This window comes from Periophthalmus magnuspinnatus, chromosome 6, assembly GCF_009829125.3.
Source record: "Periophthalmus magnuspinnatus isolate fPerMag1 chromosome 6, fPerMag1.2.pri, whole genome shotgun sequence".
Taxonomy (NCBI): Eukaryota; Metazoa; Chordata; class Actinopteri; order Gobiiformes; family Gobiidae; genus Periophthalmus; species Periophthalmus magnuspinnatus.
This window is the reverse complement of record NC_047131.1, coordinates 7,347,821-7,592,947: the sequence shown is the minus strand read 5'-3', so window position 1 is coordinate 7,592,947 and position 245,127 is coordinate 7,347,821. Positions and strand designations below refer to the sequence as shown.

At 39.9% G+C, this 245,127-nt stretch overlaps 1 protein-coding gene across 1 annotated transcript; it reads right to left on the bottom strand.

Annotated features, from left to right (window-relative positions):
* Window positions 1-68,151: 68,151 nt before the first annotated feature.
* cspg4 (chondroitin sulfate proteoglycan 4) lies at window positions 68,152-206,755 on the bottom strand. Its single transcript, XM_033968304.2, has 11 exons — window positions 206,683-206,755; window positions 109,924-110,087; window positions 104,495-108,058; window positions 101,240-101,428; window positions 99,727-100,005; window positions 86,461-86,637; window positions 77,022-77,220; window positions 76,264-76,395; window positions 75,592-75,752; window positions 71,355-71,538; window positions 68,152-70,285 (listed from the first exon to the last, which is right to left on the bottom strand). Exons 1-11 carry the CDS (start codon window positions 206,753-206,755, stop codon window positions 68,484-68,486), a joined length of 6,924 nt encoding a protein of 2,307 aa, XP_033824195.1. The 3' UTR covers window positions 68,152-68,483.
* Window positions 206,756-245,127: the final 38,372 nt, after the last annotated feature.

The window sequence follows — 245,127 nt, the reverse complement described above, 5'->3', positions numbered from 1 at the left end:
AATACAAAAAAAGAATTAAGAAAGCATACACTCTTACTATTAGCGGGCTCGCCTCTCCACAGATCAGCCTGGTCATCAGCTCTTGTCTCCTTAGAGATAGAATCAGTGGAACCTTCCTGGCAAAGCAGATTCTCTATTGGAAAAATTACATAGTGTGTCTTTAACTAAGTAGTTGAATTTGGTGATTAAGCCTGTTCTACACTTTAACCATGATATTTTCAACATCGTGTAATTTATTTTTTCCACTACAATGCTGCGTTTCCTATAGCAACAACTCACTATATGCGTGGTCATGCCTAAACACAGAGCTCAAGCGTGACTAAATAAAAATTAAAGGGCGTGTACCAGATTTTTTTTTCCATGTATTTGAGCAAAATGTGTCTTGCCCCAGTACAGATATATTGTATAAGCAGCTCTTAAGGTCAAAATAAGTCCACTGTGAACTGTCTGCATCTTATTATAAAGTGTTTTAGTGTCTGATAAGCAGAGGTCCACATTAACATGCTAGTTGTTGACAGAAAAACTCCGCTCTGGTCTCTGAAAGTTGTGAAAAGCACTTATAAACTCATTGCGGTGAGTAATTAGGATGTTCTGAATGCATAAGGCAAGGGAGGAATAACTTTGGATCACTGCAAACAGTTTAAAATGAACCAGCTCTGTTTTTCACATTTTTTAAGTAATACAAATCAGGTGCAGTGCCAAAATAACTAAAATAGACGTCAAATGTTGTTCATATTGCTGATAATGTTACTGCAGTTCTGGTTGTACTCATAATACAACAGAATATAAGCACCAGTATAAGTGTTTATATCATTTTACCTGTTATAACTTTAGTCACCGCTGAGTTTCTGGAGTTGTGCAATCGCGGGCAATCAAACAACCCTTGGACCAAATCGTGGTTCTGTTTTGGGCTTGTTTACACATTTTAAGTCAGTAATAAAAACCAGTGCAGTCTGAGGGCTCAAAGTCTTAAAACACACATGCCTTTTCAACTGTTAGCCCTGTTAGCAATGTGTGATATTAGTATTTTAAGCCTATAAATATGGCCTACAGAATGTTTTCAAACCCAGCAATTGTTCACCACCTGCTCGTCTCCATGGAAACGTTATTGCTTGTTTAAACTTATCTGTCACAAGCAAGTCACATCACCAGGCCAAGTAACAGGTCAGATCTGTGGAGAGGCGATCCCAATCACTGTAAGGATTTGTGTTTAACAAGGTGTGCTGAAGACTACTAGATGTCGTTATTGTTTCCATGGAGACAAGCAGGTGATGGGCTCTCGTCCAGAAATGTTACACGGTGCACTTTACATAGCATCAGAAACAGTAAGATAGTAGAATGATGAATGATCCTGACTCATTAAAACTCAAAATACAGGACTGTGAAGATACATAGACAAGACTATTCCAGGTCTAATCTAGGACTAAACCAGGTCTATAACAGGATTATTCCAGATCTAATCTAGGACTAAACCAGGTCTATAACAGGACTATTCCAGGTCTAATCTAGGACTAAACCAGGTCTATAACAGGACTATTCCAGGTCTAATCTAGGACTAAACCAGGTCTATAACAGGACTATTCCAGGTCTAACCTAGGACTAAACCAGGTCTATAACAGAACTATTCCAGGTCTAATCTAGGACTAAACCAGGTCTATAACAGGATTATTCCAGATCTAATCTAGGACTAAACCAGGTCCATAACAGGACTATTCCAGGTCTAATCTAGGACTAAACCAGGTCTATAACAGGACTATTCCAGGTCTAATCTAGGACTAAACCAGGTCTATAACAGGACTATTCCAGGTCTATAACAGAACTATTCCAGGTCTAATCTAGGACTAAACCAGGTCTATAACAGGACTATTCCAGGTCTAACCTAGGACTAAACCAGGTCTATAACAGGACTATTCCAGGTCTAATCTAGGACTAAACCAGGTCTATAACAGCACTATTCCAGGTCTAATCTAGGACTAAACCAGGTCTATAACAGGACTAGTCCAGGTCTAATCTAGGACTAAACCAGGTCTATAACAGGACTTTTCCAGGTCTAATCCAGGTCTATAACAGAACTTTTCCAGGTCTAATCTAGGACTAAACCAGGTCTATAACAGCATTTTTCCAGGTCTAATCCAGGTCTATAACTGAACTATTCCAGGTCAAATCTAGCACTAAACTGGGTCCAAAGGTGAATTGCATAATTTCTATAGTTCTAACCAAGAAATGATCAAAAGGAGGACAAAACAATGGGTCAAATAAACTCTAAACAAAACCCACGGACCACAGTTTGAGAAACACTTTAGAAACACTGCTTTAGACGTTAACCAAGAAGTTCAGGGAAAAACATGTTCATTAAATGTCAAATAGTGATTAACAGTTTCTAACAGCTGCCTCAACTTCAAAGACATATTTTTGAAGCTAATATTTTAATACTATGTAATTACTGGCTGCTGTACCCATGAATACCATAGTTTCTAGTCACCTGCGCTTAAAGGGCCCATATTACTCTATTTTCTTTATCCTCATCACAAACAGACCTGGAGTTGTGTTTTGTTTCATTCACACGTTTAACACACAAACTCTGCGTATTTAGGCTGAGTTCTTATCTCAGACAGAAAACACTCTGTTCCACCTTGTGATGTCATGTGGTGATACAGGAAGTGCTTCGTTTTTAAACTCCACACACCTTCACTAAAGTCATTTGAATCATCTCAGGAATTGGAAATGCCAATCTCTACGGAACTAAAGGTAAAAGGAGCTGTTAACGTGAAAACTACCACTTCATGACATCACAAGGTGGGACAGAGCATTTTGAGCTTTAGAGATGTAACAGACTAATAATAAAGAGTTACTCAAACATGTGTGAATGAAACAAAACACAACTCCAGATATGTTTTTGAGGACGTAACAACACTATAACATGGCTTAATGCTCACAAGAGTCAATTTTCCGTAACATAGGCCCTTTAAAGGTGCATTGTGAAACCTTTCTGGAGAGGGGGTCCATCACCTGCTTGTCATGGAAATGTTATTATTTTCCCTGGAATATTTCACTGTATAGCATTAAGCACAGTATTGCATTCATTCAAATACAGGTGTTTATATTGCTAAAAATATCTTCATTCCTTCTGTGAGTGAGGTTGCTTCTCCGCAGATCTGTTTTTTCCATGGTTATAGATTTGCCTGATACCAAACTATGGAGCACTTAAGGCAAATCAGTAACATCTCCATAGCGACAGGGTGGTGAAGGATCCCCCATGAGTCAAGTTACATACTGCACCTTTTTTGAACAATCCCTGGTTAGACATTTGCAACTGTAGTTAAAAGCGCTGTACCTGATTTTTACCATCTTAAAAATGTAAAAAAACAAAAACAAACAGCTAAACTAGTTAATTTTAAACGGTTTGCTGTGGTCCAAAGTTGTTCCTCACTTACCTTATGCATTCAGAGCATCCTAATTATTCACCATGATGAGTTTATAAGAGCTTTTCACAACTTTCAGAGACCAGAGCAGACTGTTGCCATCATGGTATAGCTATCAATAAAGTAAAAAAACAAAACAAAACACTTTATAAATAGATGCAGACAGTACACAGTGGACTCATTTTGACCTCAAGAGCTGCTTATACAATATATTTGTACTGGGATAAGACCAAGACAAGAGAAAACTGAGGTACAGGGCCTTTAAGGGTCCATTCTGTTGGACCACGGCAGTCTCACCGCTCACGTTTGAATGAGCTCTTGTTTTCTGGTTTTATTGTCTCATTGGGTTTCAGTTGTGGGTGTTTCAGTCTTTTAATGAGGGATCACTTCAGTTTTTCCATAGTGACTGTACATTACAGTGTAAAGCCGTCTGGTTATCGGGCCAAGTATTAAGGGAAAAAAACACAAGATAGGATGATGTCAGCGTTTCCATTCTCCTTACACGGAGAACATAATGCCAGTGTACGTTTAGCTGCTTCCACAATTTCTAGAAATAGTTTAGTTTTTCCCTTCTGCAACTCTTCTGCCTATTTGCAGTAATTTGTTGCCTGTCAAGTCCAGAATGTTACCCAGACTCAAACATGGCTGTGCATAAGTGGAGGTGGAGACTTACAAGTCGTGACTTGGACTTGAGTCAGACTTGAGTCACTATATTGAGGAGCTGAGGTTTGATTTGATAAAATGGACCAAGACTTGGGACTCGACATGAGTACAGTTGATCCTTGCGGTGCTTAATTTTAAATGAACAAACTGGAACATGCCCCTCCCCTTTTCTTTATTAGTATTCTGGCAGATGAAACAATAACTGAAATTCTCGGATATCGTATCGTCAAATGTCTAACAATGATATTGGGGCTGTCACAATAAATTGGGTTACCAGCTCTCTCTATTAAATGCTTTGTTTTGCTGCAGCAACAGCTAAAAATGGTGGGGAAGGGAACCAAATAGACCATGATCCTTTGCTCCATTTGAGTGCAGACAATATGAAGAAATAACTGTTATTAAATCCTGCTTTTAAATTAAATTATTTTTTAGTATTATTACTAAAGATTTGCACTAAGGTCTTTTCAAGGCATTTAAAAAGGAAAAAATGACCTGAAGCTCAGAGCTGAGGACTTGGACTCGACTTGACTCAGTACTCAGCTCAGACCTGCTTTTCTTTGACTTAGGACTTGACTCAGACTTGAGCCCAAAGAGACTTGCAAATCAATGACTTGGTCTCACCTCTGGCAATCAGTTTTGTCTTTGTCAGTGATACATGTGAAGCGAAGGATCTCATTGGTCATCATCATTTTGAACAAAATCACATTTCCCACAGTTTAATGTTTCACTCACTGATTCTGCAGAAATCCACAGTGTTTTTTGGATCCCCTCTCATATGTCTTTTATTTATTTTTTTACTAGTAAACAGTCTTATTTGTTTTGGTATGGACTGACCATGCCTGTCTAATCCACCTGCCAATCACGCCCATCACTGGTGACCAGACTGACATCTTTGTAAGGCATTGTAAACTTTGAAGTGTATTCTGGGTTATTTGCAGATTTAAGGGGCTTTAAGTTTCTGTCCGGTGCCTAGTCAAGTTAATCCTTCCACAAAAGACAAAAGTTAATAGTTTCTTCTTCAACACCACATGAAAAGTGTGACTGAACCAGAACTAGAACTGGACCAAGTTAAAAACCCCTCCACATCTGGTTTAGTTTTGGTATAGACTTGGTTTGGTCCTGTGCAGGTTTAGTTCCACATTTAGTCCCAGTTTACCTCCAAATTTGATAACATTCCTGGATCTTAAAGGCCCTATATCCAATTTTTTTTTTTTTTATCCCAAAATGTGTCTTGCCCTAGTACAGATATATTGCATAAGCAGCTCTGGAGATCACCGTAAGTCTGATGTGTACTAGCACCATCGAATTAGAAACTGTTTTATTGTCCCATAATTTAGACGTGCACGCTAGCATGCTAGTTGTTGTTAGAGTTACAGTAATGGCAAAATTCCACTCTGGTTTCTGAGAGCTGTGAAAAGCCCTTGTAAACTCATTGTGGTTTTTAATTAGGATGCATACAGTCAGTGAGGAATAACTTTAGATCAATGCAAATTGTTTAAAATGGATTAGTTCTGTTTTTCACTTAAAAAATCAGGTACAGTAACTTTAACGGGGAGCAATACCAAAGTGAATCATTTTGTCACTGTCCCATTAAAATTATATCTCAAACTCAGTCATTAAGAATCGTTACTAATACCTTGTTGTTGCAAATGTTTGGTTTTGGTTCTTGCTCTGTCCAAAGCGGTGGATGTTTTGCAGAGACATAGGTCTGCTGAATCAGAGTAAACAAAAGTGACTCAGAGATGCTCTCGTGCCATTTACACAACAGTTTAGACTATGGCCACAGCTGCAGACTCCAGGTGCCATGTTTTATGTTGAAACTGGCCGTAGTGTTTGTCCAGGTCTTTATAAGTCTGCTGCTTAATCAAAGTGGTGCAATCCAGAGCATGTTTGTGTCTCACAGCACGCGATAGGGATGTGACGTTTGTGAATGAGTCGGTTCCTTTACAGTTGGATCTGGATCTTTTTTTTTTTTTTTTTTTTTTTTTAAAGACACAAATCTTTTTCTTTCTAATTTGTGTGCATTTTTATACTGATTAACACTGAACTGACACAAGAATCAGAACAGAAGCAGTGCAAAAAACATATTTGACATCTGTTTAAACACATTTAAGCCTTGGACGTTTCTCTTTGTGATTAGTTTGTTGTTAAAATGAGTTCTCACATCAGCTTCTGTCATATAAATAAACAGTAAAAGAGCCAGCCTTTTGAACGGCTCTTTGAAATGAACAGATCCAAAAGATTCAGATCCCATAAAAGAGCCAAAAGTCCCGTCACTACGCACATCCAAATCTCACAGTAATGGAATCACTCCTGTGTTTTGAACAATCCAACATCACAATTTTAAACTTAGGAAAAGGACAAAAGTTCACTATTTTATATAACAAAATCCAACATGTGAGTGGACGTACTGTCAGACCTGTCACTGTAAACACAATGTCCACATATGGTTCAATACATGAGAGCTGGAACTGTCACGTTTGGGGTTAATGTTTATCGTGGTACTTCTTCTTTGTACTAAGGGGGAAGTTTTTGTCATTTTGTACTTTTCAGAAGATTTGAGCAATAAAAGTTTGAATAAATAACTTCTATGACTCATTAAGTGTTTTGTTTCAGTGTTTGTTGTTGTTTCTGTTCATATAGAGGAGTATCTTGGGGGGATGCAGGCTTCAGGCTCTGGTGTCAGTGACATAATGGTTTTTAATACATCATTTAATATTATCGTCTATATTCGTCTATATATTATCCCATTTCAAAATGTCTTATCCTCCTTAACTTCCTCCTGGAATCCAAAAGTTTTTTTGTTTTTTTTAATCCCATACTGAGGAATATTTGGTAATAGAAATTAATGAAGTAAAAGTAGTAAAGTACTGCTTTCTCATATACATTTTACTTTTCTGTACTTTACTTAAATAGATTATAAAGTGGATACTTTTTACTTTTACCTTAGTAAAGCAGGTATCTGCTCTCAAATGTACTACACCACTACATTTTTGAACTGGACTGAAAAGTAAAAGTATTTTTTTTTACCTGCTGAAAAGGCTTTGGAGGTTTATTTTCAGCACGTCTGTAGTTTGAGTAAACAAAATATTCAGTTGTTTGTGTTGAACAAAATCTTTATCAAAATCACTGTTTTGAAATCTGCTCAAAATACTTTGACTTTTTACTCTTTAAGTACATGTTCAAACAGGTTTTATACTTTTATAACATAATATAATACTTTTCTATAAGTAGATTTTTTCATGTGATGCTTTTACCCTTCACTTAAGTTTTTGTTTCTATTTGTTTTTTTTGTTTTTTTTTCTGGGATATCTGTACTTTTACTTAATTAACAAAATTGAGTACTTGTTCATCCACTGGGAAAATTATAGCTAAAAGAACAACGTTTCCATGGAAATAAGCAGGAGGAGTCAGGTTTGTGGAGATGCAAGCCCACTCACAGGTAAGACATGTGTTTTCAAGTGTTTTTAGTATAAATAAATGTTCATTTTAGTCTACTTTTGTTACATTGTGGAGCTTTAAGTGGTTCTTCATGTTTTATTGGACTAATTATGTTCCTTGTTTGGGGAGTCTTGAACATCTGAAACTCTACAGACCCAACCTATAATAACTCTTTCACATATGTTCTTCAGTGCAATATAAAAGTACATCAGGATTTTGTCTGGTACTTTTTCTCTGCATAAATAGTCGTAAGTCCCCTGTAGGTGTAGTTTTGTGAGTGCAGTTTGAGTCAGATACACAGGACATGTCTTTAACTGACCAAGGATCTCTTAAATCAACTACGGCCTTAAAACCTGTGTTGAGCTACAGCCTCTTCCCTGACTCCAGCCCCAGGTTTAAAAGCAGCGTCCAGTAAAACATGCCATGAATTTCACACTGTGACTGTGCTGTAACACGTAAGTGTGAGTGGGTTTGGCTCAGAGTAAACAGTGTTTTTCAGTAAGTCATTTGTCTCTTGGACCTGAGCAAATGAACAGTGTAAAAATGTCACTATTTGTTATGTTTTATATTAAAAGAACCCATGTGACTCTATTTCCTGATCTAATGTTCTAATGTTGTTTCCTCATCACAAACAGACCTGGAGTTGTGTTTCGTTTCATTCACACATGTTTAACACACAAACTCTGCATTTTAAGGCTGAGTTCTTCTCTCACACAGAAAACACTCTGTTCCACCTTGTGATGTCATCTGGTAATACAGGAAGTGCTCCACTATGTTTTGAAACTCCTACCACCTTCACTAGAATCATCTGGATCATTTCAGCACTGGAATTACCAATCTGTACTGATCAAAAGGTAAAAAGGTATTTGTTAACTTGAAAACCACGAGTTGATGACATCACAAGGTGGAACAGAGCATTTTGAGCTTTGGAGAAGTAGCCAGACTAACCTTTTATCATTAAAGAGGGAGTATTTTACTTCTCTGGGGTTTATTAACTGCAAACATATTTAAATCATCATGTTAAATTTTCTTTTGAAAATGGTATATTCACCAAAAACAACATATTAACATGTTTTATAAGTTTCACTTTTGTTTTTGATGCTTTGAGTGCCCCCCTTTCTTTGCTCTCTTCATTAAGTCACTCCCCCTTCAGAGCGCAATCACAACACAATCAGTGTGCATCCCGCTAATGAAACTACTGCACATTACATCGGGTTTGTGAAGTTGTAGTGTACAGTTTTGGATCATGTTTTTGTATATTTATGGAGAATTGTTGTGTGGGAGCCTGGGTGCCATAAACATGTGGAATCTTACATCTAACCATCGAGAGGTTTCAAATAGGGCCCAGGAGAGATCGCAAAATTACTGAAACATGCATGGATGACATAAAACCTCTTCAGGCATGTTTTTGATAAGGGAAACTTTATAACATAATACATTTTGCATAACAGCCCCTCTTTAAGGTCACTTAACAGTCAGACTGACGCTGTGAGGAAGAAACCTTCATGATCGCTGCTCAAAAAACAAAAACTCCCAAACTGTTTTCAAACCCACATGTGAATTCACTTCAATTTAATAAAAAAGGGATATTGTGGATATTGATATGTTTTTTCTAGTTTAAATATTAAAATTCTATATTTGTGTTTTGAGGCCAACAATCACCTCACTGAGACTTTCTGGCTCAGTGAGGCCAAAATCTAAATACAACTTTTATGTGGTTTTTCCCAATATAAAAGACTCCACACAACACCAGAAAAATGAAACTGAAGCTCCTGCACATGGCTACTCCTCATGCAGACCACTAATCCAACAAAACAACTGATAAAGAACCAGTATGTGATGATAAACCTGATTATAGCTCTGTACCATCGTCTGAGAGTGAAGAAGTGTGTTGCTGCCTTCTCATGTTCAGAGGACGTGCTTGACCCACCACACAGCTAGTAACGCTGACCTTCTTGAAGCTGCATTTCAACTGAGTCATCTTTTTTGTCCAAAGCACCATTGCTCAGTTTAGCCCTGTTTTCACCGCCACCGCCATACACTCACTTCCCTGTACATACTCCATTGTTATCGTAACGACTGACAGGGGGACCAAACAGACAAGACTTGGGGAAAAGTTTAAAAATGTTTATTCCCAGTTTTTAAATGTGCAAATGAAAGTAAATAGAGAGAGACGAGGTGAGCAGTACCAGTCGTGCAGAGCTGGGTCGGAGACAGAGGAGCTGAGCAGGTCCAGGGATCTGACGAGGAGCAAAAATGTCCAACTTAGAAGAAGTACAAAATGCAAAAATATGAAACTGAGCCAAGCAGAGTTGTACCACTGCGGATACGTGGATGATATGGCGCAGAGTGTCAGGTCCTTGCTCCTTTTGTCCTCCCCAGGTGCAGCTTGATTACGGCAGGTGTGCACGGGAGGCCCAGCTCCAGGCTCAGACACAGAAGGAAGGGGGAAAACAACACAACAAAGGGCAGGACAGACTGGGATCTTGACAGTTATATTTTCTCAGTCAGTGATGTCTGTAGGATTTAACAGCGACACTTGGCAATTTTGGTACAAATGAAAAAAAAGGTTTGCTGCTTGTTAGCGTGACCTGCAGCTTTCCATGGGAAGGGCTGACAGCTGAGCAACACTTTGTTGTGATGGCGTTTACAGTGATGTTAGATCAATGGTTACACCTCTATAACAGACACAAGCACGTCCTCTTTAACAAACACATACAGAAGACACTGACCTGACTACTACACTGGTCAACACTAGATTTATTGTCTAAGATTTTTTAGCTGATTTAGGATCATTTTGATGTGCTGAATCCAAAAATCACATTGGTTTTGCTCAATCAGTTCAACTTTCTGAACTAAGCTACATATTTGTTTTTGGACGATTTTGTTTACATGTATGAGTATTTTCACGTCATGATGCAAAATTCTGTTATATTTCTCACTATAAACAAATTCTGAAGATTTTGCATGTGCCAACTTATGACTAATTATTTTTTTTATATTACAAGTGAATGAAATGGCTTCGACTAGAAGATCTTGCAAAAATAAGCCTGACATATTCTGCTACATCTGCAGTGAATACACCAATGTTCCTAACAGGAATCAAGTCACAAGTTTCATAAAGCGTGCTTACCATGCTTATTTTGGTATTAAACTTGGTGACCAAGATGAAGCTTGGGCACCACACATGGCATGCAAGTCATGCACCGAGTATCTGCGTCAGTGGACTAAAGGCAAGAAGAGTTGTCTGAAGTTTGGAATTCCCATGGTTTGGAGGGAGCCGACATCAATAGCTACTTCTGGGCTATTGATGTGACTGGGATCAACAGAAAGAACCGAAGCAGCCTCAAGTATCCTGACCGTGAATCAGCACGTCGTCCTGTAGCTCACTGGGATTAAATTCCAGTACCTGTCTTTGTAGAAGTTCCTGACATCAGTGACAAAGATTCCTCCAGTGTGGTTTTAATGATGATGCTCCACATCCTTTTTCCCAAAAGGAGCTGAATGTTCAGGTTTCCTGAGAATCTGGGATCACTGAGTGATGAGCAGGTGGAGAGATTCCATCAGGACATAAAAGAGATGGAGACCAGGTATCAGGGACGCTGGGATGCAGTCATGATGGCTGATTACTGTTGGACTCTGAAGAGAGACATCCCTGCTGCTGAGCATTCAAGGGGTTCATAAAAACAGAAGTTCATGTTCCGAATTTTGCACAATGATAACGTAACGTTCCAATTTACATGTACTTACCTTTATCAATTAACATAACGTTTATTTAATACATTCTGTTAGAAAACTATTTTTTATCTCCTAAAACATTTTTTGGATGAGAAATATTAAAGAAAATCAACTGATAATGTCACAAAATTGTAATCAATTTAGTCAGAAGATCGAATTTTTCTAAATCAAATTAGCATAAAAACCTGACCTGACTGAGAAAAATGGATATCATTTTTGGATTCAGCGGTGCAAAACGGTCCTAATTCAGTTGAAAAAACACAGACAACTTTCAAAAATGTTTTTTGTAACCCAGTGTTATTGTTAAACCAAATGTACACAGCATTTTTCTATCTCTATGGGAGGGTAGTTCAGATGACACATTTATATTAATCTCAAATGGAGCTCACCCAAAGGATTGTGGGAAATTTGCTAACAGTGGCGCTTTCTCTTTGTGACTTTTCCAGATGTTTTAGGAGCAAACATTTCATTTGGACAGGAACTTTCAACATGTTTTACAAATGTTTTTAAAATAAACTGCTGACATTGAGTTATGACAACACAGCGGCGCACTCTCCGTTTATTTCCGAGGCCAGTGTCTGTGTTCTGACAAATATCTAAATATGTGTGGGGCCTCAAATCTTTCACAATTTTAATGAGAAAGTATTATGCAAGATCGTCTTTTTGAAGCTTTCTACCATGTTACAACATTGTTCCCGCTACAAAACATGCCTGAAGTAGTTTCATATGTTGCTTGTTTGGGTAATCTAGTGATCTTTCCTGGGTATGATTTGAACTCTCTTTACAGTTAGTAGTACAAGCCCCCGCCTCTTGTACAATGCTCTGCCCACAAGCCCACGTCACCCATTCTCCCGCACCACTCTCCATAAATATACACAAACATGATACAAAACAATACACTACAACTTCACAAACCTGATGTCTTGTGCAGAAGTTTCTTTAGCGGCTTGCACACCAATTGTGTTGTGATGTCGCTCTGAAGGAGGAGCGACTTAGCGTGGAGAGAAAAGAAAGAAGGAACTCAAAAATGAAACTGAAATTTCTTAAATAATACGCTGTTTTCAACGAATATACCAGCTTCATTAAAAGGTAACATGAATATGAACGTTATGTGTTAACCGTTAATACCCCATAGATGTATAATACCCCCTCTTTAATGTTTGTAATACCCTCAGTGTCTGCCCCAGTGTGGTGCAATAATATGAAAAACCTGCAGCTTGTTCAGGTTCATGGATGTTGTCAAAAGTTCAAACTAACTAATAAAATGCTGACATCAACATGAGGGTTAACCAGTTGCACAATGTTGTTAAAACCAAATACTTCATTGCAAAACAAACCATGATTACTCTGTGTGGATTTTGGATAAGATTTGGAAGATTCAGCAAGACCTCACGTTGGGAGACTTGAGCATTACTTTAAGCAATTTAAACTTGGAGAGGCTCCCCATGTCGAGGAGAGTGGTCTCCTCAACATGGGGAGCCTCTGCTGTGGAGCCAGTGTTAAATTAACACTGGCTCTATTATGCAAAATTGTCTTTGAACCATGTTATCGCTGTTTACTTCTCATTTACACTGTTGAAGTTGTCACTGACACTTTTAAATCTTCAATAGCTTCTATAATTCTTAAGTTATAGTCACCAAATTTTAGCAGTAGGTAAACTGAACCTTCTGAGATTTTTGACAATACATACAGTTATAACTGTTCATTTACACTTGAACTTATCACTACTTAAACAAGGGGAAGTAAAAATGACCACATTTTAAAAAATAATATTTTTTAAGTGTCTACCATTTTCGGTTTCGCACTGAGCAGCCCGATCCAACACACTTTACATAACATTTGAAAGCATTTCTGGGCTTATGGCTCTTATTTGATCCTCGATATTATGTTTTAAGTCATTTATCGTCTGAGGTTTATTCACAAACACCTTTTATTTAAGATCCCCACGGGAAGAAATCGGGACTAGTCAGGTCTGTGGAGATCACTTACTGCCCCCTGTCTTTGAAAAACACTTATTATTCCTTTAATGGCATTTACGCTCGGGGCATCTCTGGTATTAAAATGTCGACTTTAACACCGCTGGCTTTCTGAATTTGACCCATGTGACTCAAAGTACCAGTGTACAATGAGGGTTTGTTCCTCGGTGCTGTATTTGCTCATATTAATGTCGGAAGAGTCGTTCTAAATGCTCTGAAAAAATAAAATAAAAATATTTCAAGGAGTTATTAATTTTTTTCAACTCTCAGTGACTTTTAGAGTGATTCATGTATGTCTGAGTTATTATTATAGTTATTCTCCTATACTGAAGACATCATAGCGCCGATCAAAACTGTTTTCACCTCCACCGGCATACACCCACTGTGACGTACTTACTTCGTTCTCCAATTTTTCTCCAATTTTCTTAAACCATATTACGTGTCGGATTCAGCAGCATCCCGTAATTATGTTGGCACAAATGTAAAATAAACCTACTCGCTCCATCTGAGGTACCGACAGCTTTGTTGCGGTGACGTTTGCGGCGATGTTTCCCATTGGGCGCTGGAACTTTTTAGCGTGGATGTCAGCTGACTTGTTTCATTTGTTAAATTGTTTTAGATGAATATTGCAATTTAAAATTTTAACATAGCAATCCACGGGTGTATAGATTCTGGCTATATAACAGATACAAGCACAATGTCGTCTGATTATAGAGCTGTTTATGTAACAGTAAACAACAAAAGGACAAATTATTCCCAAACCTATAACTATAATATACACTGCAGTTGCTTCCATAAGGTTCTCATTTAACATAATACCTTTTCACAAAAATGCAACGTTTGAAATTTGACCTTTTGCGACTTTAATGTATGAAGTAAAAGGGTTTTGACTGAATTATAGGAAATCTAAAGCAGCTACACACCTTTTTTTGGAAACCAGGGATACAGTTCCAGACCCACACGTCTTGGTAAAGTATTGACAAAGCGTGTGGTTTTGGTTGAACATGTAAGCAGCTCATTGTCTCATCATCTTGCCTATCCAGGACATTTATTGGCAAACTTAATAACATTCCTTGGTGTGTAGAGTATATTCTTCTGGGTTGTGATCTCAGGTGAACCCATGACCTTCTCTGCACCGTTACCCACTGCATACTTTGAAAAACACCCCCGGGTAGCTACTATAAGCACAGGAGCCCGGTTTGAGACAGAGGAAATGATTCTAAGCCTGTGACAAAGCAGGTTTAAATGGGCACTTATGTTTTGGCATTAATTGTAATTCCAGCCTTTGATGTTATAAGAAGACCCAATAAGCAGAGACGTTTACTTCCTTATGTTCCTAAATGTAAGATTTAATTAAAAGCGTAACTCAAACTTCGTGACAACATGAATAATGGAAAAGTACTGCTTTAAATCAAGTGGTGAAACATTTACAAACTACAGTTGGGGCTGTTATGCTGACATGGAGCGCGTTGAGGGCTTTAAGAGGGAAGGGAGTTAGCCTTTTCAATGGAAGAAAGACGAAACCTCGGAAAAAAGTGGCTAAACTCATGCCAAAGTAATGCCAACAGTGCAACTCTCAGCTGGAAACCCACTCCTGTTTGAATGGGGAAGTGGCAGCGGATGAGAATGTGTAAACTTTGCCTCATTTTTCCACTGAACACATACGTAACCCAGCGACTATATGCAAGGCAGAGATGAAGGAGATTATTAGTTAGCCACAACGCCATCCCACATGACAGGGAAAGCTTATTATTTTCACACACCATATTTTAAAGTATATATGACAGGTTAGACTATTCGTGGTTCTACATCTGCTACACTAGACATGTCAAATGGGCTAATTACGCTACACTTTGATCAAATTAGGTTGGAGTTTGAATTTTTGTAATGGAGTGTCAATGGAGTGTCAGTGGAGCCTCTTTAGGCTTTTCAGCAGGGAAACAGAAGCAAACAATAAGGTGGTGTTAAAATAAACTTCCAATTCTCTAAAAACTCTACAGTCATGTAAACATGTGTCACATCCAGGACCTCGGGGAATGACTCGAGATGCACTACGGAAAGTTAGAGGGAAGAATATACACTCGTAGACAAAATTGTTGTTTCCCTTCCTCAAAGTCACTCAATGGTCACAGAAATAACTCAAATCTGACAAAAGTAATAATAAATAAAAATTCTATGAAATTTAACCAATGAAAGTCAGACATTGCTTTTCAACCAGGCTTCAACAGAATTATTTTTAAAAATAAACTCATAAAACAGGCCTGGACAAAAATGATAGTACCCCTAGAAAAGACTGAGAATAATGTGACCAAAGGGACATGTTAATCGAAGGAGTGTCCACTTATTAACATCACAGGTGTCTACAATCTTGTAATCAGTCAGTGGACCTATATACAGGGCTACAGGTTGTCACTGTGCTGTTTGGTGACATGCACCACACTCAACATGGACCAGAGGAAGCAAAGGAAAGAGTTGTCTCAGGAGATTAGAAAGAAACTTATAGACAGGCATGTTAAAGGTAAAGGCTATAAGACCATCTCCAAGCAGCTTGATGTTCCTGTGACTACAGTTGCACATATTATTCAGAAATTTAAGATCCATGGGACTGTAGCCAACCTCCCTGGATGTGGCTGCAGAAGGAAAATTGATGACAAATCAAAGAGACAGATAATACGAATGGCAACAAAAGAGTCCAGAAAAACTTCTAAAGAGATTAAAGGTGAAGTTCAAGCTCAAGGAACATCAGTGGCAGATCGCACCATCCGTCATCAGGTGAGCATTGGAATAAATATTCAGTTTGCGTTTAACAACTTTTTCTATGTTTCTATGTTACTTACTTATGTGACTAACAGACGTATATTAAATATCATATGGCAAGTACATTAAAAGTGGTCACGTTTAATGTCAGAGGTCTAAGGCACCCTACTAAATGTAAACGAGTCATGGCATTTTTGAAAAAACAAAAGGTTGATATTGCATTACTACACGAAACCTATTTGTCCAGTGGGGAACACAAAGCACTCAAAAGAGATTGGGTTGGACAAGTCTATTATTCAAGTTATAACCAAAATAAACGGGGAGTTGCTATTCTAATTAATAAAAATACACCCTTCCTACTTAAATCACAACAGGACGACCCAGAGGGCAGATATCTTATAATTAATGGAACAATTTCAGGAAATGGAATTACTATTTTAAATATCTATGCCCCAAATGAACATAGACCACAATTTATGATAGAAATGACAACATTGTATTGTCAATACAGCAACAAATTAGGACTTATTGGTGGGGACTTCAACTACTGTATGGATAACAATTTGGACAGAAGCTCAACAGGCTTGGGCAATTCAAAAACATCACAAGCTTTAGAGGAGGCAACCAAAAAGACAGCACTCACTGATGTGTGGAGGCACTTTAACCCCACAATAATAGATTATACTTTTTATTCAGCAAGACACAATAGCTATTCTAGACTGGATTACTTCATTTTACCTTATAACCTTCTCCCATCAGTAACTTCATGCACAATTGGACCAATCCTTATTTCTGACCACTCACCAGTATATCTTTCTCTTACATTATCAAATCACAGATCTCAAAATAAATTTTGGAAATTTAATTCTTCATTACTTAGCTGTGCAGAAACTTTTGACAATATTAGGAAATGGATCCAACAATATACTAAAGAAAATGTTGACACATCCGTGAGCCCTGCCACAATATGGGATGCAGCGAAAGCCATCATTAGAGGTTATTCAATTTTCTATACATTAGCAGGGAAAAAAGAAGCCATTAGACAAGCAGAAGAGCTGCAGGAAAAATTACAAGTTGCAGAGCATAATCACAAACAATCGCCAACAACAGAAAATATGAGGAAATTAAATGAAATAAAAACCAAACTCAACCAGATACAAACAGAACAAATCAAGAAGATGCTACTCTTCACTCGACAAACACACTAGGAATTTGGAAATAAACCAACCAGATGAAAAAAGAGCAAGGTGATTGCATAATTAAATGCATACGTTCTTCCGAGGGAAACCTCAAATATGGCATTGAGTCAATAAAACATAATCTTCAAAATTTGTATACGCAATTATATTCAACAGAAAATCCACCAGAAACTGAGATAACTAATTATCTGGAAAAAATATCTCTCCCTACTCTATCTGACCAAGATAAAAAACAATTAGATTCTCCATTTACAGAAGATGATGTCCTGAAAACCATTTTGTTATTGCCTTCTGGAAAGTCACCAGGCATAGACGGACATACAATTGAATTCTATAAAACTTTCTGGCCCAAATTAGTTCCTCCGTTCATACCTATGCTCCATAATTTCTGTGAAAAGGGTATACTCTCCCGATCAATGGACACAGCAATTCTATCACTTATTCACAAAGAAGGTAAAGACCCTTCTGAGTGCTCATCCTACTGCCCAATCTCCTTATTACCAATTGACTTTAAAATTATTTCAAAAGATTATAAAAAATATGTTCCACAGCTTATTAACTCTGATCAATCAGGTTTTACTAAAGCTACATATGCATCTGACAATATCAGGAGACTTTTGAACATTATTGACCCCTCAACTATATCAAAAAAACAAGCATTAATTTCATCTCTAGATGCAGAAAAGGCATTTGATAGGGTCGAGTGGTCCTACCTTTTACAAGTATAAAAAAAAATTTACCTTGGGGAAAATTGCATTAGCTGGAATCTCTATTAATGGAACTCTCACAGACTGTTTTGGTCTGACCAGGGGTTTCCGCCAAGGATGCCCTTTGTCTCCCATTTTCTTTAACCCTTTAACCATTCTGACATGACTTAAAGCTCACAAGAGTAACTTTTGCATAGTATAAGACCGTTAAATGACTTGACTGGTTTACATAGTGATTTTCTCCGGTAATACTCTGCCAGTCCAAAGTTTGTACTGACGAACCTTCTCGTACATTGTAATGGCATTTGTTGCAGGCCTGGTCACATAGAAGGTCTGTAATGTTAACACTAGCATCAGAAGCAGTTAAGCAGTCAAATATTATAATTAAATATCATAATTTAAGTTATTCACAGATAATACAAATATAAACAAAGAAATAAATAAGATGGAATCCCTCAAACTAACTATTGTTTTGTGTTGTAACGTTGTACAGGTGGCCACAGCTTTGGACGTGCTGAAGACCTACGCCATAATCCACTCAGATCTTAAACTGGAGAACGTCATGGTCATGGTCTGCGCCCAGAGGCCCATCCAGGTCAAACTCATAGACTTTGGCATGGCCCTTTACGCATCCGAGGCCAAACAGGGCCTCATCTTCCACCATGTGTGCTACAGGTGAGCTATGGGACTCATAACATACACCAAACTTTACAGTCTTGTACTTGACAGATCGAACAGAAGGATTTGTTGATATTTAATTCTAAGCCTGATTCATTGATGTTTTAACTTAAAAATGTGGCAAAATTTGAATTTTTACATACGACATAAGACTACTAAATAAGATAATGAAAATCCAACCTGTAAATTGTTTCTGTATCTTTGTCAACAAAGTGCAGCAATACTTTTAAACCTGGCTGTATCCATTTTGCCTTATTTATAATTGAACTACAGAAGAAGTTTCCAAATGGTAGTTGTCCTGCAGTGTCTCGTCCTAATGTCTATTTATCTATCAGTCCATGTTATGTTCATGTCTTTCTTCCTCCATTAGGGCTCCTGAAGTCATCCTGGGATGTCCTTTCAATGAGGCTGTGGATGTGTGGTGCCTGGGGACCATGATGGCCAGTTTACTGTTTGGGTTCCAGTTGTTCCCTAACACCTGTGAACATGATGTAGTAAGTCACTAGAGCCAAATGTAGATGTACAGGTGGGACATATTAACAAAAATGAATATCTAGATTTTATTTTATTTTTTGCATTATGTCGATAACAATAACAATATATAACAATATATTTTAACAATAGATCAGGACGGTGCTAAAATGTGCCTCTAAATCTCTTGGTTGAGGTATATAATGTTTTATAAATATGTGAGTCTGGTCACAGGTGAATCTCCCTGTTTTCAAATGGGCGTGATTGACAGGTGGATTAGCCAATCAGGGGATAAAGGCCATTTTTAATCCTTTTAATGATGCAAAATTAGAATATATATATCATTTATATCTCCAAAACAGCAGTTATGTTATGACTTATTTTTGGATATATCTCCCACCTCTATGTCGACAGTAAATCATGTTATATTCATGTTTACAATCCTAACATGTCTTTCTCTTATAAAGATGCGCACCATCCGGATTCTACCTCGATCGCGGGATGTACACAAGCGATTTCTTCATTGAGGAAGGACATTCCTGGAAATTTATAGTAACTAACATTTCTTCTTGTTAAACCCAAAAATAGAATCACATCATCACATGTAAAACAATATATTTGGACATCACTTAACTTTCAAAATCTTTTTAGACTTATGAAGGAATGTTTGAGGAGTGCGTCACAGCAGAGTTTGGTTCTCTTCATGAGATTGTGAGGGTATGTAATAAAATGCAACCTGCAAATGAAACCTGTAAATGTCAATACTCATCTGTTGATGACTTGTTTCTAGACACAGTATAAGTCGTCTGACATGGAGGAGTTAGACGCAGCCACAGTCCTGCTCCGTCAGATGCTGGAACCCAATGGACACAGCCGAATTACTCCTGCTGAAATCCTCCAGGATCCATTTATCTGTGGCCAAAGGTAAGTTCATAAAGTCAACTGATACACCTTCAAGAAGTACACTTTAACAGCACAGACAAAGCAAGTTTATATGTACAGCACAAAGCAACATCGAGTGTTTTACAGAAGACTTTGGTGAGCAGGCTTTGGTAGTTTAATGAGAGACTGATAAAATATGTCTTAGAATCAAATAACCAAGTAAACCACAGAAGTCTATTTACTCATATATGGGACTGTTAAAATGTGTCTTTAAACTAATTTATTCAATGTGCAAGTAAACTACTGAATTATAATGTGATTAAATCTGTTTTTTCTACAGTGGGGAAAGTGTGGTGAGGAGGACGACGTCTCCTGAGGTCATCATGGTCAGACCAGCTCGACCTGAAAACACATATACTCTGGAGCAGGACGAGCAGCAGAGTGACAGGTGAGGTTTTGGTCTCTTATTCATTTGTGACACAGTGGCAGAGTGGTTAGCACTCAGGCCTCACAGTAAGAAGGTTCAACACGTAGGGCTTTCTGAGTGGAGTTGCATGTTTTTTGCTGTGTCTTGGTGGGTTGCCTCCGTGCACTCCGGCTTCACCACAAAACATGTACAAGATCTGGAGATAGGGCCACTGCTCCTGACGGGTTGCTACAGCGACCATTAAATCTGGGTCAAATTTTCCCATGTGGCAAATGAAATGTATCTTAAACTTCAATGCAAGGTTCATGTTGACGTTAGGACAGTGACAAACCAGTTATGATCATGTTAAAACCTGTTCTGTACATTAAGTTCATGTCTAACATAATTTATGTTGTCCACAGTGTTATAAGTGGGAGTGTAAAAACATCATTCTTTGACTCAGAGGACGTCGTATCAGGGAGTGTAACCTCAGAAGAGAGTGAAACCACACCTGAACCCGCAGTCCTGAAGAGGTCGTCAGAAAATGCTGCTCTTCAGGATGTCGGCCACCAGCACTGTAACATGTGAGTTTATACCTTTATAATTATAGTTACAAAATATGATCTGCGAGACCTTGACACCTGTCAATCTATGTTCTTTCAGCTCTACAAAGAAGAGGAGGAGATGGAAAAACAAAGTGTCTCCGCTCTGCACAGGACCACCCACATCAAGTAAGACTCTCTTAGCTTTAGCATCACTGACTGTGTTCACATGCACATCTGATCTTTGTCGGATTTATGGAGGTATCAGATTACAGAAATTTTACAGAAAGAGGAAATGTAAAAAAAACAAAAATGAAGAGTTATTTCAAAATTAAATGTACCTTCAAATTACAAAAAAAAAAAAAAAAAAAAAAAAAAAAACCCAACTTTGATTAACTACCACATATCATCAGTTTTTGATAATCAGATTTCTCTTGGCCATATAAACAAAAACAAAAAATCTGATCTAAATATTGGCTTTTCTGATTTCACTGGCCATTTAATGTACCCACTGTTTACATATCATTAATCCAATAACTCAGATAATGATGGGTTGTGCATGTAAACAAAGCCTGACAGCATGATGGGTTTGCTCATATGTTTCTGTTTTAGGTCGTCCTGCCTGGCCAGAGAAGAAGAGCTTCACCTGGTTTAAACGGCTCAACTGCTTCTGCTGTGGAACAGAGGATTAAGCCGTGCACTCCTCTGTTCAACCTTTTTCTCTTTTTTTAAATTGGCTTTAAAATTTGGAAACAAAAACATGAGAGGGGGGTTTGAAGAACAAGGTGGCCATCAAAACTGACTGTAGTTTGCACTGGTACAATGCAGGATACAGTCTGTAGGTGGTCACTTTGTTGAATCCCCCTTGTGGTCAATACAAGAATAAAATAGAGGGTTGGATAAAACAGCAGCAAAGGAAGAATTGTGGAAACCAACCCCAAAACAAAGTGCACCCTGATCATTATCCCCAGTTAAAAGAGACATGTCCCAAACACAAGTGGGACTGTGTCTATTGTTTGGCTGGAGCTGATGCCGCCTGTCCGTCCAGGGAGTGGATCCCTCCTTCTGCGGCTCTCCCTGAGGTTTCTCTGAGTTTTTCCTCACCCTGAAGGAGGGTCTAAGGACAGGGGACAGGGGACACTGTAAATGACCACGATAGAATGATTCGGGCTTGGTGACGACTTAATTGGAATCACAATTATTGGCACTTGTAAGAGATTTCTCTTAATTAAGTAGTAACTACTTAGTTTATATTTAATTAACGTGCTAATTAAGGAGTTACTTAGTCTGAATCATTCTTAATTAATTATTTGATCACCATGAATCAAGTCTTTTTTCATCATTCATTCATTTTAATAAAAATAATTTTCTCAAAAATCTTTGTGTTGTTGTTGATGTAAATGCTTTTGTATGTGACTCTTGGTTGCTATGCCGACAAGTTGATGTGATGTTTTATTGGTCAGTCACTGGTCTGTTTTGGAGACTGGCTCTGGTGAGTTGAGACTGGTGTTGTTTTGCTCTTGTTTTGCGTGAGTTACGGCCTACAGTCACCCTTGTGTTCAGAAAACAAAGATTAAACTAGAGGAGGACACTATCTTCACTCCCCTGTGCCATTAAAACCCCGAGATATGACGGAAAAGCTGATTGGGAAGCATTTGAAATGTTGGCCCAGGCTGCAAGATGGTCCATGGAAGAGAGAGCCCTCCAATTAGCCTTGAGTCTCACTGAGGACTTACAGATGTGGCACCTGGAATCAAGGTCTACACATCAACAAACCTAAAGTCATTTTAAGGACGTCCTATACAACTAATGACAACTTAAGAAAGGAGAAGACACATGGAGCGCAGTAGCTGACACTTTGATGATATTTGCCAAGCATCATCCATTAAAAATAAAAAAATATTTATCTTTATCTATATTAATATAAATCTTTATCAACATTTAATATAAAAGCAGAATAAAACACGTACTTGCTTTGAAAGGGTGACTGGCAAATTGTCTGTACAACAACTGCAATGCGTATTTGAGCAAAACAACATGGTTTCACACAATAACTAAGTCTAATGATCTGAAAACTGCTCCAGACACATGCCTTACTCGCAGTCACACTCCACAGAGGTCAGTGTAGCACTCTTACGGGCTGTAAATTATTGACACTTAAATATACAAGTGTTTGCAGCTTCACGTGTGTTTCTTGTCACTATAGCTCCTGCGGCTCCTTAGCAATCTCGTTAGATTTAAGATTTTAAATTGTGCTAGCTCTTTTTTATCTATTTATTTATTTGGGGTTTTTTTTGTGCAGTTTAAAGTTTCTCTTCCTCACTGGACATCAGAATCAGATGTGACAAACGTAGAGATAATTCCATACCGTGTGACCATAAAGTGACGGCCAAAACGTATCTAAATTGTACAATAAACAAGACAACACCTTTATTTTGTTAAATGAAGGGTTAAACTGACAGAAAAGAGACCCCTTGTGTGAAAGTTATCCCTGCAATTTAGATGAAATATTCTGCATTGGTGACATAAGTAGCGACACATAACCTCAACCTAACACACTTTGGTCACTTTTTATGTTGTTTTTTTCAGAGTAAAGACAGTTATTACATCTATAAATCTCTCGGGCCAGCCTTGTCTCAGCAAACAGACTCATGGGCAAACCACAAATCAGCTGCAGTGGAGGAGGGGAGGGGGCGCAGGGGCCGGGCTGCGTCCTAATACTACCATCTGCTGATTCCTTTGTCTGCAGAGGTCAAGTCCATGTAGAACACTTTGCTCTGAGCAGGCACAAATGTATTCCACAGATGTTTTGGTACAGATCTATCAGAGAGGCACATGGAGTGTTGATGGGAGCAGCTTTCCCACAACGATTTCTGCATGTTAAAGTGAAGAGCCAGTGGCCAGTGTAACAATGCACCGTGATTTGATTGGCTACTACCATGGGAATGTGTGAAAGTATTTTAGTAGCTATTAAAATATTGATGGAAAAAAAATATAAAGCTCTGCAACTTTTTCCCCATGTATTTGAGCAAAATTTGACTTGTCCCAGGAGATATACTGCATAAGTAGTTCTATAGTATACTTATAGTCTGTGTACTGTCTGTATCTAATTATAAATGTTTTCTTATCCCATAATCTGGAAGTGCATGTTAGGAATGTTAACTGGCAGACCCAAATATGCAGATAGCAAAAGGGTTTATTTTAACAGAGATAGTCTTTGGGGGTTGAGGAGTGTTCCAGGGGATTTGGTCAGGTCCAGGAAGGCAGCAAAGACGAAGTAAGTAGAGGTAAAGACTGACCAAAGGCTGACAGAACCGGAGGCAATTGTGCAGATGCTGGCTCCACTAAAAAGCACTGAGGGATGGAGGAAGAAAAGGCATGGAAGTGTACAAAAATCTTAATAAAACTCACTAAAAGGCCCATATTACACTATTTTCTGATCTGTTCTATTGTTTTTTCCTCATCACAAACAGACGTGGAGTTGTGTTGTTTTGTTTCATTCACACATGTTTAACACACAAATCCTATGTATTTAAGCTACGGTTTTCTCTCAAACAGAAAACACTCTGTTCCACCCTGTGATGTCATGAGGTAATACAGGAAGTGCTCCACTGTGTTTTTAAACCCCATACACCTTCACTACACTCATTTGGATGATTTCAGCTCTGTTTTGGCCAACTTCTACTGACCAAAAGGTAAAATGTAGCTGTAAACTTGTAAATTACCGCATCATGACACAAGATGGAACAGAGCATTTTGAGGTTTGGAGATGTAGACAAACTAGTATTTAGGATTATGTGTGAATAAAAAAAACAACAACACAACTCCAGGTATATTTCTGATGAGGTGACAACATTATAACATGACTTAAAGCTCTCGGGAATCCATTTTGTTTAATATTGGACGTTTAACATTGAAGTAGCCTGAGCAACAGGATGATCTGGCACTGGAGAAGTGTTCAACTGACCTTTTATACAACAGGAGGTGATGAAGCTGGATAAGGATCAGCAGTGAAGACAATGAGGATCCGCCCAGGAATTGACTAGCCATATAAGCAACGTATATAGGCAGATATTGACCTTTTCAGCCGTAAATGCGACTAAACTGCACTTTTATTTGTGGTAGAGCTTCCAGATAAGAATTTGGGAAAAGTTTGCTGCTAAAATCTGATATATAGTAGATTCATGTGTGCAATGTTCATGTGCACAAACAAGCCAACACTGCACCAATTCTCTGGAGGCTTTAAACGGCTCTGTAGTCCATGTAGAACGTATTTACTGTCAAGATCATCAGCTCCATGCAAAATAATACAACTCGAATAAGGTAAATAATGAATGATGACAGAAAAGTTCAGAGCGAGCCTGGCGATGAGTTAAGGAACTGCACAATACTTCTACCTATGACGCAACAATCTAGGGAAAATTAAAACCAAGTGATTTCTGAGGTTCTTTAGTTCTTTATCTTGAGGTAGTCTTGATCAAAACTACCTTAGCTGGGTGACTTTTACTATGGTGCATGTTTTTTATACTCATTTATACACTATCTATTCTCATCTTATTACCAAAGACAGTAACAAATGAACATAAATGAATTCAAATGACTTGTCAGGGTCGATTCTGCTTAGCCCATATCAAATAAATACATTCCACACAATGTTTAAACACCACAAGTGTATACCACTTTGAATTGATTTGAGGAAAAGTCATTAGGGTCAGATGCTGGTAAAATGTGCTGGAAATCTGAGATAAAAAGCGAACACATCTGTAGTTTGTCAGAGCTTCATCTTGATTTGTCATTAAAGGAACAAATGAGGACAGAAAGAACGAACTGTCCAAAGAGACATCGCTCCCTATGGCGCTCTCTCCCAGTGCCGTCTGTGTCTCTCCCCCTCTGTCTTTCTTCTCTCACTCTGTCTCCCTTTCTCCTATTTTTCTCCTGAGTCGTCCCTCTCCTCTCTCTATAGCTCTCTCTCCTAGTGCCTTCTATGTCCCCCCTCTCTTTCACTCTCTCTCTCTCTCCGTGTCCCTCTCTCTTATTTTTCTCCCCAGTAATCACTCTCCTTATTGCTCTCTCTAACAGTCCCTTCTATCTCTCTCCCGTCTCTTTGTCAGTCTTTCTCTTGCTCGCTCTCTCCTATTTTTCTCCAGAATCATCCCTCTTCTCCCTCCTCAAAGCTCTCTCTCTCAGTCCCTTCTATCACTCTCTCCTCTCTCTTTCTATGTCTCTTTCTCTCTCTGCCATTTTTCTCCTGAGTCGTCTCTCTCCTCTCTGTCTTATAGTTCTCTCTCCCAGTGCCTTCTATCTCTCTCTTCCCTCTCCTTTTCTCTCCTCTCTCACTCTGTCTCTCTCTCCTATGTTTCTCCTGACTCATCCCTCTCCTCTCTCTCCTTCTAGCTCTCTTCTCCAGGCCCTTCTATCTATCTCTCCCCCCTCCTCTCTCCCTATAGGTATATCTCTTCTCCCCCTTCCTCTCTCTCCGTATAGCTCTCTCTCAGTCCCTTCTCTCTCTCCCCTCTTTCTGTCTCTCTTCTCTGTCCTCTCTCTTCTCTCCCCATCTCGCTCTTTCTATAGGTCCCTTTAGCTCTATCACTCTTTCCTCTGCCCTCTCTCTATTTCTCTCGTCCCCTCTCTTTTACTCTCTCTCTCCTCTTCCCCCCCTCTCCCATCCTTCTCCCTATAGGTCTCTCCTCTCTTCCTCCTTCCCCGTCCTCTCTTAAAAACACATTTTTAACATTGATAAAGTGTATGTCTTTGCATGTGCAGATGTGTTTCTTGGACACTGACTTTATTCATGGTCTGGTTTGGGGCTCTGGGATTGAAAGGAGGAACTTGGATAGGCCTATAGTCTCCTTTCTTTTCTCTCTCCATCTATGGTTAGTTTTAAAATATTAATAACAAAATAACCTATACTTTTGGTCAATGAAAATATGTGCTTTTACTCATAGTTTTATCTGGCTAAAATGTATCTAAATCTACTCAGTTGTAGTCGTCATGGTTACTCTTTCCTCTCACTCCGGTATTATTCCTGTTCCACACTTCTCCCACTTGCTCTTCCTCCACCCCTCTCTCTCTCTTCCCCCTCTCTCTTGTATTATCCCTCTCTTCCACACTTCTCGCACTTGCTCTCCCTCTCTCTCTTCCCCCTCTCTCCCACACTTCTCGCACTTGCTCTCCCTCTTTCCCCTCTCTCCTGTATTACCCCTCTCTTCCATACTTCTCCCACTTACTCTCCCTCCCTCTCTCTCTCTTCTTCCCCTCTCTCTTGTATTACCCCTCTCTTCCATACTTCTCCCACTTACTCTCCCTCCCTCTCTCTCTCTTCTTCCCTTCTCTCTTGTATTACCCCTCTCTTCCATACTTCTCCCTCTTAATCTCCCTTCCTCTCTCTCTTCTTCCCCTCTCTCCTGTATTATCATGTCTTCTTTACTTCTTCCACTTACTCTCCCTCTTCTTTCCCTCTCCTGTATTATTGTTTCTTCTATACTTCTCCCCTTGCTCTTCCTCCCTCTCTTCTTTCCCTCTCCTCTATTATTGTCTCTTCTATACTTCTCCCACTTGCTCTCCCTCCCTTTCTTTTTCCTTCCCCTCTCTCCTGTATTATCCCTCTCTCTTCCACACTTCTCCCACTTGCTCTTCCTCCCTCTCTCTCTCTTCCCCCTCTCTCTTGTATTATTCCTCTCTTCCACACTTCTCTCACTTACTCTTCCTCCCTCTCTCTCTCTTCTTCCCCTCTCTCCTTTACTATCCCTCTCTTCCATACTTCTACCCCTTGCTCTCCCTCCCTCTAGCTCTCATTCCCTCTCTCCTGTATTATCCTTCTCTTCCATACTTCTCCCTCTTACTCTCCCTCCCTCTCCCCTTCCCCTCGTCTGTTCTATACGTATCCCACTTTCTCTCTCTCTTTCCCCTGTCTCCTGTATTACCCCTCTCTTCCATACTTCTACCCCTTTCTCTCTCTCCCTCCCTCCCTCCCTCCCTCTGTCGTGTATTATCCCTCTCTTCTACACCTCGTCCTCACCATTTCCCTCTCTCTTTCAGACAGATCTTCTGGCTCTCTGGTCCTTAATGACTTCACCATACGTTCTCAGAGTTTTGTTGAAATAAAATCTTGCCTTTTTTTTTTTTTTTTTTTTTTTTTAACAGGGGCCAAATGCAGAGGAATGTGCTATGTAATGTAAATCAGGCAGACGGCATGACCAGACCAGTAACAGCACGTACGGAAACTCGTCTCATACTCAACACGTTTTTAGCTAAATAATCTGTTAGTGACGTTCACAAATGAGTCGACTCTTTTGAGCGGTTCCTTAACGTGAACCTTAACGTTGGAACCGGATCTCATTTTGTAAAAGAACCAAATCAGATTTTTTCTTTTCAGTTTGTATGCATGTTTACAACACAAGACACAAGAATCAGCACAGAAGCAGAGCAGGCGACACGAGTGAGAGATTAGCGCATAAAAAACAGACTCCCACTCTCAGTCTGAACCATTTTAAACACATCTAAATCTTGGTCATTTCTTTCTATGTTTAGTTTGTGGATAAAATTAGTTGTTACCATAAGCTGTTTATAGAAATGGTCATAGCTAAACTGCTAGCCGGTGCATTCTGATTCTGGCTCCATCGACTCTGGCTCCAATTCACTTTACATTGGAAAACGGTTGTCCTTGTCTCCATAACTGCTGCTGTCAGTCTTGTCATTTTGGTTTTAAAATATTTGTATTAACCCACTACCAAGACAAGTAATTCCCTCTAGCGTTAGCAAAAGGTTTGACTGACAGTGATGCTAAATGCCAGCTTCCTGCTAAACCAGCGGTGCAGACGGGAAAGGATGTTACCTTGAAAAGTCTCTCTCTGGATTGGCTCTTTGGTTGCTATGATACCCGTGGAGGAAATTCCTAATATGGAACTTAGCTCCACATTTGCCCCCGTATCTGCTAGTCTCGATTAGCTTCATTTGACTGGAGCCGAGCACTTCTTTTTTTCTTCTACGGTCTGTGGTTCTCACGTTGGCTTGTGTCATATAAATAAATAGTAAAAGAGTCAGTCTTTAGAACAGATTCAAAAGATTCAGATCCCACAAAGGAGCCGAAAGTCCCATTACTACTCTCTGTTCATGTGTAGTAGAGAATACACCATCTAATTTTAGGAATGACTCTATTTTACCGTATTCAGTGGCTTTCATATTCACATTTTTTGCTGTTCTAACCGTTTGCAAATTCATTTTCACGGATTGAAGTTTGAGCCCGATGCCCTTCATCACACTACAAACTACAATTACACAGAAAGTTAACTGCCTGACTGTGGTGAGGTAACTACTTCTAAGTACTTTTATTATACTGCTATAGCTGTGCTTTCACTTCTGTTGCAAATTAAAGGAGACTATTATGCAAAATCAACTTTTAAGATAACTGTTTCCCTTATTATTTTTTCCCCAAGCAATTACAAACATCAAATTCAGGCAGAACATGTAGCTATTTCGACAAAATCTTTAAAAATAGTGATTCTGTGCAGGATTTGTACCTGTGACATAACAATTTGGGGAAAATTTAAACTGTATTTGTGAGGCTCAGATCAAGCTAACCTCATAAACAGGACATAAAACAAGCAAAAAACAACTCTAGGCATGTTTCTGATGATGTTAAAAGCACAGAAAAGTCAGTACTCCACAAGAGATTTTTTTTCTCCCAATGTATAGTGAAGGCAGCACTTCAAAATCAGACCGCTGCACATTGCTTGCATCGAATTCTAAAGCATAATTTTGGACCCTCACAGCATGACGTTTTGTTGTGATGTCGTTTACACAGATTTTTGTTGAAATACAGTGAGTTCTAGGGTCCAGTCACTAGTAGAAATGATCAAGTTCAACATTTGTGAATTTACCTTTTGGATATTTCGTGGCAAAGTACAATGTCATCTATTGGAAAACCAGGCTCTTGCCCTCATCTAAGAGTATGACAAACCACTAATAGGACCCACATAAATACACGGTCCTTCATACAATTATTTACAGATCATGATGAGCAACGTATCCGAGTAAATAATTATATTGAAATACTGCAAAACAATTGACATAACCCAATGTTTTAAAATTACACAATATAAACTGATGGTACGGTCACATTTTTATATAACGCTTTTCCACCTTCAAGGCTCTCAAAGCACTTTACATCAAGGAACCCCTCATCCAGGCGAGGTGGGTTAAGTGTCTTGCCCAGGGACACAACAACAGCATTCATCTATGGTAAACTAGCGCCAGTGGACACTCTACCAAATGAGCCACTGTTGATGCATTAGTATTGTTATTCTACAGTATACAGTCAAAAATATCACCTTAAATGTACGTTCCAAACTGATTTATTACAGGGCTGAAATATGCGTGTGAATGGGGTCAGTGGTGCCTCACATTTCTGTCGTATCTCCAGCAGTGGTTTCGTGTGATGGCGGTCTGCCCCAACGCAGCTGATAAAAGAAAGCTCCGCCCACAAAACTCTGACTGGATCCAGATGCTCCAGACTCACCAGCCAACTGCGTCTCAGGTATGTCTTTGCACTTTAAATACGTTATCAAAGAGTGGGGTACGCTTACATTGGCTGCAGATGCTGTGATCTAACTTGTTTCTTGGTACAGCTTTGGAACAAAAAACTCCAGATGTTGGGGTTGCCCTGTATAAGATAGATATATAGTAATATTTAATGTCTGTGCAGTACCTCAGTCGTCCAGGCCTGATCCATAGGAAAAGCCAAAGTTAAATCTGTCAACTGGACAAAACGTTGTAAGAGTGAAGACGTTTTGCTGCTCATCCAAACCACTTCTTCAGTTCTGGTCAGATTTAACTTTGGCTTTTACTAGTAAGCAATATTTAATAATAATTGTGTGTTTTTTACATCTAAAACTCTAGCTCAAGATCCTTAGGGTTGAGTAATATGGCAAAAAACAATCACAATTCTTTTCCTAATACTGGATCATTATTAAATATATGTATTTTTTTCCTTACTTAAACAGATACAATCTTCTTTTTTTTTTATTGTAATGTAAGATCTCCCTTAGCTGGAGGATGTGACCTTACTTGTGTTTTGGGTTGATGGACACATAAAGGGCTGGTCTTTCTTAAAATCCTTATGAGGTGTTTCAGGTTTTTCTAATTCTGACTAGATTTGGTGGGATAGTACAAATGGTAAATATGTATCATAGTTTTACGCCAGGAGTTTGTGGCTTTTTGTGGGAATAGGTTGAAAAGAAAAGTACAAAAATACCGCGCTGACTTCTAAAGCAGTCATTTGCATTGGTCTAATCATAAGTATTAAGACACATTTTGGTTGCTAGGTAACAGTTATGAAATTGCCTTTATCTACTGTATGTCACATCTGCTGTCCAACCAAGAAGTAAAATTTTAAATCAATTTTAATTAATTAATTTCAATTTTTGAATCAATTTTTAATCAATTTTAAATCAATTCAATAAAAAACTAGAAAAACTATGCAAGATTTTTAGTAAATATAATGATGTTAACTGTGTTTTAGTGAAAGGAGTAATCTGACCTCTGACCTGCCATACGCACTTTAACATTCCAGCACTAACATGGTGATGAGCACATGCCAGAAAAGTTAAATACAAGAGTTAATTACACTTTTTTCTTCTTTTTACATAAACTATTTCATTGTGACAACTTTTTTTGTTCCCCTACAAGAGTGTTTTCCCGTTTAAAGGGCCCATATTGTGTTATTTTCTGATTCTGATCTGTGTTATAATGTTTCCTCATCACAAACAGACCTGGAGTTGTGTTTTGTTTCATTTACAAATGTTTAACAGACAAAGGCTCAGTTCTTCTCTCCAACAGAAAACACTCAGTTCCACCTTGTGATGTCATGTGGTAAAACAGGAAGCCCTGGAATTACAGATCTCTGCTGAACTAAATGTACAAGCTGTTAACTTGAAAACTTCATGATGTCACAAGGTGGAACAGAGCATTTTGAGCTCAAATATATGTGAATGAATGAAACAAAACACAACTATGGGTATGTTTTTCATGAGGTATCGACATTCTAACATGACTAAAAGCTCATATGAGTGAATTTTGCAGAATATAGGACCTTTCAAGGTTAGAATGGGTGACCTACACTAAAATCCATCATGGGCACTTCCTCTGTCTATGGCTGAAACATGAGTATGGCATCTACATTATATAAACGCCTGTCAGTGGAAATGTTTCACTTATCCTTCTCTGGGACCCAACATTTTTTCCGAGCTGCTTTTTTATGCCTAAAACACATTTCAAGTACTTCCTTTCAAATGTCTCTAGCACAAGTTAAACAAGTTAAACAAGTTTCACCTTCAACTACCTTTTTAATATGTTTCTGGAGACCTATTACTCAAATGGCACCTACACATATGTTTAGATGAAGATAAAAGGTGCTAACACGTAAAGTTCAAAGGTCAGATCTTCACCTGGTTTAGTGCTAGCTAAGACTCATTACCGCCTCTTTCTCACTCACCTCGTTCGCTGTAATAGGCTGCTGTCTGTCAATAGGAAAAACACATTCTCATGGTCTGGAGTTGGCAAATTCTTCCGGAAAGTCCCAATAAAATCTGGTCTGGAAATGAGTCCACAACAGTCTCAACATGGCCGCCAATCTGCAGTGACATCAGTGTTGTGTAATGTTGGGAATTCTTACATCGCATCTTATCACATCACATCAGATAAACACGCAAAAACAAATCTAGTTCTTCTGGATGTTTTGCCAGCTTAGTGTCAGTAAAGTGTCATAGCAGCTGAATGGATCTCAGCTTCCTGTTACATGTGACAGTCAATGGACTTTTTTCCATTCGAAGTAAATAATATTTTCTTTTAAATTGTTACGGACCTAATCTTTTATCATTTTGAAACACAAAGTAAAACGAAAGTCCAAGTTTGTCAAAGTGCTGTGTTTATGATTAGCATATTTCTTGATTAAAATTTGAAGATTATATTACTTTATCAATATAACTTCAATTTTAGGCTGTACAAAATGAATTGAACTGTGAGTGTTAAAACAGAAGTGAGTTATTAAAGTTCCATCCATCAATCCATCCATTTTCTTCTGGGGCAGCAGTCTAAGTAGGAACTCCCAGACTTCTCACCCCAGACATGTTCTCCAGCTCTGGTGGGACCCCAAGGCATTGCCAGGCCAGCCGAGAGAACACCTCCCCAGAGAGGTGTCCAGGACGAACCCTGAGCAGATGCCTGAGCCACCTCAACTGGCTCCTCTCGATGTGGAGGAGCAGCAACTCTACTCCGAGCTCCTCCTGTGTGACCGAGCTCCTCATCCTATTTCTAAGGGAGTGCACAGCCACCCTATAGAGGAAACCCATTTCGGCCGCTTGTATCCACAATCGTCCCTTTGTTCATTAGGCAGCGCTCATGACCATAGGTGAGTCAAGGAATGTAGATTGACCGATAAATCGAGAGTTTTGCCTTTGGACTCAACTCCTTCTTTTACCACGACGGTCCGATACAGCGACCGCATCACTGCTTTCTGGTGGGTCTGAGTTATTAAAGTTGCAACATGTAATTTTTGTGGAGAGCCTGCAGCCTGCCGGTCTCCATGAATTTTTCACAATATTGTATTAAATGTATCTTCTCCATGGAGACAAGCGGTGTCACCACTCAGCCAATTATAGGTCAGATCTGTGGAGAAGTGACAAGCCCACTCACTGTAATGTTCTTGAAGGTATTTATGTAGCAACAGACACACCTGTAACTGAATAAGTACAAGATATACAAGATTAATGTCATACTGTGGAACATCCCAGGTAAAGTTCAAACACTTCCATGGAGACAAGCAGGACCCCTTAGCAGAAAAGTTACAAAATGTAGCTTTAATTTGACTTTAGAACTATAACTTTGGCTTTGTCATATTTAATGAGGCCAGCACAGTGAGTCTTCAGCCAACAAACCTTTGAGGTGAGACAGACTAAACACAGTGATTTCAAACTGCGACAATAAACATGATCTTATCATTTGGTGTCCTGTATGTGCTGTGATGTTAGCAGCCCTATGAACAACCTAAAACACATGGAGAATCTGGGTTTGTAGGAGATATTAAAGGTGCAATATGTGGGTTGTTTTTTGTTTTTTTTATAGACTTAAACAGATTGCAGTGGTCCACAGTTATTCCTCACTTACTTAACACATTCCGAGCATCCTAATTATTCACTGCAATGATCTTATAAATGCTTTCACAGCTTTCAGAAACCAGAGTGGCGTTTTGTCGTAAAGGTAAAGCTAACAACTTGCATGCCAACGCACACTTCCTGATAACCGGACACTAAAACACTTTATAATTAGATGTAGACAATGCACAGCTGACTTATTTTGACCTTGTGAGCTGCTTATACAATATCTTACACAAAACTTGCTCAAATACATGGAAAAAGCGCTTCTGTAGGAGGAGTCTGTAAAACTGTGTGTTCCTCGGCACAGGCCTGGACACGTTGAGTATGTGTGTGAATGTGTAGATAATCGGCCAATCTGTGCTAAACGCTTTCTGGATGCTACGGCTAAGCTACATTTCCAAGACAGAGGGGAGATGGTGAAAGCAGAAGATTGAACAGATAAAGAGGAACAGGGAGGATGAAGGGGAGGGGATACTGGGAAAATGATGGGCCATTAGTGAGTAGGAAAATCAGTACAGAAAAATATTTGAACAAAACGTGACATAGTAGACATTTAGGAGGATATATGAAAAACATGCTTCCTGGTCCTGAACCCAATATTTGCGCAACATTTGTCTTTCTCCCTTGGACAAATCTATTGTATCTTGTATCTTGAGGTCAAAATAAGTCCACTGCATGCTGTGTGCATCCAATTAGAAAACATTTTACTGTCTGATGATCAGGTTTCTCTGTGTCTTGGTGGGCTAACAACAAGTAGCATGCTAATGTGCCATTAGCATGCTACTTGTTGTTAGCTTTTTTCGTCATGACAAACTCTGTGCTGGTGTTTTTCACATTTTCAAGAATTTAACATCACTGCAGAAAGAGATAAGTATAGATAAGCTTAAGATAGATAAACCTCATTGTGGAACATTCCTGGCAAATATAACATCTCCATGGAGAAAAGCAGGTACCATACAAGTTACATACTGCAGCTTTAAGCGTATATGAAATGTTATGACACAAAACAATAACACCAAAATCCTACTCAAGTCCGTAAAGTTGGACTAAACACCTAAACTCCGCCCACAACCACATTTCAAATAGAGCTGTTAAAGTGGGCGGTACCTGGAGGACTAAAGGGGAGAATGAGGACTGAGGAGGGGCGGGGTCTGGAGGTATAAGGAACAGTGTGATTGGTCTAACAGGTATCCACACTTCAAACTCCGCCCCTGCAGCCAGGTGTGTGTGATCAGAAACACCTGAATGTAATCGGAGCAGTGTTTGTGATGTCACCAACTACTTGAAACAGTTTAGTAGTGGAAAAAAAGAGGATTTAGTGTTTAGTGTTAGATTTTCTTCATAAAGCCTCATCAATTCATGTTATAGTGTTAACATTAAATAGCAGCAGTGGTGTTTACAGCCTCTATTATATTTTATATGAGAGACTGGGGAACTTCCACAAACTACTTAACAAAACTAACACACAAAGTTCCTATTTGACACTGGTTTATATTCAGTTATGTTCCTCCATAAAGTCAACATTTCCCTTAGACATTTGAATCTATTTTTCTGAGATTTTTGGCCAATTAAATGACAGAAAAATAAAGCTGGAGACTTGAAATGCTTGACTCCTGGCACAATTAGAGAAAAGCATGATGTGGAAATTGTCAGTCACACGCTCTGACCTGAAGGGTTCATGACCAGCTGTAATGGAAGGTTAACATTAAAACTGTGGACAAGTACAGACATGTTTTAATGGTGCACTGTGGAACTTTTCTGGTGGAGGGTCCGTCACCTGCTTGTCGCATAAAAATTCAATTGAGTTACATTCTTATTGCCAAAAATACTTAGTTTGCTGGAGTCATTTGCTTGTCTTCATGGAGATTGAGAGGTTTTTATGTCATACTGTGGAACATTCCATGCAAAATAACAACATTTCCATGGAGACAACAAGGTTTGGTCCAAAAACAAAACAAAACATATTGTCCCTTCAAAACAAAGACAAATTAAACAACATGCAAGGATACACAATATTACCAATTCAATAAGGAAAGAGTTAAGACCTCTGAGAAGGCACTGGGCCGATCTCAGTAATAACCAAATTATATAGGACTCCTGTACCCTCAAGTTAAACCAATGGTAAAAGAGACATCTCAATGTATAAAACCTTTGTCTAGGGTAGAAGTATGATTCTAGCTTTTAAATTTAACAAATAACTCCAAGGAATATAATTAGAAGAAACCAAGATGCAATGTACATTTAAATATTTCTAACTTTGTGAATATTTTTTACAGTGTACAAATGAGAAACACACAGTAAATACGTTTTAGGCTTTTCTTATTCTTAAAATTTGTAAGGAATCAAATACATTTCAATAAACATTAAATTTCTCCCCAACACTATATAGTCAGAACACGAGTGCACTCGATTTGATATTATCCAAGCTTGCAGTTTTTCGATGGCGCGCATTGGAGCTCAAGGTAAAATCCAATAGAAAAATACATGGAATAATCCTACCAGTCTGTTGTTCACTTTCCCATTCATATGGAAAAAGATTTATGAAGATGGGACACAGAATCTGCTCTCCTGTCTGTCGTCCTCAACACAGGTGAGTGTGGAGAATCGTCTGTGGCCACACCGTCTCTCTCCAACTGACTCTGAAGTGAAGTAGCAGAAATATGGCGCTAGCTTTAGCTTAGCTTTTTTTCAGCACGGTTCTTGGAAGACTCCGTGAAAACTCACCCCCAGGCTGTGCGTTAAGTCCCGCGAGTTCTCCTCGAGTCCTCAGCAGTCCTCCAGAGCAAGGGGAAAAATCTTCAGAGTACGCTGAAAAGCGGCTTTCAATAATGTTTCTGTATTCTCGTACGAGCTTCTCTTCGTTGAGTTGTTCGTGCCATTGCAGTGCAGACAGATTTTTTCGCGCTTCTCGAACGTTCTCTGCATCGTGCATCACGTCATCACGTACACTCAAATCAAGTAACATATTTATTATGGGGTATTTTTAAGCTTTTTGTTTAAAAAAAAAAATCAATCATGAATTTTTATATTTAAATGTTTTAACACTTTCAAAATGCATATTTAACTATTTTATGAACTTACAAAATGGAAATTTTACTCTATTTATAATATGAAATAAAATACATTCTCAAGATGAACAAAAACAAATAATCCTAATATAACAAATATTCAAGTTATTACATAAATATCAAACGCCCAAATAAATACTAGGCTTAAACACTGCCGTCCAATCAGCTCTGTTTATTTCAGTGACACACATGAAAGGAAGGACCTCATTAGTTACCCATCATTTTGAACAAGCTTAGTGCTTATTTTTGTCTCTTTCGCAGCCATATTTGTTTCGATACAAGTGGACCACTCATGTCCATGATTGGCTAATCTACTTGTCCAAAACATGCACAATAGGCTCCCATTTCCCCTGGGGCCAGGACACCTCTGAAAAATATATTCCACCTCTCTCTATTATGGTTAAATAATGGTAAAAAAAAAAATATAAAAAAAAATAAATTAATAAAAATAACACACATGAGAACTCGGGGAGGTTCAACTGTGACAAGACTCACATCTTGCAAAAATATTCTGGATTCCAGGCAACAGTAATGTAATTTGTCCAAAAGAAACTCAGAATAGGATAAATAAAAGTAAATAAATACACAATATTGTCTAGTTGTGGTTTGGCCTCTAAAGAATGAACGCAGTATAACTTTATAGAAAAACTTTGCAGTACTGCACATACACTGCAGACATATTTTGTTTCAGTGGCAGCCAAAAAATCAACCAAAAATGTAATTCCAATGAAATGACCGCAGTGAAAATCTGGATCAAATGAAAATTTGAAGCTCTTCACGGACCACAGACAGAAGAGAGGGACAGACTCTGAGCCAGTGTCATCAAATACACATGTGTCATGATAAATGTTGTTTCTGTGCAATAGTGAATAAAAAGACCACAGATGTGTTTACATAATGATGCTATGGGCCTAAAGAGCAGCACACTTCAGCACAACTGGCCGTCACATCCTGTCTTCTTCTACATCGTTTAATGTTGCCTCCTTGAGCTTCAAAATGGTGGAAAATGAATAGCAACTTCAAACAAAACTGTATCTTTTGAATGAGAAAAGGTCCTCCAAATGTTATAACTTTAATGCTATACTAGGGGGCATTCTTGGCAAACCAATTACACCTCCATGTCATGTTGAAGACCCTCCACCAGAAAAGTTAGCACACCTGTACCTGTTTTTTCCCATGCATTTGAGCTAAATTTGCTCTTGAGGTCAAAATCATCTAATTATAAAGTGTTTTCTTGCCACATAAACAGGAAGAAACTCAAAAACTCCGCTCTGGTCTCTGAGTGTTGTGAAAAGCACTTATAAACTCATCACAGTGAGTAATTAGGATGTTCAGAATGCATGAGGAATAACTCTGGACCAATGAAACCTTTTAAAATGCTCTCTCTCTCTTTTTAACATTTTAAGACAGTAAAATCCAGGTACAGTCCCTTTAAATCAGCTCCTTTTCAGTTTGTTTTAAACTTGCCAATTCATCACAGTAAAAGTAGGTCAGCAGTGTCATAGCTCTTAGCACTGAACCGAGAACTCCAGTGGTGTCGTTAAGAGACACGACTGAATGAACCTTTGGGGAAATGAGAATCCTTGGTATTTTTTCTTAAATTGCTCCAGATTTGACATATTTTGCATTCAATCTGCTTTCAGTTTGAAATCATTTAAATGAACGATAAGATGTCTTCCAGATGTGAACAGCATCAGTCGTGGTTGGTGAGTTTGTGAATATGATTTTCATGTCTCAAAATTCCATCTAGAAACACTTCCACACTGTACTCTTTCTGTTCATTTGCAGTAAACAACTCCTGCTGTGAAGATATTATCACGGTGACCCATGCAAATACCCCCCTCTTGTATATTTTTTCATTCAGTTCTTAATTTTTTAAAGGTGCAATATGTATCTTTTGGACAGGTCTGTCACTGGCTTGTCTCCATGGCGATCTGATGACTATGCCTGAAATGGTTCAAAGCAATCAAACACAGCCAGGCCAATTTTCAGATCAGGTCTGTGGAGAGGCGACCCCGCTCACCTTAAGAAATTGATGTTTTGTAATGGGGGAGAGATGAGAGAGGGAGGAAAGAGGGAAACTGTGGAAGAGATGGAGGAGAGACAGAGGGGGGAAAGAGGAGAGGAGAGAGGGTAGAGAGGCTGCAGTCCAGTGTCACACCTCCCCCACAGAGCCCATTATCACAGGCCCTGACCTGCTGTTTTTGAGGGCCACGCGTGAGGAAGAGGAGTGATGAAGAGAAGGGAGGCTGAGGAGTAAAGAGGAAGAGGAGGAGAAGTGATAATGAGAAGGAGGAAGAGTGAGGAGAAGTGGTGAAAAGGAGGAAGAGTGAGGAAGAGGAGGAGAGAGGAACACAAGGAGGAGTGGTGAAGAGGAGGAAGAGTGAGGAGGTGAAGGAAGAGGAGTAGAGAGGAAGAGGAGTGATGAAGAGGCAGTGGTCATCTCACCTGTGTTATTTTTAAATGTGCAATGTAATAGATCCTAGATCGATATGTTTAATGCTGTACTGTGGAACGTTCCAGCCAAAACATCATCCCCTACCAGAAAAGTTACATATAATACATCTTTATGTAGTTATTTTTATTCATTTTTTTCTTTTTATTAAGGATACAAGTTCAGACACATGAGCTAACACAATTCAAAAATATGTAGGAATACTGTCTGTAAACACATGAGAGTAGTTTAATTTAATTTCATGCATTATTCTTTCACTCTCTACCATTCTGCCTCCACTAGTGTTTGGGAACTATACTTTACAGATAGCAAATACAATCACACACAATCATGTTTTTATATTCCTATAAACAAAGATTAGGCAGAGCTCCATAAAACAACATATAGTAGCTTATTATAATACAATATATATGAGCAACATTAGCTTAAAGGTAACAACAACTAATGAAAACGTATGCAAAACTGTTGATTAGCATCATGCTAACATGAATGGAAAGTCCCATAGACATGCTAGCGCTATTAGCATCTTCTATTTTAGTGCAAATTTTCAGTGTAAACCAACTTAAATTACCTCAAATGAGTTTATAGAGTGAGTAACATCTTATAATGTTACAATATTTACAGACAGATATTTGCATGGGGCCAATGACAGTTTACATTGAAACATTACTGAACTGGTGAAAAGTCTGCAACAATATGGCAGCTACGGTAGCTCGGAATAAATAATGGCTTACACTTGTCAAAGCCTCTCAAAGCGCTACACTATAGTCATTATTCATTCATTTCCACACTTGGTGATGGTAAGCTACTACTGTAGCCACAGCTGCCCTGGGGCAGACTGACAGAAGCAAGGCTGCCAATCTACACCATCAGCCCCTCCGACCACCACCTATCATTCACACACACACACACACACCACTTTCATACTAGGCAAGGTGGGTGAAGTGTCTTGCCTAAGGACACAACGACAGAACTTGGTCCGAGCGGGACTTGGTCCTCCGACCTTCGGGTTGGGGGACCAACACTCTAACCACTGAGCCACTGTCACCCCAAAAATAGACAAAACACATTAACGCAAAACAGAAATATCTTTCTCCACTGGGGGCAGAACACATATGACACTGTGGACACATCTGTTACCATGGAGACCTGCTTGCTTTGCTTGGAATGGATCGAAGTATAGCATTAGAATGTTTGTCTTCTTCGAGACTAGCATGTTGTCAAGCCACGTTACATCCAAGATATGTTTAATGCTGTACTGTGGAACATTCTACGAAAACAATAAGCATGTAGTACATCTTTATTTATATTTATATGATCTTTTTTAAGGACCCAGGTTCACATACATGATCCATGGCTTACATAATAAAAAGAAATAAGCATATGATTTTAATATTATTATTATTATTATTATTATTATTATTATTATTATTATTATTATTATTATTATTGTGACATTAGAGACAATACAAATAATGAAACACATTACACATTTTGACTTGAGGAGACAGGAAGTGCATACATCAAGGTTTGAATGGGGTGACAAGGGGTAGGTGAGTAAAAAAATAAATAAATATAAAAAGCAATAATTAAAAAAAACAAAAAAAATTACTGGCTGGCAATCTCTAAGCAGCCATCAGTCACTCACACCACACTTTTCATGTTTGTCATGATAAAACAAAAAAGTGAAATTCCATACAAGAGCCACAGCCCTTTGGAGATATGCAGTTTCACTTTTGATCACGTGCATCATTGATGTTTGTCAATATCCCGTAAAGCCCTGCCCCATTGCCTTTTGCGCTCGGTTTCATTTATATGAAATCTAAAAATAATCAGTAATAATCTTGATTTAAAACAGTGATGGGACGTGCTGTTCTGTTGTATATTACATGTGTAAAGCCCATTACTCTCCCTTTGTTGAAACTATTACCATCAAACACTGCACAGGAATTTGGCCCTGACATTTAGATACATTGCAGGATATTTTTAGTTTTTTTCCTTTGACTGGGTGACGTGTTAAGCGGTGGATGCCTAACACACAGACATAAAGGTTCAGTTAAAAACAAAACCACATCCAGTCAGATGCATATTTTTTTGTTTAAATGTATTTAAGTATTAAGAGTATGTAACTTTCAGCTCTAGTTTGATGAACTAAAACTAAAATGTGACTGTTATACTGATGTGGCCCGCTATGTTTTGGTACGATTTGTCGGGGTTTTTTTTATTATTGTTTGAAACTTGCTGAAAAGGATCAGGGTTAATTTTTTAACACATTCATTATTTGAGCAAACAAAATTTTACAAATAAAAATAGCTAGAAAAAAATGATTCAGTTGTTTCTGTTGAACAAATACAAATCTGTATCAAAATCACTACATTTGAAATGTTATAACAAAATACAAAATACTGCACAAAATACTTCTACTTTTTACTCTTTTACTCTTGTCAGTATATTTTTAAACTTATACTTTAATACTTCTACTTAAGTTGATTTTTTTCCATGTGATACTTTAACTTGAGTATTTGTTTTACTCCAGTATCTGTACTTTTACCGAACTAACAAAACTGAGAACTTCTTCCACCACTGCAGCCTTGACTTCATTATTGTTGTTGCAAATGAAACAGTAAGAAGTCATTAACTCGCTTTAGACCTTTTGTACTTTGCTTGTTAAACAGTGAAGGGAAGCCAGCCTCATCTCCAGTGAGCTTTAGCACAACTTATTGCTCTCCACAGCACAAATAAACAGTCAAGCTTCAGTAGGTTTTACTTTTACTTTAACAAAGTCGACCAAAACAATGAAACAACTACTCTGTGGTGAAAGGCCTGAAGTTTGTGATCGGTGCAGATCTAAAACGAGTGAGTAAACGTCCAAATAATAGACTGTATTTATAAATTTGACATAGCTAACCTGCTAGCCACTGCGTTCCAAATAGAAAATGACCGTGGGCACACTTCCGGCTCCATTGACTCTGATTCCAATTCACTTTCTACTGAAAAGCTGTGTCCCCTCTCTCTGTAACTGCTGCTGTCAGACTCGTTATTTTGGTTTTAAAATGTTTATATTAACCCGCTCTATATGATCTACATGGTATTTTGATTTATTTTGGTATTGTGTCTATAAATGAAAATATGTAAAAATAAAACATTAATAACAAACCAATCAGACGCCTTTTTTCCTCAAGGTCACTCCTGCTGGTGTTAGCGACAGGTTTGATTGACAGCATAGCTAAGCGCCCGCTCTCTGCTAAACCAGCGGTACGGGCGGGAAGGGACATTACCTTCAACAGTCTCACTCCGGATTGGCTCTTTGGTTGCTATGATACTCGCGGCCGAAATTCCTAATATGGAACGCAGCCCAAATTCACCCCTATAACCGCTAGCCTCGATGAGCTTTGTTTGACTGGAGCTGAACGCTGTGGGTGACGTTACACTCACTTAGTCCACTTCTTTGTACAGTCTATGGTCCAAACACATTCTAATTTTTCCCTGGCTGTTTCTTATCTCATGCAATTGAATGCCTCTCCAAATCTGTTCCTAATGTACATGGAGCGTGTATCTGAGTACGTACCGGCTTCTCCACATGCTTTATTGGAATCTGGGAAATTTGAGCTTCAGCATCACAATCGTACTTCCCGGGTTGGCATGCATTTTGAAAAATAGGTTTCAATCGGACCAGGACAGTTGTTCATTTGTCCTGTCGTGGTTGTAAACAGAGCGACTGTGGTTTGAGCTGTAAGACTAAACTGTAAATACATTTTGCCAGTAAACTCACCGTTTCAGACAGATGATTCTCCACATTCCTTTTACATCTAAATAAATAACGGTGTTGGCTGTGATCGCTTCTCAATCAGAATAAAGACTTTGAGCTGCTAACCACTGTGTGATAGTTTTAACAGCAAGTTACACAAGTTCCCAGCAACTACATATCAATAACCATATCCTGGCTCGCTCTTGTCACAGCTCTGATCTTTAAATCCTTTTATTTAACAGCTGTCTACAATTGGGAACGTTACCAAGCACATTTTTCATATTAGAGCATGTGTCTCTGTCAGCCAAAGATGACGCTGTAACTGAAGCCACACGAGGGACATCACACTGTGATGCACTTTGTTCAATTCAAGTTTATTTATACATCACATTTAAAACCACTTCAACTGACCAGGTGCTTCATATAAAAGTCGAGAACAAACATAACACGATATATAGGAAAAGAACAATAAAACACAAAGATATCCTGTCTAGCTTGTGTTAAAGGGCCCGTATGTAAAACACTCTGTTCACCCGTGTGGTGTCATGTGGTAATCCACTGTGGCTGTAAACTCCATACTGTGAATCTAAGAAATAAAAAGTAAAAAATAAAACAGGTACTTTAAGTACATTTTCAAAGTATTTTGTGCAGAGATGTAATAATGCTGGATTTCTATTGACTCCAAGGCGAGCACATACTTTTAGTGGGTTATATATTGCCTGTTACACAAAATACTACAACTGTGGTGTGTATTTGCCCAAATAAACACAGTTTCATGTGGTTCCATGTGATAACACTCGTCTAAAGACTCCTACGGTGTCCTGGAAAAATAGACTTCTTGCGGATTCTTTCCTCAGACCCGCGCCTAACACGGACCCAATGAATCTGTTTTTTGTAGCTGTTTTTATTTATATATTTTTGTTTGCTCATCTTATTGCTTTGCCTATTAGCAGCTCTTGAGGTAAAAAAAAAGCACACTGTGTGCTGTCTGCTTCTAATTATAAAGTGTTTTAATGTCCCGTAATCAGGAAGTGCACTGTTATCATGCAAGTTGTTGTTAGCTTTATTGTGACAGTATAACACAATGCTTATAAATTCATGTTGGAGTTGTGTTACTACTACTAATAATAATATCATTTAAAAAAAAAAAAAAACTAGTTCTGTTTTTCAGGTTTTTAAGATAGGGATAATCAGGTACAGTGCCTTTAATGCAAAAAAAATATTTCATGGTAAAAATATTATGGTAAAACTTGTATCAGTTATGTTCTGAACTGTTTTTTCAAGATATATAAGATTTCAAATGCATTGTCCTGTCTTATACCACAGCTTTATTAACTCAACCTTAAAATATTCACCTCGACGTAACTAAATCCAAGTCAAGACTTTCCCATGTTGACATTAAACCCATAGAAAACCTAACGCTTTTGTCATCTCTGGCAGCGTAGGGGCCGATCGTCGGTGTTACTTTATATAGGAGCTGACTAGACACGGTATGTAATGTGTTATTGTACCAGTGCAGGTTTCATTAATAGTCAACCAGGACTTTTTAATCGCATTCCCACCATGAGACCTGTTTTTACTCCTGTTCACTGAAGCCTGGGGTGAGGAGCAGTTTGGTTCTGAGTGGATTTCCAGAACGAATGTCCCAAAAATAACTCCGGCATACCACATCTGTGAGCTGTGAACTGAACACACCCTTCTCCAAATACCCCTGCCCACTGAGCCCCCCCCCCCCCCCCCCCCCCTAACCCACCCTCTGATAAACGTCCATGAATTTTAACTTAAAGGGCCCATATTACGATATTTTCTGATCTATATATAATTTACAATCTATGATCAAAAACATATCTGGAGTTGTGTTACTACTACTACTACTACCAATAATAATAATAAAGAGTTACTCTAACACACAAAAAAACAGCTCCAGGTATGTTTTTCACATTCTAACATGGCTTAAAGCTTACAAGAGTCAATTTTGTGTAATATAGGACCCTTAAAAGTGTAACTTTTCTGCTGCCTGCTTGTGTCCAGGGAGATCTTATTGCTTTGCCTCTAATGTTCCAGAGCATTGATCTCATCCATCTTCAGTTAACTTCATTACAGGTGTTTTTTTTTAGATTTATTCAAGTAACTTTTCCTAGTGATGTTTTATGGATTCTCGCCTTAGAAATACTGTGGAATATTCTAGACAATGCATTCAGTGTGTCCAAGAGGGCGGCATTCTACCCTCCACTGGAAAAGTTACATAGTGCATCTTTAATTGTATATTCCAAAATTAAGTACTGGTAAGTCAAGCTAATTCTTTGATATATTTTATCCCTGCATATCTCAAAATTTGCATCAGTTAATTCCAAAATTCAACCAACAATTACAAATCATTAGTGAGTTAATTACATTGAAACTAACACAGGTATTTGTATAGTTTCTGTTAGCGCACTGGCTAGCATTATTGTTTTCCTTGTTTTGATTTAGGTCTGAGAATGGAGCTATAAACATGAGATAAATGATGTCTAAGGCTGCCTATTCCTGTTCAAAGATTCAAGATTGTCTTTCCTAACAACAATAGCTTCTTTAACACCCCTCTCAAAACCATGGCTTTGAGATGGAGATGTACAGCAGACTGGGGTCCCGAGCTACTCTCTCGAGACTGTGTTGGTACATTCTCTTATGGAGCAGCTGTTTAGTTTCTCCAGTGTAACTCTCACTGCACTCTTCACTACACTGAATGGAGTAGACTACATTACTTTGTTTGTGGCTCTGGGTTTCGTCCTTTGGGTGAACCGGTTTATGTCTTAAAGTGTTTGTAGGTTTCAAATAGACCGGAATTTCATGCTGTCTGAAAATCCTCTGAAGCTTTTCAGACACACAGGCTGTGTAAGGAATAGCTTTAATTGTATATCCCAAAATTAAGTAAGTCCAGCTGTTTTAGTCTCACTCTTTGATACATTTTATCCCTACTTGTCTCAAAATTTGCGTCAGTTAATTACAAAATTCAACCAACAATCACAAATCATGGCTGGGCTTTGGATGACGTCGCAACATTCTATATCTATATGTTTCAGAATGATTAAAATTAGGACTGTTGCCATAGCGATTAACAATTTACAGGAATAGCATGTAACTTTCTGGAGGTGACACGTCATCTGGTTTCCTGGAAAAAGAAAATTAAACCATACTTCAAAACATTCTCCTTGAAGATAGGTACGTTTTATGTCAAAGTGGGCCAAATAAGAATCAGGTTTGTGGAGATGCAAGCCCGCTTAAGAGTTTTTAGTTCAATAAAAACACCCAAAGTGAAAAAAAAACAACCACAAACTTAAACATGCTGTTATTTCAGTCAATTTGAGCTAAAACAGTGGCTTTAAAACGAATATTATGCCTTCTGAATGTTTTCTTTTGTCCTCATAGTGTTGCATGTAACAGGAAGCTGAAACCTCTGAATAGAGCAAAAACATTTCAAACAAAATTGCTTCTTTGTTCTGAGAATACTCTGTAGTCCACGGGGAAAACTGGCCCCTGCCTCCATCTGGGAGTAAGAGCGGCTTGTGATGAATTCTTTATACTGTCAGTTATGTTCACACTGAAACTTAATGTACCAACACAACAGTCACAGTTGAAAGGCAAATAGCAGAAATAACAACTTCCCAAACTGACCCTGGCATTTCCCTTTTGTTGAATCTGTTCTTCATTTTTCACATGTGTTTGCTTGTTGATGGAGTGATATAATGAGAGCCTCACCCCATCGGCAGAACAAGCCCAGAGGAGGAGGCATGCAAGCATCCTGCTCCTGCTCTGTGGTCACGACAGCAGAAAAACATGTAACCTCTGCTGATAATGATTTGTTTGAATATATTTTGTTTTGTCGTTAACATTCTGGGGTGATAGGCCTTACAAAGTGCAGAGATTTGTATATATTTATACACATACTCTTCCTAACAAAGTTATTTTCTACTTATTCAGGACTGGGAGATAATGTTAGGGATTTTTTTTTTGTCCGAGATGTGAAAATTATCGCTTTTTTAACAGCTCAAACTAAGGTAAGCGACTAATGTTAGCAACTTTACACAGCAATGGTTGATTTAAGAGTGATTTATTCATAATTATATCCAACAACGCGATAATCCAGCGCTTCTATCTGCTTCATTCAGTCATGTTGTGTCCAGTTAAACATCTGTTGCTTGCTGCTGTTCTTTTTCTGACTCTCGCAGTGCATTGTGGTTGATATTGACCTGTCTAGTGACCACCGATTCTCACTACTTTTCAGGGTGCATTGTGGGAAATTTTAAGTGCACTACTTTTTCACCAACTGGTAATTCGGACACCAATAAAAATGGCGTGACCCCTAAATCGTGCTGTAAGTATGGAATAATGTGGACATTCAGACACAGCCCTGGAGTTAACCATAGACTGTATAAAGAAGTGGACTAAGTGAGTGTGACATCACCCATAGAGTTTGGCTCCAGTCAAATGAAGCTCATCGAGGCTAGCAGTGACAGGGGCGAATATGGAGCTGAGTTTCACATTTTGGAGTTCCGACCGTGAGTAGCATAGCATCCAAAGAGCAAATTCAGAGCGAGGCTGTTGAAGGCTGTCGATCAAATACCAGGATCATGTAGAGTGAGTAAATCTGAACATTTTCAGACCAAAATGACGAGGCTCATTGCAACAGAAACAGAAAGAGGGGCGACAATTTTTCAACTTAAGTGAATTTGAATAGAAGGAGGCAGGAACGTGCCCATGATGACTTTCTATTTGGAACGTGGTGCTAGCAGGTTAGCTATGTCCATTTATATATACAGTCTATGGCCATAACTAACCAGAAAGAAATGAGAAATGTCAACAATGAACTGGAGGTGTCCTTGCTAAGACTATGCAGGGGATGCATTGGAAAGAGTAAAATGATGATTTACAGTTGCCGTTGGACCAGGGTGGAAAGAAAAACATCAAACATTAGCACTAGCGTATCTGCAAAACTCATTTTCAATGGGCTACAAAGAAATGTAAAACCCCTAAAGCTAAAGGCCACGCAAACCCAAACTTTAGTAAACATTTTTAAGACATTTGATCAGCGTTTAGAGAGATTTCTATTGATTCACAATATAGGAAATCACTTGAACATTCAATTTATACAGCGCTTTTTTGGATACTCATTCTATTGTTCATTCATTCCACACATGCCCTGGGACAGACTGACGGAAGCAAGACTGCCAATCTGAGCCATCGACTCCTACGACCACCACCAACACCATGAATGCACCACATTCATACTAGGCAAGTGTCTTGCCTAAGGACACAACAACTATCTGAACTGAACTGGTGGTCCAAGCGGGAATCGACCCTCCAGCCTTTGACTTTAACCACTGAGTGACTATGAATTATACATATGGGCAATGTTCCCTCTAATTTTTCATCAGTCTGAGCAAACACACAAACTTCCTGAGCGTCCCATGGACCAGTGTGAGCGACATCAGATGTGTGCACTGTGGTCATCAGACGTGTGCACTGTGGTCATCAGACGTGTGCACTGTGGTCATGCTGCATCGCATCCATCCAAGTTAAATGGTTTATTAAAAGAATCAAATTGCCACATTTACATTTCTGTTATAAGACTTTTAATTAAGTGCTTCAGCCACTTATACAATGAAAATGACAAAAATCTTGCTCATGACCTGTGTAGTATGTTAATGCTATTGGAAGGATAAATATTTAATTTTAACTATGGCAAAACATGAGCTTCCAACTAAACCAAGACAACTGTAAACTCCAATGTTGAAAACAAACTTAACATTTTTATGCCATTGTGTGAAGCTTTTGCTGTGACTGAGTGAGATTGTCCTACTGTGTCTGGGAGACAGTCCAGTCCGTTAACTCTTTTTCAGTATATGACACGATCATTTGATTTTTACAACTCATAAACTAGTGACAGTCAATGATCAATACACACTGAGAGGAATCTGTATCTGCACAGCTGCTCTATTACTGTACATTTATATATCATATCAAAACACAATATATAATGTGTATTTGTATATAAAATATATTCAAAACAAGTTGTATGGGTCAAAATAAATATATATTTACAAACCACACACTGCAAACAGTGAACACACACACACACTTCAATGTGTAAACAAAACCACACTGGAAACTAAGAACACACTGGACATGTGACAGTGTGACAGTCATTCTGTGACAGAGGCTCAGTGGTTAGAGGTTGGAGGATCAAGTCCCGCTCGGACCAACTTCCGTTATTGTGTCCTTAGGCAAGACACTTCACCCAAGTGGTGTGTGATGATTGGTGGTTGTCGGGGATATATTTGACCCACAATTAAGTCAATAGCAGAATAAACCACGCTTACCGATCAGGAACAGCATCCAGTCCATCAAATCATAAGGTCCTCTGCTCCTGAGCCCACTATGAGATCTTCACTCGGTTCCACGAACCGCTCCGGGTCCGAGATGCCTCTAGTTTAACTTGTACAAACATCCACAGTGTCCTCGGTCGCGTACTTCCTTTGTTTTGTCCGTTTCGTCATGTTTAAAACGCAAAACTGCTGCAAAACAGTGGATCTTTGCCCGAGGGCGGGCCGTCGGAGCGTTAAGGGGATAAACACTTAGCATCATTAGCATCATTAGCATCATTAGCATCATTAGCATCATTAGCATCATTAGCGAGTTTTCACTCCACATCGGCCACATCGGCTAAAACTCTGATAGGGGCACATGAGGAGCCTGTCAATGATGTTGATAAACTGCTCAAATACGTGTGTGAATCACATAATTGTCTGGAGCAGCTCGTCCCCGGTCACACTCACTGACTCACATTGAAAAATAGCGCAGAATGAATTGTTGCGTGTTTTATTTTCAACTCCGGGTCGAGTTTTTTGTGCGCAGCACAGATTTTCTGTGCGCGGAGACCGGGTCAACAGTGCACAATTGCGCACGCGCGCAGCTTAGAGGGAACAGTGCATATGGGGTGTTACTTTAGCAGGTGAGAAAATGTCCTCCCCCTGGTTGAGAACATAATCAGTCCGGTTTCACAGGGAGACAAATAAATGAAAAAGGGGGCGGGGAAAACATTGGGTCAAACTTGGTCCCACCCACTGCTGAAGGTCTATATATAAAAACACACGCACATAAACAAAGCCCATATTACCATAACAACAGAGATTAAATCAGAAGGACTGATCTGGGCTGAACGGGGAGAGGTTCTCACAGGACAAGAGAGAGAAGAGGAGAGAGGGAGAGGAGGAGGAAGAGAGAGAGAGTGAACACATTCAGCAGACTTCACCATCATCTGCTCCAGTGCATCACAAATACAACACAAAATATCATCACACAAGCTGCCGTCTGCTCCGTCCTGAGGGAATGGTCTCGCTCCCACAGTGACTTTAGGTGTATTTCTACATGGCTCCACTAGGGGTGTATGTGCAGGCTGGGTAGGTTGGGGTGATTTAGTACAGCTGATTCCAAACTAGCATCAACAATTGCTGTCCAGTAAAAGATGCTCTGAACTATCCCCCTAAGAAAAACACTATTTCTTCAAACAGTGTCCTCCTCCTCAGTCTCACATCACTGGCCTCACAGTCAGACACCCCCATGATTTCAGCCTTTTAAAGTAAATGCCAAAAAGTGGCTAATTGAAGCACAAAAATATGAACGCAAAACATTTTTCTTAATTTTACGGTGATCTAACTGCCAGCTCAGTCCTTGTTATCTAAGTCTATGTCATCAGAGGTATAATACTCCCTACAACACAAGCATACTGGGACAAAGACCAAACTGAGGGTTCATACCAACAGTTCCTGAGTCCTGCATGGTAAATACTCTTCTTCTTCTTCTTTTTCTTCTTCTTGTTGTAATGTTGTTTCCTCATCAAAAACAGATCTGTGTTATGTTTCATTCACACATATTTAACACACAAGCCCTGTATATTTAGGCTGTGACCTTCTCTCAAATTGAAAACACTCTGTTCCACCTTGTGATGTCATCATGTGGTAATACAGGAAGTGCTCCACTGTGTTTTTAAACTCCATACACCTTCACTAGAATCATTTGCATGATTTCAACCGTGGGATTGCCAACCTCTACTGATCAAAAATATAAAGGATAGCTAACTTGAAAATTGCCACTTCATGACATCAGAATGGAAACAGAGCATTTTGAGCTTTGGAGATGTAGACCAACTAATAAACCAGGGTTATTCAAACATGTGAATGAAACAAAACACAACTCCAGGTATGTTTTTGAGGAAGTAACAACATTATAGCATGACTTAAAGCTCACAGTAGTCAGTTTTGTTAGTCAGTTTACAGATTTTTATAAAAACTATTACTTTTTACATGGTTATGTTAATTAATGTACACACACAGCCCCACTGTAAACCAAATCACTACATAAATAGTACAGAAATCCAGCAATATCCAACCGTCATAACTAGACCTGTCACCATAAATCACATATAAACTCTTTAGTACAGAGATGTGTACATTTTGATATACAGACACTCTTCCCCACACAGTGATTTTCTGGAACTGGACTGACTTGCAAAGACAAAGTAATCCCTTATTATAATTAATTAAATGGACCACTTTAATCTTGCTGATGTAACATGGCCATCTCTCACTGAACTGACACTTTAAAGTCAACTCAAGCTTTGGCTGAGCTCCAGGTGCATGTGGTCCTGTCATGAAGCAGTAAATATAGAAAAAGCACTGTAGCAGCAGAGCAGTGGTACAAACTAAAGTCTATAAGCAAGAAGGTTAAAACTAAAGTCTATAAGCAAAAAGCAAGTCACTCAATTACTGAACTCTTCTTCTTTTTCTTCTTCTGTGGCATTTAAAGCAGACCTGCTATATAGTATCTATCACACCTGTGGATCATTACGTTATAATTTGGACATTTTAAATCACAATATTCATCTAAAACGACTTAATAAAAGAAAAAAGTTTGCTGACTTTGGTAATAGAAAACTGTCTTGCCCAATGGGAGCTGACGTTACCTTAAATCTTCAAAACAAAGATGACTAATGGATAGCTGCAGATCACGCTAGCAAGCAGCAGATTTTTTGTTCATTTCTGCCAAAATGAATAAGCAATGCAGCTGAATCTTGTGTGTATCACCGATAAAACCCCCCCCAAAAAAACAAAAAACAGTCCAGTTTCCAGTAAAAAAGAAATAAAATTCTTTCTTCTGGGTCAGCTGGATCCCCAGTCCTTGTTGTTGCTGAATATGTTGAAATAGTCCATTAAAACATGTTGTAGTGTCTCCATAACATCACAATCATCACAGTGTCCAGTGTCATGTTTGCTCATGTTATGCAGAGTGCTGTTCAGGTGAGTGAGTCCCATTTTCAGTCTATACTGAATGATCTGCCCCCTCCTCCCTCCATTGTCTGAAACATCCCACAGTCTCTCTTGGTATACAGTATATACATTTTTTTATGAATTATGCTTTTCCCCTCAGACTTTGCTAATAAAATAACACTGCCTACAGAATCTGTTCTTCAATGTAAAGTGAATTGGAGACAGAATCGATGGAGCTGGAAGTGCCCCCATGCTCACTTCCTATTTGGAAGTGAACTTTATTAAAGTAACATAAATACACTTCAGAGATGCTTCAGACACAGTGCATCAGCTCCCCAATCTCTCCCTACAAGGCATCTCATAATGTTCAGAACCTTCTGACACTTCTCAAGAATACAATCGCAAAACTTAACTCTTAACTAACTACATTTTCTCCTTGCCACCTTTTTCTTCATCAGACAAATTAACAGAGCTGTGAATTTTTACCATAGTGCATGGCAAAAGTTCAGCCTTTCCTTTGTTGGATTCAACTGTTGTATCACCACTAGCAATTACATAAAAAGTTAAGTCCCTCCAATCTCACCCCATGTTCCTCATCATCCCCCAAACATCTTGCAAAGAAGTCGTACTCCTAATAGTGCCACAAAAGTTGTTTCAGTAGTCTCTCCTAACATGTCAATTGGTCCTTCTAAACATTGCCTCAAGTGATCAAAGTTGTGAAAGCGTTTCACAACTTTAAAAAGCTGTATTATGACTACAATAGCTTCTGTACATGAAATATTCCACCATTGCACTGCATTCTTGACACTTACCCCTCTACTTTTAGGAATCAAACCCAGAACCAACTTCTTACCCGTGTTTAAAGTCAGCACACCAAATACAATTTGCCAGATTTTGTCTTATACTCTCCAATTTTTCCAACTCTAGTCTCACACAGGAGTTATAATAATCAACCACAGCCAGATTTATAGCCTTTACCCAAATTTCCACCACTACATGTTCAAGTTCCTTATTTGAATATGCTGCTTCCTTCCGATCTCTCTCCTAATCATTTCATAAACAACCAAAACAAAATCTAACCTTGATTTAAGCCACGTTTGTTGAACACATGTTACATCAGGTTTCTCACTCCTGCTACTGTATAAACAAACTTCCTAAACTCTTGCCCGTTAGCTCGAAGACTCCTCACATTCCACTGTAGGAGGAGAATTACTAATATGAGAAGTGTATTAATGTCTCCATGCTTGGCTCCTTATCAAGATCATCCCTTACCTCTTCCCATTTCAGCCACAGCTGCTTCAAGAACATTTTGAATCCTGTCAGATCTTGACTTCAGCCCTTCCACTGCTTCAATCACCCCTGCAGTAAAAGTCAACAACTTCCTTTTCTCTTCAACCGTAATGTGTGTGTCACTTTTTCCTTTTGTTGTTTCTGACCTACCTCATGGTCCACTCTACTCACCCCTTTACTACTTCTCCATGGGATATTCTTTCCTTTACCCTTTTATGCTGAAGAACAGGCTCTTTAAACTAATTCACACCCCCAAAATGGAACACTGCACAGTTGAATACATGATAAATGGAGCAATATTTTTGGGGGTCAGGGCACTTTTTCTTTGCAGTAGTGGATATATATATATATTTTTTTTTTTTTTCTCAATATGAATAGATTTGAGCTGTAGAGAGTTGAATAAATAACTTGTATGACTTATTACAGATACAAATTTATTACTTAAGAGTTCCTTTCTGCTCATGTTTTGTTTTCAGTATTGTACATTTAGAATAGTTTTTTGTGGATAATTCTACTGCATTGTTTGGTTTCAATATTATCATTTATCGTCTAGATTTACTTCAGCGATATATATATATATATATATATATATATATATATATATATATATATATATATATATATTGCGGTTCAAAATGTGTTATCATGACAGGCCTAGTTAGAACATTTAGTCTGCAGTCCCTTTCCCCTCCGACCACACTCAAAGTCATCCTCATTTTCCCTTTGCAATCTTTCGATACATGCCCACGATTCTTGACATTTGTAACACCTCATAGGGTTTGGACTATACTCCCTCACTCTGTACCAAAACCTAAAAGGACTTCTTATGAAATGTCGTACTCAATAGTCTCACTTGAGCTAATCCAGATATCTAGCCAACAAGTCCTCAAGTTAAAACAACGTCTGAAGTATGAAGTAAATGTCCAAACACTTAGAGTTCCTCCAAACTGGCCACGTTCTCAGCTCGTCACATGAGTCACACACAATCTGTCTGCCAATTATTCAACTCAAAGGTTTCTTCTCGCAATTATCTGCCCAATCTTTAGCCCATTAAGAAAACAAACACATGAAGTTGGGTCTCTCATTTTATTATACAGTACACCAAATAGGGTTGTCAAAAGTACTGAAAATCAGATATTCTACATTCTACTGTCTAGATAAATAGTGTTTTTTTTGTATCATTGTTGTCTCATCTGTTCCTTAGTATCGAGTTTGAAATTTTTGTTTTGTGATATCACTATTTCCAAAGAATATAATGTTAACGAGGGGTTGTGAGAGCTAAAAACAAGTTACATACATTTAAAGTAGACTTGTAGTTGTTTCAGCAGTTATCTCTAATAATCTCTGACACCTGATGATCATTTTGTTATAATTTGAACATGTTAAACCACAATATTAATCTAAAACGACTTAGTAAAAGAAACAAGTCCACTGACTTCTGCTTTAGAAAACTGCGGTGCCCATTTGTAGCTGACATCGCCGTAATCCGTCATCAGCTCATCACATTAATGAGTAAGGTTTTTTTGTTTTTAATTTCTAACAAAATGACTACAAGACACTGCTGAATCCTATACATATCACCGTTTAATAAAATAAAATTAGAGAACAAAGTAAGGATGTCACAGTGGGCGTGTGCCAGAGGAGGTGAAAACAGAGAGATGGGAGCAATGATGTCTCGAATACGGGAGAATAAGGATTACTCAGACATACATGAATCACTCTAAATAAACTCCGACAGAGTAAAGGAGAAGGAGAAACAACTATAACAAGATTAGAAGCTAAAGCTCTAAAAAGTCGATTTTGCATAATATGTCTACTTTAAATATACTTTCTCATTTTGCAGTTTGAAAATCGTTTAAAGCAGCTTTCAAAGACAGCGACTTAAGGGGTTAAAAGCCTATGTAAAGTGCTCGTGCAGAGTTTCGCAGCAGCCCCTTTAATGGGAACTATAAAGTATAATTAATTTCCTGGAAAGCTCATGCAAAGGAATGTTTTAGGTTGTTCATTAGTGTTTTTTCACCCAAATGTTCGACGCATTTCCGCCCCAGGCTCTGATACAAACCTATGTCTCTGCACAATGTAGATCTAATTACACCGGCGGCCCACTGAGACAGGCATCCAGCTTAAACATGGATAATGCTTAAAGGGGAAGTGTACAAGTGTGTCGACTCATGCGAGCTTCAGGGTGTCATTAAAGTTTCATATGGACTTCGCGACATGAGGTAACGCTAAAAAGAATGGTCCTGGTGCAGGGTTCGCCATTCGCTTTTCCCTATGGAGATGTTGATGCTTTTCCTAGAAAGTTCCACATTATGGCATTGAATTTAGCTATCTCTATGGAGGAAAGGAGGTGACAGATCTGTGGAGAGGCGATCCCACTCACAGTAGGAATACATGTTTATCAAAGTGTTTTAGAGCAATAAACACCTGTAATGAAATATTACATAGATGGACACATTTAATGCCATACTGTGAAATATTGTAGTCAAAGCATTATCATCTCCATAGAGACAAGAAGGTGGCGTACCCCGCACCAGAAATGCTACATAGTACATCATAAAGACACAACATAAGGTTTGTAGAGTAAAGTTTGTAGAAAGTTCCACATTATGGCATTGAACTTAGCTATATCCATGGAATAAAGCAAGTGACATCATTAGATTAAGTTACTCTTCAGATCTGTGGAGAGGTGTACCCGCTCACAGTAGGAATACATGTTTATCAAAGGGTTTTAGAGCAATAAACATCTTTAATGAAATGCATAGATGGATACGTTTAATGCCAAACGGTGAAATATTGTAGTCAAAGCATTATCATCTCCATGGAGACAAGAAGGTAGCCTACCCTGCACCAGAAAAGTTACATAGTACATGATTAAGACAGACTATAAGGAGACCTGTGCCAACATTAAAATAAAACTACACAGTTATATGTAAGTAAAGAGTAAACATGGATTGATTTGAACTCTCTTAAGGATCATCTAAAATTAATTACTGACCTTATGTCCAGATAATCGTAATTGCAGACATAGGCACGCATGTTTACAACCCACGTAGCCTCAACGGAACAGAATGTATCAGGGCACAGCGCCAAATGTGCTAAAAGACCCTATAGCTGACCATGTACATGCTAAAGTTTATTTTTACAGCCCATTAGCGTAGCTCCTGTACACGTGCTCCTGTTAGCATTAGCGGTGTAGCATTACCCAGCCTGCTGCCCGTCCATTAGCGTGTTTGTCTAACCTGGACCTAACCCCATTGTTGTCAGATACAGTGAGTGATAGGAGTTTGGGAAGTAGCTAAAATAACTGTTCTGTAAATACAATACTTCCTCATCAACAGAGTGGCTTTATGCAGTGCGGTACTTTAGTTTGGGTGTGTCCTTCCTCCGCTGACCAGAATATACGGTCCATATGGTGCAGAGGGCAAAATATCAAATCAAATGTTAATAATTAATGAATTGATCAATAGACTACTTAGGTCTATTTGTCCCTATTTGTTATTATAGAGTGTAATACTGTACTTAAAGGATTGTGTGTGTACATAACGTCTGTATGCAAGAGTTTGATTTAAAATTGTATAAACTTAAACTGTTTCCCTTTGCATTGGTATTCTAATGTGGATTTTTTCTTTATTACAAAAATATTAGACATAATGGCCAGGTTGGTTTATGTTATGTTTTTATCCAATCACAAAGCAGAATGAGCTTCACATCCTGAATACTGAAATCCATTTGGTGAATTCTGGAGGTTCTGAGCTTTCACATGAGGCCTGTCCTTATACTGAGAATGAGACACACTTGTATATATCATCTGTCTGCAGGTTAAGGCTCTGGACACACAGGTTCAGTTGTGATTGTAAAAATTTTCTGTAAAAGTCAATATTATCATTAACAAAATCTTAAATATAAAACTAAAGCCTTTTCAGTGAAGTGTGGTCCGCCCTAACCATGTTTCTTCTTAATGTTTAATCTTAATGTATCAAACAGAAATGTGCTCTATTCTGAACAACTGCCCCGTCGCCCACTGTCCTATAGCCTCCTGTTCTATGGGAAACTATAGGCCCGTATGTGTTTAGCAGCTGTCGCTCTGTGTACATGTGCTCGAATGTTATCAAATGCCCAGTGAAAAGGCTTTCTCTTCTCTCCAGGACACATCACAAGAGACCCCTTTGACAGCTGTGGAGGGATACATGTGTTAGCACAGTGAGCACGGGAGTGTGGGTCACTCAGCCCCACTGCGAGCTGTCCGTCTCGGGTCAGAGCGCTTAAGGCCTGTCTTTATGATGGAGGTTTAGAGGCTCCTAGTATACACTCCATTCTTCTGTTATGTTCTATGGGGGTTAAATGCTATAATAACAACTGTAAAGAGCAGATGCAAAGGCCACTGTATCATGCAATGTTCATGTTTTGTTATATGAACTTAACTAACATAGATCTTTGGAGAGGTGAGTCACAGAAATATTGCATTTATTTTTAACACAATTTTATTCAATAAAACAAAAACTTGGGTGAGTGTGAAATAACCCTCCATGTTTAATGCCATACTATGGAACATTCAAAGCAATTAAAGTTGTATTCTAACAAATCACCAATAGATGCTGTCTACATAGAGTCTGACTGATAGTGTGCTAGGTGAGGGGGAGGGGCCAGGTGAGAGTAGCAGCTAGGTGAGAGGGAGGGGTCAGGGGAGGGGGAGTCAGGAGGGGAGAACAGGTTTTTCTACTGGTGAAAAAAAAAAACCCTAATAAACTTACAGGTGTTAGTTTTAACTGTGCTGCGAAGGCAATAATCAGACAATCATTGTGTCCTTGGCCAAATGATTTCGTATTCTCTTGTCATCTCGCCAACAGGAACAAACACATGATGTAAGAGTGGAGGAATGTTTCTTTTTCATTTTATTGTTTATAAAATGCAATTGTGGTCAGCGCTGTATTACACCATTACAGCGTGTTATTGTTGTGTCACTGTCTCTGAATCCATTCTGTGTTACATTATGTTGTGCTACCAATATAGAGGTTACCATGGTTACAATAGGCATTTTAATGTATGCTGGAAAGTCAATACATTTTGAAAGTCATTTACAGGAGGTCACAGTTTTACTCAAACTTCAGTTGTTTTTTTGTTTCTTTGACGCGTTTAACACACAAACCCTGCATATTTAGGCTGAGGTCTCTTCTCAAAGTGAAAACACTTTGTTCCACCTTGTGATGTCACGTGGTAATACAGGAAGTGCTCCACTGTGTTTTTAAACTCCATACATCTTTGCTAGAATAGATGATTTCAGGCCTAGAATTGCCGATCTCTGTTAAACTAAAGGTAAAAAGTAGGTGTTAACTTGAAAACTAGCACTCCATGACATCACAAGGTGGAACGGAGCATTTTGAGCTTTGGAGATGTAGACAAATTAATAATAAAGTGTTACTCAAACATGTGTGAATTAAACAAAACTTTAGGTATGTTTGTGATGATGTAACAACAACAAAGTTAAGGAACACTCTAGGATTTTGGGTTGGTAAAGAATAAGGTGATGCTAGGTAGAAGTTTGGACCTCCTCCACTGATCTCCAGGTTTATTTCCTCTCCCTATCAAAAGCTCTGGATACATAACTGATTGCATCCGCAGAATTAGGCCAAGCTGCAGACAGGAGGTTCGAAGTTAGTTTATACGTGGGACTCCTCTTTCCTCCCTCAAGACCAGCAATCACAACACAGACAGAGAGGAGGATTCTTCAAATGCCTCCAAAAACATGTGTGCTTCCTGTCAACATCTGAGCAGAGAAAGACGTTACAGCTCGAAAATGAAATCCGTTTTGTCAGATCTTTGGCGTCATAAAATCTCACTGCTTTTTTTTTAAATGAAATGTACAATATTTATGATCTGTTTGAGGTTTAGAGGCTTGTTAAAGTCCAGCATAAAGTGATGCTGCCTTGCGTTGACTTTGATTTCTGCTCTAGTTATGAAGGAGTTGATTTTGTTTTGGATTTCATTTTCTTATCTGCACGTCCCAGCACATGCTTAACTGCGAACCGAAACCTCTTTGAATGCGTGCCACTCCCTTCTTATCAAAATATCGCTCATGAATATCTGAAAATAATGGACTTTTGTTTTGGTGATCTCACGCCATAAAACAGTTATTTTGATGTTGATGCTGTTTAAACAGCTCCGGGTGTCCTGTTGTTGTGAGGAATACTTATAAAAACTATAGTCACCTTATTCCTGAAGTTGCCGTGGGCGCCGTCATCGTCATTCTGGTTGTATCTTGGCGGTAAATACGTTCTGTGTGGACTGTAGAGCTGTTTTAAAGCCTCCAGAGAATTGGTGCAGTGTTGATTTGTTCTTTCTATCATATTTTAGCGGCAAAACGTTTCTTAAATTCTCAATTGAAACGAATGGGATTTCTATTTATGGCAAAAGTGGGCGGGTCTGAGTAAGGTCATATCCCTCACCTACATTGCTGACGTGATGATGTGCCTTAAAAATGACCTAAAGTTTCATGTTTACAATTGACTGATTCTAGAAAGATGTTATACTGCCAGAGGGGGCGCTAGAGGTAGATATTCCTGCAGTTTTCCGTGAAATGTCCAAAAGATAAACGCACAAATGTTGGACCTGATCGCTTCTTTTAGAGCCTAGACCCAAGAATGTTGTGATGTCATCTGAAACCCAGAAATAGCACACAAGGTCTCATGTTTATAATTCATGGATGGTTATTAAAGGTGCACTCTGTAACTTGTCTAATGGGGTGTCTGGCACTTCCTTGTCTCCATGGAGATGTCATTGCTTTCCTTGGAATCTTCCACAGTCTGGCATTCAAGTTGTCTATCTATAATGTTGATGTTTTGAGTGGTAAGAAAAGTTGTAAACAAAACACGCCTCTCCACAGATCTGACCTGCAACCTGACCTGATGACGTCTTGCTTGTCGCCATGAAGAAAGGTTTACTAGCATATTGCAGAACATTCCAAGCAGTTCCGTTGGCAGAAATTTGGGGGCCCAGGGCAATAAAACTCACATGGGCCCCCCTCTAATATAAATCAATAGGACAAGGGTTAAATTAGGGCCCGGGACAGCAGACGCCTTTGTCCTCCCCATGTCGACTCCCCTGATCCCAGCTAAAAGCAGTAAAATCTCCATGGAAACAAACATGCGCAGAAAACACGCCACTCAAAAAGTAACATCGTAAACGGTTTGCAGTGATCCAAAGTTATTCCTCACTTATTACCTCATGAATTGAAGCGTGCCAGTTATTCACCATGATGAGTTTATAAGCACTTTTCAAACTCTCAGAGACCAGAGTGAAGTTTTGGCATCACGACAATGCTAACAACAACTAGCATAATAATAATAATATAATCAAGAGCTGCTTATGCAATATATCTGTACTGAGGCAAGACAAATGTGACTCAAATACATGGGAAAAATCAGGTCCAGGGCCTTTAAGAAGCAGACATCAAAGGAGTCTGAAACGTTCCTACTTTCTCTTGGTTGACTACAGTGAAGTCTCTATATTTCATTGTTGTGGAGACCATTGAAGTAAGGTTGAAACGCGTCCAGTGCTGCCCAGAGAAAAGTGTTGTTCATGACATAAGCAGACACATGTGGAGCCGGAGCCACAGCTGCACAGAGCCAAACCTTATGAAACCTCTGAGAAACCAACCGGCAAGTGACTGAGCACTAAAACAGAGACTATATATGAAACACACAACCAAACCAGACCAGAGGAGAGGAGAAAGAGGGAGGAGAGGGGGAGGAGAGGGGGAGAGAGCAAGAGATAGAAGAGAGGAAGAGAGAGAGAGGAGGAGAAACCCCTCTGAAAACAACCGGCAACTGACTGAGCACTAAAACAGAGACTATATATGAAACACAGAAACAAACTAGACCAGAGGAAAAGAGAAAGAGGGAGGAGAGGGGGAGGAGAGGGGGAGAGCGAGAGATAGAAGAGAGGAGGGGAGAGAGGAAGAGAAACCCCTCTGAAAACAATCGGCAACTGACTGAGCGCTAAAACAGAGACTATATATGAAACACACAATCAAAACAGACCAGAGAAGAAGAGAAAGAGGGATGAGAGGGGGATGAGAGGGGGAGGAGAGGGGGAGAGAGCAAGAGATAGAAGAGAGAGGTGGAGAAACCCCTCTGAAACCAACTGGCAACTGACTGAGCACTAAAACAGAGACTATATGAGACACACAAACCAAACCAGACCAGAGGAGAAGAGAGAAAAAGAGAGAGAGGAGGTGGAAGAGAGAGAGGAGGGGAATCAGAGCAGAAGACAGAAGAGAGGGAGGGGGAGGAGAGGGGCAGGAGAGGAGGAGAGAGTGAGAAATAAAAGACAGGGAGAGGGAGAGGGAGAGGGGGAAGAGGGAGGAGAGCGAAAGGTAGAAGAGAGGAAGAGAGAGAAAAGGGGGGAGAGCGTGAGAGATAGAAGTGTGGGAAAGAAAGAGGAGGGGGACAGGAGGGGGTGAGAGTGAGAGATAGAATAGAGGGAGTGAGAGAAAAGGGCGAGGAGAGGGGGAGAGATAGATATAGACAGAGGAGGAGAGAGAGTAGGGAAAGAGAGAGGAATAAGAGAGAAGACAGTGAGGGCAAGAAAGAGGTAGAGGAGAGGGGGAGAGAGCGAGAGATAGAAAAGCGTGAAACACAGAGGAGGGAGAGGAGAGGGGGAGAAAGTGAGAGACAAGATAGGGAGAGAGAGAGAGAGGAGGAGAAGAGGAAGAGAGACAGAAATAGACAGAGGAGGATAGAAAAGAGAGAGGAGATAAAGAGAGGAGGGGGAGGAGAGGGGGAGAACGAGAGACAGAAGAGAGGAAAAGAGAGAGGAGGAGGAGAGTGGGAAGAGTGAGAGATAGAAATAGAGAGAAGTGAGAAGAGAGATAGTGTGAGAAAGAGGAGGGGGAGGAGTGGGAGATTAGAGAGTGATAGATAGATAGACAGGAGGAGGGAGAGAGAACAGAGAGGAGGTGGAGGAGGAAAGGACATACAGGGAGAGGAGAGGGAGAGACAGAGATAAAGATAGATGATAGATGAGGAGGAAGAGAGAGGTGGCACGAGGCCGGAGAGAGAAATGAGAGCAGAGAGAGATACAACGAGAGATAGAGAAAGAGAGACAAAGAGCAAGAGAGAAAGAGATAAAAGCCTTATTAACCCGGCAACTGACTAAGCTCTAAAACAGAGAGAGTATAAGAGACATAGAAACAACTCAAACCAGAGGAGAGAAGAGAGAGAGAAAGAGAGAGAGGGTGGAGGAGAAGAGGAGGAGAGAGAAGCAAGAGAGAGAGAAGAGGAGGAGAGGGAGAGAAACCGTTCAAGAAAAGGCCACTCGCTGGAAACAATGACAAACCGGGATAAGCATCTTGTAAAACGCTGACGAACCTTTAGACTGAGAACGATTGGACAAGCGCGCCCTCTGGTGGACAAAAATGAGAAGTATCTGTTGATTATTGGCACTTAACAGTCCACATGTGGGCTATGGTGTGTTTGAATATTTTTTGGAGAAAATGTGACATGCATTTGAATAATCTGGTGATGGACATAAATAGTTACATCTGCACCTGTTTGTAATGTTTTCCATGGGACTTTGTAATAGCTGCAACTCCCTGTCCACTGCTTGACCTTAACCTCCTAACGTCTGACCCCGGACCTCTGACCCAGCTGCAGCTTCCTGTCACTGCCTGATCTTTAAATATTTATTAGCCTAATTTTAGCCTCACTTGGCCAAAACCTCATATAAATCAAATTGTACAGGAAGTAGTGACGCTAACAGTGAGGTTGAGGTTTATTTTGTTTGTGTTTTCTGAATAGGGTGCTCATGAAAAAGAGAGTCAGGCGCTCTCTTTGGGCTTACCCGTAAATAAAGATCAAGGAAAACTATTAGTAAGAGTAGTGTTAACATCAAGGAATGTGTAGCAGTAAAAAAAAAAGATGTGAAATAAAAAATTAAAAAGACAGCCAATCGGATCGCAGAATGACTTTATTTCCATTAGTGCAGAGACACAACAACCTCAGACACAGCACTGCAGCTTGAAGATCCCACCTCTCTCACATCAGGTCATTACAATAGGCACTTATTGAAGTTTGACAGAGCTTTTTTCATGTTTGTGGAGTGACTGAAAATAAATAATGTAAATATTTAATCTGATGAAGATGGAGAAACTGTCAATAAAAAGTGGCACAAACTCAAAAACACCAAAGACATAATATACAAATAGTTGGACACAAGGCTTTTACATCACTGCGGTACTCAAATGCTTGTAAACGTACACATTGAAAATAATCCTTGATCTTTTTAATACTAAACATATTAAGGTAGCACTTACTTACCAGCAGAGTGATAGCGTGATAATGGGAGAGAAATGACATGTAAGTAATTATGATAATATGTGGTCTTACTCACATAGACTGTATAAAGTCTATGTGAAAACCCTACCCAAGGCCAAAAGGTGAATTCTCGCGATATTTGTGAGTTCAAAAAGTCACAAGAATCCATCTGGACCGGCTCCCACTGTTGCAATTGCCGTGGTGACCAGTGGTTTAGACCAATCACAGGGCAGCATTGTGGTGTGGGCGGAGCCAAAGATGAAGCGCCCAAGCAAACCAAAACAAACATGGTGACGCAGAGAGATGTATCTGCCTATTTTAGTAAAAATAAGCACTGTTGCATATGTCAATCTGGCATTATGGAAAGCATACACTGTATATATAAATGGACACAGCTAACATAGCAAATAGGAAGTGAGCATGGGTGCGCTTTTGGCTCCGTCAACTTTGGCTCCGATTCAGTTTCTGTTGAAAAAACTGTCACTCCACTCTCTATTGCTGCTGTCAGGCTCGTCATTTTGGTCTTAAACTGTTCGTATTAACCCGCTCTACATGATCCTGGTATTTTTATTTCGCTATTGTGTCCATAAATCAAGATGAACATTAATAACAGACAAATAGGGCACCTTTTTTCCTCGAGTTTGCTCTCACTAGCGTTAGCAACAGGTTTGATTGACAGTGTTGCTAAGTGCCCACTCTCTGTTAAAACAGTGGTGCATATGTGAAGGGGCGTTACCTTCAACAGGCTCTGGCTCTTTGGTTGCTATGATACGTCGAAATATGAATTCACCCCTATAAACTCTAGCCTCGATGAGCTTCATTTGACTGGAGCTGAACGCTATGGGTGACGTCACACTCACTTAGTCCTTCTTTACACAGTCTATGATGGGAAGACACATGGTTAGTAATTTCTTGGTAATAATATGGAAACTAAAATGCATTGGTCTTGAAGTTACCGTCCTATTATCACGCCATCACGGTGTTGTAAAGTTAAGTGCGACTTTATGTCCAACAGCAGTCAAAAGTTTAAATGCTTAAACAGGTACATCATGTAAACAGCATTAAACATATAAAAGAGACGTTTAACCCAGTATTTACAGTAAAACCTGCTCAGAAGAGGATGTGGGTCCCTGAAGGAAGAAGCTATTGTTTTTATATGGCTACTTGTGTTGTCTCCTTTATATCAAGAAACAGTTTCCTGGTTTTAAAGGCACTAAGAAGATACTAATACTGAAAAAATATAACACTGACATTGGTTTCAACAATATAACAAAATAAGAAAAAATTTACAACTTATTTCAAAGGTAAAGTCCAGTATTTGCTAAAAGTGGGTGTCCCCATTTTGTCCCAAAAAAAACGTGTATTCTAGCATTTCATTTCAGACATATTAGACATATCCACATACAAAATACTGAACCATCCCTTTGACATCCACAACAGAAAACAGCTTTATCTTACAGTAAAAAAAAAAACAAAAAACTCAGACGTAAACAATACAAAAACAAAACAAAATGAGACAAAAAGCGTTAAGTACCTGTATTAAGTTTTGTTTTGACCTGAAATTAAATTGGCCAATAAAACAATAGTGTCCCAAGTGGTCACTAACTGTAGCTGTGGTCAGTGCTGCGCTAATGGATATGTACAAGCATTTTGAAAGTGTAAAGAAAAATGGAACAATTTCATAGTAACTAAAGGTAGGGCATGTAGCTCGCACTCTAGGATAAATGAACCTGGGTTGCCAGTGCTTAAACCTGCATATAAAGGACAAGTACAAGTAGTGTTGTCATGATACTAAAATTTCAAACTCGATTTCGATACTAAGGAATAGACTTGATACTCAACATGGACTCTGATACCACAATGATCATTTATTTAGACAATAGAATGTGGTTTTCAACATTAAATGGTAGTACTTTCTTTTATATTACCATGCATTTTTTCTTATATCCGTGTAATCCTCATAGTGGTCCATGGGTGTATACTAGTCTGTGTGTCTTTTACTTGTTCTGATACAGCTCAAGATCATTCTAAAGATATTCAGGAAAGGTTCATTTCATTTTTCATGTCGTTTGAATGTGACTTTTTTGTATCTCAAATGGGTATCTAGTCTCAACACTAGTTTTAGTAATAGATTAGTATCCGACTTTCGATACTTTTGACAATCCTAATTACAAATCTTGCCCATTCTCAGTTTACGCACAGGCCTCATGTGAAAGCTCAGAACCTCCAGAATTCACTCCCTGAGCTGCAAAGGCTGCACTAGCACTGATTCATGATTGGCTGCAGGTGCTGGGCTTTAGCTAGTGACCATTCAGATCAGAGAGAGTCATTTTAGGTTTAAACCAACTTGATTTAGTCATAGATCTGGCAACCAAATGTGAGTGGCTCATTCTGCTTTCTTATTGGACCATAACTTCGCCATCATGTTAAAACTTTTTATAATTAATAATAAAACAAGATAGGTTTATTAACTCTGAAATTCTACATACACTCCCTTTCACCAACACACATAGACAGCATATTTGTTTGAGAGGCTCTGTCATCATAGATTTACTCAGCGAGAGACTGCTCAAGACTAAAATCCTTCTTCTTTTCGAATAAACTATATTTGAAATCAATGAGAAAAACACGCAGCTAATTGTAGACTATAAAACAACAGGAAAGCCAATCATTTTATATAGGCCCCAAAATAACTGAATTTAACTGGATTGGTTGGTCAAATGGGTTGTAGTAATTCAAGAGTACTGTAATGGTTATCTGGCAAACCCTGCTAAACCGAACCACAAGAAAGCCAATCACTCTCTTAGTAGCACAGTATATTTTTATATTTCACATCACCTATTTACACATCTTTCTGAAAAACTAAACTCTTATAAAATGTTTAAATCATCTAACCGTGTGAGTAACTTTAGTACGGGGGAAAAAAGGGCACTTGGGTAATACTTTTTTTTGCAAACATTAAGCATGTTCATGTCTTTCTTTCGTGCCCTTCTCAAAGAGGATAAACCAAAAACTAAAATAAATAGCCAGGAGCCTCTACGATAGGAAATTGTCTCTTCCTTGCCAAGAGATTTCAGTGTTTGTTGCCTGAGAAAAATCCACAGTTTTGTTGAGAAAAAGGATATTAGCAATAGCTTAAAGATGGACCATGGAACTTTTAGGGTTTAGAGGTCCAACTTCCTGCTTGACTCCATGGAGATGTTGTTGGTTTGCCTGGAATGTACCACAGTATGACATTAAATGTATTTATCTCTGTGATAATAAAACTCTTGCAACTGATTTTTTATATGGAGGGATATCAATCTGGTCCATCTTGCCTCAAGTCAGGATCAAACCTGTCCAATCAGATTTGTTTATTTCAGTGATGCATGTTAAACAAAGGAGGTCAATGGCCACCTATCATTTTGAACAAAACTGTAACGACATGGCCATGCGTGCCTCTGATTGGCTAATCCACCTGTCAATCATCCACATCTGAATTCAGTGATCAGACTCATATCTGAATCCCAAGATAATGCCACAGCAAAAGACAATTCTGTCAACTGGATGCAGAAGGAAGACGTTTCACTGCTTATCCAAGTCGCTTCTGCAGTTCTGGTTTCTGGTAAGACTAACGACACTGAAACTAAGTATTTTTACAGTAAGTAGTACCTGTTATTAGTTAAGTCCTTTGAACTACCCTAAGGTGTGAACTGTCCTTTAGTCATATTTTCCATGATCCTTCAAGCCTCTAATGATTTCCTATTAGCATACCCTAATTAGCCATATTGTTTTAGTTTGGGTCTTAGAATGTATTTTAGACCCCAACTTCTGTTCAGAGAAGCATTCACAGACATTTAAAGGCATACTGTGGAACATTCTTGGCAAAGTAATAATGTTTCCAACCAGACAAGCAGGCAATGGACCGCAACCAGAAAAGTTACATAGCTTTTTGTCTTTTTTGTCTTTTTATTTTTTTATCTAAACTGCTGTGGCAAGAGGAAAAGTTGAATTGGATGAGGACGGTTTTGAAATCTTGAGAGTTCATCTTGAATAGGCTGCGTTCACGTGATATCACAGCGACTCTAGAAACCCCATAGTTTAAACTGAGCTGGAGCTGGACAGGTCAGAATTCTATGGTGCGATTTGCTGTTTAACTGTCAGATTAATATGGAGTCAATCCCAAACAAGGTTCAACGTTTGAGGATTTCTATTTGCATATTTCTAGAGGTACTCCACCTGAAACTATGACACCATCAAATACAACGTGAACGCAACCTATTCACCAAGTCCTACACCCAGTACTGATTCTTGCTGGGGCTCGATGTTCGACAATGCTGCAGCAACTCTGGATCGGCATCTTTCCCCCCCACCGTCGCCATGGGGATGTTGTTGGCTGCGTCAGTTTTCCGGAAAGTCTCTGTTCCGGCTACTTCTCCGTTCTTAGGCTTGGAGGCAGATGCTGATTGGACGTTGTGCTTGCCCGTTTTATTCTTACGGATCACGTAGTACGCCAAGATCGCTGCCAGGAGGAGCAGCAGGAGAATTACAAGAATTGGGATTAGAATGGACCAGATGTTGCTACGTTTAGATGCGACTGGTTTTCTATGGTTGCTAGTGGGAGCGGTGGTGGGCCAGTCACCCATTCGTGGCATATCTTGGGTGCCAACAGGAAGGTCGTACCCAGACGGTAATCTTAATAGAGTCACAGGATACACACCTGTGGCATTATAAGGGCTAGTTTGAAAAGATAGGACACATTCTGCAGGTGGGACTCCATGAGCTTTGAGCAAAAACCTAGCTTCGTCTTTACTCACACCTGATTTCGAACCAGAACGCGATGGTTTGATTTCCATAGCAACGCGCCCATCATCTAGTTCCTGTTGGCTAAATGAGTCTATGGTCTGCCCTGCCTTTGGACCATCAGAAATAACAAACCTCGCACTTTTCGGTTGCTGGATGACTGTAAACGTTGGCAATGTTCTCGTTTTGTTCGCCAGTGGAGTTGCGTCCAAAAGTTTACGATCCACTCTCACTTTGGTGCCTTGAGGTAACATCGGATTTTCGGCAATGTTAGCAAGCGGTTGGACTGTGATGTTAAGAGTGGAGGACGTGTTAGCGGCCCTGCTACGAGCGACAAAGGCTACGCTATCCCGCGGAGATGTAGATTTGACGAAGCGGACGCTGACTCTACCTTGGCGAATTTGTTCTTGCGTGAATGCGGAAGTTGGTTGGCGATCTACCATAACAGCTGCGTATTTGGGTACACCTGTAATCTTATAAAGTACATCTTCTTTTATTGGTCCACCCGTAGTAGCTTTCAACATCTCTTCAGTAATGAGTGTTTCGTCATCGCCTTGTTTAACTTTGATTTCGGGAGCTTTGGTTAGAACTAAAGTGTGAGCAAGGACGCCAATATGAAGCGTAAATGATTCGGTTTGGTGCTCTCCATCTGTGACGTAAAACTCGAAAAACCCTTCTCGTAGACTACCATCACTGTGGAATCCAATTTGACCGCGATTGACCATATCTTGGGTGAAGTCTGTCGTAATGTCCATTCTTGGCAAGAACAAGAGTCTTCCGTTTCTGGGCGGTTTCGTCACCTTAAAGTGTACCTCATCAGGCGAGCTGTCTTCATCTTGGGTGTTGAGATGTTTTTGACTTAAAATGGTCATAGAGTCTTGAAGGACTTCGAGAAGCATATCCGAAGTTACCAATTCTGGAGGATCGGAACCGCGTCGTCTGATCGGTATGTTAAAGACTTCATCCAAAACTACAGATTCAGCTGGTGAAGAGGTACCTTGGTTTGAAGTCCTAAGTCTTGCTCTGAACGCAAAGCTATCAGAAGTAGCACCGGAATCGTCGTGAACGTATTCCACAGCTCCATTGTTGATATCTTCCTGCACGAAATAAGGCGATTCCCGGGGTAAGTCCTGTCCTCCAAGGGTTAAGCGGCCACGGGAGGGGAATTGTTTGATTTCGTAGACCACATCTGCCTCATTGCGTTTAGATTCTGGAAGACTGGCAAGGAGATTGGAAGCGTCAAGGACAGATGCGTCAATGGCTTTTCGCTGACCCTGCACGATATCCAAACCTGAGGAGAAAAAATGAAATGGGTTTAATGAGTTAGCTATTTTTTATGTTATTTATTTATTTATTTATTTTAGTAAATTTTAAGGAAGTTTTCTGTTTCAGTCTTCTGCATAACTAAGATTTAAACCAGGAATTAACTAACGAGTCAAAATAGAACAGAACATTTGAAAACGTCACAATGCATACTTTTGAAATAAAATAAAGAAATGAAAAATAAAAGGCCAAGGACCATCGCAAAATAAAATTGAATTCTGTCAATTGTTTTTGATTGAATACACTTCACCTCTCATCCAAGATGCTTCTTCAGTTCTGACAGGGTTCGTTGGGTTCGGGAGGAGCTAACTACAATGAATCTAACACACTCTCGTAGTTTACAGTAAGGACTAGCTGCTATTAGTTAAGTCCATTTAACTATGCTGATGTGTGAACTGTCATCTGACACTAAAATGAATAAGCTACTTGGATGCAAAATGGCAAAATGTAACACCAGGTATGTTTTTGATGAGGGAGTAATGCTATAAAATGGTTAAAAGCTCAAAAAAGTCAGTGTTTTATGTCATTAATATGTCTTATTTTAAGGTCCTATTACGCGAAATTGACTATTGTGAGCTTTAAGCATTGTTTTAAAGTTGTTATCTCCTCAAAAACATACATTCACACATGCCTCACACATGAGTAACCCTTTATTATCACTTTGCTCAAAATGCTCTGTCCCACCTCGTGATGTAATGAAGCGATAGTTTTCAAATTAACAGCTCCTTTTACCTTTAGTTCAGTAGAAATGGGCAATTCCAGGGAAATTATCCAAATGATTCCAGTGAAAGTGTGGAGTTTAAAAACACAGTGGAGCACTTCCTGTATTACCACATGATGACATCACAAGGTGGAACAGAGTGTTTTCTGTTTGAGAGAAGAACTTCGCCTATACAGTATATGCAGGGTTTGTGTCTGAAACATGTGTGAATGAAACAAAACTCAACTCCTGATGTGTTTTTGACGAGAAAACAATATTATAACATAGATCAGAGTGTAACACGGACTCTTTGACTAAATTAAAGTGCTGAGTTCACCTTTGTTCTTCCACAGCTGTGAGGAGACGTTGCTATGGGCAGCGTAGTAGGAGATGGTGATGGGAAGGATGTGTCTGACGTCTGGGGCTGGCTGCGAGGACAGGATCAGCTCTATGGAATCCCTCGTGACCCAAAAAGGTTCTTCTGGAAGCTGGTGCTCATAAAACACTGCTCCGGACTCAAGCTACCGGACAGAGACAGAGAGGAGGCGTCAAATTTACAGTCATACAGTTTTCACTCCATAAATTTCAACATTTAAGGCAACTTTATTCTGCCCCAAGTGTCCCAAAGCAAGCAAGAGGAACCCATAAACGTCATCACCAGTGAATTTCAAACCCCTCCTGCCAATTTTCTACCTCAGAAAATATTTGGATTTGCAATACCACAGCTAATGGGCTGAACAGTGAATCCCCACAGTTATATTGGCCTTTTCCCTCCATCTCAAATCGAATTGTAGAACGCTAATGGAACCTAGCGATGCTTTTATTGATCACAGGCTCCTGAAAATGTGCTGTTTAAATCCATTGTGTGTCTTTTCTTCTTGTTTCCGAGTGGCATTGTTGCTAATGTGTGGTGAAGTGTTAGGTGTTTGATTTTCAACCAATAACTGAGAGTAACTAACTGAAAAACTGTTCGCTAGTGCTTGATTGTAACTGTAATGTTATGTTTGAGCGGGACTCGTTTAACAGCACAGATAAACTCCATGTTATAGTTCCATCTTCGTCAGTTCTTTATGGTCAGATTGTGTTCAGATTAAAGTCTAATTTGAGACAGAGATGCCTGTGTAATCCCTCAGTCATTCAGGTATGATCCATAACAATAAAAAAAAAAAAAACTGAAACTTTTGTCCAGTTGACAGAATTTAAGAGTGAAGACGTTTGGCCACTTGAATGAGTCACATAGTTTCAGACAGAGCAGTTCCTCCGGTTAGCTTCACCCTCCCAAAGAGTGTTAATGACATCAGCTGCAAAAAGTGGCACTATACTAGTTTTATATCGATCACAATCATCAAATGTCTTATTTACAGTGTTGGGAAGAGGATTTTGACAATGTTTTTAGTCACAGAATATAGATTAATTGCAATGGTTATAATTATCACGGTTTAATCTGTAAATGCTGCAGATTTTGAAGTAACATAATTTGAAACAAACAAACTTATTCTGCATAAAAAAACTGCTAACCCTGCAGTTTACGTCTGTACAAACATGTTCTAAAAAGTGATTCTTGAATTAATTTTTTCTCAGTTCATATTTCAGTCTTTTTGTCAATTCTTCTCGACGTATTTAAAATGTGAACTTTGAACTGAATCCCATTATCAAAACATAAATCGCAAATAGTAATTCCTTTGACAGCCCTATAGATCCAACTGTTGCTTTTCTCTCTGTAGACTCAGCCGTGGTTTGGTTTGGCTCAGTGGACAATACTTTGACCACTGGAATGTAATGGATCATTCTGAAACACTGAGGTCATATGTCCTGATTTCAACCGCTTTTTCTCCAAATCTCTCTTCAACAAAAATAAACAGAGGGAAGTGGAAATATAAACACAAGATGAACAAACAGCTCTGGATTAAAGTGGAAAAACTGTATAACTAAGGATTAAACCAAGGTCTAATCCATCTAAATAAACATAATAATGAGGATAAATAGGATAACGTTGTATATATAGATCTAATCACAGCTAAAGATGGTCATTTAAAACAGAATAAACAACAAAAACAAGGCCATTCACATGTTGGGTTAAATGTGGACTATGAAGCTTTTCTGATGGAAGTTATGTCATCTGCTTGTCTCCATGGAGATGTTGTCCGATGTCAGGAAAAACTGGACAAAACTTTAGTAACTGCTGCTAAAACAAATGTATTCTAAAGTAGGGCTAAAGACTAGTCCTGCTTTGGTTCTGGTTTTGATCCCAGTAAAGTCTGGGTGTAGTCATGTTCTAGTCCTGCTTTAGTTCCTGGTTCAGTCTCTGTTGAGCTGCAATTCTGAACCCTGGTTATATTCACTTTTTTTTTTTCATTTTATAATTTAATGATGTCATAATCCCTGGTAGATGGAACGGGACAGGTTTCCCTATTGACTGATTGTGCTTTGAGGTGAAGTATCTAAAAGATAAACTGACAAATGTTGAACCTGATCACTTTCATTAGTGACTCTTCAGCTCACTATATTACAACAAAAATCTGCATTTTAACAAATGTAAACTTTAGCCACTCTCATTTGCAAATGCTGCAAACCTGCTTTACAATGGCACCACTCTTCTGAAAAAAATATATATTAAACTTTGTGCCAGTTTTTGTTTCATGTGGATAGGCCCAGTGATTACAGAGATATGAACCATAAACCAGGTCCACACATCTGCATCTGACAGTTAAACAGTGAACATCACCTGAGGATCTGACCCGTCTCCAGCTCAGGTTAAACTATAAAGATTATAGAGCCTTTTATAAAATTATAAACCAGGGCTAAACCAAGACTAAACCAGGATGAACATGGTCTAAACCAGGTCTGACCTATCCACAGGGGCATGAGTTCCCCTGAGAAAGTCTGAGCTCTCACGCTGACGTGGGCACAGTCATGACTCTGGGATGTGGATATTTGTAGCAGCAGATGGGAATCCAGTGGGAGACACACTGTTTAGACCACTGGCTCATGTCAGTCTGGTAAAGTATTCACCCAAATAATGACTTAAGTAACAATAAGGACTGTAAAGTAACTGTTTGGATTTAAAATCTGATCAGTGCTGGAACATAACAAAGTAAAAGTAGTAAAGCACTATACTAAGTACAAATTTTAGGTATCCACACTTTGCTGAAGTAAATTTTAAGTGGATACTTTTTAATTTTACTTCACTACATTTTTTAACTGGGCTACTGACTTTTTATTATTGTTTGAGACCTGCTCAAAGGACTGATGGTTTATTTTAACACATTTGCAGTTTGAGCAAACAAAAATATACAAATTTAAAAAAAAAGGATTCAGTTCTTTCTGCTGAACAAAATTCATCTTAAATCTTTATCAAAATCACTACATTTGAAGCTTTATTAGATCTCAAAATCTGTGCATAATACATTTTAAACAAATACTTTAATACATTTACTTAAGTAGATTTTTTCATGTGATACTTTTACTTTTACTTTTGCTCTGGTATCTGTACTTTTACTGAAGTAATAAAATTGAGTTATTCTTCGACAACTACATTGGATATATAATATATAATTAAGGTTTAGATAAAACATTAAAGTCACAAAAATAATGCCTTTCAAAAGTGTAGGCCATTAAAATGATCAAATGTAATGTTTGATACTAACAGAGTGACCAAAATCATGTAAAAGTACTGCTACTTTATATTGCAATGGAGAAGTACAATTTCTTCAAAATGTCGATCTAAAAGTAAAACTAATAGAGTGAATGGAACTTAGTAATACGCACGCCGCTGATTAGACAGTACAGTGTTCATGTCACAGAAGTTGAATGTAGAACATAAGAAGTGAAGATAAAAAAAAAGTTTATAAAATTGAAAACTGTCAGACAACACATAAATAAAAACTGAAAAAACAGCACCTGAAAATACTATGTTTTCTAAAGAGTATAAACTGCTGAGCGTTTAGTGTTAAATGGTGCCATCTGCTGGAGACAATAGGAACCTGCTGACTCCAACTGTGATATAAAAAAAACAAAAAAACAAAAAACAAAACAAAAGAACAAACAAAACAAAAAACCCAAGCCTCTCTAATCAGCTAAAATATGAATAGCTTCATAAAACAAATGCATTATTATTAATATAATTACTTGATTAAACTTTGGGATGTCCCACTCCACTTGTACAATGCAAGAACTATTTCTGTGTTTCAGACGACATCACAACATTCTCTGGGCTAATTATATTTTAAAAAGGTGGGGGCAACTAAAATGAATATAGTTAAAATGCAGATTTCTGTTTTAACTGTGGGTTTTTTGGTCTAGTCATTAATAGAAATGATCAGGTTCAACATTAGTGAATTTACCTTTTAGATATTTCAGGGCCAAGTACAATGTAATTATAATAAGAAAAACGGTCTTTTGTCCTTCATCTGAAATCATCACAGCATCAAATTCTGAAATGTGAACACAACCTATTCTGGGGTTTCAGCTTCCTGTTATATGCAACATTTTTCTCCCCTTTTTCTTCAGTTGTAAATTGTTACTCGCTATGGCAACGGCCCTAACGTCTCATCATTCTGAGCCCCTTTACAAACCTGTGTCTGTGAGAATCGTGTGATCTCGTCAAAGCGGTTGTCTCCCCGGGCGATGATGAGCCTCCCGAGTCGAGGCGGTCTGATCAGGGAGTAGCTGATCTCGTTGCCGTCCTCGTTGGTCTCCGCCCCCAGGTTGGCGCTGGAGATGGGCTGCCGTGTTCCTGTGAAAATAACACAAAATCATGGGGGAATTCAGCGACAAAAATGGCCCTTTCATATGAATAACACCTTGTTTGTCTGACTATCCACTACCAGTTTCATTTTACACATATATACAGAAATTGAATCACCACAAGATGTCACTAAAATTGCACATTGAACCTTTTTTTAGGTCAAAACCTCCTTGCCAAAGTTGGATAAGCTAAGCAGGGCCGGGCTTGGTTAGCACTTGGATGGGAGACCGCTGGGAATTATGGATACAACAACAGGTTTGCTCCAGTGGCAAACCTGTTCTTGTATCCATAAGCAAGACACTTCTCCCACATGACCCAGTGTGAAAGTGGTGTGTCCGTGTTAGCAGCGGTCTGAAAAACGCTGTACAACACTAAGGCGTTATTATTATTATCATCATTATCATTAGCTCTATACCGTCTCTGTATCATAGTTTTGTTTTTTGCACTCTGGTTCTGTAATAAAACATGATGGAAATAAATAATGAAGCATTGTTCTTACCAGGAAACACCATGAGCTCCTCCTGCGTTACCATGGTGATGGTGAGGGGTCGGGCGGTGACCACAAACTGGTACAGAGGAGACGTGTGCTCTCCGTCTGTCACTGTGAACCCAAACCCTCCAGACTCCTCACCTGAGCAGGAAAAAGGGAGACATAAGAGGGACATGAAGGAGCTTTTCATACATTTTATTCACAAAAACATCTTTAATAGTTAGTTCTAAACATTAAGTGCATTTACAAAGGTGAGATAAAAAAAAAAAAAATAAAAAAAAACATATACATGAAAAAAAAATCTGCCAGGAAGCTAGATTTTCAAAATAAAGGCAGATCTATTATACACAATTGTTTTAATATGAAATGAAGCAGCTTGTTTCCATGGTGATGTTACTGCTCCATCTGGAATGTTCCACACTAACGCATTAAACTTATCTTTCTCTATAAAGACAAGCAGGTGAACTTGTCAGGGGTAGTTACAGGTCAGATCTGTGGAAAGGCAGTTCCGCTTACAGTAAGAATGCATGTTTTTCTATGTATTTTGAGCAAAAAACCCCCCCCAAACAAACGAAACTGTAATTAAATAAATAGAAGACAGACACATCAAAAACCATACTTTGTAACATTCTATCTAGGCAAAGCGATATCATCTCCATGGAGACCGGAAACGTTTCATAATACCCCTTTAAAGTGATTTAAATGAGACATACATGACTTCGTTACACTGTCGGAGTATTAAAAAAGGTAAATGTGCTGACACTGACCCTCGTGGATGAAGATGACCTCTCCGCTGTTGACCTGGGCCTGGGTGAAGTTCATGATCTCGTCATCCGGAGCCTCCTTCAGAGCCACCCTGCCGCTCATGGGCGCCTCCACGTTGTAGACCAGCTGTTCTGCGGGAGTGTCTGAGTCCTGGGTCTGTAACATGGCCGCCGTGATGTCCGCCTCCTCTCCGGCCAGAACCTGCACACAGAGACAGAGAGAGGACACTTATACGGATCAGGTAACAATAACTGACTGTCAAAAACATCTGGCAACATGTGTCAGTTAAAGCTTCACTATGTAACTTTTCTCCTACTTGTTTACATTATTGAGTACGGCATAAAATCAGTCTATAAATGTAGTATTTATTTCATTACAGGTGTTTTTATTGCTCAAAAATCCTTCATTCTGCGGAAACTCCTCCATAGTGTCTTGCCCCAGGATGTGACACTCAACCATTGATGTAAATGTCAAGAGTGGGATTTCAACCATCAACCTTTAGATCAGTGAATCAGTACCAGCTGAGCCACTGTCTGTTCAAGCCTTAATGATTCTTTTTGAAGTCCCAGTGATAGAAATAACTCTAGATGTGTGTTAGGACCTCTTTTTTTTACTGAGTTATGACCATGAATATTCACCTTTAATAATAATAAAAAAATAAAATAAAATAAAAAATAAAAAATAAAAAATAAAAAATAAAAAATAAAAAATAAATAATAAAAAATAAATAATAAATAATAAATATAATAAATGTAAAAATACAACTCCCTGGTTAATCTTGCCTGCAGAATAACAGCATGTTTGCCGGTCAGTGCATTGTATGGACACAACCACTGATCATTTATTTCTTTTTACCTAACACAGATAAACAGCCCAATAGCCAAGATTTTTACGATCAAACTTGCAGATGTTTCACATTAGTTTGGTTGAATGGACATACACTTCCCGTCAAACGTCACGACACATCATCTCATTCAAGTTTTTTGACTGCTTTCTACGTTTAACATACATACAGAAGATATCAAATAAGATGGAATTGTGTAGCAAAGAAAAAATGTTAAATAAATCTACAAAATTAAAAAAGCATCCATCCTTTGCGTCCAAAATTATTTTATAGAGTTATTAGATTTTTATTCTTGAATCATCATTTCATATATCGTACTTCATATATCTGATTCGCCTGTGTGCATATATAAAATGTAAAATAAAATTAAGAAAAAAACACTGAATGAGAGGGTGACTGGTGTTATAAATAAAGCTCATGTACTTTATTTGCATGACTTCCTGATTCACAACATCTGCTGGTTCGGTTACTATGGTGATGTGCTCTATAATTTTATTTCTACCTCATTGATATTTACATTGAAACAAAGTGGCTAATAGTTTTAAATAGTTTTATAATTGGTGTATGAGGACACTGAGGTGATTTGACCAGTGTGTGCAATGAACAAAAATGAAAGAGCAAGTAAAAAGAGTAAACAGAAGTATAAATCTAAAGTATAAAGGTCAAAGGTTAAGTGAAGTTGTGCGGATGGACGGAGTTATCAGAGACACAGCTCCTCATGGACGTGGACTGGACGTCTGCCTGAGACAAAGACACTCAAAGAAATGGGCCACATCCCCAGAAAGACTCTTTTAAATAGAAGAAAGACAGAGAGAGAGAGAGAGAGGAAGGAGGAAAGAGAGGGGGAGGAGAGAGAAAGGAGCCAGGGGGAGGAGAGGAGAGAGGAGAGAGAAAGAGAGAGAGGTGAGAGAGAGAAAGGAGAGGGGGAGAAGGAAAGAGAGATAAGACAGAGAAGAGAGGGGAGAGAGAGAGAGAAAAGGAGAGAGGAGAGGGGTCGAGAGAGGACACAGAGGGAAAGACATAAGAGAGACAGAAACAGAGAGAAAAAGAAGAGGTGAAGGAGAGAAAAGGGGGAAGAGAGAGATGGGGGGTGAAGAGAGAAAGTAGAGGGGGAGAAAGAGATAGGACAGAGAGAGGAGAGAGGGAGAAGTGAGAGAGACGAAGAAGGAGAGAGAGGGGGGAGAGGGAAGGAAAGAGATAGGACAGAGAGAGGGAGAAGAGAGAGAGAAGAAGGAGAGAGAGGGAGAGGATAGGAAAAGGAAAGGGTGTGTGAGAGAGAGAGGACACAGAGAGGAAAGAGATAAGAGAAAGAAGAGACATAAGACTGAGAGGAAAGAGGGAGAGAAAAAGAAGAGGTGAAGGAAAGAAATGGGGGAAGAGAGAGAGAGAAGAGACAGAGGAGAAGGTGAAGAGGAGAGAGAGGAGACAGGCTGCAGTGAGTTACTATCGATCTTATAAAGCGTTCCCATTGTGTCAGTCGGTGTTTGGGGGATGTTTTTTTGTTTAGCACATTTATTTTTCCCTTAAACTGCCCCAGTCTCTGTACATATGTCATTCACTCTTTGTTTATATTTTTTGTGTCTTAAAATCACCAAAACTACAATAAATTCCTTTCACTGTAAACACCGGCTCAAAACCCTAATCTTGATTTTGACGTCTTGTTCTGTATTCTTCCCCAAATAAAAGTTTTCTCATCTTATCTTATGACAAAATATATTATATGGGAGACTGACTTTGAAAGAAATATTAAGACTTATGATCCACAAATGTTGGACCTTGTCATTATTTTTAGAGTGGGTCACGTCTTTGGGGTTGAGTAATGACACCACTTTCTGAAGAGACTGAGGAAAAAAATGTGTTAATTGCTTTGGACGAGTCTGTTTTCATTATTTAGAAGTCAAACTCAATAAACATCACCAGCCACCGACACTTCCCCCATCTCACCACTGGATGGCCTCAGCGATCCACTCAACAGAACCAGGATGAGCTAGAGAAGGAAGAGTGAAAAAAGAGGAGAGAGGGGAGAGAGAGAGGGGTGTGGGAGAGGTGGAAAGAGAGAGAGAGAAAGATAGCAAGAGTGGAGGAGAGGAGAGAGAAGAGAGGGGGAGAAAAGGGGGAGAAGAGCAAGAGTAGTGAGAGAGGAGAAAGGGGGGGCAGAGAGAAAGGAGATGAGAGAGAAGACAGAAGGGGGGCAGAGAGAGAGAGAGAGAGAGGAGATGAGAGACAGTGAGAGGAGAGGGGGAGAAAGGAAGGGGAGATGGAGAGGCGAGGGTAGAGGAGAGCAAGAGTAGAGAGAGAGGTGAGAACAAGAAGAGGGAAGAGAAGAGGGAGTGAGAGTGGAGAGGGAGAGGAGAGAGGGGGAGGAAAGCAAGAGGAGAGAGACAGATGAGAAAGGAGAGAGAGACAGATGAGAGGGAGAGAAATGAGAGAAAGAGAAGAGGCAAGAGGAGAGAGAGAGAGTGGAGAGGGAGAGAGGGGGAGGAAAGCAAGAGGAGAGAGACAGATGAGAGGGAGAGAAATGAGAGAAAGAGAAGAGGCAAGAGGAGAGAGAGGAGAGAGAGCGAGAGTGGAGAGGGAGAGGAGAGAGGGGGAGGAAAGCAAGAGGAGAGAGAGAAATGAGAGAGAGAGACAAGAAAAAGAGAAGAGGGAAGAGGAGAGAAGGTGAGAGGAGAGGGAGTGAGAGTGGAAAGGGGAGAGAAGAGAGGGGGAGGAAAGCAAGAAGAGAGATAGATGAGAGGGAGAGAAGAGGGAAGAGGAAAGCGAAAGAGAGAGAGGAGAGAGGGGGAGGAAAGCAAGAGGAGAGAGAGAAATGAGAGAGAGAGACAAGAAAAAGAGAAGAGGGAAGAGGAGAGAAGGTGAGAGGAGAGGGAGTGAGAGTGGAAAGGGGAGAGAAGAGAGGGGGAGGAAAGCAAGAAGAGAGAGAGATGAGAGGGAGAGAAGAGGGAAGAGGAAAGCGAAAGAGAGAGAGGAGAGAGAGAGATGAGGGGAGAGGAGAGGCGGAGGGGAAGAGAGAAAGGAGAGGGGAGGAGAGGAGAGAGAGGAGGAGAGCAAGAGGAGAGAGGAGAGATAGAGATGAGAGGAGAAGAGAGGAGAGAGAGGCAGGTAGACTGAAAGTGTTCCTTTAAATTGGAGGTTTCTATAACAATCAATGCATTTAGCTGCTAAAAGGACGAGACTGGAGACTCAATTTGACCGGACACAATAGCTGATATTTCATTTGGACCCGTAATGAAGGAGCGCTATAGGCAAATCACTTAGTTTAGAGAGACGCACATCAGTGGTTTAAATGTTTTAGACTCTAGGGGGCGCCATCATTTGGGATCGAAAGCCTAACACTAATCCAGGTATGTCAAAGAATATAAGGAATGAATATCTAAAGCTTAATGGCCAGTTTTTGTCAGCATTACTGTCACGGCAAAATTCCGCTCTATTCTCTGAAAGTCGTGAAAAGCACTTATAAACTCATCTAGGTGAATAATTAGGATGCTCTGAATGCATAAAGTAAATAAGGAGTAGCTTTGGACCACTGTAAACTGTTTAAAATGAATCAGTTTTGTTTTGAGTTTTCAAGACAGACGATAAATCTAACAACAACTAGCATGCTAATGTGAAACGCTTCATAGTCAGGCGCAGACAGCATGCAGCAGACATATTTTGACCTCAGATACATGGGAAAATCAGGTACAGGGCCTTTAAGGGGATTCCCTGGTGTCTCTTCATAAGTAGCCGTGGTATTGCTAGGCCTATTTAGAGACTCAGATCAACAGTGCAAATACCTACAATATACTTAAAAGCTACGTATGTTTGGATAATGTCTCTTCTTAATACAAATGTTATGGGAGTTTGTCTGCTATAGGGTTATTACACAGTAGTCTATCATCTTACCAAAACAATGAGACTCATAAGTGTTCAAAGGCAGCGAGATCGTACAGAAAGATATGGAGTAATATTTGACAAAGTACGTTGGAGTTAGTTGATCTCTAGAGATGGTTAGCAGACACAGGGGGAGTTTAATGGGGAGCAGATGTAATCCTCAGACTGAGTTAGACCAGGATCAAGACCTGATCCAGACCAGAGCCGGATCTGAGCCTGGGTCAGTCCTGCTCCCTGTCTGATCAGTCCTGCAGGTCCCTGAACGCCTCATAAAACACACACTTCCTTGTTTCAATCAGCGAGCAGGAGTGTCAACAGGTCTGGTATTTCTATTAGAGATAGCCATGATGAATGAGACAGCGCTGCGTTCACTGCTCTGATTGAGCAGAGCTCAGACAACGAGTGGTTTCAAACAATGTGATTTATTTTGACATTTTACGAAAACACAGTAAAGATCAATAAATATTCTCTCTGTTTGGCCATGTTTTATGTTTCAAATTTTACTTCCTGGTGGGAAATCATGACATCATGCTGGGAAATTCCATAACTGTTACTTAGCAACCATGTTAGACACAGGGCCAAAACTCATCCAATGTACACAGAAATTATTAATTTGACAAAATAAAAGAAAACATCTTTGTTTTGTTGAAATAATGTTTAAAGTATCAGAAAATGTGTTTCTTGTGTAAATTGTGACAAACTTTTAGAGAGAATTGGCTTTGTGCACAGCAGCAGTAGCTAGCTTGCCGTGTCTTAAACCTCAAGCTAATTTTTATTAAAAGCATAAAACATGAAATAGATAACATATTACAGTTCAAATTAGTTAAAATAAAGACTACTGGTTGTTTTTAAATATAATTCTTCAATTTGTGACGCTGTTTTTATATTGGCTCAAAATTAGCATTCGCATTAGCATTGAGACATTGCTCTTTCTAAACACTGAAGGAAAAAAAACAAAACAAAACAAAAAAAAACCCCAACTTTTCTTGATTGGTATAAAGCTATAATGTATATTTACAACAGGTATTATTATTATTATTATTATTATTATCATCATTATTATTATCATTATTATTATTATTATTATTATTATTATTTGTATTATTATTATCCCACCAACTGACTAAATGTGTTATAAGCACTTTAAAAGAAACTATAGTATAATACAGTAGCAAATTGGCAGCAGTTGTAATCGAGTACATTTTTGCCATATAACTTTTCTACTTTTACATTTTCCCCTCTTTCTAGCACTGTTAAACTCTGTGCTCTGGTTTGTCTGATTCTCATGTTACGGTGTGAGACCACAGTTCAGAGACACAGAGCCTGCATGCTCCCAAAGCCAGAGAGAAGCCGCGGTCTCGTGTCGGCCATATTGGTTTTCCAAAAATATGGGTTGCTACGGCGACGCGAGCCACGGAGGGTTTCTAGTTCTGAACTGATTACTGCTGCCTTTTCAACTCTCCCTCCTCCAGTGCACAACACACAGCTGGGATACAGGACTGTGGAGAGGAGCGAGATCTTAACAGAAAATATGAAATCATTTTTGTCCTTATTATGTAATTGTTTAATCGTGGAAACAGATTTGCACTGCTGGTCATTACAGTACATAGGACTAGTACAGGGAAAATACCATCATTATGGCTCTACATTTGCCTGGGATCCAGACTACACACTTCTTCAATACTTTAGAAAGATGAGTCTGGACACCGGTGAATTTCCCTGTTTTCAAATGGGCGTGATTGACAGGTGGATCGGCCAATCAGGGACACGTCTGATTGGTCCATATTGGAAAAAATAAAGGAAAAAATATGACAGGGGGCTGAAAAATATCTAAATTCTGTTAAAACAAATCTGATTGGACGGTTATGTTTGTCGTCAAGTGGTGCAGAAAAGAGGGAGTCGCTGTCTGTGTCAATGGTCATGTATGTTACCGTGGAGACCAGACTCAACTCAATCTGTATAAAAGCGAAAGAGAGAGAGAGGTCACTGGATTTACAAGCTCTACATTGTACACTGAATCAAATGTTAATAGCGTTTTAGATTTTGAGATATTATAATTTCTCACTCTCAATTTACACCAATTCAGTAACGGCGCGTGAGTGCAGCACCTGCACGACTCACTTTGCATTTTAACTGACAATCGACACCACCAATGCCATACACGTCTAATGGGTGTTAATGATGCTACACACTGCTCAAATTAAGTTTTTTTTTAGCATCAAGCGAGTGTCTCCAGGATTTCAGCAGAGGAAAGACAGGAAAAGATTAGGTGATGTCAAAATAAATTTCTGATGTCCTTTCAAAATAAGTCTCTAAAAACACTCCAGTGCATAGACCTGTCATAATAATCACTATATCGACTTATTGTCCTATATATGAAACCTGGAACAATGTATTTTGGAGCTCAATACCTATCAAGTGTACTTTTTTTTTTTGAAAAGTAGGGAAATTTTGGGTATTTTTTGTTGGCCTAATACAGTCACATTTGAGCTGTAAAAAAGGCTGAAAAAGTGACTTCTATGGCTAATTATTGTTAAATATTAATACATTCTGTTTATCTGTTGCAGCTCAGGCCTTTTAATGATGCCGTCTATATGAAAATGGTCCAGTGCGATTACCCTGCTGCGTGTCAGTGGCATAAAGTAGTGTCAATATTATCGTTTATCGCAGTTTGTATCAATCAATCAATCAATCAAGCAGTTTATATCAGACTTCAACGTTTGTTATGGTGACAGGCCTAAACGTGCGTCTCATCTGAGATCTCGGGATTGGCTCACGATGGATTACAAAAAGTTTAGAGTCTTTGAGGGTTGATATAATACACTTTAGTAGGTCAAACTGCAACTTTACGAAGGAAAATGCGCATCGCGGCAACAGTAGCTCAGTTGGTAGTGTTTGTCCAGTGATCCGAAGGTCGCAGGTTCGAATCCCGCTCTCAACATTAAAATAAAAAAAATAAAAAAATCATTGCGAGGCACTCTCCTTGACCCCAGTGTTTGTGAAATGGGTGAGTTGTGCCTTAAAGGTGAAAAAGCGATATATAAATGTAAGCGTTGACCACAGAACATGGCACACAGAAGCCGAAACTTAGATACCGTTATTTCTATGCAAAACATCGTCTCTCTTGCCTCTTGTCAACTTTTCTCATTTTTAAACATAATTCATCTAATGTCTTACCATGTCCTTTTGTGATTCAATTTACGAATTCTGTTTAGACCAGAACATGAGCCGAAAACAAAACACCACTGGTTTTAGAGCTCTGCATAGAAACATATCAGGTCGAATCGTTACTTTGTGAAATTCCATCCTGTATTTATCGAGGGCTCTGTCAGCGGCGGTTCTCTGTGAGCGCTGGTTTTAAATCTGGCTTCATACAGTTTTTATGCGCCGTTGAAAGCTGTCCAGACTCCGATTATTTCGCCAGCTATTCACAAGTTCAACCTGAGTTCAAATATGTGTAAGAGCTATAGGCAATTTAGAGAGCTAGTGGTACAATGCAGTTATGAGCTCTGCCACTTGGAATACACAATTATTTTAACTCAAACTAAGTGGCGAGCAATCCAATTTTCTTTTTGTTGTTGTTGGGGACATAAGCAAGTGTTATTTCAGATGCGTTTATGACTGCAACCACAATATATATATACATAAAGTGGGACTAAACACCTAAACTCCGCCCACAAATGCATTTAAATAGAGCTAATAAACTGGGAAGTAGCTAAAGGACTGAAGAAAACTGCAGAGGGAGGAGGGGCGGGGTCTGGAGGTAGAAGAAACAGCGTGATTGGTTTAACAGGTGTCAATATTTCAAACTGTTTGTAATCAGATACACCTAGCTGTAATCAGGGAAGTCATGTGTGATGTCATGTAGCACTTGAAATTTCTGTGGCCACTGGAGGCAGCTCACACTTTACCTTAGTTTGCATTGAAATTACCAAAAAAGGCCAGGAACAGTAGATGATGCTATTAAAACACCGTATATACAGTTTTTATACAGTTTTTAGTTTTTGTTTCAGTAATTAAAAATACATTAACGATGAACCTCGTCAAAACATCTGAATTTAGACAGTTTAAGAGCAACTTTTTATCTTTTTTTTTTTTTTTAATCAAATGCCATGAATATTTCAAATTTCATGAATGTGACCAAGTGTCCTCAGATACAAGGTAAAAATGTTCAATTAAAATATTACTTTTACTGAAAACAAATCTAATGCTGATTTATTCTGAAACATTGAACATGATGTTTTACAAATTTGTGTTTTAGCTCAAGACGATTATCCAATCAGAAACAGAATGAGCCTCATATGAGACACACTTGTTTGTGTCTCTATCTGCAGGTTTAGACTCTGGACACACAGGTTCAGTTGTGATTGTGGTTTTAATTTTTTACCTAGCTATATAAGGGCAGTTTCAAAATATTATGACATTATTTGAACCCACCAGTACTGCACGATTTGGGAAAGAACATCCAGTTGTGATTTTTCTGATAAACATTGTGATTAGATTTGCTATTTATATTTTATCATCAGGATTCTGCTCAAGTTCACATTTGAGAACATGTTTGTACAGATCTAAACTCCAGGGTTAGCAGGAAATTATGATACTTCAAAAACTCCATCCATTTAAATTTTGGATTCTATTGCGTTTCATCTTAACCCTTTGCTCCTTTATCTGTGGTTGACCTCCATAAACCGAACCCTTTGCTCGTTGTGCTGTGGCGTGCTCACCTCCAGCCCGGTGTTGCGCGAGAGCCTGGGCGGTTCATCGTTGACGGGGATGACGGTGACCGCGATGACGATGGGCAGACTCCTCCTCTCGATCTCGTACGCTGACGCAGACAGGGTGAACGAGTCCTCCTCCGTCTCACTGCTGTCGTGAAGGTAGAAGATTTTACCCTCTTTCAGCTGCAGAAGAAACAAGAACAAACAATGTAATGTCTGTAAAAAAAAAAGGTACAGGCAGGAAAAGTCTGATATATTGATACATAAAAATATCACCAAAAACAATAATATGGAAAGTAGCAATATATATCGGTCCAGCTTTTTCACTTCTGATACCAATTTTGATGCCGATATTATGCCTTTATGTATCTGTCGATCCCCGATATCAACCGATACCAGTGTAGAGACTGAAAACACAAAATGAACATGTGTTTTTGCTGCTATTTGTCTCTCAAGTAAATGTAGAACAACTTTGTAAAAACGCACTTTAAGATTAGACTGAAAACCTATGTCTTCTCCCTGGCATTTAATACTAGCTAGACACGATATCTTGGTGTTTTATTGTTCTTTTCCTATGTATCGTGTTCTCTGTATATTTGTTCTTTTGTCTTTTATTAGAAGCACTTTGGTAATCTGAAGTTGTTTTTAAAAGTAAACTTGAATCGAATTGAAGTAAATAATTTTTTCAGGATGCCGTCTGAATCGATACCAGTGTTGAATCGGTGCATCCTGAAAGTACTTTACACCACTGATCTGATAACCCTAAAGCGAGGTAATCCCAGTAAACCCATTTCTAAATGTAAAATATGGTTGTATCAGTCTGTCCCAGGGCAGCTGTGGCCACACTAGCAGCTTCCACCATCCACTGTGGAGTGAAATGATGCACAAAGTTGTAAAGTGAGTTTGATCCTTTGGAAATGTGCTGCATAAATGTTTTTTAAATTCATGGCATGTCCCTGAGAGGCTCCCGTACATGTCTGCAGGCTGTTAGCATGTTACCCCCAGAATCACAATCTACTCCTTATTTAAGTGTATTTCACATGTGGAACTGGAGGAGAGAGTTAAGTGTTTTTATCTGTACATAATACTATTGGTTATGCGTGGTTTGTATATGGGGTAACTGCTGATAAAGGGGAGTATAAATGTGTGTACTTTTGTGTTGTTTACAGAATGTGTACAGTGAATATCTTCTGCAGATTAGGTTTAAGGACTGAAGAGTCTAACCCTGTGTGATAAAACCTCCAGAGGGAAATGAAGCCACAAACAAATCAGTCATCTCCAGAGCAGAGGACGGCACCTGCAGCCGGGACACGCCAGACCTGTCCCCGTCCACCTCCACCAATAGACACACACAGACACACACACAAATACACACAGATACAAAGATACACAGACACGCAAACGCACACAGATGCAAAGATACACGCAAACGCACACGCACACAAAGATACACACTCAAACGCACACACATACAGTTACACACACATATAAATGCACACACATACACAGATACACACACAACGCACAAAAATGTAAGCACACGCACACACACACAAATACACATGCAAACACACCCCCACACACGTACGCACATACACACACACACACACACACACATACATGCACAAACAAAAACACACAAACACAGATACACACACGCATCCACCCACACACACACAGATACATACACACACATACATGCACAAACGCAGATACACACAGATACACACACTCTTTGTCCCTGTTTCACTGTGAGACCTACAACCAATGATTTAGAGCCACGGCTCAGGAAACTTTAGTTGAAATAAACACAATCCATTTTAAACTGAGGAGTAACTTTGGACATTCCTAAAGGTTTAAAATGAAATAATTATGTAAAAATTCAGATAGAACGGCATTAACCACGTCTCACCAGGTCTGCTCCTCTGAACCTGTCCTCTGAACCCGTCCTCTGAACCCGTCCTCTGAACCCGTCCTCTGAACCCGTCCTCTGAACCCGTCCTCTCAACCCGTCCTCTGAACCCGTCCTCTCAACCCGTCCTCTGAACTGTCCTTAGTATCTGCTGGTCTTTTTCTGGCTCTTAACATTCTGCCAGATTCTCACTGATTTGTGGTTTGTTTGCTCACACACAGACGCCTTTGTTCAGACCAGAGCAGCAGCAGAAGTAGCAGCAGCAGCAGTAATAGCAGTAGTAGTAGTAGTAGTAGTGGTAGTAGTTCTAGTAGTAATAGCAGTAGCAGCATTAGTAGTGGTAATATTGGCAGTAGTAGTGGTGCTAGTGGAGGTGGTAGTAAGAGCAGTAGTAGTAGCAGTAGCAGTAGTACTAGTGATGGTATATAGCAGTGGGAATGATGATGAGAGTTTGAAAGAGAAACAGGAAGTACCAAATAGATCCCAGATGACGGGGTGCTCCTGGACCAGCCCCGTGTCAACGCTCATCAGAAACTCAGAAACACAATCACTACACACAGCGACACACTGGGACCACTGTCTGACAAGGAGCTGCAGTACACTCAACTACTGCAGTTATAAAAGTACTTCATTAAAACACCTCTAGTAATTTATGTTTGAATTTACCCTCAAGCTATATGTAGTGATCCTTTATACATTAATTAACTGTCATCTACCATCATCTCAAGATCATCCTACAGCTATTCAAAAGAAAGGTTCACTTGTGTCCATGTGACATTTTAGTATCGATACTTGCTCAAATGAGTATCTAGGTTTTTTTTTAGGGTTTTTTTTTTAAACAAATTTTAGTATCGATTAGTATTAGTAGTTTTGATACTTCTGCAGGCTAATACTGTCCAAGAACTATCAAAGAACAAGCCTGGATTATTATTGACATTTTTAAAAATCCTCAAATATTTCCCTAAAAATAACAAATATTGCTTCTAAAAGAGAATAAACCACATAAAATAGGTCAAATCCTTCAGCTGAGGTACTCCTGACCAAGACTACCTCAAGACCTGGAGATGGGTCCCCCCCCCCCCGCTTCTGACAGGCTGATGAATGGGTCAAATGCAGAGATCAAATTCCCCCATGGAGACAAGACATTCAGTACACCTTATCCTTAAAATATTTTTGGTTACGGTTACTCTACAAGCACAGGCTACTTCTTACAGATTGTGATGACACTGTTATAGACACTTTTAAATATTCAGCCAAAACATCACACTTCCAACAAATAATGCGTATTTAAAGAGGAGGTATTAGGCAAAAATCGATTTGAAGCTTTCTGCCGTGTTATAAAGTTGTTTCTTCATCAAAAACATGCTTGTAGAGGTTTTATATGTCATCCGTGCATGTTTGAGTAATCTAGAGATCTCTCCTAGGCCCTATTTGACCCTCCTTATGGTTCGCCGTAAGATTCTGTACAAAGCTCCGCCCACAAGCCTACGTCACCCATGCTCCCACACGACAATCCTCCATAAATATACAAAAGCAGGATACCAAACAATAGACTACAACTTCACAAATCTGATGTGATGTGAAGTAGTTTCGTTAGTGGGGTGCACACTGATTGTGTTGTGATAACGCTCTGAAGGGGGAGTGACTTAGCGCAGAGAGCAAAGGGAGGAGGGACTTATGAACTTATAATAGATGTTGTTTTTGGCGAATATAGCATTTAAAAGGTAGCATGGTGAGCTAATTATGTTTGTGTTACATTTTATACCCCAGAGAAGTAAAATCCGCCGCCTTTAAATACACGTAATCAGATTTTTCCATTTGTTGATATATTGTAGATCTATTTATTGTAAAATCTTTGCTTTTGTTATGTGAGGAACTCTACAGTTACAAGTAAAACCAGATCTATAGTGTTACACAGAGGGGAAAATGAAACTATATCCTCCAAAAGAGTGATATCGTGCCAGCGCTAGGCCAGAATGTTCCTGTCAAACTGCATCGGAACGCCGGCAGCTTTTCTTTCCTTTACGTTGGAAAAACTGGCCTCTCTTTGATTTGGGAATAATTGGCGGTTTTTAAAAACGTAGATTTTTGTGTCTCACTGATGGACGACCTAATGAAGACCTGATGGAAAAGATTGAACAAACGTGTGAGTGAACAGAGAGAGAAAAAGAGAGAGAAAGAGTGAGGGAGAGAGAGAGAGAGAGAGAGAGAAGGAGGGGGAGGCAGAGAGACAGACAGGGAGGAAGAGAGAGAGATGGAAAGAGAGGGAGGGAGAGAGAGGGGGAGGGAGGGAGAGAGAGGGGGGGGGGGGGGGGGGGAGGGGGAGAGAGGGAGAGAGAGAAAGGGAGGGGGAGGCAGAGAGACAGACAGGGAGGAAGAGAGAGAGAGGGAGAGACGGAAAGAGAGGGAGGGAGAGAGAGAGAGGGAGAGAGAGTGTGAGAGAGGGGGGGCAGAGAGGTAGGGGGAGACTAAGAGGGAGGAAGGAAAAAAGAGAGAGGTGGAGAGATAGACAGAGGAAGGGAGGGACAAAGAAAGAGGTGTAGAGAGAGAGGTGGAGAGAGAAAGCAGGGGGGAGAAACAGAGAGTGAGGGATGGATGAAGAGAGAGAGAGAGATAGAGAGGTAGTGAGGAGGGGCAGAGAGGGAGGGAGACAGAAAGAGAGAGGAAAAGAGAGAGGGGGGAGGCAGGGGGAGAGAGAGACAAAGAGAGGGAGAGATAGAGAAAGAGAGAGTGAGAGAAGGTGGAGAGAGAGGCAGAGAGAGATAGAGAGGGAGGGAGGAAGAGGAAAAAGGGAAGGAGGGAGAGACAGAGAGATATAGAGAGGAAGTGAGGGGGGAGGGAGGGAGACAGAAAGGGAGAGAGCAAAAGAGAGAGGGGGAGATGGGGCAGGGAGAGACAAAGAGAGGGAGAGAGAGATGGAGAGAGAAAGGGGGGGAGACAGAGAGATAGGGATGGACATGGAGAGAGAGAGAGAGAGAAGGGGGAGAGTGAGAGGGATGGATGAAGAGAGCGAGGGAGAGAGACAGGGCGGGAGGGAGGAAGAGGAAAAGAGAAGGAGGGAGAGACAGAGAGATATGGAGAGGGACAGTGAGGGAGGGAGACAGAAAGGGAGAGAGGAAAAGAGAGAGAGGAGGGAGACAGAGGGATGGAGAGACAAAGAAAGAGGGAGAGAGGGGGATGAATGAAGAGAGAGGGAGAGAGACAGACAGGGAGGGAGAGATATTGACAGACAGAAAGAAAGAGAGGGAGGGACAGAGGGAAGATGAGAGAGAGAGGGAGAAAGAGAGAGAGGGAGAAATAGAATGTGAAAGGAAGAGAGCAAGAAGGAGAGAGATAGAGATAGAGAGAGGGTTATGATAATAATAATAATAAAAAAAATGATCATAACTTTTCAAATCAACTGTAATTACCAAAAGTGCTTTGCTCCATCCAAACTACAGGCGTTTCTCTGATTTGGACAAAGAGCTGTAATATGCATCGTTATCCAAAGTTGACATAAATCCCAGCAGTAAATCTTGATGTGAGCCCCCCGTGTCTGAAACTTTAAGCGTTACATTTGGCCACACTGCACATTTTTGAGGTTGGATTTTGGATCGGCTTCTCTCACCCTCTTTCTCTCACTTTCTTTCACTCTCTCTGCCTCTCGCTCTGTCTCTCTTTCACATGTTCCTGTAACATGCTACGCTAACATGACCTCCCTGTAGCACCGGTCGGGACCACTGTATATAACCCAGATTAAGCTGAGAGGGAGGGCCCAGAGGAGGTGAGAGGGAGGGCCCAGAGGAGGTGAGAGGGAGGGCCCAGAGGAGGTGAGAGGGAGGGCCCAGAGGAGCTGAGAGGGAGGGCCCAGAGGAGGTGAGAGGGAGGGCCCAGAGGAGGTGAGAGGGAGGGCCCAGAGGAGGTGAGAGGGAGGGCCTAAAGAAGCTCAGACTAAGATGTCCAACCAAATAAGTCCAAGAATAGAGCCTATGGAGTTTCAAACAGAGCAAACTTATGTCACCAAACACAAGATGAAATAAGTCACCATTTGTCTCTTATTAATGTTCATCTCTTGATTTATGGACACAAAAGGGAAATAAAAACACCTGGATCATGTAGATACAAAATGACGAGCCTGACAGCAGCAGATTACAGTTATAAAGAGAGAGGCGACAGTTTTTCAATTGAAAGTGAATTGGAGCCAAAGTCGATGGAGCGATACAGCACATTTTGACAACAGTATTTCTTTTTTTGTTAAACCACTGCCTGCACAAACCTGATATGAAATACACACATTTCAACAGTGAATGTGTCAAATCTATTGCATAAAAAAGTTTCCTTTCTTTAAACAAACAACACAATTGTAAAATGCACTCACTTTTATTCAAATCAGAAAACATAAAATACACAGCCTATTAAAATTCAAATTAATTAAAACAAAGACTAGCCAATTATTTTTATATGTAGAATACTTCTGTTTGTGGTGTTGTTTTAGTATTTATTATGCCTCAAAGTTAGCATTAGCATTAGCACTGAGACACAAACATGTCTCTTTCTAAACACAGAAGTGTCTCTGGTGAAGTATTCATTTTATTTTAGTGTTTAACATGTTGTCAGTGACATTCACCTGCAGCTTCCTGTCACTGCCTCATCTTTAAATATTTATTCATTTTAGTGAGACTCAGAAAAACCTCATAGAGATAAAATTAGACAGGAAGTAGTGATGCTAACAGTGAAGTTACCGAGAGCTGCTGTGCTCAGAGCCTATTGCCACAACATGATTTTGTAAAATATACCAAAAACTACTAAACCTAAAAATACATCAATACATCAATACATTAATGCAGTGGCCCATAATAATGATGCTGTATCACTAGATTTAGTATCATAATATATAGTTATATACAATGATGGAAGGTAACAAAGTACAAGTAGTAGTAATGTACTATACTTAAGAGTAGATATCAGTACTTTTTACTCCATCGGTACTTTTGAATTGGACTGAAAAGTAAAAAGTACTTTTCATATGATTTGAGAGTTATTTTTTACTATGTTTGTAGAAACATCCTGACTAAAGTTTTTGAGTTCAATCTTCAGCTTTGAGCAAAACAAAAATAAATACACAAAATTCAAAGAAAAATTATGAAACTGGTTCGTATTGTTACTATTGACCAAAATGTGTATAATTTTAAAATTAATTTCACTACATTTAACACTAACAAATGAACACAGTTTTAAACAGGTACTTTAAAACTTTTACTTAAGTAGATTTTTTCATGTGATACTTTTAGTTTCACTCGAGTAACTTCTTATCTCTGTATCTGTACTTTTACTTAAGTAACAAAATAAAGTACTTCATCCACAACTGGTTATATATTGATATCAAAGTCACTTTACCATTTTGTTTCATATTCACTCACTCCATACTCAATGATAAACTACTGCAGCCACAGGTGCCCTGGGACAGACTGACATAAGCCCCTCCGACCACCAACACTCACACACACATCACATTCATATTAGGCAATGTGGATGAAGTGTCTTGCCCAAGGACACAATGACATTTCCACTAGAGCCACTGGAGCCCCACTGTGGGGCCTGGTATTCCCACAGCTCTCCAATCCAAATATTAACCAGGCCTGGCCCTGCTTAACTTCAGAGATCAGACGAGATCTGGATTTCTCTCCAGTCAGAAAAAGTCAGAAAAACTGTTGTACTGCACATGGTGGAAAAAGTGAGATTCCAGAAAGAAGCCGTACTTTAAATGGACCTCTGTTTGAGGTCTATATGTATTTACTGAACGGACCACACAATGTTACTCACTAATAATGCAGTTATGACAATGGATAATAAAATACTAAATACTAAAATGTCCTGAATGTGAGAAGCACTTGAATGCAGCATTAGAAACAGCTGACTCTAGGTCTTAAATCAAGGCTGTGTAAGGCCAAACCCAATGAAACATTATAATTATGTGATTCAATGGAAAAGTACAAACTCGAAAAACCCTAAAAAACTCATCTCATTTAACTGATCCCCTCTGCCCTCCTTCAATGCACTGGTGCAGTTTGTCAACGCTATTTATATTGGATTGGGTTGTCAAAAGTAGACTAATCAATTATAAAACTAGTATCGAAACTAGACTCATTAGAACAGGTATCAGTACTAAAAAAGTCACATTCACAGGACAGAAATTAACCTTTCCTGAATAGTTTTACAATGATCTTGAGCTGTATCTTTCACAAGTATAAGACACATAGACTAGTATACACCCATGGACCACTATGAACCTACTGGACACTGAGGGTTAGACAACACATTTCACAAAATCACTGTTAACATCATTTGTGATTTTACTACAAATCTATTTTTTCAAATTTTGGTGAAGTTTATCATTTTACTTCCTGGTTGGACACGGGCAGCAGATACGACATAGGCACAGGTAATTCTATAACCTATAATAGCAACCAAAATGTAAACAAGGATCAAAACTTGTCTATAATGCATAATGGATCTGATTAGACTAATAAAAACAAACAACAACACCTCTATTTCGTTCAAATATTATTTAAACAGACAGATTGTCCCTCATGTTGATGACATACAGTAGGTAGAGGCATTACGTTTGAGACTCCAGTACTTCCTGTATTTTTGTAGGTCTATTTTTCTTTTCAACCTTTATGGATAGAAAACAATGATAAATAGTAATAATTAAAGTAATTAAAGTAATAATGAGAAAATAAACATGAAAACTTGACCTATTCTGCACAATGGACTTTTCAAATGGACTTTTAATTTGGAGTGAAAAAATCGCTTACTTTCAAGATGCCATTTTGCCGCTCAACACCAGTTCTCCAATTTTATTTTCTTACTGGATGATACACGTAGGATTCTGCTGCTCGCTAACGTGAGCTGCAGCTATCCATAGGAGGGACCGACAGCTGCGCGGCTCTTTGTTGTGATGACATTTACGGAGATGTCAGCTCCCACTGGGCACCGCAGTTTTCTTTTATGAAGTCGTTTTAGATGAATATTGTGATTTAAAATGTGGAAATTATAACATAATGATCCACGGGTGTCGTAGATTATAAATATAGAGCTGACACAAGCACAGTACGTCTGCTTTGAGTAACTTTATTTGCAGTATTCTCATAGTATCCCGCACTAGTCTTCCCTCAGATTCTTAGTTTGGGTTGGCCTAGCTGCTCTCCAGATCACCACTATCTGGCACATGCGACTTTAATTTGTGAACAATTTGGGTTTTTGCTTGAAAAAAAATAAAAAATTGCCGAGACGAAGTAAAAACATTTATTCTCCAACGTGGAACCTATTACCAACTCAGTTTTATATTCTGAAAATAACAGTAACACGAGCGCATCAAACGGATGTGTAAAACTTTAAAAGAAGTTATAAAAAGTAGTCCTTTGCTTATTTGATACTGGCTGCTCTTCAGAACTATTGCTCTTGGGCGAATAGCAGTAGCAACGCAATGGTGTTTTTGTCTGTTCAAGTTATTATGAAAATACATATAGGGCCAGTTATTTTAGCTGCAGGCAGACTAAAGGCAACGGAACAGTTTTCACACAGAGAGAGAGGAGGAGACAGGAGGAGAGAGGAGGAGACAGGAGGAGACAGGAGGAGAGAGGAGGAGAGAGGAGGAGAGGAGAGAGGAGGAGAGGAGAGAGAGGAGACAGGAGGAGACAGGAGGAGAGAGGAGGAGAGGAGAGGAGAGAGGAGAGAGGAGGAGAGGAGAGAGGAGGAGAGGAGACAGGAGGAGACAGGAGGAGAGAGGAGAGGAGGAGAGAGGAGGAGACAGGAGGAGAGAGAGGAGAGAGGAGAGAGAGGAGGCTAGGAGGAGAGAGGAGACAGGAGGAGAGAGGAGGAGAGGAGAGAGGAGGAGAGAGGAGACAGGAGGAGAGAGAATGAGAGAGGAGAGAGGAGAGAGGAGGAGAGAGGAGGAGAGGAGAGAGGAGGAGAGGAGAGAGAGGAGACAGGAGGAGACAGGAGGAGAGAGGAGGAGAGGAGAGGAGAGAGGAGAGAGGAGGAGAGGAGAGAGGAGGAGAGGAGACAGGAGGAGACAGGAGGAGAGAGGAGGAGAGAGGAGAGGAGGAGACAGGAGGAGAGAGAGGAGAGAGGAGAGAGAGGAGGCTAGGAGGAGAGAGGAGACAGGAGGAGAGAGGAGGAGAGGAGAGAGGAGGGGAGAGGAGACAGGAGGAGAGGAGACAGGAGGAGAGAGGAGGAGAGAGAGGGAGAGAGGAGAGAAGGAGAGAGGAGAAGAGGAGAGAGGAGAGGAGGAGAGAGAGGGAGAGAGGATAGAGGAGGAGAGAGGAGGAAGGGAAAGAAAAAAAGGAGGAAGAGATGAGGAGAGAGGGGTAGGTAGAGATGAGGAGAGAGGAGAGAGGAGGAGAGGGGAGGAGAGTAGAGAGAGGAGGGGAGAGGAGGAGAAGAGAGGAGGAGAGGAGGAGGAGAGAGGAGAAAAGAAGAGAGGAGAAAAGAAGAGAGAGGAGGAGAGAGGCGGTGAGAGGAGGAGAGAAGAGAGAGGAGAGAGGAGGAGAGAAGAGGAGAAGAGAAGAGAGGAGGAGAGAGGAGGAGGAAGAGAGTAGGAGAGAGGAGGAAGAGATGAGGAGGGAGAGGGAGAGAAAAAGAGGTGGAAGAGATGAGGAGAGAGGGGTAGCGAAGAGAGAGGAGGAGAGAAGAGAGAGAGAAAGAGGAGGAAGAGATGAGGAGAAAGGAGGCGAGAGGAGAGGAGAAGGGAGAGGGGGAGAGAGGACAGAAGACAGGTGTGAGAGAAAGAGGAGGAAGAGATGAGGAGAGAGGAGGAAAGAGGGTGAAATGGGGAGAGAAGAGAGTGCGAGAAGAGAGGAGAGAGATACAGGAGGACAGTGGTGGAGTAGAGAGGAGATAGGAAAGGAGAGGAAAGAAGAGGGGAGAGGATGAGAGAAGGAGGGGGAGAACGGAAGAGAGACAAAAAAAGGGGAGAGGCAGGAGGAGTGGGGATAGAAGAGGAGATAGAGGAGGAAACGGAAGAAAGCGGGAGAGGAGGAGACAAAGGAGAGGAAGAGAGAGTTGGAAAGAGGATGAGAGAAGGGAAAAGAGGGGAGAGAAGAGAGAGGAGGAACAATTAAGACAGAGAGGAGTGGATAGGAAAAGAAGAGTGGAAAGAGGGAGAGAAAGGAAGAAAAGGAGAAAGAATGAGAGAAGGGAACAGACGAGGAGACATAGGAGAGAGATATGTGTCTAACTATCAGGACTAAACTCTGGTCCATACTCAGAATGCATGAGGTTTTTGACAGTGGACTTTTCATGCATTTTAATATTTTCCCAAAGATTCAGAAGCACACAGAGATAGTCCCCCTCACAGTGTTATCTCTCCTTTACTCTGACCTTTAAACTCTGCGGGAAAAAAACAAACAAACTCAAAGTAGAAATAGTGGGAAATGGAAAAAGCGCTGTACCTGATTTTTAGTTCATACAGTTTGCAGTGGTCCAAAGTTTCCATTTGTGAGCATCCTAATTATTCACAGTGATGAGTTTATAAGCACTTTTCACAACCGAGCGGAGTGGACGAGTTTTGCCGTGATATCAAAGCTAACAACAACTAGCATATAGCATTTGTATGGTATTTATTAACCCATAAATATGCAAGTCCAATGTGATCATTATCCATCCATCCATCCATCCATTTTCTTCCGCTTATCCGGGGCCGGGTCGCGGGGGCAGCAGTCTAAGCAGGGACTCCCAGACTTCCCTCACCCCGGACACGTCCTCCAGCTCCTCCGGTGGGACCCCAAGGCGTTCCCAGGCCAGCCGAGAGACATAGTCCCTCCAGCGTGTCCTGGGTCTTCCCCGGGGCCTCCTCCCGGTGGGACATGCCCAGAACACCTCCCTAGGGAGGCGTCCAGGAGGCATCCTGAGCAGATGCCCGAGCCACCTCAGCTGGTTCCTCTCAACGTGTAGGAGCAGCGGCTCTACTCCGAGCTCCTCCCGTGTGACCGAGCTCCTCACCCTATCCCTAAGGGTGCGCCCGGCCACTCTGCGGAGGAAGCCCATTTCAGCCGCTTGTATCCGTGATCTTGTCCTTTCGGTCATTACCCAAAGCTCATGACCATAGGTGAGGGTAGGAACGTAGATTGACCGGTAAATCGAGAGCTTCGCCTTCCGGCTCAGCTCCTTCTTTACCACAATTATCATTATTTAAGTTCAAATTTTATCAAATCTACAATTCGGACATCTCCAAAGAGTCAAGCATGAAGCACACCCTCCACCATAAAAGTTGCATAATGCCTCTTTAATTGTACACTCCTTTTTAAATCACTTTTTTTTTATTTCTTGCCAGCACTGGAAAACAGGAACTTTTCCCAAGAACACCAAAAATTGTAAAGTATTCCCACTCAAATTGAGCTAAAATGCTATTATTATTATTATTTAAGACAAAAAAAATAATTATTAAGCTCAAATAATATTAAACTGCCAATGTAGTTCAAATTTGTCAGTCTTTCCCAGTCAAAGGGGTTTATCTTGGAGGCAATAGACTATAAGACTGTATTTTGGTAACAGCGGCTTTGGAAAAACACATGGGAGTGATTGGAACATGGGGTCAAATAAATACTTTAACATTTTATTATCGGGTCTGATTTAAGGCTTTTTTGTTTATAGCTCTGGACAGAGAAAGAGTATTTCCTATGCATCGCCTTCAAAAGTAAAGATCCTAGGACAGTCCCAGCTATATCTGAAATGATGTATGGTGCATTGTGATTAAAGTAAAGATGATAGAAATAATAAATACGAAATATATATATTTTTGAAACTGATCAGTCCAATATTGACTGAAAACAAGTGTCAGATCAGGGCAGGAGCAAGTGTTTCCTATAGATTACACTGTATTTAGCCAAAAGATAAACCTGATCATTTCTATTAGTGACCCGACCCAAGAACTCACTGTACTGCAAAAGAATCTGCATTTTATCAATATGAATCTAGCAAGTACAGACTATTAACTGTATTTCTTACACAGAGGGATATCAGTCTGGTCACCCCGCCCTTCACCGCGTCTGCAGCCAGGCTCAAACATGGGCGTCCAATCAGATTTGTTTACTTCAGTGATGCATGTGAAACGAAGAACCTCATTGGTCATCTCTCATTTTGAACTCCATCTAATACATCTCGCCTCATATCCCTTTCTTTTATCCTCATAGGCGGACAAATTTGTTTTGATACAGATGAACCATGCGTGTCCCTCATTGGCTAATCCACCTGTCAATCACGCACATCTGAACTCGGACAGATTCAACAGTTACCAAACTCTTCGACCGGAGAAATTGACCCCAGGCAAAGTTTTCACATTTTAGTATCATGGCTACACTTATATAATTAGTACATACCTCGTTCCATGTGAAATACGGGACTTCTTCTCCTTGGACCTGTGACCGCAGCTCTCCGTGCTGAGGAGGCTCGTCCACCACAAAGTCCAGATTGGCCAGAACGTAGAAGGGGTGGGAGATGTTGACCACGCTGGAGTCTATGATCCGGCTAAGGCCCTCCTTCACCGTGATGTTGAGTGAATGCACAGGGATGAATCTGGGGACGATATTCACCAGGATCTGCAGCTCCTCCACCGCAGTGAAACCATTACTCACGTGCACCGTAAAGATGTCTTCTCCCTGTAGGATAAAAACGTGGACTTAAAGAAGGCATAGATAATAAAGTGTGAAGTTAAGACAAGGCTGAAAGGTTAAGTGGATGACAAATGTTATGGATGTGTCATGGATCTATAATAAGACCCGGAGAAGTTGCTCCCTCTGTCTTGATGCCAGCGCTCCACCGTAGAAGGAAGTCTCCCATAGAGCGCAATGTATTTATGTGTGCCCGTGTTCGGCTGACGGGGCATCCATAGCTTTCACAAAGGTCAGGTTTTGTAGGGATTCTTCTTATATTCACAACATGAAGTCTTTAAATATTTTTATATCTCAAATTGATGAAATGTTAGCTTTGTAAGATTTAGCCTAGCCTTGCTCTGAGCCCACGCTAGCTCCATTGCTGTCCTTGCGCTCACTGGTCAGAAGCAGAGGTGGAAGGTAACGAAGTACAAGTAATAAAGTACTGTCCTTAAGCCACACTGCCTGGCCAAAAAAAAAGTCACCACCTGGATTTAACTAAACAAATATGTACGAGCCTCCTGCAGTTGGTCAGGTCTAGGTTCAGCAGAATGAGGTCAGCTGACACCTGAATATACTGAATGACCAGGTTATTCCACAAATGGATTTTTTCTTCCCTGATGGCACGGGCATATTCCAAAATGACAATGACAGGATTCATCGGCTCAAATTGTGACAGAGTGGTTCAGGAGCATGAGACATCATTTTCACACATAGATTGTCCACCACAGAGTCCAGACCTTAACCCCACTGAGAATCTTTGGGATGTGCTGGAGAAGCTTTGTGCAACGTCAGACTCGACCATCATCAATGCAACATCTTGGTGAAAAATTAATGCAACACTGGATGGAAGAAGAAGATTATCTAACGTGTGCCGTAATCAAAGCTAAAGACGGTCCAATAAAATATTAGAGTGTGTGACTTTTTTTTTTGGTGGTGACTTTTTTTTTTGGGCCAAGCAGTGTATCTGTACTTTCTACTCCACTACATTTCTAATTGTACTGGACATATGATTGGAGTTGTTATTTTTACTGTGTTCGTGGTAACATCCTGACTAGAGTTTTCGAGTTCAAGCTTCGGCATTGAGCAAACAAAAAGAAATATACAAAATTCGTATACTTGTTAAAGGGGAAAATGGGAATGTTCAAACCAATGGCGTCTTGAATGTGAGAGAACACACCAGAATAAAACTTTGGTGGCGTTTAAATGACAATAAGTAGGAGCCACTCTGAGCACCGACCTGTATATAAGCAGACACATAGAGGATCTGTCCCTGGTCGATGTCGCTCTGAGTGAAAGAGTGGATGTAGTCGAGCATTGGGGACTCGGATCCGTCTGAGCTGTTGGTCATTTTCACCACGTGTCCCAGACGAGGAGGCTCTTTCACTGTGAACACCATGTCTGAGGGGAGGATGTCAGCCTGCTCCACCTACAAACAACACAATCAGAGGGTGAGACGTTTGATAGAATACATTTGCTCAGTGACAGCAATTTTCAGTAACAACAACTACTTTTAATTGTCCTAATAAAGCATGAATGAAGATTTGATTCAAAATGCTCAAACAGTTTATTAAGATTGATTCCATTTTAGTAACTTAATCTATACTCTGACTCCTAACCTAATCCCTTAAAGAACACATATTCATTCGTGTGGCTTTAAATAGCTTTTAAACATGCACCTTGGAAGAAGTATTTCAACATTTTCTAGCCATGCATTTGTTGTGAGTATAATTTGATGGTAGAATAAGTCTGGTGATGGTTTATGGACTTAAAAACTGAGCAGGAGAAGTCCGGAGATTTATCTGTGACGCAACTAAACTGGCAAAATCCCAACAGAGGCAGATTAAGTGTCTTGCCGAAGGACACCATAACTGTGGGAGCTAGAATTGCACCACTAATTGATCTGACCACTCTACCATGTTTATGTCAAGAGGGATTTGAACTAACAACCTTCGAATCAGCTACTGCCATAACATTAATCTGTGGAAGGTATTAAAAGAGACAGGCCTATGATATTTGTAGTGTAGTTGCTGGTAGTCAGGGCTTAAATAAAATTGATCAGGAGAGTTTCTATAGAAGTCACTGCAAATTCCACCTGGTCAAAGCAGCTTTATAACTACGGCATATATTATACATTCTTGTGGCTTTAATTCCCATTTAAACATGCGTTTGATCACCTTGGGATAAGTATTTCATAATTTCACTACTTAAAATATTGTCTGCAAAGTCTAAAAAGTAAACAGTTGAAGTCCTTTCTCACTGTGAATGCTATGCTAAGCCATTCATTTGTTGTGAACACAATTTCACTGTATAATTAGTCCGGTCATGGTTTAAGGGCTTAAACACTGCACAGGAAAAGTCTAGATTTGATGCAACAATCCAGTCAAAATGTGATTAGAACTTTTTAGAGTGCTCAGGGAAGTCACTGAATTAATCAAAATATAACTCAAGGTATTTTTTGATGAGGGTACAAAATTATAACATGGTTAAAAGCTCAAACGTCAATTTTGCACAATATGTGTCCTTTAAATAAGTACGGTAGTTACTGCACTTAAATAATTCCTATTAAACAGTGTGCGCATTATGTACTAAATCTTCATTCAGGCTGATTCAAGTGTAGTTATTTGTGACAATTTTAACTTTATCTTATTATTTATTTAAAATTTCTTCTTAACAGATTCATATCCAGAACATGGTAGTTTAAATATTGCATATTTTGAAGCAAAAACATTGCAATTACAGGTAAACTATACACCGGTATCAATCCATCATATCAAAATATCATGGAAAATTGTCACATTTTTAGCACTTTTCCACCTTCAAGGCTCTCAAAGGAACATCAAGGAACCACTCCCCCATTCACACACATTCATACATCAGTGTACACAGACGGTGGGTAAGTGTATTACCCAAGGACACAACAACAGCATTCACCTCCAGCCTGTGGGCCAGTGGATCTGACTGCTCTACCAATGCTGAGCTACTGCCGCCCAGAATAAAGTTACAGAAGAGCAGCAGCAAAAATAGGTCAAATTAAATCAATAAATCCATTCACTTTCATCATAATTAAACATGATTCATATTTTTTATTATTATGAATTTATTTGGGCTTTTCTTTGTAGTACTTTTCTACCGTCCTGGCTCTCCTCAAAGAGTGCCTGTCTATCACGCATCCATGTACGCAGACACTAAAGGCAAGGACAGTTATGTGTCTTGCCCAAGGACACAACCCCCCCCCCCCCCCAAAAAAAAAAAACATACTCATCTGGGAATTGCACCAAAAACCTGATAACCTAATAACTATTGTGTTTAAAGCTTAATGAGCGGAAGGTGAATAACATTGTAGACAGGCGCTTTACTTTTACACACTCCTCTATCTGCTTCTACTTATATAATGGCAGGCATGGACTTTATTGGGTAAATATAAAGCTTTCTTACTCATCACTTTAAATGTCAAGCTATACGCAGAATATATATGCAATGTGTTATTAATGAGTCCACTATCTAAACACCATTAATTGCTTTTACAGTGAAGTTCAGTCTTATAAGTGACATACAGGAAGTCCTCCAGGGGATTCGTACCGCTCTGCTCCTCGTAATAGACTATCATTTAGAACATAAACTAGATTATAAGCAGAGCCAGAGCAGTCACTTTTTAGCACTTCCTTCATGTGGCGCACTGTGCATTATAGACTGGCTTATACAATAGGTTTAGATGCTGCAGTGAGTCATGGGAAAGTGTTTGTTTGAGAAGAAAAAGTAAACTTAAAAGTAGAGGCGATAAATCTTTGTGCCAATAATAACAAACATATTGTTTATAAAAAAGAGAAATGCTTATGCCGAGCAACAACAGCAGCATTGACCTAAAGCTGTTTATCAGACATACACATTCATTTTGGTCTCAAATGATTCTCGGATTTCCTTACTGTAAAACAGAGAAATCTTGACAAGCCAATTTAAAGGTACAATATGGAGCTTTCTGAATGTGGCACATGACCTGCATGATTTCATGGAAATTGTTAAAAGTTAGTTAAAACTAACTAACTATTTCTTTGGCTAAAAAATTATGTACTTTGGCTTTAAAGGACATAAAATAATGCGTGAGGGGTTTGTCTGTTGCATTTATTTAGTGATATCTTTCCATGAGCATTAGCTCACTCCAGATTCATATGAACCAGTCTGAATTAAGTTCTACACATCAATATGGGATGGCTCTCGCTTAAAGCAATTGGAAGCCACAGAACGTCATGACGATTGTTTGAATCTGATTGATCGAAGTGCAAAAACAGAGGAACAAGCTGAAAAATGTAACTTTTGTTACATCCAATTGAGAAAAGCACATCTGCCCTATCCACAAATGCACAAATATCTTGCATATCTTCTGCACATTTTTCACATGTGGCTTGAAAAGTTACAATGTGCCTTTATATGGGGTCACTAACATTGTTACACACAATAACCAACCAACATTGAATCCACTGTGAGTAAAGCTTACCTTGAGGTGATCTTGGTTGATGACGGTGTGCTCGCCTTCATAGGAGATAATCACCTCGTTTTTGACCACCTGTGGCTCTGACCTGTATCCCTGCTTGAAGATTTTAATTTTGAAAGTTCCCACCTCTGCTCTCTCCTCTGCTTGGACTACGAAGCTAAATGAATCTTTGGACTGTAGACTTTCGTAATTATGTTCATACGAAACAACGCCTTTCTTCAAGTCTTCCTGTGTAAATTCAGAAGCTTCAATTCCACTAACAATTATTCTACCTTCTTGAGGAGCTGCAGTGATCCTGAATGTGATTTCACTATCGTCTGTAATGTCCAAATTGGTTTCCGCACTCAGTAATGTCGTGTTAAGTGTTTTGGTTGCACCGTGATCAATAACTATCATAGTATTGTTGACAAGCCGTAGGTAAGGATCTCCTGCTTGGATTTGGAGGATTGCTGTAGTCTTGTGGAAGCCATCGGACACTTGAAGGGAAAATCGTTCTTGGTCTGCTCCATGGTGTAGGAATAACACTTTTTTGTCTCTCAAATCGGCTTGTGTGAACCGGAAAAGTGGCTGCGAAGGGTTAGTCGATGAAACAATATTGCCAGATAGGATACCTTCACGTGCGTAGACAATTTGGGAGTCGTTAAAACCAGAATCGTCGTCCTTAAATTGAATTACATCTGTTGTTAGCAGACGCTGCCCATGACGAACCACATTCAAAACTTCATCGACCACTCTTACAGGGATGTGCTCATTTTTGGTCTGAATTGTAATCCTAAAGACACCCCTAATCGTTTCTTGATCGTAGGAGCCTTGCGCTTCCTGGTCAAATGCGGAAAACTGAAACTCGTCACTTGTCGTCTTCGATCCATCGTGTTTGTAAACCAACCTATCAAGCTCCAGATCTTCATTGCTGAAAATCCGAATTGCTCCTTCGAATCTCGGCATTCCTGATGGTGCATTTCTTATAATCCGACCATGCTTTGGCCCTTGGGTAATTTGGTAAACAAAATCTCCCATATCAGGCGTGTGCACCCAAAGATGATTTTTGCTGATGGTTTCCTCCCCACCTTGAAGCACTGTTAACATTTCATTGGTCAAAACGGGAGCATCGGCAGTTGGGATGATGTTAATTGGATACGTATACAACGGCGAGTATTGATCTTTAAATACAACTCTGAATTGAAATGAATCTGTATTGTCCACAGCTCCTTGCACACGCACTTTGTAGCTTAGCGTAGTGTCTAAAATGTCCTGTTGAGTGAAAATATCTCCTTCGGCTAATTGCGTATCCAATAGCTGCAGCACACCTCTTATTGGAGGCGTAACCAAAATGTATTTTAACATTTCTGGATTAGTATCTTGATCTACAACCTCTGCGAAAAGTTGTGCTTGCTTGATCAGTTTCATCTCCCCTCCATAGACTTCAAGTGGCACTAAAGTGGATACTTTAACTTTAGCTGGTGCTATTTTTACTATAAAAGTATTATTCCAAAGAGTATACTGTCCCAAATGGGCGTTGAATTGTATCCTTTCTACAACAATGTCTTCCTGGTCGGTTGAATCTGTGCTAAAATATTTCAGTCGTTCTTCTTCAAGATCGGACCGGTAGAAGCTTGAAACTTCCTTGTAAACGCCATAATCTGTCACAATAAATAATTTACCGTAAAGCAATGGTTGGGTAACGTTAAATAGAATATCTCCACCGCGAGGATTGGACAGCATAACTAAATGTAATCCTATAGATGCATTTTCTCCTTGGGTTAAACGCAGCACGGCATTAGCTAAAATGGTAATATGTGCAGGGGTAGCCACGAGATTGAAAGTAGTAGAATGACTTTCGAATTGCCCATCTGATACTTCTAACGTAAGTTCACCATCAGTGTCTCCTCCCTTGTGCACAAAGTAGATTTTTCCATCTTGTAAGTCTCTACAAGTGAATTCTGTGATTGGGTTGCCAGGTTGTTTGTCATTTTCGAGGTAACCGACTTCGAACGGAGGCTCTGATGTCACTGTTACCACAAACGTGTCGCAACGGGTGTCAGATTCCAAGATTTTCATAAGATTCGGGCTCAATCGCGTTCTTCCCTTTTCCGTGATGGCAATTTCCCCTCCTCTAAGCTGTGGAATATCATTGACAGGGATAACTTCAACAGGTAGTATATAACGTTGAGGTGACTTTAGACACTCTGGTAAGTTGTCAATACCTTGCGCGACTACTTCGATTTGGATTTGATCAGGGTGCCTTTCGTTGTTTTGTATGCCATCATGCATGTACTTAATCTTCTTATCAACCAAATCTTGCAAGGTGAATTTTTTAAAGCGCCTATTATTCGTATTGATATCAACCAGCCCGTAGAAGGGATCACTTTTTAGCGTAACAGTTATTTGAGAGTTTTGCATGCCCGCGCTGCCAAGGTCAAAAGTTGGGAGTAGGTTTTTTATACCAATTAAAACATCTCCTTCTTCCGGGACAAGTAGCGGTGTGATGTCGAGTAGTTTAGTCACGTTTTTGAAAACATCTGGAGTGTCTTTATTCGGGAAGCAGTGTTGTTCAGATAACTCGATTTCGTCATAGCCAATAAAAACAGGAGGGGCAGTTGTCGCTCCATCTCCATCGTAATAACTAGAGTAATCGTAGTCATCCCCTTCGCATTTCACATGTATATCTTTGGTCACCAGTGCATCCTGCAGGCTTCTGTCCTTATTGTTGACTTTGACTTCCCCCAAGCAACCTATGAATGATTCAGCAGTTATCTCATCCTCTGCTCGGCTCAACGATCCGCTGTCACGAAATACCTCTTTCATTTTCTCTTGAATTCCTCCCAGATAAAGATTACCAACCAAATCCAGTTTTTGGGAAGAATCAAGCGGAAGGGATGCAATTTGGCTATCGACATGAACTTCAAATGAGTTTTCCCCCAATATAATTTTAACCCTGTGCCATTGGTCATCATCTACTTGGACAAGCGTATTGTCAATTACTTCCATACCGCTACCAACATCAATCACGCCTTTTAGAAACCCCCCCATAACTCCTACCGCGATAAAGTCACTGTCTAAACCAGGGTGGAACACTAGTAACGCATCTTCAATTGTCGTTTTCATTAGAAACTCCAACGTCCTTGTTCCTCCGGTTGCTTTGCTCCAAGTTGAGAAAGATATGAATGATTGCGGTGTGCTAAAACTGGTTGTCTCGCCATCCGCTGCCTCAAACTCGCCACTGCAGGACTCCTTAGTATCGTGGCACTCTTTGAATGCGTTGCTGAGGATGTCAAACTGATGTGATTTGAATGTGACGTCGGACATGCATCCACGGAAAGGCGGGATGGCGTTGCTGAGGTAGGAAGCATCCAGGTTTCCGGTGCCTCCGAGCCAAACCCCGACGTCGATGTTCAGTTCCTCCCCGTCGGTGGATACAGGGACATAGGTGGAAAAGCTGTCGTCTATGGTCATGGTGAGGGTGTCTTCGGTCAGGCTGAGGAAGATCTTATGGTCCAGGAGGTTGTTGAGCTGCACCCCAGAGGACGAAGACAGGGTGACCTCCCCAGCACCCAAGTTCATCCGGGCCTAAGAGGAAAGAAAAACATGAATTCAGTTGACAATAGAGCTGCAACTAATGATTATTTAGTCATTTTTGGATTTGGTTGGACTAGCCAAACCATTATTTCTGGTGTTTTTCAGATTTTGTTTACATTATGAACCAAATAAATGTTGAAATATGGTAACTGGAGGCTTCTAAATAGAGAATACTCACTTATTCTGATGTTACTACTACTACTACCTGCTTGTCTCCCGTTAATTATTGGTTTGCCAGGAATGTTCCACAGTATGGTATTAAACTTGTCTCTCTTTGGAGTCAGATTAGTGGATATGGGAGCCTGTCCATATTAAGAATGTGTGTTCTCAAGGTATTTTAGCAACAAAAATGTGTTACTAATTGAATAAATAATAGATAGGATGTTCAAAGCCAAAGTTTAGAACATTCCAGGAAAAGCCACAATATCTCACTGGAGACAAGAAAGTGGCAGACTGTCCACCAGAAAATGTATACAGTGTACTTTTAAATGTACTTTTACTATTCCTACGACAACTACTATACTATACTAAATGACTTACTTTGATGCTACATTTTTTCCCTCCTAATTTAAAACATATTTGAGTGATTACTTAAAAGATCCTTATTTACACAGCTGGTGATTACATGTAATTAACCACCATCAAAACAACACACAACTAATCAATGTACCTGGCTCATTAGTGTTATGTAAAAATTTGATTAATTAACATTAGCTCCAAATTAGCATATATATTAACCCTTTGATTCAATAGCCTGCCATACACACAAGGAAGTGAGTCCATTTTAATTTCCTGTGCCCACATATTCTTCTATGACTCCAAGGGATTTTCATTTCAGTATTGCATGTTAACAGTAGCAGCGCAGTTCAAATAGTATTACTGTTATTGCTATATCTGAGAACTTTCATATGGTTATTGAATTGAATAAAGGTAAAAAAAAAATTTTTTTAAATGAAGCGGTCATTTTCAAGAAGAGGTAAGTGCCGTTTAAAAAAAACTCATTGGAAGCTTGCAGTTTACTCTTTGTGCAGCAATTTTTTCAAAAGTCAAATGTATTTTACTGCTATTGAAATAATCCATAGACTGTATAAAGAGATGGACTAAGTGAGTGTGACGTCGCCCACAGCGTTTAGCTCCAGTCAAATGAAGCTCATCGAGGCTAGCAGGTACACGGGCGAATTTGGAGCCGAGTTTCGAATATCATAGCAACCAAAAAGCCAATCGTGAGCCAGGCTGTTGAAGGTAACGCCCCTTCTCACCTGCACCACTAGTGGGAGCAACCTCGGGCAAAGAAGACACTTGATTTGTCTGTTATTAATGTTCATATCTTGATTTACGGACAAAATTGCGAAATAAAAATACCAGGAGCATATAGAGCGGGTCAATATGAAGATTTTAAAACCATAAATGACGAGCCTGACAGCAGCATTTACAGACAGAGGAGTGACGGTTTTTCAATGTAAAGTGAATTGGAGTCGACTGAGCTTGAAGTGCGCCCATGCTCACTTCCTATTTGATTAGCTATGTCCATCTATATGTACAGTCTATGATTAAATCCCGCCATGATAAAATCTGCTAGATATTATTTTCATTGGAAATATCTGTAGAAGAAAATAGTTTTTGGCAATTTTTCAAAATGGACATAAATGTTTTTGCTATTAAACATTTCAGATGTTTCCAACAAGCTCTTTAGATATCATTGGTTTAGCACACCATGTAACCTTTGTGGTGGAGCGTCTTGCACCTAGTTTCCACAGTACAACATTCGATTTCTAACTAAAATAATAAATAAATAATACCTTTAATCTCCACTATAGTAATTCAAATTATACTGAAGTTTATACTGAAGTACGCACCTGCACTTTGCCGTTCTGTAACTCGAGGAACAGGTAGTCGTCGGTCCCAGCGGCGAGAAGTAGAAGACCACTCCTCCTGCTCGTCTTCATCACCAGAGACAACTCAAACGTGGAGATGTCCTGGAACGGTTTCTGGACGCAGTAACTGTCCCCAAAGTACGACACTGAAAACACAAACAAATAAATTATAAGTTGGGCTAAAATGCAGTAATATTTATTTGTACACAGGTAAAAATACGGCTATTTCGATAGTATTAGAAAAATATTTGAAAGTACACATTCCTCTTTGGTTCCACTACTTATCAAAATAGTTGTTTTTTCTTTTTTTTTTTTTTTTTTTTCGAAATTGCTTCAAAAAGTGATGCCATTACTCAAGTCCAAAGATGTGATTGTTGTCAGTTGAAAATACTTAATCTGTCCTGTATTATATTATAAAGAGCTCTGCCGTCCATTCGAAATTCGAAGATTGTGAATGAAACCTATTGCCATTCATGGAAAAAAAATGTGCACCATTGCCATAGTAGGGAACAATTCAATCTCAGTCTTTATAATGGTCAAAAGTCCTCAAAATGGAGCCTACAAAACAAAAAATGCACATGAATAGACCCAAAATATGGTAAATAATCTTGCTGCTGTGTTCTCTAATGCGCTTCGAGGTTATATCGTATATTTGATGTACATGATTATATTAATACATGACCAGAGATCTGCAAACTGAATCGCCCTTTTGGGATTAATAAAATTGTTGATTGCCTGAAAAAAGTATGCTCGCTTTACCGCCTGTATATTTTAATATGAAACCAATTAGACTGCTATTTCTCCATTCTCAGGGGGAGACGCTGGCTTGGGGCACACTCTAATACCAGGATCCCTCAGCTGCTCCGGGCCAAAGACACTCTGTTTGAGCCTCAAAGGACTGCCTCACTAAGCCATCCGTCATTACCCCCGCAGAGGCTTTCCGGGCACCAACACACCGGGAATGTCGGATTTCCCAGGCTCTAGTTGGCTCCTCATTTGCCGCGATATGCTAATTTAGCCACCTGCCTCGGCCCGCGCGCTCTCCGAGGCCCTCCGCAAAATGTAAAACACCGAGGAAGTCAATTATTTCCTTGTGCACATCCTCTGAAATTAGACTGGATCACAGCCAAAGACGTGGCCGTTTCCGAAGCGGGGTTTCTGCTAAGAGCGATGAGAAAGAGGGCTCTGCGTTAGTGAAGCAGTGAGCTGTGGGGAGTTTGAGAGACCCCCAAGTCACTGCTGTATCACGGAGACAATCCACGGCTCTCAGAATTATAAAAATTAAGGACCCTTGCCATAGCGATTAACGATTTTAACCTAAACATATCTTTTAAATAGATCTCAAAGGATAAAGCTAACTTGAGGCACTTCACCGTCTGATCTCTGTCACTCAACTTAGCCCTAATCTGAGACATGTTTCAACACAATCTACATACTGAACGCTCATGAAAATGTGTTGTTTAAATCCATTTTGTATTTTTTCTTGAGTTTTCAGACAATCTCAAAAACGTATCAGGGTGTGCTCGCTAATGTGTGCATTCTGTCGCCAAGGTAACCCACACTCGCACTACGTAAGCGGAGGGACGGCCCACCTCCTTACTCCGTGTTATTGCGTTGACTGAAATCTTTCACGGTGAGGCATTAAACTTATCTATCACCTCAGAGATACAAGTCACCGCACAAGTTACAAGTCAGGTCTGTGGAGAGAAGGTTCCACTCACAGTAATAGTGTTTTAAACCGCCTGTAGATGAGTAAATGCAAAGTAGCTGAACTGAACACCGGGGAACATTCCAGTCAAAGAGATGCCACCTCCATGGATACAGCTGGTCAGACCACACGTCAAAAAAGTTACGTAGTGCAGCTTTAACTATGACAACCCTAACACAATGGCTCTGAGTTCCCTGGACGCAAACAGCAGAGGTGAAATATTATAATTTCAAGGGCTCACTCACACGTTGACAGAAAAGTTTGAGCGTTTAAGTGCGATTTGATTTGAACACTTCTTACAGGATATTGTTTATATATCTATTACAGTGTCTAAACTGAAACAGACATCCCAGTAGCCTCTCTGCTGGTGGTCCGCATGTCCCCTCACCCCCCGCTTTCCCCTCTCTCGTTCCCTCACTCTCTCACTCCATTTAAAAACAAGAGGCCAAACATCCACATACCAAACTATAAATGGACACTTCCATCCAACCAAAGGACATCTCGTGCGGCTTTGTATTAGGGTGATGAATAAATAAATAAATACACTGAAACGTATTTATACTTAAACTAATTGCATCCTGCGTCATTGTTAATTAAGGGAAGACATCTTTAAATATTTATTCATTTTAACCCCCATAGAGATCAAACTGGACAGGAAGTAGTGATGCTAACAGTGAGATTGCCGTTCTTGTCGATTCTCAGTGACCAGGGTATAAATTACTCAAAAAAACCCAAATCAAAACGTGAAATTATGCATTCTTCATGTGCACGCGCTTAGGTCAAGTTTATAGCATTTAAAATCCATATCTTACATACAGTTCCTTTAATGTCACTGGCATATTTCACACCGTAAGTCTTTACTTTGTGTGGTCTCGTCTTCCTCTCTCATATCTCCCTTTCCCTCTCTCCACCCACTTCAAAAAGCCCAGATAATCATTTGGATGTCAGCGCAGATGAAGGCAGAGCTTCTTATTGTTCTGCCAGCACTTATGTGACTTCACTTTGAGGCATTTGGCTTTGGGATCCAGGACCACGGCGTCGTAAACAATGGGATTTCGTGCACTCAGCGGTACACAGCCGGGTTTCCTGAAGCCAGACAAATGCCAGCGTGACGGTACGAGTTCTGACAGAGCACAAAACACAAGCAGACATGTTTGTTTCATAAGCAAATAAAGTCAATCTAACTCAAAACACAAAACTACTGCATGTACGGAATCATTATGTAACAGTCATGGTTTAAGTATGGAAGGTGAAGATATGAGACGCAACCAGGACGAGTTACAGGTCAGAGCTGTGAAGAGGGGAAGAGGCGACCCCCCCCCCCCCCCCCCCCCCCTTCCTCACAGTAAAAATACATGCTTTTCAAGGTATTTCTTAGCAAATACTAGTCTAATTTATGACTAATTTATGACTAAATTTAATCATGGAAAGGGTCATAGTTGAAGTAAGATGCAACATTTCACTTATATTATACTTTTGGGCACTGCTTTTGTGTCCTTGGGCAAGACACTTTACGCAGCAGCTGTAGTGAGCATAGTATGTATGAATGCCAGTCCAATGAAGTAGTAGTAAATGTACTTCAAAGGTACAAAACGTGATTTTTCTGGTGAAGGGTGCGCTACTTGTTTGTCTCCATGGAGATGTTATAGCTTTGTCTGGAACGTTCCAAAGTATCTATCTCCATGGAGACAAGCAGGCGATTCCACCAGGTCAAGTTACAGTTCAGGTCTGTGGAGAGGTGACTGTGGAGAATTCTTGTACAAAGTGTTGTTTTCTTTTTGCTTTTTTGCAGTAAACAGTAATGTAATACTGTAAGACTGGTTTCGCACCAAAAATCAAAATAAACTTACGGATGGTAGCTTTAAATTAGTGTTTTTGTTTATTTTTTTTTAAAGCATTCAAGTAAAACGTCTAATTGACTGAAATCTGCAGCTCAATTTGAAAAACTAAGTGAGCCACATCTTTTCCTGAAGGTAATCGCACTAACAAAGGATTTAACAATGACTGTAAATCTGGTTTTAGTGAGTTTAAGAGGACAGTGTTGCTAGCACTATTCTGCCCGGGGACTCTACCTCTAGAGACCAGCACATCTCTAATAATACAAGCAACACCACTGTATCCTGCACACTGTACCTGGACCTCCAATTCATTAGTCCCAGCTAAGCCCCACACGGCTCAGAGTCGAATACAGTGTGAGAACGGAGAGCACATTTTCAATTTACAATGGGGCAGGTGCTGTGACTTTGTTCTGCTGTGAACTGGAGCCAGCCTTTTCAGGGTTTGTTTTGGTGCGAGGAGGTTATAGCATCTGCACAAAACAAAAGAACAGTGAAATTGGAAAAATAAAACTTCGGAACAGTCATAATAGTATGAAACTGTCAGTAAAAAGTGTGTAATTCATGTGGGATATTTAAATAAGCAGCAAAGTAAATACTAATGTTAGCACTGAGTAGCGATCCTAGACTGTATATATTAATAGACATGCAGATATATTAACGGATGCGCGTCTGGCTTCATTGATTCTGGTTCCAATTCACTTTCTATTGAAAAACTGTGGCCCCTCTCTCTGTAACTGCTGCTATTAGGCTCGTCCTTTTAGTATTAAAATATTCATATCAATCTGGCTACATTAACTTCAACAACCTTGCTCCGGATTGGCTCTTTGGTTGCTATGATACTCAATGTTGGAAATCCAAATATGGAAACATTGGCCCCTATAAAGCTCTGGGTGACTTCACACTCCCTTTGTCCACTTCTTTATACAGTCTATGGTGACTGTAGTATTAGTTTGGTAGTTAATGTGTTTACTTTTGGCAGTTTTATCTTAATTTGTAACATGTAAAATGATGATAAAAATATGATATATAATTATAATTGTATTCCACTTTTATGTTTACTGTGAGGAGAGAGGAAGAGAGTGAGAGAGAGTGAAGTATTCACCACCCGCTGGCCTCATTGGAGGTGTTATTGAGTTTCCTAGAATGTTTCACAAGCAGGTGACACAACCAGGATAAGTTACATGTCAAATCTGTGAAGAGGCAACTGCGCTCGCATTAAAGTGCATGTTTTTCATGACAGATAAAATGCTAGGTAAGTCTAAAGCCATACTATGGAACATACTTATTTTAATTATCTATTTAAATTAGGACAATGCATAAGTTTATTAATCAATGTGTCTGCATCATAGACTGAAGTGGACTGCGTAAGTGTGACGTCACCACAGTGTTCAGCTCCAGTCAAATGAAGCTCATGGAGGCTAGTGGTTATAGGGCCATATTTGGAATTATGAATGCGAGTAACATAGCAACCAAAGAGCCAATCCAGAGTGAGGCTGTTGAAGATAACCCCCCTTTCCGCTCGCACTGCTGGTTTAACAGAGAGTGGTTGCTCTGCAGTGCTGTCAATCAAACCAATTGCTAATGAGAGCGACCTCGGGTAAAGAAAGCGCCTGATTTATCTGTTATTAATGTTCATATCTTCATTAATGTTGATTGTAAATAATGTCTTGGTGGTTTTTAGATCCTGTAATGTGATGTCATACTTCGCCATGAAATCCAAAGTCAAATCCACAGATGTTGAACCTGATCACTTCTGTTAGTGACTAGACCCAAGAACTCACTGAATTACAACAAAAATCTGCATTTTAACTGCGTTCATTTCAGCTGCCCTCATCTGTATTAAATATTATTGAGCTATAGAATGTTTATGATGTCATCTCAAACCCAGCTCTATCTCAGCCCAGAGAGCATTTCACACAAGCAATAAACAAGATAACACTGCAGAATGGACGTCATTATGTGTCTAATGCCATCTCTGAGAAACACAACAAAACCTCTCCATGTCTTTTAATGCCTCCAGTCTGAAAGAGTGGACTTAAGGACAGCCTGTTCTGCCTGCAGCGCCCCCTCCCTCCGCCTCTACACACTGCGCTCTAGTGTTCATCAGGCGTTTTATGTGCACGGCCCTGGTCTGGTGCCAATGACGACAGCTTCAAGACTGACTGCCTGCTTTTAAATATCGTTAAGTGGAATTATGGTGTTCCCCAAGTGAATGAATGAACCGTTTGTCCGGGTATTTCCCATTTTAGCCATTTTACTTTTGGCAAAATGTTCGGAAAAGTTATGAAAAAGACATAATCTGACCACAAGTACAAAAAGATGTGAGACAGTGAAGTGCAGTCATGTGTCTGTGCAGAGACAGACTCCCTCAGGCTTTTGGCACATCACAGCATTTATGATTATTTTAATATCAGGGGTCACAGAATACTTATAGAAGTATCTAGAAGTAATGTAGAAGTAGTGGCAGTTGTAGTAGTAGCTGTAGTAGCAGTATTAGTAGCAGGTGTAGTAGCAGTTGTAGTAGTAGTAGTGGTAGGAGTTGTAGTAGTAGTAGCAGTAGTAGTAGTTGTTGTAGCAGTTGTAATAGCAGGTGTAGTAGCAGTTGTAGTAGTAGTAGTAGTAGGAGTAGTAGCAGTAGTAGTATTAGTTGTAGTAGTAGTAGTAGTAGTAGTAGTAGTAGTAGTAGTAGCAGCAGCAGCAGCAGTTGTAGTGGCAGCAGTAGTAGTAGTAGTAGTAATAAGAAATGTAAAAGTAATTGTAGTAGCAGTAGTAGTTGTAGTAGTATCTCAAAAGCAATAGTAGTAAGCCTAGTAGTTGTAGTGGTAGTAATCAACTATAAATAACTTGTACTACACTTAATATGATTTCACTACTACTACTACTACTGCTACTGCCTTTCAACAAAGTATTATCACTTCTCACATGTAAACCAACTGTAAGTATTTGTCAAACTAAATGCATTTATATTTAATGAGTTATTTTATATATTTAACTTTTAAAACGGGTGAACTTAATTTTTGAGTTTTATCTATGACACAACTAAACAGGCAAAATGCAAACAGAGCATTTTTGAGGCTCAGATTTTGGATTAGTGGATTAATTAAACAAGCGTGAATTAAGCAAAAATACTACTCCAGCTTTTGATGAGGGGGTAACGATACAAAATTGCATAATATGTGTTTCTTAAGTCAACTTTTTCCTCAAAGTGAAAATACTTCAGAATATAGTAAAAGTATAATATTACTTTCCACCACAGCTTAAAATAATGGTAAACAAAACCCGTCCCAAATACAAATACAGTGGTCATGTACAGTTTTATTTGTTTATTTCATTCTCATCTAGGGGCATATTCCTCCTGTGTTGCCTTGGTAACGGTTTCCCAAATCCAAACACTCGTCTGATTTCTGCGTGTGTGGTTAAACTGTGGTGAGCTTCTCTATAAATACTGCTTCTGTCGGTCATTTGTCTGCTCAGCTGGGCCGTGCCTACTGCAGTCCTACGCCGCTACTGCTGGGAATCATTATGGAGATGTGCAGAGAGAATAGAGACAACTGCAAAGATTAAAATACATTTAGGATATGGCAACACGTGCAGTCATTATCGTGATGAGCAATTAAGACACTCCAGGGGTCGCGGAAACGCTGAGAGGCAAATAGAGCCAAACTAATGTAGAGTATTTTATACATACAGTACTAATTTACAATAGGTTAGACTGTGTGGTGAGATAAATATGGTTTAACAAGCAAATACTATGATCATCAATGTGTTTTCAACCCAAATACTACTGGTAAATGAAATAGCGCTACGCATAAAAGTATTAGATTAGAGATGTACTTACCCATAATGCCACACATGTACAGTATTACATTTAAAAACAAAATGGTTGCCCTCAAAATGAAAGATGTAACTGTAAGGCAGTATAATGTAACTAAATGTAATCAAATCTAATGTGACATAAATAAAACTACTTTTTGACTTGTTATAATAATTATCTCTGTATTTATTACTTATTCAAGTTACAGATATTACATATGTAAAAGTGCACCCACCGACAAAGTCTCAGCCACATTAAATCTAGTTTCACTGCTAACTAGTTTTTTGGTTGTGGCTTTTGTGATCATATTCTGATTTGTTCACAGTTTTCCGTTTAATTCTTGGACAATTTCTTGTTTTTCTTGAAGGCTAACTTTTGCATACTTAGCTCCGTATTTGGTGTCAAAACACACAACATGCTTAACAAAAAACAACACAGCATTAGTTTATGGTCAATGCAGACATTAAAGAAGCATAGATTTAGTTTAAAATGACAGTCACACCTTTTAAGTTACCTTCTCGTGGGCCACATAAAATGACGTGGCACATTTGGCTCATGGGCTTTGAGTTTGACACATGTGTTTTAAAAGAAATCCCTGGTTACAAATGACAAACATTGCCACTTCTTGTGAACCAGTTCGCCTCCATTTTGATAATCCCAGTTTCAAGCCACTCAGATGTTCACACTCATACAAAGACAAAAAATAAAGTGAAAAAAGAGAAAAGGATCTTTTGGGGGCGGGGCTGGAAAGTGATTGACAGCTGTCAGAACATTTTAAGAATTGGGATGCTTATTGATACAAATTTCCATTGATTATAGTAAGTCTATCCACTAGAAACTCATAAAACAAAGTGGAAGCCTGATGTCCACTGCTCCACTATTTTCTGTACGGTATTAAGACTTTTGGATGTCCGTGCTCCTCTAGTTACTTTTAATTATTTGAAATTCTTGTGGCCTCTGCCAAGTCTGAGGTCGGGCATGAAAAGCACTGTGCAATGGTGAACACATGAACTTGTAGTGGAGGCTAACGCTACATGCTACTAACACGTGTAAAAGATTGATTGAGAGCACACACTTGTCATCACTGGTTGGGCGTTCAGATCCACTGACCCACAAGTTGAGGGTGTGATTCCAGCTCCTACAGATGAATGTTGGTGTTGTGTCCTTGGGCAAGACACTTAACCCCTCTCGCCTCCTGTGTCTGTGTACACTGTGTATGAATGTGTGTGAGGGGTTCCTTGATGTAAAGTGCTTTGAGTGCCTTGAAGGTGGAAAAGTGCTATATAAAAATGTGATTATTTACCATTTCAGTCACAGAGTCTTTGATCACATGATGATTTGAAGTGAAATAGTTGGCCCTGTCTCACAGTGAGTCGTACGAGACACAAAACCAAACAGAGAAAAGACGCTTATTCAAAACACATGTTGGTAAAAGTAGAGTGAAAGATGTTTACTTCAGTGTTAACAACAAGAGCAGTTCTCCCAACTACCTTTCTCTCTCTCCCCCTCTCTCTTTCTACCCTCTGTCTCTCACCCCCCTCTTTCTCTCACTCCCCTCTTCCTCTCTTTCTCTTTCTCCCCTCTGTCTCTTTCTCCTCCTCTCTCTTCCTCCCTTCTTTCGCTCTCTCCCGTCCCCCCTTTCCTCTTTCTCTCTTCCCCCTCTATCTTCTCTCTTCCCCCTCTCTTTCTCCTCTCTTTCTCTCTCTCCCCCTCTGTCTTCCTCTCCTCTCGCTTTCTCCCCTCTGTCTCCCTCCCCCCTCTTTTTCGCTCTTCTTTCTCTCTCTCCCGTCTTCCTCTCCTCTGTCTTCCTCCCCTGTCTCTCTCTCTCCCGTTTCTCTCTCTCATCCCTCTTTTTCTCTCCACCCTCTGTCTTCCTCTCCTCCCTTTTTCTCTCCTCTTTCTCTCTCCCCCCTCTGTCTTCCTGTCCTCTCTTTCTCTCCCCCTCTTTCTGTCTCCTCCCTCTATCTTCCTCTCCTCTCTCCTTCTCTCCTCCTCTCTCTGTTCAGGAGTCACCAGGGACACGCTTTTACAACCTTTACGGTCCCATTTATCTGAGCTAACACTGCAGTATTTCACCCTCCCTTTTCAAAATCCCACTTTTTTTACATCTGTGAGCCTTCAGTAGCATTCAGAAGTGTACAATACAACACAAACACACACACACGCACACACACACACCCACACACACACACACACAGCAGGTAGTCTAGTCCAGGCTTATAATTAAAATGATGTCTATCTGAAACACTGTGAGTTATATAAGAGATGAGGGGAGGCGGCCCAAAAGAAAAAAAAAAAAAAAAGACCTTTAGTGTCTGGAAAATGGAACAGGATCATGGACCAGTGCAGAGCCAGGGACGTGGATCGTGTGTGGTGAATATGTTGTGTTTTAAATGTTACGTAAGGCTTTGAACGTAGCGCATTAAACATTTTTTCTCACATTTTGGTACAGGCTGGCATTGTTCAAAACGTATTAATGAGGTAGAGCAATGAGGTTTAGTTAAGTTTTATATCAGGATTGACAAACGTGTAGGTTGCCGGTTTGATTACCGACATTACTGCGTACTCTCTGGGCAAGACGCTGCACTTTGCTATGAGTTTTAGCATATCCATGGGTTTCATAAGTTTCAGACTGTTGCCGTAGCAATTAAGAATTTAAAAGAAAATATTATAGCTGTTGTAGTTGGAAAGGTCAAAGGTCAAAATATTACATAAATTAAAAAAAAAACTAAATCAGACCACTAAACACTATGTAGATTTTTCTAGAGTGTAACATCTCCGTGGAGACAAGCATGTGGCCACGAGAAAAGTTACATAGTGCGCATTTAAATCTTTGTTTCATTCACACACGTTTAACATATAAACCCTCTATACTTGAGCTGAGTTCTTCTCTCAAATAGAAAACACTCTGTTCCACCTTGTGATGTCATCATGTGGTAATACAGGAAGTGCTCCATTGTGTTGTTAAACTCCACACACCTTCACTAGAATCATTTGGATGATTTCACCTCTGGAATTACCAACCTCTACTGAACTAAAGGTAAAAGGAGCTGTTAACTTGAAAACTACCACTTCATGACATCACAAGGTGGAACAGAGCATTTTGAGGTGTAGACAGAGCGTGAAAACAAGCGTGAATGAAGCAAAACACAACTCCAGGTAGGTTTTTGATGAAGTAACAACATTATAAAACTGCTTAAACCTCACATTTAACTTCAGCCCGACTTTAGTTTTAGTTTACCCTGGATTTGGTTTAGTGTCACAAATGAAGACTCATTTTGAAAACCGTTGCATGAGTTGTTTTTGTCCTGCGTTCTTGTTTTCGAGCAGTGTATGAGTATGACATAGGTGGAAAAAGTGACACGTGTGCGCATCTGTTTTCATTTTCTGGCCCCGTGGTTAGATTTGGATCTTGAAGGAAATCAGGAGAGATCAGACAGGTCAAAGGTCACAGGGGAGGATGGAGGAGGAAAAACAGACGCACTTCAGAAGGGCTACGCTCTCTTTGGAGATGTGACCTGTGATGCTGGCACAAATTCTTGAAATATTTACTTAAGTAACTTTTTCAGGAGGGAGTTACACTTTTGATCACAAACATATCACATAATTAGATCACCGTGTTACCGTTTATTGTTTCGAAAAAGCTATAGTCATCGAAAGTAACGCAAAAGTTTAATTAGTTTCAGTTTCATTTTTGGTGCTCCGTCTCTGTGGTGCTCTCTGTTCTGTAAGGGGGCGGGGCGGAGGAGGGAGGAGCTGCGTGGTCGTCGTTACGTACGCTTGTGGGCGGAGCTTTTGACAAGACATATACCTCATATACCTAACCGAAAAGAAGGTAAATAGTAATAGATTTATATAGCGCTTTTCAATTTCAATCAAGAAACCACACACAGATCCATACACCAGCGTACACAGACACCGGGGGCGAAGTGGGTTAAGTGTCTTGCCCAAGGACACAACAACAGCGTTCACCTGTGGGAGCTGGAATCGCATCGCCGACCTTCCGATCAGTAAACAAACGCTCTACCAACTGAGCTACTGTCACCCCAGCTACTGTCGCCGAAGAGGGGTCGAACAGAGGCCACGAGCCCGCGAGATCACTCAAACATGCATGAATTATTCAGTAAACCACTTCAGGCATGTTTTTGATGAGGAACAACGTTTATATGTCAGAAAGCTAAAAAAAAAAAAAAAAAAAAAGTTGATTTAGCAATACCCACAGTTTAAATAGTAGTAGAGTAGTTTTACTGATAACAGAAATGATATAAACGCATTGGAGTTAGATCTTTTCGACTCCTAAAAAGCTTTACATTGCATTATTTATTCACTCCATACTCGGGGCACACACACACACACACACACACACCACACAAAAACACACCACATTCATATAGGAAGTTTTGGCCCTTGTTTACATCATGGTTGCTAGGTTACAGAACTAGAATAACCTCTATGTAAGTCACATATGCTGCCCGTGTCCAATCAGGAAATAAAATGATAAACTTTTTAGTAACATCTTAATCTTAACATGATAATTATGCTAACGATGGTGTGATGAAAAAAGTACTCTGTCATATGTACTTTAAAGCTCCTATTTTACTTTAAGTCATGTTATAATACTGTTACTGCCTCAAAAACAGACCTGGAGTTGTGTTTTGTTTCATTCACATGTATTTCTGTAATCATTTATTATTAGTCTGTCTACATCTCCAAACCTCAAAATGCTCTGTTCCACCTTGTGATGTCACTAAGAGGTAGTTTTCAAATTAACAGCTAAGTTTTACCTTTATTTCAGTAGAGATTGACAATTCTAGGGCTGAAATGATCCAGCTGATTCTAGTGAAGCTGCATGGAGTTTAAAAACACAGTGGAGCACTTCCTGTATCACCACATGATGACATCACAAGGTGGAACATCAGAAAATAGCTTAACATGGGCCCTTTAACAGAGACGACACACCGTTTACTGGCCCTGAAGTCTGAGCTTGTCCATAATGAGTTGGTACTATGATCTCACTTACCTAACAACATCGCAAGACAAACAACCCCATGAAGAGGTGCATTGTGGGTACTTCAGGCTCTGCTGTAGTTTACAACAGCCTTATACAAAGCCTGTCTCTGTCAGCAAGGCCAAAACCACGGAAATCCTGCCAAGGCTCCCTGTGGGTGGGTCGTGTGTTAAAGTTACCCCGTGACATCAGAGGAGGACCCCCCTACACCCCCCCCCCCCCCCCCCCCCCGTCACAACCGCTCACCTACAAACAACTACGAGGTTTTTAAAGGCACTCTACCTGATACTTAGTCTGCGTTTAAAAGAGTAAAAACATATGATGCATTCTTGTGGCTTTAAATCACCTTGGGTCACCTTGGGATAAGTATTTCACATTTTCTAACTCAAAATCATGAAAAAATACTCTAATGAGGCTTTTAAGCGCTGGAGCTCCCTCTGCTGGCACCAAACGAGAACACTATTCACACTTTTTCCTCTGTGCTTTGCTAATAGAGCCGTACAAACTGTCCAAAGATGGTTTTTACAGACTTAAAAACTATCTCTATCTATGACGCGACTAAACAGGCAAATTTGGAACGGAGGAGTTTGGCCGCAGCAGTGCTCAGAAAAGACAATAATAGCCATAATAACTTACACTTTGAATGCACTTTAGCTTCCCTGGGGTAGACCAACGCACACACACGTACACGACTTTCATACTAGGCAACGTGGGTGAAGTGTCTTGCCTAAGGACACAATGACAGAACTTGGTCTGAGAGGGAATCGATCCGCCGACCTTCTGCTACTACTGCTCTAAACACCGAGCCACTGTTGCCCATAAACAAATTTGAATTAAAGTACAAAAATGAAACTCCAGGATTGTTTTTGACACTAAAAAGTGATTAAAATGACAAAAAACATACACTTTATATAATAAGCATTCTTTCAAATTTGAATAATTTTGACCACAATGAGTTCATGAGCACAACAACTAGTATGCTAACCACACTCTTCCTGATTACCGGGCAATAAAACACTTTGTACTTGTAGATGCAGACAGCACACAGCAGACTTATGTTGACCTTAAGAGTTACTTGTACAATACATCTGTGCACATTTAGTTCAGATACTTTAGTTCAGGAACTTTAAGCAGGACCTTTAACCGACGATTGTTTAGAAGTGAAGCGACGACTGTTTCGCCTCAACTGGAGCTATGTTGTTTATAGGAGGCTGAGCACAAGGACGTGTTAGCGTACTCGCGTAATGAATTCCAATGGGTTCACGAGCAGGAAAAGTGAGCACCAAACTGTCACGGGAGAAGACAGGAAGGAACCAAGGACTGTAGTGAAACTCACGTACGGATGCTACGTCTATAAAGTCCAAAATAACACCAAGAAAATTGAAAGAGGTGTTTTCACAAAGGTCAAAACTACAAAGATTTGACTGTTCTTCCTTATAGATTTATTTCATTTTATTTATATTCTGCAACATTTACTTTTTTGGCTTTTACTTTTAAGTTTTACATCTACCAACGTAGAAAAGCCTTTTAGAACCACTTTAAATGTCCATTATGTAACTTTTCTCCTCGTCTCCATAGAGATGTTAGTGCTTTGCCTGAAATGTTCCACAGTATTGCATTAAAACTTATCTATATATAGAAAAGTAAGAATCCATATTTTGAAAGTTATTTTTTGTTCAGAAATCTGATGTTACGTGCCATACTGTGGAACATTCCCGGCAAAGCAATCTCCATATCTCCATGGAAACAAGCAGCCCTCCACCAGTAAAGTTACACACCACGTAGTTTATTGCTCCAAAATACCTTGAAAACCATGCGTTCTAGTGCCCAGTGGAGTCATTTATCTGCTTGTTTCCATGGAGATATATAGGATTAATGCCATACTGTGAGATATTCCAGACAAAGTAATAACATCTCTACCAAGACAAGCACGTAGGAGGGACCTTCCACCAGATAAGTTACATAATGGACCTTTAAAGTAGTTAAAGACATCGCAATAACATCTCCGAGCAGGTGACACGTGAAATGTCCCATAGTGCGTCTTTACTGAAGCACAGAGGTGACAGTGACAGTGAAGTGTGTTATGAGAGGCTAAAGGAGCAGATGGCCCCGGCACTCACAGGTAATCACAGGGTTAAACTATGCGCCGCGGTTAGCTTAGCCACTTAAGTTTCTAACACAATGTCAACACAGAGTAGCAGAGCGGAGCGGTGCAGTGTCCTGTTGCCGCGGCTACAGATTAGCATGGATAATTGAACCAAATGATTTGAAGGTGTGTTATTTCAACCCACCGACCATGGAGCCGCGACCAGCCGTGCACTTTAAACTTTACTCTTAATTATCAGATATCAGTGCTGCTCTGATGAGTCCTGATTATATGGATGGAACAAGCTGCTGAAAATTAGACTTAGGATTTGAAATTGTCTCTACAGAGTTCTTGTTAAAGCTACACTGTGGAACTTTTTTGGCGGATCCTTCGTCACCTGCTCGTCTACGTAGAGGAGTTTTTGCTTTACCTGGAATAACGCGCAGTATGGAATTAAACGTGTCTCTCTCCATGGTAGGCAGGTAGCATAAACGGGCAGAGTTACAATTCAGATCTGTGGAGAGGCGCGCCCACTCACAAAAAGAATGAATATTTTTGAGCCATAAAAAAAACGCTGTGAATAAACGCAAGGTAAAGTTAGTGTCTCGTTGTGGATTATTGCAGGTGAAGCAATGACATCTCCACGGAAACTACTTCTGAACATATGTGTAGATAGTTAAGCTGTGTTGCTAGGATATTAAAGCCGATGTACGTGATTTCCACCATCTTAAAACGTGAAAAAACAGTTTGCAGTTCTCCAAAGTTATTCCTCACTTACCTTATAAAGTTTTCACAACTGTCAAACACCAGAGAGGAGTTGTGCCATCGCGAGAATGCTAACAACAACTAGCAAGCTAACCCACTTCCTGATACATGGACAATAAAGCCTTTATAATTAGATAAAGAGGTACACAGAAAACATTTTTTGACCCCAAAAGCTGCTCATAGAATATATATGGACTGGGGTGAGACACATTTTGCTCAAATACATGGGCGAAAAAAAAAAAAATGGTACTGGTCCTTTAAGACTTTATGGAGATTTTTGTAATTTGCAGCATAGTCGACTTATCAGACACCCGCTCTCATTCAGCTATAGTAATATCCCCCCATGATTTGTACTTTACTATAAAAATCACACATCGAGGTGACATTTACTACAGAAACACAGTTAACGCGGCCTTTCATTTAACACGAGCGGGTTTTAGATGGGCCTGTTCTTATGAAATGTTTTGACACTTGTTGCTATGACTTTATTCAGACAGAGCCTCCAGACGCAGTACAAGAGCAATCTGTCAGACATCGGGAGAGGGGCCAATTTGGCTTTTGTAGCTGAAAATGGAGCAGAGGAGGTCACCACGGAGACAGAGCGGGAAGAAAAATGCTTTACCGCGGACTGCTGACTGGACTGAGTTTGGATTTTAAACACAGGAGGACTGGATCTAGGAATGTTAGATGATCATAGATATAATGGTAATATTCATGGCATTGGTTCATTATATGTGGTGCTGTGGAGAAATTACTGTGTTTTGAAAAGAATGATATCTTTATACTTTACATTGGACCATAGACTGTATATAAATGGACATAGCTAACCTGCTAGCTGCTGCGTTCCAAATAGGAAGTGAGCATGGACGCGCTTCCTGGTCAATCGACTCCATAATTAACCCGTTATTAACCCGCTCTAGATGATCCTAGCATTTTTATTTCACCATTATGTTTGTAAATCAAGATATGAACATTAATAACAGACAAATCAGGCGCCTTCTTTCCCAGAGGTCGCTCCAGCTAGCGTTAGCAACAGGTTTGATTGACAGCGTTGCTAAGCACAATGAGTGATGTTACGTTTATACCCAGAGAAACATAAACAAATGTTAAAACAAAGAAGGAAGAGAGGACCCTTAAGACCTTCCGGACCCGGGACAACACACCTCCGCCCCCTCCCGCCGACTCCCCTGTATGTAGGGCAAACAGGATGTATTTGAACGCATTTGAAAACCTTTTATTTTGTAAATCCAACATTTTGAATTGAGAAGAATTGTGCGGTGGGTTGTTTTATGAGTGGGCGCTCTGTTGTGAACGATAAATCACATTTATTTACAGTGCTTTTTACCGTCACGGCAACCAAAACGCTTTACATTAACGAACAATTTACTCATTCACACACACAGTCATACATCAGTGCTTATACCTTGAAGGCGATGTGGGTTAAGTGTCTTGCCCAAGGACACATCTACAGTATTCATGTGTGGGAGCTGGAAGGTCAGGTGTGGAGAACGGGATTCGAACCGCCAACCTCCGCACCAGAAGATCACGCTAACAACTGTCACTACGGTTGTGTGTGCTATGTTGCTAAAAAATAAAAAAAAAGGATTCAATTTTTGCAGCGTGAGTACAATTTCATTACAATTTCCTCAACAGCTTCCACACTTGATGCCACTCATAATCATCATAGTTACCATTCCAACATTCCCTGACCACACACGTCCGTCCGCCTTGTCTATTCTCTCTTCAGACTCCAAACACAAGCTCTCAAAAGCTCCATTCACTTTCAGAGAGTAGGTCCCCCGCTCCGAACGCCAAAGAGCAGGCATCCGTCACTCAAGCGCTAATCATCGGCATGACGCTAGCTTTTCAGTGGCCTGGAAAACACTTTGCTGAGTAGCAGTTAGCCGCGATAAATCAACCCACTTAGACGTCAAAGCCGGAGGGAGATTTAGGACCCAGACCCTGAGAAAGTGAACTGGACCAGGGTCTTATGAGGGGGCTTGATAGAGATGCTGTTTTGGAGCAAGGACGGAACGTTTGAGAAGAAGGACGCAAATATTTTCCCAGAAACAAGCCATAAAGTATGAGATATGGTTTTCTTGTTCTCTGCTGCGAGGGTCTTAAAGGGCCCGGATTACGCCATTTTCTGATCTATGTTATAATGTTGTTTCCTCTTCACAAACAGACCTGGACATTCACACATGTTTAACGCAAACTCTAGTTATTTAGGCTGGGTTCTTCTCTCAAATAGAAAACGCTCTGTTCCACCTTGTGATGTCATGTGGTGATACAGGAAGTGCTTCACTGTGTTTTTAATCTTCATGCACTTGATAATTTCAGCCCTGGAATTGCCAGTCTCTACTGAACTAAAGGTAACTTGAAAACTACCACTTCATGACATCAGAAGGTGGAACAAAGCATTTCGAGCTGTGAATATGTAGACAGACTAATAATAAAGGATTACTTGAACATGTGTGAATGAAACAAAACACAGCTCCAGGTCTGTTTTTGAGGAGGTAACATCATTATAACATGGTTTAAAGCTTATAAGAGTCATTTTTGTGGTACATGTACTTTGTAGGATTCAGCAGTCTCATGTAGCCATTTTGGCACAAATGCTCCTACTCACATTCAAAGCTTTTATTAAAATCAATATTGTGATTTAAAATGTCCAAAATGTAAGAATGATCCACAGGTGTCATAGATTATAACTGTAGACTGATGGATGGATTTTAGAAGAATTTTGTTCCTTAAGTAAAGTGCAGATACTGGAGCAAAGACACTGAAGGAAAAGTATTAAAGTACTCGTTTAAAAATGTACTTCAAGAGTAAAAAGTTAAAGTATTTTATGCAGATTTTTAGATTTAATAAAGCTTTAAGTGAACTTTTTTGTGCTGAATTTTGTATTATTGTTATTGTAATTATTGTATTATTTTGTATTATATAATTGAATAGTTTTTTGTTTTTTTTCCCTAGCTGTTTTTATTTGTATATTTTTGTTTGCTCAAAGAAAAAAAAAAAAAAACAACCCTCAGGCTTTTCAGAAAACAATAATAAAAAAATACTTTAACTTTTCAGTCCAGTTCAAACATTTAGTGGAGTAAAAAGTACAGATACCTAAAAGTACTACTTAAGTACAGTACTTTAGTGCTTTTATTTTGTTACGTTCCATCACTGTAACTATATATCAGACACAAGAGCAATCTGTCTGCTTTAAAGTACAGCTCATGTAAGCACCATTTGAATTGGGGGATTATCAGGTGAATGAAAGTGCTTTTATAATAATGGAAACAATGCCTTGGATAAATATAGAGCAATTTTCAGATCTCCAAAGATCTTTACACTGCATTTTTCTTCCAGTCCATATACAGACTGTTATTTAATCTGCCCTGGGGAAGACTGAAGTGAGGCTGCCAATTTACTTACTCATTTGTGTGTTACTCATAAACTGTATAAAGAAGTGGACTAAGTGAGTGCGACGTCACCCATAGCTCCAGTCAAATGAAGCTCATCGAGGCTAGAGCAGGTACGTGGGTGAATTTGGAGCCGATTTCCATATTAGGAATTCCAACTGTGAGCATCATAGCAACCAAAGAACCAATCCAGGTTTAGCAGGGAGCAGAGGGCTAGCAACGCAGTCAGTCAAACTTGTTGCTTATGCTAGTGATTTGTCTCTTATTAATGTTCATATCTTGATTTATGGACAAAACAGTGAAATAAAAACAGTGTCAATACAAAGATTTTATGACCAAAATGACAGATTAAAATGAGAGATTCGCTGTTACATGGGAGTATTATCTGCACAAACTCTGAACTTTGCGTATAATCAAACTCTAATAAAGATAACCTTAAAGGGGCGGTGCCATATTTTGTCATATAATAAAGTAAGCAACTGTCTTTCCCCAGTACAGATATATCGTAAAAGCAGCTCCTAAGGTCAAAACGAGGTAACTGTGTGCTGTCTGGGTCTAACGCTAAACCAGGACGTAATGCTGGTGCGCTGTTAGCATGCTAGTTGTTGCTGCTCTGGCCTCTGAAAGTTGTGAAAAGCACTTATAAAAGCAACATTGTGAATAATCAGGATGTTACGAACACACTGAGAAAATTAAGAGTAAATTTGGGCCTCTGCAAACTGTTTAAAAGGAACTAGTTGTGTTTTTCGTGTGTCAGTAGAAATGAGGTACATGAGACTAGAGTAAAAAAGTGCGATACAGAAGCTGCAGTGAAGGGGCCCATATCCTGCTCCTGCTTCAGTCTGTGTTTGAGATCACAGCGTCACATTAGAGTTTTAATGAGAGCCAGCTGAAAGCACAGAGCAGCCAGACTGACCCCAGCCCCTAACGCTCCTCCTTACACTCTCTCCCCTTCTCCTCTACTCCTCCTCCCAACACTTCTCTCTCCTTACCCAAACCTCTTCTCTCCCATCTCTCTGTTTTTCACTCTTTCCCCTCTGTTCTTACCCAAATCTCCTCTCTCTGAGTTACCCAAACTTCCTCTTTCTCTCCTTTTACCCAAACCTCCTACTCTGTCTCCCTCTCTCTAGCCTTGTCCAAATGCTCCCTCTCTACTTACCAAATCTCCCCCCCCTCTCTCTCTCTCCCACCCCCCTCTCTCTGTCCCTCCTCTTGCCCAAACGTCCTCCTTTCTCTCTCCTTACCCAAACCTCCTCCTCCTCCTCTCTCTCTCTCCCTCTCTCCTCTTCCTCAAACCTCCTCCTCTCTCTATTTCTTTCTCTTTCTTCTCTTCCTTAAACCTCCTCCTCTCTCTTTCTGTCTCTCTCTCTCTGTACTTTCTCAAACCTCCTCCTCTCCCTCCATCTCTCTGTACTTCCTTAAACCTGTCCTCTCTCTCTGTCTCTCTGTACTTCCTTAAACCTGTCCTCTCTCTGTCTCTCTGTACTTCCTTAAACCTGTCCTCTCTCTCTGTTTCTCTCTCTGTACTTAAACCTGTCCTCTCTCTGTCTCTCTCTCTGTGCTTCCTTAAGCCTGTCCTCTCTCTCTCTGTCTCCCTCTGTACTTCCTTAAACCTATCCTCTCTCTGTCTCTCTGTACTTAAACCTGTCCTCTCTCTGTCTCTCTGTACTTAAACCTGTCCTCTCTCTCTCTGTCTCTCTGTACTTAAACCTGTCCTCTCTCTGTTTCTCTCTGTACTTAAACCTGTCCTCTCTCTCTCTGTCTCTCTGTACTTAAACCTGTCCTCTCTCTCTGTTTCTCTCTGTACTTAAACCTGTCCTCTCTCTGTCTCTCTGTACTTAAACCTGTCCTCTCTCTCTCTGTTTCTCTCTGTACTTAAACCTGTCCTCTCTCTGTCTCTCTGTACTAAAACCTGTCCTCTCTCTCTGTCTCTCTGTACTTAAACCTGTCCTCTCTCTCTGTCTCTCTGTACTAAAACCTGTCCTCTCTCTCTGTCTCTCTGTACTAAAACCTGTCCTCTCTCTCTGTCTCTCTGTACTTAAACCTGTCCTCTCTCTCTTTCTCTCTCTCTGTACTTAAACCTGTCCTCTCTCTGTTTCTCTCTGTACTTCCTTAAACCTGTCCTCTCTCTCTCTCTCTGTCTCTCTGTACTTAAACCTGTCCTCTCTCTGTCTCTCTGTACTTAAACCTGTCCTCTCCTTGTGTCCTGTGTAACATGTTAAATTAGAGTTCATGTAAATGCTCTCTCCAGATGTTAGACTTTCATACAGAGTGTTATTTAAACCAGAGGTGGAGACATGTGGGTCAAGTAAACACGGGTTTCTACTGCTGCTCAAAATGTTGTTTGTGGTTCCTCTGCACGGCCTAATGCAGATTCACTTACTTATTTAGGTCAATTTATTAAGTAGATACAGAGTAGAGACTGCAGCTTGTACTCTAAATGGTCAGTGGTCACATTTTTATATAACGCTTACTACTACTACTACTCCTACTACTACTACTACTCTTACTACAACTCATCACTATTATTTCACATGAATCAGGAAGGACATTAAACCAAAAACAAACACACCAGTATTACTTATTTCTATAACTTTAGCTTGACTTTTACCTTACTTCCTTGAACATTTTGTAAAACTGAGGACAATCTGAAAAACTATGGAAATTGGCGGGACAAAGCATTCTTGGACGGGCTTATACAAGGGCCCGCTGTGAACATAAAAGTACAGAAGCCAAGTTTGGATTATTTTAACATTTTGAGTCATGAGTCCCCAGAAGGACTGTTCCACACCCAATACAGAAGCACTTCACTCTAGAAATACATGTACTATGACTCATCTTAATATTATTCACAGGGACACTGTTTCAATGGAGGCAGGGGCGTTTCTAGGTTTTTGGGGGGTAATGTTGGTGTTCGGGGGCCCCTCGACTTCCAAACTTGATCCTATTTTTTCCCCAAATATTTGAGCAAAATGTGTCTTGCAGATATTTTTATAAGCTTTGGAAGTCATAATAAGTCTGCTGTGTATTGTCTGGAGGTGCGGTTTGCATGCTAGTTGTTGCTAGTCTTATCGTGAAAGAAAAACTCATCAAATAATTAGGATCTGAATGTATAATGTAAGTGAGGGATAACTCACTCCCATGACATTATTTGGGAATTGGATTACAATTTTACTGGTGGTGTAGTTTAAGTTATATTCACATTTATTTAAAAAGTCATTTAAAGTCAATAACACAAATAGAATAAAACACGCACAACATCTCAGTCTAATGTGTACAAACTGTGTGATAAATCATACGTGAGTGTGACGTGGGTCTCAGTGTAGATGCCTCTGTACATCTGTATGACCAGCACACACTCCTCTGTGTAACAGAGCTATTCTCTGTGGTCTGCAGCTGAGTCAGCCTCTGAGCTGCCACTCACTAAAACCATTTTCCACGGCCAGCTACTGTGGAAGAGGCCCACCCTGCTGCAGCCTGCTGCACCCGGCTACAGCCTGCTCCACCCTGCTCCACCCTGCTGCAGCCTGCTGCACCCTGCTCCACAGATCAAGCAAGATGAATTCTTGATTTTTATGAGTTCACAAACTCTAGAGAATCTGTCTTGTCCAGCTCCAGCTGAATCGTTTCCATGTGATAGGATCAGCAGATGTGTGGAGACTGACCAATCACAGGACAGGATTATGATTTAAACAGAGGGAAGCACTTTGTGTGTTTATGGACAGGTAAGACACTGGTGCTTTTCTCTCAACTGGATTTAATTAAAGTTTCTTCAACCAATCAGTGTGAAGTATTTGTGTGAATGCTCTGATCATTAGCTCTGATCTCTGTCCAGAGCACTGCACATGAATCTGGTGAGAGCCAGGTAAGATTTTCAATAACAAATTTAGAGATGATTTTTGTTACAAATGTCCTCATATAGATCTATTATAACATATTTCTCATACAATATGTTACTGAGTCCTTAGTTTTTTAGTCAATATTTTTTAAAACTTTTATTAGTGTAATTATTTAGATGATACGTTTTAACTTCTAATCCCCTTAGTTACACTATTATACTGTGTACTTTTGGTCTGTACCACCCTGTCTCCTTTCCTCTCTCCTTCCAACTCCTCTTGCCCAAAATAAACATCTCCAAAAAGCGCGGGAGAGAAGAAAAAAAGGAACAATCTACAGAGGGGAAAACCAAACCCCAAACAGAAGTCCTTATGTTACGGCTCCAACGAACTCACCAGGACGTTTTTCCACAAGCTACAAGAGCCTAAGTCTTATGACTCAACTCTGGAAGATGGATTTTGTGTTTTTTCTCTGTGACCATTTGGCTCATTTCACATCTCTCTCATTCTTTAAAATGCACACGACAGGTTTTCATGTTTTTCTATTTTATGACTTGGTTTGGTGATATAGTACATGTGGTCAAAATTTAAATCAGTTAAGTGGCAGTTTGTGGAAAAAAATGAGAAGAAAAGTACAAAAATACAGGAAGTAGCAGTGAGTTCTCAAACAGAGTCCCTCTACTTATGCTGTCAACATGGAAAACTCTATCAATAATATAGGAAGAATTTACGCACAAGGACGGCATTGTTCCGCCAGTTTTGGCCCTTGTTTACATTATGGTTGCTAGGTAACAGTTACAGCATTACCTCTACACATGTTGCATCTGCTCCTCGTGTCCAACCAGGAAGTAAAATGATACACTTCCCCAAAACTAAAAACTAGTCAAGATTTTGAGTAAATGAGGTTAAATATACTTTAGTGAAATGAGTAGTCTATCCATAATGTGCACTTTAAATAAACAAAGCTGTGACTATTGCATGATAAGAACAAATCTGGCAACCCAGCTACAAATTTGCTTAACCTTTTTAATACTTGGTGTGAATTAAATGTAATAGTGGTTTGGGAAAGCCCCTTTACTTTTAGACACCTGACAGACATAGATGGGAAAAAAAACACACTTGTGAATGAACTCTTAAAATGAAAAAAGCAGATGTGTGTGAAGCTGACAGGACCTCCGTGTAACACATGCTCATATGGAAACATGTTATACAGAGTTACATATACGCCAAAGAGCATCACTTAAAATGAATGGCTCTATATTACTGCGGTTGTTTTAGCAAAAGTAGAGGAAAGAATGTAAGATAGTTGAACTTAAAGCTGCTCTATGGAACTTTTTTGGCAGTTCTGCAGTATGGCTTGTGCTGCAGAACCCAATGCGTATCACTGATTAATTGGAGTACGTCACAGTGGGCGTGTGCTGGTGAAAACGGGGGGTTGATCGGCAAAATGGCGTCTTGAAAATAAGCGATTAAAGATTGCTCAAACATGAATCACTCCAAATACAACTTCAGAGAGGGTAAATGAGAAGGAAACAACCATAACATGGTGAAAAGAGATGAAAAGAACATTTTGCATAATAGATCAAATTTAAACTTATTCATCTCCATGGAGACAAGCACGCCCATAAATGTTCCATAATCTTTTCTCTATAGACCGTGAAGCCAACAAATTACAATGATCAAAAGAATCACCCGAATACTAATAGATACAAGAAAACTGGTTCAAGTATCAATAGTGAATTAATAAATACACAGATATCTTGCATTTAATTACAGGTGTATTCATCACACAAAAAAAATAAAAAAAATAAAAAATAAATAAATAAACAATAAAATAATAATAATAATAATAATACTAATAATAATAATAATAATAATAATAATAATAATAATAATAATAATAACTGTAACTTGGCTGGACTGATGGCGTCATGTGCTTTAATGCCTCACTGTGAAACATTCCAAGTCGAAATCGATCTCAAGCATGAAGCATTTTTCTGCTGAACAAAATCAATCTTCAACTCATGGTTTTGTAATATCTCTACAACAAACTGAACTTATGATCCTCCTAAACATTTGATTGTAACTTATAGATCCACAGCGGCTCCTCTGTCCCCCAGACTCCTCCGTTCTCCTCAAACCTACAGGAGCCGTGTGCCCCCCTGCACATGGCCCAAAGTGGATGCAGCTTTGAGGCTAACGCTGGTGTAGCAGTGTGCACATCTGTAGTAACGATCTGAACATGTGGTGGAGGAAACTCTGTCTGACTCTGGGCCAGAACACTCAGGAACACCACCACACAAACGTCATGGCAACGCAAGGGAGTAAACTGGTCATTTACTTATTTTCATGGAGCTATTTTTTAAAACCTATAGTAAAAACGTTGGAGATGGCGCGTCACCACCTGATTCCACGGAAACAGAAAGCCAAAATCGTACTTCAGAACATTCTCCAAAGATAATAGCCAAAGGAACAACATTTCCATAGAGACAGGACAAATAAGAGTCACGTTTGTGGAGATGCAAGCCCGCTCACAGTAAGAACGAATGTTTTTCAGTTTTTCAGTGCAATCAAAACTAGTGGCAGTTGTAAAATGGTAAATGGTCTAGCACTTTTCCAAATTCAAGGCACTCAAAGCACTTTACATCAAGGAACCACTCACCCATTCACACACATTCACACACATTCACACACCAGACACGGGGTGAGTTGGGTTAACAGTTTTGCCCAAAGACACAGCAACAGTATTCATCTATGAGAGAGAATATATTGTTTTGTAGTAATAGCACTTAAAAACTAAAACATTCTGCCATATTTGTAACCCTTAAACCCTTGTACATCCCAGTAGCTTATCACCACACTGACACAGCACCATGCAATGCCCCAGCCCTAAACCGGAGCATCTATGGAAAAACACGCTCACTCCTTGCACCAATTTGTCACGTTTTCCAGGTGTTCCCAGAACAATCCTAGATTTGTTCTGCTCCCAAACACAAACATACAGGAGTCATTTTGCCCCCGCAGCTAAAGTACCCCCCGTAATGGGCTGTAATACCTCACCTGGAAGCAGTTTGCCCACCTCCCCTTTGGCCAGTTCAGACTGTCCCTGACCACTGCAGCGCTAAAACAACAGGGAGGGAAGTGTCTTTGGCGTTATCTGTGGGCTCATATGCTCTGAGGTAATGAACCGTTAATGTGCCACGTATCGTAAAAGCTTAAATTATGATCATTAAACCCTCAGTACGTAACTTTTTATTTGAGAAATACACTAAATGAAAACATATACTTTCATTTTGGTTGTTTTGATTGTACTGGAAAATGGGTACAAAAGTAAATTCTTACTCTGAGCGGGCTTGCACTATGTAACTTTTCTGGTAGAGGGTCCATCACCTGCACGTCTCCATGGAAATGCTTTTTTTTTGCCTAGAATGTTGGTATGGCATTATGGTAAATGGTCAAGTTTTTTAAGTTCTTTTCTACTTTCCAGGCACTCAAAGGAACCACTCACGCACCCACCCACTAACTAGTGTACACTGGGGGCGAGGTGGGTTAAGTGTCTTGCTCAAGGACACAATGACAGTATTCTTTTGTGAGAGCTGGAATCGCACCGACAAGCTGTGGGTCAAAGGCTCTAACCGCTCAACCAATGATGTTTATGTCGAGAGCGGGATTCAAACTTGGAACCATCGGATCAGTGGACAAACACTCTACCAACTGAGCCACTGTTGCATTAAACTTACTAATCTCCATGGAGACAAGCAGATGATGTCACCAGGTCAGATCTGTGGAGAACCGGCCCTGTTTGAAGTAAGATGCATGTTTTAAGTGTATGTTTTTAGCAATAAAAAACTATAATTGAACAAACGCTAGATAAGTACTTTGATAAGTCTGCTCCGATACTGTGGTACACATAGTACTTTATGATACCGCACAACTTCCCCGACTCTCTGACTCTCTTAAAAGTTAACTTAGCAATCATCTACGAGAATAGATTTTTTCTTTGTAGCAAAAAGTGTGAGTTCAGTCAACTTTGCCAATAAAACAACAATTGAACGCTATTATCTGAGTCATTTTCAAGTTTAGAACACTCGGGGAACACTAAACCAGCATTTATCGTGGGAAGACAGGATATAAACGTCTTATCAAATGTTTGTGATAAACATGGTCCAGTGATCCAGCTCATCTCTACACAGGCCTACAGCGCTCACTCACCGCTCCGTGATTCCAGTGGGAGGCGCTGTTTGTCTGAGACGCTCCAACACAAATAACAAACACAGAGTCGCGGCCATGGCTCCGTCCAATCAGTTTGATCATCGGCCCAAAGGAGAGACCAGCGTGATAGATCAGGGGACGGCAAGAAACTCTACAGGGAAGCCCCAAAGAAAACCAACCAAAACATCTCACCACAGACAAACGCCGTCTTAGTCACTGCCTGATTTGTGCTTTTGAAGTAGGCTATGAAAACCCACGCCACCTTGAGCACTGGTTCACGCCAAAGAACATATTTTGCCCACCTGAGTACTGAAAGTTCTAAAACAGGACTTTTCGAGGTTTAAACTAGGGTGAATATATGGGATCACACCGTTTCCATATGTTCTAAACAAGGACCAACCTGAAGGGGGTAAAAATATGAATTAAACTGACTAAACTGACTGAGAAACACTGATAGAGAATGTCCAATCTTGTCTGATCTCAGAACGTGAGTAAGTAGTAGGTACAGTAAGTGAGTAGGGTTGGGCCTGTTTAGTACTTGGATGCACAGACTGTTTACAAAAATGGACATAATTAACCCGCTAGCCGTCAAATAGGAAGTGAGCACGGCCGCGCTTCGTTAAAACAGACAAATCAGGCGCCTTCTTTCCCCGGGGTTGCTCTCCCTAAAGTTAGTAACAGGTTTGATTGATATAAACGACCTGATTCACTCGGTCTCTGTAAATAGATATTGTACAGTTCCAAAAAGATCCTCGCCGTTTGCTCGGTCGCCTTTTCATTTCAAATCATCAGACGGTGGAATCAGCTCCAGACAGGCTGAAATTGTCTGTAGATTTGAATGATGTTACTAGAAATTTGAAAAAGTACATTTTAGACAATCAAATGTGTCCACACCGGTCTAGTTCATTTGTAATGTTCTGTCTCACTGTAAAAACCTGCACATAATGATTTTTTAAATTGGTTTGGACTATGGCAAACATACTGTGTTGAACATGGGGACATTTATTGTATTTTTCTGTGAATGTCAATGATGTACTGTTAGTCTTATGATGTAATCGCATTGAAATGTGTGTTTTAATGTGTGTTCATCTGCCCAGGGAAAATTGCAGTAGCTAAATCTGGTACAAATCATCTTTTCTTTTGTAAGATTAATGAATTTGTGCATAGTCCCTCACAAATGAAAAAGAAAGAAAGCGTTACTACACGTCCGCTCACTGCTAAACCAGCAGTGTGGGCGGGAAGAGGCGTTACCTTCAACAGCCTCACTCCGGATTGGCTCTTTGGTTGCTATGATACTTGCAGTCGGAATTCCAAATATGGAACTTGGCCCCAAATCTGCCTCCATAACTGCTCTAGCCTCGATGAGCTTCATTTGACTGGAGCCAAACACTGTGGGTGACGTCACACTCTTTCAGTCCGCTTCTTTATACAGTCTATGCTTGGATGGGAGACCGTTGAGAATACCACACTGGGACAGCAGTAAATCAATGATGGCAGTTTGAACCCCACTCGGACCACTGTGTACGGTTGTTGTGTTCTTAGGCCAGATGCTTCACCCACTTTTCCTCCAGTGTCCATGTACACTGCTGCATGAATGAGCACGTATTAGTAAGAGTGAAGCGGGGACAATGGATGGATGTTCATTAAAATGCATTGTCTCAACCAAAACAAACTTTTTTTTTTTTTTTTTTTTAAACCAATTATGTTTGTCTTTCACCTTTCATTTACAAAACAACATCTTTTATCTTCATCTTTTCTTATTTATACAGGCAGAGCACAATGAAAGCACCTAGACTGTGTTTTTCTTGTGCACCCTGTTCAAACACAGGAAAATAACAACAAAAAAAACAAATAGGTCCATTTAAAACATAAAAAACAGGAGCAGGTGTGAGTATAAATGTTTATCACCAGATTATTAAATTGTGTTTGTGGCACCAAAGTATCCAGTTTTGCTTTGTCCTTGAAATATATTGCAGTTTTGTGAAGGAAAACAACCAAAAGCTTTTTTTTTTAACCATCTCAGTTTGGGTACGGCCAGTAGAGTTTTACAATCATGAGATCTTGTATTAAAAGTATAGCAAAGTTCAATAAACAAGTGAGATATTCAGTCTATCGTCGTAGTCACTTATAAACACATTTTATATTATATTATATTTTATTACATCCACATAATCCAGGACAGATAGAAAGGTTTGAACAATTGAACAAGATTTATTTCTGTAATAAAATGATCATTTTGATTTTCAACTGTTGCATAATTCCATTTAATAACATTATGCTGTGAGACACTTGATTGATGACAGTGATTAGTTTGGTGTTTTAGTATCTTGTAAAAAAAGATTAACTTCACTAACTGTTCATTTATTGTGATGGGCAGTGTTCATTCATTCAAGTACTATCCTTTTAACCAAACCTGCAAGTAAAAACAGCCCAAGTCAGTATCTTGCAAAAAAGAAGTTATTAATATCAAAAAGCAGTTGAAACAAAAGTTGATTTTTTGTTTCGATTTAGATTTGAAGCTGTTTATTCACCAGATCACCAATCCAACGCACTTCTTTATCATAATCTATCTTTTCTAGGGGCCAAAATGTGTAAAAATCTCTCAGAATTCAAAAGTCTTTTCTGTAAAAACATCGACCCCCACGTAGAGACTGAAGGGACGTCACTGTTGCCATTGTCTAACCCTGACTGCTCCTCTATGAACTGATGCTCTTCATTGTTTAACATAATTGTAGCTCAAACATAAAGTCGAAGCTCAAAGCCTCTGACAGATGATTGTTGTCTTTTGGGACATGTGCGGAGACGTCAGTACTGTATGGGCTCTTATATGGAGAACAATAATGTATGTGAGTTTATGAATGTATGTGGGGGTGGTCCTTGAATCTAAATAAATCGTCTTCTGCTTTCGAAAATAGCATGAAGACGATTAATTCCACTAAAACGGGGCCTGGTTAGTACTTGGATGGGAGACTGCTGGGAATACCAGGCGCCACAGTGGGACAGCGGTGGCTCTAGTGCAGGTTGCTGTTGTGTCCTTAGGCAAGATACTTTATGTACATTGCCTAGTTATTTTTTTCTGCCCGCCCTGAGTTTGGGACTAAATCAGCCTGGATCACGCAGGAGTCCAGTCTGTGCAGAGTAGGCCTGCATGATCCGTGACTTGCCTCGTTCACGCTGGAGCATCGCTTGACTCGTTACGATAAAAAATGGTGTGTGGTGATCAGAGGCTCAGTTTGACAGCCTCACTTCTGTTAGTCTGTCCCAGGGCAGCTTTGGCCGAACAGTACCTTAACACCAGTGTGAGATTTCAATGTGACTTTAAGCTCAATGTAAACTAGACTAACTACACTAACTGTTCATTTATTGTGACGAGCAGTGTTCATTCATTCAAGTACTGGCTTTTTAACAAAACGCTCAAGTAAAAACAGCGTGGTTTAAAACATGACTGATGAAATGACAGCTAAATTATATAACCAAATTGCAGAGCTGCCAGTCACCCACACTGATAGTTAGGTCAAAATAACTTTATGGTTTTAGAAAGACTGTGGTGGAAGACACATGTCAGCTTTAACCATGACAACTGCCTCTGGACACAATATTGACTTTTGTTTTGAAATGACACATGAACGGCTCCTGTCTCTAGACCACATGTTTTTTGGAGAATATTTCTCACTGTATCAAAAGGCCCAAGGAGATTTTACATGGTCCATTCACATGACTGCAAAAATGGCTCCTCATGGGTTTTTCTTACCCCCTCATTGTACAAGTACAGTCTATAGACTTCACAGAATCAACATACAACACAGAGGCCTTAGTAACATGGAAATATAAATGTGGCTCCACATACGTTTGGAACATTATGGAAACTGTGAACATGGAACATGCTCCTGTATGTTTTTATGTGTCAGCGGTAAAGCCAAAGTCAAGCTAACAGTGCTTAGCTGGAGGCATTTTCAACAATGCAACAACAACAGCCGGCTTCATATACACTGGAAAAATGAACACCAAGACGCTAAGAACAATTCTGACCTATAGTTTCATGTCATGGCTTCACTACTCACTTTTTCCTAGCTAAAGAGAGAAGGAGGATTCCATTGGCATTTCACTGCATATTAAACTGTGTTTCCAATCAAATGTGTTTTATTGAAATATCCTGCAATAATATGCATTCTTACAGTGAGCGGTGTTGTGTCTCCACAGATCTGACCTGTAATTTGGCTTGATGGCTTGGATCCATGAAGATATGTATACATTTAATGCCACACTATGAAACATTACAGGCAAAGCAATAAAATGTCCATGAGACAATGTTTAAACAAAATGCGTCTTGCCCCAGTACAGATATCTTGTATTAGCAGCTCTCGGGGCCAAAACAAGTCCACTGTGCACTGTCTGCATTTAATTAGAAAGTATTTTATTGTCCAATAATCAGAATGTGTGTGTAGATGTTGTTAGCTTTAGCATCACAGCAAAACTCTGCTTTGGCCTCTGGAAGGTGTGAAAAGTACTGATAAACTCATTGTGGTAAATAATTAGGATGCTCAGAAGGTAAGTCAGGAATAACTTTGGACCACTGTTCACTAGTTCTGTTTCTCACGTTTTTAAACTAGTAAAAATCAGGTACAACTCCTTTAACGAATTTGCAGCGTTCCAAACGTATTCATGACTTTATCACATTCCGAGCTTCCTAATTATTCACTGCAATAAGTTTAAAAGCATTTTCACAATTTTCCGATACCAGAGTGAAGTTTGACCATCAAGGTAATCAATGTGAACTAGCTCTAAAAAGTAACATACTACAAAACAACATTCTGAAACATCTAGCATGCTAACAGCACACTTCCTGACTCAATTAAGACATGCAGATGTAAGAGCCGCTTTTACAATGTATCTGGACTGGGGCAAGGCAAAATTTTGTTGCATAAATTTTTTTTACAAGTCCTTGTTTAATTGGGCAAACCCATTAGTTTCGAGTAGCCATTTTGTTCACGTCTTCCAAACCCCGGCTCCTGATCCTCCTCATCCATCACACACACCTTAATCTGTGCACAATTAGGTTTTCTCACGTAGGAGCCTGATATGGCCCTGTAAACCAGCGCGTATACACACAATGCTACACACACTTCTACACACAACAGTGACAGGTGCAGATCTTCATTAGATTTATGAGTGTGTGTGTGTGTGTGTGTGTGGTCATTATTTAGTGCATTGTAGGTCTTCGATTCCAGATTCCAGGGGGCAGATTTTTCGGAGAGCTATGGTCCGGTTGGATGACGAATGTTTGTGTTTTATAATATCTACAAACAAGTGGTCAAGTGGTACAATTGGCTCTGTGTGCAACAACCGGTAACCTCACTGTGAGCGTCACCACTTCCTGTCCAATTGTATCTCTATGAGGTTTTTGCAGAGTCTCGCTAAAATGAATAAATATTTAAAGATGAGGCAGTGACAACATGATAAACACTACACAAATAAAATGAATACTTCACCAGAGACACTTCTGTGTTTAGAAAGAGACATGTTTGTGTCTCAGCGCTAACGTAAAAGCCAAAGTTAAATCTGTCAACTGGACAAAACATTGTAAGAGTGAAGACGTTTTGCTGCTCATCGAAGCCGCTTCTTCTTCTTCGCTTCTACACTGCCTTATATCTATCTGAAGGGAGGAGCTAACTACACTAAAACTGTAAGCAGCAAATGTAGGCTTACTGGATCTACTGACTAGCTCTATTGTTCTCTTTGTTTCCTTTGTTTGCTTTGGGTCTGAGTGTGGAGTTAACTTTGGCTTTTATGGTAAATCAGACCTGGACGACTGAGGGATTACACAGACATCTCAGTGCTAACGCTAATGCAAATTTTGAGGCATAATAAACATTAAAACAACACCACAAAGTAAAGTATTCAACATTTAAAAATAATTGGCTAGTCTTTATTCAAATTAATTTGAATTTTAATAGGTTGTTTATGTCATGTTTTCTGATGTTAATAAAAAAGACTGTTAGCTTTGAGACACAGTGAGCTTGCTAGCGTGCTTCTGAGCCTATTCAACATGAAATTTGATGTTTAGGCGTACTTTTAGTGTTGATCAAATACTAAAAATAACAATGTTGCTCTGCTGCATAACTAAAAGCAAGACTAAGCCAATCACAGGCCTGCAGTGACAACAGTGCATCTTACAGCACATCTAAGACTAGACCAGGACTAAAGCAGGTCTAAAAGAGGACTAAAGCAGGACAGGTCTAAAACCAAGACTAAACCTGGTCTAGAAAAGTGAGACATGACATGAAACACAACCAGATCTTAATGGTACAGTATGTAACGTGTGGCACATCACCGCAAAGTTAAAACCATACTTCAGAACATTCTCCATGTAGATAGGTTCATGCCAAAGGAACAACATTTCTATGAAGACAAGCAGAAGGAGGCCCTCCTTCAGACCAGTCAAGGTTTACGGAAATGCAACTGCCCACTCACAGAAAGGACACATGTTTTTGTAAGATTTTCAGCGAGTAGAGTCTATTTTTCGGCTAAAAATGCTAATGGAGGCGTAAACAAGCACTGAACCAGGACAAAACCAGGATTACGCAGGTCTTAAATACAAATGGCACCACAACATCTGGGTCAATGATGTTAAAAGCACAGCAGTGTACCACTCCAAGAGGTATATATTGACAAGGCCGGAAAAGCGTGATGGATACTGCTTACAGAGCTAGCTACGATGATATGAGAAGAGAGGGGGAGAGATTACCAAAATGAGTTAGTGAGGGAAGTCTGTGCTGTTTTTATTCACTGCTGGAGGCGAGCAGTGCCCATTGAGACATGAAAACAAAGCCCACCACTGAAATCAATAGCTGTCTTCAAAAAGGATGTATCTAAAAAACAAATAAACAGGAAGACGAGCTAGCTGTAAAAGTTTGAGTAAAAATAATATCTGAAAGCACAAAGTGTAACAAAGCCGATGATTCAGTATTGACAATGTGAGAGGAGTGCGTACTCAGAGCACTTTGGGGAGTTAAAGGTACACTATGAAACTTTTCAGGTGGGAGACTGTATGTGCTTGTTCGTCTCCATGGAGATGTTATTGCTTTTGCTTTATCTGGAGTGCCTCACTGTACAAGATTAAAGTTGTGTTCTGTCTTACTGCGGAAAAAAAAAAAAAAAAAAAAAAACTTGAAAAAATTAACTCTTACTGTTAGAAGGGTCGCCTCTCCACAGATCTGACTTGCAACTTTGACAAACGTGGGTGGGTTAAGTGTCTTGCCCAAGGACACAACAACAGCGTTCATCTGTGGCAGCTCAATGTATTTTTGAGCTGTATAAACACACGAATGAACACAAGATAGATACGTGCAATGCAAAACAGTGGGGCATTCTGAAGAGAAATCAGTTCCAGAAAAGTTCCATACTGGTCCTTTAAAATGCAGTTGACGCATAGACTCCACACAGTGTTGTTGTGTCATAAATTCTGTCAATAATTTAGTCTTTATGAAGGGAGGTAGTGATGTGTAATGAGTGAATATTGGCTATTTGAAATTCATGTCCTGTTATAGCTGTAAAACGGTGTAATTTGACCTCCCCACTTTAGACTTTATGGGTTAACCTTGTCTCCTCTATGTAAATGTATAGCGCAGGACTATGACGATGGAGTTATTGGTCTCTCTCGTCGTCCTTCACCCACTTTCATCTCTCCCGACTGCCCCTGAACGCCTCGTGAACATGTGCTTTACTGTAATGTGTCCCACCGCAGCACCCTTACCACCACATGCCCGCCTCAGCACTTTTACAGGTCACATGTGTTATTAGGGAAATTGGGTCAGCGTTCACTGGGGAAAAGTGCTCCCGGGAGTAAACAGAAGGAACTTTGTCATTGAGCTGCCACATAGCACCATGTATTTGATGTACGTGGAGTACTACAGGAGGGATATAGCAAATACAAGTAATAACTCAAGCACAGAGTGGACTTGAGTGAAGAATACCAGCGCTTCTGTAATATTTCAAGTTTCAATAGGCTCTGCTGACGACGGCGTGGTAGCTAGCTCACTGTGTTAACCGGAAGTGCCACCACAAAGAAAGTGCAGTTTAGTATCATTTAGGGGCAAAAATGGGCGGGGCTGAAAAAGGTCAATACTATAAGCATAAAATATGTAGCAACTGGATCAATGTTAATATGTTTTTGGCATAGGCAGAGTGTGCAAATATATAGAACCTCACCAGCCAATGTTACAATACAGTATTACCAGGGCCGGTCCAGCCTATAAGCAGACTAAGCAGCTGCTGAGGGCCCCGAGTCCACCAGAGGGCCCCCAAGAGCCCATGCATTTATACTGAAAATAATATAATACATCAAGTGTTACTGGACACAGGGCTTGTGTATGTACAGCAGCTTAAATATCCTTCTAAAACAATTACGTTTGTTTTATATCTATAGTAGCAAAACATCTACTGCTGCTTTATTTTTTTATGAGTCGGGCAGAGGTGAGGGCAGCTATGTGTTTACACCGATGCAAGGACCCGACATAATGTAAATGTAAGCCCACTGTCACCAACTGGAAAACAAACGAAGAAAAAATGTCTAGAATTTAAAAAATCTTGACCCTCCCCTTATATGTTTGTGTTCTGTTCTTGTGACTGTGGTTGTTGTGACATTCTGGATGTTTTCAGTCTGATGTTGGTCAAATAAACACAAATACAACTGACCAAGGTGATGAGAGCAGAGTCATAATGTGTCAAATGTGAATCACCATTAGCGGAGCAAGGAGGCCTCTGCTGTCAGGGGCCCCAGAGACAAATTCAGCTTAGGGCCCCCTGGAAAATGGAGCCGGCCCTGAGTATTACAGTGCAACTTGAGTAAATTCTGTATCTCTCAGTTGGCTAAACCAGGACCCCCAAAAACGATCCTTCCTGAAGCTCATAAGTGCATCTATTGTAACGCTGTGACTGTATGTGCAAATCTGGAGCTAATGCGACATGCGTAAGTCCACTGAACGCACACAGTATTTTAATGGTGTCGTTCAGCACAAAGACTTCACAGTGAGAGACTTTAGTCCCCCTTTTCCTCCTGCCTCAATCTCACTCCACAATGGCCCCATTAAGCTGCACCACAGAGGAGATGATTGTTGAAAATAACTGAAGAACTCTTAAATAGATTTTCCAATTACAGAGGTCAGACCTAATCTCCGCAAAGGAAAACTCAAGAAAAATCGGAAATCCTGTTTTATGGAGCGTTGAATACAAAAGCTTGTGTTAAAGATGTACTGTGTAACTTTTTTGGTGAGGAGTCAGCCACCTGCTAGTCTGCATGGGGTTGTAGTTACTTTCGAATGTTCCCCGGTATGGCATTAAAACGATCGATCACGCACTGATTTAATAGGTGTTTTTATTGTGAGAAAGTACCTCAGTGGTGTCATCGGCTTGTCTCCATGGAGATAGACAAGGCCTATCTTCACAATTTGAGCTAGGTTAGACAGGAGTACCTAGCTGGAGGATTAGCTCAGGTTGAAAAGAAAATAATCTTTGCACTAGAATGGAAAATGTACCAAACACCAATAGAGAAAAAGCGCTATTAAAAAGTACTGTAATGATCTGATATTGTGTGTGTATAGTTCAGAGTTGACACCTTTTGTTGTTAATGTGACTGCTTTTGTATGTGACACTTGGTTTCTATGCAGACGAGTTGATGTGAAGGTTCAGTTTGCATGTTCTATCTGTGTCTGGGTGGAGACTCCAGTTCTGCTCATCAACCCAAAACATGCACAACAGGTAAAATCCTCCAGCTACAGTCCTGACAAAACTAGCTCAAGATCAGCTCACTGCTCCCAACTACCTGAAGGTCAAATGCAGAGAATGAATCAAAGCCTCTGTAAAATAAATTAATTTAAAAATGTGATGATCTGCAGCTGTCCATCAGAGCGACCGACCACTGCGCGGCTCTTTGTTGTGATGATGTTTACGCCGAGGTCAGTTCCCATTGGACACTGCAGTTTTCTAATGCAAAAGTCAGCGGATTTGTTTCTTTTATTAAGTTGTTTTGGATCAACATTGCAATTTAAAATGTCTAAATTATTACATATTGGACCAAGGGTGTACTTATAGATTAGAACTATACAGCAGATGGAAGCATGATATATTACACAAAATTGACTATTATGAGCTTTAAGTCTTGTTATAATGTTCCCTCATCAAAAGCAGACCTGGAGTTGTGTTTTGTTTCATTCACACATGTTTGCGCAATCCTTTATTATTAGTTTGCCAAAACTCAAAATGCTCTGTTCCACCTTGTGATGTCATGAAGTGGTAGTTTTAGAGCTACATTTTACCTTTTCTTTAATAGACATTGGTAATTCCAGAGCTGAAATCATCCAAATGATTTTAGTGAAGGTGTGTGGAGTTTAAAAGTGGAACAATTCCTGTTTAACCACATGACATCACAAGGTGGAACAGAGTGTTTTCTGTTTGAGAGAAGAACTCAGCCTAAATATGCAGGATCTGTGTGTTAAATCAAATGAATGAACCAAAACAAAAGTCCAGATATGTTTTTGAGGCAATTAGCTCAGTAAAGATCAGTAAAGATCTGGTACAGGGCCGTTAACAAAAACCTCACCCTAACCTTTGACCTTTTGGCGTGGAGAATCCTCAGGAGATGATTCACTGTTTCATAATACAAGAGGAAGCATAGGACTTTTCCATTCCCAACTGCTACTTTCACCTGCAGGACTGTGCTCGGGCTCCTCCCTCACCACAAACCCGACCTAAACTGCAGCAGATGTGTTTATGGCGTCTTTCCTTTGAGTAAGCAAAACCTCCAGGATGAATGTGAGACAGAAAGAACCACGCTGTAGGCACATGGTACGGCCCAGACCTCCTATAAACTCTATAGGAGCCGGTGCACTCATCAAGACTCATTAGTGTGAATGAGAGGATAACACAGGAAGGATCTGGTAAATTTAGCAGCACAAATCTCGGTGTAGTTAAAAGTCTTGTACCCGAGTTTTTCCCATGTGTTTGTAGCGTTAGCATGCTAGTTGTTGTTAGCTTCATCATGACACAAACGTCTGCTCTGGTCTCTGAAAAGCTCTTCTAAACTCATCGTGGTGAACAAAGTTTTAACGGTTTCCCGGTTTTAAGACAGTACAAATGAGGTACGGAGCCTTTAAATGAAAACTTAAAAAAAAAAAAAAAAAAAAAAGACTGGAAATATTCTACTAAATCAACTTTTACTAAGCTAATTTTGTGAAAAAGCCAAAGCAAAACTGTTAAAAACCCACAAAAAAACAGCCATCGTTTGCATGTTATAAGTTTCTGATCTAAAAATCTGTGGGTGATGAGCATTTCGAGCAAGCTAATTATTCACAGCGATGAGTTTATAAGGGTTTGAATGCATAGGGTAATGAAGGAATAACTTTGAACAACTGAACCACCTTAAAATGAACTAGTTTTGTTTTTCATGGTTTTAAGACAGTACAAATTATGTACGAAGCCTTCAAATGAATACTTCGGACAAAAGACGGGAAATATTCTATTAAATCAACTCTTACTAAGCTCATGTAGTGAAAAAGCCGAAGCAAAAGTGTTAAAAACCTACAAAAAAACCTCTACTCTTGTCTCTGAAAGGCTCTTCTAAACTCATCATGGTGAATAATTGCGATGTTCTGAATGCATAAGGTAAGTGAGGAACCACTTTAAAATGAAACAATTTTTGATTTTTACAGTTTTAAGACAGTACAAATCAGGTACGGAGGCTTTAAATGAATGCTTCAAAAAAAAAAAAAAAAAAAAAAAAGGAACTGGAAATGTTCTATTAAATCAACTTTTACCAAGCTCATGTTGTAAAAAAGCTGAAGCAAAAGTATTAAAAACCCACAAAAAACCATCCATTGTTTGCGTGGTGTAAGTTTCTGATCTAAAAATCTGTGGGTGATTAGCTAGTACTGTCTATCAAAAACAGTCAGCGCCTTCAATCCAATATCAAAAGCACTGTAGCAGATTTTTACTGTTTTAAAAATGTGCAAAACTGAGCTAGTTCATTTGAAATAGTTTGCATTAGCAGTTGGAGCACACTAATTATTCACAGCGATGAGTTTATAAGGGCTTTTCCCAACCCTCAGAGACCAGATTGGAGTTTTGCAGTCACAGTAAAGCTAACGACACTTGCTAACACGCACTTCCTGATTATGGCACAATAAAGCGGTTTTATTTTGACCTCAAGAGCTGCTTATACAAAAGTTCTGTACTGGGGCAAGACAAATTTTGCTCAAATACATGACTTGAAGAATCGTTTCAGAAGCTGTGTTGCACTTTTTAGTTTCGAAAGAACTGTCTAGCATAGTCACGGGCAGTTGTTCCCACATGGTTCTCATTCGACAATGCCTCTGATTGGATAAATTTATCAACCCTTGGCTGTTTCTTCCATGTGGTTCTCATCCAGCAAGATGTCCTAGAAATTTATAGGCAATATCATTCAGTCTCTGCTTTTACTATTCACTGCATTGAAATGTGTTTTTTGTGAACTAGGAGAAATAAATCAGGTGCAGGCCCTTTATCAGTGAAGGCAGAATTTGTGTGAAGTTATTACAAATGTATTCTGAAGAGACAGATAGAAACATGGGTGGAGTGACTAAACTAATGAACAAACAAAGTGAATAATTGTAAGCTTTGGAGATTACTCGATACTGATTCCGATACCACAATGATAGTGAAAAACTCTTTAGACAATATGTGATTTTCAACATTAATAAGTATCTGATTTTCTGTACTTTTGACAACGCTAAACCTGATCATATGAAATTATCTTTAGCATATTTTAGCTAGTCTTATATCAAAGCATCTCTAAATACAAACACATTCACCCATCGCATTCATTCTCCTCTAAACACAACACAAGCTAACCTGGTCCACTGCTTTCTGAGAGTAATTAAAATTCCTACAGATTTAAACGCGTTCTGGAGTGGAGATGGCGCTCCCTTTTGGGAGCGCCTTGCAGTAATCACAGAGACTTCTCTTTCCAAATGCGATTATGCAGTTATTAGGGTCAGACGTTCATAAAGACTCATTAACAGTTTCACTATCATGTGTAGGAGACATAGTTTCTGTCTGTGCTGCCTACCCGCTGTAAATCCAGTGACTACATCTTTCTGAAGCTGTTTGTATGCTACGAAGATGCTAACAATCAAGCTTAAAGGGCCTGGACCCCATTTTTCCCCTGTATTTGAGCAAAATGTGCCAGAACAGACCGTATAACAAGCTCTCGGGGTCAAAATGAACCAGCTGCACTGCCTGCGAAAGCGATATAGTGTTTCATAATCAGGAAGTGTGTGTTAGCATACTAGTTGTTGCATTACTGTGACGCCAAAAAGCTACAGTTGCCACTTATAAACTCATCGCTGTGAAAGTATAAGGTACGTAAGGAATAACTTTGGACCACTGCAAACCGTTTAAAGCGGCCATATTACGCTATTTTCTGATCTGTTATAACGTTGTTTCCTCATCAGAAACAGACCTGGAGTTGTGTTCCACTTTGTGATGTCATGTGGTGATACAGGAAGTGCTCCACTGTGTTTTTAAACTCCATGAACTTGAATCATTTGGATGATTTCAGTCCTGGAATTGCAAATCTGTACTGAACTAAAGGTAAAAGGTATTTGTTAACTTGAAAACTACCACTTGATGACATCACAAGGTGGAACGGAGCATTTTGAGCTTTGGAGATTTACTCAAACATGTGTGAATGAAACAAAACACAACTCCAGGTCTGTTTATGATGAGGTAACAGCATTAAAACATGACTTAAAGCTCACAAGAGTCATTTTTGCGTAATGTGGGACCTTGAAAACAAGCTAGCTCCGTTTTGCATGTTTTTACAGTAAAAATCAAGTACAGCGCCACATCAAAAAACAGGCTTTGATGTGAAATATGTGCCCAGTTGGAAGTTGTAAATATACATTACATGAACACAGCTGGCATGAGAATCAAACCCACAACCTCATTTATGCAAAACATCCTCTGTACTATTGAAATAAAGGAAACGGGTATGTGGGATAGGACTGTGCGATTAATTAAACATCGAAATCATCTGTCATGTGGTTTAGAGCTGGATTTTTTTCCCCATTTTTACATGTTTATGATGCGTTAAAATCAAATCAATATGACAAGAAATTAAAAGTTGGAAAAATACAAATAGAGACCACCCAGTAAATGAAAAAGAATACAAATTAGCCACACTGTCATCGCTCACACTCTCGCCCCATATTTGGACAGCGGCACCGTTCCCTCGCTGTACACTATAGTGCTAAACAAATCCTCACACCTAATAAACTATGTCTATAAACAAGTAACTCCTAAAGTACTGCATTAAGCATCATCAGGACGAGCCAAGATACAGTATACGGGGTATTATATCCACGTTTGCCCAAAGCTGTGAAAAAAAACCCATTAAGATTTCTATGGGAACTGACATTAGTAGGAACTCATTTACTGTTGGTGTATGTGATAAATAGTACACACACCTTGGCTAGAAGTACGCCTAAAATGTAGTTTAAGAGAGACTTTTGGCTGGGGATAACCCACAAGTGAATAAGGTGTAAACACAAGCTGGATTGAGTTCATTAAAGATGCATTTTGTAACTTTTCCAGTGGAGAATCTGCCACTTTCTGGTCTCTATGGAGATCATTAGCTATACTTTATTGATCCATCATGAAGGAAATTAAGACAAGATACTTTATTGTCTTCCATTAACAGGGGGTCACATGGTTTAACGTTCATTCTCTGCATTTGACCCGTCCTTGATGTCGCTGGGGTAACCTGTCAGGAGCAATGGGACCCATCTCCAGATCTAGAGCTGGTCTTTATTGTCTTAGCTGGAGGATTTGACCCGTGGTGAATGCTTTGAGTTGAAGGGGGAAACTGGAGTGTCTGGAGGAATCCCACTAGACACAGGAAGAACATGCAAATCCCACATAGAAAGGCTCGGGTGACCCAGAGACTAAACCTGGAACATTCTTTGAAGCATGAGTGCTAGCAACTCCATTACGCCAATGTTATTGCTTTGCCTGGAAGTTCCGCAGTACAGTGGTCCCTCGTTTATTGCGGGGGTTACGTTTGAAAAATAACCCGAATTAGCCGAAATCCGTGAAGTATCAGCTTTATTTTCTTTACAATTATTATATGTTTTTGGCTGTAAAACCCCTCACCACACACTTTATACACTTTTCTCACACAGGCATTAACATTTTCTCACATTTCTCTCTTGTTTAAACACTCTCACAGTTCAAACCTTCATAGGCGCCTTTGTCGGTGCAGAACATTTCATCGACATTTTGGGTTTTTTCGCACGTTCAGACAGTGTAAGGCCACGAAAGGTGAACCTTGTTATAGTGAGGGACCAGTGTATAGCATTAAACACATCTATCACCATGGAGTCAAAAGGTGATGATCTACTGCTGCTCAGAGTTCTGCAGTTTTGAACAGAAAATCATTAGTCCTGTTTCTATTATCAAGCTATTTTAAATCAATAATGTGTTTTTCAATAGACAAAATAATAATCTACAAGAAATAAAACATAATCCACATCCTTTCAAATGAAAACTCATTTCCAGCTTTTCTGAGTCCCAAAGGTCAGAGTTTGAAATGATTCACAGTTGAAGTTCCATTATGTTTATCTGGTGTTTGCAGACATGTCATTAGGAGCCATTCATTACGGCTCTCGTCTGAATTACACAAACCCTGAGATACTGTGGCCCACCTGCTGTTTTACATTACAGCTAATAGAATAAAGTGGAGCTCACTGAACGCAGCCTAATTACACCAGATACTCGTTATTGCTACAGATCATTGGCTAACAGTGTATGTGTACGAGAATACTCCAAATGATATTATTCAAATAAGATGTAAACTATACAGACAAGTACTTCAAGAAATAACACTACTACAACTACTATTTCTCCTCCTCCTCCTCCTACTACTATTACTAATACTACTACTGCTACTACTACTACTACTACTACTACTACTACTATTTTTCCTTTTTTTAATTTTAAGCATATAAGAACAAGATAAATGTGTTTAATACGGGATAGGTACATTTAATGCCATACCGTGGAACATTTCAGGCACTAATAGATCTCCATGGACCACCCCGTCACAAAAATGACAGAGCAGAAGTTGAGCTTGGTGACTTGTAGTTTCCTCTGGTTGAGTCAGGAGGGTGTGGTTCACTTCTGCTACAGCTAATGACAACTGCAGACGGCCCTGTCTAAATATGAAGCTCTGATTTAAGCCTGTACTGGCTCCTCTGGGTTTATCAACGACATGCACCAAATGACACGTTTATCATCAAAATGTAATCAGCTCTGAATGTATGGACTCATATATACTGACAGAGGGGGAAGAGCAGCCAAAAATGAACTCAAATATCAGCCAATCAGCCATAAAATGTACTTTTTTTTCCTGCCATTTTACTGCTACAACTACTACTGCTACTGCTACTACTAAAAGAACTACTTCTATTACTGCTGCTACTGCTACTGCTAAAAGAACTACTACTACTACTACTACTGCTGCTGCTACTGCTACTGCTAAAAGAACTACTACTGCTGCTACTGCTACCGCTAATGCTACTGCTAAAAGAACTACTACTACTACAACTGCTACTGCTAAAAATACTACGCTACTGCTACTGCTAAAAGTAGACAACAATTGCTCCTACTACTACTATTACTACTGCTACTGCTAAAAGAACAAATACTACTACTACTACTACTACTACTACTACTACTACTACTACTACTACTACTACTACTACTACTACTGCAACTGCATGTGGTTTGCTCTGTTCCACCTTGTGATGTCATGAAGTGGTAGTTTTCAAGTTAACAGCTCCTTTTACCTTTAGTTCAGTAAACACTGACAATTCCAGGACTGAAATGAGCCAAATGATTCTACTGAAGGTTTAAAAACACAGTGGAGCACTTCCTGTATTACCACATGACATCACAAGGTGGAACAGAGTGTTTTTTGAGTTTGAGAGAAGAACGCAGTCTAAATATGCAGGGTTTGTGTGTTAAACATGTGTGAATGAAACAAAACTCAACTCCAGGTCGGTTTGTGATGAGAAAACATTAAAACACAGATCATAAAATAGCATAATATGGGACCTTTAATGCAGCATAAGATTTTCATAATGAACAACTGATTTATGAGAGTCAACACACGATGATTTTATATGTACAGAAGAGGGATAGTGAGTGATTGGCAGATTGCTTAGGTCTGGGAAGATAAAATCGCTTTTTGTACTTGGCAACCCATTCTATAAGATCAGCCTGTGTGTATCTGCACAATGTAAACTGAATGACACAGCTCCATCTTGATACACTTACAAATCGCTCCCATCTTGCTGAAGTATAATTTGCGATATATATACGTGGTACAAAATAGGTAAGATGATTAATTAGTGACAACAACAAAAGCCAGAAGACCTCCCCCTCCCCAGACACTTCACTCATCTCCTTAAACGTGTTTAATATGAAAAATATACTATACACACATTTAGATCTTGATAGACTTACAAATCGCTCTCATCTTGTTGAATTATAATGTACGGTAATGAGTTTGTGACAATAACGAAAGCGAGATCTTCCCACTCCCCAGACGCTTCACTCATCCCCTTGAATCTGTTCAATATGAAAAAATATCCTATACACAGCTACATATTGATAGACTTGCAAATGACGCCTATGTTGTTGAATTATAATGTACTGTAATAAATTTCTGACAATAACTAAAGGTAGATCTTTCCCTCTCCCCAGACGCTTCAGTTCAATATGTGTGAAATAGATCAATATGATATATTGTCTTTAAATCACATGTTTATCATTGTTAACGCAGTGGAGATTTGCAAGTCCAGTCTCGAGCCAAAACCAAATATCATCCAATCAGATTTGTTTATTTCAGTGGCACATGTGAAACGACGGAGCTCATTGGTCCCCCATCATTTTGAACAAAATCACATTTCGGTGTAGTTCTTCGCTCACTTATTCGGCAAAAGTCCGTTGTGTTTTTAAGTCTCCTGTGATATTTGTTTTAATTTATCTGTTCCTCGTAAGCAGCCATATTTGTTTTGATACAGGCGGGCCACGCGTGTCTCTGATTGGCTGATCCACCTGTCAATCACGCCCATCTGAACTCAGCGAACAGCCTCACATCTTTGTAAAGTATTGGATAAGTGTGTTCTGTATCCCAGGCACACAGACGCATGGAGTTAGACACATCTGCGGAGTGTTACTGTCCTAGTCCCTCAGACAAACACGCTGGAGGATGCACCGTATTAAAGTCCATGTGTGTGGTTTGAATTTAAAACTACTGCGCAGGCTTCTTTGTGTCCACTTTCACATGATATTAACCTCTTTGTGTGAGCAAACATAAGACATGCCTACAACGCATTTATACAAACTGAAACAAAACTTGCAGTAGCAGAAAGGAGCGAGGAACCCAAACAGACAAAACCATAGGGCGAAATGTTCCAGATGGACTATGACGGACAAAAACAACAGCTCGATCAGTATCTGAGTATAGTAGTAGTAGTGGTATAGTATAATACTGGTGGTTTAAAGATTCATGAATGTGATGATGTCATACTCAAAAGAGGTTTCCCTATTGATCGCATTGTACTTTGGCATTAAATATTCCATCTGTAAATTCATACGTATTTAACCTGGTCATTTTGATTAGTGACGAGACTATTGAACTCACTATTTAACAACAAAATGGGTTAAATATTATTGCAGTTTACAATGTCGTGATGTCATCTGAAACTCAGTAATTGTCTCTACTGTGGAATAATACAGTTGTCCCTCACTATATCCTGGTTCACCTTTCGTGGTCTCGCTGTTTCGAGGATTTTTTTGCAATTTTATCTATGTTTGCAAGTTTTCTCCTGGACAAAACCCACAATGTCAATGAAACGTTCAAAGGCGCCTACGAAGGTTTGAACTTTGAGAGAGTTTAAACAAGAGAGAAATGTGAGAAAATGTTAATGTCTGTGTGAGAAAAGTGTATAAAGTGTGTGGTGAAGGGTTTTACAGCCAAAAACATATAATTGTAAAATATAAAGCTGATACTTCATGGATTTCACCTATTGCAGTAGTTATATTTAGAAAGTAAGCCCTGCGATAAACGAGGGACCACTGTATATCCAAAGGAACCACATTTCCATAGAAACAAGTAGGTGGAGGAGTCAGGTTTGTGGAGATGCAAGCCCGCTCACAATAAGCACACATTTTTTTCTAAGATTTTCAGTGCAATAAACCCAACTAAAATGAAATCTCGTTGCATACAGTGGCTTTACACCAAATCAACCAAATTATATTGTTTGGATTACGAAAAGTCAGTAAACCATGAATTCAACTATTAAAACCAACTTGTTATAATATGTGATTGAAAACATAGGCAATGCAAAACAGCCACTCATGTCTCCCTTTCGCTAAAACGATTCTGACTATAAAATATTTAACTAGCTTATTATCAAGTGATTGGCTATGGACCATGTTGCTATGCCGACTGATCTAAGCCCTCTGTGTGTGGGATAAACCGTTTGGGATCCTGGTGCTTGTAAATCAACATGAAAGACTTAAATCATGACTGTGGCTGAATGGGGCTCTTAAATCGTCGCCATGCCGACCGCTACAGCTTCATCAGGGCGTGGCGGCCATGACAGAGTGCAGCGGTGGCATTGGGCTGACGGGAACTTGGATCAGATACAGCGATTATATGTACACACTCACATGCTGCGTTCAAGGACACAACGCAGAAAATAATATTAACCGGTTCAACTTGTTTTGTACTGCAGACTTAAAGCGGCCATTTTACACTATTTTATGAACCGTGTTATAATGTTGTTTTCTCATCACAAACAGACCTGGAGCTGTGGTTTGTTCCATTCACACATGTTTAACACAGAAAAGCTGCAAATTTAGGCTTCTTCTCTCAAACTGAAAACACTCTGTTCCACCTTGTGATGTCATGTGGTGATACAGGAAGTGCTCCATTGTGTTATTAAACTCTATACACCTTCACTAGATTCATTTTGATCATTTTAACTCTGGAATTGCCAATCTCTACTGAACTAAAGGTAAAAGGAGCTGTTAACTTGAAAACTACCACCTCATGACATCACAAGGTGGAACAGAGCATTTTGAGCTTTGGAGATGTAGACAGACTAATGATAAAACATGACTCAGACATGTGTGAATGAAACAAAACACAACTCCCGGTGTGTTTTTGAGCATGTAAAAACATTATAACATGACATAAAGCTCAAAAGAGTACATTTTGTGTAATATAGGACCTTTCATGATTGGAATTGGGGTTCTAAAGCTACGACAGGTGCAGTGGTGGATGAAGTACTCAGTTTTGTTACTTAAAAATACTCAAGTAAAAGTGAAAGTAACACATTAAAAAAGTACTTAAGTTACGTATTAAAGTACCTGTTTAAAAATCTACTTAAAGAGTAAAAAGTAAAGTAATTTTGCACAGAGTTTGAGATTTTTAACAGAAGCAATTTCATGTTTTTTTTTTTTTTTTTGTGTGTGTTTTTATTATTTGTATATTTTTGCTCAAATTATGCACGTGTTAAAAATACACCTTCAGCCTTTTCAGCAGGACTCGGACAAAAATAAATGGTTTTACTTCAATCCAGTTAAAAAATGTAGTAGAGCTGAAAGTACAGATACCTGCTCTCAAATGTAGTGAAGCAAAAGTAAAACGTATACACTGTAAAATGCGCTTAAGTAAAGTACAGACACCTAAAATTTTAGTGCAGTACTTTACTACTCTTACTTTGTTACGTTCCACCCCTGGACAGGTAGGAACTGCTTGTAGTATTTAGTTTGTAGCTTTATTTCTTTAAACAAACTATCAAATCCACGTTATTTGATTGGATAATTTAGACAGATTTTAATATTTCAGATTTGAGCCAATGGGGTTATACGTGTAAAGGCTCTGGCAGGTTGATGGCACAAATCGTTCACACTATTCCACAGACAGTGCAGTTGGACAAAGGTACTGTCCCAGGACAAAGGAGGCGAGGAAGGAGAGAGACAGAGATTATTGTGTCAAATAACATTTAATAATAACGTGTAGCGACATTTGTAGATGGAGATGGCCAAGTCAGAGCAAAAAGATTGAACTTTTAGCCTCTTTTCACTCTTGGTCTTACTCACAGAAGTAGATTTAATGATGCACACGTTCCTTTTGAATTATTTTACTTTATTACAGGTCAAATCCTCCAGCTAAAGTAAAGATACTGACCAAGACGAGCTCAGGATCTGGAGATGGGTCCCACTGCTCCTGACATGTTGCCCCGGTGACTTTGAAGGACGGGGCAAACGTAGAGGACACATTTCCCTACGGGGACGATAAAGTGTACCTTAACCTTAACCTTACTTAAAAAACGAGGCCCGTTTCAGCGTTTGGAAATTCTGAGCACCCCCAGAACACCTCCGGCTGTCAAAAGTACCTGTCAAAAAATCAATTCAAAATCCCACTCTCTTATTTTACCGCAAAAGTCAAGGCTAAAAGTCCCAATATGAGGCTGTTTAACCACGAGAGGGGGGAAAGTAGGACGGGACGGGGGGAAGGGGGGCGTCTGAAATCCTGCCTGAGCGTTTGGGGACACAGTAGTGGGTAGTTGAGGGTGTGGTGGTAGCAGTGAGTACTTTCTAAATGCTATATTCTTCTTTCACCTCTGTTCGTATGCACAAGGAGTCTTTGTGTCGTCAGAAATCAGCTCTGCCCAAAAGTGAGAGTGAGTAGGAGAGGAAAAAACACCAACGGAAAGATCCAGTCAAACAGCACACCATGTCCTGGAGACGAGAGAGGGGAGGGGCTCACTGCAGTAGTAAAACGTACTCAATAAATGTATTCAGAACAACTAAAAATAGATTGGAGATTTTTTTTTATATTCCTGAAAGATCCAGTGTTACGCAAAATTGACTCTTCTCTCGTGTTTTGTTTCATTCGCACATGTTTGATCAGTAGAGTTCAGTAAAGTTTGGCAATTCCAGGTCCGAAATTCGCCAAATGATTCTAGTGAAGGTGTATGGAGTTTAACAACACAGCAGGCCACTTCCTGTATCATCACATGACATCACAAGGTGGAACAGAGTGTTTTCTGTTTGTGCAAAGAGCTCAGCCTAAATATGCAGGGTTTCTGTGCGAAATAAATGTGTAAATGAAACGAAACACAACTCCAGGTGTGTTTGTGATGAGGAAACAACATAATAACATACTGTAGATCAGAAAATAGCGTCGTATGGAAGCTTTAAAATAACCACCGTACGTGCAAAGGAGCGATCGAAGTACACATGTCATTCCACTAATGAACCCTGACCAGCCAGTCCCTTCTAAATTCTGTTTAAAGGGTTTGGAATTGGACCATAGAGTGCGACAAACCTCAGTCCAAACTTGGGACGGTCCAACCACAGCAGCGACATCTCCTCTCGAAAACTTTCATATTATTCAGAACAAAATATATACATTTTTACCTGCAATAAATACGAAATTAACAGTGTTGATTCTGCTGTTTCTCGGTTATTTGTGTGTTCTGCTTCCTGTTATTTTTATTTTTTTACATAAGCGGCCATATTTGTTTTTACCCGAGCGGAGCGTGTGTCTCTCTGATTGGTTAATCCACCTGTCAATCATGATTCTGAATTCGAGGAAATAGGATATGACTCCAAACCTATTCGTGTTTCTAAAGTTTTGGCAAAGCGCGTGAAGTGAAAACCACGTTAGCCTATTTTAGCGCTAAAAGCTACGCAGTGGAGCTTTAAGTGAAATGTTACCAGTTATACCACAACTGTAACAGGTATTTTGATCAGATTTTTACCAATATTTCAAAGCATTTTTCAAACCATCCTGCACTTTTTCACTTCAGTTTGAATTCTGTTATGAAATACCAGTCTTTTCCTGCATGTGCCCATATAATGCCCGTTGGTTTGGTGTGAGGGCGTTGGCACCGCTCTCTCTTAATAATGTGTTTTATTTTGGACTGCTCCTCTGAAGTCATGTGACCACAACTACATCTGCCGTGTCCAATGAGAGACCACATTATAACACAGGCACCGACCGACCGCCAACCCAACACCACACAGCTCCGTGCACCAGTCTTTCCAGAGCTGCCAGCTTGTCCCGCCAACGTTTCCACACACGCTACACCTTTAGAAACGTGTGAGTCAGAAGATTTTCCCTTGTTTTGTCACAGCCAGGACTTTAATGGGGCCGATGTTATGTTAAAAGAACGTTTCACTGGCAGCGCGGTAGCAAACAGCACGCCGCTAAAATGTCAAAGTCAAAGTTGATGCTAATGTTCCACAATATGGTAATAAACACATAGTTTCATGATCTGTAATCCATGGTCTGGGACATGCAGGAGGACTATGTCACTCGGCTGGCCTGGGAACACCTTGGCGTCGCACCGGAGGACCTGGAGGAAGTGACTGGGATGAGGGAAGTCTGAAAGCGCTTCCCGGCTGAAGAAAATGGCTGGATGGATAATTTGCTTTTATAATTAGTTTCTCATTTCTGGGTTTGTAAAGATTTTAAGAGCATCGATTACTGCTACCCCTTTTTTAAGAGATACTAGAATCTGTGGAGGTGCTATTATTTATTGCCTGGAATGTTCCACAGTAAGGCATTTATGATATCTACTTCCATGGAGACAAGGAGAGGCTCACAGTGAGAATATATGTTTTTCAAGCAATAAAAACAATGGTAGTTGAAGTGAAATATACAAGTTTAATTCCATGCTGTGGGACGTTCCAGACAATGCATTAACATCTCCATAGAGACAAGCAGGCGACAAGCCCCTCAGCAGAAAGGTTACACAGTGTACCTTTAATACCCAATCTAGCCTTAACTAATTAAACCCCATATTGCACAGGTGTCTATACAACTACAGAAAACAAATACATGTGACGTGAGTTCATCTTTAGGTTGGTGATGGAAGCTCGTTCACCAACTGCTTGTCTCCGTGGATATTATTCCTTTGCCTGGAATGTTCCACAGTATGGCATTGGAGTTTTTCAGTGAGCACAGGTAAACTGAAACAAAAGGCAGGGAAGGTTTCACATCTGCCATACCGGCGAATCAAAACCTGATTTAGTCACATCTCAGAGGCTAAGTAAAGCTGGACCTGGTTAGTACTTGAATGGGAGACCACTGGGAATACCAACTGTTGTTGTGTCCTTAGGCAAGACACTTCCTCCACATTGCTTAGTAAGAAAGTGGTGTGTGCTGTGTGTGAGTGTTGGCTGATGGTGCAGATTGGCAGTCTTGCTTCCGTCAGTAGATTAACACAGCTGAGTGTGGAGTGAACGAGTCTTGCAGAGTAAAGTGCTTTGAGTGTCATGAAAGGTGCAGTATAAATCCAATGATTAATCCACTGGTATGAAAAAAAAACCAAACTGAAATGGACAGACAGATGGACAGACAGATGGAAGCTTTAGATGTTAACATGTTTACTGACTCTAACAGATTTTCAACCTAACCTGCCTGTGCATAATTCATCCCTCACTGTTCACTGCCTCCCCTCGTGGACATATACTTCTTTTACTCCCCTGATATACTGCACTGGATTAAAATCTGCCTTTTGCAACTTGTTCCTATTCAACATTTTTACATCCCTGAACTTCGTCTAACTCGTAACACACAATGAAACGTAGCATTTTATGACCGTGTTGTATTTACTATATGATCTTTGGCTCGCAGATATAGACCACATGTTTTGGATTACCCCCCTTTTCGACTTCTCACCGGGCACTGCCGCAGCAAATACCCACGTTATATCGAACCACTTCACTCTATTTAGGCTACAATCGCCCTATTGTTCCCCGTCGGCGTTGCTCTGGTCCAAACAGTTGCCATGAAAGCCCCAAAGTCAAGTATGTTTATGAAAATTGCATAGCGCGTTCTCCACTGAACAGCGTTACCGATACAGTTATCCCCAATGGGCATATTCTGTTTGACTAGCCCACATCTGCGCAGCATCTGAGCAACAGCTGGAGACCAAAATGGCAAGATTGTCCCGACTTGAGAAGAAAAAGCATGCATTATGAGGAATACTGTATATAGACGACTGCGTTCAACTATTTAAATTCGAATAAACAAGTGTAAATAGATTCAGAGCCAAAGAAGGGGCTTCATTTGCATAGGGTTCCAGGCCTGTGAAGTCTGGAGCTGTTGGGCGCACGCTGTGGTACATACATCGCAATATCTGGGACGGCACAGAGAAATGTAATAATAGATGTGGTTATATAGGTCAAAATGGTGCTATTTTCTGTCAACAAGTCTGATTCAATTCAGTGTTTTTGTAGGTCTGAAGTTCTGAGTGGGCCATGGACTTTATATAGTTGCATAACGGAGACTCGATTTCAAAAAGTTGAGGCTATGCCAGATGTTAAAGGGCCCGTATTACGATATTATCTGATATGTGCTATAATGTTTTCTCATCAAAAGCATACCTGGACTTGTGTTTTGTTTCATTCACATGTTTAAGCCACAAACCCTGCATATTTACGCTGAGTTCTTCTCTCAAACTGAAAACACTCTGTTCCACCTTGTGATGTCATCGTGGTAATACAGGAAGTGCTCCACTGTGTTTTTAAACTCCTCACACCTTCACTAGAATCATTTGGATCATTTCAGCTCTGGAATTGCCAATCTCTACTGAACTAAAGGTAAAAGGAGCTGTTAACATGTAAACAACCACTTCATGACATCACAAGGTGGAACAGAGCATTTTGAGCTTTGGAGATGTAGACAGACTAATAATAAAGTGTTACTCAAACATGTGTGAATGAAACAAAACACAACTCCAGATGTGTTTTCGAGGCGTTAACAGCATTATAACATGGCTTAAAGCTCACAGGAGTCTCTTTTGCGTAATATACGACCTTTAAAGATACAGTATGTAACTTTTCTCTGGAGTCACCTGCTCGTTTCCATGGAATGCCCCGTGGTATGGGATTAAACGTGCGTATTCCACATGTATTTGTTTTTTGCGGTTGAGTGGATACTTGTAAACTGTAGGATTTAAACGAGGCGAGTCTGTGTATTAATGTGTTGTTCTTTTAGCTTTAGCTGTTTGGTTATGCTGCGTTTAACTGTGTATCAAACTCTAAACATTATAATTTGAGCATGATCCTTTCCGGGTAATGCAATGACACAAATCAAAACTGACTCACATTCAGTTCTGATTTGTAGAGCCTCTTCTTCTCTGGTTTAAACACAGCGTAGAGAGAGCGGCGTGTGTGTTACTGTCTCACATTGTTGGCCTTGATTCAGTGGATCAGACCTGCTTCTCATTCTCAGCACATGTGGGACACTTCAGGCTCAGCTAACACTATAAACTGTACTACACTGACCAAAATAACGTCTAGATAGGTTAAAGCCACAGTATATATCCTTTATGGGGATGAAAAACGTCCATCCTTGGGGGTTTGCATCTCCACAAACCCGACTCTTGTTTCCATTGAAATGTTGTTCCTTTGACTATGATTTTCCACAGTATGCCATTAAACGTATCTACTGTATCTCCATGAAGAATGTTCAGAAGTATGTTTTAAACTTTCTAGCTCCACGGAATTGTGCAAATGATGTGGCGTTTCCAAAAAGTTACACAGTGTCGCTTTACATTGGGCTGCAACCTTAAAAAACTAGTCAAATTTGTATTGGAGGCTAAAAAAATACATGTTTCACCAGATAAAAGTTTGTAAAATGTCTCTGAAAGATGGGTCAGGTACGAGGGACTATGTAACTTTTTTGGTGAAGGATCCACCTCCTGCTTTTCTCCATGGAGATGTTACTTTATTCCCTGAAATGTTCCACTGTATGGCATTTTACATCTTGATTCGATTAAAGGAGTATTTCTTAAGGTGAGTGAGGTCGTCTTTCCACGGATCTGATCTATAACTTGGCTATTGTTGTTGTGATAGTTGAGTTTAATCATGAGACCTCAATGGACACACGCAGGTAGCAGACCTTCCAGCAGAAAAGTTCCATATTGCCCCTTTAAATTAGGCCTTATCTGAACTATTAATATAATAAATACACTGCAATAGTCTTTTACTGATGCTCAAAGTCCCTCAGTGATGCAAACTCCTACTTCTACTCCCACAGCACTTACACACCACTTTCATACTCTGCAATGTGGGTGAAGTGTCTTGCCTAAGGACACAACAACATTTTTTTTTCTTTTTTTCCCCCACTGTTGCCCCATAGAAATCAATATAATATTAGAAAACACTGCTGAAGTGGTTCATAATGATTTTAATGGTCATGTAATTACACATGACCTATACGTTCTCTGTAGACTGTTTTAATGGCTGTGTGTTAAGGGCCTCATTCTGCTAAATACAAGATAAACATATGTAGTGTGTGAATGCTTTGTTAGCTTAAACTGTAGCACTTCCTCCGCCGCCGTCCAACAGACCAACCCCTGAGACGAGGGACGGACCTGCAGAGGTGAGAGCGCTCTGGGAGGGCCTACAATAAGACCAAAGAGGAGATGTATGGATGTATTTTTCACTGAAATGACTACATACTGTACAGGTCTAAGCAGAGCACATATTGCATGATGGGCAATTACAGCGTTGCCATGGCAAATTGAGCACAAATTGAGCCTGTTTTACATCAGTGTTTGTTAGTCTTACCTGCGATTCACCAGCCATATGCTTCCTATGTAATTTAAAGCTCCTTTTTTCTAAGATACAGTGCATGTCCAAGGTATAAACATGATATTTTAGGCTTGAAGTGGGAGCTGGAATGTTCCACAGTATAGCATTAAACATATCTATCTCCGCGGACACAAGCAGGTGACACTAGAAGGCAAAGCTACAGGTCAAATCTGCGGACAGGCGACCCCACTCACAGTGCGGTGATATCTGAATGATATTTCTGAGCAATAAATACACTTATTATGCTACTTATTATGTTTAATGCCATACTGTGGAACATTCAAGGCAAAGCAATAACATGGAGACAAGCAATTTCAGCAGCTTGGGGACCAATCACAGTACAGCACTGAGTTTTATGCAGAGGGCAAAGGCGACACAACGCCGATAGACGTACTTCAGCCTATTTTAGTGAAATTTTGGACAATTTTGTTTGTGAAAAATGTGCAGAAAGGCAGATATCTGTGCTCCAGCTAGACGTCTGCGATCGCCACTGCCTCTGGGTTTGTCAATGGGAAAGACGATCAGACCTGAGAGCGTTTCGCCACTTGTAACAGGTTTACAGTGAAAATAATGACCTAAATAAGTCTGTATTTAATGTCTGTACAGGCTGACCACGATTTCAAAGCACAAAATGACGAACACGAGCTCCTTCAAACGATACATAACTGCCCCAGCAAATGTTGTGCTACTGGTAACAGCATAAATACAACAACAGATGCACACTCTCTATGTATTCTGAATGGGGCACGTGACTTCGCTCATGTCACAAGTCAAAAAATGGATTACTGTCATGACCCGCAGTGTCCACTCCTGGTTTTCCTCCCTGCGTGCTCCTTCCCTCCCTCACCTGCCAGATCTGGGCTGGGCTCCTGGCTCCTCCCGCGCGCACCTGCAGCCCATCAGTGCAATCAACATGCCTGCTGGGCATAAAAGGAGCTGGGAGAGGAGACTCAGGGCGGGATCATTGTCATGTTCACTTCACCCTGTCGTGCCACGTCTTTCCTGCCTGCATTCCTGTCGCCCTTGTGTTCTTGTCGTGCTCCGGTCCTGGATGTCTCCTGCCTGCTCTGCCCTACGCCCGTCTGCCTGTCGTCCTGTCGTCCCTTCATGTGGTCTGTTCCTGTGTCCTGTGTTCCTGCTCACCTCCGGATCACCCACTGGTTGTACATTGTCCTATTCTCTACAATAAATCCTGTAAATATTCCCCGAGTCTGCATCCTTTGGTCCGCCACACACACCCGTTACGACAGATTACATTTGATTTTCTGGACTCTATGTGCACACGTCGACTCTCCTGACAAGTGCCTTGAGTGAAAGATGTGGACCACCCCATTCACCTATAATGCAGTCTAAAAATGCACGTCCAAAATGTGCAGTTTTAGGCTTGCATAGGGCAAAATACATGTGCAGTGTGTCCCAGGCCTCAGCATACGCTACACATCAAAGTTTATTTGTCCAACATAAACTCTCCTTTACTTTCCACGCTGCACGTTCACTTCAACACAACATTCAAGGCTCAAAAAGAGAGAAATTTATTGCATGTACAACAAAGACAGCTGGTCGCAGTTAGAGACCCATTGATGGATCCCATTTGTACTACATACTACTACAGACACTACCTCCCTCACTCCACTCCACTGCACAGACACACCAACTTTTTTCCAAATGACTTCACCTTTTAAAGACCTGACTCACAAAGTTCACACGGAGCTCTCCATCAATAATGCATGAAGCCGGAGCGTTTAACAGGGCGGCCGACGTACATCTGTGATACTCAGCGTGAATCATATGTCTGCTACGGTGACCTTTGAACTCTGAAAGCAGACAGGAAGTGGGGAGCGCTCGGACGACAGCTGTTTGATGATGAGCAGGTCGCAGAAGTGTAAACAAGTGGATCGCGGTGGCAGTGTTTATGGTGATATAATGATAATGTGACAAACTGTTCACAGTATGGCCCAGCTAAGACGGTCAACAATTATTTTCAAATGTTTAAAGGCCCTGTACCCACTTTTTTCCATGTATTTGAGCAAACTTGTCTCGCTCTACAGATGTATTGTATAAGCAGCACTTGGGGTCAAAATCAGTTCACCGTGTACAGTCTGCATTGAAGTGTAAAGTGTTTTTTGGCAGAGGATTAGGAAGTGTGTTAGCATGCTAGTTGTTGTTAGGTTTATAGTGATGGCAAAACTCTGCTGTGGTCTCTGAGAGTTGTGAAAAGCACTTATAAACTCATCACGGTGGATAATTAGGATGTTCTGAATGCCTAAACCTGCACATAGAGATACATACAAGTTATTTTTCCACATTTTTACTATATGAACAGGCCAGGAACAGCTCACAACCTCCAGAATTCACTCACTGAGCTGCAAAGGCTGCACTAGCACTTCATTAATGATCAGCTACAAGTGCTAGGGTTTAGGTAGTGACCATTCAGATCAGAGAGAGTCATTTTAGATATAAACTAAATGGATTTGAGCATTGAAACTGGCAACACAAATGAGAAACTCAGGTGAGACTCATTCTGCTTCCTGATTGGATAATTGTGTTGAGAACTAAAACGCCAAATTATAACATAAATAACGTATGTACATGTTATTAAAGCTGCCCTATGGATCATTTTATGGAGGTGTGTCTGCAACCTGCTTTTCTCTATGGAGATGTTATTCATATTTTATCATTCATCGTAAGGCAAGGCAAGTTTATTTGTACTGCACAATAAGTACACAAGGTAGTTCAAAGTGCTTTACAGAATTAAAAAAAAGACTTTAAAATGACAATAAAACAAATCAAAACATAAATAATCACAAATAATCCCCATAAAATTAACAGTAAAGGAGAAAAATGCAGAATAAAAACCTGTCTTATGGCCATATCATGATTTCTTATTATTCTTTGTATTATTTTGCCTGTAAGCCTGGAAAGTTCCACAGCTCGGCTTTAAACTCCAGGGAAACAAGCAGCTCACACCATAAGTCAAGATCTCCGAGACATGCTGCTCAAAGAATATATGTTTTTCGAGGTATTTGTTTAAGGAAATAAAACCAAATAGATGCCAGATGCAGTTTAGTGCCACACTGTAGATCCATGGAGCTACCCCCTCCACCAGAAAAGTTACACAATGCAACTTTAAGCAAATATTCAAGCCAATAATCAAGGATAGTCATACAGAACAAGTCCAAAAATAGACAACATTGGAAAACCCCATGCTTTACCGCCAGGTCGCCCCACATCCCGATCCAAGGCTTTCTCTTTTCAGTCGGGTTCCTCCTGGCTCCACTTGACTGGCCAAAGCTCCCATTAGGTTATATTTCATCCGGCTACACTAGTTATATGGGTTTTGGGAGTTTGGAGTCGAGAAGAACATGGGGTTTATAAATATTCAGTGATTTCTTGGGAAGAGAAGTTAAAGTTTACGGCCAAAAGCTTGCAGTTTAGTCAGGACAGGATCTGATCTGACTGTCACTGTAGCGCAGCTGTTTTGCATTTCATTTCGAGGTATCATTCAGCTATTCCCAGCTCCTCTCTTCTGCTCTGCTCTCAGCCCCTGAACGCTAACGCACAAAAGACAGATGACACAAGATGGGTGGATTCACATTTCGGGAGAATAGACTTTTTACGACCAAACTTTTCCTTGTGGGGTGATGAGGTAAGTGTAATGTAGGAAATAGCCAACTAAAAAGTGCTATCCTCTGGTCCGTGCGCAATATGGGACCCGACGGCCAGTTTTAGAGCGCTCACGACAGGTTTTTATGCTTTTCAGTGTTCGCGCCACTATTTCCTGTCCAGTTCTGTCTCTATATATTTTTTGGAGGACTCTTCCGTCTTTAGAGAGGCAGGTGTTTGTGTCTCGATGCTAATGGTATTGCTAATTTGAGGCATGACAAATATTTAAATAACACCAGAAACTGAAATAATTTACATATAAAAACACTCGGGTGGTCCTTACATGAATCAGTTTTGGTGCGATAGGAAATATTTATCATAGTTGTACATCAGTTAAGTGGGAGTTTGTGGGGAAAAAGCTGAGAAAAGTACAAAAATACAGAAGGTATCACTGAGTTGTAACACAGAATATCTGTACATATGTCGTTAACACAGAAAAGTGGATGTACCACCTTGAGATGCCGATTCTCTGAAGCAAAACAGAGCTGGGTCTGGTTAGTGCTTGGATGGGAGACCGTTGGGAATACCAGGTAAGACAGCAGTGACTCTGGTACATAGTGTGGTTGTGTCCTTGGTGCGTGTGTTGGTGCAATAGTAGTTCACTGAGTATGAGATGGAGTATGTAAAGTGTCTTAGGTGTTTTGAAAAGCGCCAGGTCCAAAGCGTTATTATCATTCTCATCGAACAATTAAAAGTCTAAGTATGAAGCAAAAGATGAAATTTAAATCTCGTTGAAAGCAGCTAAACGTCTTCATTCCTACAACGATTTGGCCAACAATTTGACAGATTTGAATTTCGTCATTTGCTACGGACCTGGATGACTGAGGGATTACACAGACGTCTAAATGTGAATTTGAGCAAACATTTTATAAACATTTCCTCTATTTATTATCAGATAAAACTAAATATATTCAAATTAATCAGAGCAATTTTAAAATGAATAACAAGTCATTTCAATTCAACATATAATCTGTCTGTTTATGTCACGCAGAGGTGGAAGAAGTACTCAATTTTGCAACTTAAGTAAAAGTAAAACACACACACACACACACACATGAAAAAATGATCTTAACTAAAAGTGTTAAAGAACCCAGTTAAAATGTACGGAAAGATTAAAAAGTAAAAGTATTTCACACAGATTTTTAGATCTAATAAGGCTTCAAATGAACTGTTGAATTTTTTGATAGAATTTTGTCCTGCAGAAACAACTGAATCGATTTTTTTTTTTTTCTATTGTTTTTGTATATTTTAAATGATATATTATAAATGAACCCCTCAGACTTTTCAGCTGGTCTCACACAGTAATAAAAATACTTTTGCTTTTCAGTCCAGTTTGACAATGTAGTGGAGTAAAAGTAAAAAAGTATCCTTCAAAATTAAAGTACAGATAATTTCTTCTGAAGTAAAGTACTTTGCTACTTTTACTTCATTACATTCCACCACTGATGTCATGTTACCTTCACTATCATCAGAAAGTTAATTTGTTTTCCTAAAGCTTGTCACATTTCACTGTTTGGCCATGATCAATCTAAAAAAATAATAATAATAATAAAAAAATACATAATAATAATAATAATAATAATAATAATAATAATAATAATAATAATAATAATAATAATAATAATAATAATAATAATAACAGTAAAATTTGCGATGTTTCTTCTCACAAAACCCATTATTGTGATCACATGACCTCTCTCACTGTAAAAGCAGTTCGAGTACATAAATCCGACTGTAATTTCGGTTTCCCGTTTTAGAAAAGCACAAAAGTCATGAATCAAAGCGTCCGCCTGGAGAGCTTCTGTTCAGGCCACGCAGATGCTAACCATGCTAGCTTGATTAGCGCTAATCAGAGCCTCATTCTGTAGGACCGGCCTGATTGGACTGTCTTGTTATCAAAAGATTCATTTCTGCAGCAAGGAGAGATGTTTATGTCAATTACAATCAATTTTGTTTATGTTGGTGGTTTTAAAGGGCCTCTGTGTAAATCTGGAAAATCACCGAAAACTTCTTTTACCTCGGCTCAAAACAAAAGTAAATAATCATGTGCAAATTCTAAACACAATGGTCCATAATGATTATTCATGTACTTGAACAGACATGAATGTAACTTACCTATACTATATATAATTAAGACTACAAACTTTCCAGATGGAGGGTGCGCCACCTGCTGGTCTCTTCATTATGGCATTTAACTTGTATATCTCCACGGATACAAACAAGTGACCACCAGGTTACTGTCAAGATCCACATAGATCTGTGGAGAGGTGACCTCATTCACACTAAGAATGCACATACACCTGTAGATAAACTCGACTTTAATGCCATGCTGTGGAACATTCTAACCTGGCCAGCAAGATGAATTCTCACGATATTTGTTCACAAACTCACTGGCCCGTCTCCCACTGTTGTGACTCACCCCGGGCTGCCAATGGTTTAGACCAATCACAGCGCAGCATTGTGATTCGGGCGGAGCCAAAGGTGAAGTGACAAACAAACCAAAACAAACATGGAGACACTGACAGACAAACGTCAACCTGTTTATGTGAAACTACGGACTATTTTGTTTTTGAAAAATGTGCAGAAGGTTGATAAATGTGTATAACTCATAAACTGTTTATATAAAAGGACATAGCTAACCTGCTAGCCGCTACATTTCAAATAGAATGTGAGAATGGGCGTGTTTCCGGCTCCATCGACTCGAAAAACTATAACCTCACACTCTGTAACTGCTGTTGGTCTTAAAATGTTCGTATTAACCCGCTCTACATCTTTCTTTCTTTCTTTATTCTTTATTTGTCAGGGCTCATGTACAAAATCATTAATCTAATAAAATAAAAGATGATTTGTACCAGATTTAGCTACTGCTGCTTTCCATGTGCAGTCCCTGTACAGGTGAACACACATTAAAATACACATTTCAGTAGAATTACATTATAAGACTAACAGTTTATCATTGACATTCACAGTGAAATACAATAAATGATCCCATGTCCAATAAAGTATGTTTGCCATAGTCCAAACCAATTTAAAAACATCATTATGTGCAGGTTTTTACAGTGAGACAGAACATTACAAATGAACTAGACCGGTGTGGACACATTTGATTATCTAAAATGCACTATTTCAAGTTTCTAGTAAAATATTCAAATGTACAGACAATTTCAGCCTGTCTGGAGCTGATTCCTCTGTCTGATGGTTTGAAAAGAAAAGACGACTGAGCAAACGCCGAGGATCTTTTTGGAACTATGCAATATTGGTTCACAGTGGACCGGAGACCAGAGTGTGGGTCGGTCCTATGTGAACAAAAAAAAAAAAAGAAATGATCGCCATATTTTTATTTTACCAGTGTCCGTAACTTAAAATACAACATTATTTACAAATCAGGGGCCTTCTTTCCCTGAAGTTGCCCCCACTAGTGTTAACAACAGGTTTGATTGACAGCGTCGCTAAGCAGCTGCACCGCTGGTTTAGCAGGAAACAGGAAACAGCTTCGCTCCAGATTGGCTTAAATTCGCCCCGTTAACTGCGAGCTTCTGAGCTTCATTTGACTGGAGCTGAACATTATGGGTGACGTTACACTGCATTAGTCCTCTTCTTTATACAGTCAGAGGGCTAAACATATGAATCTGGAGTTAGCCCAGTGAGGAACGTTCCAGGAAGACACCGCAGGCGACTCAAACTCAAAGTGGCTCTGAGTGAGAATCTTTACTCCACTGGGAAGAAGAATCAGTTATACTTAGAATCCATGAAGGTGGAGGATTTATCAGAGCGTGTTTGCGTCCCTGAACCAGAGCCCCTCCACAAACTCACCCGAGCTGCTCTGATAATGTGTTTGCTCAGAGTAAGTCTTTTATTCCCTGTAGAAAGGCGGGTAAAAGATTGTATTTCTCAGACAAATAATAACTATTGACATTGTGAAAAGTCTAAGTGCGTTGTAAAAAATATGTATGTATACTCAACACGTTTATAGCAGCGTGACTGGCAGAGGTCACGTCTGATTTAAAGAAAGTTATTTGAGTTTTTTGCGATGGGACTGGACTCAAGGTGAACTCACAAAGATAAAAGATATATATTTATTTGAAAGTACTGTGCATTGCGCTTAATACGTTAACCTAGTAAAAAAAAAAGGCCAAAATTGCTCATAATTGAGGTATAAAATTCTGAAAAATGTATAGAGTCTGGTTTAAATTTCTTGGTTATTTTGTTGATAAATTGGACTTAAAAAAAACAACAAAAAACAAGGGAATTTTTTGCTATACCCCGATGAAGACATGAGCTGTGCCAAAAGTTTTTATACTGCTAGCATTACCATTTTTGCTGTCTGTTTGCTGATGTTTGAGCTTGAGGAGCACTTGTTCAGAATCTTTCACTATAAGAGAATCATCTGAAGCGCCCATGTGTCCTGTGTTTTTAAAGGAATTTTGGATATTTTAGCTCTTATAAACTCATCATGGTGAGTAATTAGGATGTTCTCAATGCATAAGGTAAGTGAGGAGTAACTTTGGACCACTGCAAACAGTTTAAAATGAACTAGTTCTCAAATACTAACACAACTTCTTCAGTAATGAGTAATAATGAAGAATGGAATCACTTAAAACATGATTAAAACCAAACAGATGTGTAATATGTCTCACTGAAGATTGGGAATTTTGACTTACTACCAAGTTATAACGTTGTTCCCTGATCAAAAACATGGCTGAAGAGGTTTTAGCTGTCATCCATGCATGTTTGAGCAATTTAGTGATCTCTCCCAGGCCCTATTCAAACCCTTCTTACTGTTAGATGTAATTTTCCATAAATATACAAAAATGGTATCCAAAACAATACACTACAACTTCACAAACCTGATGCAATAGCGCTCTGAAGGTGAAGTGACTTAGCACAAAGAGCAAAAGGAGGGGACTCAGAGCATCAAAAACGAAAGTGAAACTTGCAAAACATGTTAATATGTTGTTTCTGGCAAATATAGCATTTTCAAAACAACACAAGGTAACATGCTGATCTAATGTGATAAACGGTTATTAGCTCGTAGAAGTGTAATGCGTCGCTAAGATATATAACTTCAAATTTGTTTTCTTGAAGTCAGTTTCAAATGTGTTTTGTTATTTGAAAACACATCGTCGATGAAATCTAATAATACATAAACAAACCTTTAATGCATTTCAGATGACAATAAATACAGAGTAACACGCCCTTTAAGATTTCAATGGCTCGTGACACAGCGAGGTCATCTGTGTTTTTATGAATGAAACGACTGATCACAACCATCTGTTTATTTCAATAAAGGAAATGGGACATATGTTAATGCCAGATGTGACCACAATGTACAAATATGTCTAGACAAGACTCCAAAGACACTCTACCTGATTTTTACTGTCTTAAAACCATGAAAAAACAGAGGTAGTTTATTTAAAACAGTTTGCAGAGGTCCAAAGTTACTCCTCACTTACCTTAAGCACTCAGAACATCCTAATGATGCACCATGATGAGTTTACAAGTACTTTTCACAACTCTCAGAGACCAGAGCGGAGACAGTAAAGCTAACAACAACAACATCTAGCATGCTACCAGCACACTTCCTGATTATAGGACAATAAAGTGGTTTATGATGACATGCAGACAGTGGACTTATTTTGACCTCAAGAGCTGCTTGTGCAGTATATGTGTATATATGTACTGGGGAAAGACAAATGTAGCTAATATACATGAGGAAAAAATCTGGTACAATAAGGCCAAAATGTGGCTCTAAGGAGATCCACAAAGTGCATATGGTGCAGGCATTATGGGAATATGAGTTTAGCAGATGTTGCCGAATCTGCTTAGCAGGCGAAACTGGTCATGGAGATTTCAATAGGAATGCACGAGGAAAACGCTCGGGATACAAGCCTTAGACTCATACATTATACAGCCACTGTGTGCACAACGACACATCAAAACAATACTTTTATCTCATGTGCCCCGGGGTCCGCCTCAAGACACAGAGAGAGAGGAGAGAGAGGGGGAGAGGGGGAGAGGGGGAGGGGGGACAGAGAGGGAGAGAGAGAGAGAGGGGGGAGGGAGAGAGAGGGGGAGATAGGGAGGGAGAGGGGAGGGGGAGGGACAGAGAGGGAGAGGGGGAGAGAGGAGAGAGGGAGAGGGGGAGAGAGAGAGAGGGAGAGACACGGAGGGAGGGGGGAGAGAGAAAGGGGGAGACAGGGAGAGAGAGGGGAGGGGGGAGAGAGGGGGGAGGGACAGAGAGGGAGCGAGAGGGGAGGGGGGAGGGGGGGGGGGAGCCAGAGGGAGAGAGAGGGGGGTAGGGAGGAGAGGGGGAGCGAGAGAGGGGGGAAGGGGAGAGACGGAGGGAGAAAGAGAGAGGGGGAGGGGAGAGGTGGATGGAGAGAGAGGGGGAGATGGAGGGAGAGAGAGAAAAAGAGAGAAAGGGAGAGAAGGAGGAGGAGAAAGGGGGAGGGGAGAGACGGAGGGAGAGAGAGTGACAGAGAGGGGGAGAGACAGAGAGAGGGAGGGAGATAGAGGGAAAGACAGAGAGCGCGAGGGAGAGAAGGAGCTTTTTGCATTGTAAATTAACCACAGTGCTTTTGGGGGATATTAAACCAGCCTGCCTATCCCCATGGAGACAGGCACCAAATTACAGGTCAGACCTGTGAAGAGACGAGCCCACACACAGTAAGAATGCATGTTGTTTGGAACATACATGTTGCATCACTAACAGAGTATTTATGTTACTATTTCTAATGTCACAGCAAATATGAGGGTGGGGTGGGGTGGGGGTGGGGGGGATCCTGACAAGAATACAAGATCCTGACATCAAATGACTCAAATAAATTGTGAAACCCAGTTTACTATTTTGGTCTCACGGTCTTTGATTTACTTTATCGAGTATGTCTGCTGTCTTTGTTGCACTGCAGCTTGTCAATAAATATAACTTCCCAGCACCTTTTTGTCCCATTCAAATGTCAGAATCTCACAGTTGAATATTTCTCATGTTTGCACAGTCTTTTGACAATTTTGTCTTGCAAGACCAGAGTTCTTATCCTATCCCTGCAAATATATGTACTTTTCCAGTTTTTAGAGGACACACATCCCAAAATCTTTGTAAATATATGAAAACTACTTATAAAATTTAATTGTTCTCCTTCATGGTATTACTTGTTATTTGTAGTACAATGCCTCAGCAATTTTTTGTCAACCCAATTTATCCAAATCAAATCCACAGTCGTAAGAGCCCCGGAGCGCATCTGCTACTGTTTAGGACAATAACATTTTTACTGTGTAAGCTTTCCAAGTGAATCAGGCACAACAAAACAAAAAAACAAGCGCTCCCTGACTGCACCGTGGCCACAGAACAATAAAGACGAGACCTAAAGGGACGTTTGGGAGTGCATTCTTGGCAGCACAGTGAGAGTCTGCTCCAGGTCATGAGTGGTCATCCAAAATGCTCCAGCAGTGGAAGAAGTGCTTCATTTTGTTACTTAAAGGTCCTATATTGCACAAAATTGACTCTTGTGAGCTTTAGACCATGTTATAATACTGTTACCTTCTCAAAAACAGACCTGAAGTTGTGTTTTGTTTCATTCGCACATGTTTGAGTAACACTTTATTATAGGTGTGTCTGCATCTCCAAAGCTCAAAACGCTCTGTTCCACCTTGTGATGTCAGGAAGTAGTAGTTTTCAAGTTAGCCGCTACCTTTTACCTTTATTTCGGTAAAGATTGGCAATATCAGGACTGAAATTATCCAAATGATTCTAATGAAGGTGTATGGAGTTTAAAAACACAGTGGAGCACTTCCTGTATTACCACATGACATCACAAGGTGGAACAGAGTGTTTTCAGTTTGAGAGAAGAACTCAGCCTAAACATGCAAGTTGCCTATGCCTAGTTTTCTCTACTTTTGAAAATTCAGGTGTTTTATAATTTTACTTCCTGTATGTGGCATGTGTAGAGGTAATTCTATAACGGTTACCAAGCAACCGTAATGTAAACAAGGGTCAAATCAGGTCTAAATTACACAATAGTGATGCTTAGACTTATACAAATTAACGACAACACCTTTGTTTTGTTAAATGGAGGTTTAAAGTGTGAAAAAAAGTCCTTCCTTGCGCGTAATCATCTCTGGATTTTGCAGTTTTGCTTGTTGATGACATAGACACAGGGATTCAATGTTACTTCCTGTATTTTTGTTAGGCCTACTTCACAAACTGCCACTTAACTGATTTAAAACTAGGATAAATACTGACCACAGGTACTATCGCACCAAACCAAGACATAATTAGAACAAGATGAAAACCATCATAGGGTCATAGTACAAATACCTAAATATTACCCGTAAAACACAGTATACTTGTATTTTTGTACTTCGTCACTTTCCAGCTCTGATTGTTGGCAGCAGTGGCAGGATGCTTAAGGTCATCCAGAAAGCGCCTATCTCTCCCTTCCTCCGCACACAGCATTCCCATGGCCCCGTGCGACACAAGGAATCAGATTGCATTATGGGACACCAAAGTACAGGTTGTCATCTTGATCTCTGGCGCAGTCTGTGTTTAGCCTTTCATTTGACTCAAGATGCACAAAAGCCCGCGCTGTAGGGCTGAACCATTCGGGAAAAATATCTCGCTGTGATTTTTGTTTGACAAGTAATACGATTAGATTAGCGATTTATGTTTTAATAATAGGATTCGGTTCAAAGTTCGTATTTCAAACGCGTCTGGAAAAATTGACAAAAAGACTGAAATGTGAACTGAAAAAGTAATATAAGAAACACATTTGAGAACATGTTTGTACAGATCTAAACTGCAGGGTTAGATGTTTTTATGCAGAATAAGACCCTATGGAGACATAGGGAGGGCATCTGACACACAAGGGACATTTCTGATCATGTCTGTACAGCTCTACACTACATGTTTAGCAGTTATATGCATAAAATATAAAAAATTAAAATACAACCGATTTGCTAATTGTGCTAATACAAAGAGCAAATTTGATTCTTTTGCAATAAAAAGGAGGTATTTTACTTTTACTATGGGACATTAACTGCAAACACAGAACATATTGAGATCACCATGTTACCTTTTTTTGTTTTGAAAATTCTATATTCAATGATTCACTCCCACAATTGGTGCGTATTTCGTGAAATACGCACCAATTGGGGTTATGATCTAAAAATAATCACAGGCGAAATCTACGAAGTAGTCGGCTTTATTTTTGACAATTATTCTCTATGTTTTGCAGCTGTAAAACCCCTCACCACACACTTTATACACTTTTCTCACACAGACATTAACATTTTCTCACATTTCTCTCTTGTTTAAACTCTCTCAAAGTTCAAACCTTCGTCGGCGCCTTTGTCCGTGCAGAACGTTTCATCAACATTGTGGGTTTTGTCGGGGAGAAAACTTGCAAACATACAGCACTTCAGAGTCACACTGCGATCCATGTATGTATGCAAATTTGCCTGAACACATTCTATACTGTACAGAAGACACAGCACGGAGGAGACGGATGGACAATGGTCTACAGTCCAACAGCCAATCAGGACGCAGAACACAATGCACGCTCATACACTGGAAAAAAATTACACTAAATAATCTGCAAATAGGGCTCTGGAGAGATCACTCAAACACTCAGACATGCATGGATGACATCTCAAACCTCTTCAGGCATGTTTTTGATGAGGGAGCAGATTTATGGTAGAACATGGTCGAAAAAGACGACCTTGCCTAATACCCCCCTCTTTAAGCTTACTGCCCTACCGCACTTCTTCCATATTTTCCATCGTTTCTATTTTCTCGCTCTCCACGAAATGTTTACTTTATCTGTTTGTTTAATCAAGCAAATAATCACTTTGAGAAGGCTTCCCATTAAGTTCATGCCATCTGAATAATAACGCCTAATGGAAATGGAAGCGCAGCTGAGTAAACAAGACAAAATAGGCCATTATTTTTAGATGGAGGTTGACAACAGGCTACATTGGATAATTGTCTTATAACACAGTAATCAAATGTGCAGATATTAAGGGCTTTAACACTGCTATTTGCTTGGATTTCATAGTGATGCTCAAAGTGCTTTACAGAGCATTTTTCATTCATTCATTCAGTATTATCGCAGATGCCCTGGAGCTGAAAAACAAAACATGGCTGCCAATATTTCCAACCGGCGCCAGTCTCCTACCACGCACATTTATGCATAGACGCGACAGTAGCTCAGTTGGTAGAGTGTTTATCCACTCATCTGAAGGTTTTGGTGGTTGGAATCCCGCTCTCAACTTGAATACTGGCTTTGTGTCCTTGGGCAAGACACTTAACCCACCTCGCCCAGTGTTTGCGTACACCGGTGTATGAATGTGTGTGAATGGGTGAGTCGTTCCTTGATGTAAAAGCGCTTTGAGTGACTTGAAGGTGGGAAAGTGCGACTATTTACCATAAGGAAGTTGGGTGAAATGTCTTGCCCAAGAACACAACAGCACTGGTCTGAGGTAAGATTGAACCATTGAACCGCAAGTGAGGAATAACTTTGGACCACTGCAAACTAAAATGACCGTTTCAAAGTTGAACTAGTTCTGTTTTTGGCATTTTTAGCGCTTTAGAAAACTTATATGTTATAGAACTGGGGCTGAGGTGGGTTAAGTGTCTTGCCCAAGGACACAACAGCACTGTTAATTTGTGGGAGCTGGAATCGCACCGCCAACCCGACCTGTGTCAGTGGATCTGACCGCTCAACCATTGACATTTATGTTGAGGGCTGGATTCAAACCACCAACCTTCAGATCAGTGGACAAACTCTCTACCAACCGAGCTATGTCGCTGAACAAACACTAAATTCTGATTAATTTCTGTTGCAAACTTTGGCCAAAAATGTACAAATGTTTACACTGAGTTCACACACACGCAACCATAAACCAAGTCGTCCGGTTTAATCAAGTCCTTCCCTGTTTTCGCTAACCCAGACGTTTTACATTTTATTCCAAACACTAGTAACGACAACATTTTCATCAATACCTTATGTTACAGTCAGCACTTCATTTGTAAATCAGATGTTGCCAAAACACTAAAATAAAAGTGTTTTTTACGTACTAGGGTCCAAAAGAGGTCAAAACTTTACCGGAATACACACAATAAGTGAGCACGGGCATTCAGGAATACCAAAACATAATCCAGCCGCCCATTTTACTCATTTGGGGCAAAGCAGGGTTAAGTGTCTTGCCCAATGACACAACAGTTTGCACCAATATTTGCATTTGTAATATTTTCACTCATATTTAGATAAAGTAGCATCTTGTGACATCACCTATTCTCCATGCAGATATACATTTTACGCCATATTGTGCAAGATTATCACCAAAGTAACGGCATTTCCATGGAAACAAGCAGGAAATGGGCTCTCCTCCAGGCCAAGTAAGAGTCAGGTTTGTGGAGATGCAAGCTCGCTCACAGTAAGGACAATAAAAAACATCTAAAAAGCTTTATTTTACTAAATTTTTTGTGAAAGGTTACATAGTGGAGTTGTTGTTAATATTTCGGATAAGCAAAACATAATACAATGCAAATATGTTACGTACAGCTTACATGTTTACAAAGACATAATTAACTGTTCTACCCCAGACCATGTGACCTCACAAAACCTCCCAGAGCCGTGTGAATTCTGATGTTTGCACAATGAGCGCTTGTGTTCGACTTGGCCGCTGCTCCGTCTTTAGCTCCACTGCAGCTGCTCCAAAAGGACAGTCCCACCAACCGCCCACACCAGCCCAGTGTCTCCGGACGCAGCATTTCCTGTGATTATTTTAGGACCTTAAAGTGACCAGCCGTGACGACACACACGATAAATACTAGACTGATTTCATTGTTGCAGATCAGTATTTAAAGGGCACATATGATGCTGTTTTCTGATCTATGTTATAATAGTGTTTCTTCATCACAAACAGACCTGGAGTTGTGTTTTGTTTCATTCACACATGTTTAACACACAAACCCTGCATTTTTAAGGTGAGATCTCCTCTTAAACTGAAAACAATCTGTTCCATTTTTTCACTGGTGCGACTTATACTCCAGAGCGACTTATACTCCAGAGCGACTTGTACTCAAGAGCGACTTATACTCAAGAGCGACTTATACTCAAGAGCGACTTATACTCAAGAGTGACTTATACTCCAGAAAATACGATAATTTCAGATATGGACTTGCCAATCTCTGCTAAACAAAATGTAAAATGTAGGTATTAATTTGAAAACTACCACTTCATGACATCACCAGGTGGAACAGAGCATTTTGAACTAATAATAAAGTGTTGCTCAAACATGTGTGATTGAAACAAAACACAACTCCAGGTGTGTTTTTGATGAAGTAACAATATTATAACATGACTTAAAGCTTAAAAGAGTCATTTTTGCGTAATATGGGACCTTTAAAGTGTACACCTTTACTTAGATTTGAGTTGTCTACTTAGCTCTGTCTGCTTGAATCATGTTGTTGAGTAAATAAGTGTTTTGATCAGCTGATGGACTCTCACGTGACTGATGTTTGGGGTGTGTGTCTGGAGTGAACAAGGGACGGTCCACAGAGCCACTAGCATGTTTTAAAACCACCTTAGTTTCAATGTTACCGTTTATTCTCTATGTTTTCTTCTGCATTACATCCCACTTGAAAATGTGTTACAGCGACAGACCTGACGACATGAGCTCTGGCCCGCTAACACTTCCTCACGCTCGTAAATCAATGTACGCAGATGACACGACAACAGTGTGCGTTTGTGGGAGCTGGGGTCAATCTGCCAACTCGTGAGTCAGTGGATCAGGGATGAGAGTCACAAAGATCTTTATCTCGACTTCGGCTAATCCAAAACACAATCCCACCAGCCGAATGTTCCAGCCAACTTCTTCGGACACATCATTTCCTGTGGTTATTTTGGGATGTTTAAGTGACCAGCGATGACGACATGAGCTCTGGCCCGCTAACACTGGCTCTGTGTGAACCACGACGGAGCTGCTCATGCCTCACCACGCCCTGAGCCTCCTCCCTGTCCCGGTTCCACTCCGCGCCTCTGTGTTCCCCTTTAGTCTATATTTAGCTATATTTAACAAACTGTTCTCTCCAGTCCACGGCCCAGCCTCGGCTCGCCTCTGGTTTAGTCTGATCTGAGCCTGTGATGAGTCACTGACGATGCCGTGTCTCTGATCACGATTTGAAGAAGGTGGAGGTGATCCCAGTTTTAAAGCCTTATATGAAGTAAAATGGACTTTTGTGAGCGTAAAGCCAAGTTATAATGCTGTTACTTCATCAAAAACAGACCCGGAGTTGTGTTTTGTTTCATTCACACATGTTTGAGTAATCCTGGTTTGTTAGTTTGTCTGCATCGCTGTAGCTCAAAGCGCTCTGCTGCACCTTGTGATGTCATGAAATGGTAGTTTTCAAGTTAGAAGCTACATTTTAACTTTAGTTCAGTAGAGATTGGCAATTCGAGGACTGAAATGATCCAAATGATTCTAAAAGGAGGAAGGAGTTTAAAAATGCAGTTGAGTACTTCCTGTATCACCACATGATGACATCACAAGGTGGAACAGAGTGTTTTTAGTTTGAGAAATTGTGATGAGGAAACATTATAACATAGAAGGAAATAGCGTAATACAGGCCCTTTAAACTTCAAAATTTGCTGTACTAAAATATTAAAGTGTATATACTTTTCAAACACATCGACATTATCAAGAATACCTTACAATGAGGTGCTAATTCCCTTGTTAGCTTAGAGTAGAGCCGCTGCTCATCCACCAAAACAAGGACCAGTTGAGGTCATTCTTCATATACTTATAAATACTGAAACTAGTATCTAAACTACTAGCACAGATACTGAAATTCATGAATATGATGGTTGAACCTTTGCTGACTTGTTTTAAAACGGTCTGTGCTAGTTAGCGTATTAGGTCCCGCCCACTTTTGCCTCTAAATGCAACTAAATCATGTTTGAAATGGAGAATTTGAGAAAAAAAAAGCTATAAAGTAGGTTGATTTGTGTAAAACGGTCTATGTTCATGTGATCAACAATCATCGTGCAAAATAATACAACCCGAATGACGATGGCGTCGCCCATGGCAACTTGAGGAATAAAGTGAATAACAAAACTAATACAAGATAATGTGATAATTTTGAATAAATGTTTCAAATTTGTGTTGAAAATTGCATTCCATTGTATAAAAAGTTATATTTTAATCATCACTGTCATATTGTAACTAAGTATCATGTCTTTTCCTGTATATTATAATTGAGTTTGAAATGTTAGGATTCTGCAAAACACTGGTAACCCCTCAGGATTCCCCCTAAAGTGCGTGGGCCTCTTGCTAAGACCGCTTATCCGAGGAAAAGGCGGATTAAGAGAGAACGAGACAGGACTTTTCAGAAACTGTCAGAAAGTTATAAATGACAAAGCTCCAGATTGGCCCTCGCAGCTAAAGCTCTGTCACCACGTCCAAAAGGCTAATTTGAGCTAGCAGCGACGCTAACTCCAGCCTCAGAGGAGCATCCGTCTCAGGTCTCATGATTAAACCACTGGGACCTGGTGATTCTGACTCACTCGCCCCAGGACACAGGGACTACTCCACCTCTACTCTTTCGCTCTCTCTCCCTCACTCCCTTCTTCTCGCTCTTTTCTTCCCCATTCTCCTTTCTCCCTCTCTCTCTCACTCCTCTCTCCCACTCTTCTTTTCCCCTTCCAGCTTCTGTCTCTTTAACCCCTCTCTCAATCTGCCCTTCTCTCTCCTCTATCACTCCCCTGTTCCTCCAGCTTCCTCTATCTCTTCTGTCACTCCTCTCCTTACTCTTTCTCTCTCTCCTCCCTTACGCTCTCTTCTTTCACTCCTTTCCTTACTCCTCCCCCCATCTCTGTTCTCTCCCAACTCTCTCTCTCTCTTTCTCTCTCTCCCCCATCACTCCCATTTCTCTCTCCCTCCTCTGTTAGTTCTCCGTCTTGTCTTCTCCCAGTCACATCACACCCCCTTTTTCCCCTCTCCTCTCCTCTCTCTTGATCCCCACTCATCTCCTCCCTCACCCCCTCTTTCCTTCTATCTCTCCACCTCTTCTCTCCCTTTTTCTTGACCCCCACTCGTCTCCTCTCTCACCCCCTCTTTCCTTCTATTTCTCCCCCTTCCTCTCCTCTCCTCTGTCTTGACCCACACTCATCTCTTCTCTCACCCCCTCTTTCCTTCTGTCTCTCCTCTCCTCTGTCCCACACTAACTGGACTTCATATTTAAGAAAGTGACTCATTTCCATGTGTCAGTTCTCTTCTTCTCCCCCTCTCTCTTTCCCTCTCTTCTCCCACTTGCATCACCCCCACCTCCTTCTCTTCTCTCTCCCTTTTCTTGAACTCACCCTTTCCCTCTCTCCTTTCCCACCATTTCCCTCTCTCCTTTCCCACCCTTTCCCTCTACACGCCATCTCTCTCCTCTCTCCCTTTTCTTTTCTTGATCTCTCTCATCCCCTCACCCCTCTCACTCCCTCTCTTCCTCCTCCTCTTCTCTTTCTCCTCTCTTCTGTCCCACACTAACCAGACTTCCTATATAAGAAAGTGACTCAAGTCCATGTGTCAGTTCTCTTCTACTCGCCGCTATCTTCCCCGTCTCTCATCTCTTTCCCATTTTTTGATCTCTCCCACCCCTCCACCCCCGTCTCTCCCTCTGTCTCGCCTCCCTCTCTTCTTCTCCCTCTCCTCTCCTCTGTCCCGCACTGACTAGACTTCATATTTAAGAAAGTGAGTCAGCTCTAGCACGTGATTGGCTGGTGTTTCGGGACAGTCCAAACACGGGGCAGATGACTGACCCGTCCTTCTATGTAAAAGCCCCATTAGCGAACGCACCCAGGGTTTCGGATTGTTATAAACGACGGCGATTATCTCCTCGTTATGCACACTGTTGACATTTGAAGAAAATTTGGGAGTGATTAGCGCGCTGCAATGGGACAGCTCTGTAAATAAGTATGCTTTTATAATGGTTCAGAGTATTTCTTGTTCTTCTTCTTTGCGTTAATCCTCACCAAATACAGGTGCTAAAGCATATTGTTTACAGCTATTATAACAGTAAAAAGGACTTTCTATTGTCTAATGAGCTTAATCGTTTCTCATTAGAGGCGCTGCACCTCATTTTTACTCTTATGAACAAGAAAAACAGGAGAAGTTCATTTTAAACCGTTTGCAGTGGTCAAAAAATATTCCTCACTTACCCTGAACATCATAATTATTCACCTTGATGAGTTTATAAGCTCTTTTTCACAACTCTCGGAGACAAGAGCGGAGTTTTTCTCGTGGCAGCTAGCATGCTAACGTGCACTTCCTGATTGTTGGACAACAAGGCGTTTTATAACAGGGTCTGCGCACAGGAGCATGCACGCTAGCTCACTGTGTCTCAAAGCCTAATGCTAACTTTGATTAAAAGCGTAACATACAAAATAAAATAAATTAATTAATTTAAAAAATTAATAAAATAAATAATAATAAAAAATAAAAATATACAAAAAATAATAATAATAAATAAAAACATAATAAATAAATAAAATTAAACTAATAAAGAAAAAATGAAATAAAATACAAAAATAAATAAAATAAAATTAAATTACATTTAATTTAATTAATTAATAAAATGTTAATGTAAAAATGTTTTCAGTTTGTGGTGTTATTTGTTATGCCTCAAAATTGTCATTAATGTTACCATTCAGACACAAACACCAGCCTTTCTAAACTTAGAAGAATCCTCCGATAAAGTTTTCACCTCATATTTCGTGAGACACATGAACCCTCAAGTCACAGTCCACTGTTTTATCTTTAAATATTTATTGATTTTACCACGACAGCTAAAACCTCAAAGAGATAGAACTGGACAGGAAGTAGTGACGCTAACACTGAGGATGCCAGAGCCAGTTACATGCAGACAGCACACAGTGGACATATTTTGACCTCAAGAGCTGCTTATGTAATATATCTGTACTGGGGTAAGACACAATTTGCTCAAACACATGGGAAAAAATCCAAGTACAGCACCTCTTACTGTTGAGAGGGTGAAAGTGGAGGCCAAACATAGACTATTCTATAAACTATTCTCGATGTTTCCTGTTGGTCGCTTAGATCTTGGCCTGTATTCTTCATTACGCAGTTAATTACAACATTTTAAAGTGCGTCGCTTCATCTATATTAGGATAAAACAGGAACAATTGACTCAAGCTTAGCCACTGGCCGCGCTAACTCCAGATGTTGGGACTCAGCGCTTGGAAAACTCTCCCATGATTCACTGCTCTGATTTTTCCAGTAGCGTTTAGTTACCCACATCAGTGCAGTAGTACGCGGCTCTTAACATGCCAGTTACACGCGAGGCTGGTATAGAGACAATGGACACTTTGTGCGGAGGGCTAATTGGTTGCGTTCACGATCTACAATTGGATGATGTCATGATTTAAGATGGAGGCAGGGGTCTGTGTAACTCTATGAGAGATTCACTGCGTTTGAAAGAAATATCCACATTTATAATCCAAAAATGTTTAACCTCGTTATTTGTTTGAGATCAGCTTCACAAACTTGTCGTATTAATCTTACGTCTTAAAGTGCTTTCAGCGGACGATAATCACACGTTTGGGGTTGAATAATGACACCACTTTCTCAAGAAATTGTGAAAAAAAATAAAAAAAAATACTGTTGTTTATTTATACAGACAGAGAAGATGATGAGGTTTGTGTCAGGTTTTTTTTTTTTTTAACATTCAAGGCAAAACCAAAACATCTCTATGGAGACAAGCAAGGCCCAAAGTTACACAGTGCACCTTTAATGGAGAATATACAACTGAAACTAATCCTTTATTGTGTCACTACTAAAGCAGGACTTAACCAGGACTAAAACTAAAGCAAGACTAAACCAGGACTAAACCAGGACTTAACCAGGACTAAAACTAAACCAGGACTAAACAAGGATTAAACCACGACTAAACCAGGACTAAACTAGGACTAAACCAGGACTTAACCAAGACTAAACCAGGACTAAACCAGGACTAAACTAGGACTAAACCAGGACTTAACCAAGACTAAAGCAGGACTAAACTAGGACTAAACCAGGACCTAACCAACACTAAACCAGGACTAAACCAGGACTAAACCAGGACTAAGCAAGGACTAAGCAAGGACTAAAGCAGGACTAAAGCAGGACTAAAGCAGGACTAAAGCAGGACTAAACCAGGACTTAGCCAGGACTTAACCAGGACTAAACCAGGACTAAACCAGAACTAAAGCAGAACTAAACCAGGGTTAAACGTGGGTTCACATTTTCACAAATACCACATTAAAAACTGGCACTTAACTGGGACTAAACTCAGAACTAAACCTGGACTAGATCAGGAATAACCAGGACTGAACCAGGACTAAATGAGGACTACATCAAGACTAAACAAGCACAAAACCCAGGGCTAAATGAGGACTATACAAGGACCAAACCAGGAGTAGCACTGGATTAAGCCAAATCTACATCTAAATTACAATGAGCTCAAACCAGGACCAGACAAGCACAAGAACACACCCTAAATTTGTTGCCATATAACAAAATCAAAGCAAAATCCTATGAAGCCTCAAAAGTCTTACAAATTGCATCCGTAAAAGTGACTGAAAGCAATAAATGACAGTCATAAATGCTCTGTCGCCATGTTGTCATGCATTTCAATGAACAATAACTATGGAAAAGACTAAGATTCTCTCTTTTTGAGTGTGGAAAACCCGTGGAGTGCTCTGTTATCAGACATCTGCTCATGCATAATTGTGCTGATTGAGAAGCAGGCAGTACTACAGCTTCATTTGTGGTCCTAAACTCTCCAACAGCTCTTATCGAAAACAAACAGGCCAGCGGAGTGGACAGGCCCTATCAGAGCCCCTGTGTTTTAAAGGTCAAATGCACAAGTGTTTATCTGAAAGTTACAGGGAGGTCGTAGAAATGCAGTGTAGGCTAAAGGTAAAATCAAGCATCTAACTCTAGTCTAGTCTGATTCAAAACATTAAAGGGCTCATATTACACTGTTTTCTGATCTATGTTATAATGTTTCCTCATCACAAACAGATCTAGAGTTGTGTTTCATTTCATTCACACACGTTTAACACATAAACCCTGCATGTTTAGGCTGAGTTCTTCTCTCAAACGGAAAACACTCTGTTCCACCTTGTGATGTCATGAGGTAATACAGGAAGTGCTCCACTGTGTTTTTAAACTCCACACACTTTCACTAGAATCATTTGGATAATTTCAGACCTGGAATTGCCAATCACTACTGAACTAAAGGTAAACGGTAGCGGCTAACTTGAAAACTACCACTTCATGACATCACAAGGTGGAACAGAGCATTTTGAGCTTTGGAGATGTGACAGACTAATAATAAAATGTTACTCAAACATGTGTGAATGAAACAAAACACAACTCCAGATCTGTTTTTGATAAGGTAACTACATTATAACATGGCTTAAACCTCAAAAGAGTACATTTTGCGTAATATAGGACCTTTAAAGGTGCATTGTGTAACTTTTCAAGAGGAGGGTAAACCATCTCTATGAAAAAAAAATGATTACTTTGCTTTGAATATTCCGCAGTAGGGCATTTAACTAATCCACCTCCATAAAGACAGTACATATAAGTATTTGGCTGCATGTTCTAAGTAACAATACATGTTTTTCAAGGTATATTTAAGCAACAAATACACTCTGAATTAATTCAATAAATGCAAGATATACAGTATAAGTTTAATGCCGTACTGTAAAACACTCCAGTTAAAGCAATTACATCTTCATGGAGACTGGAACCTTCAAATACAGTAATAATATTTAATTAAAGCTTATAATGTTTTACTTTTATCACAGTACGACATGTAGTTTAGTCACTGCTTTAGCCTTGAATCCTCACTGATAATAAGTATCCTCTCTAACTATTACTAAAAATAAACTACATTAAAAGACCTTCACCAGATTCTTACAAGCTTTGCCCAAGGACACAAAACCAGGTGGATTAGAGTACAGGAAGAGAACCCTCAACCTTGAAAATGAGTGGTTGGATATCCATACACCCACTGACCTAAAACAAGCAAGTGACCCAAGTAACATGGGCAACACTATGATTATCCTTTGTACTTTAACTCTACCACTCCGTTTTACGCTCAAATTCACATTAGTTCTCTATACATTTTTCAGGCCCAAACTGGAATTCAAACACACACAAAAAAATACTTCAAATTCCCAAATGTATACAAGTATTTCAACATTACTGACCGAGCTGTAAACACCGGATATTCTCAAAATACAGTTGTGTCGACTTGGGTGTCCCTCTGTACAACAAGCCTCCAGTAAACACGAACAGTTATAATCAAACCACGGTCTTATTCAGTACTAAATTAAATGTTTCACGATTCATAAATACTATCTTTACTTGGGATTGTTACTTTTGTACAGAAAGCTGGTGGAAAAAATGATATTATAACATTGGGAAAAAGTGTTACTGCGTTACTTATGTAGATTACAATAGTAGTAGTAGTAGTAGTAGTAGTAGTAGTAGTCGTAGTAGTTATAGTGGTGCTGGTAGTGGTAATAGTCAGGGGAGTCGACAGGGGGGAACGGGGGGGCTGTTGTCCGGGGCCCCAGGGTGTTAGGGGGCCCAGAATTGGACCCTCTTCCTATTAATTTGTATTAGATTGAGGCTTCTTGCTGGTAGTAGCGGCAGCAGCAGTAGTACTAGTAGTCACAGTAGTAGTGGGATCGGTTACAGTGACCATAGCAGTAGTTTTGGACAATATACAAATGTAATACACTGTTTATTTTTTCTTACAAAGCTGCAAAACGTTCTGTTGCCCCATGCATCTGTGGACATGTGTCGCACTGGGGGAAGATGGCAGCGGTCTGTTTGGTTGTCTGTCGCCTCTCTCGTCCTGGGAATGGATCACTCGTACTCTGGGAACGTTATAAAACACTCACTTTGTTACGTTTCACCCACACTGTTCTAGTAGTATAAAAACCCTGGTACAATCTCACCCTGTCAGACTCTACAAGACTCTGCATCAGACGCTACAAGACTCTGCAAGAATCTGCTCCAGACATCGCTTAAGACACTACTCACTTGACTCTGCTTTGAATTTTGCTGGACGCTACTTTTAACCCGACTGTACTGCTGTAACCGACAATAAAAATCTACAGAACGATCCCCGTACTTCTGTTCTTCATGCAACAGAACAGAAACTGACATAGTCTTGTCTTGTATGTATTATTATTATTATACAGTGTGTGAGAAAATGTTAATACCTGTCTGAGAAAAGTGTGTAAAGTGTGTGGTGAGGGGTTTTACAGCCTTAAAACATATATAATAATTGTAAAAAGGGACCACTGTATTTGTATTATAGTAGTAGTAGTAGTGGTAGTTGTGGTAGTTGTACTTATAGTTGAAACAATAGCATGAACACTGTGTGCAAATTGCAAAACTGCCTTGAAAACTGTGTTCTTTGCTTCGATATTATTTATTTAGTTACGTGTTGGAGTATTTTTTTGACTGTTTTTCCACCTCTGTAAGTATCAGACAAACTCGCAGTCTTCGTCCATAAAACATCGTGCTATGAGTTAAATCATGTTGACAAGCGCCAACAGGAGCAGAAGATAGTCCTGAGAATGGAAAATGTGCTTGTACAAATGGATGTTTTGTGAGCCAACAACATAAATCTAAACTGCGCGTTCTATTCATGTTAAAGTCATTCTCTCCAAGGGGAAAAATAACACAACACATGTGACTCAATGGAGTTTTACATAGCGAGCATAACAGTCACTTTATTAAAGGAGCCGTACCTGATTTTTCTCTTAAAACGTTAAAAACAGAACCATTTATCCCTCACTTGCAAGCATTCCACGCTTCCTAATTATTCACCAAGTTGAGTTTATAAGCGTTTCTCACAATTCTCGTACTCGCAACTCTCTATCATGCTAATCATGCACTTCCTGACAGTAAAATACAAACAGCACGCACCCCACTAGCCTTCCATAGCTATAATCACTCAAATCTTTTACTATTTCTGAAAATTTGTGATAAAAAGCATTGTACCTTGGCCCAAAGTTACTCCTCACTTAGCTTATGCATTGAGAACATCATAATTATTCACCACGATGAGTTTATAAGCACTTTTCACAACTTTCAGACACGAAAGCGATTTTAAACAAATAAAAATCTGTAAAAATCAGCTTTTAAACAGGAGCATCTTTATGGGATGGCACAGGTGGTTATGATATTATAAGTGGGTTTTTTTTTGCACATTTGACTTCTTGTGCAGTGTGGCGTTACTTCCCGTTCAGTAGCGCTCCTCTGCCTGTCGCTGATGTAGGTCCGATAGGGCTCTAAGTGCTGCCTTCAGTCTCTGACAAGCTAATCACAGTTTAGACGCAATTTACCATGTCAAATAACCACTTAGCAATCTGTCTGTGTCACTCCCCCCTCCGCCAGCAGACTGATGGACACAGGCTGGGTTAAAACAACAGCGCTCCACACAGCTCCACATGAACTTTGACCTTTGGGAGAAACGCAAATATCCCAGTCTCTTTGTTTATGCACAGAGGAAGCCATAGGTGGAATTGGATTTGAGTGAATTATTTTTGATAGTGATTTTTTCAAACAGGACACAAATCCAGCAATTATTTGTATTGCGCTTTTGTCTAAAAACGTGAATGAAATGAATTTATGTATGTAACTTGTGACATTGATTTGCCTGAAATGTTCCACAGTATATTCCACATTATCGCTGTGGAGACGAGGAGTAGACGCCACCGGGCCAAAAAACTCTTTGGCAATAAATATCTTGAACAGGGTTGGCCATCTGCTCGCCAAAAAACCACCCCACCCTGCATTAGATTATTATAACAAAGCAGTGATACCCTCCATGAGAAAAGTTACACATCGCACCTTTAAAGAGGGAGTATTACACTTCTATGTGGGTTTTGCTGCAAACACATAACATATTTTAATCAACTTTTATTGTTTTGAAAATGCTATATTCACCAAAACGACATATTAACATGTTTAATAAGTTTCATTTTTGTTTTTGACGCTCTGAATCCCCTCTGCCTTTGCTCCCCACACTTAGTCACTCCCCCTTCAGAGCGCGAACACAACACAATCGGCGTGCATCCTGCTAATGAAACTATTCCACATCGCATCAGGTTTGTGGAGTTGTAGTGTATTGTTTTGTATCACGCTTTTGGACAGAAACATACTGGACAGAATTGTACTGCTAGTAAAGATGGTTCGAATAGGGCCTGGGAGAGATCACTAGATTACCCAAACATGCATGGATGACATATAAAGCCTCTTCAGGCATGTTTTTGATGAGGGAACAATATTATAACATGGCTGAAAGCTCCAAAAAGTAAATTTTGCAAGAATAACTTCACTAATAGAGGAGATGTTGTGCTAGTTGTAGTTATTTATTCATTTATTTTTTGGAAAAGCCTATATTTATATTGATACTTTTGATACTTTTAATAATACATTTTTTTAATAATACATTTAATAATACATTTTTTTACCTTTACTTCCAATTCAACTATTGTATTCTTACCTGCCCTCCCGGAGCCAAACCAGGCCTACGTTTTTATGTGTGGAGGTCTTTTGGAGCATGATCTAGAGTAATCCAGCCACCTCAAAGCTCAATATGGGAAAGATCATCACCAAAGGAGCGTTTAGTCCTGAAGGCGAGACATGGCTGTGTCTAACATTTCTCTGTTTCTTTCCACAATAACACCAAACCGCAGCTAAACAACTTTCTTCTGAATCAGTTAGTCCCCTCTGAGCGTGACAGCCTCCTCACATCTGAATACATTATAGAACCAAGTGTTCACGCGGAGTGCCCATTATTGTGAGCTCTTTTACATAAGCAATTAAACCTCATTTGCAATTCTGAATATTATTTCTTCGAGGCTTTTTCCAGATCACACACTTCTCCAACACTTTACAAAGATGCGAGTCTGGTCACCAGTGAATTGACTCAAGTTCAGATGGCCATGACTGACAGGTGGATTAGCGAAAGGGAGACATGCATGGTCTGTCCGTATCAAAACTTATCTACTCATGAGGAAAAAAGAAAGGAAAGAATATCACAGGCGACTGAAAAACATGGTGGATTTCATTCAGAATCAGATTCATCTTCATGGAGACAAGCAGGTAGTGGACAGGAAGTCAAGTTACAAAATGCACCTATAAAACAGTAAACATACACTGTGCTTACCACTTAAAGTAGTTGCTTCAATAATAATACTACTGATATATTATTTGTTATACTGTTTTAGACTTATCATATGTTCCAACTGTCATCTTATATTTACATTTATTTTAGATAATATGGTTTGGCCGGAGCAGGAGCAGTGTGTTTTTTTGTCCCAGTCGCAGAACACTGGATCTCCATCGGGTGCTCGTGGGTTCTTGGAAGTTTGCCCAACCAGTCCACATGTGCTTTGTGGATCTGGAGAAGGCATTCGACTATGTCCCTCATGGTGTTTTGGGGGTGCTCTGGGAGTATGGGGTCTGGGGCTCTTTGCTAAGGGCTGTCTGGTCCCTGTATGACCGGAGCAGGAGCTGTGTTCACATTAAGTCAGACCTGTTCCTGGTGCATGTTGGACTCCGCCAGGGCTGCCTTTTGTCACCAGTTCTGTTCATTGTTTATGGACAGAATTTCTAGGCGCAGTCAGGTGCCGGAGGAGGTCTGGTTCAGGGACGGCAGGTTCTCATCTCTGCTGTTTGCAGATGATGTTGTCCTGATGGCTTCATCGAGCCAGGACCTGCAACAGGCACTGGGTGTTTTGCAGCCGAGTGTGAAGCGGCTGAGATAAGAATCAGCTCCTCTGAATCCGAGGCCATGGTTCTCCACTGGACAGGGTGGCACCCTCTCCAGGTGGGAGGAGAGTCCCTACCTCAAGTGGAGGAGTTCATGTATATCGGGGTATTGTTTGAGAGTGAGGGAAGGTTGGAGCGTCTCTCAGTTGGCTTGGGAACACCTTGGGGTCCCACCTGAAGAGCTGGATGAAATGTCTGAGGTGAGGGAAGTCTGGGAGTTCCTGCTGCTCCTGCGACTGACCGTGGATAGAAGAAATGTATGGATTGGATTTGGCCACTATCAAATTTCCCTCTGTGTATTAATAATATTTGACAGAAGGCTTATTCAAGGACACACAACTATGTCACAAATATCAACTCACATACTTTTGAAATATTTGAATCAGTGGAGGTAAGAAATCTGGAACTTGGTCAAGTAACTAGATCCTTACAGTGTCAGCCTCATACCAATTTACCCCAAATGATAAATGATAACTCTGTAAAACTCTGTGTCAGACCAGACAGAGCCAGAGGCTGAGACAGAGACAGAGTCACAGTCAGAGCCAGAGTCAGACATGGAGAGGTGATATCAGATTACACTTATTTTCAATATTGATCATCTCCCCACTGTGATGTCTGATGAGGTCTTCATTAAAATGCATTCAAATGGATGAGTCTGTCAATGAGCAGAGGACCACAGCGAGGGTCCCATGTGGAGCACCAGTGTTTGAGGAACAGGGCGCTAATTGAATTTGGGAGAATACTCAATTTATGGTAATATCCAACTCAATCTCAAACTGTATAATTATTATGTCGAATTTTTGAGAACTTTTAATCCAAATGCAATTATATAGATTTGACTTTGGCTGATCAAAGTGCTTCACATGACAGTTAAAGGTCCTTTATTAAGCAAAATGTACTACTGTGAGTTTCAAGTCATGTTATAATGTTGATCCTCAGAAACATGAGGAAACAACATTATAACATAGACCTGAAGATAGAGTAATATGGGCCTTTTAAGAGCAAAAGTAACACAACATAAACATACACATAAACACAAAATATATAGAAAAAGTATGCTAAAAATACCAAGATATCCTGTCTAAATATAACATGAAACATGTTCAGTTCTATTTATTTGCCATGCTTCAAATTTGGTAAAACAATGAGCATTAGATTGATGAAACCCAACAACCTCCAGCTGTATCAACAAAGACAGGCTAATACAGGTTAACAGTCGGCTGTTCATCTTCATCTTAAAACTCTCATTTGATGACAGTGAGGTGCAGATTTTAAGAAGACAGAAGAGTTCAAGAGTTGTTGTTTTTGTTTTTTTTTATCTCACACCTATGTTAAGTGAAAGATCCAACCAATCAAATGCGGTGAAAGAGAAGCAGGCAGATCACAAAAGATATAATGACTCATAATGATCCTAGCAATAAGGGCAGGGCTTTTTACTTAAGAACTCCTGACTTTTCTAACTTAGTGCAGTAAAAATCCCAGTGTCTCAAACCAGCACCATGAAACTGAAAATTACTTCTGGATGGGACTTGAAAGATTCGATAAAAAAAAGAAAAAAATAGTGAGCTACCTCTGAAACCTCTTCCTCCATTTAAGTTCCCCTGTAGTTAGCAGTGACTAGCATGGATGGACTTATGTGGAATGCTAACTATTCACCCTGTAATCATTCTGCTGGCTGTGGGTTTATTTGGACTCTTGGATTGACAGTTGGATGGCTAAAGCTAACATGTGCGCCGCTCAGAGAGACACATCTGAAGCTAGTTTTATTTAGGGCGGTGATCATGATGGGTGGGTTATAGTTAGCGTGTGGGAAACTAAAGCAAAAATAAAGGTCTTTTTTTAAAAATATTTATTTTGTAACTATGTCTTCCAGGTAAATTGACGAGCACTAGGTTAGCTTGGCCTGGTTTTCATACTGGTCTTGTTACATGAACTACTAAGAGACAGTAGCTCAGTGGGCAGGTAGAGTATTTGTTGGTTGTTGGTTCAAATCCTGCTCTCGACATGAAAAAAACAAAATAAATAAATAAAACAATTCCTAGAGAGGTTAGATCCACTGACCCACAGGTTGGTAGTGCGACTCCGGCTCGTTATGTCCTTGGGCAAGACACTTAACCCCCTCACCTCCAGTGTCTGTGTACACGCTAGATAAAAATATGACCATTTATCAAGATACTATCGCGGTATAGCTTACGGATTTCAGTGCCACAATGATAATGAAAAACGCAATTTTTAAATAAAAGAATGTTATTTTCACCACAAAATAATACAAATTTCTTTAATATTTTCATGTTGTCTTATACCAGTTCTGATATAGATCCAGAACAAACCTATCCAGGAGTCAAACTAGTCATATTACGCAGTCTGTTTCAGTACTGATACCTGTTCAAATCTGATATGATAATATTTTAGCAAAGATTTTATTAATTTTTTTTTTTTTACAAACCTAATTATTTTGCAGTCAATACTGCATCAGTTATATTTTTGATTGTTCAATTAATCAAACCAGATGTTTTATTTATTTATTTATTTTTACAATTTTAACAAAATAAAGGTTGAAATGCGGTGACTGAAGACTCCTAGATGGAGAATATTTATGAATAAACATAATATAACGAGATTTTGATTTACTAATGCCACTTTCTTTATTATAAAACACCTTTTTGTTTGTCGTTTAGAGCCAGGCCTGACAACAGAAATTTGGGGGCCCGGGGCAAGAAGCCTAACATGAGCCCCCCTTTAATACAAACAAATAGGAAAAGGGTCCAATTCTCGCCCCTTAAGATCCTGGGGCCCAGGACAACACCCTCTTTTTCTCCCCCCTACTCCTCTGTTTAGGGTAGATCAGTTCACGTTTACAATTACAATTATCTAAAGAGTCGACTGGTCACGATTATTCATCTAAACCGTTGCAGTTTTAGTGTGACTAGAGCCTAAACGTCTCCAGTGATGGTATAATAGCGTACAGCTGCTCATATGTATGTAAATCTCCATAAACAGTCCTTAATATGGCGCCTATAGTGACTAATGCCTTGTCTCCCATGTATCCCATGTGAAGGGATTTTACACTCTCCCTCCTTCTGTGCATCTCAAAACACTTATGCTTGGATCAGCTCCAAATACCACATCTTTATTCTGTCCCACTTTGCTTTCTGTTTAAACTACAGGGTGAGAGGAGGCTCAAAAGGGATGTGTGAGTTTGTGTGCACTAATACAATCAATTTCTCAATGCAAATATTGGACTTATTCATTTTTAAACGGAGCACTTGTAATCACGCTGCCATGGCGGCCAACTCTACAGGAATATAGTTATATATAGTATAATATGTTTTAGAGTTTGATAACGTCATAATTTCGGATGTTGGGCCAGGACTGATGTGACGCTTTGGGCGATTTAGTGAAAGAAAAATCCAAACTAAAAATCCACAAATGCTGGACCATATAATTTGTTAGGGCTTGGGTCATAGACTATATATAAATGGACATAGCTAACGTGCTAGCTGCCGTGTTTCGAATAGGAAGTAAGCATGGGCGATGGTGTATTGAAAAACTGTCGCTCCCTCTCAATCAAAATATGAACATTAACAACCGACAAATCAGGCGCCTTCTTTCCCTAATATTGCTCCCATTAGTGTTAGCAACAGGTTTGACTGACAGCGTTGCTAAGCACTCACTCCCTGCCAAACCAGATGTGCAGGTGGGTTGGGGCGTTAACTTCAACAGCCTCGCTCTGGATTGGCTCTTTGGTTGCTATGATACTTGCGGTCGAAACCCGGCTCCAAATTCGCCCCATAACCGCTTCATTTGAGTAGAGTCCACTTAGTTCAAGATGCTGAACTTTGTACCAGTTTTGGTTTCACCTGGAGTTATACAAAAAGGAAAATGTATAGTTATTTTCTGTCCTTGTTACCATGGTGACATCATACTCGGGGGACACAGCACAGTCATGTACACTGCAGGATACATTTCTCCTTGTTAAGCTCGTAATGAGAAATTCAAACACACTTGAAGAAAGGACACTTGAGCCCATGCACGAAGCACACACAAGTACACACAAGTACACACAAAGTATTCAATTAACTTACAGTAATACAGACAATATAGGAAGATTTAGATGGTGTATATATGCCAAGAGTATATACAGTACAAAATATTATTAACTGACTACTAGTACCACTAATACTACTACCCCTACTACCACTATGTTTTGTACTTTAGCTGCTACTACTTCTACTTCCACTACTACTACTTCATCTGCTGCTATTACAACTACAACTATTACTACTATTACTACTACTACTGCTACTATGTTTTCTACTTCAAAAACAGCTTTAGCTACTACTACTATCCATACTACTACTACTTTTACTGCTGCTACTGTAACTAAAACAACTGCTACTATTACTACTACTCACCTACCACTACTACTAATACTACTACTACTGTGTTTGCTACTTCTACAAAAACTTCAGCTGCTACTACAACTACTACTACCTCCACCAGTGCTACTTCTACTGTTGTTACTACAACTACAACAACTACTACTACCCTACTACTACTACTACTACAAAAACTACTCCCACTAACTGCTACTACCGCTGCCCTTCTACTACTAATGCTGAAATGACAACTACTGATTTATATTTTTCACTTTTTCCCAGAGTATTTCCACTAATTACACATTTTAAAACGAGCTCAGCCAGCACATAGTTTTCACTTTTTCTTGCTTGGAGATTGTCATGTTTTTCATATTTGTGGTTCAAGACACAGAACATTTTGCTTTGCCAGAAACATTGAACAGATTGTTTTCTCAGTTAGCCAACCTTCTATCTGTCTGCAAACTCATCGTCTACATTTTTATAACACGGGAGATTTTTATAAATAGGTTTGAAGTACAGACTAAGTGCTAATTAGAGTGATCAGTTTGTCACAGCTGAAGGGTGACAGACGTGAGTTTACACTTTACGTAACACCATCAGACTGAGGACATGCAACGAGGTACTACCCCCATCACCAACAAACTGTGGAACAACTTTTAATGGCACGTATTGGATTTTTACTGTCTTAAAAACTTGAAAAACAAAAGATTTTAAACTGTTATTCCTCACTTACCTTATGTGTTCTGAGCATCCTAATGATTCACCCTAATTAGTTTATAAGCACTTTTCACAGCTTTCAGATACCAGAGCGGAGTTTTGCCATCAAGGTAAAGCTAACACCAACTAGCATGCTAACAGTGAACTTCCTAATTGTAAAACAGTCTTTATAAATAGACAGTACAGACTGATTTTCACGCGCACAAATCCAGCACATTTAGGCTGAGTTCTTTTCTCAAACTGAAAACACTCTGTTCCACCTTGTGATGTCATCATGCGGTAATACAGGAAGTGCTCTACTGTGTTTTTAAACTCCACACACCTTCACTTGAATCATTTAGAAGACTTCAAATCCAGAATTTCCAATCTCTAAACATCTAAACAACTACTAAACTAAAGGTAAAAGGAGATGTTAACTTGAAAACTACCACTTCATGACATCATAAAGTGGAGCAGAGCATTTTGAGCTTTAGAGATGTTGACAGACTAATAATAACGTGTATGTTTTTGAGGAGGTAGCAACACTATGACATGACTAAACACTCACAAGAGTCCATTTTGTGTAATATCGGAGCTTTAAAGAGCCTTAACAGGAGCTTGTCAAATCCACTTTGAGATATGAACAGGATACACTGAACATCTGCAGTTTGCTTGTCACATGGACTCGAAATGAAAATCGCTGCTTGTCATCTCTGCTTTTAATGTTCATAAATATGACTTCAGCTGATACTTCGCAGTGAAATTGCACTGACAATATGCACACATTAGCAAACACAACCTGATCACTTTTTGTTTTTTTAAATTCACTGTAAATTCTTGCCAGAAAAAAACACTTCTTCAATACTTTCCAACGATGTGGGACATGCCGCAGTCTGTTCGTACTGGAAAAAAGGACTAAAATATCACAGGAGGCTGAAAAACATCTCAGATTTCTGGAGAATCAATGAACGAAGCACTAAACTCTCTGAATCTGAGGTGAGAGAAATGTGATTTTATTTGTAAATCATAGGTGACCAATGAGCTCCTTCATTCAGATGTGTCACTGACAAAAAACAAATCTGATTGGATGATCACGTTTGACCGGGTTGTGACACAATGGAGGATTTAAACAACACATTTTCAGGAGCCTGTGTAAGAGGTCCATGGTCCTGTTAAGCTGTTTGATTTTTAACAAAAAAAAGGTGAACGTGACTGTTGGCTAATGCTAGCTTGTGACTGTAAAGTTATGTAAGAGGGACTTGTTTAACAGCACAAAATTATCTCACTTGTTGCAGTTAGTTCTTTACGGTCAGATTGTGTTAAAACAAAGCTCAGATTGAAGTCTAACTGAAGTAACAGAGCTTCAGACGGAACAGTGCCTCAAGCTAGCTTCAGGAAATGTTGACGACATTAGCTCCAAAGTATGAATAAACACAGTGAGGTGACATTCCCCACTGTGCAGGCTCTGAAGTTCCTGTTGTTTCGTATAAAGTTTCCAGATGACAGAAGCAGGTGTGGCTTTTACAACAACATCCCCACAGTCAGATTCTGAGGCTTAATGTATTGACTTACTGTCTGTTTTCTAGTTTTTATTTTCCTCAAATACATTATTTTCTTGGGAAATGATGCATTGATTAAGTGACAAATAATGCTAACGACTTCCTGTGCGTGCTGTGTGTGGGCGGATATTAAGGCTATGGGAAAGCTAAGAAGAAAGGCTTTCGAAGTTTGAAATGTAATAAAATGAGTCTGAGTCTGAATCATCTGTATATACTTAGCAACATCCTGTGTATATTTTGTCACATGCCTTTACTTCATGCTACACAAAATCCATAAGTATTTAGAGCTCCAGTCTAATGTAACCGCCGTTATTTACATCTAAGCCTTCTCTGATATAAAAAAAATCTATATAAAAATCTGTATTTATTATTATGAGCACATTAGCAACAGTAGGGGGCAGTGGTCATTTAAAGCCGTAATGTCCAATCACTTTGGTCCTGAATGGAGATGTCGATACTTTAAGTGTCTTAAGTAATACCGATATCAACCGATACTAGAACCAAGACTGAAAAGGTCATTTATTTCTTTTAAACATGAAAAGCATAAGGTAAAAAATTATCAAATGTGTCTTTAATTATTGGCTATAATAAATTGCCTTATTGCACCGATTTATAGACCAAAATGGGATATCATCTCAACCGATATCTTGGAAGTATCATATTGGAGAAAAGACCCAGGACACGCTACGGGGACTATGTCTCTCGGCTGGCCTGGGAGCGCCTTGGGGTCCCACCGGAAGAGCTGGAGGATGTGTCTGGGGTGAGGGAAGTCTGGGAGTCCCTGCTTAAGCTGCTGTCCCCGTAACCCGGCACCGGATAAACGGAGGAAAATGGATGGATCATATCGGTTTCTTTCTCGCACTCCCTGACTTGTGTACTAAGAAAATACATTTATCATATTATCCATTTACACTATTACATAAAGCAACAGTATGCAACTTTTTGGAGGGGGCAACATCAAATTATAACCATACTTCAGAGCATTATCCATGGAAACAAGCAAAACAGGAGCGAGGGTACTCCTTGCCAGTGTCTACCATACAACACCACTCTCTGCACAGCCTTCCTCTCACTCTCAGCACTCTTTGGTTGTGGTATGCAGGTAAGTGTGCGCAGTCCTGTCCATCTGGTTCTCATGGGCTTGTTTTGCTGCTGTGATATCTGCAGTAGTAGGTGGCACATTGGACCAGCAGCTTGTGGCAGACAAACTCAAATTGAATCAGTACATCTGGTCAGCATTAGCATTCTGTCTCAGGGGTCAGTGGGTGAGAGCGGTTCACACACAGCCAGCCAGCTCACATAATTAGACAAGGATATACCCTCCCCCTCCATAGAAATGTCCTTATTATGTGTAATTCAGTACTACAAAATATACTGGGCTTGTTTAATGATAAGCCTGGTGTTATGAGACACTAAGGATATTTTGAGTTCATTAGTAGGTACATGTCTAATGCGGCACAGAGTTCACTGCATATTCTGAGCCTAATAAGCCGCATGAACGACTACAGTAAGTATTTCAGCTTTTAAAGTGATCCAGGAAGTTACTTTACTGCCATTACATATAGTTAAAGGTGCGCTATGTAGCTTTTCAGGGGGCAGGATCCTCGCTATCTGCTTGTCTCCATGGAGATATCTTTAATTTGAGAGATATCAACATTTGTTTCCATGGTATCACCAACGCAGAATGTGGACCTGTATTGGAATTTAGAGATTGATGTAACATTCTAGATGGAGCGTCTGACCCCTGCTTAACTCCGAGGTTTGCCAAGAACATTCCACATTATGGCATTAGACTCAATCTCCATAGAGACCAACCAATAGAGATCGACCAATATCGTTTTTTCCAAAGCCGATCACTGATACCGATTGTTTAGAACCCAGAGAAACCACCGATATTTAGCTAAAAAGTGCAAATATTGTCTCTAATCAAGAAAAGTATGGATGCCACCAGGTCAATTACAGCTCAGATCTACGGAAAGGCGACCCAGCGTACAGCACATACGCACATTTTCCAAGGTATTTCGCTAAACCATAGAAACACTGTGACTGAATAACTGTAACATAGACACATTTAACGCCGTACTGTGGAAAAGCAGTCGGTGAACTCCCTACCAGTAAAAGCTACACAGTGCGCCTTTAAACACAAAACCAGATGCCACTGAAAACACTGAGTCAACTTAACTGCATCTAGCTATCTTGCACTTTCATCCCTAAATTAGATCCCGCTCCATATGGCCTGTAGTTGCTGAATAAACGCTTGGCATGTGTTTGGATTCACCCTTCTGCACAGACCTGTCACAATAACACAATTTGAAATGCAATAGATTGGTGAAGAAATATTGTAAAAAAAAAAGCATGAGCTGCAATAAATAAAGACATGGCAGAGAGCAAGATTTGTATAATTAGTTTGTATCTGTAATGAGTCATGGACGTTATTTATTCAGCCCTCTACAGCTCAAATCTGATCATTACAGCCAAAAAAATAAAATAAAATAAAATAAATAGCCCAAAAATTCCCACTAGTGCAAAGTAAAAAAATACCAACCCCAAAACATGATTCTTCTGTGTATCATGTACTGAAGTTGATATAGGAACTGATACTTTGCAGCTGATGCCATACACATTCCATAGGAGTGTGATGATAACTGTAGGCACTGCTCCGTCTGAAGCTCTGTTACAGGTTTGACTTTAATCTGAGTTTTGCTTTAACACAAACTGACTGTAAAAAAAAAAGAAAATACTTAGCTGCAATGACAAAAGGTGAGATGATATGTGCTGTTAAACAAGTCCTCAAGTAACACTACAGTCACTAGCTGCACACAGGCTGGGCCGGTCCTACGTTTCAGGGGGCCCTAAGCAGAATGTGTCTCTGGGCCCCTCGGCAGTGGATGAACCTGGGCTCAGCTATTGGTGACTCGCATTTGAACAACATTATGACCCTGCTCTCATCACATTGTCCAATTGTGTTTTATTTATATGACCAAAACACTGAAATGTTTTAATCTAACTTGTAAAACAGCCTTTTAAAAGTATCTCACCTCAGGGGGTATAAACACAAAGACAAAACAAAAGTAGCAGCAGCACATATTTTGCTGCTATATACAAAAAAAACAACCAAAAAACAAATGTAATCTTAATAGAGGGATATTTAGGAAGCTGTAAACACCCGCTGTTTCTGGAATAACTTATATAAACTATAGACTATATTATTTTCATTACAAATATATGAGCTCTTGGGGGCCCTCTGGTCAACTTGGGGCCCTAAGCAGCTGCCTAGTCTGCTTAAAGGCTGGACCGGCCCTGCACACAGGCTTCTGAAAATGTTTTTAAAGGCCCCGTATTGCAGTATATCATGATCTATGTATTTTGAGCTGTGGAGATGTAGACAGTCTAATAATAAAGTGTTACTCGATCATGTGTGAATGAAACAAAACACAGCTGCAGGTGTGTTTTTCATTATAACAGCTTAAATCTCACTATATGTTTTGCGCAATATAGGGTTTAGTTTTCATACGATCTTAAAACTTTTTTGGCAGTGTTTGCTTATGTGTGCATTGTGTCACCATGGTAAATGCTGAATATTAACCCATAGAAATGCATGGAGTACACCCCCAGCGTAGTGTCACCGTAAAATATTAATTATCGTGACAGGCCTACTGACGCCACAGAGTTAGCTGGGTAAACAGTTGCTTCATCGGCGGAGGAGGTGTGTGCGGTCCTATTCGTTTGGAGTTTATCTGCGGGACGACAGGCAGCAGGGCAGATGTCTCCTTTCTAGTTTGTGTAGCACAGATTACAGCGTCAACTCCTCTGGCGACTTTTGATTTCGTGCCATTCGCTAGACAAAGCTCCACTGCCCTCCTTCAGATCAAGAATCCCTCGCTCTGCCAACAAGCCACTCGCGAAGAGACTTGCCCACAGTTAATTGGAGTGGATTCTGCATTTTTGAAGATTCGTCAGCCGCACAAAGACAATGGTTCGAACAGCTGCTGCGAGACGAGGAGCTGGATCCTGCCAACGCCGCCATATGTGGGGTTTACCTCGAGGTGAGTTTGCTACGCTATTTTGAAGACACTGTTCTCTGTCTCATTCCTGATTCTGTGCACCCGGACGCTGGCCGGCCCACGCGAATGTATCGTGAATGAGAGGTACGTCTGCAGTGGCCAAGCTGTGGGAGGGGGGCAGCGGGGTTACTCATTTGCGGTTCAGATGCGGATCTTTGAGAGACAGTTTGAGATAGAGAACTTTAAAGCGGGACTAAACGCCTAAATTCTGCCCACAACCACATTTCAAGCAGAGCTGCTAAACTGGGCAGTGACTGGAGGACTAAAGAGAAGACTGAGCAGGGGCGGGGCCTGAAGGTAAAAGGAACAGTATGATTGGTCTAATAGGTATCCACACTCCAAACTCCGCCCCTGCAGCTAGGTGTTTGTAATCAGAAACACCTTGCTATAATCAGTGGAGTCCTGTGTGATGTCATGTAGTACTTGAAATTGCTGTGGCCACTAGAGGCAGCGCACACTCAGATGTACTTACTTTGCACTAAAACTGCCCAAAAGGTCTAGGAGCAGTAGACAGTATACGACACCGTGTTTAGTAGCAAAAAAAGTTGATGTAGTGCTCAGTTCTACTTAATAATAAATACTTTAACATTCAAATAAAGAAATGTGGTACAAGACAAGATGAGACAATCTGAAATAGTGCTGTAGCAATAATTAAAGGAAGTGTGTTTATTTTTTGTTCAAAGGAAGAATCCAGTAGATAGACAGTGAACGGGGTTACTCTGTGAAGTCAGGCCTGTGGATGAGGTGCATGGCCTGGATATAGACATCAAGGTAAAGCTGAGGTTTAGTCCTGGTTTAGTCCTGGTTTTGTCCTAATTTAATTGTGATTTAGTCACAGTTTAGTTCTGGTTTATTCCTGGTTTAATCCTGGTCTAGTGTTGGTCTAGTCCTGGTTTTGTCATGGGTTTGTCCTGGTCTAATCCTAGTTTAATCCAGGTCTAGTCCTGTTTGTTCTTGTGGTTTAGTCCAGGTCTAGTCCTGGTTTAGTTCAAGTCTAGTCCTGGGTGTGTCTTGTTTGTGTCCTGGTTTAATTATAGTTTAGTTTAGTTTTTATAGTCCTGGTTTAGTCCTGGTTTAATTCTGGTTTATTCCAGGTCTAGTCCTGGTTTAGTCCTGGTTTGGACCTGGTTTAGTCCTGATTTAATCCTGGTTTGGTCCTCATTTAGTTCTGGTTTAGTCCTGGTTTAGTCCTGGTTTAGTCCTGGTTTAGTCCTGATTTAATCCTGGTTTGGTCCTCATTTAGTCCTGGTTTAGTCCTGGTTTAGTCCTGGTTTAGTCCTGGTTTAGTCCTGGTTTAGTTCTGGTTTAGTCCTGGTTTAGTCCTGATTTAATCCTGGTTTGGTCCTCATTTAGTCCTGGTTTAGTCCTGGTTTAGTCCTGATTTAATCCTGGTTTTGTCCTGGTTTAGTCCTGGTTTAGTTCTGGTTTAGTCCTGTTTTAGTTCTGGTTTAGTCCTGCCTTACAGATGCTTAAAACTAGTTTTAACTTTGTTTTAGTTACAGATTTGTTCTGAGGCAGACCTGGTTTAGTTTAAAGAAGACATTAGTGCAGGTATTTAGTATTAAACTATAACACAGCTCATTATTTGACCTTTTTTTCATTCTAAATAGCAAAACTGATCTTGTTATTATATCTTATTTATAGAAACGGTCCATTGACTTCCTGTTCAAAAGGACAGGACTGACAGGCCACGCCTCCTCATGATGGCATTTTACTGCTGCAATAACATTTCCATTTACTTGAAAAATGTCTACAGGACATTTTGAACTCTTGATGTGTAATGTTAAGTCTACTTTCTTTTCAATAATCACAAGTAAGTACAGAGCAGTGGACGGAGATAGGGGGTAGGTGAAATCTGACCTTTTCTAAGCACTACATTATACAAAATAAACTCTTGTGAATTTTTTACCATGTTTTTATGTTGTTACCTCATCAAAAACAGACCTGGAGTTGTGTTTTGTTGCATTCACACGTTTGAGTAACTTTTTATTATTAGTCTGTAACATCTCCAAAGCTCAAAATGCTCTGCTGAACCTTGTGATGTCATGAAGTGGGAGTTTTCAAGCTAACTGCTACATACTTTTTACCTTTTATTTAGTAGAGATGGGAAATTCCAAGCTTGAACGTACCCAAATGACTCTAGTGAAGGTGTGTGGAGTTTAAAAACACAGTGGAGCACTTCCTGTATTACCGCATGACATCACAAGGTGGAACAGAGTGTTTTCTGTTTGAAAGAACTCAGCTTAAATATGCAGGTTTGCGTGTTAAACATGTGTGAATGAAACAAAACACAACTCCAGGTCTGTTTGTGATGAGGAAACAACATTAGAACATAGATCAGAATATAGCATAATGAGGACACTTTAAGGAGTTAATCTTATGTCAGTTTTCGTGATAGAAACACCTGATTTTACCCTGTTTTATAACTTGGTTTAGTCCAGTTCGGGCCTCGTTTAGCACTGGAGCAGTCTTGGGGCTCAACTCAACCTCAAACCCAATTTCAAAAGTTGCTTGTTAGCCTAAATATTTTCTTAAGTGTGAAAACTTTGAGTATCTTTGCACTGAAGCTCCATTGTACAGTCCCCAGCATCCACCACTGACCCCTCCCTAGCACACGCGCCTCTGTGGCTTTCATGTGGCTACACTCAGAGCTGCCCTGCCCTCCCTTCTCAAAAAAAAAAGACCCATTCATCGCTACCGTCGGACAGCGGAGGCACCTAAAACCTTCCCAACACTCCACTACTGCCTCCTGTTGGCGACTATCACACCTCATTTGATTCTCAAGGTAAAACCACTCACACGTTCACATAGAAAAAAAAAAAAAAAAAAAAAATCAGTGATAGATGAGATACAGACAGATGTGTTGGCTTATGCTAACAGTCCTTGGACCAGGGTCAGACGCCTTTGGCACATGGCTCCCCTGGTGTTTCGGGTTTCAACCATGCAAAATACATTTCAGCGATAAAAGTGAAAATTGACGAAGAATGCTGAACCAGAAAAAAAAACAACAACTTTGTAACTTGCAGCTGTTTGCACAAAGTTTTGAAAGATAGCACCAGCATTCACAAATAATCTGATTCAGTGAAGTGAAGTTAAATTAAAACATGCACAAAAAAAGCTATGTGACTTACCTCCATGCCCAGGACTGCACAAGAACAGCAAAGTTAGCAAGGCACTGGTCACCACCACGGACAAGGCTCCCATCTTTTCCATACTAAACGTTTTAAGTCCTCCACTCTCCTGCGTTAAAGACTCCCCATTCAGAGAAGACTGAATGAGTTTCCAGTTTTGGGATCTTGCATAGGATACTTGTGGATGGGAAGGGGCAGGGGCAGGGTCGGGGAGGGGCCAAAGCAGAGACGCCCTCCTCTCCAAGAAAACTCCCTCTCCTCTCGTTTCTCTTCACGATGGTCAGACCGCTTGGAGGGACAGGAAAAATCACGGCTGCGTTAGCTCCGGCACTAAACGTTTAAGTGAAACATCCCCAGCATCTGCTCTTTGTCATACAGGGAGCAGGCAGAGCAGAGAGCAGGGAAAATAACTTCATTGTAAGTGTCTGCACACCACAAACTGATTACAATGCAGTTTGTCAGAAATGGCCACGAGATACACAGCAAGATAATATAGGCTTTTGTGCACTTAACACATATATTACACAAAATGGGTTCTCGTGAGCTTTAAGCCACGTTATAATGTTGTTTTCTCATCAAAAACAGACCTGGAGTTGTGTTTTGTTTCATTCACACATGTTTGAGTAACACTTTATTATTAATCTCTCTACATCTCCAAGGTAGGGATGGGACAATAAACAATATCGTTTATCGTGATAAAAAGTTTGTGGGACATTTTATATTTTATTATATATAATTGTGATAATCGCCAGTAAAGGTAATCACCATTATATCACCAGAGTGTGCAGAAAAAAACTAAACAAAACAACAACTTATCCACAGGAGAGTCAATGGGGGGGGGGACAGAGGGGTCTGTTGTCCAAGGCCCCATGGTCTTAGGGGTTCAGAATTGGGCCCTCTTCCTGTTAATTTGTATTACAGGGGGGGGGCATCTCAGGCTTATTGCCACGGCTCCCCAAATTTCAGTCGATGGCACTGCTTATCCATAATATTCTCTGTTAAAGTTATAATTATTCATATCCATTAAAAAAACAAACAAACAAAACTTTAATCATTATCATGACATAATCATTAGTTGCAATTATTTTGCCCATGATTATCGTCACACAAAATTTCAATATCGTCCCATGCCTACTCCAAAGCTCAAAATGTTTCATTCCACCTTGTGATGTCATCAAGCGGTAGTTTTGGAGTAGAGCACTTCCTGTATTACCACATGACATCACAAGGAACATAGAGTTTTCAGTTTGAGAGAAGAACTCATAAATATGCAGGTTTGTGTGTTAAACATGTGTGAATGAAACAAAACACGTGCCAGGCCTGTTTGTGATGAGGAAACAACATTATAACATAGATCAGATAATACTATAATATAGGCCTTTCCAACCACAGGTATGTTGTTGTGTCCATGGCAAAACCACCGGTGTGTGAATGTGTGAGTGGTTCCTTGATGTAAAGTGCTCTGAGTGCCTTGAAGGTGAAAAAGCGCAACATAAAAATTTGACCATGACCATTTCGGCATAACCTTCAGACTGATACTCACTATGGGCTGTTTTCAGATTGTGTAATCTGATGATGTCACACTCCCAGGTGTGGGGGGCAGATTTCCTTACTGTTTGCATGGTATTCTCATCAGACATATCTAGAAGGTAAATTCACAAATGTTGAACCTGCTCATTTTTTACTAGTGACTAAACCACAGAACTCACTATATTCATGGATTTCAGACAAACAATTCCTTCCTGATTTGAAGGACTTTGTGGGGACCTTTTCTTATTCAAACATAAACTGTATAAAGAAGTGGATTAAGTGAGTGGGACGTCAGCCGTAGCGTTCGGCTCCAGTCAAATGACGCTCATCGAGGCTAACAGTTATAGGAGCCAGTTTGGAGCTGAGTTGCATATTAGGAATTGTGACCATGAGTATCATAGCAACCAAAGAGCCAATCCGGAGTGAGGCTGTTGACGGTAACGCCTCTTCCCACCCGGTCCACTGGTTTAGCAGAGAGCGGCGCTGTCAATCAAACCTGTTCCTAATGCTATTGGGAGCAACCTCGGGGGAAGAAGGCGCCTGATTTGTCTGTTATTAATGTTCATATTTTGAGTTACGGACACAATAGCAAAATAAAAATACCAGGATCATGTAGAGCGGGTTAATACGAACATTTTAAGACCAAAATGACGAGTCTGACAGCAGCAATTACAAAGAGAGTGGCGACAGTTTTTCAGTAGAAAGTTAAATGAGTCAAAGTCGATGGAGCCAGAAGCGCGTCCATGTTCACTTCTTCAGCGGCGAGCAAGTTAGCTATGTCCATTTATATATACAGTCCATGTAATCAAAAGATATAATATTTTGACTTGAACTGCTTAGTTGCTATGGCCCATGAATAACAACAAAAACCTGCATTTTGACAATATTAATTTCATCTTTCTCATATTGGCCTATACAGTGTTGTGATGTTGTCTGAATCCCAGCAGCTTATAAAACGGTTGTAAAAACGTGTAGATGACTATGATGAAAAGCCAGACAAATAACAATTGTTCCATAATTAGGCGGTGAATTAGTCATAGTCATTAGTCGACATATGCTATAGCTATAGAAAGTCTCACCGGATAAAAGTGCCTTTGTTCAACACGATGTGGATGAACTTCACTGTTGCATTGAACAAAAGGAGATAATGGAAAGTCCTGTGTCTTTTGATTATGGCACATTGTTCTACAGCATTACACACATTTCCATGAATATAGGCTTTTTGATTTGAGTCTAAATACTTCAAACATACATTTTGCTTACCCTGTGTACAACCTCTTTAGCATACTAGCATACACATCGAAGTTAAAGGGCAATTTTCTGATCTATGTTCTAATCTTTCCTCATCACAGAGTCGGAGTTGTGTTTTGTTTCATTCACATGTTTAACGCACAAACCCTGCATATATAGGCTGAATTCTTCTCTCAAACAGAAAACACTCTTTTGCACCTTGTGATGTCATCAAGTGGTAATACAGGAATGCGTCTTGCCCCAGCACAGATATATTATATAAGCAGGTCTTGAGGTCAACTAATGTCTGCTGTGTGCTGTTTTCCAAGTACAAAGCGTTTTATCATGCAAAAATCAGGGAGGGCGCGTTAGCATGCTAGTACTTGTTAGCATTGGCCTCTGAAAGTTGTGAAAAGTGCTTTTAAACTCATCACAGTGAATTATGACCTTCTGAATGCATAAGGTAAATAAGGAGTAACTTTGGACCACTGCAAACTGATAGAAATGAACTAGTTCTGTTTTTCACGTTTTTTTAAGACTGTACAAATCAGGTAGAGCGGCTTTAAAGGTCTCGTCTCTTGTCTCATTCAATAATTGGAACATCCTTTGGAGTGAATCTCAGCTGCCGCCTGCACGAATAAACCCTTTTTACTTTTAATTAAAGATGAATCATGTTGGCTGGATTTCACGGTGACTTTATCTACCAGCCTCTCCCTTGATCAATGTCTCGTTTGGAGTTTTTTATTCAACCAATCTGCACTTGCACCTAATTAAAATAACATCTGAGAGAGAAGCAGTTGTGTGTTGGCTCTTGCTACCTGGATTCATTCAAGAAAGACAGAAAAAAGTGAGTTTAGTCAGTTAAAGGACGATCACACTTCTATGGGGTATTAACTAACACATAATATATTTAAATCACAATGTTCATTTTTATTGTTTTAAAAATGCTATATTCACCAAAACAACGCATTAACACGTTTACAATGTGTCTTTTTGCTCGCCACGCTAAGTCACTCCTCCTTCAGACTGCATCCCGTTTATGAAACTACTTCACATCGCATCAGGTTTGTGAAGTTGTAGTTTATTGTTTTGTATCATGTTTTTGTATATCTATGGAAAATGGTCATCTGGGCGCACGGGGCTCTTTTAAAGTAAATTTTATAATGATTATGTATGTTTTCATTTGTTTGTATTGTGATTTTGATGTTTTTCTTATTCTGTAAAGCACTTTGAATGGACATAGCTAATGCGCTGGCCGCCATGTTTCAAATAGGAAGTGATCATGGGCATGGTTCTGGCTCCATCAACTCGAAAATGTTCATATTAACCCGCTTTAAATGATCCTGTTGTTGTTATTTCTTTATGTTGTCTGAGAATCAATATATAAACATTAAAAACAGCTCAATCAGGTGCCTTCTTTCCCCAAGATCGCTCCCGCTAACCGTAGCAACAGGTTTGATTGACAGCGTTACTAAGCGCCTGCTCCCTCCTAAACCAGCCATGCGGGCGGAAAGGGGCGGTACCTTCAACAACCTGGCTCCAAATTGGCTCTATGGTTGCTATGATACTCGCGCTCAGAAGCACACGCCTCGATGAGCTTCATTTGACCGGAGCTAAACGCTATGGACGACGTCACACCCACTTTTCTTTATACAGTCTGTGGTGTGAACGGAGAGACGTTTTACATGAAAGGCGGTGTAACTCTGTGGGTTTTCCTCTGCCCTGAAACTTCCTCACTTGTTTGAAGAGGTCTTAATGTTGTGGAGTGATTGTTCCTGCTTGACGTTCGCCTCTGTTTTGGCATAATGAACAGGCTGACACACTCCAGCCGGATTAGTGTTTTCTGCTCTGATACTTAGATTAAACTGGGAGTTGTTTCAAAAGCCTTAAAGTTCATTTCCGTCTGTCTCACACTTGGTCGCTCGGCAAATTATTCCTTGTTCTTGTTTAAAATGGGAAAACACAATTAGGGATTTCAAAATGTTTCTGCTCAGGTGTGAAGAACCTCCGAGGAACAGGATTGGTTTACACCGTTGACCGCAGACTGGAACGGTCTGCCTGAAAGTTCAGATGGGTGTGATTGGTCTGTCTGTATCAAAACATATATTGCAGCTTAGGGGAAAGGGAAATTTAATCCTGATGTACACTTGGTTTTGGGCCTTTTTTTTTTTAGTTTTCCTTGTCGAGAAGGAGGGTCTAAGGACAGGGGGCACTCTGGGACAGTTCTCATTTGCTTGTTTTCTGTTGATTAATTTGCTTGTCTGTTATTGACCAGTGTCTGTTTCATTGCTGATTTTCTAATTTTCTGTTGGTTAAATCAATGATCATGTTTAGCCCTAAGAGACGACTGATGTTGAGACTTTGGGCTTCATAAAAATAAACTGAATTGCATTTTATAGTCTTGGTTTTGCCCTGACCACAGACAGTACAAAGAAGTGGACTAAAGGAGTGTGACGCCACCCATAGCGCTCGGTTCCAGTAAAATGAAGCTCATTGAGTGTCAGGATTTGGATTTTTTGTGCTTTCTGTGCTGTCTACTCCCCTTCCTTCTGTGTCTGGAGCTGGGAGGATACTTTGCCAGCACCCGCTACACACCTGCAGCCCATCTACAATTGTGCCTCCACCAAGGACCATGGATCAGTGTACTCTCCATGGTACAGTTCTTTCTGCTTGGCTCAGTCTGTTTTTTGTAGTTATGGTCATAGTACTCAGTTGGCGTTTCTCGTTTTTCACCAGATCCCGTATCTTGGACTCACCTTGCACCTCCACCTCCGGCCCAGCTTCCTACGACCGGTTCGAACACCTCAGCCTCCGACCCAGCTTCCTACTACCCGCTCCTCCAACCAGCATTCACATCCTCTTGATTGTAATAAACTCTGTTAAACCTTACTCCGAGTCTGTATCTTTGATCCCCCAGATGTTACGACAGGTGTGTAGTGGGTGGTGCCAGAGTCTCCGCCCATTTTCACGCTCAGACACAGAGGGGAGGAGGGAAGACAGCACAGAAAACACAAAAAACCCAAATCCTGAGATCGAGGCTAGCAGTTATAGAGGCAAATTTGGAGCCAAGTTGCATATTACGAATCCCGACCGCGAGTATCATAGCAACCGAAGAGCCAATCAGGAGTGAGGTGGTCGAAGGTTTAGTTAGTGGTTTACCTGCAGTATGTCAATTATATACATTATGGTCCTGACCTATTTTAATCACAGTTTAGCCCCAACATTTGCCAACTGACAGATTCATTTATTAACACGTTTAGCATGACGCCTTTATTTATTTATTTATTTATTTTTATTTGACCAGGAAAGTCCCACTGCTTTACAATTTTGAATTTGTTTTACAGGGTAGTCCTAGCCCCAAAGTGGACCCTTTTAATTACTTATTACATCTGAGGGAGAAGTGGGTGTGTCTTGGCTCTTGTTCTGGATTAAAGAAAGGCAGAGTTGAGTTATAGTGCAAAATCGACTTCTTAGAGGTTTGAACCATGTTATAGTTGTTTCCCCTTCTCATTTACCCTCTCAACGTTGTATTTGGAGTGATTCATGCCTGAGTAATCTGTATTCCCCTGTATTCAAAATGTCATTGCTCCGATCTACCCCCATGTTCACCTCCACCAGCACACACCCACGGCTTTGTGCTCAGTGTGGTCTCCAATTTTATTTTTTTAATCGGTGATACACGTAGGATTCAGCAGCATCTCGTAGTCATCTTGGTACAAATGAAAAGAAAAATCTGCTACCTCCTAGTGTGATGTGCAGCAATCAATCGAAGGTGCCAAGAGTATGAGGCATCAGCTCCCATTGGGAACTGACGTTTACTAACCTGGAAGTCAGCCGAGTTGTTTCTTTTAATAAGTCGTTTGAGATGAATATTGCGATTTAAAATGTGCAAATTATAACATTACTGATTCACGGGTGTCATAGATTATAACTGTAGAGCAGACACAAGCACAAAAGGTCATTTGACATTTTTTTTGGCTCATGTTTCCTCCAAGAGTCTTTTAGTCCTTTGTCCAAATGTCTATGAGTGTCTATTAGTGTTGTCAAAAATCAGATACTAACTGATACTAACACTAGTATCGAAACTAGATACTAGATAGAAACTTTAAGCAAGTGTCAATACTAAAAAAGTCATATTCACAGGACAGAAATTAACATTTTCTGAATTGCTTTAAAGCTTTTGAGCTGTATCAGAACATGTATAAGACACATTAGGAATGGGACGATATGAAAATTTAGACTCACGATTATTGTGACCAAGATAATCGCGACTAACGATATTGTCACGATAATTTTTAACCCAAGGCAGTAAAATGTCATCATATGTGGATACCAGGACCTTGTAGAAAAAAAATGTATTGTGGCCTAGACAACACAAAATGCCAGGTCCTGGGAGGTTATAGGTTTTCAGATTCATTCATGGTTGTTGCAAAACCATGCGATGCAGCTGTGCAAAATGCTGTTCAGCTAATGCTAACGTAGCAATAGGAAAGTTGACATAAACACAGATTCATACAAATCCAAACTAACACAAACTACATTCAATAGTTTATTTCACATATGTTACTTACGATGGACATTTCCGGCTCAAGTTTGTCAAACGATGCAGGACGGTTGTCTCGTAAATGTGCGTGTAAGTTGCTGGTGTTTCCCCTCGGAGCCCTATCTTTTTTTCGGCAGGCTCTGCAGATTGGTGGCTCATCTTGTTGGTCTTGTTTTTCAAATCCATAATAATTTCACACATCAGACTTCACCTTCTGGAGTGGAGGATATAAATGTGTGGCGTCACTGAGATCCACATCCACTGCCCACGAGCCCTGATGGTGACTGAGGTAAAGAACCATCCCTAATTCAGAACAGGCACAGAAGCTAACGAGTGTCATTGCTATGATAGAGGGCCTCCTTGTGGACAAATACCAGAACTAACATCTAAACATTGTAGTGAAACAGGAAACATGAGGCAGTGTGGGGCCATAAAGGCGACTGTAATCTAGTCTATAGTCTCTATTCCTTAGTATCAAAAAAGAGATTGAAATTTTAGCATTGTGACAGCACCAGTGTGAATAAATGCATTTATAAATAAAATAAGATCACTCCATCATGAGGCAGGACCAAAGAATTTATGAATGTAGTGTGAGAGAGGGTTCACCGCGCAGACGGGAGGAGCAAAGGGATGGGGTCAGGTGGAGAGAGAGGACAAACGCAGTCAATCTTTTGTAATATATTTCAGGGCGCTTCAGGGTAAGGTCCTTAAACGGCTCCAGATGTCATCTCTGCCACGCAGCTCCGATCTGAATCAAAACAAACAAAAGTGACTTGAGAGCGTAGTGATGGCACAGACCTGGGGAGCGCTGTTTACTCAGATCTGAAGGAGAGCTACAGGCTTAAGGGGTTCACATCTTATTAAGTGTAGGTGCAGTTTTATAAAGGGCAGTTTTAAAACAGCTGATCACAGTTCATTGAGCTGCTTCTAACAAAACAAAGTCAAGCCAAAAATGGTCAAACGTTGAGGATATTTATAGGCAGTGATGGAAGGTAACAAAGTAGTAAAGTGCAGTACTTAAGTAGAGTTTTTAGGGACTTAGGTCAATTTTACAGTAGATATTTTTTACTTCTACATCACTACATTTGAGAGCAGGTAACTCTACTTTGAGAACCGCAGGACTGAAAAGTAAAAAGTACTTTTCATATGATTTGAGGGTTTATTTTTTACCATGTTCGTGGAAACATCCTGACTAAGTTTTCAAATTCAAGCTTTGGCTCTGAGCAAAACAAAAATAAATGCTGTTGTTCACCAAAATAGGTCTCATTTAACCAATGTAACTACAATTAACAAAGTAACAACACTTGAGAAATACTTTTACTTTTTACTCTTAAAACCCTTTAAGGAGTGAGCACATTATAGACCATGATAGCTCACCTGGATGTTTTTTAGCCACAAAAATCATGTTAAAGGAGGTATCAGCATTTACTTTTTGCCTTTTTTCACACAACTGCCTCTACTTTACATGTCCATCCTTATTTTTCCTTTGTTGCATCAAATTATTGTGTAATACGTAGAAGAAAAATATAAAAATGAATGTACTTTTGAGTAATTTTTTTTCAAGCAAACAATGAAAAAAATATCTGGTCAGCTCAGAAACACTTCAATCAACTCAAATCAACATTTATAAGAGCTTATGCATATTGTACTTAGTGTTAGGTTTTTACAGCTGTTCCTATAAAAAAAATGTCAGGCGTTTATGCAGCTAAGACATTGATTTTTCCAGGTCATATTTTTGGGAATGTCTCTTGTCTAAGTACATTTTTAAATGGGCACTTAAATACTTTTACTTAAGTAGATTTTTTTACGTGATATTTTTATTTGAGAAACTTTTTACCTCTGTATTTGTACTTTTAAGTCGCACCATTGAGAGTTCATTCAACGCTGTTTAAAGGTACAGTATGTAATTTCCTGGAGGTAACGTGTGACCGGCATGATTCTATGGAAAGTTAAAATCATACTAGGGAACATTCTCACTCTCATCACTGCTCTGTGCTTATTCTGTTTTCTAATTTTACTTTAATCTGTGATACATGTTGTATTCGGCAGCATCGCAAAGCCATTTTGGCACTAATTAATAAAAAAAAAAATCATCAAAACATCATATAAAAATAACTGGGTAGTCTTTATTTAATTTAATTTGTATTTTAATAGATTACTTATTTTATGTAGTAGTTATGGTTAAGGTTAAGATCAGTCTCCAGGGAATTAATGTAAGTCAAAGTGATGTCCCAGTATGTGTGAAACCCAAATAATTTGTAAAAAAAAAACAAAACAAAAAAAACTGCAAAAACTTAACATCATCACATCAGCTGAAGTCATGGGCAGTAGTATATTGTAATAACCTCCCAAAGCAACAGCGCCCCACAGAGGTCAGGTTTATGATCGCTCGGAGCTGCAGTAAAAGCACACATGGCACCGGTAACTCGACACTATTTATTGCAGACAACCTTTTGCCACACACAGCCTCCATAACAGTCTGAGCGCGACACGAGCTATAATCCAACTGCTCCCTGTAAACTGCAGCCAAGCACCCCGGCCGCCCTCTTCTCCCCCCCCAGGCTGCAGCTCTGCCCCCTGGTGGTGAGGCTCCCACACAAGTGAGTGGGCCCCGCATCAGTACAGGCGGTTTATGTAATGCTAACGCCGCCTTTAGCTTTGGCGATGTGCGCTTGAACCATATAAGGTGATCTGTGGGCTCATTTGGTTAAAGGCGTTTGAACATAGATGTAAGAAATGTATCTCTTATTCAACAGCTGGCATATAGACCCTTTAAACAGTCTGAACAAAAACGTGTTAATGTGAGGTAACGGGAGGCAAAAATAAAATAGAACATAGTGTGATTTTAATGGAGAAATTGGGAAAAAAAAAAAAGCACTGAATATCGCACAACATGAAAACTATAGGTGCTTTTGGCAAACGGTAACCTCCCAGATACAAACATTTCAGGAAATAATTAGAACTTTTACACATTATTTTGATTATATTATATTTTTTGTTTTGTTTATTTAATAGTGATTAGAGTACTGAAGTAGCATTTTATCTGACATCAAGAAAAAATGCTAAAAAAAATACTCAAGTAAGAGAAAAAAACAAAATACAAAATAGAAAAAAAAACAAAAACAAGAAAAATACAAAATAATAAAATAAAATAAATAATGAATTAAATAATAAATATATATATAATAAAATACAAATAAAATAATAATAAAATACAAATATAAAAATACAAATATAAAGTAAAAGTATCACATGAAAAAATCTACTTAAGTATTAAAGTACCCGCTGTTTTTATTCATATATATTTTGTGTTTGCTCCAATTATGAACGTGTTAAAAATAAACCCCTCAGACTTTTCAGCACGTCTCAAACCACAATAAAAAATACTTAAACTTTTCAGTCCAGTTCAAAAATGTAGTGGAGTAGAAAGTACAGACACCATCCACTTGATACTTGATACTTAAGTGCAGTACTTTACTACTTTTACGTTGTTACTTTCCACCACCGCTTCTGTCATGTATTGGCGTTATTGCTTTGCCTGAAATGTTCCCCAGTAGAGCATTAAACACACCTATCCCTAAAGAATCAGGAGTTCCAGGTCAGATGTGTGAGAGGATTCAGCTGCGTTGTTAGTAATTAAATAAATGTGGTACTGTGGAACATTGTAGGCAAAGCAGTTACATCTCCATAGATACGGGCATGTGACAAAGAAAAGTACATACAGTCTGGAGCGATTGGCCATGAGGTAACGCTATCCTCCCATTATACCTCACAGTGCTTATTTTTATTGAGGAGATGGAGCTCAGTTGGTGGAGTATGGGAGACGTGTTGATTGACAGATTCCTCCAGATTACTTTAAAACTTGACTGTTTATAGCCTCATGTGTCATCACCGCGCACATTATACAGAACGACAGAACGGCATATCACAGCCTCTAAACCTCAGCTGTTAGGAATTATAAAGTCCTCTAATCTGTGTCAATATCCACGGGATTCTTGTGGTTTTTAGTCAGAAAATAAAAGAGCGAGGAGAGATGACAGACAGGCAGCACTGGGTAGGCTCGTGTACTGGGCACTGGATAGAAAACATGACTGAAGCAACATCAAAAACAATGGAAAACTGTGGAAATATTAAACAAATACAATGTGTAAAGCTCTTAGAGATTTAGAAATGAGGCTATTTGATCTGTGCAGCGTCTGTTGTGGTAAAGAACAGTCCAAAGGCAAAGCTCTTGATTTACTGGTCAATCTACATTCCTATCCTCACCTATGGTCCCTAGTTTAGACCTGGTTTAGTCCTGGTTTAGGTCTCTGTTCCCACCCTCACTTATGGTCATGAGCTTTGGGTAATGACCAAAAGGGTAAGATTGCGGATACACGTGGCCAAAATAAGTTTCCTTTGCAGAGTAACTGGGTGCTCCTTTAGAGAGAGGGTGGAGAGCTGGGTCACATGAGAGGACTGTTTTTCAGATGTCACTTATGTACTCGTATACATATGTAAATAGAAAATGTATAGTATATTATATAGTTGCACAAGGTGAAAAATAAATTTTATTGAATTGAGGAGCTCAGAGTAGAGCTGCTGCTCCTCCACATCGAGAGGAGCCAACTGAGGTCCAGGCATGTCCCATCACCAACACCAAGGACACACTGGAGGGACTATGTCTCCCCCTTATGATTAATACTGTATCTTAATTTCACCAGTTATCCTCTTTAAAAGTATAACATAAATATTATAAACCCAAACAAACAAACACAAACATACTATCCCAGATCCACATTTGGCTTAAAACTGCAGAAAAAGTTGTTCATAAATGAGCACATTTAGCCTGTAGTCGCTGGAAGGTGCTGCTGGGTTAGTGCCTGCTGGAGCAGATAACAGCGCTCGCTTTAGCCAAAATGAAAGTTTAAATAAATGAGCAAAAAGAGACAAATGTGGGAGTCTTAATTGTATTTTAATCACTCTGCTTCACCTTTGGCACTCGTCTTTAAGGCCCTGGACCTGTTTTTATACAAGTAATAGAGTAAAATGGGGAAATTTGTTTGGCTTAGCGTCTGCACTGATTGATTGCATTTAACCTGGATGCCCTGCCTGACCCAGAATTAGACATGTAATAAATAACAATAAGATAAATGTAAATGTTTTTGTGTTCTTGAATGGAGCATTGTCCATGTGGTTTATCCAGAGGTGGATGCAGTACTCAAGCTTACTTAAAGCTGGAAAGTCAACTGTATGATTTCATGGAAACAAAAAGTTAAAACTATACTATGGAACATTCTCCATGGACATAGATCCGTTTTGTGTCATACTGTGGAAGATTATAGCCAAAGGAACAACATTCCCGTGTTAACGAGCAGGACGAGGCCTCCAGGCCAAAGCCTCTTTTCCACTGACACAGTTTACACACAGCTGCTCCCTCCAACCGAGTTGTGTTGTGTGGAATGTCTTAATAAATAAAATGTAAATCGTACCTGCATTATACTCGTAATTATAAAGCTGATTTCAACAATTCACAAAAACATGTTTAGTAATTCCATGTTTGTGGCTCTGTGAGATGAGGCTGAAGATGAAGTGTAAATACAAAACTACTTCTGGTTTATTGTCATCTTTTTCTGCATGTATTTCACTTTTCTGTGTCACTACACTGTATTTAAGCTCTCTTTATGTGATGCAGCGGGTTTGGCTCATGTGAGATGTATTGTGCACTGGAAATATTATATTTATAACAGAAAACAGCTGTTTACATATCACCTCAACATAAAGTTGCCATCACTGGAAATACGGCAAGATGAAGTCAGTGTTTTGTGAGAAATGATTATTTTATGTTTATATCTGCTTTCTTCCATCTTCAGTCTGAGAGATCTGAAGTGAGAGAGAACGCAAACGGAGCAGTACTGTACGGACCCGCTCCAAATGAAGCATTTTAAACCAGGTTAAAGGGTCAGGTTTGTGGAGAGGCAAGCCCACACAGGGTAAGGCAAGGTTTTTCTAATTTTTCAGTGCAATAAAAACACATCTTTTACTTTTGTCTTTTTTTTTTTTTTTTTTTGCAAAAAAGTCACATACTAAAAATCATGCCTAGTTTTTTCGAGTATTGTGAAGGTGTGGTGAAGGTTATAGGTGGAGGGATTCTGCTTCAGAATTCACGACTACTTCCTCTATTTTCTAACAGTTTTTTTCTTCATAAAGCTTCCACCTGGTTGATGTAAAATTATGATGAATATTTACATCTATCCAACCAAACCAAGTAATAATTAGAAAACATATATGAATGAACTTAATGCACTTTAACCCAGTGCACTGTTCACTGTTGTCGCTCTTTATGAGCCTGTGCTGCTACATCTGTGTCTGCGTTCGTCTGGGCCGTAAACCAGAGCCTCCTGTGTCACATCCCTCTCTCCACATGTCCTCCCTCAAACACAACTCCTTCTCTGCTTTTGTGACAGGAAAGATTTGGGCTGAGGTGAAAGTGAGCTCCTGTCTGTTTATAAGCCTCGCTCCACACTCTGAGGAGCAGAGAGGAGGAGAAACAGAGACGAGGAGAAACAGAGAGGAGAAACATAGAGGAGGAACAGGACCAGACTGGACTCAGAGGTGCATTAGAGGTTTTTACATGAGAGACCTGGACCACGTCAGTGATTCATAGGAAGTCATTTGTGTTTTGTAAAACTAAGATTAAGTCTGACGTCAGGAGCCAAATTCAATAAACTCCAAATGAACCAAATTTATCTGACTCTTTATTCCTCTCATTTCAATGGTCCATGTGTCAGTGCAGGAAGAGAACTGTACTTATATCTTAACTATTGGCTGATTTTACTCAAACTCAAATCGTTGGTGTACACCTCGGCTCAGACAGAATGAAAATCCTAATTGGGTGTGACAGCGCCCCCTGGGGAATTTGTATGGAACAATTTGTATGGAACACATATTTGTGTCATGGTCTCAATAAAAAAATGTCCATGATGCCCACACCTCATCTCCAAGCCACAAATCTCACCAATGACACGTCCCACAAAAAATTGGCAATAGGAAGAAACAATTATATTGTGACCACGCCCCCTACAAACTGGATGTCCATCATCGTGGATTAAATCAGCATTCGGTGAGACATTATTTGCAGTTTACATCTGCTTTTTATTGTCTCGAGTCTCCGTTCTCTCCCCATCAGACAGGCCGGTACGGTTCACTTTAGACAGTGTCTCCACACTTGTGGCCTACCTATCCACTCCAAAGTGAACCAGTGGACATAATAATGCAATCCAAAAAAGGAATAAAGTGTGTGTGACAGTGCACTATAGAATAAACTGTTCCCACTATACTTCTGCCAATCTAGCCGGCCTAGGAAAAAAGAGGTGAGTGCTCTGGGTGGTAGAGGGCGAGGGCCGATCATTGCTGCTTGCGGCTATATATATTATTATCATTATTAGGCCTGAGCACCACAGGCTGGTGAAGGGCCTGTTACTCTCATAAGGCAGTGAGAAGTGCACATGACACAAACACAAAGCTCTCGTCCTCATTGCCCTCGGCATTGTGGGTGCTCACAATTTGCCCACAAAATTGTGCATTACATGAAACAGCTCAAACACTGGATAATGGACTGATGCCACACACCAATGACTCTCAATGTGCCAGCCCACGCAAAAAACACCTCAGTGACCTGGGACCCTCAGCCGCAGGAGTGCACGGGTGAGTCTGAAAATAGATGACAATATCCACGAAAGCAGAGACTGGACTATTTGTCTTAAATATGTGAATAAAACATCCCCAAAGTCTGAGTAAATAGAATCTCCAAGCTCTTACATATTATTTCTTGGGTTATTTGGCTGTCTCTCTCTCCCGGAGTTGGCTGCAGATGTTAACAGTGTGACATAAACACATCACCAGCAGCTCTGCAGTGGGTTCATTTCAAATAATGAGTCTATTTTGGAGCTGTGAGAAAAAGAGAGAGATTTGAAAAGCCGGATCTTCGTAGGTGTTACTTTGTGATTATAACACAGCATTCAGGGCGTCACGGAGGCGTTGATTGACCTCCATTTGAGCAAAGTAGCACCCACATCCCCTGTCTGTCTGTCTGACAAAGACAGAAAGGACCAAATGTCCACTGCACCACTCGCAGGTATAGAAAAACCAGCACAATATCAGTGTTCAGACTCCAGTCTATTTTCTGGTGTGATCTCAGAGGACGCTCGAGTTATTTCACCTATTGTAAAGTCTATTCTATTGGCAAAATCTATAAGTGACTTTATGCGAGCTGAATGAGGAAAAAAGGGTTTTACGAGGGGGTATTAACTGCTAACAGGAATATTTAGATCACCATGTCATCTTTTATTGTTTTGAAAATGCTACATTCGCAGAAAACAACATATTAACATATTTTATGAGTTTCACTTTCATTTTTCCCTTTACTCCCTGCGTTAAGTCACTCCCCCTTCAGAGCACTATCACAACACAGCGTGCATCCTACAGTCAGGTTTAGCAAATTGTTGTGTACAGTGTTGTATGTTTTTGTATATTTGTGGAGAATTGTCGTGTGGGAGCATGGGTGATGTAGGCGGAGCACTGGACAGACATAAAGAGGGTTCAAATATGGCCCAGGAGAGATCACTAGATTACGCAAACATGATGAGGGAAAGCTGTTAGAAAGCTAAACAAAAACAATTCTACATAATGTCCCTATGTCTTTAAACTTGGATGATGTCTCCATGGTTATGCTGTTGGTTAATGCTATGCCTGGAACATCCCTCAATGGCATTAAAATGATCCATTATTTACATTCATACTGTGAGCAGAGTCGCCTCTCTACAGGTATGACCTCTAACTTGGCCCTGTGGCATCACCTGCTTTTAATTTAATACCACACTGTGAAACATTCCAGGGTAAAGCAAGGTGACGATGTGGATAAGCTGGTTTACTCGTTCCAATAGGAGTGAGTAAACCAGTACAATAGAGTATTATGTATGAGAAAAACGTGTTTCTGTTTTTATCTGCAGATTAAGACTCTGGACACACAGGTTCTTTAAAACTGTAAATGCACAGGCTGCTTGCAAGTCCTTTAAAGCAGCTCTTTTCACAGATTTTGGTAAATAAAAACAATATACAGTTGTCCCTCACTATATCGTGATTCACCTTTCGTGGTCTCGCTGTTTCACAGATTTTTTTAGTGCAGTTTTACATGCTTTTTTCCAGTGTATGAACGTGCATTGTATTCTGCGTCCTGATCCAGTCCATCAGTCTCCTCCGTGCCGTGTCTCCTGTACAGAACATAAAACAATGGACCACTGTGCCTACTCTATAGAGGAGCAGAGCTTGGCAATACCAACCACCGCCTGCTGGTGGGCCAGTTTAAGCTAAAGCTGCGAGCCAACCAGCACACCAAGACCCCACCTCGCCTGGACTCCTCCCTACTCACTGATCCAAACATCGCTGCAGACTTCAGCCGCTCTGTCCGTCGTACTTTCAATGCCCTGGCCCCGGACAAAGTGACCGACTGGACAACCTTTAAGGAGAGAGTCATTCAGTCAGCTCACAATGCCCTCGGATGCTCACGACCTTGCTTGAAAAAGCCTTGGATATCGGAGAGGACACTTAAGATCATCGACCGCCGGCGTGAGGCGCGACTCCGGGGCGACCTATCGGAGTATCGGTGGCTGAACCACCTGCGCAATGTGGCTATAGCCCAGGACTGTGAGAGGTTCTGGAAGGCAGAAGCTGAACACCTAGAGTCTGTGGCCAACAACAACAACATGCGCCGGGTCTTTAGTCTGCTGCGCCAAGTGCGTAATGGTCCATGCATCAAGACAGCCCTGGTGAAAGATTCTGATGTCCACCTCTTAACAACTGAAGCAACCTGCCTCGAACACTGGAAAGAGCACTTCAGCCTCCTCCTGCAGCACAGTTCCATCCCCGCTGATTCCATCATCCCAGCCAGTGCAAATGTCGCATCCGCCAGCAACGCTTGCAGCACAGACCCTCTCACCCCAGAAGAAGTCAGAGCTGCTCTGAATAAAATCAACAACAGGAAGGCCCCCGGCATCTACTCCATAACTGCTGAGATGCTAAAATCTGGTGGTGATGGCGTTGTCGAGTGGCTCACCCACATACTCAATCAGGTGTGGGAGACAGAGAGGCTTCCCAGCAACTGGACCAGAGGGGTTATCCTACCCTTCTGGAAGCGCAAGGGTGACAGGCTAGACTGCTGCAACCACAGAGGCATTACCCTTCTCTCCATCCCCGGCAAGCTCTTTACCAGGATCTTGCTCACCCGTGCTCTCCCAGCCATCAGAAGCAGTCGCCATCCCCAGCAGGCTGGCATCATGCCTAACAGCTCCACAACTGACCACATCTCCGCCGTTCATCTGCTGATAGAGAAGTCCTATGAATTCCACAAAGACTGACATCTCTACATTGGGTTCATAGATCTGAAGGCTGCCTTTGACACCGTCTGCCATGCTTCACTGTGGAGTATCTTACAGGCCCTTGGAGCACCACCCAAGATCGTCACCCTACTCAAGTTGCTTTACAGCAACACACAGAGCTGTGTCTGCATTAACGGCAGAGACTCTGACTGGTTTTCCATCTCCAGTGGTGTCCGTCAGAGCTGTGTGCCTGCTCCCATCCTCTTCAACTGCATCATTGACCACCTGATGCTCAAGGTCTGCGAGCGGGTCCCCGGAGTGTCCTTTGGCGACTACCATCTGACTGACCTGGAGTACGTTGACGACACCATTCTGCTCAGCACATCCTACAGCCAGCTGAGAGACACTCTGGGCATATACAATGAAGAGGCAGGGAAGCTTAGCCTCCAAGTGGGTTGGGCTAAGACCAAATTTATGCATGTCGGTGATGGGCCAGATCCACCCCCCCTGCAGCTTGGCAATGACATTGTAGAGCCTGTGAAGTGCTTTGTGTACCTGGGGTCCATAGTGACTGACAACGGGGACCTAAATCCAGAGATCAACCGCAGAAGACCCCTGGCAGCATCAGCCCTGCAGTCCCTCTGGAAACCACTCTGGCGACACTCCACCATCTCACGCACGACGAAGCTCCGGATATATAATTCCGCCGTACTCTCCATCCTGCTGTATGGTTCGGAGACATGGTCCCTGAACAAGACTCTGGCTGCCAAAGTAGATGGCTTTGATAGCAGAGCTCTCAGCACCATCGAAAACATCAGGTGGCCCCAGCGAGTTTCCAACCAGGTGCTCAGAGCTCGCATGCGCCAGCCCAGAGCATCTTGCCTGGCTGCGCAACGCCGCACCCGCTGGTTTGGCCATGTCCTGCGCCTTCCTGCTAACCATCCCACGAGAGCCATCCTCCAGTTTGACCCAAAGGCGGCAGGCTGGAAACGCCCACGAGGCAAGCCCTTCACCCGGTGGCTTGACGTCATCGCGGGCAACCTCCAACAACTTGGAGTCACTGTTGAGGACGCAGAGCAGCTGGCCCAAGACCGCCAGCATTGGAAAAAAACTGGTTCATCTGGTCGGCTCAACACACGGGGATGGGATGCCCCCCTCCCCTTCACTGGAGCCCTAAGAAGAAGAAGACTGTACCTACTATTCAAAGTACAACTAAAAGGGAGTATTTCAGAAGCTTGTTTTCTACTAATTAAAACAGGAAACTAATTGTATCCATGCACCTTTCAGTCCCGCTTTAGTCCTGGGTTATAGTCTTAACTTTGGACAAACACTTTTCTTCACATTCCCAAACTGTAACTTCCAAACTGCCGTAAATACTCCCCAGATCTGTTGGACCAAAAGTGAATTTTTGCTCCATTAAAGGCGACAAAACATTTCCTCAGTGACAGGTCCAAAACTGAAATCTGTCTAAATATCATCGCTGTACCAAAGCCGTCTGGATCCTACATTTCATGCTCCGTTTCAGTTGATAAACATGAGCAGCTGATGGAGTCTGGACACCACAGTCACACAGAGTCCCCGCTGAGACTCTCAGGGCTTCATGTGAACACACCAACAACACCAACATGGAACGTTTAGCATTATGAGTCATGTTTGGTTTTGAACAAAGCCAACACACACTCAACGCAGCGAGAACATCAATCTATCCCAAAAGAAACGTTGAATCAAAGCCGGGCCACCTGAGTTTTCAAACAGTGATAGAAGGAGGTAGGAATTTAAATCTCTCTAATTTGTCCCGCTCACAAACCGTTTGGCGCTTACATCTGGGTCAAAGACAAATGGATAAATAAAGAAGACAGATTGCGCTTGTGTCTGTTATATTCTTATAATCTATGACACCTGTGGATCATTATGTTAAAATGGACTTATGAAATCTAAAATATTGATGTAAAATGACCTAAAATTACTATATAGAGCTTTTCCACCTCCAAGACACTCAAAGCACTTTACACTGAGGAACCACTCAAACATTCACACACACATTTATACACCAGTGTACACAGGCACTGGAAAAGTTACATAGTGCACGTTCAATCGCTATGGCAACAACATTCTTAAACCCATGGGTAGGCAATAATGTTCACAAACAGCTGCTACATTGTAAACAGTCACATTTTTATATAGTCTACCATTCATAGACCAGTGTAAAGAGACACTGGGGGTGAGGTGGGTTAAGTGTCTTGCCCAAGGATACGTCAGCAGTATTCATAATTGGAGTTTATGTCTACAGCCACCAACCTTCGAATCGATGGATAAACGCTCTACCAACTGCTGCTGTCATCTTAAATTAAAGTAACAAGTCTGCTGGTGTCCGCGTTAGAAAACTGCATTGTTTTTTTTGTTTGTTTTTTTACGTATTTCTATGTGCATTTATGTGTATTTATATGTGTAGATGCATATACTCATGTGTATATGGGTGTATGTGTATTGATGTATATGTGTGTGTGCATGTCTATATATGTTTACATTGTTATACATACATTTTTATTGTGAAAACCATGAAAATAAATAGTAAAAAAAATAAAAAATCATCGCCGTAAACATCATCACAACAAAGAGCCGTGCAGCTGTCGGCTCCTCCCATGGACAGCTGCACATCACATTAGTGCAGAGCAGATTTTTATTTATTTTTTCATTTGTGGCAAAATTACTACGCAACACTGCCAAAATCCTACACGTATCACCGATCAAGAGAGTGAAATTTGAGAATGAAGGAAGTAAATAATGCCGGTGACAGTGAAAATGGAAGTCGATCATCAACATGGCGTCTTGTAAACAAGTGATTAAAGCTCAAACACGCACGAATCACTGCGAGTATAACTTTGGGTGAGTAAATGATGAGGAGAAACAGTTCTAACGCTCTGGTCGACGCACTCTTCATGTCTGTGCGGTGATACATTTACGACTATTTGTCAGCTCCAAAAGCTCACAAAATATTTACAAAGCTTTATTCTTAAAAAATTTGCTTGAGCTACAGAGGAAACTAGAGCTATTTTATGACCAAAGTTAGCAGCTTTCTAAAGGAACAGGAAGTTGTTAAATGAATAACTTTGGGATCTCAGCAGGAGCGCCGCTACAGAAAGTTTAAAATCAAGGTTAGTGCTTTTGAAGAGGCCGAGCGGTTCAAGTGCTTTATAATCCAACGCCGTACAAATCAAACACAGGGGAAGGAACAGAGGGACTTTTCATGTGTAAATATCAAACGTTGACACTAGTAAAAGTTTAAAATCTCTTGAATAGAAAGTTGAGTAAGGGTTTGTGTTTGTGCTTACTGAACACAGATCTTTGACGATATTTGGTTTCCATCTTATTCGGTCGTTTTAGCCTCAGAAACCGGCCGCATCGCAATTTAGTACATTTTGGTACACGGCAAAATCAAAGATTTACCCTGGAACATTTCTAGTTGAATCCATGCCACGTACTTATCAACATGAAGATTGTATTGCTTCTTCCATGGTAATAGCAGATGGAATGTTCCGCAGTATGGCATTAAACTTATCTAGCTTCATAAAGACAAACAGGAAACGGCAAGTTACAGGTCATATCTGTGGAGAGGCAACCCCGCTCACGGTAAGAATGTACGTTTTAAATGTTTGAGCAGTAAAAAAACACTTGTAATGCGTGTTAGATATGCTTAATGCCGTACTGTGGAATATTCCTGGCAAAGCAATAACATTTTCAACTCTAAGCTTCAACCACTGTCTGTCTGGGAGCGTCACAGACAGTTGTGTCCACATGGTTCTCGTCCAACAGTGTCTCTGATTGGATAAACTCGTCTGTCCTTGGCAATACTTCCTTATGGTTCTTATCTAACAAAGCGGCCTTTAAAATGTGATCAGAATTTTACTATGTGCAATAGTTTGGACTTTTCCCATCCAAAACGATATAGGATTTAGTTTTAAATTGTTAAACACCCACTCTGACTGTGCCTGAATATCTCCCCCAAGCCCCTAACCCTTCATTCACTACACAGCCCCTCACTCTTTAGCAGACTCTTATCGTCCCTCATTCACAGAGCGATTCCCACACACAGATCACTACTTTCAGATCATGCGACTCTATCCTCTGTGGGAAAAAAGTGTAAAGGCTGAACTCTGATAAAACTTGATTTATGTCACAAATAATGATCAGATTGAACTGAAGATCTTACGTAAACAGATTGGATCGTTCATTTTGTTTTATCTGAGGTGTGGAATTTCTCGCTCAAGCTAAGGTAAGCGGCTAACGTTAGCAACTTTACACAGCGGCGGTTTATTTAAGAGTGATTTATTCATGATCAACGCCGCGATAATCCAGTGCTTCTATCTGCTTCATTCAGTCGTGTTGTGTCCAGTTAAATGTCTGTTTGTCTTTATGTCCACTTGTTTTTCCAACTCTTGCAATGCATTGTGGTCTATATTGACGGGTCTAGTGATCACTGATTCCACTACTTTTCAAGGTTGCGTTTTGAGTGCACTATATTCTCACACTCTGAACATTCGGACACCAATAAAAATGCCTTGACCCCTAAATAGTCCCCTAAGTAACGAATAGTGTGGACATTCTGAAACCGACTTTGTAACTTTTCCAGAAAAACCTGCTTGAGACTGTATTGCTTTGCCTTGAATGTTCCACAGTATGGCATTAAACTTATCATCAAGGAGAAAAGCAGTTGGCACCACCTGACCACCAAGTTTCAAGCCAGATCTGTGGAGAGGCGACCAGACCCGCTGTAAACATCCATTTTGTTCCAGGCATCTTTGAGCAATAAAACACTTGTAATTGAATAATCGCATGTCAGATACGTTTAAAATACTGTGGAACATTCTAGGCAAAGCAATAACATCTCCGACTGGAAAAGTTACATAGTGCACGTTCAATCGCTATGGCAACAACATTCTTAAACCCATGGGTAGGCAATAATGTTCACAAACAGCTGCTACATTGTAAACAGTCACATTTTTATATAGTCAACCATTCATAGACCATTGTAAAGAGACACTGGGGGTGAGGTGGGTTTAGTGTCTTGCCCAAGGACACAACAACAGCATTCAAGTAGATGGGAGCTGAAATCGAACTGCCAACCTTTAGAACAGTGGGCAAATGCTCTACCAACTGAGCCACTGTTAGACCGCTGTTTAAGAGTCATCCCAAATCTGTTACTCGAAACTGAATATCATAGTTTTTGAAGTTAGTATAAAATGTCCTTTTATGTTATTGAACAAACCTGTGCATTATTGCTGTGTATTATTACCTATGCAATAGATCACATAGAATATAAAATAAAGTAAATGTGAGGCACGCAGACACTGTTGCCCTTTAAAGCGCGTGCCTCTGATGCAGTCGCCGTGCTCTGCTCTGATAAAGTTGTTGTCGCCTTGTCATATTATAGAGTAAAGTTGACATCTCTGCCCTTTAAAAGATATATGGCCCACACAAAACAGATTATTAAAAGAGGTATCAAAAGCAGCCTTAAAAGTGCACCATATGTAACTGTTCTGAGGCCTGCTTGTGTGATGTTTTAGCTTAGTTTGTAATGTTCCAGTGTGGTATTAAATGTTTATATAATTTCATTTTTATTCGTATTCGTCTGGTGGCGTTACTTGCTTGTCGTTGTGCTCTTGGGCAAAATATTTGACCTGTCTGGCCCATAGGCTGTCTAAAGAAGTGGACTAAGTGAGTGTGACGTCATCCATAGAGTTCATTTGAAGCTCACTGAGGCTAGCGGTTATACGGAGCTGAGTTCCATGTTTGGAATTCTGACCGGGAGTGTCATAGCAACCAAAGAGCCAATCCAGAGTGAGATCGTTGAAGGTAATGTCTCTTCCCACCCACACCGCTGGTTTAGCAGGGAGCCGGCACTTAGCAACGCTGTCAATCAAACCTGTTGCTAACGCTAGCGGGAAGGACCTCTGGGAAAGAAGACACAGGGGGACAGTTTTCCGATGTAAAGTAATTTGCAGTTGATTTAGCCAGAAGCGTGTCCATGCTCACTTCCAATTTGGAACGCTGTGGCTAGCGTCGTTAGCTATGTCCATTTATATAAACAGTCTATGGTTTGGTCTAAGCGTAAAAACTCAAGATCACTGTGACAATATGTGAGTAATGAGACGGATGAAAATGAGCCTATAGCTGCAATTGACTAATTGTGACCAGCTGACTAAGCCACACGCAGGTCAAAGGTCAGTTAGTTTCATAAAACCACCCGCTACAAACTCAAATCAATACTGGTAGTGCTCCAAACAAAAAAATAAAACATTATGATCATATGATGTGACAGTTGCTAAGGGCCACTCTATTTTTCAGCCATTGAACAACGACAAAAACAATTCGCTTAAAATGTAAAACTTGTGCTTCTCTAATTTCTGGCAATTTCCAAAAACGAACAGCGCCTCACAGTGGCCAGTGGGTGTAAGATAAAGAGAGAAATGTAAAGTGTGACAGCGCCCCCCCCCCTCCCCTATGCGACGTGGCTATATTTTAATAATTGTAATCATTGAGACTTTGCAGTCTCACACATATGAAAAGACCTTTTATAAAGAAGACAGTTGAATTATTCATTATCAAAAGGTCAAAACACCTTATTTTTAAATATTTTCTATCTAGAAACCTTCAGTCACTATATTTCAACTTTTATTTGTACAACAGAAATAATCGTTTGACTATCTGTGTAAATCCTCAGTCATCCAGGTGTGATCCATCGCAAAAGAGAAATAAAATCTGTGAACTGGACAAAACTATGTAGGAGTGAAGACGTTTCTCTGCTCATCCAAGTCACTTCTTCAGTTCTGGTCAGATTACTGCTGGACACTGACTTATATCTATCTGAAGGGAAGAGCTAACTACACTGAAACTCAAAACACCTATTGTTTACAGTTTCAGTTTATAGGGTAAGTCTATTGTGCTACTTTAAGTGTGCACTGTGCCTGAGTCCTTCTTAGCATAGTCATTCAAGCCCCTAATGAGTGATTTCACACCTATTAGCATCCTGGCTATCGTTTGACTAGTGGAACACAAAAGATAAATTCACAAATACTGAACCTGATCATTTCTATCAGTGGTTAAACCCATTCACTCAACAAAAATCTTACATTTAACTAGCCTAATTTTAACTCCCCTCGTCTGTATTCAGTATTATTAGACCATAGCATGTTGTGAACTTGTGATCGCATGTGAAACCCAGCTGTACTGAAAATACATATCTGCTCTTCACACAGCAGACTATGTGTGAGTCTATGTGAGCGTGGTGTAATCTTTTCCTGAATCCTTCTCAAAGCTTCTGATTTTCTCTTGAGCCACATTGGTCCGGGTCGATAGAGTGGCATCAGTGACAGTGATGAAGGATCAGTCTGCTTCACTTAAAAAAACAACACAGGCCTGATTGACTCACACTGACAAAAACAGACGGCTTACTTTAAGTTTACGGTAAGTTTTTCACTATACGGAAACTGCCTGATGAACCAGTTAGTTTAGTTAAAGGATTGGAACCTGATTTGAACTGATTTGATTGAATTGATTGAAGATAAATACTCCAAATATAATCTTTTCACTGTAAACTGCATTTCTCCAGTGATAATTAACACAAAAGTTGCTAACAGGGTTCAGTCAGACACATTTTTACTAAGAGTCATGGGAAACCAACAGCCTGACCCTGTCCCAGACGTCTCATTCTCTGTCATGGGGCATTTTCAAGAATAAAAACAGCAAACAATATGCAAAGATTTGAGAACTCTAAGGAAACAACTGCCCAACACTATCCCAGACAGCGGTTGCCATCTGTGCCATGGAGCACAATCACAGAGGCAAAAAGGACTAAGTGGGCGGGGCTAAAGGTTCAAACTAAAACATGTTTCTGACTCATTGTTCAAAATCAGGCCTTTTAATATTCAATATTTTAATATTCATTTATTATTATTTCAACAAACGCTAAAGATGTGACTCATAAAACACATTTGTAATCTCACCAAACACTCTTGCCAAAGGACGCAACACTAGTATCCAGGGCTAGAAGCAGGAAGTGTACCACTATCAAACGGCCTGTACCTGATTTTGAACCGTGACGCAGAAACATGTTTAAGTTTGAACCTTTAGCCCCGCCCACTTAGTCCTGTCTGCCTCTATTAAAAATGCACTATGTAGGTTTTCTGGTTTGAACGTCTGTCATTTGCATGTTTCATTAAAATGTTGCTTTGTTGGCATCAAACTTATCCAGCTTCTTTGAATTCAATTGCAAAATGACAAAAAAGTACTTTGGTTTGGTAGTGTCACCTGCTTGTCTCCATGGAGATTGTCACTTGTACTTAATGCAGCCTTAAAGTTACAGTACTCTTACTTGAATACTATTTTTGGTTACTCTGTCCACCTCTGAATATATAGGAGTCAACATATAGTAAATACAATACCAAAAAAAAAAAAAAAAAAGAAATAGGTTGGTTTTATACAAAGTAAGTTGTTACTTTGTATAAAACCAATCTATTTCTCCAGAAATTTCAATCCAATATGGCTGACGTCCTGTTCATCATCAGGGCAGTGCTCCAGTTCAACTTGTCCCATGTTCAAGGGGTCAAAAATACAATTATTTGTGGGGAAAATAACAATAAGAAGCCAGTAAGGAACAATTCCCCTTGCCAGTTACTTCATTACTCAAACATTTGAATGATATGTTTCTGTACAGACGAGGGTGTCAATTTTAAATAGTTATTGTTACATTATGACCAATTCACCATTTAGGTAAATTAAAGGGCCTGTATTACATTGTTTTCTGATCTATGTTATAATGTTGTTTCCTCATCACAAACAGACCTGGAGCTGCATTTTTTGTTTTTTCTTCCACACATGTTTAACACAAACCCTGGCTGAATTTTTCGCTGAAACTGAAAACACACCTTTAAGTCTCACTCACTTAAGGCTTCAGTCAAACACTCACAAAAGTTCAGATTTAACCTTTGAGTACACGAGTGCAGTCTCTTACCCCACCACTGGGAGGCAGCACAATAGCATCTGCAAGTATTTAGACGTCCCATAGAAACATCCCCCTGTTGAGCTCAGAGCACTCAGCGCTGCCCTCTGGTGGACCTTGACCAGCGAAACACAGTGAATCAAAGGAGGGTTTATTGAGTCAAACTGTTACATCAAACCAGACAGTAACTTTTTGAGGGAAATGCATGGTTTTCAAAGTAAATGTAGCAAAAAAAAAGACCTGTAATTGAAAAGTGCATACAGTATGTTTAATGTAATAGTGTGGAACTTTCAAGGCAAGGCAATAACATTTCCATGGGGACAATACGTAATCAGAAAAGTTACATATTGTCCCTTTAGGGCTGTGCAGGACAGTGGTGGAAGGTAACAAAGTACAAGTATTAAAGTAAAGTATTTCGGTACAATTTTCAGGTACTTTACTTTTATAATGGATACTTTTTATATTTACTTCACTACATTTGAGAGCATATATCTATACTTTCTACTTTACTACATTTTTTAACTGGACTGAAAAGTAAAAAGTAGTAGTAGTAGTAGTAGTAGCTTCAGCTTGGAACAAACAAAAATAAATACACAAACTTCATAAGAAAAATTAAGAAACTGATTTGTATCTTTGCTGTTGACAAAAATATGTACCAATTTGAATCAATATCACAACATTTAACACCTTAACAAATTAACGACACTTGGGCACTTAAATACTTTTACTTAACTACATTTTTTCATGTGATACTTTTACTTTTACTTCAGTTACAGGAAGGGAAGCAGACCTAAAACATTTGCCAAATCCAGAACAAACACGTAGAAAACTCATAATGTATGCAAGATAGTTCCATTCCAAGCAAAGTAATACTATCTCCATGGAAACAAACAGAAAAGTTACGTAATGCTAGTTCAAATAAACCAGAACTAACCAGACAATGTGAAAAGGCCCATATCACTGTTTTCATTCACGTTACATGTTACTCTCTCATGTTATACTCTTTATCTGTCCTACAATGGGGAAATTCCAGTGTTGCAACGCACGGTTTAAGAATCTCAGGAGAGTAGAAATATACCCTCAAAAATCAAGATAAATAAAAATGAGAAAATAGACTTAAATCTAACAGTGTGCAAGTCAAATCAAATAAAACAGTGGTATTTGTACAACAGTGCTAGTAGCATAACAAGTAGCACAGCATATGTAAATGTATTCATAAAAGTATAACAGTATGTAGTTCACCTATTCAAATCATTATGCAAATAGAACCACCGCCCAGCGTACTAATGTCTCAGCTCCGAGTAAAATATAAGTGAGTATAAAAACACAAGGAAGGGCATCTGACTTAAAAGTGCTGGACTTTATTTTTACTGTCTTCAAAACAGAACTAGTTCATTCTAAACAGTTTGCAGTTACTTTTCACTTACCTTATGCATACTGAGCATCCTAATTAGTTCTCAGAGACCGACGGTAAAGCTAATATCAACTAGCATGCAAACCTGCACTTCCTGATTCTCTGACAATAAACAGCTTTATAATTACACACGCGTAGCTGCCTTATTTTGACCTCTTTTTTAGTCAAAAACATGGGAAAAAAATCTTTAAAACCTGTCAAACGCGTCAGTATAAGTGAAGAAACTCAAAGACACACAATGCGGTCCAACATTCAACCAAAAAAGTGAAAAGCGAACTATAGCTCACGTCTCTCCCCTGTCTGCTCCAGCCTGTATAATGCAGTGTCTAGCCCCAGGAGGCGGAGGGCTTTGGGCTGGCTCATCTCTGGATTTGGCCTTGGGGTCTGGACCGGGATTGTTCCAGAGTCTGGTGGTCCCTGTGAGAGGCCAGAGAGGAGAGAGAGAGAGAAGAGAAAGAGAGGATGAGGTGGATTAGGGCATGCTGCTTTCTTCTCTCTGTAATAAGATCTTATAGTGAGCTATAGGACAACACTGCAGATAACAACCACCACCCAGCGCCATGGTAACGGACTGGTGTTAGTGGAGTCGATGGTGTTTGCAGTTTGCGGTCAAAAGTTACATCTATATGCGGGTTGATGGAGGTATACACAATACAAACGACCGGTCAAGGGTGGGGTTTATCTGTATAGCGCAGTTAAACGTGAAAAAAACGTGAAAAAAAACGTCATTCCTCACTTACCTTATGCACTAAACAAGAGAGAAATCTGAGAAAATGTTAATGTCTGTGTGAGAAAAGTGTATAAAGTGTGTGGTGAGGGGTTTTACAGCTGCAAAACATATAAAATAATTGTAAAAAATAAAGCTGATTTCACCTATTGCGGGTTATTTTTAGACCATTACCCCCAAATTTTTGTCGACAGGTCTGGGTACACGGTTTTTAAACAGATAGTATTGTCCCAAAGTAATGAGTCATTTTAGTCTGAAGTAAAAACACCAGGAAGTAAAATTAACACAAAAATAATTGTTATGTTGGTTTAAATTTAATGAAGTCAATATTCTAATACAAATAGTCCACTCTACTGCGTGCAGGTCCAGAAGGGGCTGATCATCTGGCCAGTGGGAGGTTGTCACATGGCATTTCTGGTTCGTTTTTTTGTCACTTGGATTTGTCTCTGAATAATTTATACAAAACACACATCAAATGCATATCAATTTCACTGAAGGACGACAGATATGATAGGAAAAAAAAGGCAAAATGACACACTAATTACTGTCTGTAGATGTATCCATATTCGACATTTTGAGGACTTTTTCCCCATTCAAGAGATATGACACTTTGTTTTAAATTAGTAATCGCTGTGGTGTGCGCCAACCGGTCTTACATTTTCATCATTCTGAAACATATGTGTGAAACGCCAGTATTGTTAGCAGCTCTTGAAAACTCCGATTTACTCATTAAAGTGATAGAGTGCAGCGGGGTGGGGTCTGGACATACGAGGAACAGTGTGATTGGTCTAACAGGTATCCACACTTCAAACTCCGCCCCTGCAGCCAGGTATTTGTAAACAGAAACACCTGGCTGTAATCGGGACAGTCTTGTGTGATGTTATATAGTACTTGAAATTGCAATGGGCACTGGAGGCAGCACATATTTAGATATTTTTGACCAGAAAGCTGCAAATATACTTAGTTTGCACCGAAAAAAGTACTAAGAAGAGTAGATAATGCTATTAAAACACCATATACACAGTTTTTATATTATCACAGTAAGACACAGGGACGGCAACGTTCACTGTTTCTAAGTTATATAAATAATTACACAGATGAACAAACATTATCTCATGTATAATGCTGGGAAATGTTCTGCTTTTGGAAGAATATATAGATTTAGTTGTTTTAAAAGCTCTTAAATATCGAGCTGGAGCCACTTTGAGGGGCCATTTTGGGTTAAGCGTTATTGAAGTCAGCAGGTTCAGGAAATGCACCATAAAGTTTGGAAACTGCCTGCCCAAAGTGTGGCCAACTTAACTGCCCGTGGCATTTATATACTTGCCTCTTTCACACCCTTCAGTGAAAAACGGCTTTATATCTATCCCCGTGCTCACATTTGCACCATTGTCTGTGTTTTGTCTGTGTTATACTGTGTTTTATCAAGACGTTATACACATTTAAGATCTACGCGCTTCACCTGTCCTCCAGAAATATGATCAGTACTGTTACGTCACTTGAATTTAAACGTGCACTATGTAATTTATCTGGAAGAAAGCCACCTGCTTGACACCATGGAGATGTTATTGCGTTGCCTCGAATGTTTCTGTTAGGTTCAGGCACATTTTTATCTATTTCCCCCTGTGTTTCTCAATTTCCTACATTTTCTCAGTTTGAAATTCAAGTTATTCCTATTTTTTTCCTGTATATTTTTGTTTCATCAAGTCAGTTAGTAGTAGTTGCTCCCAGTCATTTTGGTTTCCGCACACTCTGGGTCCGGCGCTGCCCCCTGCTGGTGTTTCCATGCCAGGTCCATATAGCTTTTGTTAGCCTACGTTCTTTTGTCTGCACTGGCAGCTCTGACGGCCCTGTCCATGTCCTTATTTTACGTTGGCCTCCTCACCATTGTCTTTTTCCTTTGTTACTTTGTTTTTTTGGGGCACTGGGTTTGATAAGGGTTTTTTTCTTCCAACAGATTTCAAACTGAACAAGAACCAGAAGATACAAAATAATAAACAGCTTTGAACCTTTATCTCCGTCTCCTGTGTCCTTCTTAAATATGTTTTGATCCATCCTTGGGTCGTAACAGTTTCACACTATGGCATTTAACTTATCTATCTCCATGGAGACCAGCAAGTGATGCCACCAGGCCAAGTTACAGGTCAGATCTGTACAGATGTGCCTGTGCTCACAGTAAGACTGCAAGTTTTTTCAGGTATTTTTGAGCAATAATAATAAAAAAAAAAAATGCAATTGCAACTGAATAAATGGAATTAGGGCAGATCTGCTTAATGCCATGTTGTGGAACATTCCAGACAAACAGACAGTAAAATCTCTACGGAGACAACAGGAGGACCCCGTCAAGAGTTGCATAGTGCATATACTTTAAAAAAAGATATTATTTTTAAACCTGTGTTAGAATTTAAAATGAAAATTTTGAACACGTGTGCACTCAAATAATGGTGACTAAAACACCAAACAGAGCGTTATAGTAATTTAAAGCCCCGTCGCGTAACATTTTATCCAAAACAATACGCTGAAAAGCTTGCTTCCATGGAGTATGTTCCAGTTATACATTGTTGTTTTAAGTTGAAACTTTGTAATTCATCCTTACATTAGTTTTGTAACACGGTGAAAAACTTACATTTCATTTTCACTTTGGTTTAATAACACCATTATAAATTAAATCACAAGTAACATCCTGATTTTATACCCCAAATGTCAGACTGTCCATTGGTTACAGAGTGATGAGTAATAACCAACCTTGCCATAGCGATTAACAATCAAAAACAAGATACTCTTTTTTTTTTTTTTTTTAAATTGGTCAAAAGTCCTCCAAATGTCAGCAATAAACATGAAAATAAACCAGTGAAAACTGGAAAAACTGCTAAATTTCTCAAACTCACTGGAAGCTCTGCTGGTCGTCACAGAAGTTGATTTGATTACTATGACAACCCTGAGCAGACAGTTCGACACATGCGTCCACAGTCTGATCATGTGACTCTCAAATGTCATTGTATTCCAATCATTCTCCCATAATCCATGTATCTATCCCCCAAACGGAGGCGACCCAAGCAGAGGAAGTACTGGCCACAGCCCCGACCATCTGCCTCTGAGCACTGACAGAGTAGTGGGACGCTGATTAGCTAACATTTATGGTGAATACAAGTGTCAGCCACCGGGGGCACACTTTGAGAAGATGTTACACTACAATCTGGAGGTAGTAATGAGTGGATCGATACCACATACTGATATATCGATACTGACTGAGATATCAAATAGTGTTGATTCTCACGCTAAAATATCAATAAAGGAGCAGTACCTGCTGTATTTTTATGTGAGTGAAGTGTCTTGCCCAAGGACCCAACAGCAGTACCCGTTCCCAGTGGTTTTCATTGAGACAAACAGGTGACCGAATCCTGGCTCATCGCATTGATCCATATATGTCAAAATTGATTAATTGTGACCAAACTGGTTTTATCAAAAATCGATTGGCATCTGATAACATAAGACGATTACTTCATATTATCCACGCCGCCACTGAAATCCCATCTGACTGTGTTATTTTATCTCTTGATGCTGAAAAAGCTTTTGATCAGCTTGAATGGGAGTATCTCTGGATGGTTATGGATCATTTTAAATTAGGACATACTTTCATCAATATGGTAAAATTACTATACACGGATCCTTCAGCTGTGGTGATAAGTGGAAGTATTACGTCATCTTCTCTTCGTATATCTAGATCATGTCGTCAAGGGTGCCCTTTAAGTCCTTTTCTTTTTGCCTTGTCTTTAGAACCCTTAGCTCAAAAAATAAGACAAAATAACTTTATCTCTCCTATAAGTTTTAATAATACTAATCATTACATTTCTCTATATTGTGACGACATTTTATTATATATAGATAAAGCATCGACCTCTATCCCACATATACTTGAGACATTTAAAGAGTTTGGTTCATATTCTGGATATAAGATAAATTGGTTAAAATCGGCTTTACTTCCTCTTAATTCATATTCCAACCTTGTATCACTTCCGCCTATAATTCCGAGAGTGGAGCATTTCAAATATTTGGGTGTGGAAATCTATCCATCACTAAATGTAATTGCTTCTACAAACTTCATAAACATTTTAAACCAGGTAACTCTTGACTTACAACGATGGGATAATTTCCCTACTACTTTGCAAACTCGAATTTCTATAATTAAAACAGATATATTACCACGTATACTTTTTTATTTTGCAATGCTTCCCCTCTCTCCACCGCCCAGGTATTTTGAAAGGCTTCACTCTCTGATTTCAAAATATTTATGGAAAGGAAACCGACCACGTGTCTCTTTAGCTACGTTACAGCGGCACAAATCTTCAGGAGGCCTTTCAGTGCCCAATTTCAAATACTATTACTGGTCTTTTGTTTTACGTCCACTGTCTTCATGGTTCTGCCCAACGAGTGACACTGCATGGAAATGCATAGAAGAAAATCTAGTTCACCCTCATAGATTAAAAGACCTAATTTACTCTGCTATCCCACTTAAACGAGCAAAGACTCGTTTTGGCCCAATAATTACTAATTTATTAGCAGTCTGGAGATACGTGGAAAAAGAATCTAAAAGCATACAAAAATGGCATAAGAACAGTCCACTTTTCCACAACTATTCATTACTATCTGGGGCCAAACCATTTGTTTTTTCACAATGGGAAGAGAAAGGGATTCATGTATTAGGAGACATGTTTGGTGATTCTGGGCTTTTCCCTTTTAGTGATCTACGTGCCGTCTTTAACCTGCCAGCATCTTCTTTTTTTGTGTACCTGCAGTTGAGATCCTCCATGAAAGCCTATGGGGTTCCATGGACTGAACCTCTTACCACACACAAATTACACCACATATTAAATAGAAAAAAGAGCTTTGTTACACGAATATATAATTTATTATTGATTGCAAATTATAAACCATTGAAAATTGAAAACGTGTGGAGTAAGGATTTGGATGCAGCAATGGAGAATGACAACTGGAAAAGAATATGGAATACAGTTACTTACTCATCAAAAAATCCAAACCATCAGGTACTACACTTCAACTTTTTACATAGAACTTATTTAACCCCTAAAAAGAGATACTTGATGAAGCTCACTTCTTCTCCATATTGTGATAAATGTTCAGAGAATGTGATTGGTACTTTTATCCACATGTTTTGGGATTGTAAAGACGTCAATATATTTTGGAAAACTGTACATTCCTATTTAGTTAAAATGTTAAACAAAGATTTTTGTTTTACCCCACTTATCCTTTTGATTAATGATTTTTCGATGTTATCAAATTGGTCCTTTTTTCACAAAAAGATTTTACTGGCAGGGTTGACAGCAGCGAAAAAACTGCTGGCCCTTCGCTGGCAAACATCTAATAACTTGACTCTGAGTCACTGGATCAATACTTTTCGCTACATCATCAACATGGAACTATCAGTAGCTAAAATGCATGGAGCCAAAACAAAAACTATCTCATTATGGAGTAAAACCTTATTGGAGCTGGATAATCTTAAATAATCAAGTCTGTGTGTATGTATGTATGTATATGTGTATGTAATATGTGTATATATATGTATGTATATGTATGTATGTATGTATATGTGTATGTGTATATATATATATATATATATATGTATATATGTATGTGTATATGTGTGTATGTATATATGTATATATGTATATATATGTGTGTGTGTGTAAGTGTATATGTAAATATAAGTATAGTAATGTATGGGGTATAGGAATACACATATAATGTGCATGCATATACATATTGTTTTGTTTGTTGTTGTTTTTTTTTTTTCAATCTTGTACATATGGAGCCCAGGGAGGGGGGGTAGGATATCACCATGAGCTCGGGATGTGTGTTTTGTTTTTTTTTTTGTTGGTTTTTTTTTTTTTTTTTTTTTTTTTTTTTTTTTTGTTGTTGTTTTTTTTTTTTTGGGGGGGGGGGGGATTGTGTTTTTGCTGTTATTATGTAAACAATAAAAAAATTTGATCACAAAAAAAAAAGACAAACAGGTGACGTTATCATTGCTACTGATCACATCTGTGGAGAGGTGCATGTTTTTCAAGATAACCCTGTTTTTGAGTAATACAATACATTGCAATATATACTGGTGGAATGTCATACATGTGGAACAGTCTAGATCAGGGGTCGGCAACCCACGGCTCCGGAGCTGCATGCGGCTCTTTCAGCCTTATACTGCGGCTCTGCGTGGCTTGGGAAAATAAATTTTAAGTATTTAATTGAAGTGTATTTTATTTGTGTTAGTTCTTTTTTATTGTAGTTTAAATTGGAAGATTATTATGATCTTGAAATATTAAAATTAAATTAGATTTTCTTATTTTTCGTTGCTCAAAATAAGCGTCACACTCGTGGAACAATGTTAAAAACAACACTGCTCACGCCTCACAAACACAGCTCACAGTTCTGCGTAAAGACACAGCTCTGGTTTTCAAACGCTGTGCGCACAGGGGTCAGGAGCAGGAGGATCTTCACCGTCCCTAATGATGCACTAATAAACTCGTTCGTAGATATATCATGAAAATCCTCAGAGGAAATCGCCGCAGAAATCTATTTGATGTAGTGTATTATCTGTTCTTGTCTCCGCAATGACGTATCACATATAACACATCAGACACGTCGCCCAAAAGTAGAGCCACAATCTAGTGAAAATGAGCCAAAACAAAAGTCTTTGAAGAGTTTTTTAACAAAGGGGAAAAGTCCAACTGAGGAACAAGAAGAGGAGACTACGACCTCCAAGAAAAAGAAAGATAAATTTAACAGACAACACCAGGAGTCCTACTTTTTGTTGCTACAGGTGAGTCTCACGCGCAGAGTCCACTCTGCATAATATGCGGAGGAAAAGCAAATGAGGCAATGAAACCTTCAAAACTGCTTTGGCACATGGAGAATAAGCACCTGGGATTAAAAGAAGGGACAAGTGCAGGACTCACACTGATGCAGCGGTTTGGTGAGTTGTATTTTTTATGCACTTAACTTATTTTTGCCATATTTATCTGCCACGTGTAGAAGGCTTGTCCGTGAAAATAAAACTACATTATTCCATTACGTTATTATTATTATACACAGTGTTATCTTCATTTTAGATGTCAAAAAGTATTTGCGGCTCCCAGCGTTTTATTTTCCGTGGAAACTGGGTCCAAATGGCTCTTTGCGTGTTAAAGGTTGCCGACCCCTGGTCTAGATGAAGCACTATCATCTCTATGGAAACAACCAGGCGGAGACCTCCACCAGAAAAGTTACAGTTGCACCTTTTAAAGGAGACCTATTCTGCAAAATGGACTTTTTAGAGCTTTTGACCGAGATACAGTTGTTTTCCCTTCTCATTTACTCTCTCAAAGTTGTATGTGGAGTGGTTCATACCTGTTTGAGTAATCTTTCATCACTTATTTTCAAGATGCCATATTGCATCACCGCCACCGGCATACTTGTACTTACTTTGGTCTTCAGTTTTATTTTCTTAATCGATGATATTCATAGGGTTTGGCAGCATTGTGTAGTCATTTTGGTATAATTGAAAAAAAATCTGCTATCTGGACTCACACTAGACTCACACAGGACTCACACTGGACTCACACTGGACTCACACTGGACTCACACAGGACTCACACTGGACTCACACTGGACTCACACTGGACTCACACTGGACACTGCAGACCAGAAGCCAAATCTTTCCTTTTTTAATCAACACACTTATACAGCTAATTAAACGTAGCTTTCACCCATAGAGCGATCACAGGAGCTCTGAATTCAAACGTAAGCCGCTTGGACATAATGAGACTAGCTCTTCTATAACAAACAATACCCAGGATTACTGCAGCCTCCTCGTCCATCTCCCTGTGGTCTGGACAGAGGTAATTACTGGACTTCTGCACAAACCAATGGGCATTCTCAGAGGAGCAAATGGAATACTTCTTGTGTTAATCCCGTCTTGTCTTTTAGCTTTGAGAATGACTTGAAACACGATTAAAAAGAGGCTGGGTTTTTGTTATTTTCCTGTTGAGATCTGGGTCTAAAAATACCCAGGATGCTAGTCGTCTGCTTGTTCTTCAGTTGCAGAGTCCCTGTGTCGATACTTAACCTACAGCGATGAGCAGCTCCGGAGAAGTGAACTGTTTTCTTTGTGAGAGTCATATTGATCTATGCATCATGTTGTATTGGCATTTTAGATGCCCCTCCAAAGTAAATTGTGTAGTTAAAGAGAGAATAGCTCCAGTTTTCTGATTTCTGATTTATGTTAATGAGTGGTTGCTAACTGTCTGAATTGGGCTGGACTCTATTTGGCTGATTTTGATTTTTCTCAGCTGCTTTCCCATATTTCAGTCAGATTGTCAGTCATATTGTTGTTAGGCTGCTTCTCCAGTCTGCGAAACAGTACTGTGAAAGTATTGTGCTTAAGTAAAAACAAAACGGTATCTGTACTTTACTTAAGTGCATTTTAAAGTGGGCATGTCATGGACTTTCACTTCACTACATTTAAGAGCAGGTTTATGGTAATTTTAGACCTGCTGAAAAGAGGTTTATTTTTGTCAAGTTCATAATTTGACCAAACAAAAATATACAACGGAAAACAGCTGGGAAAACCTCTCAATTCAGTTGTTTCTGTTGAAAAAAATTAAACACAAGTCTTTATCAAAATCACTACATTGGAATCTTTATTAGATCTCAAACACGGCGAAATACTTTTACCTTTTACTCTTCAAGTACATGTTTAAACGGGCATTTTAATATTTTTACTCAAGTAGATTTTTTGCTCTGATATTTGCTGTTGTTGTTGTAGTAGAAGTTGTAACAGTAGTAGCAGTAGTTGTTGTAATGGTAATGGTAGGACTTGTAGTTGTTGGAAGTAGTAGTAGTGGTGATGGTTGTAGTAGTAGTAGTGGTAGTGGTGGTAGTTAAAAATTACTACGTGACACCGCCAAATCCTACGTGTATCATCAATTAAGAAAATAAAATTGGAGAAGTAAGCACAATATTTTCCGGACTATAAGTCACACTTTTTTTCATAGTTTGTCCGGGGTGCAGATGTGATTTATATGTGAAATTATTCAAATATATAATTTCACATCTTTGTTATTGTCTGTATTAATATTGTATCTATTACTCCTGCACCATTGAAATGTAAAAATTACAACATTATGGTAATTTGAAAGACAGAAGAAAAATGCCCCTAAAAGAAAATCATATTCTGCTGAGTCTGAGTCAGACCAGACACTTATTCAGTTCTGTCTGTGCTTCATGCAGCTGAATAAATATAAATGTGTTACATTAGCGTGCTGTACTGATATTCAGCCTGTTGTTCTGTATTTTATTCTTATTATTACAACTTGCCTTTAAAGATAAAATGTCTGTTCTTGGTCTCAGATTTTGATGAATAAATTTCCCCAAAAATGTGACGTATAGTTTTGGCTGGTGCGACTTATAGTCCAGAGTGACGTATAGTCCAGAGTGACGTATAGTCCAGAGTGACGTATAGTCCAGAAAATACGGTACAGATCAGTTGGCGTGTACCGGTGGTGGTGAAAACAGGGATTGATCGGCGAAATGGCATCTTGAAAATAAGTGATTACAATTGCTCAAACACGCATGAATAACTCTAAATACAACTTTGAG

Bases quoted from the DNA above. Each gene is read 5' to 3' on its own strand.
- cspg4 (XM_033968304.2), bottom strand. From the start codon at position 206,755: ATGGGAGCCTTGTCCGTGGTGGTGACCAGTGCCTTGCTAACTTTGCTG. The intron at 108,059-109,923 runs GTGCGTACTTCA...CTTTCCTCTTAG, and splicing joins TACAGAACGGCAAAGTGCAG to GCCCGGATGAACTTGGGTGC. The intron at 71,539-75,591 runs GTTTGTAAAGGG...TCTGTCCGGTAG, and splicing joins CACGATTCTCACAGACACAG to CTTGAGTCCGGAGCAGTGTT.